The 288,358-nt window shown below is 39.3% G+C and overlaps 2 long non-coding RNA genes across 3 annotated transcripts; both read left to right on the top strand.

Moving 5' to 3' along the window:
• Positions 1-82,767: 82,767 nt before the first annotated feature.
• LOC140519262 (uncharacterized) lies at positions 82,768-183,988 on the top strand. Of its 2 annotated transcripts, none has more exons than XR_011972150.1 (5): positions 82,768-83,335; positions 178,645-178,847; positions 179,193-179,230; positions 181,920-182,069; positions 183,172-183,988. It is a non-coding gene; the product is annotated as an uncharacterized lncRNA (long non-coding RNA). The 2 variants fall into 2 exon arrangements; XR_011972151.1 differs by lacking the exon at positions 82,768-83,335 and adding an exon at positions 124,791-124,954.
• A 1,109-nt stretch (positions 183,989-185,097) lies between these two features.
• Positions 185,098-235,967, top strand: LOC140519261 (uncharacterized). Its single transcript, XR_011972149.1, has 5 exons — positions 185,098-187,340; positions 225,679-225,804; positions 229,155-229,246; positions 230,169-230,264; positions 232,937-235,967. It is a non-coding gene; the product is annotated as an uncharacterized lncRNA (long non-coding RNA).
• The last annotated feature ends 52,391 nt before the right edge of the window (positions 235,968-288,358 follow it).

Genomic DNA, 288,358 nt, shown 5'->3' with positions numbered 1-288,358 from the left:
AGCTTCAAATCTGACACTCTCTCCACTGTGTTACTAAACTGTCGCTCTCAAATGCTGATCTGCATTGGTAGAAGGAGTTTACTGCCCTGGAGAACCTTATGCCCATGAAATCACAGGTCTGAACCTCCCCAAGACAAACCAAGAAAACCTTGTTTTCAATGATTCTTGCTTTTCCTGTATACTTTGCTGGAAAACTGACAGTAGAGATAGAGAAGAGGAGAGAGCATTCCCAATAGAAGAAAAGTCAAAGGATTTCATACACATTTGGAGCCTGCATTGGGTCCCCTGCTCTGGGTTCTGTCCAGAGTTTACTCATTTTAACCACTAGAAGGCTCTCTGGTATCAGGCTTCCCTCAGCCTAACATATCATAAAACACAGAATCCAAATTTAAGTGGGGGTGGGGAGGAGGGTGGGGAGAGAAACTACCAAATAAACAAAACCTGACCAGCTTTAAATAGCATCTCCTCCAAGATAGCCCTCCTCGCTTCTGTCTAACGGTAATTCAGTTGCACTCTCTCATCTTTAATAATGATAATTTATAAGGCACTTAGCAACCTCAAACAGTGCTAACCTTTCAGCATTTGGAGCCTGTCCAGGTTCTCACTGGGCTTTCTGTCAGAGAGGGGTAGTTAAAGAAAAATACAGAGCCTGGAAGACCAACCAGGGAGGTCAGAGTTCGGACTTGTCCCTTCTCTTCAGACCTTTGGGTTTCTTATCACTTTGTGGGCTTTCTCAAGGCAGATGCTTTTACTTGCTATCCACTTCTCTTCCAAACTCTTTCCAGAGGGCAGTGGAAAAAAAAAAAACACTGGCCTAGGAAATAGAGGGCCTGGATTTGCTTCTAACTTGTAAGACTGTAGAAGAATCATTTCTTGTCTCTGGCAGTATCTTTTATCAAAATGAGGTGGTTGGATGAGATGATTTTTAAGGTTCCTTCCAGTTTGAAAAAGTCTATGAAGCAAGGTAATTATGGTAGATGAGATAATGTGGTGCAGGGAAAAGAATGCTAAACTTGGAGTCATAAGATATGAGTTTGAATTTTGATTCTGCTGCTTAAGGTGACCTTGGACAAGTTACTTTTTTGCTCTGTGCCTCAGTTTTCTCTTCCATAAAACCAAGGGGTTGATTAGATGAGCTTTAAAGTCTTTTCCAGTTCTAGAGCTAAGATTCTACTAATTCTAGAAAACTTGTCCACCAAATGCAGATCTGGAACATTCCAGGGCATTTAGCTTGTTGGTCCTAGAAGCTGTCCTTTGGTAACCAAATCTTTTTCTACTTCTCACCTATAACTTAAGGTGGATCTGGAAGTGAAAATGAATTCCTTTGATATCTTGGGCTCACTTGGGACCCACTAATAAGTAAGATCTTATGGTGATTCAGAATAATTAAAATAGTAACAATAAATGGCACAAACAGAACTTTGTATATCCAGTATCTGATTTGATCTTCATAATAGCCTAATGAGTAGAGAGTTAGTAGAGCTAGGAAGAGCAGGGCTCAAGTCTTGGCTCAGACATTTATTGTGTGTGTCATTCAAGACAAGTCACTTAATTGCTCAGTGGCCCCAGTAGTTCTCTAAGACTACTGAGCGTTCAAGATGACTAGCACTTCTGGGGTGAGGGCTGCTCATCCACCTTTGCTGTCTGTCTCTCAATTCTTACCTGTGGCTCCAAAAAGCTGGAGCAATGCTCAGCAGCTGCACTCTAGTTAAAACTGTCTTGGCAGGTGGGCTAACCCAGGCTGAGGGTAACCGACAAGCTATGAATCCATTGGTGAGTTAGGGGGATGTCTACCCCAAGGATGTGAAGACTTCCTCCAGCAGAATGGGTGGATGAGATCTGTTTGTTCTAGCAGCCATGAAGGCAGCTGGAATAATTACTGTAGAGCACTTACAGCTTGCATTCATACTCAACCAGTTCTTTCTCTAGATGTGGATGATATTTTTCATCATAAGTCCTTCAGAATTGTCTTGGATCATTGTATTAATCAGAACAGCTAAGTCATTCACAGTTGATCATCATACAATATTGCTGTTACTGTGTACAGTGTTCTCTGGATTCTGCTCACTTCACTTTGTATCAGTTTATAGAAGTCTTTCCAGGTTTTTCTGAAACCATCCTGCTTGTCATTTCTTATAGCACAATACTATTCTAACACAATCATATACAACAACTTGTTCAATCATTCCCCAACTGATGGATATTCCCTCAATTTCCAATTCTTTGCCACCACAAAAAGAGCTGTTATAAATATTTTTGTACCAGATAGGTCCTTTTAAAAAAAATTTCTTTCGGATACAGACCTAATAGTGAAAATGCTGGATCAAAGGATAGCACAGTTTTAATGGGAATAATAATAGTATCTACCTTCTAGGGTTATTGTGGGGATCAAATAAGATAAAATTTGTAAAGCACTTAGCACAGTGCCTGCCATAAAGTCGGTGCTTAATTAATTCTTGTTTCTTTCCTTTCCTTTCTATGAAGAGCCTTAGAAATTATCTTGCCCAGCTCTATAGTTTTATAGAAGAGGGAACTGAGGCTGAGTGGGAGGAAATGATATATTGGAGGTCATGCAAGTGATGCATATAGCAGAAAAGTGACTTCAGGTACTCTGATTCCAAGTTCATTGTACTCTGCACCACTCTGTGCAAATAATAGATAAGCCAACATTTAAATGTGAACATATATTTTATAATTTATTATTTATAATTTAGTCTATATTATAAACATATTGTATTACTAACATATTCACAACACATTCATAATACCAAATATATCATACATTAATAGATATTGTTGATATTAAATATATTATTTATAATATATCAATAGATATTAGTTATTGTATTAAATATATCATATATTCATATATATTATTTGAATTATATAACTTATATTTTAATACTTTTCATCTAACATTTTTGTGATATGGGTATTATCCCTAGGGAGTTAGGAATTAAGGTTCTGGATGCCTTGCTCATGCTTATATAGTTCATAAAGGTCTGAGGTGGGATTTGAACCCAGGTCTCACTGAACTCTGAGTTCAGTGCTCTATTCAGTTTGCCACATTAGATCTTGAAAGGGATTGTTCCCTGTCAGATAATTTGAAAGGCCCGTGCTCTTGCCAGTTCATGATAGGAACTGCACTAAATCCCTGAGAAAGAGAAACTCAGAAATTGTGCTCTGGTAAGGAAAGTATTATTTGCAGCTCAAACATGCATCTTTTTAAAAGGATTCGTCTTATGCCGACTTATTTAGCTTCAGCATCTTCAGCTGTTCAGCTATATGGTGATCCCCAGAATGGTGTGATGTGTATTGTCACTGAACTTGTCATATTGGAGACACAAAAAGCAGTGATGTTTATTTCTCCCTCCCTCATCAAACTGTCCTCTCTCTCTCTCTCTCTCTCTCTCTCTCTCTCTCTCTCTCTCTCTCTCTCTCTCTCTCTCTCTCTCTCTCTCTCTCTCTCTCTCATTTGTTTTCTTTCTCCTTTAACTGGATCAAGCAAGCCAGATCTCCCCATGCAGACATCCATTAATTAAACGTAATACCAGTTTACATAATCTCTTTCCAAACATATTATCTTCAGCCAAGTCTGATGCTGTCACTTCCATTTAATTCCCAGGGAATGCTTAGTGAGAGGCGGTAGGAAGCTGCAATCGAAGGGCAGAAAATGCACTGACGTTTAAAATTAAACCTCCTGGGTAATCCCTTTTTATGAGCCAACGAGGTGAAAAGTGTAGCTGATACTACAGACTGCAGCAGACAATGAGGGAATGCTGGGGAGTTTAAGGCCTCAGGGATTTGGAGAGGCACAGAGAGAAATGGACAGGGAGGAAATCCACTCAACTGGATGGCTCAGAGCGAGAGCCAGCTTAGGGAATTTGTTCTACTTCAAGATGGTTTCTGGTTAAGGGTTGGGGGAGGGGAGAGTCATCTTTATTTTCAAATCACGACTATAGATCTGAAAAATACAGAACTACTATGATTGTGATGGGTTTAACGCAACTATTACCAATGCCCTGAACTAGACTTATGGCTTCCTCTCCTACTTCCAATAATGGCTTTTTCTAAGGTTTATCAATTATTATTTTTAGGCCCCCATTGATTTACCACGGCTCAATTCAGATCAGGAGAAGGTCAGGCTTCTTTATTCAGTGAAGTAGATGGTCACATCAATGGTAGTGATTTTATGGGCTCTGGGAAGAGAACCCATCTTTTCAGATGCTGATGCAATACTCAGGCTGTCTGTCCATTGTCCCTCACTGCATGACTGGCCCATCTTTTCTGAACATGCCTTTCCTGAAGGACATTCTTTTTGTCATAGCTCATCACCAGAAATATGCTATGCCCTTCATATGCTCACAGTATGTCTCTCCATGGTCCTTGATACCTGGGAAATTATAATGTTGTAGGATTACAACCACATAGCAATTTTGTTGTGGCTCACTCCATGACCCCATTTGGGGTTTTCTTGGCAAAGATACTGGAGTAGTTTGCCATGTCCTTCTCCAGCTCATTTTACAGATGAGGAAACTGAGGCAGACAGGATTAAATGACTTGCTTACAGTCACACAGCTAGTAGGTATCTGAGCCCCAAATTGAACTCAGGAAGATGAGCTCCTTACTTCAAGTCCAGCACTTTATTCACTGTGCCACATAGCTGTACTAACATAGTGATGCTTATAGTAAAAAGATGCATTTTTATGTTGAAGAATAGTTTAGGAGCAGTAAAAGCTTTGATACTTTTGAAACTAACCCATTCTCTTCCTTCTTGTTCACCTCTGGGCCCAGCTCATTGCCCTACCTGTCTCAGACATTTTAACTGATGTGCTAACACAATGGGCTGGCCGACAACATACAGTATGCACTATAGGCATTTCTCATCCATTTGTTTCTTCTAGTATAGATGGTCAAGTGGCTTTCTTTTGAATATGTATCTCCAAGATCTTATAATGTTCTGAGGCTTGATGTAGTTTATACTCATTGAATGAATAAATTTCATTTACAAACAAGAACATCTGGTAAATTTTGTCAACTCCAGGTAATTTTTCTTGCCTTGAACTCTATGTAGTATATTCTCCACGAGACTGATGAGCATCTTTGGTAATCCTGTATCTTCTTGTTTTATGAGTCACTCATAACCCTCAGTGTTAGCAAACAAAGCATCATATTAGCTCTGTTGTTGTGTTTATCAAGAAATCTTGATGTTAACATTTTTATGAGACTACTTGTTGGAGGAGAGTCTTTAAGGTGGCATTTTGATCTACTTAGTCAATTGCTTTTTCGTAACCACCAAACAATTAGCATAGCAGGATCTTGAATTCTTTGTACTTTTTCAGTGGGTTTTGTGTCTATAATGATGTGGTATGATGTAGAGAATCACATATAAAAACCTACCTGTTGTCTTATATTTTCTTCAAGGCTACCCTTGATATAGTATATCATCAAAGATTTTTTTTTAAATGAGAAAGTAGACATATCAATAGTTATTGATGTTTCAATTGCTTTTTTTGGGGGGGAGGATAATATTATTGTCTGGAAATTTATGTGAATTCTTTTGGTCTCTTCCCCCTGGAAGTATTGTGAAAATAATCTCATTACTTTCAAGATAGCATCACCTCTAGTATGAACTGCCTCTGTGTGCATTTGTCTCAGTATTTTCATTCTTTCTGACTGTCCTTATAAATATAATTTCTACTCCCTCAAATAACATGTCAGGAACTTCAGTGTTTGATGACAAATTTGATGGCTTTATTGGCACTGATGATGAAAAGAGATAATTATAGAAATACTGAACAACCTGCTCCATTTCCTATTTCTTGACTTCTTGCCAGGTTAATTTATGAATGCTCTTGGGGATGATGTGACTTAGACAGATCTCATGCTAAGCTTTCTGCAAACCTGTCTGTATGTTTTTTATTGTTCTGGCAGTTGGGGAAATGCCCTTCACATGTGGATCCCCAGAAATGTTACTTTATATTCAAGGAACTCTGTTGGTCCAGTCCACTCAAAACTCCTAAGTCCTCTATTGATGTGCTAACTTTGAGGAGTTAGCCAGAGAATGTAATTGATTTAAAGCAAAGTCATTTAATAAATCAATAAATTGATTTAAAACAAAAGCATTTAATAAAATAACATAGTGAGAAAAGTATCAGCAGAATATTTCCTTATAAAGCTGAGTCATACTTTCTCACAACTACATACATACATATTTATGTAGAGACAGACAGAGACAGACACAGAGACAGAGAAAGAGACAGAGGGGTGGAGAGAGAGAGAAAGGAGAGCACATACAGGGAACAGATATACCTAGCACATGTGTGTGAAAAGGTAACTCATGCTTCTAGAGAGTCAATGTAATCTTATGATTTTGTTAACACTGTTCTCTGCTTTTTCTGATTCACATAGGACATTGTATTTTTCAGCTTTCTGTTGGGCATTGTGACTCTGTCTTGGATGCTCCTGACAGTTGTCTCTGATACAGCTTTTTTGATCATCTTTTCAAGTCTATCTGTTTGTCAGCTAGGTTCCTATCTGTTAGGGTATAATGGTTAGAAAGATTTTCTTTGCTAAGAATGGTCTGATAGCTCTCTGGTAGTAGCTGAGGCTATGAGCTACTGCATTCATCCAAAGGTTAAGAAACAGAAACTAGGAAGAATCCTCCTAGACTATGATTGTCTGCTTTTAAACTGCTTATGTCTGTGATTCATATGAAGTCTATTGTCCCAGACAACTATCTGACTTAAGGTCAGAAATTCCTCATGCCTTCCTTTTGTTTTTTAAAAAAACAATTTATGGGAGTCCTGTGCTTCCAGTACACATTTCAAAGTACTCCACATAATGAAACTGCACAGGTCTTACATGGATGTTAGTGTTACAAAGTCCACTTCATTCCTAAGATCCTCTCTAAATTAGCATGCAGATAACTCTGAGCAACTCATTTAAGTAAAGGAGGAAAGAGTTTCTCTATCACTATGCTGGACTAGAATTCTGCCTTTTTATCTGTCATCAGCAATCCCTCCTTCTCAACAAAAGTCTCCTCCACCAAACCCCCAAAATAAAGACTCTGGCTTCTGTGCTGAATTCTGGTCAGTGCTTAACCATTCATTTGTTAAGCATAGCAGTCACTGTGTCACTATAGAAAAAAATACAGAAGTAAGACTGTCTTTGCCCCCAGGGAACTAATATTCTAATAGGGAAAATAATCCTTAAAGAGGAATATTGGCCAGGGAAAGGTACTATGGTGTTTTGGTCTAGGAAATCATAGGGATGGTGAGTGGGGTATTGACATGCCATTTCATGAAGCAATGGTACTAGATTTGGTTAGTATTCCCAGATAGAAGTGGAAAACAGGGTAGTAGTGATGGTGATAGTGATTGATGAGAACACCTTAACTTCTTTAAGGCCTGGCCTTTAGAGATCTAATTTGTGGGTTGCTGTACCAGCAGAGTGGATAGTAAGAAGATGGCAAGGGTGAAACATGGTCAGATATGGGACTGGCTGGATATAGTGGGTTCTCACCAGTCAGGACAGCACAGTCCCAAAATGGGAATTGCCTGGGGGCAGTGAGAGGTTAAATGAATCCTGTATTTTCAACAGTCAGTATATATCAGAAACAGGACTTGAAACCATGCCTTCCTTACTCTGAATTCAGTTCTCTCTGAATGGTACTTTGCTCTCAATTTTGATTCTTCAGAGGCTGTAGTATTCTATTACTCATAACCTTAAAACATAGTATTAAAAGTAAAAAATGCCTTTTTTTAGGGGGAAGCTTGGGCTAATTAAAAGCATTGCATCATTTTTGAAATGTAATCCAGTTAGCTTTCTTTTTCTTTTCTAACTCTTGGTCTAGATCGTTGTCCATTTTCAGTGCCCAAGATAAAGATGCTAATGAAACAATCCTTTGAGTTTTCTATCCAACTGCACATTTTAATACATATTCTCCATTTGCTTATTTTTCCTTAGGTAGATAGTTCAGCCAAACCATTCTGATTGATTATGGATCTTACTTAGGAGGTTCTGCAGTTTTCTGGGCCATGCTGAATTCAGCACAATATCCTCTGCAAAGAGGAGCACCTGGAAGACTTTACCATCCAAAGGGAATTCCTCTCCTATTTGGCTTCTTTATTTTAAATTCCTCATAGCAGTAGTAAAAAACTAAGCATCTGCCTCCCTATTTTATGCATTACTTGACATTAAAAATGAAAGGATCATTGAACAAAGTTATGTCTATTTTTACATCTGTTCATACAAAGAATCTTGTAAACCCCCCCCCCCCCCCCCCACATGAATGTGCACAGAGAAGATTATTCTCAGAAAGCCTTTATGGGGGTATTTTGCTTTACTAAATCAAATGCTTAAAAAAAAAGCAACCAACCAAAAATTAGCACCATGGGACCCTGTGTTCTCTCTGACTTTCAGTTAACTATGTGACTGTAGAGATGGGATCTATTATAGATGTTGCCAATCTTATTATTTTGGGATGTTGTTGAAGGCTTGCCATGTCCAATGTCTTCTTGCTCTCTTTTTGAAGGATTTATGACATATCATCCTGAGTCTTCTGAGTAATCTGAAGAACTCTTGACCTCTTTCAAATCTTGAACCTGAGCTTTATTTCCAAAGTTCTTTGTTCCTGTGTTTACCTTCTCATTGAAGTCATTGAGTATCAAAGCACATGCTGACTTCATTTACTATAGAAATCTTGTTGAGTTCTTTATAGATTTTTCTCTACCTTTTTATCTCCTGCAACAGATGTTGGTACATAAACCATAGCTGTCATCATGGTGGCTTTTTTGCTAATGCTTATCAAGAGTACCTCAGTGAATTTAGTCATCTCACATGACTGCTCCCATGGAGGGATGTTTCTTATCACCTTTGGGGGCAAAGGCAGCAAGCACTTAAGGGCCTATGTATACAAAGGCAGCTAAGCACTGAGAATAGAAATACAAACAGAAAAAAAGACAATCCCTTCCCTCAAGGAGCTTACATTCTAATAAAGGAAGATAACACATAAAAGCAGGGAGAGAAGAAGGGTGTGTGTGGAGGTGAGACACAAAGATACCCATGGTGGCGGCATTGTTGAGAAAGTCCCAGGGAGTCAAGAGTAGAGCCTGAAGAGGCATGAAGACATAGCTGAACTGGACTTCCTCCTTAAAATAGATATTTTGGGAAAAATCAGCCAATCAGAACAAAAGACAGAAGAGGCAGAAGTCGCTTCTAATTTGTGAAGTCTAGGATAGAGTGAACTTCAAAGGTGAAAAGGTTTCTAGGATACTAGAGGGGAAGTCTGAGAGAATCAGGAATGCCGCCTGGAGAGGAATGAAAGCAACTCCATAAATTTTTGTATTTGCTTCCTAAGGACACCCAACAGCCAGCCTACCTTTTAACTGTGACTTCCCTTTATTATCTAGTTTTATTGATTGTGAGAATGTCAGCAGTGATTATAGTCATACACTCTAATGGCTCTGTGATCTCATTGATTTGAATGATCTATCTGATAGAGAGATCACAATGTATCCATTACTGCCCATTCTTGGCAATGCTTGTTCCTGTCCTCTTATAATTTTGCCACAAGGAATCCACCCAATATGCTGTAGGCTTTCCTTGACTTCTGTCTTTGCAAGGATGCAAGTGGAGCATTCTAGCTTTCATCCCTTGCCATTTTTTCCGGTTATTCTATACTTCCATGATAATACTGTCTACTTTTATATTTTGAAGTACATTGGCAATATGCTATAACTTGCTCACATCTGCTATGGGACTTCCCTTTTCCTTCTATGTGATATTAATTTTGTTTTTTTCAAAATGTGTTGTCTTCTATATCTCAGAGCCATAAGACATCAATATAATGTTGATATTAAAAAAGATGGACCTTTGTAGCCAGGAGAGGCTTGGGTAATTAAAGGAGTTTTATAGTTTCTTGAGGGCAATCCAATGCACTCTCTTTCTCTGCAATTTTGGGTCCACACTGTTGTACATTTGTGCTGTCCATTCCAGATACACATACTGATAGGCAAGTTCTATTGGTTTTCCAACTTCATGTTATGATCTATTGTTGTTCAGTCATGTCCAGTGCTTCATGACCCCATGGACCATAGCACACAAAGCCTTTCTATCCTCTACTATCTCTTGAAATCTCTTGAACTCTGTCCAAGTTCATGTTCATTGTTTCCATGACACTAGCTATCCATCTCATCTTCTACCATACTCTTTTCCTTCAATCTTTCCCAACATTGGGGTCTTTTCCAGTGAGTCCCATCTTCTCATTATGTGACCAAAGTATTTAAGTTTCATATGACCTTCTAGTCAATAGCCTGAATTAATATCTTTAAGTATTGACTCATATGATCTCCTTGTTGTCCTAGGGAGTCTCAAAAGTCTTCTCCAGCACCACAGTTCAAAAGCATTAATTCTGTGGCACTCAGATTTATTTATAGTTCAGCCTAAAAAAACCCCATAACTTTGACTATATGGACCTTTGTTGGCAAGGTGAAGTCTCCACTTTTTAGTACACTGTCCAGATTTGTCACAGCTTTCCTTCTAAGGAGCAAGTGTCTTAATTTCATGGCCACAGTTGCTGTCTGCAGTGCTCTTTGGGCCCAAGAATATAAAATCTGACATGGCTTCCATTTCTTCTCTCTCTGTTTGCCAGGAAGTAATGGGACCAAGATCTTAGTTTTTTTCTTGTTAAGCTTCAAGCCAGCTTTTGTTCTCTTCTCTTTCACCCTCATCAACAGGCTTCTTAATCCCTCTTCACTCTCTGCCATCAGAATAGTATTGTTTTCATATCTGGCAACCTTAATTCTGGCTTTTTATTCATCCAGCCTGGCATTTCTCATAATGCCATAATCTAGGCAATAGGAATTCTTCATCCATTTTGTCTTTTTTTGGGTAGATGGTGTATTGACAATGCATTTTTGCTTATTGTTAATGTAATTTTTGCTTAATTTGAAGATCTTTCCCATCCATTAATAGGCCTATGTGACCTGCTTAAATCACATAGAAGCCTAAGTCACATGTGGTGGGAGGAGCTTGTTGGATGGATGAATCAGGAAAGGTGGAACAGGAAGAGGCAGAACTGAGAGGAAGTTAGTCAGAGAGCAGTCAGAGCTGGGAAAGGCAGTTAGTTAGCATGAGTGAGAGAGCTTGTTTGTGATTTTAAGGGAGCCTGTTTGTGATTTGTTTAAGGGAGCTGATTTATGGGAAGCCTAACAGAGGGAAGACTTGGGGCTGATGTTGCCCTCTTCATTGCTATTGTGTACGGATTTCTTTGTTACTATGATGGACTTGGCTTTCTGGTATTGAGATTCAGCTTTCTGGGGAATGAATAAATGTTTTGGTTCTGTCTTCCATGTGGAGAGTCTGTTGTATTTTGTGATTCAGAATTGTCTCAGCATATTCTTGGCTGCTGTAGGCACTGTGAATATCGTGTTGGCACTACAGATCATCAGGCTGGACTCTTTTGAGTAAGTACAAGTCCCTTTCTGGAAGCTCTGGAATTTTTTGGGGATTGCTGCCTCTAGCACAATGTCATTCATACACATCTGAAGGACCTCACATTCTATAGTGAATTCTCTTAAACCCAGACTCTGTGCTGGATCTTTTCTGTTATAGTAGCTAACAACTGTGGAGAGAATACATCTTACTGTTTTATGCCTTGCCTGATATTTATGATCAGAAGGTCATTGAATATAGTTATTTCTGTTGTTATATCTTTCAAGCAATCTTGAATGATTTTGATATATGTATGGGAGACAACTTGTTGGAAAGAAGCTTTTAAGATAGCATTTTGTTCTATCAAATCAAATGTTTATATGTTTATAAAACCATAGATTTAGAGGTGGAAGAAACTTTAGAGGTCATCTGCTCTAACATTTTTATTTTATGGCTGAAGAAGTTGAAGCCTAGGGTTAAATGAACTGTCCAAGGTCACAGAGGTAGTAAATGACAGAGCCAAGATTAAAACCTCTGTCCCTTGATTCTAAATTCTGTATTGTTTCCATTATACCACACTTTTAAATTACTTCCAATAATTTGTCATTTCATTAGTCATTGTACACAGCTCTCACATTTAGTGACCTGATAGTTAAGTTAATGTTTATAGGTGATTTGCATCAGAGGTAGAAAACATATGGTCACCATTAAGGCAATACTTCCTAGTGCTATAGAGCCAGATTAAAATTCAATTGGGAAACATTTAACAAAATAAAGAAAAATACAATAGAATACAGATAACATTAATATGTGGTTTGCTCATTCTTGTGTAAGTGTATCAGAATGAGTGTAAAAGGCAATTGTTTTCATTCTGGCCAGAAACTCTGATTTTCCCCTCTCAGATTGATTTTTTTTTTTGAGTAGGCAAACGAGGTCACCTTTTGCTTCATTTCTCACCTAGCCTTAAATCACTGAATGGGTGTTGTCTCAGACCAACGGAGACCTGGGAGAAACCTTAACTTAAAAAGGCTAAGGTCTCCCATGGCATCTAGGATCTTCTCCAGTTGTTCTGACTTCTGTCTTGCCACTGGACTCTGATGACTCTGGAGGAGAGAGTGAGTCTGATAACTCTGCACAGCCCAGCCTCACTTAAGTCCAATTTGCTTGCAAATCAAGACATCACCTTCCTGACATTATTAGTTCTCTTTGAGACTGAAGGACCAACAAGAACAATGTAATTTACTAAGTTGACATGTGGCCTGCTGGGATCTTTATGTATGGTTTAGTGGTCTACTTTTCTATTTGAGTTTGACTTCCACGGTCTTCATGATTCTTAGTGCATCTTTTCCTTTTTCTGAAACCCTACCTTTGTTAGTACAGAAGCAGATGAGGGTCAGAGAGGTTTGATGGACTTTGCATTTTTATATGTAGCCAAAGAATTAATCACTAGTGGTTTCATCTACTCTTAACCAAGTTGGTGCTTGGATGGCAAATGGATAGTGGTCCATTACTGGGTCCATGACCAAAGCTGTTCCAGTTGATAGGAACTGCCAGAGTTCTTGTTCTACTAACATAACATTAAGCCACAAGCTCTAAAACTTTTGAGGAGAGCCGCAGCACAGTCTTCTCCCCATTTCCTATCAGCTACATTGCTCTTGGACCTCTTTTCCCCTCTTCCTTTTAGCTTCTTTTTGTGTGTTTTCTTCCCTCATTAGGTTGTAAGCAACTTGAGGGCAGGGTCCTGTGATGGATTTCTATCTACTTGCTGTCCAAGTCCCAACCTGGTTAAGAACAGACATTAATTCCTTGACCACATACATAAAAATACAAAGTCCTTCAAATCTGTCTGATCTCCATCTGCTTCTGCAGAGATGGTAATAGAGTGCTTAGCACAATGCCAGGCACATAGTAGGTGCTAAATAAATGTTTATTAACTGACTGATCTTTGAGAATCCAGGTCACTTTCATGCCATGAGATGAGTCATTGTAGTAGGATTTTACTATTCATAACAATAATGATTTCTGTTTATTGAAAGCATTAAGATTTACAGTGTGCTTTATATACATTACTGGACTCTCATAACCCTTTAAGATAGGGAATGCAGGCATAATCATCCCCACTTTACAGATGAAGTAACAAAGAAGGAAGTTACTTGCCCAAGGTCACTCAGCTAGGAAGTTGTGAGCCATGTTGTGAGCCATGGTCTACCTAGGCCTTCTGATTCCAAATCCAGGGCTCTCTCTTCCCTGCCATCTTTACAGCTGAAAGAGATCTTAGAAAGCATCTAGTCTGGTCCCTCCTTTTATAGATGAGGAAATTGCAGCTTAGAGGAATGAAGAGATTTGCCCAAGGTCACACAATGAATCACTGACAGAGACAGCGTTGGAATTTATCTATAAGTCTTCACAGATAGGAAAAGCTGTCTGTAATCGTCAGCTGACCTTTCCCTACATCTGTATTTCAAATTACAGTGATATCTCTAACATTTGGACAATGTGACATTCTTTGTCTCCTTGGTTTTTCTTCTTAGGTTGTGTGACTTTAACTGGATCTTAACTGTTCATCAGCTGGGGTCTTTTGAATTCAGTTTGTACTAATTATTTCCCAATACATCCTCATTTTTCTGATTGGAGAGAATTTTTTTTGTTTTTTAAACCACATCCTATCTTGGTAGAATTGTATGGAGAATGATCATAAGGGAAATAGAAGTCATCTGGTACTAATCCCTCATTGTGCAGATGAAGAAACTGAGACTGAGAGAGTGGAGAGTCCAAGGTCACTCAGGTCCCCTTAGGCAAACTATCACTCCAATAAACCATACTAGCTCTCTTTGTATCTGTTTTTTTTTGTTTTTTGCAGTTGGATCTGTTCCTAGGTGGTTTCTTGTGGTGATTTCTCATGGCCCCTGCACTACTTATTCCTGGACAGTGATTCATGGAGGGAGCTAGTGGGGAGAAACTCCTTCTTGTGTTAAGAAAATGCTTAGCCCATTATTTCTGCTACTATCTCCAAGGTTAAAAAACAGATTATAGAAGCATAGGATTTAGACTTGCAGAGTCTTAGAAACCATTTAGTCCACATCTCTCTTTTTGTAGAGAAGAAAACTGAGATCCAGAGAAGTCAGATAATGTTCCCAAAGTCACAAAAGCAGAAAGTAGCAAAGCCAGGGGACAGCTAAGTGGCTTCATAGATAGAGGGCCAGGTCTAGATCAGGAAGATGTGAGTTCAAATCTGGCCTCAGACACTCACTAGCTGTGTGACCCTGGGCAAGTCATTTAACCCTCTTTACCTCAGTTTCCTTACTTGTAAAATGAGCTGGAGAAGGAAAAGGAAAACCACTCCAGTATCTTTGCCAAGAGAAAGGGATCCCATGACTGATCCCATGACATGACTGAAAAATGACTAAAGCAACGACAAAAGTAAGACCAGGATTTGGATTCAGGTCTGGTTGGTACTTCTTCTCTTCATTATCTATCCCCTACTCAGGTTATTGTCCTGGTGTGACTTCTTTTCTCTTTCAAATCTTTCCTTTATGGTCATTTTAACCTGATATTCCATGTGAAGTGTGTGGCCTGAAAGGTTTTTTAAATTAAACTAAAATGGTACCATAAAATCGCACTTGCCATGCCTGGAATTTCAAGGCCCTCTGTAACTTGGCCTCAGTCTATCTCTCTAGAAATTTGGTCTTAAAAAGTGAGATGACTCACCCAGAGGAAAGAATGTGAGATTGAGAATCAGGAGATGTGTGTTGGAATCCTAGTTCTGATGCTTGTTACCTGTATGTTCTTGGACAAGTCACTGAACTTTTCTGGGCCCATGTTGCTTTATGAGAGGTTTGGATTAGTCATAACCAGGAGGAGAAGAACTGGGCTTTACTCCAGGCAGGGTATTTGGACAGCACCCCACCATCCCTACGTATGTAGTATATATTGTTGTCTTTAATAGTGTGTAAGTTCCTTGAGGGCAAGGACTATTTCATCTTTGCTTTTGTGTCTCCAGTGCCCAGCACAGACATAGTTTAGTCATGTTTGACTCTTCGTGACCCCATTTTGAATTTTCTTAGATAAAATACTTGAATGGTTTTCCATTTCTTTCTCCAGCTCATTTTACAGATGAGGAAATGGAGACAAACAGGATTAAATGACTTGCCCAGGGTCACACAGCTAGTAAGTTTCTGAAGTCAGATTTAAACTTCAGAAGAGAAATCTTTCTGACTCCAGACCCAGAGTTCTATCCTCTATCACCCAGTTTCCTGCTCTCTAGTAGTAGGTGCTTAATAAATGTTGATCACTTCTGTCCTTGACCTCCCCATACTCATGATAGCAAAGGTAGACTCTTCCCAGGAGTGTTTCCTCCTCCTTTAGCAGTTTAGAAACCTTCCTTGAGGTATAAAATACCCCTTCCCACCCCATACATCTTCCACAGGTGAGACTCTTTCCCCCTTATTCCTTCATTCCTTCCTTAACTTCCTCTGGAGAAATTGCTAATTATAGTTCTGAATTAGATGGTTTCTAAGATATTCTAGGCTCTAAATCCTATGATTAATCCTTAGTTTTACAACCACTGAGTGGTAAAGCCTGGACAAGGATCCCAGTGTCCTGTTCCCAGTGCGATGGTCTTCTTTCAGGCACCTGTCCCATGCTCCTTCATCATCTTAAGGCTGGAAGGACAGAGAGCTAAAACAAGAGTCGGATGCTTCCCTCCAGACCTCTTGACTGATTGTTAACAACTGAGCACTTTAAAAACACTATATAAAAGCAAAGAAACTCCTCCCTTTTCCTCCCACCCCCAGTGAGTTTACAATTGATTTAAGTGGCTCTTGTTTAAAATGGAAATCAATAAAAACAGAGCAGCTGTGTACACTCACAGCCAGGCAACCTGGTTGCACTTTATCTGGAAATATGTTTCCTGGCTATTTGACATTTGGGGCATCAATCAAAAGAGAGAAACCTGGGGCTATGTCTTCAAAACTGCACTTTTAATTATTCTGACATTGTATGAGGTTGACTTTATTCATTGTTTGTCAAAAGTGAGGCAGAAAGGATGCAGTGAAATGTCTGGCCTTCAAAATGAATAGCAGAGAGGACAGGAAAAGTGACCTCAAAAGTACCTCTCCCCCACGTACCCCTTTTTTTTGGAATGGGTCCCTGAGCCAATGAAGGAATCTTTTTGTAAAGTTTCCTCCTTCCTTTCTTTCAGATGGGAGCAAAATGATGGTGACATTCTGCATTCCACAGAATCACAGGCTTTTGAGCTGGAAGGTAGCTCAAGGATCATCTTGGGTTGAACAGCTTTCTTAAGACACAGAACCGCAGGCCTTGAACCTCAAGAAGAACTAAGAATTATGGTCATTGTGTAATTCAGGCAACAATCCTCATATTCATCTGAAATATCCAGGTGGCCTAAGCAAAAGCATGAAGATTTTAGAAACTTTTAGATTTCTCTCAATGATCACCTCAATCCTCCACTTCCCTTTGCCTGTGGCTTAAGTTTCTCTTGGTTCTAACCTCCTTTGAGTCTGTTTTTCTAGGCTCCTCCTCCCTGATTCCATTATCCTTGGACAACCTGGAGAGAGGAGGAATCTTCTACTAACCAGGGAGCCAGGAGATTGAAGACCTGTGTTATTATTGGAGAATGAACTGAGAAAATGTATTGGGTCTCTCCACTCTGTAGATTCAGTGTCTTATGGAAAATTCCTGGTGCTGCTGATTTGCCTTTGTAAAAGAGAGAACCCCAAAATCTCTTCACTGGAATGGTCTTCAAAGGTCATCTCATGCGAACGGGTCAGGAATTCCCTCTAAGCTATCCTGACTAGTCATCATCCAGTCTCTGCTCTGAAAACCTCCAGATTGGAAAAACTCCATTTTGGGGAAGCTCCAGATGTTGGGAATCATACTACTAAAAAGTTTATGAAGAACCTTTACATACATTTTCTTATTTATACTCACAATAGTATTACTATGAGGCAGGTACTACTGGCATCACTGTCCCCATTTTACAGATGGAAAAACTGATGAGCATAAGAGGGGAAGGGACTTGACCATGTACCCTAGTAACACCTAGAGCAAGTCATTATGCAAACCCAGGTCTCTTCTGGAATATGTCCAGTTTTTTTTGTCCTTTTATCTAACGAAATGTCAAGCCTAAATTGGTGTTTCTGTTTCTCCTGGTAATTAGCCTTAGCTTTATTGGGGATGGGGGTGGGAAGCAGACAAAAAGTAATCCCTTTTTCATTTGATAGCCTCCTGTTCCTCTCTACCCCCAGCTCCCAAGTGTTCTTTTTTTCCAAACTAAATATCCTCATTCCTTCTGCCAGTTGTGGTGGCATGAACTTGAAGCCTTTTATCATCCTGGCTGTTCCTCTTGTCATTGCTCTACAGTTTATCAGTGTCCTTCCCATAATGTTGTGCCTGGAGCTTCAAGTATTACTCCAGATGGAATCTGATTAGGGCAGAGGATGCTGGGACTCTAACTTGTGGAGGCTATGCCTCTTGGTGTGGATTGTTAGCCCTGCCTTCTGGCTAGCAAAATGGGATAGTTTGAAAAATTAAAAATCTTTTATTAAATGATGAGTTGAGGTGATGCTGCCTAAATGGAATAATCTAGAGCCAACTTCTACCCTCTAGGAATTTGTAATTGAAGGCATTTCCCTAGTACAGCTCTATCTGTGCAAGACAGACAGATGGACAGACTGTAGAAATCCAAAAGTCAGTCAACTAGCATTTATTAAGTGCCTGCTACATGCAGGGCACCACGTTAAGTGCTAGGGATACAAAGAAAGGAAAAAAGACATTCCCTGGCCTCAAGGAGCTTATAGTTTAATGAGACAATATTCAAACTACTGAGTACAAGCAAGATTACACAGAATAAACTGAAGATCATTTTGGAGGGAAGGTTGTTGTTGTTGTTGTGGTGGTGGTGGTATTTCATTCTCAAAGAGGACCAATGATGAGGGAAGATACTAGCATTAAGGGGAACTGGGTTGTGGGGGGAAGGGGTTGGATGGTCTTTGAACAATGGAAACTGGGCATTCAGAATCACAGGGATGAGGTGGATATGATGGGGTGAAAGTCTGTTAAACATTGAGGAATGAGATCAAGTAGGGTGTCCTTGTCCACAGGGATTCATACTTTGGTAGAGTTGTTTCAGGGCATCAGGCACTCATGTATACATAGGAGGGAATGAGGAGGGGAGCACAATGGAGTGGGGACAAGGCAGGCTCTGAGGAGCTGCAGGTGGTTGCACAAGGAGCCTGCCTGGAGCTTGATGGAAGGGCAAGGCAGGTCCCAGACTGTTCTTGCCTAGAGTGTGATGGAAGGACCAAAGCATGTTAACAGAAAAAGGGTCATTTATTTATATCTTATGCAAGTCAAGGAGCATAGAATTACAGCTAGAAATGATCTCAGAAGTCATTTTTTCTCCCAACTCCCTTATTTTTCAGATAAGGAAACTAAGGGACATGAAGAAATTAATCAACTTCAAACCTCTTTTTGTCCTCTCTCTCTTAACCCCCCTCTTCCTCTCCTTCCCTTTTCTCCAACTTATCCCAGGGTCCAAAGTTTTACTATTTAATTGAATAGGAAAGATGAGGTCATTTGAAGATTTCAAGTAGATAGGATTTTCTTTCCCCCTCTCTTCCCCAGAAGATATAACCTAGATAAAGAAGGGAGGATCAAAACATTACTACTATTAGACAGATTTTCTTTTCTCATCTCCATTTCATCCTACAGCCCTTTCAGGGCTCTTTGTTTCTTCCTCTGACCCAAGGTCATATATTATACTTTTATAAGTTACTTAGCTGGCTGAGTTGGAGGCTTTTGGTGGGAGAAGAGGTTCATATCTGAGACAGATGGGAGGCAGAGAATACACAGGACCTGGTTTCTTATCTAGAGGACAGTAAGTTTTCATCAGTAGCTAATCTCAGAAGACAAAAATTTACAAGCATCAAGCTGTCATTGAGATTTACTCCACACTATTCTCCCTGTGAGACTGAATATTGCTTGTCAAGCCTCAAGTGTCCTACCTGGGGAGAAAGGAACAGGGGTTCCCCAATAAGTAGAGTACAATATGAAATGTCTCTTGGTGGGTCGCTGTCATTATAAGGGTGGAATTCAACCCCTTTACTCAGGGCTAGTCCTCACTAATTCTATCTCTCTCTGTCTTATCTTGGGACCTCTTCTACCCCTACCCACCCTCTCATGTCCTAATCCCTTGGGCCTTAGTCTCAGTTGAGCTATTTTAGTTAGACAAATAACAAATTAGCTAATCTCCACTGAGGTATTGGTTGATAGTTTAAGAATTTCTCTTTCCTTGGGTTTCCTGTAGCAGTTATCATTTGTGTCACACAATTTAGCAATTTAGCTCTTGGTTATACAATACCTTATCTTGTCTTATTCTCCATTTTTCATGTGGATTGGTTTTATTTCCCCAAATATAAATACAGATTTATTTTGTGGAATGAGTGATGGACACAGGTTCAAATCCTGGATCTCAGGATTTTTATTTAAATTTTTCTGCAGGTTTTATAAGACTTTACATACATGTTTTCATCTGATCTTCACCCCAATCCTGTGAGGCAGTTAATCTGTGTATCTGAGTCTGTGAATATAAATTCAGCATCTCTTCTTTGATATGGTTTCCCAGTGAATTGCTAGACATCTCTACTATTTTCTTTAGGTCATATTTATAGCTTTCTATTGTATAAATTAGTGAATCAATTAACAAGTATCTATTAAGTGCCTACCATGTGTCAGGTGCTGTGGTATGCTGTTTAATGGTTGTGTGTCACCAATTTCTTCCCCACTTCTTCATACTCTACTGAAGGGGTCTCTAGGTAAATGTATTCTTATATTGTCCCCATTAGATCCACTGTGTCTTTGGACCAAAGTCCATTGTCCATTTCTGGATCTTAAATCACAGTGAAAAAAGTCCAGTCCCAATCTTTGAACACCATCTTCTGAGTCAATCTCTCACTTCTCATATGTTCCTTTTTCCCTGAAAGACAGAAAGGCTCTGTGGTCATTGGTGGCAGTGGTAAAAACACCATTTTTCTTCTTAAAGCCTTTAGTTTTCTACTGAGGACCTAATAGCCTTTGGAGAGACTCTTAAGATTCTTCTTGATGGAGTAATTTGTACCCAAAAGAATTGTGGAAGGAGGTATGTACCATCATGTCCCAGATTCATAGCCCAGGAATATGGTTCACATCCTCACTGATTCTATCAGGCCCTCAGGACAACTATCTAATGATCAGCAGGACCAGCTAATCTTCACAGTTCCAAGAACAGATATATAAAATCCTGTTGGCACATGTGAATCCTCTTAGAAAGATGAGCCAATATCTCTTTCTTGGAGTGTCTACTTCTTACGTCTTAGCCTCAAACCTGCCATGTACCTTCAAAGGTCCAGTGCTCCTTCTCTTCTTTGACCTTCCAATCTCTTGACATAGAATTGTCCTACCCTCTGCTGCTTCAGAATCTTTTAAAAAATCTTGAAATATCACTTCTGGACAAGGAACACATCATTCTTTTTGAAAGAGATGAAGACTGTAGAGATGTTTTTTTAACGCAGGGGTGCTTACTATTTTTTGTCATGAGCCCTTTTGGGCAGTCTGGGGAAGTCTATGGACTCCTCAGAATAATGTTTTTAAATGCATAAAAACATACATACACATGACTGCAAAGAAATCCAATTATATTGAAAATGTTATTAAAATTTTTTTGAGAAGTTCATCTCAGATCACAAGTTAAGAATCCCTACTCTAACCCTTTCATCTTCTCCAGAAAATGTATCAGCCTTCATTTTGTACATGTGTATTATTTGATTAGCTCTGTAAGAAGCAGAAATAGAGCAAATGTCTCTGTAGGTATATAAGGACTCCCCACGTGTAAGGGGAATTGAAGGTTCTCTTGTAGCATAATAAGGAGGAATGTCCTACTTGTAGCATGAATAACAGGTAAATATAACAAAGTTGGGGTGAGGTTTCATGGGTAAATAGAATGAGCATGAATGAGGAATAGAGCTGAACTATACAGCTATGTGGGGCAGCTAGGTGGGGCAGCACATAGACCAGGCTTGGATTCAAATATGGCCTTAGACACTTACTAGCTGTGTGACCTGGGGCAAGTCAATTAACTCTGTTTGCCTCAGTTTCCTTATATGCAAAATAGCTGGAGAAGGAAATGGAAAACCGCTCCAGTATCTTTGCTAAGAAAATCTCAAATGGCATCATGAAGAGTCAGATAGGACTCAAAAATGAATAAACATCAACAACCCTATGCCGTGGGATGCTCTGAACTCTATACCCTGAAATTTCCGTATGGTTCTCAAGATGAAATCTCTTCCAGCCTCTCCTTCCTAGAAGTCTCAAAGTCATGCTCAAAAATTGTCACCAAACTGACGCATTCTGGAACAGATTCTTTTTGCCCATTTCCAGTATCATGTCTCTGGCAAAACTCAGCAGGCAAAGGCTCAGTTGTGAAAGAGTGCATATATATTTCACAACCATCTTCTGCTACTTTTCATAACTGTTGAATTTGAGAGCTTCCTTTCTTCATGGATTTTGTTGGCAAGTTGTCTTGAGCTGTTTAGCAGTGTGACTTTGAGTAAGGAATGTTTTTTCTTTCTGAGCCTCAGTTTTCTTATCTTTAAAATGGAAGAAAGGGTAACCAAGTAGTAGAGCAGATAAAACTGGACCTCGAAACAAGAAGACTTAATTTCATGAGTTCAAACCTGGCCGCAGACACTTACGAGCTGTGTGACCCTGGGCACATCACTTAACCCTGTTTGCCCCAGTTTCCTCATCTGTTAAATGAACTGAAGAATGAAGTGGCAAACCACTCTAGTATCTTTGCCAGGAAAACCCCAAATAGGGTCATGAAGAGTTAGTTACACATGACTGCAAAATGAACAACAAGAACATGGAAGAAAATCATTTCAATATTTACCTCACAGGATTATTGGGAGGATATTATATTCTAACCCATAAAATATGATTTGAAAGCAAGTAGTGATTATGGTATATGTTCCTTTAGTTGTGATTATTCAAATTAAACATTCAAGTCAATGAATATTTATTTAGAGTCTATTAATATGAACAGGCTTATGTTGGGTGCTGGAGATAAAAAGACAAAGGTGCCCTTAAGGAACTTATATTCACCTGTAACTTGGATAGCCAGGTGGCACAATGGATAGATTGCAGGGCCTGGAGTCAGGAACATTCAAGTTCAAATCTGGTCTCAGACATTTACCAACTGTGTGGCTCTGGGCAAGTCAATTAAGGAATATCTGCCTTAGTTTCTTCAACACTCAATTGGGGCTAATAATAGCACCTACCTTGCAGAGTTGTTGTGAGGATTCAATGAAATAATATTTTTGTTTGTCCTTCATTCTCGAAGAGGACCATGACATCAAGATGATGACATGACTTGCAGTTGACTTTGATTTGAGTGAGGGAGGACTGTGCAAGGTCACCAACCTCGCTTCCTTCTCCTGAGCCATCTGGGTCCAGTGGCCTGATATTCATCAGCAAGGCTGCAGATGGCCCAGGATGCAATGTGAGATCCTAGCCCTTTCAGGCTAAGATCCTATAGCATTCTCACTTTGAGTGAGATACACTCATTCAACGAACAGGCTACTTTAAGAAGTTGCTAAAGGGATGGCCCCTTTAATAAAAAAAAAAAAAGCTGGGAGGAGAAGACCCTCAGGGTTCCTGGATAAAAGAGAAACAGTTACTATTTAGTATTTAGTAAAAATAAATACTAAATACTCAATAAATACTGAAATGATATTTATAATGCCCTTAGCACTTAATAAATGCTCGTTGTTTATCTCTGCTTCCTTAACGGATATTCATTAAATGCCTACTATGTGCCAAGCACTGTGTTGAGCCCTGGGAATACAAAGAAAAGTGAAAGATAGTCCTTGCCCTCAAGGAGCTCATAGTCTAATGGGGGGCACAACATTGCCAATTTTGTATAAACAAGCTTAGAAATGCCCCACAGTCTGTTGTAGAGATAATGGGCAACATGCAGACTGGGGTTTGAATCGTACTTCTCCAGTGGTGCCTTGGTATGAGCCTGACCTTCCTTTCCTTGTTTAATCATGCTCTCATAGAGCCAACATGGTGGAGCAGAGAGGATGCTGGAGCTGGTATCCTTTCAGGAATATTTATTTTTAAAGCCTTGTTCTACCTGTGCAATGTTAGGCAAATTGCTAACCATCTGAGCCTGTTTTTTCCTCTGCAAAATAGGGGGTTTGGACTAGACTGAATTTCCTTCCATCTCTAAGTGTGTGATGTTATTTGGTAAAATCTGTAATTTTGTTAATTAGAAAAATCAAGGCAACAGACATTCAGATGAGTGAATCCTTGATGTCTTTGTTCGTATGAACTCTTCATTTTTGAAATGTTTCCAAAAGGGGCTTTTCCATCAGAAGCTTTTTAAAAATACTGGTTTCAAAATAGTGTTGGAATAGTTGATTGAGAGTCTTCTTCCTGGTCCATCTGATGAGTATACCTCTCCCTAAGGTTAAGGGCATATTCATTGGTGTTCTGTTTAAAAAAACAAGAAGGACAAAGAGAACTCCCAATAGGCTTTTGTTGACTGGGGTTGCCCCAGGATGATTTGGTTGGTTATGACACTTGGGAAATGGGCTTCTGTGGGAGGAGCCACCCCAGTGTGTTAACCTATAAGGTGAGCCAGCCCAATTTCTCAGTCCTTTACCCTTTCCTTGGTCAAGAGGACAGCCAGAATATGGCAGAATGGACTCTGTTCTGGCAGGGGGGGATCTATGTATGTGCATGTTTTTCTGTTCCCAAGAATTCATAATGGCCACCTTGGTCAAGTCACGTCATCCTCTTTTTTCATCTGTAAAATAGGGTTTATAATGGCACCTACTTGCCAGGATTGTTGTGAAGATAAAATGGATACTAGAGTGCACCTAGATCTGAATCTCAACTTTGCCCATGTGACCTTTGACAAATCACTTAATTTCTCTGGGTTTCAGTTGCTTTTCTGCAAAACAGGGTGGTTGGATTCCCTGACCTCAAAATTCCCTTCCAGCTAGAAACCTATTCTCCTATAGGTAAGCAAACCTGAAGGTGGTATATAAATATGAACAGCTGTGATCCCTTCAGAGGCTAGTCTGCACAGTCTAGCACCCCTCAACTCCCCTTATGCTGGGGAAAATATGAAGATTAAATGAAACATGGTTTCTGTTCTTCTTGTCTGTTGGGGGATTGAACACATATTGGACACATGTAGGAGAAAAATCCCTGGATTTAGAGCCCAAGTGAAATGCCAACTTTGCCACTTACTAGCTAACTGAGTATGTCACCTCACCATGTTGGCCCATGGTTCTTTATCTGTAAAATGGGGATAACAATACAAGTCTTACCTATATGATCAGGTTGTTAAACTATGGAGAAAGAAGTTTGTAAATCATATAGCACTGCAGAAATGTAAACCACCATTTCTTAAATTATAATCTCTCCTTTCGGGACTACATGTGAGCTTCAGTCTGGTATTATCAAGACCAACAGTTTTTATATTACATTAAAAAGAGCACAAGCAATCAGGTAGCATAGTGGATAGAGTGCCAGGCTTAGAGTCAGGAAGACTTATCTATCTAAGATCAAATCCTGCCTCAGACACTTGCCAGCTGTGTGACTCTAGGCAAGTCACTTAACCCTGTTTGCTTCAGTTTTCTCATCTGTAAAATGAGCTGGAAGAAGGAAATGGGAAATCTTTGCCAAGAAAATCCCAAAAGGGGTGATGAAGAGGCAGACACAACTAAAATGACTGCATAACAACAACAACAAAGAAAGCATTCCAGTAGCTCTGGGAGTAGCAACATCCCGTAGATTGCTGGTTTTGCTTCCAGGCTAACCCTCACAGACATCATCTCCCAGATGTGGAGAAGGGGACAACCCTCCCCATCAACTACAAACAACTGCTGTACCCAGGCAGGCAAGCCATCCTAGTCAAAGCAGTAAGGAACCCTGTGGAACAGAGAAGAGGCAGCATATGGGCAAGTCATGCCACCACCACCACCTTGACTGCCATCTCCTTTCTGATCCTGATGGAGATAGTCCAGGACCCTGAATTCAAGAACCTTTGAAATACCAGTAATGAGATGAAAGAAGAGGCATTACCATGTGCTTTGCTACTGTAACATAAGGACCACTGGACTTTTCTGTCTGATTTGTAGCTGAAACCTTCTCAATGTGCTGTCTCCTCTACTAAACTATGAGCTCTTTGAGAGCAAGACTGTCTTACTTTTCTATTGTATCCGCAGCACTTGGCACAATGCTTTGCTCATAATAAACACTTAATATATGCTGCATCCATCTGTTCATCCATCCATCCATCCATCCATCCATCCATCCATCCATCCATCCATCCATCCATCCATGTTCTCTTTGGACCGAATGCAAGCTTCTTGCTTGGATTGGATGGAACTATTTAATTGGTATGTCTAGCACCCAGCACAATGTCTGGCAACAGCAACTGTCAATAAATGCTTGTTGATTGATTTTCAAGAGCAAGAAAGGGGGAGAAAAGAGATCAGTCCTGTTGGCCTGGAAATAAGGGAATTGGATTTGGGTTGGGAGTAGGGAAGTGGAACTGGAAAGGCTTCCTTCCCCAGGCTCTCTGATGTTCTTTATTCATAGTTGGATGGTCCACTAACAGCTCTAGAATCTGCCCCTCCTACCTCTGCTTTTAGTACTCCTTTGGCTATTTGTTTTTAAGCATTCCAGAACTACACAGTTATCCTGTTCCTCCCCAACCCCTATGGATTTGGGAATAGATACACAAAGTTATGTATGTATTGGTTAATGGTTCTTCTTTCTTTCCAGTAGATGTGTGTCTTTTCTGTCTTCTAAGATGCCAGAAGATAAGGACCAATACCTTGTGCAATTAGATAGTATTTCTTCACAGTAATGGTGGTCCTACTGTCCATTAAGGTAGCTGGTGGTACAGTGAATAGAGCTCTGGGCCTGGAGTCAGGAAGACCTGAGTTCAAAACTGACCTCAAACATTTACTAGCTGTGTGACCCTGAGCAAGTCAGTCACTTAACCTCTGTTTGCTTTAATTTTCTCAACTGTAAAATGGAGATAATAACAGTATCTACCACACAGGGCTGTTGTGAAGACCAAATGATATAATATTTGTTTTAAAAAAAGTGCTTAAGGTAGTGCCTGGTGCATAGTAGATAACATATAAATAACTTATTTCCTCCTCCTCCCTCCCTTCCCATCTCCAACAACTGCTGTACAATCTTGCTGGGTCATTACCTCCCCTTTGCTTGATCTATAATAGACCTTTGTTTTTCATCCATTTTCCATGACAAAAAGATCCCCGGCCTGTGCTAGAGAGGATTCCTTCTTTCACCCTCTCCCAAATATAGAATCAGCCTTATCTACCTTTTGGGAATCTTCCAGTACCAGGGTTCTTAACCTGAGGTCAGAGAACTTGTTCAAATTTATTTTTTATTTCAATATATTTCAATGTAATTGGTTTCCTTTGTAATCCTCTGCATTTTATTTTACATATTTAAAAACAGTGTTGTATGAAGGGGTCTACAGGCTTCACCAGACTGCCAGAGGTCCATGACAGAAAAAAAATCACTGTGTAAAATGAAAGGGGTTGGATTGTGTACTCTTGGAGGTCTCTTCCATCATGAACCCTGTTATAGTGGATCAGAAGTGAGAAGAACTGTGTTCTTGTTCCATAAACCTAGAGAGGGAGGAGTGACTTGCCCCTTTGTACTGCAAGAGGGCTGGAATCGATCATCTCTGAGGACCTTTTTGGTTCCCAAATACCTCTCTTTCCTGATTTGTTTTGACCTGGTACCGAGCTGGATCTCCTGGACAATTAGGTGGATCTCCTCTTGACATCAATTCCCATTTCCCATTCCCCTCTCTTCACATCACTATGGCATTGCTATGGGACCTTTACTGGGATGGAAAAGTTCTTGCCTGGCCCCATACCTCAGCGCAATTGGAGAAAGGCAGACCCACCTGCTTATTCGATGAAAGATGTAGCGGAATGATAGATATTAGACAAAGTACGACATCATTAACTCACACTGGGGCCCGGCAGTGAGCGTGATGTATAAGAGGGATGTGTGGAGGTAAACTGTGGAGGAATGAGAAATGCATGTGTGGTGAAATTGGATGAATAATCTAAACAACAGCAAAAACATTAGAACTCCATTAAGTCCTTAAGTGATTTAAGCTCCCAGAGTGCTGGGAAATGGTGTGAAGCTGAGGCTGCAGTGAGTAATTAGCAGGGGAGGTTCAGCCCCTATTATTACCATAGTCAGAATGAAGATATGTGGCTCTGCCTCTGCGGAGTGGATGTCATAAAACTGGCTTTTCATTGGGGGCTGAGGCTTGCTCCAAATCCTTATTTCATGATTCAAAAAAGCCTTAATATTATTCTCTTCTCGTTCCCTTGTCTGATAGTATACACAACTCTTTAAATTTGCAAAATGTCTTTCTTCTATCTTTTTTTTTTTTTTCAGAGATTTGGCACTGCATTTATTCATCTGGGCCAGAACACTCACAGATATCAAGAATGGTTTGATTAAAATGATGGAGAAAGTTAACAAAGGAAAAATGAGAACTCCAAAGGGCTTAACTAGGACAGTTTGGATCTAAGAAGGTCACGTTTAACTCCATCAAAAGCACAAGCAAAGCTTAATGAGATTCAGGATTCTTGCCTCACTAAACAGGCAGCTCAGTTTTATGTTGTTAATAACTATTCAAAGCACTTCTGCAATTCTCTGAATGTTATTTTTGGGCCAAAGACCTTTGTTACTTTTCAATTACTCAGCACTAATGAAGCCACACTGATTAGTGGAGGACACTAGATAAGAACATGATCCTGGAGAGATGGGCTGAGCATTTCCATAGCATTCTCAACGGACATTCATCAACTAATGCTGGTCATTGACTTTTTATCTCAGGTTGAATTCAATTCCTCTCTACTCAAACTTTCAACTGAAGAAGAGATTTGGAATACTATTAAGTTCCTCTTATGTGGCTAAATGCTTGGTACTGATTCTATTCCAGCAGAGATTTACAAGGGAGGACCTTCACTGCTCAAATTAAAGGTCACTGAAATCTTCTGGCTTATATGCAAAACGAAGTTATGCCCCAGGAGATCAAGAATTCCTCCATTGTCCATCTCCATAAAGGAAAAGAAAATAGGTTCTCATGGGGAAATCACAGAGGGGTTTCTGTCTTAGTCATTGCTGGCTGTATTCTTGCTAGAGACCTCCTTAATCATCTGAGTCTTCACCTGGAAGATGGTCATCTACTTGAGAGCTAGTTTGACTTCAGAAAGCAGTTGACATGGTGTTTGAAGTCTGACAACTCCCAGAGAAATGCCAGGAACAGAAAAGTGGTTGATATATAATGTTTCTTGATTTCACCAAGGCGTTTGATACTGTCAGTCATAAGAGCTTGTGGAAGACCATGGAGAAATATGACCATGATGACATGTTTGTACAGGTTTTGAATAGTTGATGATCTCTTGCACTTTCCCAGTCACCAATGAAATGAAACAGCCTGTGTACTTGTTCCCATCCTTTTTCAGCATGATATTTTCAGTTATATTGTCATATGCCTTACCTCTATCGGAGGTCTTCAGCTGGCCAAACCGGATGCTCGTATGAGAGAAAGGACATTCCAGAGTCGAACAAGGGTTGAGCTTTCTTTCAGGGTCTAGTTACAAGTGCAGGGGAATTCTTCCTTAGGAGGGAGAGAGAAAGATCTCCCAAGGAGGCAAAGATCTTACAATAAGAGATTGGAAGTAGAAGTATAAGTGGGGAGAGAGGGGGAGGGGAGAGAAGAAAGAGGAAAAGCGGAGCCTTGTGTCCTCACACGTGGCCCCTCCGCCCAAGAGCGTCTTTCTTCTATCTTGAGAGGGAAATAATGTAGTTGTAATATGACAGACAGGGAAAATGAGGTATAGAAGTTACATCACTTGATGAAGGTCACATACCAGGACGGTGGTAGCAGAAAGACAGATTTTGCAGTCAGAAGACCTGGGTTCAAATCCTGACTCCGTTACTTATTAGTATGACCTTGGGTAAGTCATTTAATATCTCTGACCTTCAGTTTATTTATGTGTGAAGTGAAAGAGGTTGGACTGTATGCTCTCTAAAGTCTTTCCCTTATCTCAAAACTATGAATAAACCTTTTTAGAAGTTCTATTCTATTACATTTTGGGTATGGGAGGGAAGTATTCTCTGTAGTTTAATTGTGATATGGAGGTAATATTGTGTTCTCAAAGGCTAAGCTTATAGAGGAGACTCTCTAGTATCTCCTACCAGGCTTGGAACACTTAGCGTTTGGTCTCAGTGATGGGTTGTGTGTCATCCAAGGATTAGCTAAGTTTGGAGAGGCTCATTCCCAAAGTTTTAGAAACCAGGAGATTATTTTCTTCTGGCCACAACAAACAACGAAAACTTCTACTAAGGCTTGAATGGAATACCAAACCCTAATAAAATAACAGACGTTTGAAGTTAGTAGTAATGACAATAATAATTGCCATTTATATGACAATTACGATGTGCTGGGGACTATGCTAAACCCTTTACAACTATCTCATTTTATCCTCACAGCAGCTCTGTGTGGTAGGTGCTATCATTGTTCTTATTTTGTAGATGGGGAATTGAGGCAAATGAGGTTAAGTGACTTGCCCAGGGTGACACAGCTAGTATATATTTGAGGTTAGATTTGAACTCAGGTCTTCCTGACCCCAGACTCAATATACTGCTCCACCTAGCTACCTCTAAAAAGTTAAAAAAAGTAGTTTAGTAAAAAGTAGTCTTATTTCTAGTAAGTAGTGTTCTTTCTAGGTCACTCCCTTTTGTATTCTGGATGAAATACAACCTCCTTAGATTGCCATCAAAGATTTTCACTACCTGACTCCTATCTATTTTCCCAGTCTGATTTCCCAACACTTCCCTCCATGCATTCTACATCTAAGTCAAAACTGACAGCCCACGAATCCCCAGGTGATGCAGTTGCCTGTTGATTTGTTTTTCTTTTCTCTTGCCCCTATGTACCTTGGAGCAGGCTGTCCCCCATAACCGGGATGGATTCTTTCCTCTTCTTTAGCTGTTGAAATTTTGCTCTTCCTTCAAGGCCCCCTTTTTCTGTAAAGCCTTCCTTGAATGCCCCAGGTATCTTATCAGGTTTTCTTAGACCACTTACACTCACTCTCTCTTCTGTTCCTTTCACAAGTCATGTTACATGCATATGTCACATTCCCCCCCATTAGATTATAAGTTTTTTTGAAATCAAGAGCTATGTCATTTTGCGTTTATTTCTATCCCTAACACCTAGGCAGTAACTGGCAAATTATAAGTGGTTAACACATATTTGTTGGATTCAACTGGCATAAGTAGACTGAGAGTGAAGGGAGGTATCGAGAAATGGAAAACCAGATTTCAATGAACTTCTTTCAGGCTCAGTTTCCTCATCTGTGAAATGGGGGCAATATTTTCTCATGTGCCCACCTATTTATTTCTCAAGGCCCAAATGAGTCAGTGGATGTGAGAATGAATTGAAAAGTAGAAATTGCTACATGAGTATAAGGGATTAGTATGAAAATAATAATGTCAGGGGACCTTCTTATCAAAACTGTATATTTCCTCTGATGCAGGATCCTACATAAAGTACATACCAAACTAAAATGTCTTGCATTCTTATTTGTTTAGTAGCACATGAATAATAGCCAGTGTGTGCTACTGACAAGGGTTGTGTACCCAGGGAAGGGAGAGACGGTCATATAGTGGAAAAATCACTGACTGGAGTGAAAGGACCTGGGTCCACATATTTACTATCTCTACGACCTTGGGCAAGTGATTTAAGTTCCCTTCGGCAAGTTGCTTAAGCTTCTCTCTGACAGGGTTGGACTACATGGCCTCTGAGGTCCCTTCTAGGTCCTGAGCCATTATTATTGAGCACTGTGAGTGATGAGGGAAGGCTCTCTGGAGGAGGAAAGTTTGAAGAACAACCAGGATTTGAGTAAATGGGCAAGAATAGTAAGCAATTTCCAGTGTCGGGCACCTCATTCCACCTATGAGAAAATCCCAAAGGTTTCCCACCACAGGGAGGTATAGAAGTCAGCTCACATCCCTCTCCCATGGTTCACTGCCCTTTAACAAATCAAACTTCTAAGGAAGTCAGTGGCAGCTCATTACCAGGGGTGTATTAATGAGTAACTGAGGGATGCAAATTGCAGTTGGAGGAGGCAGCTATCGCTCTCGAGTTAAAAAAAAAAATCAACTCGTAACAGATGTCATCGGCAAAAACTCAAATCTTCTTCACAGATGTCATCCCTCTGCAAGAGGTCTGGAAGAAAAATGTTATGAATGTTATTACTGTAATAATAGCAGAAAAACAAGAGGAAAAAAAAGAGCCACTTACTGAAGATTTTTTTGCAGCCAGAAATAATGATGCGGAGGTTGATAGGATCTTATCAGCCTGAAAAGTTTCAGTTCAGAGTCAAATGGCAGAGCTTACTGAGGGAAAGTAAAAAATAAAATCAATTATTAAAGCAACCCTTGCTTCGTTTGTAAATTGCACAAGGGAACTAGTTCTTTGTGAAGGGAAAGGCCGAGGTGGGAGGTTGGTGTAAACAAAGATCAGGAAACACCGCAGTCATTTGACACTTGTGACATTATGGCTGAGGCTCAATTATGCGAAGCCCAAAGGAATATTGAAATGGGAACCAAAAATAGATGTCTCCACAAAGACAGAGCAGTTGCCAAACTGTATTGGTGCTATGGATCCTTTTTGACATCTGACTCAATCTTGTGATGAAATTACTGTTTTAGCCCTTTTTCTTCACATTCCGTCAACATTCTCTCAACCCCACCTTGGCCTCCACAACTGGTATGTCATGGGATCCCAGAATTAGAGTTGGAAGGGCCTATAGAGCCCAGCAAGTCCAACTCTTTTATTTCTAAGATGGGAGAACTGAGGACCAGTAAGTAATTTTCCTGGGGTTGAGTAACTAGTAAGTAACTGAGGCAGGATTCAAACTGCAAAGCTTTCTGCTTACAATTGTGATGCTTTACCCACTGGTTTATAAAGTACTGCACTCACAACAACACTTAAAATGTGAGGATGAAGACATTAGTCCCTGCTCCTTTCTTCTTTCCCTAATTTCTTATGTCATGTTCCTTCATGTTAAATATTGATCCTGCATTCCTCTCTGTTATCTTAGACTATGTGTCCTAAGGTATCCCCAAACCTGGTTTTGGCTGCACTTTGGCAGTGGTTAGTATCACTGCAAAAATGTGAGACTGATAAAGTTTGTCATATGATACCTTTTGATGAATTTAAAGAAAGCCATCATGTTAAGTATGTGATCAAACTTAATGTAGCATCCCTCTCAAGGGTACATGCACATCACTAGAAGACTTTCTAGTGGCAGATTTTTAGATATCTCAATTAAACTTGGGTTTAAACCAAACAATCAAATTAAAAGAGAAAGGAAGGGTAATGGGAGAGAATCTTTCTTGTTTTTGAAGATGGGTAATAAGTTATGATGATGTTTTTGAGATATGTTCTATATATTGTTATGCAAAGAATCTCAGAGGTGGAAAGAGCTTCCCACAGCAAAGAAGTAATCTCCACAGTATCTCTTCTCTTCAGGACCTCCTATGATAGAACTACCTCCTAATCAAGCCCATTCTGCTCTTGGACAGTTGGGAAATTTTCCGTCACATCAAACTGAAATTTTCCTCTGCCCCTTCCTCAATGCTTCAAGGTTGCCTCCTCAAGCCAAGTGGACAAGTCTGATTTCTCTTTTGCCTAACAACCTTCCAAATATTTGAACACTATTATCCTGCCCTCCTTCCTCTCCAAGCTAAATGGTCGTAGTTCCTTCAAACGATCTTCATTTTCTAACACAGTGTGTTGCATAGGTATGCAAGGGGAGGTGTACATATTGGATGAGGTTGGATGGTTTCTAGGCTCTTCACCATGGATCACCCTCTTTTGGGTCTACTCTGGTCTGTCAATATCCTTCCTAAAAGGGATATTCAGAACTGAACACAAGGCTCCAAATGTGGTCTAACCAGGCAGATTGTTGCAGGGTTATCCCTTCCTTGGTTCCGGACTTTGTGCCTTTAATAACACTATCTAAAATCATGTTAGTTTTCTCATCATTATCCATTTAAAAATGCCAAATTTCATGAAAACCAACTAGAATGAGCACTTGCCCAGTGTAGAGCAGAAAGAGAGGGTTATATATGGAACTGTGAATCTCTATTACATATAGCTTGCTTTTCTTTTTAAGTAGGCAACAAATTCAACAAGTTGCTTTCGAGGTGTCTTGCTTGTGTGAGATTCCTTCTGGAGCTCTTTGTGGTCTCTTCTTTCTTCCCTTCCTCCCTTTCTCTCTTTTCTTCCTGACTTCCTTACTTCCTTTCTCCTTTCCTTTCTTCTTTCTTTACTTCCTCTCTTCCTTATCTATTTGTCCCTTCCTTCCTTCCTTCCTTCCTTCCTTCCTTCCCTCCCTCCCTCCTTCCTTCCTTCCTCCCTTCCTCCCTTCCCTCCCTCCCTCCTTCCTTCCTTCCTTCCTTCCTTCCTCCCTTCCCTCCTTCCTCCCCTCCTTTCCTTCCTTCCTTCCTTCCTTCCTTCCTTCCTTCCTTCCTTCCTTCCTTCCTTCCTTCCTTCCTTCCTTCCCTCCTTCCTCTCCTCCTTTCCTTCCTTCCTCCCTTCCCTCCTTCTTTCCTTCCTTTCTTCCTCCCTTCCTTCCCTCCCTCCCTCCCTCCTTCCTTCCTTTCTCCCTTCCCTCCTTCCTCCCCTCCTTACCTTCCTTCCTTCCCTCCTTTCTGTCCTCCTTTCCTTCCTTCCTCCCTTCCTTCCTCCCTTCCCTCCCTCCCTCTTTCCTTCCTTCCTTCCTTCCCTCCTTCCTTCCTTCCTTCCTTCCTTCCTTCCTTCCTTCCTTCCTTCCTTCCTTCCTTCCCTCCTTCCTTCCTTCCTTCCTTCCTTCCTTCCTTCCTTCCTTCCTTCCCTCCTTCCTCCCCTCCTTTCCTTCCTTCCTTCCTTCCTTCCTTCCTTCCTTCCTTCCTTCCTTCCTTCCTTCCTTCCTTCCTTCCTTTCTCTCTTTCTTTCTCCCTATCCCTACCTCTTCCCTCTTTCCTTATGTCTTCCCCCTGTTGAGAAAAAAAGGAAAATCAAAACCAATATAATGAATATGTATAGTCAAGCAAAACAAATTTCCTTTTTGTGTTTGAAAATGTATGCCTCCTTCTGTACCCTGATTCCATCATTTCTCTGTCAGTAATGGACAGTGTGCTTCATCACTGGGTATCTGGAGTTGTGGCTGCACCGATCAGAGAGTTCTTAAGCCTTTCTAAGTTGTTTGAATGGCAAATACTGTTATCATATAAATTTCTCAACCATTTTGTCAACTGACATGTTAGCTGTCCTTCCCAGCTTCTTGCTATGCACATATTTGATAAACATGCCACCGAAGGTTTCATTTAAGTTGTGTCAGGTATACTCAGGCAAGTGCCAAGATGAGTCACTTATATCGCTATTGTCTCCCAAGCAAGATACAAACTCTTCCTCCACATGGTTGCTAAAGTAATTTTCCTAAAGTGCAGGCCTGATCATGTCAGTCTTCTACTAGATAAACCTATAGCTTACTATTGCCTTTAGGATCAAGTGCAAACTCCTTTGTTTGGCTTTTAAAGTCCTTCACAATCTGGCCCCAACCTCCGTTTCCAATGCTGAACTCTGACCATTCATCTGGCGTCCTTGATGTTCTACCACTCTATCACATCTCCATCTCTGTCAGATGCTTCTTAGAATTCCTTGTTTCCTTCAAAACTCAAATTAAATGCCAACTTTTGCATGAAACTTTTCCTAATCTTCTCCCTACTCAGTCCTCCCTTACTCCTATTCCCCTGTATTTATTTATATAGATGGAAATGTGTACACATTGTCTCTCCAGATGGAATACAAGCTTCTTAAGGGCAGGAACTATCACATTTTTATCTTTGTATCCTCAATGCTTGGCATGGAGCAGATGCTTAAATAAATGCTTCGGAATCTGTTGATTCCCTAGACAAGGTGAACGAGAATTTTTCTTATCTTGGGTAGAGCATTCTGACATTGACTCAAGCTCAAAGCTTCATTGTATGGCAGCAGAGAGAATCACTGAGCTGTCTCTTTGGGGACAATGAGACTCACACCCTAGATCACCTCTTGATTTTGGCCTTTAAAGAATATCAGTGCCTAAACTGTGAACCAAAGAGGAAGTTCCTTTTCAAGGCAGATCCTCCTGAAGGAGAGGGAGGCACAGATATTCCCCTCTCCCCCAAATAGGGACAGAGACTTGAACACACACACACACACACACACACACACACGCACGCACACACCACCAAAAAGTTATCCTGTTTATAGACTTGGAAATAGACCTGTGCATCCACATACTCTTTACATGGAACCACGTACCTCTAGGAGCTGATTTGTGATAGAGGCATGGAAGAGAAGAAAAGGGACCTTGGGAAGAGACAGGAAAGGAACTCAGAGCTTCAGTGATAGTGGGAGAGAGGAGAAGAAAGGCTGAAGAAAGGCCTGAAGATTATGTCTTCTGCATGGCCCTAAGAGAAAAGTTTCACCACAGCAGGGAGTCTCATGGGCCAAAGAGCAGCCTTTGGCTGGTATGGTGAGTCAAGTAAGCCCTAAGGGAAGGTGAGGTCTACTTTGACTTGGAGCTGTGACTTGTTCAACGTCTCACATCTAGTTGATGGCAAGACAATACTAGAACCTCTGGATATCCATTGAAAAGGTTTCTGTATATTTTGTTGTGTTAAATAATTGAGTTATGTCTGACTTTTTGTTAGTTAGCATTTTTGCAGGGTAGCTAAGTGCCCTTGGAGAGGGAGGAGTAGGAGGAAGGGGGAAGAGGCAGAGAGGAAAAGAGGGAGAGGGAAGGAAGGTAGTAGAGAGAGGAAGGGAGAAGGGGACAAGGAAAGAGAAAAGGAGAGGGAGAGAGAGAAAAGGAGGAGAGGAGAAGAGAGAGGAGAGAGGAGAGAGAAACAGAGACAGAGAGAGAGAGAGAGAGAGAGAGAGAGAGAGAGAGAGAGAGAGAGAGAGAGAGAGAGCGAGCATGCATGTGGGTGTGAAACATATAGATTGTTATTGAGAGATCATCAAAGTGAACCTGGACTGTTCTGTCAGGTTTCCAGGGCTCAATTGACAAATGGGTTATAAAGTTATTGATAAAAATGTCAGAAACCCGAGAGCCTAAGACAGATCTTTAAGGTAATCTGCTAGAGACCTCCCTCCTGGTTGAGTTGATCTATTCCTCTGAGGGACTGATTCTTGAATCAGTTCTATATCTGCTTAACTGTATAGCCAATACTTCTCCAATCTCATCTTCAAAGATAACTACGAGGAATTTTGTCGAATGCTTAGCTGAAATCCAGGGGTACTTTGACTATAGATTTCCCCTCATCTCCTGGTCACCCCGTCACAAAAGGAGATACAAACCCAAGTGTTTCCATTCTGATACCAAATTGGTTGTGGTGACTGAAACTAGACCGCTGATCACTGCAGAGCAGGCTCAGATTCTTGGAAGATTGATTTACTCTGGGTCAACAGTATAACTTAGGTGAGAACATCAGTTCAAAATAATGCCTTAGAGTGATTTCTGGGTTTATTTTATTGCTTTGACCTTGGGCCCAAGAACCCCCAAGGGGTCTATGGATAGATTTTAGAGTATCTGTGTACTTGAATGGAAGAAATTACATCTTTTTCCCCTCAAATAATTTGTTTCTTTTGTTAATTTCTATATTTTATGCATTTAAAATATTCGTTTGGGAAAGAATCCATAGGCTTCACTAGACTACCAAAGGTCCATCTCTCTCTCTCTCTCTCTCTCTCTCTCTCTTTCTCTTTCTCTCTCTCTCTCATACACACACACACACACACACACACACACACACACACACACACACACACGTACATTAAGAACCCCTGAGCTAAAGGCACAATGATTTTTAGGAACTGAGTAATGACGGTCTGTCTTACTGTACAAATTCAGACTCTTTGGGACCAAGGGGTAAGAAAAGAATGTGATGAACAAATACATACCTCACTTGAGGCATGTTAGGATCTTAGAATGTTAGAGCTAGAAGAGACCTTAGAAATAATTTAGTCCAACTCCCTCCTTTTAAATAATGAGGACATGGAGACTCAGAGAAGTCAAGGTATTTTGCTCTAGGACACAGAGCTCTCAGTGACTGAACCAGAACTAGAACTCAGATCTCTTCAACTCCACGGCAGTGTTTTTCCCTCTGCACAATGTTGATTTTCTGTTGATAGTTGGCATGGTCATGATAATCTCTGGCTATAAATGTGGATGTTTTACAGCTTGATTACAGGCTTTAGCTTTTTTCTGTGTGTGTGTGTGTGTGTGTGTGTGTGTGTGTGTGTGTATGTGTGTGTATGTGTGTGCGCATGTATATGTGTAAGTGAAATACCCACTGTGAAGTAACCAGACTGGACAGTGAGAATGTGATGTTGGGATTTTCTAAGAGGTCAAGGATAGCTCGAAGAAAAATGACCACCTACCGAACTGTCTTCTTAACCTCTGCATGCAATAGGACTCTCTCACTCAGCCAATCCGTTATGTTGATGGGCACTCATGACTTCAAGAGGGATATTTCTAAGTTGCCTGTCGTCATCTCCTGTGTTTCCTGGCAGGGAGAATGAATCATATTACTAGGATAATGAACCATTTAATGACTTGTATGTTGATTTATCAGATGGTGCCGGAGAGGCCAGTTTAAAAATATAAAGTCATAAGTCACCAAGTCTGTGTCTGGTGGGCAGGGACTTGTCTGGCTCTCTCACCAATTGACTGCTATGTTAATTCAAGTGATATTAGGTTTGGGAAAGAGTGAAAAGATTTGCATGTAAGTGTTCACTTAGATATATCACAGGTTGTAAATCACTTCTTCCAGGAAGCCCTCCCTGAACCTCCTAGTAGGAAGTGATCTTTCCCTCCTAGGAACTCTTAGAATACTTTGCCTGCACTGCATTTATGAACTTAGTCATTCTCTATTGTATTCAAGACACTTCTGTGTGTCCTATGTTCCTACCATGTCCTACCATGTCATGAGTTTCTTGACACTATATTTCTCTCCAAACCACCCCTCTGAAATCTCTCATTTCTGAGGAGATTACCACATTCTTCTAGTCACTCAAGTTTGCAACCTAGGCTTTATCCTTCATTCTGTTCTCCTTCACTTCATATAGTCAATGACTTGCCAAGTCTTGTAGATCTCTACCTTAGCAATATCTCTTGCATCTATTCCCTTTCCTCCACTTACATACACAAAATCTTAATTCAGGACCTGTCACTTCTCACCAGGATTGTTATAATCGCCTTCTAATTGGTCTTCTTACTGTCATTTCCCTCTCCAACTGGTTTTTTGATCTTTTGCTTCCAATCAATCCTCCCCATTGCCAAAGTGATTTTCCTAAACCACAGGTTTGACCACATTGACTGCCTCTAGGATCTGTTTGACATTTAATTAAATTCATCTGTTTGGCATTTAAAATTCTGTATACTTGTATGTATGTCCTATAGAATATAATCTCATTGAGGCCAGACTTTCATTTGAACATGACTGAAACAGTTGAACACCACCGCCAGGGAGTTGGTAGTCATGCTGTATTCTGTCTTGTTCAGACCACTATTAGAGTACTGATATCAATCCTTGGCACTACTTTTTAAGGACATTCATCAGGAACATTTTTCTGGAGATTGCCCAGAGTGAGGTAGGTGAAAAGAATGGGGAAAGACTTTGAGAATGTATTCTTTAGGAACTGCTTAAAGTAATTGAAGATGATTAGATTGGGGATTCTTAGATTGTGAGCAGCTAGGTGGCACAGTGGAGAGAGTGGTGGGCCAGGAGTCAGGAAGATTCATCTTCCAGAGTTCAAATCTGACCTCAGACACTTACTAGGTGTGTGACCCTGGGGAAGTCACTTAACTCTGCTTGCCTCCATTTCCTCATCTGTAAATGAGCTGGAGAAGGAAATGGTTAAATTGCTCCAATATCTTTGCCAAGAAAACCCCAAATGGGATCAGGAAGAATCAGATATGATGGAACACCAACTTCAACACCAATAACAAAAGAAGAGAAGACTGGGAGGAGAGAACATGATTGTTGTCTAAGTATCTGCAAGTTCATCACAGAAGAGACATTAGCATTGTTCATCTCAAAGGATGGAACCAGGAGCAATGGTGAGGGTAAGAGTTTGGGTTGGAAGTGGCAGCTTTAGGCTTGTAATCAGGAAAACTTTTCTACAAATTGTTCCTATCCAAAGGTATAATGGACTGTCTCAAAAAATAATGAATTTTCCCTTACTATATATCTGTAAACAAAGGCTGGAGGACCATCTGCTGGGTATATTGTAGATGGATTACTTGTTCAGGTCCATGTTGGGCTAAATGATCTCTTGGGCATTTCCATTTGTCCCAAGCAGGCCATTTCAGCATAATTCTTGATATTGTGTAATTCCTGGGCAAAAATGGGGAAGAGATAGAAGGAAAAAAATTGTAACCTTTGAGAGTCAGGTTTTCTTGTCTTCCTGAGTCCCATGATTGGTTGGGGTGGGGGTGGGGGTTGGCACCTGAAACACACCTGGAGTTCACTCTCTTCCCATCTATCATTTTTACATGCTCATGCTCACCAGACAAGGAGAGTGACAAGCTCTTTCTGTGGCAGGCAAGGCATGTATCTCCCAGAGCTTTGCTCACACCATGGAGCCCTCAAGCTGTCGCTGCCATCTGTACCATCAGTCTGCAGGGTAACTTGAGGTTTCTTACCGAAGATGAGTTCCTAGTAGAGGCAGGCTTGTAATTTATGGTGGTAAAAGTCTTGGACATTGAAATTATGAAGTAAAATAGACTTTTCTTATGGAAATGTGGCTATGATCAGTGGCTGGCACATGGTCGTTTAATAAATGCTTCTTTATTGATTTCATTCACTAAGCATTTGTTAAATACCTACTATGTGCAAGTCACCATACAAGAAGCTAAGGTAAAAGATATAAAAAAGAAAACAATTTTTGACCTCAAGGAGCTTAAATTCTAGTACAGATGTGGGAGTGGGAATGACATTCATTCAAAACAAATGCAAAATATATGCAAAGCAAACATGGCAGGGAAATTGTAGCACAGAAAATTCAGTGCAGAGGGAGACACTAGGGGAAGGTTGAATCTGGGTGCCAGAGGGTCCGAACTACAAGGGAATGTCTTTTGGGTTTCTGGAGTGTGTACTATTGACATTGCTTCTTCCCTGCTTCCTGATGTCTGACTTTTTACAGAACAGTAGCAGTATAACAGTTTTATAGTGCTTTGTCTCCCTCTCTCAACTACCCTCACTAGAATATAATCAACTTATGGGAAGAAACAATTTAGTTTTTAATCTTTCTTTTTATATTCCTGATCTTTAGGACAGTATCTGGCAAATAGTAAGTACTTAAAGTTCTGTTGAATTAAATTTGAGATAAAACACACCAAAGGAACTTCTATTGGGACAAACAATATGGGAGTACCTAAATTTAAAAAATCTATATAAAGTAAATACAATGAAATTTTTAGGGGAGAAGAGAGGCATTAGCTTCTGGGGCCATCAGGCAAGGCCTCATCTAAGAGGTCTACATGCTCTTTGAAGGAAGCTAGAGATTCTTAGAGGCAGAAGTAAGAGGGACAAGCCTTCCTGGTATAGCCCACATCTCATACAGTTGCATGCAGAAAGGCATCCCTGATTAATTCCATGTAAAACTAAAAGAGGCCCTCATTATTCCTAAGTTCTTTGGATATGATGAGAATGGTTGGTTTTTTGATTTAACTCCAAGCCCCCAATTTAGAGGAATCATAGCCACTAGTAAACTGATAACTCACCTTGGTTAGTTGGTGATACTGGGACATTTTGATGAATCTGTAATTTTATCTATGTGGCAGAGATTATAAGTAATCTATGTCATTTCATCTTGCATGACTCTTGTCCATGGTGTCCCATCAGTATTCCACAGAAGGTCTTGCCAGCATGTTGTGGACCTTCCTTATGATCTTTTGACCTAGCAAAAATATTAATGGGCTCTGTCCATTTATCTATTATCCTTTTCTCTTGCCACATGAATAATGTCTCCTTTTCTGGTGAGACAATTCCCTGATCATATTCTTTATACCGCTTCTATGAAAGATACTAAACATTACTAAGAAATTGGAGAGAAATGGTACACTTTTTGGTGATTCTTACCAATTAATTTTTTTTCCTGTTTGGAATTGAATTCAAGTATGTGGAGGTAGATTTACCATAGAATTTCAGAATTAGAAGGGACATTAGGGAGGCACTACAGTGGAAAGTGGGGTAGCTAGGTAACACACTGGATAGAGTGCTGGGACTGGAGTCAGGAAGACTCATCTTCCTGAGTTCAAATCTGGTCTCAGATACTTACTAGCTGTGTGATCCTGGGCAAGTCACTTAACTCTATTTCCCTCAGTTTTCTCATGTGTAAAAATGAACTGGAGAAGGAAATGGCAAATCACTCCAGTGTCTTTGCCAAGGAAACCCTAAATGGGATCACAAAGAGTTGGACACAACTGAAAAATGACTGAACAACAGCACAGTGGAAAAAGTACTGGTGGTGGACCTGGGTTCAAATGCTATCTTTGTGAATTTGGGAAAGACATTTAATCTCCCTTGGCCTCAGTTTCCCCATATGTCAAATGAGATGGCTAGAGTATATAGCTTTTGAGATCCCTTCCAGCTCTAGATATGAAATCTGGCAGTCTTTGGAGTCACCAATTTCAACTCTTACTTGATGCATGAATCCCTTCTACATCACACCTAGTCATTCAAATAGCACGTATTTATTAGGCAATTACTATGGGCCAAATACTGTGTTAAACCCTGGGCATACAATTACAAGTAAAAGGAAAGACTGTCCTTGTCTCACTTGTTTAAGAAGTCTCCTCATAGGTGGAGACTGAGGTTCTCTGAAGGAAGAAAAAGGTTCTGGGAAGAAGCTGCCACACAGAGGGGCCAGCACCTCAGTCATGTCCCTGATCCCAGCCTGCTATACCAGAGACTTCAGAAAATTTCCCACTGGAGAATATCTGGGATTCTCTCTTGGTAAAATTGAGATGTTTCATTCTCAATGGGAGAACTCATTTACTCTATGTATTGTGTGGTATATATTCTCATTTATATACATTTTCTGATTTTCCAAAATTCTCTCTGTCTCATTTTCTTCCTTTCCTCCTTCCTTCCTTTCTTCCTTCCTTCCTTCCTTCCTTCCTTCCTTCCTTCCTTCCTTCCTTCCTTCCTTCCTTCCTTCCTTCTTTCCTCTTTTCCTTCCTTTTTCCCTTCTTTCCTTTCTTTTGCTAACAGCTTGGATATTTTCTCTGTTCATTGGAGAAGTGGCATTTGGTGTGAAAGGAATCAAAACTTGGATGCATACCTGAAAGCACTCTCTCCCTATTTAAGGATTATGACCAGGAATTCAGAACTTAAAAAAATTATTTCCCCTAGTCTAACAATATTTAAGCAGGAAGATAGATATACTTCTAGCCCAGTAACCTTTCTATAATGAAAGCAGAGTGGTCAGGCTCTGACCCCAATCTCCTGCTTCCCCTTCTAGCAGGAATCAGTTTCCTTGGAGAACAGCAGGTAGGGGAGAATCTTCAGATATCTATTCATGCCTCTCTGCAAGCCATATCTAGATAAATACATGCTCACACATAACCTACATGGACTATGCATAGCACAGCCCCTTACACAGGCATTTTAATAGGGAAAGATAACACATAACAGGAAACTAGTGTGTGTGTGTGGGGGTGGGGTGGAGCAGGTGAGGCAAGGTACAGGGAGCATGTTTGAGAGGAGATGGAGAGAGATGAGACATGGTTGGCCTGGGTCCCCTCCTTAAATGAAACTTCTGGGCAAAGTCATCTAGTCAGAAAGAAAAAGCATAGGGGCAGAGGGTACTAATAATATGTGAATTCCAGGGCCAGAGTGAACTTCAAGATTAAGAGCTTTCTTGGGCATGACAGAGGAATCTAAAGAGGAAGTAGAGGACAATTTGACAGTTTGAACTCTTTAATTTTCATCAGTCGTGACCCAACCAAATGTTTCTATCCTGAGACAGACGCTGTGCTTAGAGCAGAATGGCACCCCTGCTCTGTCACTCTAAATTAAACATCAGATGAATTCAGTTAGGCTCTAAATAGGGTAAGGGTGAGTTAGGAGAGAAAACTAGCATGGAAATATATAGTTGCCTCCTCCTACCTAGCATATGGTACGGTCTGTTACTTATTCATTCCCCAGGTAAGATATGGTCCTCAAAACTCCCTCTGGATTAACTTAGTCTGTGAATGGAAAATATGAAATGTGTATATGTGTGTAGAGAGGAGAAGGAAGGAATAAAGAGGAAACACTGAATTAGCTTTAAATAGCTGAATGATTCATGTTCTGCCAAAGGAAAACGAAATCCTTTTATGTTGTAAATATTAAAGTCTAAAGACATCTTCATGATAACTAAGTCAGACACGTGTTCATGGACCTTTTCAACAAATGCAAATGAAGTACACTTTTCACATCTTAGTTTGAACAGAGGGGATTTCAGATTCAGGTCCTGAAAAGTCTTCCTCCTGCTGAGGAAGAGTGATTTCCAGCTGTACCCATGGAAGCTTGTTCTCTCTCTTGCATAATTGGTTTACCCGGTGAAAGGAAGTGTGGGCTGTGGGGATGCGGGAATGCAGGCAATATAAAAGGAATCAGAGAAGACCACAGACGGTAGAGAGGTGTGGGGTGGTTGGGGGTGATCTATCTGTCTTTGCACTTAAAGGCAATGTGGTGTAATGACCCCAATCTTCTTCCTATAATAAGAACACTAGAGGGGGCCTAGAGGATGCAGTACTGGAGACCCTTTTCCTCAGGGTTACCCCTAGAGCCTTGAGGGGAGCAGTAACAGCTGTCTTCTGGGGTCTTGAAACCATGAATATGAGGGTGAGTTGGGAGAGTGAAACTCGTCTACATGGTGGCACAATGGAAAGCTTGTTGGATTTGAAGCCACTTACTAGCTGTGGAAGTATAAACAAGTCACTTCATATTTTGGAGAATTATTTACCTAATCTATAAAATGAGGACAATAATATTTGTAGTCCCTATCTCAAAGGATTTTTATGGATCAGATGAGATCATGGATATAAAGCCTAGATAAATGTCAGCTATTATTATTTATTTAGATGCCAAACCCTACCCATCTTTTAAAGCCTGTCTTCCCCAGGAAGACCTTTACACCTATTCCTTCCTCCCTTTGATGCTTTCAGCTTTTCCATACTTTTATACCAGTCCTTATTTGTAATATAGCATCTACCACTATTTTTGTATCATCTGTTAATTATGTGTATATCATATGTGTACTTATATGTGTTATGTTTATTATATGAATAAATGAATATGATTCATAGATAAATTAGTATTTTATACGCATGTCTTGTATGTCCAACTATTTGCAAGTTTTTTTGGGTTGGAGACATTTTTCTTTGTTGAAATTTCTCCATAGCCTCAAATAACAAAAATGGGGATGATAACTCCTATGCATATGGCTTGACAACGTTTTCATCACAACAACCTAATGAAGGAGGTAGTGCATATGTTAATATCCTGATTTCGCATATAAGGAAACTGTAATTCACAGAAGCCAAGCCCTGACCCTTCAGTTCCTTGGGCTCAATTGTCATCTCCATGCATTTGACTCCCAGCCCTATGTGTTCAACCTTAAGCTCTTTGGTTTGCTCCAGGCCTACATTTCTAACTGCCTGTTGAACATCACTGCCTACATTTTTTGTTAACACTTCAGACTCAATGGATCCAAACCTATATCTCATTTTCTCCCCTCCTCCCAACTGTTCTCCTCAATCTCTGTCTTCCTTCAAAGTAGAGAGCTTTGTAGGGGTGCCCCTGTCTTTCTATTCATCTAGGTTTGCAACGTCAGAGTCATCCTGAGCCCCCACACCCCCTCCTTGTATTATTCATTGCCAGCTGTTGTTAATTCTACTTCAACATCTTTCTTAAATCAGTCTCCTCTTTGCTTTTATAGTGACCACCTAATTTAACTACTCATTCCCTCCTCACTAACTTTCACAATAGACTTCTCCCATTGGAAGTAGCCCTGAGACCTCACCTTCTGATTGGCTGGTTCCTTCCAGAACATCCAATCAAAGGAGAAGGCTTAGGCTTCATCCTTCTCCAGGCGGCACTGCTGAATCATCTCTGAATGACTTTCTCTTTCAAGTCCCCATGCCATTTTGGCCTCTGTCTTTTCCCATTAGAAATGTAGGCCCCCTGAGAGTAGAGGGTGCCTTTCTACTTATACTTGTTTTTGCCTCACTTAACACAGTCCCTGGAACATAGTAAGTGCCTTATAAATGCTGGCTGACTGACACTTTAGTTCATTTTAAAATTTTTATGCATTTCAATTTTCCTTCATCATTTCTTTCCCCACTCTTCCTAGTCTTCAGGAAAATATTTCTGAATATTTGGTGGTAGTATAAACAACTGTCATTATTCCAAGGGTGAGGAAACAGCTTCAAATGGTTAGGTGGCTTGCCTAGAATCACATGGTAAATTAGTAAAACACTATATCCTGACATGGAGCTGAGCAACCCAGGGTTTTCTAATCTCTTGCTTTACCAATGGATTATGTGCTATTCTGCCCAAATCTATGTGCCAAATGTCAAACTGGCCCCATATTAGGGGGGGTGGGAGGAAGAAGAGGGTAGCCCCCCCTCTACATTATAACACTACACCAGTCATTCATAGTATAACCAGGATATTGAACCTGCAATATTAAGAAGCTGTTCATCTGCATCTGCTCTGGTGAACTGTGAGATCAGAATCTGGGACTGATATCAGGGTCTGCCCAGCATCATAAAGTGAGTGCTTTGCCTTTATCATTGCGAAATATAAGGTTTGTTCACTAATATTAGGTATGGCTTCCCTGATCAGTTGGTTACAGCTCAGAGATCCTGAGACTGCATGCCACCCCTTCACTTTTAGATTTTGATTTTCTATCTACACATGCAGGAGTGGTAGAAATAAGCCTCAGGGACAAAAGAGATACTGTTTATGGAAAGAGATTCACTGCTGGATGCTTGCCTGTGCACATCCACACACAAATACACAAACGCGCTTTGTGGTCCCTCATAAATACCAGGATACCTAGTAATCCATCAGATAGGGATGATTGCTGTTCTGTCTCTTTGGAGGCACCACACAGCAGTCGATTTCATGTCTAAGGTCAGATTAAAGGCATTAATAACTAACGCAGCTAGATTGTGGGGAATCTGTTATGAACATGTTGGAAAGTAAATGGCATAAAGGGGGCCACCTAGCTCTGCCTGGAAGCTGTGCACTGCATCTCAATGGGGAACTAGAAAGGAAAATGACCACCTCTTCCTTCAAGATGCAGGCACCTTCATCGGAAGGCAGAGTGGCCAATTCCTGAGAAAGGTGCCCCCAAGCCAGGCTCATTATAGGTTGGAAAGCTTGAAGTGTCATCCACTATACAGATTGTCACATTCTGCTCTTTGTAGAATTCCAGCAATAGAGCAGCTTGTTTTCAGCTTAATGATGTGCTTGGTGTCTCTTATGAGAGCAAGGCATTCATGGGGTCCTGAAAAGGCTTAATAATTCAGCTAGAGCAGCCAGTACTGGGGGCATTGCTGACACTAGGATTTAACAAGGCTGTGGAATGTCTTTGCTCATTGGACCTGTCTCTGTTTGCTCTGAGAAACAGAGAATTGTGAAGTCTCTTGTGGGAAATGGGATCAGGCCTCCTGTTTGTTCCAATCCCATTTCAGACACGTAATTTAAAAGATCTCGTGGGAACCAAAGGTGTTGGGGAAAGAGACCATTCTGTTAGTCCTAGTTTATACCATTTGCTTTGTTTTCTAATGATTTACCACTTTTCTGTTCATTCCCTTTTAAGCTTTACTAGGCATATTCACAAAGTGGTAGTTGGTTATGTTTTTTCCCCCTTCTTTGCCATTTCTTAAGGAGGTGATTTCTGGAGCATAATAACTGTGTTAAGATATTATGGGTGTCTTAAATACTATTCTGTGAGGCTATTTCTATGGGAGACAAGAGTGTAGCACAGGGCAAAGACTGCTAGATTTGAAATCTGAAGTTTTGTGTTTGAGTCCCACCTCTGGGACTTCTTGTCTGTGTAATCTTGGACAAGTCACTTATTCTCTCTAGATCTGTTTTCTCTTGTGTTAAATGAGGAGGTGGTCCTTTCAGGTCCCCTCCAACTCTAAGTGCATGATTCTATAAACGTTCTGTTACTTAATGTTTGTTTGTGAAGCCTTTAGGGCCCCAAGTGAGAACTACTTCTTGTTTCTGGGTTTGGCTCTTTTCAGTTAAGAGAAGTAAAGTGGCAACATGGATAGTCTAGTGGGCTTGGAGCCAGGGAGACCTGACTTAAAATGCTATCACTGATACTTACTACTCATATGACCTTGAGAAAGTTATCTCATCTCTCTCACCCTCAGTTTCCTCCTTTGTAAAATAGGGTCATTGTGAGACTCGAGTGAGATAATGTAAGTAAAGTGCTTCATAATTCTTAAAGCTCTAGATAAATGTCAGTCATTATTAAATTAAAGCTATTGATTCAGAATGCCTAGGCAAGCTATAAAGCAATAAGATACCTCCAACTGAGACCTAACGTCCATCTATGGTTGTCCAGTGTGTAGAAAGGTCTATTTGAGGGTCTTTGCTGAGTGTGGGGGATAGATGCTGATGATATTCTGGAAGGGAAATTGACCACAGTGTTCCAATAAGAAGTTTGGTCAGCAGCTCAATTGATTCTGTCGACTCAGGCTAAATATGAGGCCAAAGGAAAGTGCCATATTTCAAGATGAACTACATGTAGTTATGGAATAGCTTTTATGCTATATTATGATAGCCAAAATATTATAATGCATTTTAAACATGAATCCACGTCCAGAGGACCCAGAGAGAGTAGTTCTACTTGAAATAAAAAAAAACCAAAACAACAAACCAATAAGTAAATCTGACCTAAACTCTCGGCATTTATCATCCTGGGTGGATTTTCTCTCCTTGATATAGAATTGTTCTTCCAGTTCCCTTCCCTCTTGTTTTTCTTCATCTTTATCAGCACTTACTTCTCTGTACTGCCCAACCTGCTACCTTCATAGCCCACCACAGAGAAATATTCTTAGTACTTTGTGTATTTAACCACCAGATGGTGCGGAAAGCCACTGCTTTGTTCAATGAAGAGATTGAAGAGGATGAAGAGCTGGGGGCAGTCCCACTATCACTCTGGTGTTTTGAGATGCTTAATCCTGCTGACTGGAAGTACTGGTGTCTTGATGGTCCAGAGTCACTGAATGATCTTCTACCCTCCAGCTCCATCTCTCTCTGCATGGATTTCTCAGTTGAAAGGGTAGGGATCTGCTGTGAATTTGCCCATTCAGAATTAGCTCTGAGCCCCTAAGAAAATACCACATTCTCTCTGCATCTGCTATAATATATTGATCCCTAGTTACTTTATCTTAACATAATGGAGCTGATGACCAGCAGGAACAAACAGGCATTCTTGGTTATTGTATGCAATATTTTACTCTTGACATAAAATCATGGAAGATAATAAAACAAAACACAACAATTTATCAGCCAACCAACAAGTATTTATTAAGCATCTACTATGTACCATGCACTGTGCTAAAGTGTAAGGCTTCCCAATACAAAAACGAAATAGTCCCTAGCTGTGCTACTACTGTCTCTCCCAAATCTATGCATACGCCAGACACCATCTTATGCTCTGAACCTAGGAGTTCCAGGAAATGCACAGTTCAGTTGACTTATCCTCTGTGGCCAATCCTTCTGTGAACAGGCAGAGGAGAGCAGGACACACAACACAGCTCTCAATCAGCGTTTGACTCTGCTTCCAGTAGGGTCACCCATTAGAGGAAGACTCAGAAACTCAGGATCTGGGGCTTATGCCACGGGGCATCATAGTCTTAGGGTCTCGTGATGACTGGAACTTGTGATGGTTGGTGCTTTTCTGTTTGTAGTTCTGTCACTGGTAAGGACTTCCTGCTGCTTCTTATTTTTGTTAGTTCATTGAGAGCAGTGGGAGCAAGGAACCTGCAATTCACTTACCATCTTGCCTTCTTCATTCCACTCTGTGTCTGATTTCAAGACCTGACATTTAATTTTCTGACAAATGTCACACTTCCTCCATCCAGTGGTATGCTGGTAAATGTATAACAGTTGGGTCTCCTCTTATTGCCTTCCCCCCAAAAATATGCGTGACATATTTTTAAGTCTAATCTGAAATGTTAACATCTCCATCATTTTCTTAAGTGTAGAAATCAACAAAAAAATAAATCAAGCCTAAGTTTGTAATGTTTGTTTGTTGATTTCCAAGGTGTAAATGCCCACACAGTTTGAGCTGACTCCACACACCTCTGCCTCTGTCTCTGTAAGTTCAATTACTTTTTTTATGGCATCTCCTATTTGCTGAGTTTCTTCCATGTTTGGTCATCTTCTTTCTCCATTATTTGGCAACCAAAGCTGCCCCATAGGCACCAAAGAGCAAGAGAAGTGCTACTTATACAAAGAATATTGATTTCACCTTCCAAGGGGTAGACACTTGACTTGTTATATACTTACTTCAGCTAGAGATTTAAATATTTTCTGATTCCATTCAACTCAACAAACCTTTTCTTTGAGGTACTCACTGTATGCTGGGCACTGGGCAACGCTCTGGAATGCTTCTGGATGCTAACCTTCCAAGGGGAGGTTTTGAAAATAGTAGTAAAATGACCTTGGTGCCATGAAAATAAATATTTCTTCTTGTTTTCCTGTGAACTCTTTAAGAGCAGAGACTCTCTTGTATTTCTTTTTACCCCTAATGCTTAGCACAGTGCCTGGAACATAATATGCATTTAATAAATGCTTATTAACTGACTGCAGAAGAGATGCAACTACATAGCATGATGTAATGAGAAGAGATTTGGAGTTTGAGTATATGACTTTGGTTCTGGCCCTGGTTCTATAGTTAAATATCTCTGTGACCTTGGGCAAGTCACTCCTCTCTGGGTCTCATTTTCCTTGTCTATAAAATGAGTGAATTTGGCTGGATAACATCTGTGGTCATATCCAGATATAGATCTCATGATCCCCTAAAATCAAAATACATTTTGCTAACAGCAAGTAATTCCTGAAAAGAAGTAGGATGTTGGTTGAGTCATATCACATAAGATACTGCATTGCCTTTCCTTTTTAGGGAGTAAACATTTTCACTGACTCCTAGCTTTTCACTTAGAAGTTGGCTTTCTTTTCTTCTTCTGAGTTGATAAGTTGGGAAAATAATGTGAGAAACTGCCTCCTTTACTGACAAGAATTCCTTTTATAGTGGTCTGTCCATCTGAGAAACTAAATACAATTCAGAAGCTATTGATCAGAGACTTGGGGAATTGACAGGACTGCTGCATGCTGTCCCCCAATTTGCTTGCCAGTGAATTAATTTTACTCTCTCTATTTTTAATTCTTTCAGAACAGATTGGAGTTAGAAGATGGTGCTCTGTCATTTGCTGTAGGATTTTTCTCTCTAGTTGAAATTTCATTGGGTGTTCAGTGACCCCAGTTAATTTATGATATTAATCCTCTTAGGATTTTACAGTATATTTTTGTATATAAGCTCATACCAAACACTACTTTCATGTCTCACTTTGGAAAACAAACCATGAAATCTCCCTAAGTCTTATGGAGGATGTGTATGTGAGGGAGGGATAGTACTTTTTAACTTTCAAGAACAAAAAAGGTAGTGTTGCAACATATACAGTGTTTTATTCCCTCTATGTTATCTTGTTGGTGTCATGATCTTTCAGAAGCACTGACATTTTATTACAAAACAGAAAGCATTGCAGTTTAGTTTATTTTTAGGTCTGATAATTTGAAGTCAGATTTCTCCTATATGAAATGGGAAAAAACATTTTTCCTAATGATTACACTCTTCAAAAGTGCAATGGTTTGCAGTGAGCACTCAATAGTCTCAATTTAGGAAGTCTCATCCCCGGGCATTACCCAGCAGAGGCTGGATTGGCTATTTGTTGGGAATGTTGTAGAACACTCATAGACTTCTCTGCATAGAGATGACAAATTCAAAGGATCTGCTGAGGTCTCCAAGAAGAATGTGTAGAGAGAAAGATGGAAGAGGGCCTAGGAGAGAGTCTTAGAGAACATTCACAGTGAGGGGATTTGTTATGTATGAAGATCCAGCAAAGGAAACTGAGAAGGACTTGTCAGACAGGTAAGAGGATAGCTGGGGGAAAAACAGTCACCAAAACTCAGAGTAGAGATAGTATTCCAGAGAAGAAGGTGGTCAACAATGCCAAAGGTTTCAGAGAAGTCAAGAAGCATGAGAAAAGGTCACCTGATTTGGCAATGAAGAGATTAATCATAACTTCAGAGAGAGAAGAGTTGAGTGATGAGACTGGAAACCAGGGGTTAAGAAGTGAGGAAAATGAGAATAGTACGGGGTGAGTATAGAAAGTGTTTTCAAGGAATTTGGCTGAGGAAAGGAGGAGAGATATAGAATGATAGCTTGAAGGAATCATAGGGTCTAGTGAAAAGTTTTTTTTGAAAGCTTGGATATGTTAGTAGACTACAGGGAAGGGATCAGTAGATCAGGAAAGATTGAAGGTTAGTGAGAAGATGATAGTAGGGTACTCTTATGCAAGGAATGAGGAGAAGGCATCAAGAGCATATATAGAAGAGTGAGGGGAAGGGTCACCAGAGACTACAGTACATGCCTGTATACAAAGATGTGCTGGTAAATATTTAATAATTGTCATTATTTCCTCTATCCCTTTAAGTCTAGATAATTACCGAGCAATAAATCAAGCCCTAAATTTGTAGCATTTGCCATTTTCCAAGATGTAAATAATCACATTGAAAATTTAGCAGTCTGCCCTGGAGAGTTTGAGCTAGCTCTAACTTATCTGATATGGCATGATAAGCATTTATTAAGCACTGACTAGGTACTAAGCTCTAGGGACACAACTAAGAAAAAGGAAGACAGTCAGCACCCTCAAGGACTTTACAATTCAGTGGGAAAAGATCATATACACAAAAGGAAGCTGAAAAGTGGTGGTGGTGATGTTAGGAAAGTCCCAGAATGTATTCTGAGCAGGGATGTGATGAAGATGATGGTGGAATCCAAACCAAGAAAATTAGCTGCTGGCAAATGAGGAGATGTCTGGCATTTTGACACTATTGCAAAAGTTTTTTGCTCCACCCTACAACCCTTAAATCAGAGAGGTAGAAACATTGAAGGTCCTGACGAGGTGTGAGCAGAAAAACTGAAGTATTGTCTATGATGATTAGTTTATCCTGGGCAGAGCGTGATGAAGATTCTGCAATGGAGTTGAAAACAAGCAGAGCAGCTGGTGGCAAATGAGCATTTCTGCCTGTGTTTACCATAGGAATATAACATAGAACACTGGAGTTAGGCACTTAGGGCTAGTTTACTCTCTTTACTTTATCCTAAGGTTTTTAAGTCAGTCAGTAAGTCAGTCAACAAACACTTATTGAGTGTCTACTATATATTAGGCACTTTGTTAAATGCTGGAGATACAAAGAAGGGCAAAAGACAGTTCCTACTTTCAAGGAGCTCACAGTCTAATAGCGAAGACAACTTACAAACAACATGTAAACCTAAGATGTATATATATTATATTTCTATATAATTACTAAATACATATTTAACAAATGTCTGTTGACATATGGTCTGCTATTCTACATCTCTCTCCAATTTAGGTGAACTAAATGACTTTTTACTCTAAACCTAGAGACAAAGTAGCTTAGTGGATAGAGTTCTGTACTTGAAAACAGGAGGATGTTCAAATTTCATCTTTGATACTTACTGACTGGGAAATCATGGCTAAAATCACTCAATCTCTCTCAACTTCAGTTTTCTCTTTAGCAAGATGATGCTAATACTGGCAGTAGCTCTTTCAGGGTTGTGAGACTCAATGAAACTTTGTTATTCGGTATATTATTATATATGTAATATATATAATATTGTTATTATATATTATTATTATATCATAAGGGTATATTAAGGTATGGAATATTAATATGCTGTAAGAAATGATTAATGAAATGGATATAGAGAAATACAGAAAGAACTACACGAAGCGGTACTGAATGAAATAAGCAGAGCCAAGAAAACAATTCGCACAAGCCGTACAGCAACGTAAATTTGCCTAAAACAATATGAATAATTACAACAATATAAATGGAGAGAACAACCACAAAAAATACCAACTGAATGGTGCAAAATTATAAAGAACAAATAACTTGAAAGAAAAGATATGAGAAAATATCCCACTTCTTTGAAGAGATAGGAGGACAATAAATGTACATTTCACAGATTTCCAGGCTTTTTCAATGTATTGATCAGTTTTGCTCATTTTTTTTCTTTTTCTTTTTTTTCTACTTTTTAATACTATTTGTTATATGGGATAGTGCTCTGAAAGTGGGGAAAGGATACTAAGAGAAATTATGGTCAAATAAAAAACAAATGAGGTCAATAAAAACTAATTTTAAAAGGGTAGATTAAAGCAGTATATTAGGGAGTAAGTGACTTGCCCAGGGTCACACAGCTAGAATGTGTCAGAGGCAGGATTCAAAGTCACATCATTGTGACTCTGGGATCAGACTTCTCACAATTATGCCACACTGTCTCTCTAAGATCTATGTTGGAATTGTGTCTCTGAGACATACTAACTGTGTGACCCTGAACAATTCACTTAACCTTTTGGAAATCCTAGCAATTTTCTAAGGTCATTAATTGCATAAAAGTTGGTACTCTGCATTGGTAGAAGGAGTTTCCTTATGGGGGTGCTTCTTGCACTAGTAAAATCAGTTTTAGAGCAAAAAAAAAAAAAAGAGCAATAACTTGCTGTCCGTTATTCTCATCATGGGTAAGTGTTTAAATGCTCATCTTTGCATTTAAAACATTTTGCAGATTTAGACACGGCAGATAACAGCTGATAAGCTTCTTGAATTCTTGACTTCCTACCCTTTATTTTTTAAGGACCTAGTGAAACCATAGTGGAGGACATGATAAGCATCTTCAAGATATTTGAAAGGCTGCTATGTCAGAGAGATGGCATTATTAGTTTGTATGGCCCCATAGGAGTGATGAGGGAGAAGTCACAGGGAAGTAGGCTTTAATTCAACATAAGGAAGAACAGTGATCAACACTACTTAGTTTTCCTTTTATTCCCTTGTTACTGAGAGTGTTCAAGTGAAGGCTAGATGACAGTGTCATCAATGTTGTGGATTGGATTCCTGTTTCATAATGTAGCACACTACAGAACACATACCTGAGAGAGAGGTGATAGACTCAGGGTATAGACTGGGAGATACATATATTATACATACATACACATATACATACATACACACATATATGTGTATACACACATATGTATATATGTGTATGTATACATTTCTACACACATTTATCCACCAGTCTGTATCCTGAGTCTCTCTCTCTGTATATGTATGTATCCATGTATAATACATATATTTGTTATATATACATATATACACACACACACATATATACATACACACATATATGATATAGTCCATGCAGAAATTTGCTTTTCCTGATTATAAATATATTAATTATAAAGGTTTTATTTGTTCTTTTTCAGTTGGGAGGTGTGGGTGGGAAGGAGAGAATAATAGTTTTTTTGTTAATTGAAAAAAATTAAATCTTAAAAATGAATGGATTCTTATACTAAATGGGATTTATGCCTTTAGATGATCCCCAAGTCCCTTCCAGCTTGGAAAATCTATGACCTGGTGCTCTTTGAGCACTTAGAACAGGATGAAGTTCCTCTGCCTCTATATAACCCTTTGAAATGAACAGTAGCTATATTAACTTAGAAAATATCAATGTAGACACACATGGATATCACTATGCTGGTTACTTAAGACACAGAGCCCCGTGGTCCAAAAGCATCAATACGGCAGCTATAATAGGGGAAAAAAGTGAGAAGCAGGGACCTTTCAGCAATATTAAGCCTCTTAAATGACAAACCTGTAATTTGTGGAGGGAAAAATGATTCCCCGAATGCATTTTATATCCTCGAGTTTCAAATTACAAAGTTCTTGCCGAAATTGGTTTCTGCCCAAGAGGAGATAATGTCAGTCAAAAAGCTTGCTTTTCTCATCAGTGCTGGGCTCCTAGTGGAGGGGAAAACAGAGCCCATTCTGGCTGCCACATTCGCCAAGCACAAGAACATTAGAGGCAATTTCAATTTCTTACTTGGGGCTTCCCCAAGCATGAGGAAGGGGAGGACGGGAAGAACGATGAACTACAAAGGTTATTAAAATACTATTTTAATTTCTGCACGAGTTACAAGGCACCATGTGAGGGAGCTCAAAGATGTTTGTGGCAGTAATGACCATGTGCTACTGAAGTTCAGATGCTTCGCTGGACTTGGGCATGTCCTTAACTAGGAAAAAAAGAGAGTCTGCTGTAAAATGAGATGAGGATGGTTTTTGACTCTGGTTTTGGGGGGGAAATTGCTGCTGGAGGTCAATTTTCACTGATATTGAGGAAATTATAAAGCCTAATTATTACTTTCAGAAACAATTTCTTCTTGAGGTTATGAGGCTTTCAGAAAGGAAGGGGCTAAGTCCATTATTGTCTCTTTGCTGAAAAATCTCCCTTCTAAATGCCAAAAAACCCACATCATTATCATTTCTAGTACTTCCCTGCTGCAGGATAGTTCATTCTCATAATAATCTCTTGCTTTTTAATAGCTCCTCATATTTTTTAAAGTGCCTTCTTACACATTATTTCATTTGAGTCTTGTGACAATCCAGAGAGGGAAGTAGAGAAGGCTAATTATTGTCCTCACTTGACGGATGACGAAACTGAGATGCAGAAAGGGGAAAGGTCCCTTTGAGGTTCCCAATGATCTCTTAATTCAATAGCCTTTTATTGATCCTCTTTCTTCCTGATCTTCCTGCAGCTCCTGATACTGTTGGCCACGCCCTCCTGGACATTCTCTTTTCCTGTGGCTTTGGTATTCAGCTCTCTTGCTTTTCTTTCTATCTGTCCGACTTCTTTTCTCAGTCTCCTTTGCTGAATTACCATCTTCCCAGCAACTAAACGGATGTATCTCACAAAGCTCTGTCATAAACCCTCGTTTCTTTTTGTACTCTTTCCTTTGGTTATCTTATGAACTCCTGAGGTTACTTATTTCTTATTTTTAAACAGATGACTCCCAAATTTATATATCCAGTTCCAAGAGTTTCAGTCTCACATTATCAACCACTGTTTGGATAGCTCCACCTAGAACTCCTACAGGGATCTCAAGCTCAGCTCTTCCAAAACAAAACTCCTTAACCCATCTTTCCTCCAAATTTTCCATTTAGGTTGATCCTGGCACCATCTTTCCAGTTTCTTAGGTTTACAATCATGGAGTTATCCTTGATTCTTCTCTTTCCCTCAGTGTCCATATACAATCAGCTGCCAAGTACTGTGATCCTACCTCCAAAACAACTTTTTTTTCTTTTCTTTCTACACCTACAGTTTCCATCCTAGTTTAATCCCTTATTGTTTGTCACTTGTACTTTTGCAATTGGTCTCTCTGCCTCAAGTCTCTTACTTTCATAATCATTCCTTGATACAGCTGCCAAATTGATATCCCTAAAACACATAACAGAATAAATCCTCCCTCTACCCCTCAAAAATCTTGAATGGTTTCCTATTGATTCTAGGAAAAATAGAAATTCTAAACCTAGTGTTTAAAGGTTTTTGCAATCTGGCTGCTACCTACTTTTGCAGTCTTATTTGATACTACTCTATACCCTTCTGTATTTCTGTTCTAATCAGACTAAACTATACTTGATATTCCATCTTTGGCCTTTATGCCTTTTATAAGCAGTTCTCTGTGTCTAGAATATACTCTAACCTCCTCCTTATAGAATCATTTATTTCTTTAAAGCCCAACTTAGGTGTCTTCCATAGGCATTCATATAGTGTGGACCAGGTATGCTGGCACAACCTGGGGGTGGGGTGGCATTCACACTGGTTCTTTTCCTAAAGGAGAACACATATAGGGAACATACTCTTCCTTGGTTCCAAAGGTTACTTCATTGGTAAAGATAGATTATTCAGTGCTATAGCCTGCCTATTTGGGGGGAAGCACTGATAAGAACCTTACATCTCTCATTCAAAGCTAGAAACCAGAAGATCAGATCTCTTTTCTCTCTATCTATCATCAACTCTACCTCTCACACAGGTAGACACAGAGCATTGAGTAATCAAGCTCCACCAATTAGGAGAACCATGACAATAGCCAATTGGCATGCCAATAGAGTTATGTAGGAGCATAGATTCATAGCTACAGAGGAGCTTAGACATTATTGAATTCAACCCTTTCATTTTACAGATGGGGAAAATGAGACTGAGAGATGTCAAGTCATTTACAGACCGTTCTCCCTTTACACATTATGCAAATTTGACTGTATTTCTGAAAGAAATGCTTACTCCCCACCCCCAAATACCTATGTTAACTTTGCTGTGCTGTACTATGCTCTCTTTTTCTCTGCTCCTGCCTCTCAGTTAGCTGATCTGTAGCCTCCCATACCTCCACCAAAAAAAAACAAAAAACAAAAAACAAAAAACCCTAAAAAAATCCTCCAAGGGAAAGCAGAAGAACAGACACATGTAGAGACCACCAGCACCTCTCCTGCCTGATCAGGGGCTGGCTTGAGACCTTGGGCACTGAGAGAGATCAACCCACCTGTTTGACCCCCATGTGTCTGTATTCTATCTGTCTATGTTTGGCTACAAGTGTCTGTTCCCACATCTCTCATGTCACTTGTCCTCTCCTGTCTGTGTCCAGTCCCCACTATGTCTGCCCTACCTTTGTGTTCTTCCTTGCAGCCCACATGGCTGGCTCTACCCCTGACATGTTCCTTCTCATGCTTTAGCTTCTTGGTCTCTGGTACCCATGTGTCTTCGGACCATGTCCTGGACCCTTCCATCCATGGACCCTCCAATCGTTTAATCTGTCTCTCCTTTTTCTACCTCTTTGGTCCAAGTTCTCATTAGGAAAAAATAATTTTACGTAGAGGTCTATAGAATGGTCCACTTACATAAAGCAAGAACTTTCTGCATTTATGGTTAGTGAATGTCCAAAGTAGGATTCAAACCCAAGTCTTCCTGTGCTCTAGCCACTGTGCAATGCTGCCTCTCACTTATGACCAGGAGTCATTCAGGTTCAGAATATGCATGGAATACATGGGACATGTGGGGTCTGAGAACATGGATGGTCAGAGCAACTCATGCCTCGAATGCGAGGACTGGCTCCTGCAGAATTGCCAATGTTCTCTGGTGTCACAGTGCAAGATGTTTTCTTTTGTTTCTTTGTAAATTACTTAACAGGTTTTTTCCCAATTACATGTAAAGATAGTTTTCAACATTCATTTTTATAAAATTTTGAGTTCCAAATTTTTTGTCCCTCTTTCCTTTCCTTGTCTCTTCCTCAAGACAGCAACCAATCTGATAAAGATTATATATGTACAACCATGTTAAACATATGTCCACATTAGACATGTTATGAAAGAAGAATCAGAATAAAACGGAAAAACCATGAGAAAGAAAAAACAAGCAACAGAAAACAAAATGAAAATAGTATACTTTGATCTGCACTCAGACACCATAGTTCTTACTCTAGATGTGGATAGCATTTTCCTTCAGGAGTCTTTTGGAATTGTCTTGGATCATTGTGTTGGTGAGAAGAGCTAAGCCTATCATAGCTGATCATCACACAATGTTGCTGTTACTGTGTACAATATTCTTCTGGTTCTGCTCATTTTACTCAGCCTCAGTTCGTATAAGTCTTTCCAGGATTTTCTTAAATCTTCCTGCTCATCATTTCTTAGAGAACAATGATATTTCATTACATTTATATACCACAACTTGATCATCCAAATGGTGGGTGTCCCCTCAATTTTCAATTCTTTGCCACCACAAAAGAGTTGCTGTAAATATTTTTGTACATGTGAGTCCTTTTCTCATTTGTATCATCTCATTGGGATACAGACCTACTAGTGGTATTGCTGAATTGAAGGGTATGCACAGTTTTATAGCCTTTTGACCATAGTTCCAAACTGCTCTCCAGAATGGTTGGATCAATTCACAACTCCACCAACAATGCATTAGTGTTCTAGTTTTTCCACAATTCTCCAACATTTATCATTTTCCTTTTCTGTTATATTAGCCAATCTGATAGGTGTGAGGTGGTACCTCAGGATTGCTTTAATTTGCTTTTCTGTAATCAATAGTGATTTAGAGAAATATAGATAGTTTTGGTTTCTGTCTGAAAACTGCCTGTTCATATCCTTTGACCATTTACCATTTGAGAAACGACTTGTATTCTTATAAATTTGACTCAGTTCCCTATATATTTGAGAAATGAGGCCTTTATCAGAAATACTATCTGTGCTTGGCTATAAGTTTTGTTTCCCAGCTTTCTGGCATGCTATTGTCTTTTAAAAAAAATTTTTTTTCATTTTTTAACACAGTTTATAACAGATAACACATTTCAAACTTTTGGTCAGGTGATACTTCTTTTTAAAGCATTTACAATATGAACCACAAAATAATTTTTTTAAAACATTAACCAACTGAGACACAAATAATATTTATGTTGCTAACTTCACAAGCCCTTGATCTAATTGTCTTCACAGTATTACTAAGAATTAAAGGACCCTAACTTATTGTTGTTGGTTTAAAGTCCTATGCCTAATAGCTTAATTTTAGACAACCTCGGATGTTCCCCTACCAATAATCTATAATTTAATAGATCTGGTATTAAGCTTATAAACCTTTTGACTATAGGAAATTGCCACCAAGAGTAGGGGCATTTCAGGGATACAGTATCTCCCCAAATTCATGTCAATTTCAGGCAGGATTAGATTGTCCACTTGCATTCAGTCAGGCTTAAATTCTGACAGGTGTCAGTGGGGAAATTGAGTCAGGAGAATGCTACCTCAGCCCAGACTGAACAGCCACTCTCCCACCCTTCCCATGAGATCACCTTTTGCAGTTCATACCAGCATCTCACTAGCTTACTGGCATCATGGATTGGAGGCTCAGACCGTCTTTCTTGCTATCCATACCTGGAGTTAGGCTCAGAAAAACAGTCACTTAATAGTCCCATAGCATCTAAAAATGGCAAGTTCCAATAACCAGGTTTCAAATATGATTATAATTTCACTTTGGCTAAGGAATATCTTTTGAGGCAAGTCTCAAATGGCTTACATGACTTTCTATACATGTTCTAGTTCCTGATAAAATAGCAATCATAAAAGCAAATTTACCATTAAAACCTTAAGTTTTCCATCAATGCCAAATTTTATCCCAGGTTACCTCCCTCTAGGAAATTTAGACTAAAATTCTTTCCCCCAAACTAAAGATGTCATTGATTTATTCTCAGTAATTAATTCAGTCAATTGTTTTAATACTAATTGCTTTTACCTCATTTTGTAGCATGTCCAATTTTTCTCCCCATCACTCCCCTCCTCCCCACTTCCTAATAACTTGCATTCTGATTATTCCTTCCCTCAGTGTACCCTCCCTCTATCACATCCCACCGTTCCCTTATCCCCATCTTCTCTCTTTTCTTGTAGGGCAAGATAAATTTCTATACCCCATTCCCTGTATTTCTTATTTCCCAATTATATGCAATAAAAATTCTCAACATTTGTTGCTAATACTTTGAATTCTAATTTCTCTCCCTCCCCCCCCTCTCCCCAGTCCCACTGAGAAGGCAAGCAATTTAATACAGACTAAATATGTGTTGTTTTGCAAAAGACTTCCATAATAATCATGTTGTATAATACTAATTATATTGCTGTCTGTCCTACTCTATCCCCCTTTATTTTTTCCCCCACAATTGACCTTGTCCCTTCTTGAAAGTGTTTATTTCTAGTGACTCCCTTCTCCCATTTGTTCTCCCTTCTAACATTCCCCTTGCCCCACTTGTCTCCTCCTCTCCTACTTTCCTGTGGTGTGATATAAATTTTCATATCAAATTTAGTGAGCATGTTATTTCCTTCTTCAGTCACATGTGGAGAGAGTAGCTTCATTTTCCCTCTCCCCCTTCTCCCTTTTCTCCTCCATTGAACAAGATTTTTCTTATCTCTTTTATGAGTTATAGACTGCCCCATTCCATTTCTCCCTTTCTCTTCCCAGTATTTTCCTTTTTCACCCCTTAATTTTTATTTTATTTAATTTTATTTTTGTGTGGATATCATCTCTTCTGATTCAACACATCCTGTACTCTCTATCTATATATGTTTATGTGTGTGTACAATCTCTCCATTTACCCAAATACTGAGAAAAGATTCCAGAGTTATAAATATTTTCTTTCCATGTAGTAATGTAAACAGTTCAGCTTTAGAGAGTCTTTTATGATTTTTATTTCCTGTTTACCTTTTCATGCTTCTCTTGATTCTTGTCTTGGGAAGTCAAATTTTCTATACAGATCTGGTCTTTTCCTCAATATGAATGATTGAAATTCATTGACTGACCATTTATTCCCTTGAAGTATTATACTCAGATTTGCTGGATAGGTGATTCTTGGTTTCAGTCCCAGTTCCTTTGACCTCTGAAATATCCCATTCCAAGCCCTTTGATCCCTTAATGTTGAAGCTGCCAGATCCTGTGTTATCCTGATTGTATTTCCACAATACTCAAATTGCTTCTTTCTAGCTGCTTGCAGCATTTTCTCCTTGATCTGGGAACTCTGAAATTTGGCCACAATATTCCTAGGAGTTTCTCTGTTTGGGTCTCTTTCAGGAGGTGATCAGTGGATTCTTTCAATATTTATTTTGCCTTTGGGTTCTAGATTATTAGGGCAGTTTTCCTTGATAATTTCATGGAAGATAATGTCTAAGCTCTTTCTTTTTGATCATGGCTTTCAGGCAGTCCCATAATTTTTAAATTGTTTCTCCTGGATCTGCTTTCCAGGTCAGTTGTTTTTCTAATGAGATGTTTCACATTATCTTCTATTTTTTTCAAATTTTTGGTTTTGTTTACTAACTGCTTGGTTTAACTCATAGTCATTCATTTCCCTGAACTCAATTCTCTCTTTCAATGAATTATTTTATTCAGTGAGCTTTTGAACCTTCTCCTCCATTTGGCTAATTCTGCTTTTTAAAACCTCCTTCTCCTCATTGGCTTTTTGGACTTCTTTTTCCAGTTGAGTTAGCCTCTTTTTAAAGCTGTTATTTTCCTCAGCATTTTTTAAGTTCTCCTTTAGTAAGCTGCTAACTTGTTTTTTAACAAGCCCTGAGCCCAGTTTAAGTTCCCTTTGGAGGCCCTGGAAGCAGAAGCCTTGACTTCCTCTGACAGTATGCCTTGTTCTTCCTCATCTGAAAGGATGGGGGGAGACACCTGTTCTCCAAGAAAGTAACCTTCTATGGTCTTATTTTTTTTCCACTTTTTTGGGCATTTTCCCAGCCAGTTACTTGACTTCTGAGTTTCCTCTCCACAACCATCTCTCCTCCAGTTCTGTCAAGCCAGCACTGGGGGCTGAGATTCAAATGAGCTGCTCTAGACCCTCAGGGGCTTTAGGTGGGGCAGGGATGCTATTCAGTGTGAGATTAAGATCAGCTGCTCAGGAGGGGGCAGGGCTACCACACAGTGCTTAGTTCCCTCAGGGGCTTTACAATGAGACCTTCTACAATGGATGCAGGCTACTGCCTGCTTTGGGAGCCCCTGTCCACTGCTGCCTCTACTGTTGCCACCTGAGGAGGCCTGAATTATGGGGACACCTTGCTCCCTTCTTGACCAGCTGAAAAGACACTCTCACTGACCTTTGGCACCTGTGGGTTGAGGGATCTGCACTGCTGCTGGAGATTCTGTCCCTGAAGCCTGCTCAGATCTGCTCCTCTCGGTACTGTGTGGCCAAGGCTGGGCTGGGCTCTGCTCTGGGTTTATGGGACAAACCTTTCCTGTAGGTCTTTCAGGTCACTCTGGGCTAGAAAGATCCTCCACTCTGTTGTTCTGTGGCTTCTGCTGCTCTAGAATTTGTTGAGAGTTCTTCTTTACAGGTATTTTATAGGCTGTGGGGTAAGAGCTACTGTATGTGCATCTTTCTACTCTGCCATCTTGGCTCCTCCTGGCATGCTATTTTCTTTACTCAACTGGGTGCCCTTTGTAGCTTTCTTCTCATTGCTGCACAGCTCTTCACCAGATGTTTTGATTGAGCCGATCTCTACTGAGCATCTCTGTTATTATTTTCTGTTTGAATATCTCCACTGAGCAGTTCTTTCTTTTGTCTCTGCTGAACTGCTCCTGTTCTTTCCTGCCATGTTTTGGCCTTTAGCAATCTGTCTGGCTCTTCTCCAGTTCTTCTGCTGTCTTGGAAGCATCTACATCTGACAAGGACAGACTGTACATAGATTCAAACCTCTACAAAAACCTAAGTTATTCCATACCTAACTCCAACAAAAGGACTTCTGTAAGCTAGGAGTTGTATAACTTTGTCACATGTACTCTCTAAGTTTGAGCTCACTTTCCCTTGGACTCTGTGTCACAGACTTTTTGAGATGTGTTGCTCAGATGGATCTTACTGTATAACCTTAGTAAATATCTCTTTCTGAAGGCTAATTGCATGGTGAATTGTTTATTATCTGATAATCATGCTTAGTAGGAATCATACCAGTAGAGGTTTGTAAGCTATTAAATTAGAAAGATACTCCCAATTCTTCAGGCATATCTCTAGAACCCTAAGGATTCTAGTAGTTAGTTGTGTCTGAATGGGAATTGGGATATTTTCCCCAGTGTATGTGTAACATATGCAAATGCAAGATGGTATTATCCTTATCCTTAAAGGTAAAACTTGTGTCTTTATCTCTTTTGTCTTCCCCAACTGTGCTTAACATGGTACTTACGGCTTGGAGTGTTTGATAGAGAGTGATCAACTTACAAAGGCCAGGGCTATCTTTACCTCCTATGATCTGACAAACTTAATGACCTTGTTCAGGTCCTCATTCTACAGTTTGGTGGCTACTGTCCCAAATTTGATCTTTATCTTTTATTAACTCAAGATCTGAGTGTGTCATTCAAGAAAACCCCAGGGAACATGCCCAGAGGTAGCTACTGAGGGTCTGAAATTCCCTTCACAGCTTTTCTAGTACTAGTCACCTCCCTACAACTTTGAGAAAGGCAAAGCAGTCAGATGTCTGTAACTGCTAGTAATCATAGCAAAAAATCTGCTCATATTGATAAGACCATTTAAGAGTTGCAAAATGTTTGATTCACATTAGGATGGTGCTACATTTTGTATAGAAGGAGAGAGCAACAACTGTGAGAGAAGAGAGTATTGGAAAAGACTCAAGAGTCTGTTCTACTGTGTTAAAAAAAGTTTGGATCCCAAAGTTAACTTGTGAATGGAAGACAGTGGTTGTGTGTTGCATTGGAAAGAGAGATGCATTTGAAGTCAGAAAAACTGGGTTGAAATCTGGGTCCTGCTATTGTGTGACCTTGGGTATGTCACCTCACTAGATCACCTTGAAAAGCTCTTCCATCTCTAAATCTATGATCCTATAAATATTCCAGTGAGGAAAGATCAGAAATAACAGTATACCACCAAGAATCAATAACAATTATACAGAGCTTTAAGGTTTACAATGCACTTTGCTCACAACAGTCCTGTGAGGAAGGTAGTACAAGGATTATTAGCTCCATTTTGCAGGTAAGGAAAAGTCCATTCATAAGGCTGGTATCACAGTCAGCATTTAAACTCAGAACTCTTCTTATTCTAGCTCTAGTCCTCTCACCAAATGCTCAGTATTTTAGGTGTAAGGGAATCATTCCATCCATCGACCATGCATAGATTGAAACATTCAGATTAATTTCAACCATAAATATGTAATATTGACTAATGAGAGAGACCAAGGCAGAAATATTTAATGCTGAAGGGTGCTTCTAGTGGTCTAGACATCCAAGCAAAAAAAAATGAAGAGCAAAAGCTAGTGATTAACTAGTATATGATGGAAATAAAAATGTACAAAACCCAATGAGCTCTGCAGAAGGGTTATAGGAAAAGGAGCAGGTAGATATGCTGAAGTTTGTCCCTCATTTGTAAAGACACTGAATTAGATGTATAATGATGATGAAGGGAATAAATGTACCGTCCAACTAGCAGATGTTATGATGGGAACACAGGTTTTTATTAACATATGTTTTTGTTTATATCTTTAGCTTTTTACATAGACTTCTGCTTCCTCAGGTTCTTCCCTATCCCCTCTATCAGAGAAACATCCCTTATAACAAATAATTATTTTTACAGAAAAAGAAGGGAAAAGTAATCCAGTAAAACCACTCAATATGTTGAAAAAGTTGGCCACTATCTACAATATTCCATAAGTGTGGACTTTCCACCTTTTCAAAGGAGTATAGGGAAGTGTCTTCTTACATCTCTTTTCAGAAATTAAGCTTGTTCTTTGTAGTTTTACAACATTCATTTTTTGATTACTGTGGTTGCTGCTCTTTTTATTTACGTTGTTGAAGTCATATTGCTTTGCTAACTCTGCTAATTGCATTTGCTATCAGTCCATCTAAGTCTTTCCAGTTTCCATGCTTCTACATTAATAGTCAAAAAATGAAATAGATTTTTGATATTTTCGTCTTTACAAAACTGCCTAGATTTCCCCCTATATCTTTCTTCTCTCCCTCCCATAGATTCATCCTTAACAACAAAGGATTTTTTAAGAGGGAGAAAAAGAGGAAGATGAGACAAATCATTCAGTAAAACTGATTCATACATTGAAAAAAATCTGGCCTTACATGCAATATTCCATACCCATGTACTTCTCACTTCTACAAAAGCATGAGGAGAGGTACCTTGTCATATCTATTGTTTGGAACTATGCTTGTTTTTTTTATTATTTAACATTTACAACATCTATTTTTGATCATTTTGTGGTTCTTTCCATTTATATTGTTTTAGTCATTGTGTGTATTATTTTCTTGGCTCTGCTTACTTCAGTTTGCATCAGTTCATGTAAGTCTTTCTGGGTTTCTCTGTATTCATCATGCTCATCATTTCTTCTAGCACAGTAATATTACATTGCATTCATGTACAACAATTTGTTTAGCTTTTGCTCAAATGATGGACATCTATATTGTTTCTGATTTTTTGCTATGACAAAAAGTGCTGTTATAAATAAATGGGTTTATAGGAAATTTTTCTTGGGGTATATGCCTAGCAGTAGAATCTCTGGGTCAAAGGACATGAACATTTTAGTCACTTTATTTACAGAATTCTAAATTGCTTTCTAGACTGGTTGTACTAATTTAAAGATCCACCAACAATAACTTGGTGTAACTATTTCCCTGCAATCTCCCCAAAATTGATTATTTCCATCTTTTGTCATCTTTGCCAGTTTCCTAGGTGTGAGGTAAAACTTCAGGGTTGTTTTCATTTTCATTCTCCTATTATTCGTCTTTCTGAACATTCTTTCATGTGGTTCTTCAAAGTTTGGAATTCTTTTGGGAACTTTTTCATATCTTTGACCATCTTTATTAGGATATTAATTTGGTCCTATATATTTCTGTTAGTTGTCCAGATATCTTGTTTACCGAAGTTATATTACAAATATTTTAAAGAAATATTTTTCCTAGTCAGCCACTTTGCTTCCTCTCCCAGATATGTTTATTTTGTTTCTACAGAAAGATATTCAATTTTTTGTAATGAAAATAATTCATTTTATCTTTTATAGTTGCCTTTGCCTTTTGTTAAAGAATTAATCTCCTTCCTATACATATGAAATTATATTGTCTGTTTCTCTTTTATTTTTTTCTTGTATAATTTTATTATTGGTCATGTATCCATTTTGACTTAATTATGGAATGTGGTATAAGATGTTAATCTCAACAAATTTCTGCCAAACTGCTTTCCAATTTTCCTGAGAGTTTTTATCAAATAGGATATTCTGTTTTAAGTAATTATTTTTCAGTTTATCATATTGAGTTACTGAGTTTCATTATTTCTATTCTCTTATCTAGTCTGTTACATTTATCTACTTTTCTATTTTTAATCAATGCCAAATCATTTTGATGATTGCTGCTTTTACAACATATTGTGAAGACTGAAAGTTCTTCCTTTCCTTGATTTTCCTTTTTTCATGATTTCATTTGATATTCTAGGTTTTTGTTTCCTTCAAATGAATTTTGTTATTTTATTTTACTCTATCAAAATATTCTTATGACAGTTTGTATGGAGTAGCATGAAATATGCAAATTAGATTTAGTGTTATTGTCATTTATTACATGGGCATGGCTGAATGAAATAAAGAAAGCAAAAAATAGCATGCTTCAATCTGTATTCAAACAATATCAGTTTTTTCTCTGGAGGTGGATGGAATGCTTCTTTATTAGTCCTTGGGATCATTGTTTCACTGAGAATAGCTAAGTTATTTACAATTCTTCATTGTACAATATTGCTGTTACTGTGTATAGCATTCACCTGATTCTGTTCACTTCACTTTGCATTGGTTCATGTAAGTCTTTCCAGGTTTTTCTGAAATCATTCTGCTTGTCATTTCTTTTTTTTTTTATTTTTTTATTTAACTTTTAACATTTATTTTCACAAAATTTTGGGTTACAAATTTTCTCCCCTTTTATCCCCTCCCCCCCCCAAACCCAAGCATTCTAATTGCCCCTGTGACCAATCTGCTCTCTCTTCTATCCTCCCTCTCTGCCCTTGTCTCCATCTTCTCTTTTGTCCTGTAGGGCCAGATAGCTTTCTTTACCCCTTAACCTGTATTTCTTATTTCCTAGAGGTAAGAACATTACAGTTGATCCTAACACTTTGAGTTCCAACTTCTTTAGCTCCCTCCCTCTCCACCCCTTCCTTTTGGAAGACAAGCACTTCAATATAGGCCAAATCTGTGTAGTTTTGCAAATGATTTCCATACTAGTTGTGTTGTATAGGACTAACTATATTTCCCTCCATCCTATCCTGTCCCCCATTACTTCTATTCTCTTATGATCCTTTCCCTCCCCATGAGTGTCGACCTCGGATTGCATTCTCCTCCCCATGCCCTCCCCTCTATCCCCCCCCCCCCACCCTGCTTGTGCCCTTGTCCCCCACTCTCCTATATTGTGAGATAGGTTTTCCTATCAAAATGAGTGTGCATTTTATTCTTTCCTTTAGTGGAATGTGATGAGAGTAGACCTCATGTTTTTCTCTCACCTCCCCTCTTTATCCCTCCACTAATAAGTCTTTTGCTTGCCTCTTTTATGAGAGATAATTTGCCCCATTCAATTTCTCCCTTTCTCCTCCCAATATTTCTCTCTCACTGCTTGATTTCATTTTTTTTTTAAGATATGATCCCATCCTCTTCAATTCACTCTGTGCACTCTGTCTTTATGTATGTGTGCGTGTGTGCATGTGTGTGTTTGTACTCCCACCCAGTACCCAGATACTGAAATGTTTCAAGAGTTACAAATATTGTCTTTCCATGTAGGAATGTAAACAGTTCAACTTTAGTAAGTCCCTTATGACTTCTCTTTGCTGTTCACCTTTTCATGTTTCTCTTCATTCTAGTGTTTGAAAGTCAAATTTTCTTTTCAGCTCTGGTCTTTTCATCAAGAAAATTTGAAAATCCTCTATTTCATTGAAAGACCATTTTTTCTCCTGAAGTATTATACTCAGTTTTGCTGGGTAGGTGATTCTTGGTTTTAGTCCTAGTTCCTTTGACTTCTGGAATATCCTATTCCATTCCCTTCGATCCCTTAATGTAGAAGCTGCTAGATCTTGTGTTATCCTGATTGTATTTCCACAATACTTGAATTGTTTCTTTCTAGCTGCTTGCAATATTTTCTCTTTCACCTGGGAATTCTGGAATTTGGCCACAATGCTCCTAGGAGTTTCTCTTTTTGGATCTCTTTCATGCGGTGTTCTGCGGATTCCTTGAATATTTATTTTGCCCTCTGGTTCTAGAATCTCAGGGCAGTTTTCCTTGATAATTTCATGGAAGATGATGTCTAGGCTCTTCTTTTGATCATGGTTTTCAGGTAGTCCCAGAATTTTTACATTGTCTCTCCTGAATCTATTTTCCAGGTCAGTTGTTTTTCCAATAAGATATTTCACATTATCTTCCATTTTTCCAATCTTCTCGCTATGTTCTGTGATATCTGTCTTTCTCACAGTCCTTAGCGTCCATCTGTGCCATTCTAGTTTTGAAAGAACTATTTTCTTCAGTGAGCTTTTGAATCTCCTTTTCCATTTGGCTGATTCTGCTTTTGAAAGCATTCTTCTCCTCATTGGCTTTTTGAACCTCTTTTGCCAATTGAGTTAGGCTAGTTTTCAAGGTGTTAATTTCTTCAACATTTTTTTGGTTTTCCTTTAGCAGGGAGCTGATCTGCTTTTCATGCTTCTCTTTCATCCCTCTCATTTCTCTTCCCAGTTTTTCCTCCACCTTTCTAACTTGATTTTCAAAATTCTTTTTGAGCTCTTCCATGGCCTGAGCCCATTGGGTGGGCTGGGACACAGAATCCTTGATTTCTGTGTCTTTGCCTGATGGTAAGCATTGCTCTTTCTCATCAGAAAGGAAGGGAGGAAATGTCTGTTCTCCAAGAAAGTAGCCTTCAATAGTTTTATTTCTTTTCCCTTTTCTGGGCATTCTCCCCAGCCAGTGACTTGACCTCTGAATATTCTCCTCACACCCACCTCGCCTCCTGGTCCTCCCAGCCAGCGTTTGGGGACTGAGATTCAAATGCTGCTTCCCGCCTTAGGGCTTTTGGCGGGGGCAGGGCTGCTATTCAGTGTGAGAATTAAGTTCAGGTGGTCAGGTGGGGGCAGGGCCGCCTCTCAGGCTCAGTTCCCTCAGGGGGTTTATGTACAGACCTTCCACAATGGATCCAGGCTCCCGCCCACTTGGGGAGCCCCTGTCTGCAGCCGCCTCTCAGCTTCTATCTCCCGGGGGGGCCCGAGCCATGGGGGCACCCCACTCCCCTCTTGACCCGCCAAAGAGACTCTCTCACAGACCCCCGTCACCCGTGGGTGGAGGGGCTTGTGCCGCCGCTGGAGATCCCGTTCCTGAAGCCAGCTCAGATCTGTACCTCTTGGAGCCGCGGCCGCCGCAGGTCTGGGTTGGGCTCCGTGTCTGCAGCACGACGGACCTTTTGCGAGAGGTTTGCAGGTCCCTCTGTGGGTGGAGGGACCCGCGTGGCCGCTGGAGATCCCGTCCCCGTAGCCCGCTCGGATCTTTTCCTCACAGTCCCGGCGCCCAGTCCGCAGCGCGAAGGACCCCCCGCGAGAGGTTTGCAGGTCTCTCCAGAACAGAAATCTCCCTTGCTCCAATATTCCATGGCCTCTGGGTGCAGAATTCACCGTGAGTTGGTCCCCTCTAGCCGTTCTCTGGGTTGTGGGTTTGGAGCTATGTGTATGTGCGTCTTTCTACTCCGCCATCTTGGCTCCGCTGCTTGTCATTTCTTGTAGAACAAAAATACCAGACAAAGCTAGGAACAATATGAACACAATTACAAAATACTCTTCACACAATGTCAAATTCAAACAATGAGGAAAATATCAATTGCTCATAGGTAGGCTGAGCCAATGAAATAAAAATGACAGTTTACCAAATCTGTCTATTCAGTTCCATACCAAACTATCAAAAATTATTTTATAGAGCTAGGAAAAATAATAACAGTTCATCTGGAAGAACAAATGGTCAAGGATATCAAGGGAATAGATGGAAAAAAAGGGAAGTTGTCTAGCCATGCCAGATCTCAAACTGTATTACAAAGCAGTAAATATCGAAATACTTTGATAAAGACTAAGAAATAGATGGTGGCTCAGTGGAATAGAATAGGTACAAATTACATTATAATAAATGACCATATTAATCTGGTATACTATAAACCCAAAGATCCAAGCTTTTGGAACAAAAAACTCATTATTTCACAAAAATTGCTGGAGAAACTGGAAAATAGTATGGCAGAAACCAGGTATTGATCACCATCTCACATGATATACCAAGATCAGGTCAAAATAGGTACCTGATTTATATATAAAGAGGGATACCATAAGCAAATTAATATGGACTAGCTTATCTGTCAGATCTATGGATGGGGGAAGAATTTATGACCAAATAAGAAATAGAGAGCATTATAAAATATAAAATAGATAATTTTGATTATATAAAATTAAAAGGTTTTAGCACAAACAAAATCAATGCAACCAAAATTATAACACAAGCAGAAAACTGGGAAAAATTTTTGCAGCAAGTATCTTTTATAAAGGCCTCATTTTTCAAATACATAGAAAATGGAGTCAAATTTATAAAAATACAAGTTATCACCCATTAATAAATGGTATGAACAGGCAGTTTTCAAACAAAGAAATCAAAACTATCTATAGTCACAAGAAAAAATGCTCTAAATCATTATTGATTAGAGAAATGCAAATTTATACAACTCTGAGGTACCAACTTCACCTATCAGATTGGCTAATATGACAAAAAAGGAAAATGGAGGATATTGGGGGGGAATGTAGGAAAATTGGGGCACTAATGCACTGTTGATGGAGTTGTGAACTGATCCAACATTTTGAAGAGCAATTTGGAACTATGTCCAAAGAGCTATAAAACTGTGCATAATCTTTGATCCAGGGGCTAGCAATGACTAGGTCCATATTCCATAGATGAGAGAGAGAGAGAGACAGAGAGAGACAGAGAGACAGAGAGACAGAGAGAGACACACAGAGAGAAACCTATTTGGGCAAAAAATATTTATAGCACCTCTTTTTGTGGTGGCTAACAATTGGAAATCAGAAGAATGACCAAAAATTGAGGCCTGGATAAACAAGCTGTGGTATATGATTGTGATGCAATATTATTGTGCTATAAAAAATGACAAGCAGGATGGTTTCAGAAAAATTTGAAAAGACTTACATGAACTGATATAAGTGAAATGAACAGAACCAGGAGAATATGGAAATGGAATTAAATGGAATTTCTCTTTCTCTTTCTTGCTTCTGAACTTCTTTGTTAATGTAAAGAAATGTTGATGATTTATTCCATATCCTACAACTTTTCGAAAGTTGTTAATAATTTCAAGCAGTTTTTTAGTTAATTCTCTAGGATTCTCTAAGTTTAACATCATATCATCTGCAAAGAGTGATAGTTTCATTTCTTTATCAGTTATTCTAATTCCTTCAATTTCTTTTTCTTCTCTTATTGCTATTGTTAAGATTTCCAGTACAATATTGAACAGTAGAAGTAATAATGGGAATCCTTGCTTCACCCAGAACTTTGTTTTAGAGATAAAAGGGACCATAGATATTAACTCGCCACTCACTTATTTTAGAAATGAAGAAACAGAATCAGAGAAGTGAGTTGGCTTGGGGTCACATGAGTAGTAACTGTCAGACTGAGGATTTGAATCTAGGTTCTCCTAAATCTAAATTTTACACTTTTTTCTCCTACAAACTGTTTCTCTTTGGACCATAAACAGCCTACTTGGAGGCTATAATCTCAATGTGACAGATTACCTATTCTACTCTTTGGATTTTAGTAGCAGCTCAGAATGTATGAAATCATCAATTCTATCATATTTCCATTGTGGTTCCATGAAAACTTCTAATCTGGGTCTGGTAAACCAAAGGCAGTAATTCTTGAGGAAAGCTTATAAAGCCAGACTCATGGAACCATATCATTTTAGGGCTGGCAGAGACCTTAAATGAATGAAAACCCCTTCAATTGTTTCCTATATGTGAGGCACCTTACTAAGTCCTGGGATGGAAATATGTAAGTAGGATAGTCTCTGCCCTCAAGGAACTCACATTTTTAGAGTGGGCAATAACACTTATATGAGAGTGCTAGATAAGGAGGCTGAGAAATCACAGAAATAAAGAATTGATCCATAGGGCAGGCAGTTGACTCAACTTTTGCACCTTTCTAAGTAAAATGGTAACATGGTAATATGGATTTAATTACTGAACCATAACAAGAACTAAGAACAAGAGGTAGAAGGAGATGAGAGGAGTGAGCAGTAGATGCACACTTATGGGGTGGATGGAAAAATGGCTGGGATGGACAGTTGCATGTGAAGTGTGCTCTAGTTTGATAGACTAGAGTGGGCTTCTTACATGTTGTATGCTAGGTGCCTCAGTGGACATAGCTCTGGGCTAGGAGTCAGGCAGACATGAATTCAAACCCAGCGTCCGGCACTTACTATCTGAATGATCCTAGCCAAGTCACAACTTCTGTTTGCCTCAAATTCTTCAACTATAAAAATGAGTATAATAACAGTGTCTACCTCACAGGGATTGTTTGTGAGGATCAAATGAGACAATACCTGTAAAGTTCTTAGCACAGTGCCTGATGCATGGTTGTTGTGTAGTTGTCCTTCAGTTGTGTTCAAATCTTGGTGACCCCACTTGGGGTTTTCTTGGCAGAGACATTGGAATGGTTTGCCCTTTCTTTCTTCAGCTCACTTTACAGATGAGGAAACTGAGGCAAACAGGGTTAAGTGACTTGTTCAGGATCACTTATCTATGGGAAGTCTGAGGCTGGATTTGAATTCAGGAAGAGGCTTCCTGACTCCAGGGTGGGGCACTCTATCCGCTGTACCCCCTAACTGCCCCATAGCTGACACTATAGTAGGCACCATGTAATTGCTTATCCCCTTCCTTTTCAGTTTAGTTTTGAATGAATCATTAATCAAGAACAATCATCTAGTGCAACTTGCACTATTTTATGTGAAACTGGGACACAGAGAGGGAGAGAAACCTGCTGAAGGTCACACAGCAGCAAAGCCAGGAATAGAGCTTAGATCTCTCAGTACCCTGACACTGAAGGTCCTTCCTCTTGTCCTTAAAAATTCAAAGCTCTGAACAAAACCCACAGTTGATTTCTGATCAAGATGGTAAAAATGGCTATGATGGGCAGATGAATCCTTAGATGCCTTTAATTTCCCTCCAGCAGTATTCAGGGGCCTCATTTGCCTCAGTACAATTGCCTTCACAAAGTTAAATGAATTATGGGAATGTCCAACTATTCTGCAGGGCCCAGGAACCTGGTACCAAAGAAATGTTTGGGGAAAACATTTACAAGTCAGTACCATTTCCTCCCTGTTTACTAATTCTCTCTCTCTCTCTCTTTCTCTCTCTCTCTCTCTCTCTGTCTCTGTCTCTGTCTCTCTGTCTCTCTGTCTCTGTCTCTCTCTCTGTCTCTGTCTCTCTGTCTCTGTCTCTGTCTCTGTCTCTCTCTGTCTCTCTGTCTCTCTGTCTCTCTGTCTCTCTCTCTCTGTCCTTAAGAAGAAAAAAAATATTGAGCCTTTAGGACTGAATGCTAAAGGCACCATGAGTAATGAGTAGATGGGGAGTTAAGAGTAACCCAGCAATCCTGTGTAAAAACTTAATGAGCTTGCTTTTGACATGATCATTTGTCTTCGTAGCCTTCTCCAGTGCACAAGGCCAAAAGCCATATGGAGATTCACTCTGCTGGCAGCTCCAGCTTCCTAATGCTGTGGTTATGAGGGGTCTTACAGGTTGTGGTTGGGGGAATTCTGACGGGTTTCTTGCAGGCAGTCCCACAAGGCTCATTTTTAAATACGCCTCGGGAGGAAGCTTTGTACTCGTTTGTTTTAAAAATCCTGGCTCATTTGTTTTACTACTTGTGTGATCTTGGATAAATTACTTTACCTCTCTTAGTCTCAATTTCTTTTCTGTAAAATGGGGGCAGAGGGAATGAACTAGATAACCAATAAGGGGCTAAAGCTATGATCCTTTTGATCTCTTGGGGACAATTTTGGGTTCAGTGGAAAGCAGGTCCTGCAACCTCTGCCCTGGGGAGGGCTGGGGACCATTCCAATATATATGTTTGACATTATTATTAAGCCTCCTTGAGGCTTATTATGTTTCTGACTTGGTCAGCTTGGCATTTTAAACCATTTTGGTAACTTTTGGTCAGAATTTATCTAGAGTATGATGGCCAGTGAGAAGACTAGAGACCATACCATATAAGAATTAATTAAAGGAACCTGGGATGTTTTGCCTAAAGAAAAGAACCCTTAGGAACGATATGTCATTGTCTTCAGACATCCGAAAGACTTCTGTGTTTAGCAGCAGAACACAAACCTAGGACCAATGGGAGGCATTCAAAAGGAGGGAGATTTCAGCTCTACATAAGGAAAAGCCTTCTAATGAGTACAGCTACCCAACAACTGAATGGGAGGATCCCCAAAATAGTGAGTTCTCCATCACTGAAGTGTTCAAGCACAGCCCAGATGATAATGATGGCAAAAGAAAAAAATAGCTAGCATTTATGTAACACTTCAAAATCTGCAAAGTTCTTTAAATGTATTATCTCATTTTATTCTCACAACAACCCTATAAGGCAGAGGCTGTTTTTATCACCATTTTAGAGATGAAGAAACTGAGGCACAGAGAGGTTAAATAATTTTCCTAGGATCACACAGCTAAGTATGTTTCTGGGGCAGGATTTAAACCTATGACTTTCTGACTCCACGTTGAGTGTTCTCTCCACTGTGTCCCCTAGCTGCCTATAAGGATAGGAAAGGGACAAGCACAGTACAATATAGAAAAGATTTGTGTGTCAGGTCTAGGGGTTGGACTAGACCTCTTCTAAGTCTCCTTTCAACACCAGGATTCCATTTTTGGGGGAATTTTTGGCATACCAGATATTATTCTGGTTTCAAAAGATAGTTATTCCCTGGGCTGGTCTGATAGGCAAGAAATAACTTGAAAATGTAAAAAGAATGTTAGAAACCATCATCATGGGGGTGGGTGCAGTATTGTTTTCCAGGTGCCTTAGCTGTTCTTTCACTATCTCCCTCTTCTTGGGTAAGAGAACATTTCCACTTAGTGAGCACTTCTGAAGCCAATCAGCCAATAAATCATCTGACAACCACTCTGATTTATTCTGACAATACATGATAAATTACAACAAATGACAGTGGGTAATGATTCGCCTGAACTTGCTCTTGGGTATATTGGCCACACCCTGCCTAATGACATCTCACATCTCAGGATTCTTGGAATTGTACCATTCCTGGGAAGAAGGTGTGCCATTTCTGTGTTTGTGTGCGTGGGGGGTGGGTGGGATGGAGTGTGTGTGGCCAGTGTAGGTGATGTACAAGGACACAATGTAATTCTTACTTCTCTGGCTGGTCTCTTTGTCTCTGGCTCAAGAATATGATTCACATTCACTTCTAAGAGATATCTGAATTGGCGAACCTCATTATTACCCTCCCTGATTCTTCCATGAGGATTTGGTCACACAATGAAAAGAATAGAAGTTAGCTTTTGTACTCACTTTTAAGGCTAGTGAAATGCTTTCTTCATGTTAGGCCTTGATGCAAGCAGGTGACTTCCATTTTCCAGGTGAGTAAACTGATGATCAGAGTTGAAGGGATTTGCTTAAGATTATACAGCTACTAAACGACTAGGACTTGGACCCAGGTCCTATGCCTCCAAATCCAGTGTTTTTTTCTCTGCATAGCTACCATGGTCACTTTCATGTAGCACAAAAAGTAAAGTTTTTGTGATAAGGGGTCCTAGTTCAAATACTGGCTGACCTTGGGTATGACATATTCTCTTTTTTAGACCTGAATCTTCTGAGGCTGCTAGGTGGTTCAATAGACAGAACACTGTACCAGGAATTAAGAAGACCTGAATTCAAATGTGACCTCAGACACTTATTAGCTGTGTGACTTTTGGCAAGTAACTAAACCTCTCCTTGCCTCAGTGTCCTCAATTGTAAAATGGAACAATAATAGCACCTACTTTACAGGGTTGTTGTGAGAATCAAATAGAACCGTATTTGTAAATTCATTCTTTCCCTCCCCTCTTCTTATTTGTAAAATGAGATTTGGACTAAATGACCTCTCAGGTCTCTTTTATCTCTAAATCTAAAATCCTTTTAAGTTGGATTTGGGAAAGCCATTATTTACTTTTTCTTGTAACAAGACTTTATGACATTTTACTTATTTTTATGACTGTTCTTTCTTCTGACCTCTTATAACACTGTGTATACCATTTTTGGGGGGGAGTATAACAACTTAAAGTCTTAGTTTCTTGGGGGCACTGAGAGGTTAAGTGCCTTCTCGAGGGGTACATAGTCAGTATGTGTCAGAGTCAAGAGCTTTCTGACCCTAAGATCAGCTCTCTATTTCCTATATCATACAGTCTATTCATATGTTACTGCTATGAGAATTCTGTTTATACATTACTTAGTTCATACTGTCTTGAATGCTCAATTGGATCAATGACCTCACTGATGTGGGTATTTTATCTATAGCCCATCCTTAGCATAGTACCCATCCTGTACAAATCTTTTTACATTTGTAAGTTTTCCCTCGTGAACAGGGGACTCATTTAATGTGTTAGGGCCTTTGCAGTGATACCACATGGCCTGTTCATTGACTCTCCCTTGCTCTTGTCACATGACTAGCTTATATTCTTCAACAACATCCTTTCGTCCAGTTCTCTTTAGCAATTTTTTTTTTTTGGAATACGCTATGGCCTGCTTACACCCACAATGCTTTTCTCTATTGATCTTTGAGTAATATTGACTTTTTAAAGTAAGGTTTTATTGATATCTTTTTTCATTACCATAATTTTCTCCCTTTACCCCTCCCAGCCATTCCATATAACAAGCAGTTTCTTTAAGTCAAAAAAAAAAGAGGGAAAAATCAATATAACTGATCAATACATCAAAAAAGTCTGAAAAGATTATGCCCCCCCCCACCTCTGCAGTGGTGGTAGGGGGAGTGGAGAAGTACTCTCATATATGTTCTTTTGAGTCTTACTTTTTCTTTGCAATTTTTCTGCATTCACTTCTGATTTTTTCCATGATTATTTTTTTCTATTTATCTTGTAGTGCTCATTATGTATATTGTTTTACTGGTTCTACTTGACTTTGCATTAGTTCATACCAGTCATTCCATTCTTCTCTGTATTCAGAGTGACATTGTTTTTTAAATATTTCAAGGATATAATATTTGATATTTGGCATCTGTATAATGCCATCAGGAGAACATTGGCATTGAAAAAATGCACTTTAGTTTCAGGGAAAAATTTTGGGTAATTAAAGGAACTTTGAAATTCCCCAAAGGAAATCTAGTCTGTTCTCACTTTTTTGAAATTCTGGGTCCATTTGTAGTGTCTGCCCAAGATACACTGATGTATGAGCTCCATAGGTTGTCCAACTAGTTAGATGTCATTATCTGTGCCACAGGTATTCTTTGTCCTCTTGGTTTTTTCCTTTGTTGTAGAGCAAACTCTTTTGCGTAATTATAGAGCTTGTCTAGGAGACTCACTTCTATTTATGTGCATGTCCTATTTTTTCTTACTAAATTGTTAAGTTCTTTGTAATTGTACTTCTTCCACATCTCCTGCAGTGCCTCCCATCGTGCCCTGCACATAGTGGATCCCAGTAAGTATTGAATGAGTAACTATTGTGATGAGGACAGAGATCAGAGACTGGAGATGGGGAATAGGGTGGGAGCTAGCTTTTGTAAGTGTATCTCCATGGAACTCGAATGAAAACCACTTCAGTTCTCGATTCCTCTCTCCTACTTAACCCCTGCCAAACACAAAGCATTTCTCCCTTTATTTTTCCTTCTCAAGCTGTAGTTTGCAAAAGTACATGCAAAACTCCATTAGAACTCATACCAAATGAGCTAAAATGTTGATTTATTGTGCTTCTTGGGATCCGGAACATTGTACTTAATTTAGACCCTGGGCGATTGTGCTGTTTCTCTGATTCAAGAGCCTTGCTGCCTGGAGACCGAAAACAAAGACTCTGGTGGAAAAACACTCTAGCCCCACACTGTAAATGTGCTGGAGGGAAAAGAAATGTGAATGGTGATTACTTTAAAAGGGGAACAATAACATGGAAACATGTTTTGCATGACTTCACATGTATAATCAATAGCAAACTGCTTGCCTTTTCAAGGAGGGGAAAAGTATGGGAGGTAGAGGAGAGAATTAGGAACTCGAAATGTAAAAAAAAGAATGTTTTTTTTACATGTAATTAGGAAATGTTTAATGAAATAAAAATACATTAAAAAAAACAAAACAAAAGGGAATCACATCTGCTCATTTTGCAAGACTTCTGCAGTTTCTTTTCGGATATTTTTGAGAAAAAGGTCCATTGGTCCTTATTTATGACTTTGCTGTACCTATTTGTCATTCTTTGTCCTGCTTGGGAAAAATTACTATTCCCAGATTTGCCCCTGAATTTGGCTGATTTCAAGCTCCATGCTTCCAACAGCTTATGAAGCAGGTGTCTTATGCAGCAAGATTCAACCAAGACTTCCCATGACCATCAGTCATCTAATGAATTAGGAAGCACTTACTGTTCATTTACTTGTTACTAACCCTGTGTGAGGTGGGGTAGGGAGAAGGTAGGAGGTAGGGAATGCTAAAGATATATCAAATTTAATCCTTGCCCTGGAGATTATAGTCTAATTGAGGCTCATATATGAAAAAAACAAAAATAATACAAGACAGAGAAAAAAATCCAGGGCTAGGTTATATTTTTCTTACAATAATACTTCATATATATTTTATGCATCTTTACTGACATTTTATTTTTACATCACCTAAATTTTCTCCTATATCCATCTCTTTCCTCTAGCAGAGAGCCATCCTGTATAACAACTATACTTTTTAAAAGAAAAAAGGAAAGGGAGGGAAAAGGAAAAAAAAAAGATCTGCAAAATTGATCAATATATCAAAAAATCCTGATAATATATGCAATGTCCATACCTGCCTCCCTTATACTTTAAAATAAAATATTGGTATTTAAAAAAAAAACAACACTGTCAATTTTCCACGAATCCTCCTATACCCCTGCTCATCCTCAGTCCTCAGTGTAATACAATGGAAAGGTCACTGACTCTCATTTAGAGGACCTGGGTTGAAATCCTGCTTTTGTCACTTGCTACTGGTGTGAGTTGAAAAAGTCATATAAACTCCTTGGGCTACAGTTATTTTTCTGTAAAAGGATGGGGCTGGACCATAGATGCCCTTGGAGATTCCTTCAAGCTCTAAAACCCATGATCTTGTGAACAAAGAGAAACAGATGACGAAATGAACTGATAGGTACTTACACTGACTTTTCTAAAGACTTGTCTTCTCATTTATTTTCCTTAGCAATACTCTGTACTAGATAAGGCAGATATTATCCCCATTTTACAGATGAGGAAATTGAGGCCAAGAGTTCAAGTCATGCAGTTAGCTAGAACCTAGGTCTTTGGTCCCACAGAACAGAAGTAGGACCAATGACTGGAAGGTTCCTATAGGCAGAGTTCTGTTCAGTATCAGGAAAATATGACCTAATGGTACTATCTGAAAGGGAAATGGGTGTCTCAAGAGGAAGGAAGTGAATTTCATGCAGTAAAGGGGATTCCTATTCATTGACAGGTTAGACGGAGATCCTTTGTGACTGTTTCTAGGGCTCTATCCTCCATCCTATGCTGTAGTTCGTGTCTACTGTATGTAGTCACTGAATAAGTTGTAGAGACTGGACAAAAGGTTCAGAAATGTTGAAGTATAGTTCTTAGTCAAGCATTGTTGATTCCCAAAAGTTCCTTAGAGACCATCTACTCAAACTCCCAATGCTAAGGACATTGAATTTGGAGTCATAGGACCTGAGTTCAAATACTGCCTCTGTGTGACACTGGGCAGGTCACTTAAGTCCCTGGGTCTCAATTTCCTTATCTATGGAGTGAGGGAATTGAACTAAATGACTTCTAGCTCCCTGAGATCTCATGATACTGTGACTATAGATAAGGAAATTAAAACTCAAAAAAGAAATGACTTCTCCAAGGTCACACAGTTAATTAATGGCATAGGATAGACTAGAACCCGGGCTTACTGACTCCAAATTTGGGAATCTTTCTATGCTATTTCCCTTAATCTAAATATGATGTTTTCATAGTTATCAGAGTGGGTCCAGTGGTCAGGGATACTCCTACATTAGTTCATATGCCCATTGAACTAGAGCTAAAATGACCTTCAGGGACATTTAGTCCAACCTCCTCATTTGACAGGTGAGGAAATTGAGGCCCAGTCAAGGTTAAATGATTTCCCAAGGTCACACAGATAAGTATCAATTATTCCAGCCAAAACCAAATAAATACAAAAATCAGAGAGTAAAAAAGAATGTCTGACTGTAAGTAGGGGGATAAAATTGAAGTTGGCAGACTTGGTTATGGGACTGACCTGGGCTGGGCTGCCCCCTCTTCAGGTGGTTCAGTGGTCCTTTGTCCCAGGAACTCACCATACTGGTGGCAGATTTGGTACAGGCACCTGATGGACGTAAGCCGTACTGTACCTTACAGTTCCAGAACTCATCAGCCTGTATCTTCTCTGGTACCAAGGATTTCAGGCTGTGCTGCAACACTTATCCTTCAATGTCTTTCAAAAACACCCACAAAAGCAGGGCAGTGTAGTGGAAAGAGTATAGGACTAAGAAAACAGAAAACCTGAGCTCTAAATCATGGTCCTGACACGTGAAAGTCTATACAATCTTGGGTAAATCACTTCATCTTTCTGGTCCTCAGTTTCCTCAAATGAAAAATGCATATTATAATTTCTGTTCTTCCCAATTCACATAGCAGTTATGAGGCTCAGATGAAATCCTAACTGAATTGGGTAATATGCCTGTGTGGGGCTCAGACTTCTATAGCTTTTTGAGTAATTAAGAGCACTTTCCCCACAATCACCTTATGAGAAAAGTAGTGCAAGTATTATCCCCATTTTGAGGATGAGGAAACTGAGTTTTGGGGAGGAGAAATGCCTTGTTCCTGGACATATAGCTAGTGAGTACTTAAGCTTTGAAGCTGGATCTCCTGACTGAGCCCATTATTCTTTTTAACACATCAAAGCGTTATACACGTCAAGGATTAAAGATTAAAGTATAGATTGGATTCTATCATCAAACAAACAGACAAACAAAGAAACTTTCTGACTGATCTAGGGCTTTGGAGTAGATCTGAGAAAAAACAGCTTTGCTTCCAAATTTGCATAGGACCCTAGTGGATAGAGCTCTTCTCTACTTCCCTTCCTTAATCTGGGGCCAACTCCAATTGTGATAAGTTTTGAGGGCCATTGACTTCCTCAGTGTGATTTGACAGTCAACTTGATCTTAGAGGAAAAAGTCAAGTACCCCACAGCAGGGAGAGATGATACTTGACTTTTCTTGAATGCCATTTATCGGGGTTCTCAGCTCTCTTACTCTGATGTCTGAGAGTCCCAGGGAAACTGTCCAAAGCAAGGCCAATCCAGTGTCATTCCTGAAGCACCTCCCACTTACAGAGCAATGTGGCTGGATGGGGAATGTTGTATACTCTGAGAGGGAGGGATTACGGAGACTGGGATTTGTAGGTGAGCTCTGCTACTTAGAACAGCAGTGCGACTCCGGTTGTTGTCTCCCTGACCACCATGCCAACAAATATGCATAAAGCAAGTTGTATTCAGGATAAGTAGGAAGTAGGTAGAAGAGGGAAAGCAATGGAATTTAGGGAAGGAAGGCTTCTGGTAGAAGGTGGGATTTTAGTTGGGATTTAAAGGAAGCCAGGGAGGTCAGTAGTCAGCATGAAGGAGGGTCAGCCTTCCAGGCATGGGGGACAGACAAGTCCATAGAATGAAAGCTACAGAAAGGTCAAGGAGGAGGATGAGGTCTGGGAAAAGGTCATCAGATTAAGCAGGTAAGAGATCACTGGAGACTTCTGAGAGCCATTTCAGCTGACTGATGGGATTAGAAGCTAGGCTGCAAGGGTGAGTGGGTGGGGAAGCCATAGACATAGCATCCATGGATAACTTTTTCTAGGAATTTTCCAGTAAAGGGAAGATTTAGGATGATAGCATGAGGGGATGGAAGAGCTTAACTTTTCAACTTCAGAGGCTTTAAGTAGTTACTATTGTAACTATGCCAAACCATGTGTAAAGTTGGTGGTATCTATTACACTTTCAAGCCAACATTTATATTATTTGGCATAGAAAGAGAAAATCACTGGTTTGGGAGCTTGTTTTTAGGATTGTATTAATATTTTAAAACTTCCATATATATTGGGGGTGGGGGAGCATGAATAGGGATGTGAGAGGTCTTCGTTTTGAATCAGGTTGAATATACACAAAAGGTAAAAAAAACAACTATACTGTTCACTTCTTTTCATTCATGTCAACTAATATTTGTCAAGTATGCAAATATGATGAAACGACATAGTACCTGCCTTCATTAGAGTTTTCTAATCTAATGGAGAGAAGATGTAAGATAAATATATGTGCACTTATGTGTGATATGAGTTGTGGTAAAAAGACCCACTCTTTAATGTTTGGATACGTCGTCAGAAAAGCTTTATTGAAATTATAGGCAAGCTAAGGCTTGCGGAGTTCATTTGAATGACAGCATTTGCTTGCAATCCAAATAAGCACTTGGCTACAATTTCCTGATAGTTTACACAGAAGAAAATGAAAAAGTAAGGGCAGGTACAGTGAATTGCAGACAGATGCTAAGTATAAGGTAGTAACTATGTTCCATACAAAGATATAAAGTACAGTGGGAATAACCAGTTCTCAGATACAGGTTTTTAATATTTTACAGATCACTTTGTCATCTGTTAGTACACCACTGGTGATAATGAAAATAGAATGAAAGTTCTGAAAAAACAACAGGGAAGGGGAAAATGAAACAACAGACACTTGTTGGATCCACGCTGAAATAGAGGTTGTTTCTAAAATGGAGCCCCTCATGTCTAGATGGGCTGCACGGGTAGTAAATTGCAGAGTTGTGTTTTTTTTAATATTCATTTATTTATTTTGGGTTTAAAATTTTCTCCCTTCCTCAGTACCCTACCTTACCCATTGAGGAAGCAAGCAGTATGATACCCATTATACATGTGAAGTCCTGCAAAACATTTCCATATTAGTCATGTTGCAAAAAAGTAAAAAAAAATAAAGTAACAAAGATTATCTTTCAGTCTTGACTCAGAATTCATCATTTCTCTCTTTGGAAGTGGATAACATTTTTCATTACAGGTCCTTTAGAATTGTTGTGGATCATAGCATTGATTAGAGTAGCTAATTCTTTCTCAATAGATGATAGGTACAATATTGTTCTTCTGTATGTGATATTCTGGTTCTGTTCACACCACCTCTCATTAGTTCATATAAGTCTTACCAGGTTCTTCTGAAACTGTTCCTTCATAATTTCTTACAGCACAATAGTATTACATCACAACCATATATCACAGCTTATTCAGTCATTTCTTCATTTTCCAATTCTTTGCCATCACCAAAAAAGCTGCTATAAATATTTTTGTAAATATGGGTCCTTTTGCCTTTTCTTTGATCTCTTTGGGATATAGGCTTAGTAGCAGTATTGCTGGGTCAAAGGGTATGCACAATTTGTAGCTCTTTGGGCCAAGTTTCTAATTATTCTCCAGAATGGTTGCAGTAACTTGCAGTTCTACCAATAGCGCATTAGTGTACCTGTCTTTCCATATCCCCTCCAGCATGTGTCATTTTTGTCTGAAATGTTAGCTAGTCTGACAGATATGAGGAAGTATCTCAGAGTTGTTTGGATTTGTATTTCTTTAATTTTTAATGAAGAAGCATTTTTTAATGTAACTATTGAGAGCATTGATTTTTTCTGCAAATTGCTTGCTCATATCCCTTGGCCATCTATCAGTTGGAGAATGCTTCTTTTTTATTATAAATTTGACTAAGTTCCCTATATATTTGAGAAATGAGGACTTTATCAGAGAAATTTACTATAGTCCTCACCCACCTAGTTTCTTACTTGCTTTCTAATTTTGGCTACATTGGTTTTGTTTGTGCAAAATCTTTTTATTTTAATATAATCAAAATTATTCATTTTAGCCTTCTGTGATCAAATTGAAACCATGGGAATGTATGAAATAAATAATAAAAATAAGTATTTATAGATTGCTTTAAGGTTTGCAAAATGCTTTATAATCAATACCTTATTTTATCCTCACAACTCCAAGAAGTAGGTACTATTGCTACCACTCCCATTTTATAAATAAGGAAACTGAGGTAGACAGAAGTTGTGACTTGACCAGGGTCACACAGCTAGGAAGTATCTGAAGTCAAATTTGAACTTGTTTTCCTGAATTCAGGTCCAGCACTTCATCCATTCCATGCCTTAATAATAAAAGAGAAAGAAGAGAAAGTGGTAGAGGACAGGGCCTTGGAGAGTGCTCATACTTATGGAATTGGAGGAAGAGGCCAAAAAACGGAAAAACTCCCGAAGTAACAGACATGTGGAAAGAGAATCAGGAAGGAGCAGTGTAGAGAAAGACAGAGTTGTAGAAGTGTCTTTAGGCATGAAACCATTGGAAAAACTATAAAATTGGCATTATTTAATTCCTATCCCTTTTAGTGGCTTTCCTCTACATGCACCTACAAAATGGCCCAGAATTGTAAAATGTTAGAATCAGAAAAGACTTTACAGATCCCCAAATCCAAGGGGGCACAAGATGTGAAGACAAGAAGATCTGAGTTCGAATTCTGCCTCAGACATTTACTAGCTATGTGACCCTGAGCAAATCACTTTATCTCTATCTGCCTCAGTTTTTGCATCTGTAAAATAGGGATAATAACAGGACCTACCATATAAGGTTGCTATGAGGATTAAATGAGATAACATATGTCAAATGGTTTGCAAATCTTAAGGTGCTACATAGATGTCATTATGATGATTTACATATTACTACGATTACTGCTACTGCCTATGCTGCTGCTACTCCTACTACAACTTCAGCCACAACCACAACTACTACTACAATTCCAAAAATTGCTACCACTAGTACCACTGCTACCACTGCTACTACTACCACTACTACCACTACTACCACCACCACTACTACCACTACTACTACCACTACTACTACTACAACAACTATTACTAAAACAGAAACAACAGCAGCAACTCCACTCCCTCCAGATGGGAAAATAAAAATCTAGAGAAGTGATTTTCCTAAGTTCACACAGCTACTAGTGGAGTTGGCATCACAGAATTATAGAATTAGAATTTCTGATTCAAAAAGGACCTGGGAGGCCATCTAGTCCAACTCATATCTCAACAAGAATTTCTTCAATATCTCCAACAGGTGTTCAATCTCCCTCTTCTTGAAAACCCCCATTGAAAGACCACACATTACCTCCCAGGGTAATTCACTCTATTTTTAGATAGCTATAACCATTAGGACGTTTCCAAGCTAAAATCTGCTTGTCTGCAATAGACACCCATTTTTATACTCTCTGGAATCAAACAGAAAAAAGCCCAATCTCTTGTCTATTGGATAGCCCTATAAATACTTGAAGAGAGGAGCCATGTTTCCAGTTATGTTCCATGTCTTTTATTCAGTCTGAACTCTCATTGTTCTTTTAATTGATTTACATAGGCAGCTAGGTGGCACAGTGGATGGAATAGTGGGTCTGGAGTCAGGAAGATGTAAGTTCACTTTCAGCCTCAAACACTTACTAGATCTGTGACCATGAGCCCATCACTTAACCTTTGCCTACTCATTTCCTTCTTTCTAAAATGGGGATAATGATGGCATCTACCATGCAGGATTACTATCAGGATAAAATCAGATAATATTTTAAAGCAGAGGCAGCTGGTGGCTCAGTGGATGGGGCTCTGGACTGGAGTTAGGAAGACCTGAATTCAAAATCCAGCCTCAGACACTTCCTAACTGAATGTAGGCAAGTCACTTAACCTCTGGTTGCCTGATAAAAATGAATCTGCTGGAGAAGGAAATGGCAAACCACTCTAGTATCTTTACCAAGAAAACCCTAAATGGGGTTGTAAAGGGTTGTACATGACTGGAATGACTGAACAACTTTTTTAAAAGCACTTTGTAAACCTTAAAATGCTATATAAATGCTAGCTATTATGTCACATGGACTCTAGTTCTCTTACCATATCAGTCACCCTCCCATGAATATGCTCTGGCTTATCAGTGTCATTGAGGATGAGACTGTTCCTGTCTAACCTCTTTCAGAATTGCATGAGTTATTTTTTTTAAACTGCCCTGCCATATTGCTTGCCTATAATGAATTTTCAACTCACATTCTTTCACATAAACTCTATTCTAGCTTCATCTCCACTATAATGTATTCATGACTTTAGTTATTTGAACCCATAGAATTTCACATTTATCCTTTTTAAACTTCATCTTATTATATTTGATCTATCATCCTAGCTTGTCCAGATCTTTTGGGATCTTGCTTCTGTTTTCCACCATGTTAGTTACCCCCTCTAAACTTGTCAATGGCAAATTTGATAAGCTTGCTATCTATCTTTTCCTACAAATTTTTGGCAAAAGTGTTAACTGGTGTAGGACTGAGGACAGATCTTTGGGGAACTCCACTGGAGACAACCTAGTTCACTTGGATTTATTGATGATTGTACTTTGTTTTCAATCATTCAACCAATATCAAATCAACCTAAGTATACCATCATCTTGTCCATGGGATACTATGAGGGACTTTGTCAAAGACTGATGAAATCTAGGTGATGAAATGTAGGTCTACAACATTCCTTTGGTCTACTTGTCTGATTACCATGTCAAAAAGAAAACAAGGTTAGTGTGGCATGATTTATTCTAGATGAAACTGTACTGGTGCTTAGTGATCACCACTTCCTTGTCTAAATGCTCATAATCCATTCCCTTCATAATATTCTACCACTTTCATAATAATTGCCCATAGCAGTAAGTATCTGAAACCAAATTTGAACTTAGGTCTTCCTGAGTCTAGGTCAGATGCTCTATCCAGTGAGCCACTGAGTTGCCAAACTAGGCATAAGAAAAAAAAACCCCTCAGAACTGTTTTAGTTTGTATTTCTTTTTTTATCTGAGGTAGAGAATTTAAAAAGTACAGTCATTGAGATTGGCATTTCTAATTCCCTTCTCCCACATTCTCCCACTTTTTGACCTCTTGATATAGGTTAAGAGCCCCTTTGGTTTCTTTACATACTTTTAGTTTGTTATGAGGAAGACAGGAGGAATCATCTTAGTAGTGTCCTCATGCTGCTTTCCTTATTGAGGCCTATTGGAATCTGTTCTGCCCAACTTCTATACCCATTGAAAGCATCTCCTTTAGAATCTACTCCCATCAAAAAATGTCAATGTTGTTCTAAGAATATCCTTGCTAATGTGCTGAAGGCAAGAAAATTAAGGGTCATTTCTACCTTGTATTTAATTTTATATTTAAAAATGTTTTTATTGATACGTTACATTGTTATACCACTTTCAATTCTCTCCCCTGCTCAGGGAGTCATTCTTTAGTGATAAAAGATAAAAAAAAGAGAAAGAGCTATTTAGCAAAGCTAAGTGGCACATCAATTCAGTCTGACAGTATATATATGTATATATATATGCAATATTTCATATTCATAATCTTTCACCTCTACACAGAAGAAGGGAGGGAGGTACAATCATATCACTTGAAGCCAAGTTTGGTTATTATAATTACATAGTTTTGTTCTACAACTATTTTACTACTTAGCTTAATTTCAGTCTTTCAGTTGTTTCTTTCCATTTCCATTGTAATTATTGTGTTTCTTGTTTTCCTGGTTCTGATTACTTTTCATTTGTAGTAGCAGTAGTGTCTGTTAAAGATAGATTAGTTCCCCTCCTAAAAGACAAGGAAGCTAACTATGTTGGTTCAGGGGACTAAGGCTTGAGCCTTTAATTTGGCTTCCAGAGTGCCTAGAGCACTCTGAGGGTGAGCTCATGAGAACTCAGTGCTACTCATACTGTTAACCAGTTAATGATGGTCAGAATTTCAAGCCCTGTGCTAGGATGGTGGGGCAAATATTTAGAATACGGTGGGACTTTTATCTACTCCTCAAATTGTGGCATGTGGGCATTTGTGAATTCAGCCAATGTTTAGGACTAGTCCTGACCTTGGAATAATGTGATGCTTCCCCTGATCTCTCACTCAAAAAGAAAGCATGTTCTTTGAAGGCTCTGGGCTTCTGAATATCTGCCTCCTGGTGGGAAACTACATTACAATTCACTTCTGGGGAAAAAAGGTGCCTTTGGTCCATTGAACCTAACCTAGAAAGGGACTAAAGCAAACTCTCGAATGCTAGTCATCTTACCTCTTCTCTCTTCCCCTTTCTTCTCAACCTCTCTCTTCCCATTCCCTTTCTTCCTCTCTCCTCTCTATTCCTCTCCCTATCGTTCATTAAACACATTTACTAACTCTCTGTGCAGAGTACTTCCTTCACTGCCTTTAGGGTAGTCTTTGACCACTCTATAATCATCTTTAGCACTGAGTCTATTTCCCTTTAGTTTTAACCTTGGAGATATTCCTTCCTTACCAGTACCTTTGAGGTCCAACATCTAAAACATACCAAGCTGATGACCTTTCAGCATCTGCTTGAACCCTTCTGTAATAGGGACTTCATTATCTCACAAGGCTTCATTATCTTACTTTCCTTTGTTAGATAGCTCTAACCATTAGCAGGTTCTTCCTTATACTGAGCTAAGTCCATTTTCTTGTAACTTTTATCCAAAAGGTATGAAAGAATGAAATGGCACAGAGAAGGGCAAGACATTATAATAACAGGAACAATTTAGCTCATGATTATATGATGCTTTGCCTGTATAATTCACCAGCTCTATTTGGAGGTGATGGAGAGATTCAAGATGGAGAGAAAAGTTCGAAGGAATGTTTTATGATTGACCCCAAAATGATTTTGCTACAAAATTCAAATGTGGCGAGAATAATGTATCGTTTATGCTCCTCAAGAGAACTCTGTGGATTTTCATATCCCATTTACATCAATACCAAGATAATTTATCTTGATTACAGGGAGTACTGAAGGAAGTAATTGTGATCTGCCACCTATTACACTGCTTCCAAATAAATTAAAAGCTTCGAAGATATGGAGGCTTTAAAGCCAGCCATAGGGCATGCACAATAGCGTTTGTTTCAATAATCAATAGTAAATGATCCATGAATTAAAAATGCTTTCTTATAGCGATCATAATAACTTTGATTCCTTCACTTTCCAGCTCATTAACAATCAGCTTCTAAAAAATGTGCTAGAACCTATGTGGTGCTTTTTCAAGCAGGAGCCTCAGATAGATGTCTGAGCTGCACAGAGGCAGCACGGTATAGCAGAAAGAATGGTGAATGTAGGGTCTGATGCACTGAGTTCAAATTCTGGCTCTGCCATTGATTGCTTATGTGATCTTGACTAGATTCTTTGGATTTCAATTTTCTCTTCTTTCGAATGAAGGGATGATCATATTGTGGGTGGTGAAAATGTTTCTGTACTTTCAGGGCCCGTTGCTCTTGGCATAAACCATATTTCAGGGTCATCCTGCTGTGGAGCTCTCAGTGAAGCAAGTGAGATAATAATTGTAAAGCACTTAGCATAGTGTCTGGCACATAGTAGGAACTTAATAAAAATGCTTATTCCCTTGTTTCCCTAGTGAAAAATAAAAAAGATAATTCTTCAAATAGGTCTTAATTCCTTGTATTTTTCAAAGCTCACACATTCTCTTGCTGTGAGCCTCATTATAACTTTATAGGAGAGTGGGACAGGTAATATTCTTAATATTACTAATGATAATGTTTATAATTGTTATTACATGTATGTATGCACATACATATACGTATATGTATGTATGTGTGTATATATATATGCATAATACAGAGAGAGAGACAGAGGAAGAGACAGAGAAAGAGATGGAGAGAGACTGATTGAGTGACTTCAGGTTACATAGTGAATGTAGCCAAATGAGAATAAGAATCCAGGTTTACTGAAACTTAGTTGAGAGTGCCTCTCACCCCTCCATAATGCCTCTCATGTAGCTGAGGGAAGAAAACACGGTTAGGTTTAGGCAGTCTCATGGACAATGCAGAATGTATTATGCATCCTTCTAAGCAGGAATCTATTCCAGGAAGTGAATGTAGTCTAGGGAAAAGAACCCTGGATTTGGACTCAAGCTAAACTGCCAATGAGGTCATTCATAAAGTAATTCAATTCAATCAATATTTATTAATTCAAGGCAATTGCAAAGGCAATACAGAGATTAAAAAATGGTGCATTATCTGACCTCAAGGACCTTATAGTCTAATGGGGGATGTAATATTATTCAATTCAATAAACATTTATTAAGCACCTACTATATGTCAGGTTCTGTGCTAAGCATTGGGAATAAAAAGGAGACAAAAGAGATTCCCTAACCTCAAGGAAATTAGAGGCTAATGGAGTTTACAGTCTGATACATATACATTTGCAAGTGTGATGTGACATAGTAAGTGGTGGAGCAAAAGAAAATCTGATGAGGACATATTACTTCCACAGGGGTGCAGAGGTCCAGGAAGGCTTTATGAAGGATTTTAAACAGGTAAAGGTGATGAAGAGTAAATTCTAGCAGGAAGTTCCTTGGACTTCTGCAAATGTCTGGAGGCAGGAGATGGCAGAACAAAATTGGGAAATAGCTAATCAATTTGGCTGGAAATTAGGACAAGGGTCAGAGCATAGGTGAAAGGTCAGTTGTATTAAATAAGAGTAGAAAGATAAATTGGAGACAGGTTGTAGGGCATTTATCTTATATGCCATGAGGACCCTCCCAAGGTTTTTGAGGAGAGTCAGTTCTGTGCATCAGTGAGATTGTACAAAGTTAGCCTTTGGGACAGTGTCAGTCTGCATGACTTCATGTTTTAATATTGCTCACTCTTTAGGTATGGTGCTCAGCTGGTCTACAGGAGAGGGCTCAGTTCCCTTAGGACTAATCCCATCTCCTATAGACTATTCCCATCACGTAGGGCTAATCCCCTTTCCTAAAGATGCTGTAATGGGGAGGAGTTAAGGAGACACTAGGGGTAGCTAGGTGGCACAGTGGATGGAACACTGGATTTAGAATCAGGAAGACTCATCTTTCATGAGTTCAAATCAAGCCTCAGATACTTACTAGCTATGTGACCCTGGGCAAGTCACTTCACCCTGTTTGCCTCAGTTTCCTCATCTGTTAAAAGAGCTGGAGAAGAAAAGGGCAAACCACTCTAGTATCTTTGCCAAGAAAACACCAGCTGGGCATGACTCACAAAAAAGGAGATGCTAATTCTACCTCCTCATTAAAAGGTCTTCCAAACAGGATTGTCTTACCCTCATATGGCTTTACTCAGATCTAATAAAAGCAGCTTGAAGTTGGAATTCAGGTCAGACACCACAACTGCCTGATGCCTTGAAGTGCCAATAAATTCTTTTTCTCTTATTTCTTCAGTTTAATTGACCAGGGGGAACCAGAAGTTTTCTTTTAATCATATTGTTTTGGCAGCTGAGTTAAGGATAGATTGTGTTGTATATCTTTTGATAAGGAATTATGCAAGATAAAATTGTCATGGACAGTGCCAAGAGAAAGAGAGGAAGATCCTCAGTGTATTGGGTGGCCTCTGCCTCTGCCCAAAGGATGGGCAGGCATGGATTGATTGTGATCTGCATTTTTCTTAGGTGAATTCACATTGATGAGATCACATATCCATTGGAGTAAATGAAAGATGGATTCAAAAGAGGAGAGACTTGAGTCAAGGAAACTAATTAGCAGGATACGGTAATATTAGAAGCACTGGGATGGTGTCCATGTCCACGTCCTTGTTGGAGCAGGAAGGGCAAATACAAGAAGTGTGTATACAGAATCAAGAGCATTTGGCGAGTCATGTGTGTGGGGGGTAGAGATGAAGAGGAAAAGTCAAAGAGGACTTGAAGTTTTGGAGCTTCAGTGATTGGGGAATGGAGGTGCCATCTATAGGGAAATTTGAAGGAGGTTGCAGGCAGAAGAGATGAACAGTTTCATTTCGAGCATGTTGAATTTGAGGTTCTGGTGGGACATCTAGATGGAAAGGTAGGTCCAGTAAACTATTGGAGATGCAGGATTAGAACCCAGGAAGATTACAGCTGGATTTAGAGATTTGGGAATCATCCTGTACAGGGTTGATAACTGTAGTCAGTGGAGTCAGCAAATGAATGAAAAAGTGTTTGTTAAGCAACTACAGCGTGTCAGGCACTGCAGATACAAATACAACAATAAAACAGTCCCTGCTATCAAAGAGCTCCTCATCTGCTGGGAGAAGACAGTACGCACAGGATCAGAGCAATGGCTCAGCAAGGACATTTTGGTCTGGGAGTCACTGGGCTGGGGAGTTGAGCCAGAGAGCTAGTCATGTCTCTTCCAGAAGCTTGCAGTAGTATGGATTTGATTATTATTCCCGAGAGAAGAGGTTCAGGTTGGGGATGTTAGGACGGATGTGATTATGTGTGGGGTAGATAGCTGGATGGGATGTGAAAAATGGTCTGGGGCTGGCTAAATATAACATGTTATGAGAGTCTGCACTCATCAATCAAGCTATATAATCTAGAGGAGCTAGCTAAAAAATTAGATGGATTAACTCCTCCAGGGAAGGGTCATAGTGTCTGAAGTTCTAGTCTAGAGGACACTTTCCAGTTGTGGAGTAGGGAGACAGTGGCAAAGACAGTGGCAGGGTAGATGGCAAGATGTGTGGAGTGGAAGACTGGATGGGAGTTAGTAGATGAGATCACCAAGGAGAAAGAAAATGCAGCTGGGGATACCTACCCTCCATTTACACGAGATGGATGATAGACCAGCAAACAAGATTGAGGAGGAGTAGTCAGATAAATTGGAGGAGAACCAGGAGAGAGCAGCACCTGGGAAATCTAGGAAGCAAATAATATGAGGAAGGTAGATAATTCCTGTCAATTTTCTGGCTTGGAGGTTGGGGCCCATTTTTTCTGAAGTATAGGAATTGAATAGGGCAATGACTGGGTTTTATGGCTGCTTTTGGAGGTCAGTACCCCTTCCTTTTGTCGCCTCAAGCCTTGGGGCTTAGTCATGGAGCTGTGGTGGAGGGAGGAGAGCGGACCATTTCTCATTGCAATTCTGGCCATTTTGAACTACCTCTTGGTTCTTCATTCACCTGCCCCTGCATGAGCAAGAAAACAAGGATACCTGTCTCCCTGGTATTTGATAGTCTCAGGGAGAGAAGCATCTGTGTGTTCTTTGTGATGTCTATCCTGGGGGACATGTTTATTCAGATGCTTGGCATGCTTGGGAGCCTCAAGCCTTGTTAAATCAAGTCCCTTCCATGGGGTTGGTGCAGGGAGAACTACCAGAGCAGAGCCTATGTGCATTTTTATGTGCTCCAGAGAGTATTTGTATCTTCCCCACAGAGAGGTGAAGCTTTTGGATTCACTTTTCTAGTCATCTTCCAGAGCAGCAATTCCCAAAAGGACCAAGGCCCCATTAGAGAGCCTCAGAGACAGGGGAGAAGGAGAAGAATGGGAGTTCCTCATACCTTGTACTTCTTCAGGCTGCACCACTCACTCAACTACTTATTTATAGCTTGGTATCATGAGGACTGACACATGTGGATTCAAGTTGTCTCCTTAGGATTATAAGGTTCTCTAGGTAAGTTGTGTCAAGTGGACCATGGACTTTCAATTTACACTTATTGAACAAATTGAAGCAGCTGTGATATAGTGGGGACAGCCCTTTAGGTGAGTTTAAGGGCTGGATCTTGGGCTGCCTCAGCCTGCTTGTGTGACCTTGGACAGATCTGTTTTCCTCTTAGGGTTTCAGTTTCACAGGAGTATACAACCTCAGAGTTGGGAGGGAGTACTCAGAGCCCATTTAACTCAACAGATATTTCACCTGACTTACATGAAGACTTTCCTAGTACCTCCAGGTAGGGCCTTCCTCCATTACCTTGTATCTGTTTTGTGGATGCCTGTATGTAGTGCTGTGCTGGTAAATGTTTAACAACCAAGTGTCTGAAAAAAATGTGTGTAGGACACATTTTTAAGTTTAATTTTCATTACTAACCTTTTCCCCATCACTTTCTTTAGTCTTGAAATCAATAAAACCATAAAACCTATCTATCTCCCTCTCTGTCTGTCTACCTGCCTACCTACCTGCCTGTCTATCTGTCTTTCATAATGACAACTTACATATCTTTCAATAACAATAATTTACAAATCTGACCTCGAACTGCCTACCTATCATCTATCTATACTCAAATGCTGCTTCTCTAATAGATTGTAAGCTTTTTGAGGGCAGGGACTATTCTGATTTCATGTTGATATACCCAGCCCCTAGCATGGTGTCTGGCATATGGTAGGCCCTTAATAAATGTTTATTGATTAATTGGAATGTTGGATTAGATGAGCTCTGGGGTTTCTCCCAACTCTGAAATATTATTGTATTCTAACTTCAGCCTTCCCAGAGATATTCTCCTGCTATTTGCTCTGCTTTCCAGAATCCAGGTATTTATTTCAATTTCTATATATTTTTGAATTCCAATTCCAGCCTTTTCAAAAAATTTGGATTGATGGTAGCCCAGTTAGGGGAAGAGTTTTGAGAGCTTTGGGCTTATAGTTGCTGTGGAAACCATCTTCAATTCCACTCTAATTGCAATATATGAATTTCAATTGGCCTGGTCTCTGGAGGAGTTGACACTGGGTTGTGTTGTTAGGTTGTATGTATCCAACCTCAGGAGAGATTATGTTATGGACATTTCTGTCGGAAAGAATTTCAACAATGGGATGAAATCCTTTATCTGGGCCTCTTATTATTTATTTGTGTTTTAGTGAACACTTGCAATTGAAGTTCTAATGCTGCTTAGACCAGAAATAGCTAATAGTCAGGCTAATTGAGTACAAGATACAAGAAGAATTGGATGGGAAAATACACAGTAACATGAAAAAGACAGGGAAAGAGACAGGCAAAGATAGGCACTAAACAGACACCTGCTATATGAAGCATCTACTCCGTAACAGTGTCTCACATTTATCCAGTCCTTTAAGTTTTACACAATGTTTTTCATATATTATCTCATTTGATTCTTGCAACAATCTTGTGAGGTAGAAGTTATTATTATTCCCAACTTGCAAATGGGGAAACTGAGTCTTAGATTAAATGACTTTTCCAGAGTCACCCAGCTGGTCAATACTGGAAGTAGAATTTTAACCTAGGCAGGCCCATCCAACTGTCTTTCCATGACACCATGACTTCTCTCAAAATGCTCTAGTTTTCATTTAAAATCAATATGCCTCGCTGAAGAACCTGCCATTCAAGGTCACTGAGGTTTATCCATCTTCATTTTTAAGGAGAATTTAGATCATTGCTTTCTGACCTTTCTCCAGTGGATAAAAACAACAACAAGGCTAATGAAGTAAATGGTAAAATCCAATATTCATGAAGTGCTGATTATCTACAAATGGAAAAGTGTCTTAAAGTGTGTGGTGTCAGAGTTAAGAAGTGTTTTTGATAAATATGTATATTATTTATGGCACCAAACAGAACTGGGGTACAAATAAGTTCCTGAATAATTCTCAGAGAAGAGAAGACAACCATGTTGCAGTAGCATGCTAATAATTTTGCAGGGGTGAGCCTTGATGATCTCCATATAGCTCCACAAGGCTGACCATATTCAGGAACACTTAGAAACCCAGGACCTCAGAAGGGCTTTGCCTGTGCTCTTGGCAAACCCTGTCATTATTGTTTAGCACTTTGCATTTGAGCAATTTTGCCCATTAAGGCATTCGCAATACTTGGAGGGTCCTGCCTTTGGGCATATATTCCTTTTCCTTCTTCCCAAATTCCATGAAGTTACTAAATATTATTAAGTAAAATATGCTAGATTAGGGACAATCATAACTAGATTGCCTTTCATCTCTCAGCTTGTTCAAGATCTTGAGATAAAAGCGGCAAGAAAATATTCACATTTTGCCCCTTATAATTTTCTCCTAGTAAAACCTACCCATGTTTTCCCTTTGAATGAAAAATACATCTTGTTATGACTGATAGGAATGGCACCTTTGGTTTCATTGGTACAGGGAACTCCCAGGTGAGAAAATTCCGTCTACCAAGATGGGTTGGTACCTTCTCTGTAATTTCTAGTGTTTACAGATTGCACAGTTAGTTTAGGGGTCTAGCCAAAGTTACGCCATTAGTGACCAAGCTCGAATCTGAACTTAGATCTTCTAACTGAAAGATTCTGTCTTCTTGTAGGTGCTCACCTCTTCCTCCTCCACATTCAAACATACCTTTGCCCACCAATGTCACCGAGGAGAGATAAGGACAAAGTATTAGCACTCTCAGTTTTCATGCTGCAATGTAACAGGGCCAATTAGTTCTTCAGCTTTATATATTAACAAGAATTTGTGTAGTGCTTAAGGTTTGCAAATACTTTATATATTATTGGATTCTTACAACAACTGTGGGAGGCAGGTGCTATTATTACCCCATAAGGAAACTGAGGCTGAGAGAGGTTAAATATCTTGCCTGGGGTCATACAGTTAGTAAGTGTCTGCAACCAAGTCTACCAATCTCTTCATTGTGCCACCTAGCTGCCCTTTATATGTGTGTGTATGTGTGTACACACACATATGGGTACATGAATATATTTTCAAAATATGTGCATACATATATATAGATATAGTATTCATAAAACATGTTGATGTATGTATATATAACCACACATACACATATACACACATTTTGTGAATATTACATCTGGGTGCATATACATATTTTGAAAATACTTACATACACACATATGCACATATATACCCATATATATTTTTCCAAAATGCTTTTACTCATAGCCCTGTAAACTCTGTTTTTTGGCCTATGGAGTCTTCACCCCCAGATGCAGACAGGTTATGTGAAAATCATATAAATTAGTTTTTTTATACTCTGCAGGAAATAACAAGCTTACTTTAACTCAGAGAAGCTGTGGCAACTAGATGCTTGTAGGGGTAGCTATGGGACTGGCAGAACTTGGCACCAGTTTTTTTCCTGCTTCTTAGATCAGACACTGGTCCTCAAGCTACTGACCAGACGTCCTTTGTAGCATTTTCTTTTCTTTAACTGCCCTCCTTCCATGCCAAAGCTGTGTTTCCCTTTTTGTTGTTGGATCAGGATCAATCTCTCTGTGACCAAGCAGAGTTTGGAGGAGTTAAGGGCACAGGCAGTAATTGTCCAGGGAACTCTTGGCCAGATGAGCTCAGATTCTGAGGGAGACAACTTAGAAGGAGGCCCTGTCCTTGGGCTGAATGGATTCTCAGTGTGCCTAGGAGAAGAGGACAGCTGGAGTGAGGTTTCAAATCAGAACCTGCTGACTTTTGGCAGGTGTCTTCTGTGTACCTCATTTCCTAGGCCTCTCCTACAGCCACTTAGTCTCACAGAAAATTTAGTCATACCAGAAAGAAACTTCTTCTTTTGGCCGTAGCTCTCCCTTTGATTCATCTTGGCTTGAGGGTGTTATCACAATCCAGGTTCAGCATTTGCTTTGCACTCGAGATCTCTTGCCTTTATTTTGGGCAGAATGATCCTGAAGGTGGGGAGAATCATGCAATTTCCCTAGGCTCTGTGCTGTCCAGAGGTCTCAGAGAGGCAACGGGCATGAAGAAGGAAGTGGCACCATTTTATGGAAGTAACAGATTGGAGGCTCCTGTGCATTTATATATTTATTGTAGGTTGGACTTGGTAAATCATTAAATGAACACAGTAGATTTGGATAGAGAGGGATAGTGGCTTGAATCTTGGCTCTGCCTGGAAAAGTCACAACCTCACTGGGTCTCTGTTTCTTCATCAATAAATCAGTAAAAGGCCGGGACTTTGATGATCTCTAAGGTCTCTTTTAACTCTAAATTCTATGAACCTGCAGTCATAGAATGTCATATATCTATCTTAAGCTCAGCACTCTCACTTTTACAAAGTTAGGGAGACCAGCAATGTGGGAGCTATGATGTGGATACAGTTGTAGGAGTTCAGGGGAATTCCAATTCTACTCTGTCCCCTCCAGTCTTGTTAAATGAAATAGCCTTAGCATTAGTTGCCAGGATCACAGCAGGAGTTGAAACTAATTTAGTTATCCCAACTCAGTGCAAAGGATTGATTAGGTTTGAAGGAATGTCACTATACTGCCTGGGTATGGTTGTAGGTCTGATGTATAAAAGAACTGAAATAACCCTGAATCACAAAGAGAGATATCAATATTTTTCTGTGGGGGAACTGCAATTCATCAGATAAGCAGAACTTGATAGTGCAGTGCAAAGAGCAGCTTTTCAGAAGACATTAATATCTCTACGGGGAAGAATATGCTTCTGTATGCATGTAGGAAAATTTCCATCTTATTTCATTTGATATTTTGTTTAATTCAGTGCCTTTGCTTTGAATTGATTCACCCTCTGATTTGGTTGAAAACTAATCAGATAGAGGTGGTTTAAAACTGGGGTAGTAGTGGATAGACTTAGACTTAGAAATGGTTGAATTTAAATCATTCCTTAGATACTTACCAGTTGTGTGACCCTGGGCATGTCACTTGACTTGTCTGACTCAATTTCCTCATCTAAAAGATAGGGATAATATAATGATATCTATATGAGTGTAATGCAATAATACCTATATTCTAGGATTGTTTTGAGGGTCAAATGAGATTAGCATCTGCAAAATACTTTGCTAATCTTAACATGTCCTATAAATTCATCTGTTATTATTACTGTTAACACTATACATCTATTCAAAACCATAGTTTATAAGCCTCCATATAATATTCAAGGAAATAACTCTGTTACTTCTCTATTACCTCTCCTCTGAGCTATTACTGCTATCTGACAGTTATCTGGGGAATTAGAGGCAGTTAGGTGATGTGGATATTGTGCTGGGCCTGGAGTCGGGAAGATCTGAGTTCATATCTAGCCTCAGACACTCATCAGACACTCACTGTGTGCCAGGGGGCACATCTTAACCTCTTTTTGCCTCAGTTTCCCATCTACAAAGTAGGGATAATAGCACCTACCTCCCAGTGTGTTTGCATAGATAAAATGAGATAATATTTGTGAAACACTTTGCAAACCTTAAAGAGCTACATAAATGCTAGCTATCATCATCTTTATTAACAAAGCTGCTAAGCAGCCTCTTCTACAGAGGATATTGACAGCTCTCTTACTGATTCTATCTTATAGTCTGTTTTATCTCTTTTGTGAATCAGACCTACACCTACACCTGAGCAACAAGGTTAGAATCCCCTTAGTGAAATCTATCTTTGAAACTCCTTTCTTTGTTTTTTATTCAACGACAATTTAGCCATTACTATTGAAATAAATTCCTTTCTATTCCTGTTGTGAAAGTCTGAGACCTCAATTTCAAACCATAGCCTCTTTAAACAAATAATAACCCATCCTCTGAGTGTCAGATGCATAAGCATCATGAAATTCAGAATTTTTGGTTATTATCTTTGGGTTCAAATCTGGGCTTTATTACTTGCTACCTACTTACCATTTCAGGAAAGGAAGAGGTGATGATTGTAAAATAATTTTGTTGTAACACAAATCTGTGCATTTAAAAAGACCTATGTTACACTGGAGGACTATTTTCTGGTAGTAAGCTAGAAAATGTGGAGTTGATTAAAGAATAGAAATTGACTGCTCTAGCCAAAAGGACTTGATAGAAAGTTTCCCTCTCAAGGATATAGATATAAATGAAATTAATATGGCTAGTAATCATGAATTCCCTAGAGGTGTTATTTCTTTCATACTGTTATTTAGCTTTTCATATGCTATATGTTTTGTTTTTTCAACTAGACTATAAACACCCTGAGCACAAGGACTCTTTCTAATACTACACCGATTAATAATTACATGAAATTGTATTTGCCATCTTGCTTCTTAGTCAACAAAGAAACATTTATTAAGTACCTGCTCTATGTCAGACTAAGTGCTGGGGATACAAAAGAGGAAAAAGACAATCCCTGTTTTCAGTGAGTACATAGTCAAATGGGAGAGACAAGCAAGCAAATATGTACAAACAAGCTATATGCAGGATATATAGAGAATAATTAGAAATTAGTGGAGTTGGGGAAAGTTTCCTGTAGAAGCTGGGATTTTAACTGGGACTTGAAGAAAGCTAGGTGGAGATGAGGGGAGAGAATATTCTAAGTATGAGAGACAGCTAGAAAAAATGCCCAGAGCTGAGACGTGGAATGTCTTATTTGTAGAATAGCGCATGGTGGCAAGTAAGGTGAAAGAAGTCTGGAAAGATGATGGAGGGATTAGGTTATGAAAGACTTTGAATATAAAACAAAGGATTTTGTATTTAATTCTGGAGGTGATTGGGAACAAATGAAGTTTATTGAACAGGGAAGTGACAGTCAGACCTACATTTTGGGAAAATCACTTTGTTGGTTTAATGGAGGGTGGATTAGAGTGGGGAGAGACTTGAGGCAGGCAGACCCATTAAAAGGTCATTTCAATTGTCAAATCATGAGGTGATGATGGCTTGTGCCAGAGTGATGGTAGTATCATAGAAGAGAAGGAGGTATATTTGAGAGATATTGCAAAGGTGAAATCAACAACCTTGGCAATAGGTTGCCTATGGAGGATAAGAAAATTTGAAAAGTCGAGGATGACTCTTAGGTTACAAGCCTGAGAGACAGGGAAGATGGTGTTGCTCTCAACAGTCATAGAGAAGTGGGGGGAAGAGGGGAAGGTTTAGGAGGAAAGATGAGTTCAATTTTGGATATGTTAAGTTTATTGGACATCAAGTTTGAAATGTCTAAAAGACAATTGGACATGTGAGATTAGAGGACAGCAGAGAGGATATGGCAGAATAGATAGATTTGAGAAACAAGATAGAGATGGTAATTAAATAAAGATGATAATTAAATCCCTTGGAATCAATGAGATCACCAAGTTAAGTAGTGTAAATGGAGAAGAGAGTTCAGGACAGAATCCCTGTGGGACACCTATGGTTAGAGGGAGTGACCTAAATGAGGATCCAACAAAGGAGATTGAGAAGAAACTATCTGGTAGGTAGGAAGAGAACTAGGAGAGAGTGGCATCCCAAAAACCTACAAAGGAGAGAATATCAAGGAGAAACAGATAATTGAGTCAAAGACTTCAGAGAAGTCAAGAAGAATGAGGATTGAGAAAAGACCATTGAATTCAGCAATGAGATGACTGGTAACTTTGGAGAGAACAGTTGTGGCAGAATTATGAAGTCAGAAGCAAGGTTGTCAGGAGTTAGGAGTAAGAGAAGAGAAAGCAGAGATAACTGCTGTAGATGGTCTTTTCAAGGGGTTTGGCCACAAAGGGCAGAAGAGATGATGATGATGATGATGATGATGATGATGATGATGATGATGATGATGATGATAGTAATGATGATGGTAAAGAGAGCTAACATTTATATAATGCTTATTATGTGCCAGGCACTGTGCTAAACATTTTACAAATATCTCATTTGGTCCTCACAACTTGGGGAGATAGAGGTCATTATTATCCCTCTCCTGCCCCCACATTTACAGATGAAGAAACTGAGGCAAGCACAGGTTAAGTGACTTGGCAGGGGTCACATAGGTACTAAGTGTCTGAGACTGGATTTGAACTCAGGTTATCCTGACTTCATGTCCAGGACTCTATATGCTACACCACCTAGATACAATAATTAAATGAAGATTTTTTGAGGATGGGGAGATGTGAGTATAGATATAGTGAATAAAGAAGGATCTGGTAGATAAGGAGATATTGAAGATAAGTGTTAGATTAAGGATGGCAGAGAAAGCAACCTCTTGGAGGAGCCTAGATGTAATGGGATCACTTGTAGAGGTAGAGGAGTTGGCAATCAATTCTTTTGAAATGGAAGATACAGCATCTGAAAGCATCTGAGTGATATGGGAAGAGGAAAAAGGGGAGATCTTAGCAAATAGCCTAATTTTTCTCAATAAAATAAGAGGCAAGGGTTTTGACTGAGAGTGTGGTGGGGAGGTAAAGGAACCAGGGAAGGTCTGAGGAGGGATAAAAAAATTTGGAAGAGCCACTGTGGAGAGTGGGGTAGTGAGTTGATAAGGGAAGTGCAGAAGGATTTATTTGAATCAGTGAGCTGAAGTTGCATAATATAAATTGGTAGTGGAGACAGTGAGAAAGGTTGCATGATTTTCTCTACCTTAATTCAGTAGCATGTGTGTAGAGCAAAGGCAGCAGATGGTGGGAGTGATCCAAGGCTGAGACTTGGTAAAATGAAATTGACAATATAATAAGGGGGCCAGGAACTCAACAGTGGAGGACAGAGTAAAGTTGAACTGGTTCTTCAAAGGGTCAAGATGGGAGAAAGAGGGGAAAGTGGCTAGTGCAGGGGAGATGGCCTGGGAGAGAACTGAAGGATTGAGGGATTAGAGGTTGCAGGATTTGGTACGATTTGTTAGGATTTGGTAAGAAAATGCAGAAGTGGAAAGCCTACAAATTATGATCAGATAAGAGGATTTCAAAATTCTTGAATGTGGAGGTGGCAAATGACATTGAAGGCAAAGTCAAGGGTAAGACCATCTTTGTGTATGGCTAAGATGGTCTGAAGAAATAAGTCATGGAAAGCAAGTAGGCTGAAGAACTGAGTGGTTAGGAGAGAGAGTCATTTTGAAATCTGCTAGTTTGAGAGCAGGACTTGAGGAGGAGAGAAAAATTGTGAGCCAGGTCCTGCACTTGCTAAAGAAGTGACCTGGAGGCCAACAGATAACAACTACCAGGATTTCAATTGGGCAATAGATATGAATAGCACGGACCTCAAAGGAGGAGAGGTTACTGAGTGATGGAGACAGGGTGAGAACCAAAAGTGGCAATGGGGAGCAAGGAGTATTACAACTATTCCCCCTTGACCAGTGAGTCAAGGGGAATGAATGAAAGTCTAGACAGCACTGGAAAGGGTAACCAGTGAGATTGTATGGTTCCTTAGTGGTGTCAGAGAGGGTAAAGAAATTTAAGTGCTTAGCTTTCTATGAAGGGGGGATTCAAATAAGGGGAATTGCAAGTCAAGCCTAGTTGATCTAAAATAAGCAACTGTTGCCCATCTAAATGCAGTATTAAGGGTGTCCCAAAAATCATAGTGCAGCTTTAATCTGTACTAAGACTTTTAAAGGTACACCATGTACCTGATCATAGATTAGGAGCATGAATCTGATCTCAAAGGTCATAGGATTATATGGTTAGTTGGTGGTTGGATGTTGTCCTTTGTTCTCGAAGAGGACCAAAATTACATCACTATGCTGGAGTCAAGTTTCAATGTGTGTCCTGTTGTGACTGATCAGAGCAATATGAGCTCAGAATGTTTTACCAGAGGTTGGGCACAAACAGTCCATGTGAACATCTGGGGTGGATTCTCTAAATCTGCACATCTTGCCTTTCTTTTGAGCTATTGCAATTTTGCTTTGCTCATAGTGCACAGCATCTTCTCTGATGTAGACCCACCTTGCTGAGTAGTCCTGTGCCAGTCTTTTCCATGTCACAGAATCAATTCCAAAGTTCTTAAGAGAGACCTTGAGAGTGTCCGTCTATCACTTCATCTGACCACCATATGAATGCTTTCCCTTTGTGGATTCTCCATAAAATAGTTTTTTTTGGCAAATGTACATTTTGCATTTGAACAACGTGGCCAGTCTATCCGAGTTGTGCTCTCTGCAGTAGAGTTTGAATGCTTGGGAGTTTAGTTTGAGACAGGACCTCAGTGTCTGTACCTTATCTTGTCAGGTGATGTTCGAATCTTCCTAAGACAATTCAAATGAAAGCAGTTCAGTTTCCTGGCATCAATAGACTCTCCAGGTTTCACCGGCATATAACAATAAGATCACCACAACAGCTCTGGAGACTTTCAGTTTGGTAGTCAGTCTAATACCTCTTGTCTCCCACACTTTCCGTCAGAGCCTTCCAAATACTGAGCTATTATCTGGCAAATATATATATATATATATATATATATTTTTTAATTTATTTATTTAACTTTTAACATTCATTTCCACAAAATTTTGGGTTCCAAATTTTCTCCCCTTTTGTCCCCTCCCCCCACCCCAAAACACCAAGCATTCTAATTACCCTTATCACCAATCTGCTCTCTCTTCTATCATCCCTCTCTGACCTTGTCTCCATCTTCTCTTTTGTCCTGTAAGGCCACATAACTTTCTATACCCCCTTACCTGTATTTCTTATTTCCTAGTGGCAAGAGAAGTACTCGACAGTTGTTCCTAAAACTTTGAGTTCCAACTTCTCTTCCTCCCTCCCTCCCCACCCCTTCCCTTTGGAAGGCAAGCAATTCAATATAGGCCAAGTCTGTGTAGTTTTGCAAATGACTTCCATGATAGTCGTGCTGTGTAAGACTTAACTATATTTCCCTCCTCCTATCCTGTCCCCCATTACTTTTATTCTCTCTTTTGATCCTGTCCCTCCCTATGAGTGTTGACCTCAAATTGCTCCCTCCTCCCCATGCCCTCCCTTCCATCCTCCCCCCCACCCTGCTTATCCCCTTAACCCCCACTTTCCGTGTTGCAAGATAGGTTTTCATACCAAAATGAGTGTGCATTTTATTCCTTCCTTTAGTGGAATGTGATGAGAGTAAACTTCATGTTTTTCTCTCACCTCCCCTCTTTTCCCCTCCACTAATAAGTCTTTTGCTTGCATCTTTTATGAGAGATAGTTTGCCCCATTCCATTTCTCCCTTTCTCCTCCCAATATATTTCTCTCTCACTGCTTGATTTAATTTTTTTTAAGATATGATCCCATCCTCTTCAATTCACTCTGTGCACTCTGTCTCTATGTGTGTGTGCATGTGCGTGTACATGTGTGTGTGTGTAATCCCACCTAGAACCCAGATACTGAATAGTTTCAAGAGTTACAAATATTGTCTTTCCATGTAGGAATGTAAAGAGTTCAACTTCAGCAAGTCCCTTATGACTTCTCTTTGCTGTTTACCTTTTCATGCTTCTCTTCATTCCTGTGTTTGAAAGTCAAATTTTCTTCTCAGCTCTGGTCTTTTCATCAAGAATGCTTGAAAGTCCTCTATTTCATTGAAAGACCAATTTTTCCCCTGAAGTATTATACTCAGTTTTGCTGGGTAGGTGATTCTTGGTTTTAGTCCTAGTTCCTTTGACTTCTGGAATACCCTATTCCATGCCCTTTGATCCCTTAATGTAGAAGCTGCTAGATCTTGTGTTATCCTGATTGTATTTCCACAATACTTGAATTGTTTCCTTCTAGCTGCTTGCAATATTTTCTCCTTGACCTGGGAACTCTGGAATTTGGCCACAATGTTCCTAGGAGTTTCTCTTTTTGGATCTCTTTCAGGAGGTGATCTGTGGATTCCTTGAATACTTATTTTGCCCTCTGGTTCTAGAATCTCAGGGCAGTTTTCCTTGATAATTTCATGGAAGATGATGTCTAGGCTCTTTTTTTGATCCTGGCTTTCAGGTAGTCCCATAATTTTTAAATTGTCTCTCCTGGATCTATTTTCCAGGTGAGTTGTTTTTCCCATGAGATATTTCACATTATCTTCCATTTTTTCATTCTTTTGGTTTTGTTTTGTGATTTCTTGGTTTCTCATAAAGTCATTGGCCTCCATCTGTCCCATTCTAATTTTGAAAGAACTATTTTCTTCCATGAGCTTTTGAACCTCCTTTTCCATTTGGCTAATTCTGCTTTTGAAAGCATTCTTCTCCTCATTGGCTTTTTGAACCTCTTTTGTCAATTGAGTTAGCCTATTTTTCAGGGTGTTATTTTCTTCAGCATTTTTTTGGGTCTCCTTTAGCAGGGTGCTGACCTGCTGTTCATGCTTTGACTGCATGTCTCTCATTTGTCTTCTCAGTTTTTCCTCCACCTCTCTAACTTGATTTTCAAAATCCTTTTTGAGCTCTTCCATGGCCTGAGCCCATTGAGTGGGCTGGGATACAGAAGCCTTGACTTCTGTGTCTTTCCCTGATGGTAAGCATTGTTCTTCCTCATCAGAAAGGAAGGGAGGAAACGCCTGTTCACGAAGAAAGTAACCTTCTATAGTCTTATTTCTTTTCCCTTTTCTGGGCATTTTCCCAGCCAGTGACTTGACTTCTGAATATTGTCTTCACACCCCTTCACCTCTGGATCCTCCCAGCCACTGCTTGGGGTCTGAGATTCAAATGCTGCTTCCCAGCCTCAGGGCTTTGGGCGGGGGCAGGGCTGCTATTCAGTGTGAGATTAAGTTCAGCTGCTCAGGTGGGGGCAGGGCCTCCTCACGGGCTCAGTTCCCTCAGGGGGTTTATGCTGAGACCTTCAACAATGGATCTGAGCTCCTGCCTGCTTGGGGAGCCCTGGTCTGCTCCCGCCTCCGCTGCTGCTTCCCGAAGGGGCCGGAGCCACGGGGACACCCCACTCCCCTGTCAGCCACCTAAAAAGACTCTCTCACCGACCCTTGTCACCTGTGGGTGGAGGGACCTGCGCGGCTGCTGGAGATTCTGTCCCTGAAGCCTGCTTGGATCTGCTCCTCTTGGTGCTGCAGCCACGGCAGGGCTGGTCTGGGCTCCCAGTCTGGGGCGCGACGGACCTTTCGCGTCAGGTCTGTCTGGAACAGAAATCTCTTATGTTCCATTGTTCTGTGGCTTCTGCTGCTCCAGAATTTGTTGCTCCAGAATCTTTTTTACAGATATTTTATGGGCTGTGGGTTCGGAGATAGTGTATCTGCGTCTTTCTATTCCGCCATCTTGGCTCTGCCCCCCTGGCAAATATATATTAGGAACTGGAAGGCATCTCAAAGATCATATAGAGCAACTTTCTTACTTTACAGATGCAGAAATCAAGGGCCAAGGAAGTAAAGTGACTTGTAAGGTCACACAGATACTAAGTGTCCTTGGAAAGATTTAAAATAAGCTCTTTTAATTCTTTGAGAAAATGGGGGCACAGGAATTTAAACTAATTGCCCAAGATCTCATCATACTGGTACTTAATGATAGAGCCAGAATTTAACCTCATGCCCTTAGATTTTAAATAAAAGATTAAAAAAAAGATATTTAATTTAATGTATTTTATTTTTCCTTAATTACATATTAAAACAATTTTTAAACATTTTTTTAAAGTTTTGAGTTCCAAATTCTATCCCTCCCTTCCTTCCCTGCCCCTCCCTGACATGGCAAGTAATCAGATACGGATTACACATATGCAATCATGTAAAACATTTCCATATTCGTCATTTTGTATAAGAAGACTCAAATATAAGAAAAAGAATGAAAGAAAGAAAATGAAAAATAGCATGCTTCCATTTGTATCCAAACAATATCAGTTCTTTCTCTGAACTCAGATAGTATGCTTCATCATTAATCCTTTGGGTTTGTCTTTGATCACTGCATTGCTGAGAATAGCTGTCATTCTTAGTTATTCATATTACAATATTGTTGTTACTATGTATAATGTTCTCCTGGTTCTATTCACTTCTCTTTGCATCAGTTCATGTAAATCTTTCCAAGTTTTTCTGAAATCATCCTACTTATCATTTTTATGGAACAATAATATTCCATCATAATCATATACCAAAGCTTGCTTAACCATTCTTCAGTTGATGGGTATCCCTTCAATTTCCAATTCTTAGCTGCCACAAAAAGAGCTGCTATAAATATTTTTTGTACAAATAGGTCCTCCTCCACCCTTTTCTGACACCTTTGGGGTATAGTCTAGTAGTGTTATTGTTGGCTTGAAGAGTATGTACAGTTTTACAGCACTTTGGGCATAGTTCCAAATTGTTCTCCAGAATGGTTTTGGATCAGTTCACAACTTCACCAACTATGCTTAGTGTCCTATTTTTCCCACATTCCTTCCAACATGCATAATTGTCCTTTTTTTTGTCATATTAGCCAATCTGATTGGTGAATAATGGGTTTTTGAACAGCCAAATAGTACCGGTACTAAAGCTTGGGGTGCTTTATTTGGCAGCAGATTGTGTCTTCAGAGAGTCTAGGAGACAAATTTCAAACTCCATTTTGACAATTTTGACTTTTGCTGGTCAAACCTGCTGGAGAGTTTCCTTCAGTGGCACCTCAACAGAGATGACTGTCAATAAAGGGAAATCCTTTTCTGTCTCCATTTATTGGAGAGGAGAAGGAGCAGAGTGAAACATCTACTTAAAGCAAATCAAATGTCATTCCATGTGCATGCCGACTGCAGGCTGTTTTTCATTTGTCTAAATTACCAATCCCAGAGTGGTGTGCTCATGTTAGATTGTTTAGAGAAGCAGATGACATATGTTGTAGTGTTAAATAAGCTGAAGCTGAGCCAGGATGGAGACAGAAGGTGTTTGTTTGTTTTTAAGTGAAGCATGGCACTACAGAATGACTTATTGTAGTGGGGAAGGAGCACACGTTTAGGATGATACACTTTTCAGTGGTAGCCTGTTAATGAAAGCAACGAATGTTTCCAAGTAAAAGAAGACAACCACGCATTGGACATAGTATCCTTAGGTGATCTAAGGGAAGGAAGGAAACAAGCATTTATTAAGCATCTACTATGTGCCAAGCACTGTGCCAAGATCTTTACAAATGTCATTTCATTTGATCCTCACAACCAGCAAGGGAGGTAAGTGGTATTATCCTCATTTGACATTTGAGGCAGACAGAGGTGAAGTGAACTTGCCCATGATCAGACAGCTAATAGGTATTTAAGGTTACATTTGAACTCAGGTCTTCCCAACTCTAGGTCCAGTGCTCTATCTACTGCACCACCTAGCTGCCGCCAAATGTTCTTACCTGACCACATGGACCATTGATCCAGGGGTTTGTCTTTCCAGTTGGGCAATTAATACCCATATATATAAAACATATATGTATATAATATATATGCACACACATATATATTATATGCTTTATTAGAAGTAACATTCAGCATCAACATCACCATCCAAATAGTTTAATAACTATTTGATTTAAAGGAATTCATTTCAACACATAAGGGACCACAACACATTTTCAGTCATCTCTTCTATGTACCTGAGCTATCAGTGTCCATTTATTGTCATTTGCTTTTCCTCATTTTGTCTGCGCATTGTGCTTTAGCTTTTTTCTTCTCATTCTGTTCTTTACCTCTTGCAGTCTGACCTTTGACCTCACAACAGCTAAAACTGCTCTTCCCAAAGTTACCAATGAGTTGGAATTTATTGAAAAAGGGACATTATATGGACAGACCTGAGCTTTAGCAATATCACTTTGGTAGATGGAGGATGGACTGCCATGGGGAGAGACTTAGGCAGGGAGATCAACCAGCAGGCTATTACAATAGTGCAGATGTGAGTTTATGAGGGCTGCACCAGGGTGGTGGCTGTTTCAGAAAAGAGGTGGTGCTGGTGGTGTATATAACAACCTCTTGTTGATCTTCATCCTTGTTGACTTTTCTGAAGCATTTGTCATTGTTGATCACTCTCTTCTCTCAGACACCCTTTCCTTTCTTGAGGAACTGAATGGTTAGGGTGTTTGAAGGAGAGGCAATATGTATTTTCAAACCTCTTTTCCTGTTTTTAATGACCCAGTCCTTTTAATTTTCTGACCACTAAATCTTGGACTTTCCCTTCTGCTCCCTCCTCCCCCATGCTACATTCACTAATTGGGAATATGACCCAAGGCTCTGTATTGGGCTCTATTCTCTCACTTGATGGACTTTTTCTTCTCAATTACAATCCATATGCAAACAACTTCTGAATCTCTCTTGCGAGCTGAATCATAAACTGCATAAACATAAATCATAAACATAAAATTGGGCAATTTGCACTGGATGTCCATTGGCTTGTCAAACGAAATATGTCCAAAACAGAACTCATCCCTTTCCAAACTTTCTTATTACATACTTCCTGACGATTCCTTAGAGATTGCCATTCTTCTTGTCTCCTTGTTCACAACCTTTGTATCATTCTTGATTCTTCAGTTTCATTCAATTCATCAGTTCCCAAGTCTTATTGCTTCTATTTTGACAACATATGATTATGTTCCCTCCTTTCTAGTCACATAGTCGCAACCTTTCCAAAAGGATCAATCAGACAGGTAGGAGGTAGGAACATAGGTTTAGAATTAGAGGAAACCTTGGAGGCCATCCAGTCCAATACCTTCATTTTGTGAGTGAGGAAGCTGAGACCCATCCACAGAGGTGAAGGGACTCACCCAAGGCAATACAACTAGTATCTGAGGCAAAATTCAAACTGAAGTCTTCCTGATTCTAAATCTAGTCATTTCCAATTATCCCCAATCACAGAGACTGGAATGCTTATTGTTAATTAGGTATGGATTTTAAGCTCCTTGAGGGTAGTCACTGTATTATTATTTTTTCTTTGTAATTCTACCTCCCTAGCCTGTCTGTGGTACTTAGAAGGTGCTTAAGAAATGTTTGCTTATTGATGAATGAGCCATTATACCAAGAAATATATCCACACAGAGATACTATCAGAATCCCAAATATTTCCTTGTAGCCACACTAAGTTCCTTAGTCAAGGGGCAACCTTGCCAATAAACATTTATTAAGTGCTAAGTGATGGTGTGCGCGGTGGTGGGAGGAGAAGCTTCTTAAATGGAAGTTTTGGAGTAAGGGGAAGAGGGTACTGAAGAGCAGGATTAGATCTTGAAGGATGATGAGGTTTCCTAATGATGAGGTTCCTGGAGCATGATGGCATGATAGAGAAGTCCAAAGAAGTCCAGAAAACAGCAGTCAAGTGGGAGATGGAGATTTCTTTAGGGAACTCCTGTTCAACCTTTTATATAAAAGATAGATGTTTATAAAGTACTTACTCTGTCAGGTAATATTGCAGGCATTGGCATTACAGAAATATGTCTATGCCCTCAAAAGGCTTTTCTGGAGAAACACAACACACACGCTCGCTAGTATAGTACAAGGAAAATAATGGAAATAGAGGGAACGAACAATTGAGTGGCTCAGGAAAGGATCCAGGGAGGAGGTAACACTTGGCTGAACCTTGAAGAAGACAAGGATTTTGACAAGCAGAGCTGAGGAGGGAGTGCATTCTAGGCCTGAGACATGGCTTGCACAAGTGCACCAAGGCAGGAGGTGGAATACTGAATTTTGGGAACAGCTTTCAGTCTAGTTTGACTGGAATGGAGAGCTGGCAGTAGGGACTAATGTAAAAAAAGGCTAGGAGTCAGACTGTGGAAGGCCTTAAATACCATGTTAAATAATATGCTTTATATCTTCTAGGTGTAGGTTGTGTGTTGCCTACTTAGGTTATATGTATGTTCCATAAGTTTGTCTAAATAAAACTTAAAAAAAAGCTTTGGTAGATATCTCAGGTATCTTACCCACTCCTGTTTTTGGGAGTTTTTGATTTCTCTTTGTATGGGAGCCACAGAAGGATCCATGGAGGCTAGCCACTCTTTTCTCCTGAGAGAGGTGCTAGATTGGAATTATATTTGTCCCCCTCGATATAGCTAATCTAGAGAAAATGATTTTTTCTTAGGTTTGAAATACATTACTGATTGCGATGCCTTAAAGAGGAAGGAATGCCTCAAGCTTCTATTCATAGGCTTAGGTCCTTCCCACCAAATACTGGTTACAAAAAAGACCATCAAAATTATGAATAGTGAATAAATTTATGTAACCAAGCAGATAGTAAGCAGACATCAGAGAAGTTATCTAAAGACACAGGGTGAATAGGCTCTCCTAATGGGAGTGAGGTAGCTCAAGTGAAAGATGAAGTCCCCAATCCCACTCAAGGGGAAATTTCCTGAAGTCTTTAGGAAGAAAAAGTGGAAATCAGGACATGTTGAAGTTGTGGCTCTCTACATACCTACAACTTCTCAAAGTCTTTCTTTTCATTTCCTTCCTTCCTTCCTTCCTTCCTTCCTTCCTTCCTTCCTTCCTTCCTTCCTTCCTTCCTTCCTTCCTTCTTTCTTCCCTCCCTCTCTCTCTCCCTCTTTCTCTTTCATTTTCTCTCTTCTACTCTGTCTTTTCCTCTTCCTGCCCCGCCCCCCCCCCACCCTGAGAGGGTCTGCAACCACTTGTATCCTTGCTCAAAGAAGTAAAAAATAGTTCATTCTTTCCCCATTCTTTTCATGTGCCATGCAAGGACACAGTGAGCAATCATTCTCTCCACAAGTGTGAAATCATGCCTAGGCTAAAGCAGGCAAAAATCCCTTGGGCACCCCACGCTACATAGGCAACAGCCAATTACTAAAAATAGGAGGGATATGAGAAAGAGATTACTGAAAACAAACTTTGGCTATTTTATACCTTTGCCTTAGACTGACTCTTTGTCTCATGGTCACTATTCTGGATTAGGAAGGGGATTTGGAAGTGCCCTCTACTACATCTTCAGGGATGAGTCTTATGTTCAAGAGATATACAATAAATAGGAAGATCTGAGATATGAATGTACTTGAATGACAAAAAATGGTCAGGCTGTTATTGAGTCTTTATCTTTCTATTCTGTGTTATAGTACAGGGTTTAGTTCCCAGAAATCTCCTCACATTATCAAACTGAAGTCAGTCCCTAGGGACCTTCCAGCATGACAGACTATACTAATTCTGTGTTAAAAGAACCAGGCAACATTGGTGACCTGAACAGATTTCCATCCCAAATTAAGGAATTCATCTCCCATACCTCCAGGCCTTTTCTTGTTAAATGGCATCCTTGGTAAAGGTAATTTTCTTTTAGATTTATAGACTTATTATCATCATAGAAATCTCTGAGCTGGAAGAGACTCAAGAGGTCATTTGGTCTATGCTTGTACCTTATATAGGAATTAATTTGTTCATTCGTTCTCTCTTTCAATAAACATTTATTAAGTATCTGTGGTATGCAGAAGAAGATGCTGGGTAGTGGGAGAGATACAGAGTTTAAATAGAAAGCTGATCATGCCCTCATGGAGGAGATAAAACAGGACACAGATAACTATAATAACACAATACTTCGTGTAAATATACCCTGAAGATTTAAAATAAAGTGTTTTCTAAGGTCCAAGGAGAAAGGCTGTTATGGACCAGGGGGATGAGGGAAGACTTTATGAAGGAAGTGGCCTTTGAGTGGGGCAATAAAGGATAGTGAGGAATTAAACAGGCAAAGAGTGGAAGGAAGGTCATTTCAGTCACTGAGAACAGTTTGATCAGAGGCATGGAGATAAGACCATCTTTGGGAAGATCATTCAGTTCAATGGTCTTTTCAGAAGGACTCCTATAGCAGATATTTAATAAAGTGCCTACTATGTGGTAGGTGCTGAAGATACAAAGATAAAAATAAAACAGACTCTGCCTTCTATGGGGGAGTGAGTGGGGGCACTACATAACAGCTACAAAATACATGTGAAGCAATTCAAAGTAATTTCAAGACTGACAGAGCACTAAGAAAGGCCTGGTATAGGAGAAGTAGCTCCTGAGATGTGCTACTTTTATAGATTTTAGAAAGCAGAAATGGGAAGAAGCATTACCTAAGCATGAAGAGTACTTGTTCTGTCTGGGTTGAATCTAGAATGCACAGTGAGAAGTCTAGAATGCTGAGGTGCCTTAGCACCATAAGTTCATAGAGGACCTTAATTTTCAAGAATTTATTAAGCATCTATTAGGATCAGATGATGGACATACGATGGCAAAAATGAAGTAGCCTCTGCTCTCAAGGAGATTAAACTTTTTTAGGGGGAGACAATGTGCCCACATACAGGTTTATATCAAATATATACAAGGTAATACTTAGGGGTGGATGAAGATATTGGCATTTTGGGGGATTAGGAAAGTTTTATGTAGAAGAGGTGAATCTTGTCACTGTTTCCTATAACAATTTTTAAAGAAGAGGAAAAACGTATTTTAGTCAAACTAACCAATGTAGCCATCATTCTAATAGTTCATACAGTATTCTACCTCCTCCATATCCCCCCTCACCTCCCCCAACAGAGAGGGGCACTTTCCCAGGTGTTATGTGGGGCTAAGCTTGGACAGTATAACTAATATTACTATACTATTCAGCTCTGGGCTTTGTTCTTGTTTCTGTTCTTTGCTTTTCTTGTTGTTCAGTTGTTTTGAGTCACGTCTGACTCTTTGTGACCCCATTAGGGGTTTTCTTGGCAAAGATACTAGAGTGGTTTGTCATTTCCTTCTCTAGCTCATTTTACAGTTGAGGAAACTGAGGCAAACAAGGTTAAGTGACTTGCCCAGGGTCACACAGCTAGTAAGTATCAGAGGTTGAATTTGAACTCAGGAAGATGAGTCTTCCTGATTCCAGGTTCTATACTCTATCCAGTGTACCACCTAGCTGCCTTCTTTCCATTTACATTATGGTAGTAATTATGTAAGTTGTTTTTCTGTTTTTACATGTTTCACTCTCCATTGGATCTTTCAAGTATTCCTATATTTCTCTGAATTCTTGCATTTGTCAGTTCCCAATGCTTACATACTATACATACCTGCCACCTCATTAGTGTAGAGATTTCACCCTGCAGCTTTTTTTTGTGGGGGGGGGGGGCAGTACTAGGGTAGACAGAACTCTGGGTCTAAAATCAGGAAGATCTGAGTTCAAATCCAACCTCAGACACTTACCAGCTGTGTGACCTTTGGCAAGTCCCTTAACAACTATCTACCTCAGTCTCCTCAGCTGTGAAAAGAGGATAATAATAGCATTTATCCTCTAGGGTTGCTGTGAGAATCAAATAAGATAATAATTGGTAAAGTACTGAGTACAGTGACTGGCACATAATAGATGTTATAGAAATGTTTATTCCCTTCCACCCTGCTCCCCAGTGATGTGATTTGTTACATGTCTATCCATCCTGTGCCCCTTGTGATATGCTTTCTCTTGAGTTTGAAACAGTGTCCACACAGGGGCATTTTTTTTTGCTTTCTTCTGACTCTATAAAGATACCAGTAGAACCCACCTCACTAGTTGTCCCTCACTTTTGCTGCATGATCAGTGTGTCTTCTTTTTTTCAACCATGCCTTTCCAAGATGAGGTCCTTTCCTCAGGTTCTTAATGGCAATTCCTTATTTGTTATATATTGAACCTTGCTCATACCCACCTTTGAGTAATACTAATTGTTAATCCTTTTAAAGGATTTTTAATCCTTTAAAATCCTTTTTTAGAGTGATCATTCTCAAATTTTTTTTTGGTCTCAGGACTCCTCCTAACACCAAGACTGAGGTAGATAGTAGTTAAATGATTTGCCAAAGGTCACACAGCTGGTAAGTGTTTGAGGTTGGATTTGAACTCAGATCTTCCTGAGTTTAGACTCAGAGTTCTGTGTACCCCAGTACTACCCCCTCTAAAAGAAGCTGCTGGGGGAAATTACACTGATGAAATGGCAGGTATGTATAGTATGAACTCCTCTTAAAAATATGAGGACTCTGTCAGAGTTAGCTTATATGGATTATATCTAATGATGTTTGCCGTATTAGAAATTAAAAAATATTAATATATTTAAAAAAGAAGCTTGACCTTGCAGATCCCCTGAAGGGGTCTTGGGGATCTCAGGGGTTCCTGGGCCATATTTTGAGAGCCATTGCTTTAGATACTCTAATATTTCCTGACGAGCCACTGGTAGATAATATTGGTAGAATAGGCACTTGATAGCACTGGTAGAAAATTCTTATTATAAAAATATTCCAAGGAGATTTGGATTTATTCAAGGAACTTGGTAATTTTTCAAACTCAATTTAATTTATACTTCTTTTGTATTCTGGGTTCAAATTGTTCATTTGTATTGCAGGTATGCACAGTTATCCCTTCCACATCATGACTTTTCCCATTGTGGTTTTGGTATATTGTGGGTCAGCATAAGAAATTAAATGGGACTTTTGGGGAGAGTTTTGTGGAAGTCTCTGACAGCAGGAGCCCTGCAGATGACACAGAGCCTATGACCAAATACTTAGCCCCAATTTTACAATAAGGTGCTATAAACACCCCATCAAAGAAAAAGGAAAAAAAATTCAGATTTCTCTAGTACGAAGGGAAGGCCAACATTTATTTTCACATATTTTCCAGTTTGTGAGTGTGCTGTGCCTCTGATCCTCCCACTGTGGAAGAGATAACTGAATACATATATACCTATGTACACATGTATATGAGTTATACACATGCATATGTATATATATACATATATATACATAAGTGCATATATATATACATAGTAGAGTGGTACATTATGAACATTGCTGGATTAGGACATAAGACTACTAACATTCTGTGTCACCTTAGACAAGTCACGGTTTTTAAGAGTAGGCTTAATGATCTCTAAGATCCCTCCCAACACTAAGATTCTTTTGGTAAACGATAGATATCTTCCTTCTTCTTGTCTAAATTGTGTTACTGTAATTGGAAATGAAGAAAATAATAGCATCCATCACTCCAGAAAGTTTAAAAGCATCAGTTGTTATCAAATAACATAAAGATGTCCCTTCCAAGGAGGCTGACTCCTTGCCCATTAATTTGGGTTGTAGTCATGTGGCCAAGTGAGCTATGTTGCTGGGAAGGCTGGAGACCACTTGTTCCACTTTTCCCCATTAAAGGAGATACGGCTGTGGGATCAAGCTTCCTGGGGAGCTATGGTCTCTTTTGGAAGTTGGCAGGATTAAAAAAAGTGACATATAGTGTTTAAGATCACAGAAAAAATCTCAGGGAAGAGTCACAGACAGAAATGGAGGCTTCAGACTTTTTGGCGTGACTGTGGAAGAGGGTAGAGCCTTCTTTCATACATGGTTTCATCTGAAAGTGACATGATGAGCAGAATGCGTCCTTTTAATTTCATTTCTAACTCACTCAACCGTTCAGTCCCTATTTATGAAAAACCCACTTCTCATTAAAATTACCAGTTTAAAATTACAATCTTCTGTCGAGCACATCTAAGAAATGACCTTTCTTCATTCGAAATGCTATAAAAATTAAGTTTTTGAGTCCTGCAGGCAACTCTCCAGGGACAGCTTCTTTAATGTACTGGATATTGCTTTCAAAGTACTCTAATTGCCTAAATTAATAATGGCTTTTTTTTTCTTTTGGCTCCTATAAGGGACAAATGAATTTGAATCTCTCTCTAAAGAATTGAATCGGTAGCTATCTCATTCTGATTACTTTTTGCATTCATTATAACATTTTCAAAAATCTGCAAGGTCACCTCTTCTACCCCCTCTTCGAACTCCCCTCCTAAAAAGACTTTGTTAGTAAAGGGAAAACAGAGGAGTGGTGGCTTCAACTTCTGTTGTTGGGGCTTACTGCCAACTTCACTTGCTGTGGTAATGACCTGTAATACAGCGAATTTGATTTTAGGATAAACAAAGTTAGCAAGAGCAGCTTGGGCCTTGGTGATTGCTAATATTTAAATATTGGCTTCCTTTAGAATTAGATGTATTTTAGAAAACATAATTTAGAAAGCAATGACATTTATATATACTTTATCTATGTACATGGCAGCTAAATGGTACAGTGGATAGAGTGCCAGGGCTGAAATCAGGAAGATGTGAGTTCAAATCCAGCCTGAGACTCTTACTAGCTGTGTCACTTTGCCCTGTTGGCCTCAGTTTTCTCATCTGTAAAATGAACTGGAGAAGGAAATGACAAACCACTCCAATATCTTTGCCAAGAAAACCCAAAATAGAATCATGAAGAATTGAACAGAGCAGCAATAACAAAAGAATGTTAATTCTTCAAGGACAAGGACTCTTTGCTCTATGTTTCTATGTCCTAAGTGCCTGGCAGAGTGGAAACAGTTTTTTTTTCCCTTCTGTCTACTTCCTAAACAGTCAGTCTAATTCAATCCAATAAACCAGTAAACACTTATTAAGCATTTATTACGTGCCAGGTACTATGCTAAGCATTGGGAGCTATGTTGTTGTGATAAATTAATTAAATTCGGACTAATTAATTAATTAATTAATAAAAAGAAAGATACTCTCTCTGTCCTCAACGAGTTTACAGTTTAAAGGGGGGAAACACCACACAAAAGGAGGTAGGAAAAAAGTGGAGGGGTGTGTGTGTGTGTGTGTGTGTGTGTGTGTGTGTGTGTGTGTGTGTGTACGGAATGGGACATCAGGGGCATATTGTTCCCTGGAGTTGAAACCAGGCGGGGCAGCTGATACAAAGCAGAGTGAGATGAATCAAGTTTCTGCCTTTCATAAGGAAAGCATTGGAAAGAGGGCCTCCAGTGCTCTATTCAGAAAGAAGAGAGAGAAGGCTGGGGGAGGTAGTATCCATCTTCATCTCTTCTCACCTGGACTATTACAATATCCCCATAATCCACTTTTCCACATCTAAATAGCTATCAAGTTCTGATGATTCTATTTGTGTGGTATCTGTAACCTCCTGTTTCCTTCTTACCTTCAGTGCCTCACCCTTATTCACATCTGCCTGGGCTTTTACAGTTGCCTTGTAAGCTATCATTTCTAATTTATTCTGTCTGCTAATTATTTTTACTGTATGATAAGCTGTCATGGCTATATTTTTATATTTCTGCCTTTATTCATTTATTTATAATTTCTCTGTGCCTTAGCATTTGGTTTATTTTTGTAAAGGTAAGAGTTATATTGAGTAATGTGTATTCTTTAGTGTTTCCATTCAGAAGATTCCATAAGTCTTTCAAATATAACTTTAATATTCTCTATTTTCTCTCATTATAACATTTTCAAAAATCTGCAAGGTCTCTTCTGCTTTCCTTTTTATTTAGCTTTATAAATTTTGTTCAGTTCTGAAAGAGGAACATTAAAACCTCCTACAATTAACTTCTCAATTATAAATTTATTTGCATATACCTTTAATACTTATGCTGTTTCATTGTTTGATACCTTTAAGCACAATATTGTTTCTATGTTGATCTCTTTTGAAATAGTAAAGTTGTATTTTTGCTCTGTTTTATGTTTAAATTCTACTTCTGATGCTTAGCACCTGTATGACTTTAGCTCTTTTAACCTCACCTGTGCCTTAGATTTTTCATTTGATTGGATGGTAATAAATGTTCTCTAAAGTCTATTCTAGTTGCAGAGCTAGGATTATGTGATATCATTGTTCTGTGCTCCTATAATAATGAATGAAGATCTCATTTGTTTTTTGTTTCATTAAATCATCTACTAAAGAAATACATTTTGTCTTGGCCTTTTTGAATGTCTGTTTTCCCCTTTTTTTAGCTTTTTTATATATAACAAATCTTTGGATTTTGTCCTTTTTTCTTTGCTTTAAATTTTCTTTTTTTATTATGAACTTAGTAATATCAACAACTATGACATTTCAATATACAAAGAATGGGGATGTGTATGAAACTGAGTTTTTATTTTGTATCCCTTCTTTATATATATTTTCTGTGAAAATGTAGAGACAACAGAATATAGTGGGAAGACTTTAGAGACAAAGTACCTGGGCTTCAAATCCTATCTCTGATATCACTATCTGTGTGATCCTTGCACAAATCATTCGACCTCTTCATGCCTCAGTTTCCCCATCTGTAAAATGAGGGGTTTAGATTGGTGTTCTTTAGGGCAGCTCTAGATCTGTGATCCTATAATCTCCTATTACATTTTTTTAGGAGAATGTAAGTTCCTTGAAGGCAGGAATTGTCTCTTTTTATTTGTGTCTCTGGATCCTAGTAGAATGCCTGGCACATGATAGGTTCTTAATAGTTATTAGTTGACCTAATTAGTTTTGTGTTTGAGGTTCAGTGTTACTTTGAGCTCTAGTACATTCACTCAGAATTAAAAAGGATGCCTTTAAAAAAACCACAGAAACCCCAAAACTTGTCCTCAACAGCTTAGTAAAAGGCACAGTCAGAAACCTGATAGGTTTTTTTTTATGACCAAGATGCTCTAGGAATTAAAGGAAATAGAGTGTAGTTATCGACTTTGAAAAGTATAGCAGTTCTCTTAATTCAGAGATTGAATCTTTGCTAAAATGGGCAGTTAGGCCAATGAAGGAAATTGACTTGTACCATCTAATGAGCAATTCCGTCTTTTTAATACAGAAATAACCTGTGCTCTGGACTGCCTGCTGTCATCTTCTTTTAAAAACCCCCTAACCCAGCAAATCTTTCACATGATCATTATACAATGAATGCTTCAGGGTTTTGAAAAATATTTATTTTCAAATTATGATGAGCTTCTGAAATGATCCAACAAGGCAAAAAATAAAAGGCAAATTAAATTCTAGGCCTTATAAATTCAGCAAATTTCCCAACTAAAATGATCAGACTCTGACTGAAAAAAAGAAGGAAAAAAGTTTTACTCTGCAGATATTTAATGACCCAGTGCATATAGATATGAACTCCAAATATATCTGTTATCTTAATTTCTATATTAAAGTAACACGATTATTGAGAATGACATAATGTGACTGGGAAAAGTAGTTTTACTAAATTAGGGCATGCCAAATTAAATCGCATATCATCAATTTTCCTTTAAAAAATGCCCCAAATCAAAATATCAATGATGATACTTAGAGAGTAAACCTATATTTATAGGCAGGGATGCTATGAATTGATCTACAGTGATGAGAGAGAGAGACAGACAGACAGAGAGAGAGAGAGAGAGAGAGAGAGAGAGAGAGAGAGAGAGAGAGAGACTCACTCCCTATTTATGTCAACAGAGGATGTCTCAGCAACATCTGTAAAAGTCTCTGCCATCCTCCACTGCTGGGAGCTTAACTGTTTTTGGTCTTACAAAGCAACATGGTGCCTTTCCATTTATCCTCAAAGTACCAGAGCAAACACTGATACATGTTTCAAGTTTTGATAGTAAAAGGGGCACTTGTTCCCTTCTAGTTTCTCAAGCTGGGTCCTTGTTGCACTTGGTGGCTAAGCACCGTCCCAGGCTCTGAGACTGATATGGTGATCAGCAGAGCTGTCCCTTCAAACTCTAGCTCTCCATATTCAGAACCAATTTCATTTTGCAGCTGGTACTACTCTGACCTTGTGCTTTAGGTTCCGTAGCAGGGCTCTAGACACTAGACTAGATTTGCAAGGTCCTCACAACTCCGATTCTATGAACTTATTGAATCTTATACCTTGTCACCAATTCCTCCTTCACACAGATACTATGGTGATTTTCCTAAGTCACAGGGTTTGATCCTGACACTTTGTTGCCCAATGAACTTCGGTGGCTCCCAACTACCTTTACAATCAAAACCAAATTTCTCTGTCATTTAAAGCTCTTCATCACCTGTCTCCTGTAAACGTATATGTAAATAGTTATCCCTTCCGTATGAAGAGGGTTAGAGGCAGATAACCCCCGAGATCTGGAAAATCTGGGTAAAATTTTAGGCCTTCTCTTCGTAGGGAGAGGTCTGAATTTCTTTCTTTTTCTTTTATGGGTGTTTACACCACTTGTAGTAAACTTTGGGGTAGGTATTTGGCCATAGCTCTGTGTTGTCTGCTGGCCTTCATGTGTTGTCTGTGCTTTCATAAAACTCCCCCAAATTCCTATTTAATGTCTTATGCCAACCTGTGATACATCACCATGATGGGGAAAGTTGTAATGTGAAAGTGATAACTCTAGGCATATTTATATGTATACACATATGTGTGTATTACATATATATAATATACACATATATGTGTATATGTATGTGTATACACACACACACGCACACACAGATATATGTTTTACCAGCCTGAGACTATATTAGACTCTGTTTCATACGCTCTTTGATCCAGCCAAAGTTACCTTCCTCCTGTTCCTTATACGTCATTGTCCATCTCCACTTTGCTTATCCTTCATCAATCAATGAATCAACAACCATTTATTAAATGCTTCCTGTTTGCCAGATGTCGTACCAGCAGGCCTGAGGATACATGTGGAAATGCTCCTGGCTTTAGGGAGTTTATATTCTAACGAGGGAGCCAATATGCACGTATATAGCTATATGCAAAACTTAGAGCAGATCTAATGTAAACTTGAGATGGGAAAGCATGTGTGTGTGTGTGTGTGTGTGTGTGTGTGTGCGTGTGTGCGTGTGTGCGTGTGTGTGTGTGTGTGTTAGATGTTAGGAACTCCAGTTCCAAAAATTGGGTTTTTTTCTGATTCTTTTTGTGTCTGACTTCTGAGAGCTTGAGTTCCCCACCTCATATTTTTGTTCCTTTGAGGTTGGATCCTGCCTTGCTCTCATTAGCCCTCTCCCCATTTCTTGCTACCTCTTTTGCCTCTGTGATACTGGCTGCTTGACTGGACCTTCATAATACCAACTAAGAATAGGCTACCCTGATACCATGCTCTACATACCTGACCTTGACATCCACTATCTACCTACAATCTCCCTAATGGGGCTACTCTGCCTGTGTAGACCTCTACTTATTAGTTTCTTCCATATTGCTTGATACTTCACTCACTTACCCAGACTTCCTCTGACCACCTATGGCTGGGACTTTACCAAACTACTTGCCAGGTTCAGGTAGCGTGTATGATCTTTTGACCTGTTCCTTCCTGGAATAGCTCAACATCCCACTGCATTTCATTCTCATTCCTGGTACTGTTATCTTTTATGGGTCTGTTTATACAGACAAAGTAAAATGAGTGATGTATTGTTTGTCTAAACTCAGCATGCTTCTTCTGCTGTGCGAGAGCAGCTGAGGACTGACTCCAGTTTATGTCTGCAGCTGGGAAGGCCAATTGATAAATTCACAGCTTTTGTTCAAAGCTTAGTTCATGGAATCTTTTGATGCAACTATAAATTTTGACTTAGGTCAGCAATGAAACTGTTTGAATTTGACACTAGGCTCAGTATATTCTTTCTCACATCAACACCAGTAATCAAGGATTAAGGACCCCATTAACAGAAGTAATTCACAAATTCATGTAGGTATGGCCCACACTAAATGCTCAGTAAAGTTATTAAATCAATGAAGAGATTCATGAATATTCCTCTGTCTCCAGCCAAAATGCTCATATTGTGTTATGTTAGAGAAAAGAGTAACTTGTTAATGATTTCAAAGAGAAATAGAAAAATTAAGAGTTATTACCCTTCCTGACCTTCTTCCCTTCTGCCTTCCCTCTCTCCTTCCTTTCCTTTGCAAACTAACCTTTCCCACTTCTAATTTTGTATTTAGGGTCAGAATTCAGGAACTCACAAATGCCCTGTGTAGATGTGTTTGCTTGCCATGAAGCAAAAGAGATGATTTCTCCTGTCTTGCTTTTTTCACTGTCTGAGTTACAGGTGTAATGAAGCTGCCAGGCTAAAGAAAAAGGAAAGCAAACAAACAAAACATGGTCATTAACCCTATATTTAGAGCAAATAATTGAGATGAATAGAGTGCAAAGACAGGTTAGTAATTTCAGTATATGGGGGAAACTTTTGGTTAATAGCTGTAGTCCTGCTTTAGAAATAGCAAGGGCTCTTGGAAGCAGGGCTGTGTTTTCCCATAAGCTCTTTGTATTCTGATCAATTCCAGGCAACAGAATGGTTCAGAAGCTGTTGAATCCCTTGCAAATAGGGCCCTCAAAATCTCATTTACTCTGGATCCTGGACTTCCTGATTCTTCAACCTTTGAGGAGGGTTGTGTACAACAACAGCTGAACCTTTCCTTCTCTGGACACAAAGAAGGTGAGATCTGGGTTTTTTTTCCCCAGGAATCCCAGGTCTGACTCAGTAGTTGAAGTATTCCTTTGGCTTCTGTATTGCAGCTTGGGAATGAAATTTAAGAATATAGGAGTCAAGATGGAACATGATGTGTAAGAATGATGTCTTGAAAAAGCAGGAAGGAAGAAGAAAAAGATTGGAGGCTCCGATTTGCTGTATGGTGACAGGAGGCAAAAATGAGCATGGGGTTTCTTGTGTTAGAAACTATGTTAATATATACAGGCATAAATTATATGATGTGGATGAATTTACAATGTAACATCTGTCAGCTGTGAGGAAAAAAGTCAGATCACGTGGTGCTGGGTTAAGAGGAGGCATTAGCTTGGGATAATATTTTCTTGGGCTGCATATATTGCAACTGTTCTTTCTGTGGAGTTGAAAGAAGCCTGGATTCAGAATCAGAGCAACTGAGTTTGGATCCAGGGCTCTGCCACTTATCAAATCTGTGACTTCTAGAGGCCAGGTAATCCTTCTGAACCTTTCTAGGGAAAGTGAAGACAAAGATTCTTGTCTTGACTGTTTCATCAGGCTGTTGCAGGGATCAGATGAGATAAGATTACTATATGCAGAATTATTTGTGATAGATAAGCACCATATAAATTATAATAATTATTAAATTAGAAATCATTTCTGGTTTTGGTAGCTGGACTTGTCCAGAGCTTTGAGCTTCATTGTTACAGATAAAATAACTGATCTAATTCACTATGCATTCATATATACAAATATTGTCTGGAATTATAACATTAACAATCCCTAGGGTCATAGAAAGTCAGAGCTGGAAGGGACATTAAACATCATTTAGCCTACCCTTTTCATTTTACAGGTAAAGAAACTGAGGTCCAGAGAGAGGCAATGGTTTTTATTAATCAAGGGCACACAGAATAGCTGGATTTGAACTCAAATCTTATTGTTACAAATCCAGTGCTCTTTCCACTGCTTTCCTTTTATGTGTATTTGTAATGCTTTAGAATTTGTGAGGCATGTTTCTTCCCCTTCTATCTACTCACATAACTACAATTTTAGTCTCATCGACTCTCACCTGCAGTCTTTATTTTATTGCAATACCCTCTTAAATGGCTTCCCTTTTTCTGGTCTCTTTCCATTCCAATACATCTTTCATATAGCTACCAAAATAATTTCCCTGAAACACAAGTCTATGTCACTCAACCACTCAAAAAAATCTTCAGTGACTGCTTCTTGTATCTCAGATAAGCAAATTACTTGATCTGGCATTTAAAGCTCTATAAAATCTGGCTCTAACCTCTATTTCCAGATTTATTTCACATTCTAGGTATTTATGTGCTGTATCTTCCAAGATACTGTAACTTCCTTGAAGACAGCGATTGTTTTGATTTTGTCTTTGTATCTCTATTGTCTGGTTCAAGTATCCGGCTTGTGGTAAGTATTTAACAGGTGTTTGAGTCATTGCGTTCATACACATGACTTTATTTGATCTTCATAACACCTTTTAGAGGAAGGGAAGTTAGGGGAATTATTGCCATTTTTAACAGGTGAGAAAAATGAGACTCTATAGGTTGAAACCTTTCCTAAGGTCGTACAAATAATAAATGACATAATGAAACTGGCATTTGGCTTTCCTGATGCCAAACCCCATGCTCTATTACAGTTTACTGCCATAAAAAATGTCTAGTTGAGTGGAGCAATCATAGTGACCAGAAGCCTGAGATCAATTTAGCTCAACAAACCTTTTTAAGGTGCCTGCCAGGTAGTGAGCTCCTTGAGCTCAGGGACTGTTTTTTGAATCCCTAGAGCTTTGCTCGATGCTTGGCACAGAGTAAGTCTTTTAAATGCTTGTTGACTGACTAACTGTGCTAAGCTCAGGGTATGTGGGCAAACCAAATGAAAACAAAGTAGCCCTTGCCTGCAAGGAGCTTATCTTCTATCATTACACTGAGATCCTAGAAAATTCAGGGAGAACCTCGCTCATCAGCTGAATCTGCTGACTGGGGTCAAATAACTTGAATAACCAAACTGAAAGGAACAGAAATTTATTTACATATTAAGAGGACTGCTCCTGCTAGTAACAGTTTCAGCTTCTTAGGGTACAAATAAGGTTTCTGACAGCTTTCCAGGCTTCATTAGAGCATGCAGTCAGTCAGCAGAGTTTTTTGGCAATTTAGTAAAACATCTCACAGGAAAAGGGGGGGCAGGGTGGGAAAAGGGAAAGTCAGTCAAGGGTTAAAGGGCGATTTTGGGGGATTATTTGCCATGAGCTGGCCATGTCTGTGACCAAAATGAGAAAACATTTTATGTTCAAGGGCAGGAAAGAAGAAATAGCCAAGTACCTTTATAGTTGCTAAAGAAGTCTATTTGGTCGAAGAAAACAGGGTTGAAGCAGCCACTCAAACTGCAGGTGTCTCCCAGTCAAAGACAATAGTTTTTACAACAGTGGATACAATAATCTGCTTTACTGTGTCTTTAGATAGTTTGTTATATTTTATTTCTCCTTCACTGCTATGTGGTGGAGTGTGATATAAAACTAAATGGTACAAAACATAGGGAGTGAAGATAAGTAAGGGAGATGTCAAGGAAATTTCTCTAGGAATATTTGAGGATGGAAAAGAAGACTTTTTAAATGGGGAAGTGACATGAATAGATCTCTATTTTAGGAAATTATTTTGGCAACTTCATGAAGGGAGGAAAGAGATTAACTTTTAACTTGGAGTATAGGTTGCAGGCGTTGTGTGAACTTGGATGAGGAAAAAATCACATCTTTATTCCAATATGATGGTTTCCTTTGTAATCTTATATATCTTATTTTTTTCATTTAAAGACATTTTGAGAAGAGGTCTACAGACTTCATCAATTATTCAATGGACTCCATGACACAAGGAAAAATTAAGAATCTCTGAGCTAGTGTCAGGGAGACCAATGTTGGGCAAGGAGGGGCTGGAGAACTCCAAGACAGAAGGCAGCATGAGAAGGGAGTCAGCAGAGGGAAAGTAAAGCAAGCCAGCTTTATTGAGGGAAATAGTCTGTAATGGAGGGGCATTCAGGGAGGTTGGAAACCCATGAAGTCTGTTGGTTATGGGTGGAGTGGGGCACCCAAACTAGTAAAGTGTGGTGTATTTTGCTAGAGTTACAACCTGGGTCAAATAGGACCAGGAGTTGGTCATGTTTTAGGACTGGTGCTGACCCATGCTGTAGACATGTAGGTAGTATAGGGGGATGCCTGAGGAATTGGCGGCTAATTGATATTCAAGGAGTGACTTAGGAGATTTGATTTTCCTTAGGTTTTCTTAAGGGGGGAGGTAGGGATACTGCTGAATTACTTACATCAATTAGGAGGTTATCATAATAGTACATAGCTTAATGGTGATGAAAGCCTCAACTATGATAGTGGCCAGTATGACTGGAGAGAAGGAAAAGGATGCAAGAGATAATATAGATGTAGAATCAATAGGATGCAATAATTGATTGGATATTAGGGAGAGGGATGAAAGGAAAGAGAAGAGCCCCAGGGTTCCTGAAAGGATGATGGTGCCCTCAACAGAAATAAGGAAGTCTGGAAAAGGGAAGATGATGAGTTACTTTTGAACATCTGACTTTGAGGGGTACAGGTATACCCTGATGGAGGTGTCCAGTAGACTTGTGGAGATGTGAGACTGGAATTAAGAAGATTCAGGTTCTTCTCAAGTTCTTGATACATATGGAATGGGGTAATGAACCCTGATAGCTCATAGGGTACCACCCTCAATCCTTCAGGTTAGAGGAATGAGAGCTTCAGGGGTGTGCTGGAGCAAATTTTCAGTGTGATCATTTTTACCTCATCTTGATTTATAGTTTTGCTTTGTTAATTATCTAGACATAAAAAAGAGATGGAGAAAATGCTAATTCAGGTTTTAAAAGTGTGTTCTACATATATTCCTTCTCAACCCCCAGAGAGTCAGTTAAACATTTACTAGCACATCCCTGTCTCAAGAACTCTTCTGAAACTGAGGAGCCCCCAGTACTTGGGTGGATAATTTTTACTGGTTCAGCTCCTCACTCTGTAGCAAAAGAACAGCTGACCTTGGAAATTTTTTCCTCTAGTTCCTAAAACAAGTTTATTAGTCAACAAATATTTGGGGAGCGCCTGATGTTGCCAGTTACAGAGCTAGGGGTGGAGGTTATGAGTCCTCAATGTGAATTCTGGTTCTCTTATTTGCTGCTTCCATGACTCCATTTCTTTGATCCTGTCTTCTCCGTCCAACTCTAACTCCTATGGTAAAGTTAAATGACTTTAGCCAAATATTCCACCTTCTGGGTGGAATTTAGTTGCTTCACTAAAACGAGTGCGCTTAAAATTCTAAGGCTCTTCTAGCGCTTAACTTAGAACATTTAATAGATACCATCTCTGTCCTCCATGAGCTATTTGGAAAGATAGATGTGTAAAAAAAAGGAGTTTGTAAATGTTAAGTGGTTATTGCAAGGGGTAGAAGAGAAGAGAGTAGCACCAGTTGTTCAGAAGAGAGAGATTGCTATAGGCTTGTGTATTCTGGGAAGGCTTCATGAGGGGAAGGCTTGAAATACATTTTCAAGGACTTTAGAGAAGAGACAAGAGGCTAGGGGAAGAAAGTCTAGACACTTAAGATGGGCTCTAGCTACTTTGCCTTAACCTATTACTAAAGAGGAATCTATTAGTGAGTTAGTTTTAGTAGCAGCTTAAACCTCAAATTGTATCTCCCATATTCATTAACCACAGTTATTTCTTTCCAAATTATTTCATTCAATTATTTCATTCTAAACACAAATAGTCACTTGGTTTAGTGCTATTGCAACATGCAGTGACCAGGGTCTTCTCTCAGCCTGTGAGTCCATAGGTTAAAGCTGTTGTCCATTTCTACCTTCTGGCTGGCTTCCATTGTTACAGGTATACCTCCCTTTATGTGGTTGTTGAGTCCCTGGAAAGTTGAATACACCTCCAGTTCTTGTAAATCCAATTGTTTCTTTTAATTGACTCAACTCACTGATGTCAGCCTTGGCTCCCATCATATTTTCCTTTAAAATTTCTTTGCCCTTTCCCCAGACTTTCTGGCAAGTAGATAATGATCCATATACAAACCACTAGGAGACTTGCTATTTAAAGTAACCCTCTGTGGTGAGTCCTTTGTAAAGAGAGGAATTCTTTTTCTAATGTCAATAATTAGCCCCTAATGTATCTATTTGCTTGGTATCTGACATTGAATCCTAGGATGTTAAGACAGAATAGACTCTAGAGATTATTTTGCCCAACTCCTACTCCTTATACTGATGTAGGTAGGATCTGAAGCCCAGGAAGAAGAAACTTGACAAAGGCCAAAACAGCTAGTTCTTGATAAGAAAGAATAGGGGAGCATAGTGGAAGTATGGAGGGTATGGAGTCTGAGGACCTGGGTTTAACTTTTGACTTAGTTGTTTTCTTGGTTATGTGACCTTGGGCAAATTGCTTAATCTCATGGGCCTCAGTTTTCTCATCTTGCACAATGGCAGGGTTGGACTAGATGGTCTCTAAGATCCCTAAGTCCCTTCTCTTCTATGTGGGACGCAGCTTCCTTATCCATAAGCTAAAGAGGTTGGATTAGATATTCTCCAAGGTTCCTTCCATGAGCCTAGATGGGACGAGAATTCAGGTCTCTCTACTCTCAGGCCAATGTTCCTTCCAGTACGTTAGCCTCCCTTACTTTGTAAAAAGTAAACCTTCATATACAGATATACTTCTCAATCTATTCAAACAATTCCAACAAACATTTAACGGACCAGTAGATTAAGGCACAAGACACCGTGGTCAGCACTAGGGATATAATTACGAAATGAAAACAACAACATTCCCCATAACAAATGTAAAGTCTGCTTTGTGGAGGGGGAACCACTCTATCATATCAAAAACAGTAAGAAAATACAATATAATTAGAAGAGAGAAAGAGAGAGAGAGAGAGAGAGAGAGAGAGAGGAGAGAGAAATGCACATTGAACCTTAACAACAGGGAGGGGGTGGGGGTGGTAGGGGGTGATGTGAGTAATACTACCTTGAAGAACATTGTTTAACAGTAATATCATTAGCTCATCACAACCAAACTCTGTCTTTAGTCATAAAAATCTGCTTTGGTATCACTTGGCTGACTTGTCTGAAACTTAAATCTGATACATAGCTAGAACTGTACTATTAGTGAATATTAGTGTAGTTGAGCTTCAGTCTGCTCACCCTGCCATCTTGCCTATTGCATATGGGTAAAATGTGCTCCTATAGAACTCACTGTAACTTATTACATTTCACTGAAATCACATTTTCTTGGAACCAATGAGTTAATGTGTGTGTAGGTGGGTGTGTGTGGGGGCATTGCTCTATCAGAGTTTTATAAAATAAGACTCCACTTTTATGCATACCTATTGCCATTCACTTGACAAAAATTGATTTTGTCTCCTATTTGCAATTGCCTTTGATAGATGGAAGTTTGTCTAATTTCGTTAGATTGGAATTGCCTGAGGCTATAGCCAGTCTTTACCTTTTACTCCAAAGGATTTAAGCCCTATTTTAGATGTCCAATCAATGCTTACTGATGGGTTGGTGAACTTGGACCCTGGAGAGCTCTCAAGGGTTGACTCATTCTAGAAGACAGGTTTTTTCCATGCAAAGTCTTTACAGAAAACTCCTGTAAAGTGCAGTATACAATATGAGTGAAACTGAGGTTGGGAACATACTAGATCACAAGGGTGATGGTCTTGTTTGGGGATATCTGGCCCCTATTAGTAATGGAAGCAGTGTGTAAAATGGAAAGAGGATTGGATTTGGAGTCAAGGAAGGACCTAACTTTCCAATAGCCTTTTCCCTCTGATTTCTTTGCTTCTCATACCTCTGTGGTAGTTTTCTATTAATGTTGAATTGGTGTATGTGTGTTTATTGCTGTTTTTACTTCTGCTGTGCCTTAATCTCTTGGCTTTTACTTTCCATTGCTTAAGGGAATCCAGAATTTCTGATAAGCTTTTGTTTTCTATTTGTTTTGTTATTATTGCCTTTAATTAGGTGATAAGGTGCTCAAGTTTTCTATTGAACTTATCATATAGATATTGAAATAATCTTCCAGTGTGCTTTCCATATATCTTTGATGGTTTTCTCAAGTTGCTCCTGTCCTTGTGGTGTGGGATATCTCTAATTAGGGAGGTGTTCCTTGATAACTCTATCTTCCCTCCTATGGCTCTTAGTGTTGACAGCAGCTACTTTCTACACTGTTGTGTTCTGGTCCTGAAATGTTTGTATACTTCCTGTCAGATATTGTGGGAGAACGCATTCATTCATTCATGGCTATAGGAAGTGCTAATATATATCTATGTATCCATACACACACACACATATATTTGCTTTCAATTTTGCATTTATTTTATATTCCTCCTCACCCCCTCCCCCTTTGGAAAAAACAAGAAAAACAAAACCCTTGTAACAAATGTGCATAGTGAAGCAAAAGAAATTCCCTATATTAGCTATGTCCAAAAATATGTTTTATTCTTCATCCAGAGTTTATCACCTCTCTATTAGTTTTGCACCTCTCTGTCATGTTATAAAGACATCTATACAAATTGCTCTGGTTCTGCTCACTTCAGTCTATATCAGTTCATATAGTCTTCCCAGGTTTCTCAAAACCTTACCTTTCTTCATCTCTTATAGCACAAAAGTGTTCCATTACAGTCATTTATTATGTCATTCAGTCATTTGCCAATTGATGAGCATCCCCTAAGTTTCTAGTTCTTTGCCACCGCTAAAAGAGGGGTTATAAATTCTGTCTCAGACACTTATTAGCTGTGTGACCCTGGACAAATCATTTAACCTCTGTTTGCCTCAGTTTCCTCATCTGTAAATGGGGATAACAATAGCACCTACCTCCCAGGGTTGTTGTGAGTATCAGATGAGATAATAATCATAAAATGCTTAGCATAGCGCCTGGCACATGTAAGGGCTATGTAAATATTAGCTATTATTTTTAAACTGCTGTCATCTTTATCATTGTTATTCTCTGGTTACTGATGTACCTTGAACTGACCTTGATGCACTTTAGGCTCCCCTCCCTCTCTTAGTGAAGGTGGCTTACTGTTAATGGCATAGCTGAGACCCTGATTCTGCCACTGCCTATCTCTGTGACCTTGGGTAAGTCACTTTCTTTCCTGGGCCTAATTTTCTCACATGAGGAATGAGGAAGTTGGACTAGATGACTTCTAATGCCAGAAAGCCTAAATTTGGCACTCGCAATCTGTATGATCTTACAAAAGTCATTGATTTTCTCTGGGCCTCAGTTTCCTCCTCTCAAAAATGAGAGGATTGAACCTTAGATAATCTCTAAAGTTCCTTCCACCTTTAAAAGAAGGTGGTGGTGGTGGTGGTGGTGGTGGTGGTGGTGGTGGTGGTGGTGGTGGTGATGGTGGTAAGGAAATAAGCATTCATTAGAGCACCTTCTGGCCTTACATCTATGACCTTAAAGTGCCCCCCATTTTGTCCTTGAATCTCCAATCCTGTTTGTATCTTGTGCTCAAGGGTGAATTACAAGAGGGAGGTATCTTCTTGTAAGAGCTTAAGAAGTACTCATTGAGAAGAAAAGCTAAAAATGTTCTCCTACAAACCCAGCCTTAGAACGGTAGAGTAAAAACTTGCTTCTTGAAAAGGACAAATCATCTTCCACCCAACGTTACATTTATCTTGACTTTGCAACATATATGTATATATACAATGCATATATGTACACATGTCTATCTCCACGTATGTGTATATAGGTAGGTATATATACTCATGAATGTATGAAAAAGAAAGTGAAGACAGGTAGTTCCAGCTTTTCTATTCTGAGGGTATTCTCTCCTTAGTCATTCACATCCATTTCAGCTCCTACCAGTCAGTATATTTTCACCAGGCAATGATGCAAAAATGCCTGCAGACTCAAATTTTATTGTAGTCAGGCAGCATTTACTGGTTTGACTTTCAACTGACCATGGCAGGGAGACTACAAGCAATTAGAGTCAACACCTGCTCTGTCTGTGCTTTGGGGTAGCAGGGCAGGCTTCTTATTCTTTGAGGCACCTGTGTGTTTCCTATTAGCTCATAATAATAGCAGAGATGCCTCAGCTTCTTAGCAAAAATACCTCATGCAGCTTTTTAAAAAAACACAACTGAAATTATTCGTGTTTCTTTTGGTAAATGAAAATGCAAGAGAGGAGAATGGAGGAGATGGCTGCTGATAACTTCACTGAAGTTAAAGTTGACAAGTTTAACTCCTTACCCAGAATGCTCATTTTATACATGTCTTTAAATGGGAAACTATCTGTCCTAAGGTGAGACACAGAATTTAAATATAGATCACTCCTGGCAACTAGTGTTGACTTTGTTGCCAGAAAAAAAGGGCAATGATTTCAATCCATGCCGCATCTTGTTAATCTTGGGAAATGTTCTTCAATTGTGGAGAAATTGAATATTTTTATCGCCTCCAATGTTTTGCCAACCAATGATACCAGTAGGGAACTTGAGAAGTTCTCTTGGAGCATGAAGAAAATGATGATATGAGAAACCTTGTCAAATCACTTGTGAAACACTTTTGATGCCCACAAAAGGGCAGTTTGGGTCTCAAGGAGATAATGTTCGACAGTAAATGGTAGAATTGGAGTAGCTACTTAGGGTTCTGTGCTTGGGCAGAGCCTCCAGTTGGCATTCAAAGCTTGTTATACACCTTAATTTAACTTTATATACATGAGTGACACTACTGTCTCAGTTCTCCCCTAGTGTCCCTGGGATCTGAACTTAAAGTCTAGGGAATTGTTACATTCACAATATAACTCACAGTTCTCTCAGCTCATCTATCCCTTTCCCCACAGATCCTAATCTGACTTTTTGCTTTAGCACCCCGCCCCGCCCCACACCACCAAATTCATTCACTTGACATAATAGGTTGAAATGCATTTACTATGATGAAACCAAAGTAAAATATTATGGCATTCCCTTGAAGTGACTGCACACAAGATGCTGCCACCCCCTCAAAGTGACTATGGTTTTGTTTGTTGGTCATTCTCAAAGTGAAAGGGAGATGGGTTCACTCAAAGTCTATTTCTGGTAGGTAAGAGCTACCAAACATTCTTGAGGTCGCAATGGGAAGCCAGTTTGGATGACTTCATTGACTAACTCTTGGCAGGCAAAATCTTCAAGTCCCATACTTCAGCAGCTGTCCACCAGGGAAAAATCCCCTGTCTAAATGGGACCTAACCTCTCTTCTTCCTATCTCTTCCTCCTACAGAGATTCTTAACCTGGGGACCCTGAACCTCTGAGTGGTCCGTGGATGATAGATTTCAGAGGGGATTGAACTTGGATGGGCAAAAGAATGACACCTTTATTTTCACTAGCCTCTCACTGGAATTTGACATTTCCTTATCATTTAAATAATAATAGCTATTTACAGTTTGCAAATATGATCTTGCTTTGTTCTTACAACAATCCTGGGAGGCAGATACTATTATTATCTCCATTTTATAGATCAGGAAACTGGGTTACAGAGAAATTAAGTTTGACCTGGGGGTCAAACAGTATCTAAGGCAGCATTTCAACTTGGGTCTTTCTAACCTCCAAGTTCTGAACTCTATTCACTGAGCCATGTAAATGCCCCCCAAATTATTTTGAGGTGTCCATTGTCTTTCCTAGACTGCCAAAGGTTCCCAAGTCACACACACAAAAGGCTAAGAACCTCTACCTTAATACGTCAAAGAGAACACCATTTGGCAGCACCCAGATAAAGACTACCAGATAGAGACTTTGGGTACTTTGGTGTCCCTTTTCCCTACAAAAATAGAGGCATAATGCAGAAGAGAAGAGGAAGAATGGGACAGAATTAGAAACTCAGATGCTCTTTTAAAAAATTATTTATTTTTAGTTTTCACCATTTACTTTTATAAGATTTTTAGTTATAAATTTTCTCCCCCTTCTACCCCTCTCCATTCCCAAGATGGTGTGCAATCTGATATAGGCCAAGCATGGACAATCATATTAAACATATTTCCACATTAAATATATTTCCATATTTCATGTTATAAAGAAGAATTAGAACCAAAGGGAAAAACCATAAGAAAGAAAAACCAAAGAAAATGAAAAAATAGTAGAAACTCAGATACTCTTACAGCTCAAGAGTGAATCAGTAAGAAAGAAATGCTTTTTGTCCTTTAAAAAGATCCTATCAGAGCACCTCTGAGTACTGCCTTGATAAATGCCGTATTCTGCCCTGTACTTGTGTCTCTATGGTGGGTAAACATCTGGAAAAATGGCAGAAAATGTTGGCAGCCATTGTGCAGTAGGTGTCTGCTATAGCAAGGACTACATTGCTAAAGGACTGTTCTGTGTTCTAACTAATTCTAAGTCTATAGCTGCCATACACCATAGGACCCTTGGGTGCTCTTGTATCTAGTTTGCTTGTATCTAGCATCTAGTTCCTCTGGGAATAGCAATTAAGGGAAACATAGAGTTGCCTTGCAGCCCCAAACTTTGTGTAGACCTACTTTGAGTCACTTCACTTTTTTCCTTTTCTTGGTTGCCCTGGTGCAGGTTCCTTCATTTAACAGTAAACATATACTGAGTTTGCCTTACTCCTTAAGCTTTTTGGTCCTCCAGTCTGCTTTCTGTCTTACAGATTGCTCAGACATCTGGTATGGATAATCACACTGACAACACTTCCACCATCCTCAGAATTATGTGTACTTGTACTGACCTTTGGCTGAGTGTAGACTTCTGACTCCAGGGTATCCCACTTTCTCCTGGTGTTAACTTTTACCCTAAACCCATACTCACAGTCAGCTGTGGTCCCAACTCTAAAATTTCCTAGGGACTCTTGAAAAAGCCAGCTTTAAAAAAAATTATGGTAGACAATGTCGCCCTACTTCTAGTAAATGTAGTTTGGGGATGATGGATCCAACATACCATGGAAAGCAAATCGGTTATCTTCCTCAGCCTAGGAAACAAGCTGTCACAGCTGGGGCTCATAATAATCCCTCAGTTTCCTAAATTGCTTTACTGCTGCTTTTATAATTAAGACCCATTAACTTGTCATATATTGATAACAGGGATGACCCTGAAATAGACTGATAAATTAAAGCCCTCTTTAGTTCTGGGCTTTTATATGAATATGTTAATTATTTTTGTCATTAGAGAGAGTGATGGAGAGAGAGAAACACCAAGCAGATTTTGACAAAGTGTTGGTGTTTGTTATGGGGAACTCACATGCATGTCAGATGCAGTCTTTCACCCTTTAATTTTACCGTTAGCTTTGAGAGGCCAAGCTAGGATTCCATGTTGCATGAAACAGGACTTTGGGATGAAGGCTAAATATTCAGTGATAGGATGAAGGGCTTGTATGTTACATTCATAGATGACAGCAAGTTAGAAAGGGTGACGAGCAACTTATAGGTTAGGACCTTGAGCAAGACACTTCGTTTCTAAACCTCCATTTCCTCACCTATAAAATGGGAATAAGCTCACTAGATGATCTCTAAAGTCGTTTCTTGCTCAAAAATCCATGATGTCAAGAAATATCACAACTAGCCAATCTTGGACATAAGCTAAGTATGTGAAATTAGGCTTTCTTCCTAGTGGTATGATGTGTTTGGGGTGTTAGATGTGTGTTTTATCTCAATTTCTGTGCCCACCAACTTTGAGCACCTGAAACAAATGACTCACTTACCTCACCAGATTCTAATCCTATGATTGAAATTGTTACTAAATTTGACAAATTGGAAAATGGTCATTAAAAAAATGATTTTACTAGGCAGGCCTCAGTTCATAAGGTCATAGCATGTCAGAGCTGGAAAGTCCTGAAATCTAGTTCAACCAACTACTCTTTGGGAAAACCTAGATAGGCGACTGCTGAGGTCCCTTTGAACTTCTGGGACTGAAATGTGAAATTCTGTGAACCCATCCATTTTACTTATGAGGAAACAGAGTTCAATCTGCAAGTTTGATTACTTTTTCTATTGAAGAGAATAATAGCTTACATTTGGAAAGTGCTTTATAAGACAAAAAGCATTTTTCTTTCACATTCATAATTTCTCAAATCAGGAATTTCAGAGTTGGAAGGGATCTCAGAGGACATCTTATCCTATCCTTATCAGAACAAGAGTTGGCTTCACAAGCCAACAACTCTAACCTATGCTTGAGAATCTCCAGTGGGTGGGGACATACCTGTTCCACTTTTGGACAGCTCTGATTTTTAGGACATTTTTCCCACACATTAAATCTAAATTAGCCTCTTTGGTAACTTGCAGTATTACTCCTAGTTTTCTCCTTTGAGTCAAACAGAACAAACATAATCTCATTTCTACATGATAGCTTTCAGATAATTGAACATAGCTACTGTGTACTCCTGCTTTCTCTAGCCTAACATCCCAAATTCCTTCATATTATCCTTACCAGGGACAATATTGGACCCTGTACCATTCTGGTCATCTTCCTCTGCAAATTCTAACATATCTTTACTGTTGTAAGTATTCTTACTAATATATAGTATTATAATATAATGTTATTATAATAATATATAGGAACTGAGGATTCCCATCAATTGGGGAATGACTGAACAAGTTGTGATAGAATACTGTGGTGCTGTAAGAAATAATGAAGGGGATGGTTTCAGAAAAACCTGGGAAGATTTAAATGATCTGATGCGAAGACAAGTGAGCAGAATGTATTTACTTATCACACCATAATAGTATATTGTAATGACAATCAACTGTGAAAAACTTAGCTACTCTGATGAATACACTGATATGTAACCATTCCAAAGGACTCATGATGAAAAACATGGTCCACATTTAGAGAGAAAATTGATGAACTGTGAATGTAGATCAAAGTATATTTTATTTCATTTTCTTGCTTTCTTCCCTGCAACATGACTAATGTGGAAATATGTTTTGCATTTATTTTGCATAGATTTTCATATGTTTAATGAATAGTGTATTTCTTGTCTTTTCAAAGATAAATGAAAATAAAAACAAATATGGTGCCTGAAACTGAACAAAGTAGTCCAGATGTCTGACCAGGGCAGAAAATAGTAGGACTGTCGCTTGCCTAGCCTTAGACACTATGTATATATTTTTAAAATATAGCTTAAGAATGAATGAACTTTCTTGCTTCTTATAGCACACTGTTGATCCATCCTCTCTCTTCTAGGGCTGCCTGCCTTGCATGTATCTTATATGTAGCCTAGTTATTTATACATTATGTACCCCATTAGAATGTTAGTCAATAAGAATTTATTGAGCAACTTCTATGTAGCAGGCATTGTTCTAATTTCGGGGGATATTAAGAAAGACAAAAATAGTTCCTGTCCTCAAAGAACTCACAGTCTGATGGGAGAGACAAAATACAAACAGCTATGTGCAAATAAGCTATATACAAGATGACTCAGAGAGAGTCAGAGGAGAAGCATTAAGGGGGATTGGGAAAGGTCATTTGTAGAAGTTAGGATTTTAGTTGGAATTCAGGAAGTCAGGAGGTGGAGACCAGGAAGCTGTATATGTGGTTTGTCCTTCGTCTTGAAGACATGAAATCAGGAAGATGAAGACAAGGAAGTAGAACATTCCAGATGCAGGAGATAAAGCATCTTGTGCAAGGAACAGCAAGGGCAACAAGCAAGAGGAACCCCAAGGAATTTATTATCCAGTTGGGGATACAAGCTTTAATGTATATTAAGTAGTAAAAGAACAACCCAGAATCTAGTGCTAAATCCTTTCATTCAACACTTAAGCACCTATTATGTACAAGATATTATAGAAAATGATGAAAGTTGATTATAAAGGGCCAAAAATGTATGGGAAAGACAATGAGTGCTAATATAAATTAGGAAGATAATGTTTGCTACGGTCTGGAATTATGAAGGAAGCTTTCATGGACTGGTAGGACTGCAGATAGGGCTGGAGTTTAGAGAATGCTAAGTGGTGTAATTAACGGCAGTGAGGTGGTGAAGTAGATTGAGCTCTGGCCTTGGAGTCAGGAGGACCTGAGTTCAAATCCGACCTTGGATACTTACTAGTTTTGTGACTGTGGGCAAGTCACTTAATCTTGTTTGCCTCAGTTGCTCATCTGTCACATGAGCTGGAGAAGAAAATAGCAAATTACTCCAGTATCTTTGCTAAGATAACCCCTAATAGGATCACAGAGAGTTAGGCACAGCAGAAACATCTCAACAACAAGAGTATTGCAGTGGCTGGTTCTTCCTTTGGCTCAGTTTCTCATTCCTGATAATGGACAGATACTTAAATCTTACACTTAATCATGAACTTAATTATACTTAATCATACACTTAAATAATGTAAATAAATATAAAAACATATTTCTGGGTTCTCAGATATTCTTTTTAAATGATGTTTTCATACACCTCCATCAATATATGAATATAGACAGATATGATATAATGTATAATATGTAATATGGACAGATCTGAAGTCCACACATGGTATTATTGATATCCTTTGATGTATCACTTTCATGGCATTGACTAATAGCCATGGAATGCCTTTTATGGCACCATTTAAGGAATGCAATGGTGTTTTTTTTCCCTCAGACCTTGGGCACACAAACTTATTGGTCAGGGCTGGATTTACTTTCCCTTTATTTTTTTTTAGCAACCCCTCATGTTAATATGGGGATAGGTGGAGTAAGTATGAGAAAAAAGAGAAAAAGACCAGACTTTCACCAGGGATAGAGAGGGGAGATGATTCATCTCACACCTATTTCACATTTCTATGCTTTAAAGTTTACAAAGCACTTTCCTTACAACCCTGTGAGACAGAAAGGCATTATTCCCACTTGATGATGTAAAACCTGAGGCTCAGAGAAGATATTACTGTGCCTGGGGTCACTCAGCTTTTAAGTATTGGAGATACCAGATCTACATTCATGTCCCGGCTCCAAGTCCAGAGGTCTTTTTATCATATTGCCTAGTGGTCGTCTCTCTAAGAGATTATGTAGTTATGGCTTATAAAATTGCTCTTGGTTGGAAGGGAGGGCTCTGCAGGGCCTTTAAAAGCATATTTATGGGACAGCTAGGTGGAGTGGTGGGTACCAGCCCTGGAATTAGGAGGATCTGAGTTCAAATCCAGCCCCAGACACTTACGAGCTGTGTGACCCTGGTCAAGTCACTTAACTCTGATTGCCTCCAACAAAAAGTATACTTACTGAGGCGAGACATCTGTAAGATTGTTTCAGAGTAAAAGAAATGTCTCAGAAACTCTAACTAAACTTGCTGTTCTGCAAATATGGTCTTAGCACAATGCCTGGTACAAAATAGATGCTTAATAAATGTGTATTGATTGGCAATCTGTGTTTCCCTTTCTTTGCACCTGTACCCAGGCTATTTGTTCCCCACACCTGTAATGTCCCCACCATTGAAATCCTACCCATCCTTCAATTCCTCAGCTCCTTTCTGCATTTAACCTTCCTTGATTCCCCCTAACCAGAAATTCTGAGGCTATAAAGTGTTGCTTTATTGGATCTGGGGATAACAACAGCTTGAATCTGATTCCTGGTGCATGAGTTTTCACCTGGATGAGATCTTGGGCAAGTCACTTAATTTTGGGGCTTCAGTTTCCTCATTTATAAAATGAGATGGTTAGCCTAGAGCAGGGGTGGGGAACCTGCAGCCTCCAGGCCACGTGTGGCCCTCTAGGTCCTCAAGTACAGCCCTTTGACTGAATCCAAACTTCACAGAACAAATCCCCTTAATAAAAGGATATTTTCTGTGAAGTTAATAAAAGGATTTGTTCTGGACAACTTAGACTGTCAAAAGGCCACATTCAAGGAGCTAGAAGGCCACATGTGGCCTCAAGGCCACAGGATTCCCACCCCTGGCCTAGATGACCTAGATTAGGATCACTTTCAGTTTTAAATTTACGCTCCCATGATCCTCCTCCCCTCTGCCCACTCACAACATGTTTTTTGCTTCTGCTGTTGCTGTTGAAGTTGAACTTGGCTGTCTTTGTTGTTAGTATTATTTGCCTAAATACACTCACTAGCTGTGTGACCTTGGGCAAGTCACTTAACCCCAACTGCCTCATCCTTGGTCATCTCCAGTCATCCTGATGAATCTCTGGTCACTGGATTCAGATGACTCTGGAGGAGAAGTGAGGCTGGTGACCTTCCACAGCCCTCCCTCACTCAAAACAAAGTCAAGCGTAAGTCATGTCATTATTTCTCTGATGGCATGGTCTTCTTTGGCAAGGAAGGATGAGCACACACATATTTGCCTAAATGTCTTTCTTATCTATCTATCATCTATCTATCTATCTATCTATCTATCTATCTATCTATCTATCTATCTATCTATCTATCTATCTATCTATCATCTATCTATCTATCATCTATCTGTCTATCTATCATCTATCATCTATCTATCATCTATCTATCTATCTATCATCTATCTATCTATCTCTCTATCATCTATCTATCTATCATCTATCTATCTATCTATCATCTATCTATCTCTCTATCATCTCTCTATCTATCTATCTATCATCTATCTATCTATCTATCATCTCTCTATCTCTCTATCTCTCTATCATCTATCTATCTATCTATCTATCATCTATCTATCTATCTATCTATCATCTATCTATCTCTCTCTCTCTCTCTATCTATCTATCATCTATCTATCTCTCTATCTATCTATCTATCATCTATCTATCTATCTATCATCTATCTATCTATCTATCATCTATCTATCTATCTCTCTATCTCTCTCTCTCTCTCTATCTATCTATCTATCATCTATCTATCTATCTATCTCTTTATCTCTCTATCATCTATCTATCTATCATCTCTCTATCTATCTATCTATCTATCTATCATCTCTCTCTCTCTATCTATCTATCATCTATCTATCTATCTATCTATCATCTCTCTCTCTCTCTCTCTCTATCTATCTATCTATCATCTCTCTCTCTCTCTCTCTCATCTGCCTGCCTGCCTGTCTATTTATTCATTCACTCATTGATTTGTTTATTTGTTCGCTTGCTTGTTTATTTATTCATTTATGTGTTTATGTGTCTATCTATTTATTTATAAGGCTATCTACTTATTCACTTATTTATCTATCTATATATCTGTCTGTCTGTCTGATGCTCACTGAAATCAGGTACTGGCTCTTTATCTTTTTTCCTTTCACCCTCCCTTCACCTCCAGCACTGAATCCTGGGTCTTACAGCAGTGGTGAATTTCTCTGCAGCTTCTTTGTAGCCCTTCACACACTCATTGGACCTCCTCACTCCTTCTTTCCAGCCTTACAAGGCATCCTAGTGCACATGAAAAAGGTTCCACCAAGTTCCACCAGGCCTGCTTGGATATAGGAAGAACTTATTTCAAGGGAAAAATGAGATAATGTCCGCAAAAGCTCTTCTATAAACATCCGTGATGATGATGATTCCTTTTGAACTTCTGCATACTTCCCTTGCTAAGGACCCCTCCTTCTACTAATTCAGGTCAGCACCTTCTCTGCAATTTATAATCTTGAGAAATTTGCCTAAAGCACTGAGAAGTTGAATGACTTGCCCAACTATAAAAATATGTGTACTCTTTGACCAAGCAATACCTCTGCTATTTCTGTACCCCAAAGAGATCAAAGAAAAAGGGCCTATTTGTACATAAATATTTATAGCAGTTTTTTTTTTTTGTGGTGGTGAAGAATTGGAAATCAAGGGGTAGCCCATCGATTGGAGAATGGCCAAACAAGTTGTTGCATATGATTGTAATGGAATACTATAGTGCTAGAAGAAATGAGCAGGATGCTTTCAGAAAAACTTGGGAAGATCTGTATGAACTGATGCAGAGTGAAGTGAGCAGAACTTGGAGATTATTGTACACAATCATAGAATTATTGTAATGATGATCAACTCTGAAAGACTTAGCTGCTCTGATTAATACCATGATTCAAGATAATTAAAAAAGATGCATGATGAAAAAATGCTTTCCACCTCCACAGAGAGAACTGAGCTCAAATTAAAGTATAGTTTTCTCACTTTAGTTTTTGTTATTTTTTGAGGGGGATATAGCTAATATAGAGATATGTTTTACATTATTTCATATGTATAACTGTTATTACATTGCTTGCCTTCTCAGTGGCTGTAGGAGGGGGAACGAGGGAGAGACAGAATTTGGAATTCAGAATTTAAAAAAAGATAAAAAAATTTTTTTTTAAAAAAGAACAAAAATGAAAAGAAAAAATGACTTTCCCAGGATCACATACATCCAAAACGTGTCAGAAGCAGGATTTGAACTTAAGACTTCCTTAAGAGCTTGCTCTCTAAGGAAAATGTCATGCTATTCCTCAGGTTTTGGGGCTACAAAGGCAAAATGAAAGGGTCCCTCTCTTTAAGGAACTTTTATACTATAAGAGGACACAAGATAGATTGTTTTAGGACTAAAAGACAAAATGCTCTAAGAATATTGGAGAACTGATCACTTTCAGGAGGTATGGTGAAGGAGTGGGGGTGGTAGATCAGAGGAGGCTTCCTGTGGTAGCTGATCTGGGCTTTGAAGAAAGAAAAGGATATAAACAAGCAAAAGTGAGGAGGAATTTCATTCCAGCCATAGAAGGCAAACTGGGTAAATGCAAGAAGTCAAGAGATCATACTGAAATCAAGGAATAACTAATAGTCTGGTTTGGCAAGAACAGAGAGTGCATCAAGAGGGATAGGCTGAAGCAGTAGATTGGAGTCAGACTGTAGAGAGCCTTAAGTGCTGGAAGTTAGCATCTTATTCTAGATGTAATATTGAAAGATTTTGAGCATGGGAATGGTATGATCAGATTGTTCATTGGGAAAATTATTTTGGCATCTGGGTGATGAGTCAAAGCTCTCTAAGTGTAAGGGACAGAGGTTTTGACTTTCTTTGTATCTACATTCCTTAGCACAGTGCTTGGCACATAGTAAATGCTTAATAAATACTTGTTGACTTCCTGGAGAGGGGAGTCAAGGGAGAAGAATTAGAAGGCAATTGTAATAGTCTAGGCAAGAAATGATAGGATCTGAACTAGAATGGTGGCCTTGGGAATGTAGAAGAGGGGATGGGAAGTCATCTGTTAGATATGATGCTCCTCAAGCATTCTGCCTTATTGTGTCAGTTACAGATGTCACAGTGGGAAACAGCGCTGCCCCCTCTCCTTCCCCGCTCTGTGCTGGAGCCCGTGTCCCCACACAAATAGCTTTGAGTACTCCAATAACTTATATTCCCAGGGAGCCCTGAAGAATGGATTAGTGTTGCTCATTCTTCATTGTAATAAATGAATATTATTGCAGCCTGGGCAGAGGAATGCCACTTACTATGGATGTATTTGGGGCTCTGCCCAGAAGGAATCATGTGCTGGGTGGGTTATTTATAATTTGTTGCAGATTTATAAGCTGGGGGTGAAGGCTGTTCCCCCTTGTCAGCTTTTCCTGGCTTGGAGAGGAGTAGAGTACAGAATTATAAGTTTCTAGGGGTACAAGTTGAGTATTAAAGTACTAATTTTATCTACTTTCTGGTCCCCCATGTGCAGAGATGACAGAGGAGACTTTTTCATCACCTCCTGATAACCTTCAGCTAACGCCTTTTATTGCAGGGCTGATGCAATAGGAATGGGAAGGTTCATGGTCTCCGCCAGGGTTGGGTTGGTGATGAGTCCTCTCTACTGTATAAGCTATAATTCAATATTACTCATCTAGTGAATTCATTTCCTCCTGCCCTAAAATATATATTCTTCTATACCTCATTTTTTTGGTTGTATATATTTGATTTTTAAAAATCTACTTTTTTCTTCTGAGTTTTGTCTCTCCTAAATTGTCTCCAGACTTTTTCCTTTGGCTAAACTGGAATGTTCTTAAGATTTGTTGATGCCTTTTTTTTGATATGGCATACATTTCTGAATATGCCTCTCCTCCCAACCAAACAAGGAGAATCTTCTCTTATAATAAAGATTAAAAAATAGCAACAAATAAAATAACTCAGCATAATCAACTGAGAAATCGACTGAGTTAGACAGTATATACAATTTTATATACCCACGGTGTTCAGCCTCTCCAATGAAGAGGAAAGATACATTTTCTCATTTTTTCTTTAGGCCAAGGCTGATCATTTTAATTATTCAGTTTTCATTTCCATCTTGTTGGTTTTTTCCCCTTCTGTTTACACTGTTACAGATGTCATGTTTATTATTTTCCTGGTTCTGATGACTTCAATTTGTATCAGTTCATATAAAATTTTCCACTTTTCTTCAAATTCGGCATGCTTGTTATTTTCTTTGATGCACCAATATTACATTATATTTACTTATTACAATTTGTTCAGGCATTACTCAACTGATGGATACCAACTTTGTTTCTAGCTCTTTGCTATAATGAAAGTACTACTATAAATTTATTTTTGCATGTATGGCATCTTTTGTTTTTGACCTTGTTGGGGAATATGTCTAATAGTGGGATTTTTGAGTAAAAAGGTGTGGTCACTTTTTTTTTCAAATACAATTCCTAATTGTTTTTATGAATGATCAGATCAATTCACAGTTCCATCAAGAGTATATTAGGAAAGGGGAAAGGGAAAAATATGTATTTAGTACATAATATATGCCAAACACTATGTCAAATGCTTTATCATTTATTCCTTACAACAACATCTCAAGACAGTTGTTGGTTTTACCTCTTTGTACAGTTGAGGAAACTTAGGCAAACAGAAGTTAAGTGACTTACTCAAGATCATGCAGCTAGTTAAGGATCTGAGGCTGAATCTTAACTTGGATTCCAGTCCCGGTATTTTATCCATTGTACTACCTAGTGACCTCAGTATTAGCAGGCCTGTCTTTCCTCAGTCCCTTCAGTATTACTTTTTCTTCATGTTTTGTCAACTTTGCCAATTTTTCTGAGTGTGAGGCAAAGCTTCAGAGTTATTTCAATTTGCTTTTATTTCACTATTCATGATTTGAATATTTTTCATATAAATGTTAATAGTTTGCAATTATTCTTTTGAAAACTGTCTTGTTAAGATCTTTGACCACTTATTTTTAGAGAATGGCTCTTGGAGATAGATGTGTGTGTGTGTGTGTGTGTGTGTGTGTGTGTGTGCGCATGTGCATGTATACCAACTATTATGAATATATATATGTATATATATACATGACATAACATACACATATGTTTACATATATCTTAATTCCCTTTTATAGTTGAATATTCCTTATGAACTTATTCTGGTATATGATGTGGTATAAAATGAGAGTCTAAATTAATTCCTTTTTAGTCAAATTGCTTTCCAGTTTTTCCAGGGTCCTTATTGAATAAGGAAACCTTCCCTAATGTCCTTGGGTTTGTTGAATACTGATTATTGATTTTTTTTTGATTCTTACTTATCTAGTTGGTTGCAAATAGATTGTCTTTTCTATTTTAAAAGCAATAATAGATAGCTTTGATTACTGTTTTGTAATGTAGCTTGAGGTTTGTCGGTGCTATCCCACCTTCATTTCTACTCCCCACTCATTATTTGCCCTGAGATTCTTGACCTTTTATTCCTCTGAATGAATTTTGTATTTAGTTCTATAATGTATCTCATTTGTATATAGTTATATGGTTAGTTATAGGTTATAGTTAGTATAGATTATAACAGCCCTCCCTAGTCACAATTTCTCTCTCTATATTGTCTTCCTTACTTAGAATGTGAGCTTCTTGAGGACAGGAGCTATCTTACTTTTTGTCCTTGCATCCTAAGTGTTCAGTACAGTGCCTAGAACATAGTAAGTGCTTAACAAATGCCTTTCCTTCCTTCCTTCTTTTGTCTCCCTTTAGCGTCTTTCCTTCTTTCTTTTCTCCCTCTCCTTCTAGTTTCATCCCTTCCCTCTTTCCTCTCTTTCTCCCTCCTATCGGTCTTCTCTAGTCCATGAATGCAAGCTTATGCTTGAAGTTTTCTGGACCCTCCCCTTTTAGAATATGAGCTTCTTGAGAGCAAGAACTGTCTTGCTTTATGTCCTTGTTTCCCCAAGTGTTTAGTACAGTACCAGCTCTAGTACTTAATAAATGATTTTCTTTCCTCTCTTCCTCTCTCCTACCCTCCTATCTATCTTTTCTCTAATACATGAATGGAAGCCTCTGCCTGAACCTCCCTGGGCCTTTGGTTTCTGTTAAGTGATGTAACTGTATAATTCTGCAATTCTTTGGGTATATTGAATTTATTATTTTTAACGAGAAACATCTATATATTTTAGTTTCTTTCTAGTCATGATTACCTTAGAAGATTACCTAACAAATATGGAAGACAAAATTTTTGTTTGCTTTGGAATCTTTAGATAATGTCAAAAGAGAGGATATTCTTTTGGGGAAGAATTATCTTTTTTATTATTTTGATTTTTAAAATTATTTTATTTGTTTTCAGTTTTCTACAATCACTTCCATATATCTTAGATTTTTTCCCTCCCTCCTCTCCTTCCCCCCTCTCTTCCCACTGACTCCATGAGATGGCTTGCAATCTTATATAGGTTCTACACATACCAATGTGTATTGTATTAAATTCTTATTAAATGCATTTTTACCTTAGTCCTGTTGCACAGAAGAATTAAAATGAATGGGAGAAACCATAAAACAAAACATAACATAAGAGAAAATGTCTGCTTCATTCTGTGATCCAGTTCCATAGTTCTTTCTCTGAATGTGGAAGGTGTTTTGCCTCAAGAGTCCATTGGGAATTTTTTAGGTCCTTGCATTCCTGTGAAGGACTAAGTTTTCCAGAAAAATTCCTTGCATACTGAGGTTGCTTCTGTGTACAAAGTTCTCCTGATTCTGCTTCTTTCATTCAGCATCAGTTCATATAAGTCCTTCTAGGCCTCTATGAAGTCTTCCTGTTCATCATTTCTTATAGCACAATAGTACTTCATTACATTCATATACCACAACTTGTTCAGTCATTCTCCAACTGATGGGCATCCCCTTGATTTCCAGTTTTTGGTCACCATAAAGAGAGCTGCTAGAAATATTTTTTGTACATGTGGGACTCTTTCCCATTTTTATGACCTTTTTGGGGATACAGTCCTAGAAGCAATATTGCTGGGTCAAAGGGTATGCGCTTTTTTGTAGCCCATTGGGCATAACTTCAAATTGCTCTAGAGAATGTTTGGATCAGTTCACAACTCCACCAACAATGAATTAGTGTTCCAACTCTCCCACACATTTATCATCTTCCTGTTTTGTCAAGTTAACCAATCTGATAGGTGTGATGTGGGACCTCAGAGTTGTTTTGATTTGCATCTTTCTAATCAATAATGATTTAGAGCATTTTTTATATGACTATAGATATCTTTCATTTCTTCCTCTAAGAACTGCTTGTTCATATCCTTTGATCATTTATCAATTGTGGAATGACTTGTATTCTTGTAAATTTGACTCAGTTCTCTCTATATTTTAGAAATGAGGCCTTTTTCAAAGATGCTAGCTGCAAAAATTCTTTCCCAGTTTTCTGCTTCTCTCTTAATTTTGGTTGCTTTGGGTTTGTTTGTGCAAAAATTTTTCAATTTAATGTAATCAAAATTATTCATTTTGCACTTCATAATGTTCTCTATCTCCTGTTTGGTCAAAAATTTTTCCATTCTCCATAAATCTGACAAAAAATTATTCCTTAATCCCATAATTTGTTTAAAGTATCAGTCTTTGTACCTAGATCATGTATCCATTTGGACTTTATTCTTGTGTACAGTGTCAGGCATTGGTCTATGTCCAGTTTCCACCACACTGTTATCCAGTTTCCCCAGCAATTTTTGTCAAACAGTGAGTTCTTATCTCAGAAACTGGGGTCCTTAGGTTTATCAAACAATATACAGCTATATTCATTGACTACTGTGCCTTGAGTACCTAACCTATTCCACTGGTCGACCTCTCTATTTCTTAGCCAGTACGAAGTGGTTTTGATGATTACTACTTTATAATATAATTTGAGATCTGGTAGGGCTAGGCTACCAGGAAGAATTATCTTGAAGAATAAGGAGAATAAAAATAAACAGTCTTTGATTCAGTTGATCATTCCTATTTAAAATATGTTGAAAAGTTAAGAAAAGAATTATATATTCTCCTCATGCTTTGTCTCTTAAATATATCTCAATTTACTGGGAAAACTTAACATAGATATATGTGCTCCAGGGCTTCTCTTTCTTTTTGGGTAAAAAGTATTTTTCAAGCACAGTGTCAAGAATCCATGATTTGTTTGGGATGTGAATTATTCAAGGACTATTTCCTCATGGTTTGAGTTTTTTCTCCATTTCTTTCCTTTTTTTAAAAAAAGGCATTTGCTTTAAACACTTCTGTTCTTGAGTTTCTCCTCCTGATAATTCCACTTTTTGACCTAGACCAGCTCTGAGGTTTGGGGAATGTCCATGGTCATCCCATGTTTATAAAATCTCATTCTGGAGATGACACATATTCAAAGATATGGGATTTAAGGTTGCAGATTCATAGTCACATATTTCAGTTTCTAGAACATAAAAGAGTGAAGCCCTTGGAATGAAATCCTGTGAAAGATGCAGGCTAAATAGACAGCAGTTCTCCCGAATTGTCTTGTCATTTACATAGCTGCGTTTGAAGGCCTTCTGTGAAAAAGAGCTCATCTCCTCTATTAGGACCCTCATATGCCACTTGCTTCTCCAACCATAGTAGAGACCTGGAGACAGAGCAGTTGCTTCCCAAGTTTTTTAAATTTACTTGTCTAATGAAGGGAAATATCAGACTAGCTGCAGTGGCTGAAGGATCCCCTCAAGTTCATCTCTTATTATCATTTCTTTGGCAGAGATGCCTTAAACAGGCTGAATACTTCAGAAGGCTGGATTTATGTAAAAGTCCCCAGTTCTTATCACTCATTTTTTCAGGAGCAGAGCAGCATGAGTGAACACCAGCAGCAGCAGCAACAACAAACTTTTATTGAGTGCTTACTTTGGGTTAAGCCCCAGAGATATGTGCAGAAGCAAAGACAGTCCCTGCCTTCAAGGGGGAGACAATGCAATTCAGGAATCTGCCTTTCACTGGCACAGACAGAAAGTACTGCCAACATTGGGGATTTCCTGCTTTTCCCCCTAACAACTATTATACTGAATTAACTTTCTCCAAGTAGTGAGTATTGAGGTATCTATACCATTAAAACAGATTAAAAATGTAACATGTGTCAGAAATATCCAAGTACTTCTTGGCTTCAAACTAGAATCAGAAAATATAACACTGAAACACACATACATGCAAATAATATACAGACATATACACATTTTATGTAGAAATTATATATAGACATACATATATGCACACATATTCTATATATGGATATATGATATATTATCTATACACATACACAACATACATATTTTATATATAAATAGCATATATATCCTCAAAATCATAGACATACATATATGCACATGTATTTTACATGGAAATTATGTATAAACATATAGACATACAAATTATATACAGACATACTATATACATATACATACATGTGTGTATGTGTATGTATATGAAGGTGGTCCTGAATTACCAGATAATCAATTCAAGGTTCCACTTGACTTTTGGATTCTAGTGCATAGGGGCAGAATGATAAGCCTAGGGAAGCAGGAGCAGTGAGGTATAATTTGGGGAGATATTTTCCACTCTTCTCTCTGCTTCTGACTCTGCACTTTGCTGCCTTTTAAATAAACTTGCCTCATCACCCTGGAAGTTCTCTTAGTCCTCGAGGCCTCCTCATCCTAGAATGTCTCTGCTTATTCCACTGGGGAGTTGCTTTTGGATCCTCCATTTTGAGGGAAGACACTTGTCCCTTTGGCCTTCTCACCTGGACCATCCCCTTACCCCTGGAACAGTCTAGAGCAGTGATCCTGAATTCCTCTCCTGGCTTTGTTTCTGACTCTCCAGATTTCATCACCATGTCCTGGCACAGGTTCTCCTGCCTTCCTTCACCCTTTCAGCTTTCTTTTATGTGCTGTTTTCTCCCATTAGAAGGTAAGCTCCTTAAGGGCAAGGACTGACTTTCTTTTTGCTTCTGATTATTTCTCCAGTGCTTATCATCGTGCCTGGCACAAAGTGAGCACTTAACAAATGCTTATTTACTTGTTTAATTTTCTGACAATTCAAAAAGTTCCTGTTTTAGTAGTATGGCCCAAAGATTAGGCATATTGGATACAGGAAATTCCAGATTTCATCAATCTACATACATTTATTGACTACCTGCCATGTGCAAGACCATGTAACTAAGTACTACCTGAGGTACTAGGATGAGGTAGTAAGATATAGTGAAGAAGTATTAAACATGCTGGGAACCAGACTCAAATGTAATTGGGAGACATTTAGTAAAATACATACAAATACAGTAGAACATAGATAATACTAATATATGGTTTTTTTAAGTCATACGGTTTGCTAAGTTATAAAGGAATCCTTACGTACAGTTTAGTGACCTCTGCCCCATTTCTATGTGAGTTTGATACAACTGGGATAGGGGATATAATATTTGGAATTGTAGTCAGGAATACGTGAGTTCAAATGCATCTTCAGATACTAGCTGCATGACCCTGGGCAAGTCATTTAACCTTTCTGTTCCTCAATAGCTCTTCTGTAAAATAAAGGAGTTAGACTTGATAACATTTAAGGTTCATTCCAGCTCTTTACAAATTATTTAACAACAATAGCAAACATTTAAGAAGTTGCCACAATTTCAAGATTCTATGCTCACCACTAGGGACAGAAAATCCAAAACACATAAACAAATAAAAAATTCTACCTTCGAGGACATTACATTTTGCTGAAGCATACAGCATGCCTGTAGATATGTAAATACAAGGTAATTGGTGGAGGGAGAACACACTAAGAAGTAGGAGGATTAGAAAAGAGTCTTATAGGAAGAGGTACCTTAACGGAGCCTTAGAGAATCACATGACCATATGCTAAGAGCTAGAAGGAACCCTAGAGATCCTCCAATCTCTGAGACTGCTAAGGATTTTAAAAGATGAAGGTGATACATGGTTCAAGCCATCATGCTTTTATAATCTAGTGAGGGAGATGCACAGGTGAAAATATAACTAACATTACAAGGTAGGTTACAGATAGCTAAAGCAGTACGTAAATTCAGAATGAATGCAAAATTTAATCACTGTTGAAAGGAGATTGATATGAATTGGCTTGACTTTCACCAAAAAAAGAAAGAAAGAAAGAAAGAAAGAAAGAAAGAAAGAAAGAAAGAAAGAAAGAAAGAAAGAAAGAAAGAAAGAAACCTTTAGTTTGAAGGATAAGTAGGACTCATACTAGAGAGGAAGGGGAGAAGGAATGCCAGGTGGGTAAACAGTGTTGCAAATGCTCAGATGGGGGAGTTTATGTAAGATTTAGTGGATAGCTTGATCTAGCTGGTACAGGGTGTTTGTAGGGAGGTTAAGCAAGGGATGAAATTGGAAAGGAAGGTTGGTGCAAGATTCCAAAGGGCCTTGAATCAGGTAAGGGTTTGGATTTGATCATGAAGTCATTAGGAAGCCATTGAAGACTTTAGTGCAAGAAAGTAGAACGATGTTAGTTTGTTCTGAGAACAGTAACCAAATCAATGGTGCATTTCTTCTGGAAAAGCCATCACAATCAACTTTCTTATGACTCCATTAAACATTCCTGTGATTTCCCTAGACTACTACTTGCCTATACATGTTGTCTCTAGAATGTAAGCTCATAGAAGTCAGGGACTGCCTCACTTTTGCTTATTCCCAGTGACTAGCACAGTATATGGTAATATAATAATCATTCTCAATCTGATGTTCATGGAGAATGGGGTCATGGAGAAGGAAGGGATATGTTTTTCATTTTATGAGAGATTTTCAGTTTATGAAATTATTTACTACAGAATAACTTAAAATAAGATTAATCGTTTAAAGATCTAATGGCTGGCTCAATTTTCTCTGACTAGCTAGATCTATCCCCATTCAAGCCTATCGGTATGAAAATGCAACGTCTTTAAAAGTCTTCTATGTCAGTACCTCGCAAAGCCACATGGTGGCAGTGTTATACCAGTAAAGCTGACCTCCCTACTTTGTCATCCACTACAACTTTCTCTGTGTTTTTGTTTCTCTTGTAAGTGTCTCTCTCTTTCTGTTTTTGAGTAAGACATCTCACATAGCACTCTGGACTATTTTTCCTCTGCAAAGTTGTCAACAACAGAAATGGGGCTTGTTTTGACACTATCTTCCTTCAGCCAAGATATGCATATATGATACTGAAGTGCTGCAATTGTGTGTTTCTCATCATTTGTTATTTAAAGTTCCAGATTTGTCCCCCTGTTTTGCTGCACCACAGGGGGATCCCAAGGCAGGGTGATGGGACAGAGAGAAGGAGGTAAAGCCCAGTTTTGTTCTGCTCTTTTGCTATTAAAAGTCCCTCATTTAATCTGAATTGTTGTATCCTGGCTATCCCTCTTTTCTTCTCTTTCTGGTTGATGTAGCAGTTTGTCCGAGCTAAAAATACAACTTAATAATATCTCCAAATTATCACATTAACCTTCAAGAGGTTTTAATCCCATAAGTATTGAGATGATGCCAGCAAAGGAAGTTAGGGATAGACAGTGCTACCTCATCTAACAACCCCTAAGCTCTCCTCCCTGAATCCCAACTTTATTACCTGCTATTAATCACCAGTGACAGAATTTCAACCTATGTTTGGCTTTTTTAGATGAAAGAAAATAAAGTGGTAATGGAAGAGAAAATTACTCAGAGAGCTTATTAATAACCAGTGTCACAAAGTATATTCTAATTATGGGTGCCTTTAAGTAACACTGTAGTAGTTTGGCTCACCAGTGATGGGAGGAAGGGAAAAAAATTAAAAGTCATTTGGGACAGAAAAATTTTTAGCTCCCTCATACTAATGTCATGATGTTACTGTTCAAAATCCTTTAAAAAAAATTCAAACTTTGTCTTCAAAAACTGTTTTCTTTCTCTCTTAGTTTTTTTTTAACTTAATTAAAGCCCTAATTAATGGTCTCCTTTTCTTGCCTTCATAATGTAGAATTTAAAATTCCCTATTTAGTAGTATTTGCATCTCCCCCATGGGGAGTAAAAATTTAAAATATGAAATTACAGTCTTTCTATCTCAGAGCCATATCTGACAATTGTGTGTGTTTATGGTATGCTCCATCTAAATCCATAAAAATAGGCTTGGAGTCATCTGTCTAAGAACTATGAACATTTAGGATGTTATCTGGTCTTAAAAGAAAAACATGGCTTTTATGTGAGTTCTCTTGTCCAAGAGCCACAAAATTTTCTTTATTTCTTGATCTTTTGTGATATAATTTCCTCCAAATTTACCCAGTCCAATGCAAGGAAGGGAAATGCTTTTATGAAAAATCAGGAGATCAAGATGTAGTTCTTACTTCTTAGAGGATCAAGTCCAAACCCTTCTCTAATGTCCAAGGCCCCAATTTTGCAGTCACATTCTTCCTTTGTTGGAAGACACGTGGCAGGTATCTAAGTGGCACAGTTGATAGAGTGCCAGACCTGGAGTTAGGAAGATTTGACTTCAAATCCAGCCTCGGACACTAACTAGCAAATCACTTGACCTCTATTTGCCTTGGTTTCCTCATCTGTGAAAATGGGGATAATAATAATACCTATGTACTCAGTTGTGAAGATCAAATGAGATGATAATTGTAAAGTTGTTATCACAGTGCCTTGTACATAATCGGTGTTATATAAATCTTTGCTGTTACTATTGTAGCGTACTAGAGAGAAGATCATATATTCAGAGCTGAAAGTGATTTCAGAGGTCATCTGCTTCAACACCTTTAATTTCATATGTGGCATAAAGGAGTGAAATGATTTGTTCAAGGTCACACAAGTAGTAGATAGAACCAGTATTATTTATACTGATCCACTCTGAGGAAACTGAGGATCTGGATTTGATTCCTGACCCTGAGGCTAATTACCTTTGAGACCTTGGACAGCTCCCTTAACCGCCACAAATGTGAAAATGAGAGTGTTGGACTAGATACTTCCTTAACGTCTATAAATCCATGCAGATGTGACTTATCCAAAGTCACATGAGTTACCTGGCATGGGAACCCCAAGCAAGCTTGTTTCCAGTCTTCCCCCTGAGCATTTAGGGTAGTATCTATGACCCCAGATATTGAAATCGTGGATCCCCTGGACACCACATTTAATAAATATTAGCTGAATGAGTGAATGAAGACATATATTCAAGTCTCTCAAAGATTATGTTAATGTCCTTTGTAAAATGAATGCACTGCACTAACTGATCTCTAAAGTTCATTCTAGGTCTATCTGGGATACTGTGCCTCTTAAATGGGTCCAAAGTCTTGAAAATCATAGAATGAGAGTAAAGTCAAGATGGCAAAGTAAAGGCAGGGTCTTGCCTGAACTTTCCAAAATTTCCCTCCAAATAATTTTAAACTAACACCTCAAAATTAATTCTGGAGTAGTAGAACCAATACAAGGATGGGATGAAACCATTTTCCAGCCCAAGACAACTTAGAATGTTGGCAGGAAAGGTCTGTCTCACTGGGGTCAGGGTGGAGTAAAGTCCAATGCAGGCTATCTCCAGGCAAGCCTACAGCAAAACTTAGGGATGGCTACATTGGGGTGGTGACTCCTTAATTTCTAAGCCCATAGACTACAAGGGGTTTGGACAACTTCTCAGAAGGAGATTACAGGGGACCCTTTGCTGGCACTGGGAGCAGGACTCTGTTGCACTGCACATACATAGTTCTGGGTTGAAGACTCAGGACAAGGAGGAGTGTTAGCCCTGATAGTTTAAAACTAGAGGGAAGCTGAAAGAATTCACAGATAACTTATCTGTTATCTATATATCTGGGAACATTCTTCAGGGTTTAGAAATATGCTGTTCTTTTAGTAATTCTGACACTGTTGATATGTGCAGACACAAGAAAGTGTCCTCAGGAGCCAGGATTATTTAGTAGGTGAACATAAGCCAAAGAGCCAGGAAAAATAAGGAGGCAAAGACTTTGCTTCTTCAAGACCCAAGGACTAAAGATACAGAGATCTGGAAGCAGTAAACATTAGATAGAAATGATTTGCCTTAATGGAAACTTTTCGATTCGAGGATAATTTACAGTCTGGACCCTGGACCTTAGTGGTTGGATTCATCCATTTTCTGCCTCTTTTAAGAGTTCAAGAGTATTTAGACTCTGCACACAAGCAGCAGCTGTCAAACATTAATAATCATAATGAGGAGGTGCAAGGAAAGAAGAGCTGGTGGAGATGATTAGAGTTTATGGGCTAATGGATGGCAGATACAGATCATTGTATCAGGGTATCTGAAAATAGGAAAAGGGATGAGGATTAATTGGGGAAATGCTGCAGTCCAGGGAAGGGAAGATTTATTAGGCCCTATCTCTCATCTCCTCTTTGATAGGTGATTTTCTCATTTGGCTGAAAGGAGAGGGACCCATTTTTGGGCAATCCAGGGTTTCTTCCCTTAGTATGCTTTTGGCTGGGCTGGCTCAGAACTCTGAACACTATGTTAACATCAGTGGAGCTGAAGTGAGGTTCTAGAGAAACTTTCAGACTTTTAAATGTCAGACATGGAAGGGCTCTTAGATATCACCTAACATGACCTCATCAAGTACAGAAGAGGAAACAGTGAAGACACATTATTTGTCCAAGACCATGTAGTTGATCAGTCATAGACTCAAGACCAAGACTTAGGTCTTTGACTTCCTTATGCACCACAATGACCCTCGTTTACGACAACAAATAGTTGAGAGTAAGATGCTAATAACTGAAAGTGTCTGGATGTATTTGTATTTTAATAGGAGAGTCAAAGAGTTCCAATCTTACTGCAGACATTTGCAAACTGTATCAAGAGGCACCTAGGTGGTGAAAAGGAAAGAGTGCTGGACCTGGAGTCTAGAAGACTGAGTTTGAATCTGGTCTCAGGCACTTAATAACTATATGACCCTGGGCAAATCTGTTTCAGTTTCCTCAACTGTAAAATGGGGATAATAACAGAACTTATTTCCCATGATTGTTGTGAAGATCAATGAAATGCCATTTGTAAAGTACTTAGTATAATGCCTGGCACATAGTATGAGCTAGTTAAATGTATCATTCATTCATTCCTTTCTTCCTGTCTGACCCTAGGCAAGTCACTTAACCCCTCTGGGTCTCAGGTTCATTATCTATAAAAGGAGATGGGTTAGGTGACCTTTGAGGCCCCTTCCAGCTTTAGAGCTAGAATCATGTGATCTTATGACTGTGTAAAGAGCATACCAGCCATTAACTTGTTGTTTTAGCTTTGAACAAGCTGCCTTATCTCTGTGGGCCCCAATTTCCTATTCTGTAAAAGATGGCAGCCATTGGGGGAGATTTGGGACCAGCTCCCTAAATCCCTCCAATATGTCCAGCTACATATCTTTGCCCAAAGACTGGAGCCTGTCTTCACATACCTCTTTCTATGACATAATCAGAGACCATCCTGGTTTCCAGGATATGTTAAAAGATAATCTTTGTGAAAATGAAACTGTTCTATTCCCTCTCCCCATTCCCAGTCTTGGTAGATGAAATATGGTATTTATATGTTTTTCTGTTTTACAGCTTTCTTCTGTAGTTTCCTAAGTTTTCCCCAGAAACATAGGATCTAGTGTTTTTTGACACAAAGTTTAAGTAGACTGGTCCTATTGTTCTACTGCCTGCCAAACTGTATGGAGGAAGAGGGGTAAGGAAGGTTGAAAACACCTTTGGGAATACAGAACATGAACAGGAAGAGGAGACATACCTCAAATGGCCATATTCCCCAGGTCCCTCAGACCATTTAGATGCACATAGAACTTACGTCCTTAAAGACCAATTTTGGTGACCTCAAGTCCTCTAAAGTGTCCTAGCCTAAGATTCAAGAGTCCTGGGGTTCTGCTCTTGGTTTTGCCATAAACTTGTTCTGTGGTCATAGAGAAATTGCTTCATTCTTCAAGCATCTACTACAGATATCTCAAACTAAGGTTCCCAAGGTATGTGACACAGCATTTTCTATAATTAAGTTATAAATCTTTAGGAAGAAAAAAGTTGAGATATAGATTTTATTCTGTAAATCGATTATTGCTACACATTTTAAAACAAATATGCAATTTAATTTAAATATGAAAACAATCATCTCTGAGGTTTTGTTCAATTTTGACATTGTATTTTGAATGACTATTGCTAGCTATTGAACCCATTTTTGAACCACTATTGAACCCACTCATATTCAGAACTAGGTATTGGACAGTTCCATGCTCTCCTTGGGAGTGTGTGCTTTACCCAGTGCTAGAGAAAGCTACAGAAAAGTTCCAAGCTCCATATAGTTGTTGGAGAGAAAGTGACCTATCCCATAACTCTGCCATTGTCTGGGTGGCAACTATTCATCTCATTAGTTTAAGTGGTGTTACTGGTGCAATTTTAGCCAATCAGAGTAGCTCTTGAGTTTCCCTTCGAGCTGGAAGGAGAGGAGAACTCTTGCAGCTCTTTTTCTCTTTCACTGCCCACAAGACTACAGTCTGGTTGGAGGATAAAACACTAACATAGATAATTGCAACACAAAATAATGGACCCTGGGCAAGTCACTTAACCCTGATTGCTTGCCAGAAAAACAAAAACAAAAAAACTTCCAAAATAATACATAATAAATGTATGAGGGAGATTAAAATGAACTGTCACCTGAGGTCTTTGAGGTGAAACTTCCTAATTCCTGAAGGAGAAGACATTTGATTTGGTTTTTAAAAGATGGATAGAAATTAAATAGGCAGAGAGAGGAAGGGAAGAGATTTCAATCAATCAATCAACAAGTATTTATCAAGTACTGTGTCAGGGGCTGTTGGGGATACAAAGGTAAAATGTAAACTGTCCCTGGCCTCAAAGAGCCTGCATCCTATCAGGGGAGATAACATATATGTATATATGTATATAAGTATATACAAAATAGATACTAGGTTATTAATGAGGGAGAGGAAGGTAGCAGATTGAAAAAGGCTTCTTGTAGAAGAGGGAATTTGATTTGAGTTTAAAGGAAACAAGGAATCCTTGAAGTTGTAGGCGAGGTAAGAGTGCATTTCAGGTGTGGGGGAGAGCTAATGTAAAAAGCACAGAAATGAGAGATAGAGTGTTGTATGCAAAGAATGGTAAGAAATCTAATCCGGCAGCTGAATATGAGATAGGTAAGAAGGCATAATGAGACTGGAAAGTTTGGCTGGACTCAGGCTTTTGAGGCCAAAAAGAAGAGTAATAGGGAACTATTGGGGTTTACTGAACAGAGACGTGATGTGGTCAATCTTTAGGAAAATTACTTTAGGAGCTGAGTAGAGGGTGGTTTGGAGTGGGGAGAGACTTAAGTTGGGGAAATGGGCTAGGGGGTTTTGGCAATGGTTCGTATAAAGGGTAATGAGGACTTGACATAGGTTGGTGGCTATGTGAGTAGAAAGAAAATGGTTTGAGAGATGTTGTTGAGGTAGAAACAACAAATTGGGTGTTGGGGGTTTGGAGAGTGAAGAATTAAAAATAATACAGACTTGGTGTCATTTTCCAGTGAAAGCTATCCTACTTGTGGGTATTTATTTACTCCCATTTGGTAACTGGAAGGATATGGATTCTTTCAGTAGAATAGGGAATTTTGGAAGAGGACAGGTTTTTGTAGAAAGATAATGAGTTCAGTTTTGGACATGTGTAATTTGAGATACCTACAGGTCACCCAATTTAGAAACATCTAATAGGCAGGTGTTGATACATGATGGAGGATCAGAGAGACTAGGATTGAATCAATCCATGGAAGCTGATGAGGTCACCATGAGAAAGCAAGTGAGTTTAAAGAAAGGAGGGCCCAGGACAGAGCCTTGGAGTAATTCTAAGCAAAAGCATTTGATATGAACGGTGAACTACCAAAGGAAACTGAAGAGGAATTGTCAGAGAGGTAGGAGGAGAATCAAGAAATAGAAGTAAGTATGGCAACTCAAAGATAAGAAGGTATCTAGGAGGGGAAGAAGGGTCAACAGTATAAAATTCCAGACAGTCAGTTAATCAACAAACAGCCACTAAAAACTAAGTGTCAGGCATTGTGTTAAGTGAACAGAAGAAATAGCCCAAGAATTGGCCTGCGGATCTGAGGATTCAGCTAAGTTTGGGACAAAGAACTGTTCTTTGGTCTGGTGCACATGATACATGGAAGGAAATGATAGGAAATTCATGTTTTGATTTATTTATTCACTTATTCATTCATTTAGATTGAGTCTTCTTATCTCTCCCAGGCTGGATGTGCAGGGGCCACTCATGGGTCTAATTTCACTACTGGTTGGCTCAGGAGCTTTGGCTTTTTTTGTTTTACACTTGGACCAGTTTGCTCCTCCTTGAGCAACATATTGGCCCTCCCCACCACTTCCAGAGGCTTGTCATAGTAATGCCAGAATTAGCCCAGATACCCAATCAGCTTGACCCGCTGCAACTCTAGACTCCTGAGCTCAAGAGATACACCAATCTCAGCCTCCCCAGTAACAGGGATTAAAGGCATGGTCCGCTGCACCAGTTATGAAATTTATCCTTAAGTATATCACAGATTCTAAAAAATACATTTTGTTTCCCCAAACTAATTGAACCTAGGCTTGAGCCACAGATATTACACTTAACTTTCCTTTAATAAAATATTTCTTTATCTGGAACCTTGATCTTCTTTTGAAAATAGCAGGCCTTGACTCAGAAAGGAAGGCAGACTAGTGGTGATTTCACAGTCATACAGACAGAGATGAAATACCACCTTTGGAGAGCAGAGAGGAATCAAATTATTTCAAGGATGAAATGGAGTTTAGCTGGCATTGTGTTTTGCAATGTAAAGCCAGAACAAGAAATTAAGCTGTGACTTGGGTCAAGATTCCTCTGATCTAGACATAGTTTAGTTACTAGCCCTGGAATTCCCCTGCTCTGATATAGTTCAAAGCCACTGTGAACCAAACATTGTAGATTTCTTACTTAACTCTTGTGTTTGTACCATCTTTGTTGCCAGGATGAAATAATAAAAGTGACCAATTTCCTTGAACTTCCCTGGTTGTTTGAGACTCTAGGAAAAATACTGATCAAATTTTCCCAATGAATACCCTTTCTGAGTCATTGTGGTGGGTTTTGCAGACTTGGTGTCACATTTCAGTGGAAGCTGTACCATTTGTGAGCATGCTTCACTCTGTCTCTTCCCCTTTGTTGGATATAGAAAATCACTATTTCAGTCTAGTAGCTGGTAAAAGGCCAAGGGCTGGACAGCTAGCTTTGACCTGATCACTGCTGGACTGTAGGTTTGGATTCTGCAGGCAACTGGAAAGGATTTCAGTGGAATTCACTATGCCTAGACAACTGGGGCTTCCTTGGGAATATAAGCTAACAAGCAGTTATTAAGAGCTTTCTATGTGTTGAGCACAGGATGTTGCCTGCCTTCCTTCAGACCATTTAGAAATTTCCCCTGTGCCCCCCAGATCCCACTAAATGTTGTCAGTCTTCTCTGCCTGAGCAAATAAGATGGGTTACCTGCCTGCTTTCTCAGTAGCATGTCAGAAAGCACAGAAGCAAAAGCTTTTGTATCTTTTAGGGGACTACTGATGCTAAAGCTGGGTGGAAGCGGACTTTAGAGAAAAAAGTCATTCTACCTATTAATCCAGATATGATGCAGAGGGGAAGGTGAGGGATATAAACAGCAGCCAGTGTGACTGGTCTGAAGTGAATAACCTAATGCTAAGATATGTTTATATCACTTACATACAATTGTATACTGAGAAGATATATAGCTTCAAATAACACTTCCAACATTTACTGTGGAACTATGGGGAAACCATTTAAAAATTCATTTTAATTTTATTTTCAATTCTGAATTCTCTCCCTCACATCTCCCCTTTCTTCCAACCACTGAGAAGGCAAGAAAAACAAAATGCATTACAAATATGTATCACTATGTAAAACAAATCCCTACATTAGTCTTGCACCCTCCCAACCCCCACCCAAGAAAGAGAGAGAGGAATAAAAAAGAGAAGAAAATATGCTTCTGACTATATTCTAAGTGTATCAGATACATATTAGGAGGCAGAGAGCATGTTATTCAGAGTTCCCGAGTTTTTCAAAGTTGATTATCTTTACAATATTGCTGTTATGGGATTAATTGTCCTTCCCATTTTGCTTATTTCACTTTGTATCAGTTCAGGCAAGTCTTCCTAGGTTTTTCTGAAAGTATCCTCTTCATCATTTCTTAAAGCACAATAGTAGTCCATTGCATTCATAAACCACAATTTGTTCATACATTCTCCAGTTGATAGTCAGTCATCCCCTCAGTTTCCAATTCTTTTCCCCCATGAAAAGAGCTGCTATAAATATTTTTGTACATAGAGGCCCTTCTCCTTTTTCTTCCCTCTCTTTGGAGCATAGACCTAATTGTGATATTTCTGGGTCAAGGGGTATGCATAGTTTAATAGCTTTTTGGGCATCTTTCCAAAGTGCTTTCCAGAATGGTTGGACTAGTTCATAGCTCCACCAGCAATGCATTAGTGCACCTGTTTTCCATAGTTCTTCTAGCATTTGTCATTTTCCTTTTTTGCCATCTTATCCAATCTAATGAGAGTGAGATGATTCCTTACAATTGTTTTAATTTTCATTTCTTTAATTATTAATGATTTAGAGCATAATTTAAAAATGTAACTATTGATAGCTTAGATTTTTTCCTCTGAAAACTGCCTATTCAGATCCTTTGAACATTTGTCAATTGAGAAATGGTTATTTTTCTTGTAATTTTGACTCAGTTCCCTATATATCTTAGAAATGCCACCTTTGTTAGAGAATTTAGATTCTCTAAATTCTCTAAATTAGATTTTTCCAGTTTCCTGCATCTTTTCTAATTTTAGCTGAATTGATTTTGTTTGTGCAAAAGTTTTTAATTTTATGTAAATAAGATTATTATGGGAAAACAGTTTAACATTTCTGAACCTCAGTTTTTCAACTTCTATTGAATTAAGAGGAGCCAATCAAATGCAGATATAATGAAAGCTCTGTGAGCCTCAGACTATGTTAATATCAACTATTATTCTTTCCTTTCTTTGTTAAAAGTATTTATTGAGTATTTATGGGATTTAGAACTAAATGGAACTTTAGATAAAATTTAGTTCAACGCACTCATTTTATTTTCTTTTAAAAATTATATACAATTTTTCAACCAAGAAAAATCTGCCTTGAATTCCTTCCCCCTACTAATTGTGAATATAATAAAAATTAAAACTCCTGTTACAAACATGAGTAGTAAAACAAAACACATTCCCACATTGGCCAGGTGAAAAAAAATGTCTCATTCTACACTCTGAGTCCCTTGCTTTCCAATCAGGAGGTAGGTAGTATGTTTTATCGTTGGTTCCCTGAAACTGTAGTTGATAATTAGGTTGATTAGAATTCCTAATCTTTCAAAGTCAGTTGTCTTTACCATCTTTTTATCATTATGTAAATTGTTCATCTGGTTCTGCTCACTTCACTGCATCAGTTCATATATATGTAGAAGTCTTCCCAGGTTTCTTTGAAACCATTGCTTTCATTATTTTTTAGAGCAGAGTAGTATTACATTATATTCATATAGCATAACTTTTTCAGTCATTCCTCAATTGATGGGCAGCCCCTTAGATATCCATTTTTGACACCTCAAAAAGAGTTGTAAATATTTTTGTATATTCTTAGCTATCATTTATTTTGCTTAGGACTAATCCATTCCTTAATATACATTCTCTCTAATCTCTTTTTTCCTTTCTCTCTTTTCCCTCCTGTTTTCCTGTTGAATGAAATGTATTTCTGTACTCAACTCTCTCTTTCTTTCCCTTCTTTTACAAGTTCAGATGAGAATGAGGTTCAAGTGTCAGCCCCTATTCCCCATTCCCTTCTCCTTGTTTGTACAATTGCCCACTTTCAAATGTTGATTACGTGAGATAATCCCCCCTCAACTTTTCTTTCCTCTCTCTCTCTCTCCTTCAACATATCTTTCTCCTTTTTCTTTTCATTCTTCTTTTAACATCACTGAGATATAACAGAAACACTCCCAATTCTTCTAATTAGACTACTCCTATGAACCCTGATATTCAGAGGGGACAAGAATATTACTTCTCCATATTTGCATGCACACAGTTTATCTTTGTTTAGTCTTTTGTTATTGTTCATGCATGTTTACCATTTTATGTTTCTCTTCACTCCTGTGTTTTGCTTTTAAATTTTCTTTTATTTCCTTCATTTCAATAAGGGGCCGTTTTCTCCCTGTAGGATTATAATCATGTTTGTTGCATAAGTTATTCTTGGCGGTAAGCCTATCTCCTTTTCCTTCTAGAATATCATATTCCACACTCTCTGCTCCATTATAATAGTGATTGATAAAATGGGTGATCCTTATTGTAGAGCCTTGACAATTGACATATGAACCTCAAGGGAAGAGGTCCATACAATATATATCTTCTACCCAATCAAAATTCTGGTATTTTGGGCATGACCTTCAGGATACTTCCTTTCTTTTCTCAATGAGTTTGTTACCTGACTTACAATTTTTCTCTCCTCCCCAAATCTTTCCCTCATACTAGGGGACTTCAACATACATAATGTATGTGCTTGTCCTTCATTGCTGAAGAAGACCATGTCATCAGAGAAATGATGACATGACTTGCACTTGACTTTGTTTTGAGTGAGGGAGGGCTGTGTAGGTCACCAGCCTCACTTCTCCTCCAGAGTCATCTGAATTCATTGACCAGATATTCATCAGGATAACTGAAGATGACCCAGGATGAGGCAATTGGGGTTAAGTGACTTGCCCAAGGTCACACAGCTAGTGAGTGTCAAGTGTCTGAGGTGAGATTTGAACTCAGGTCCTCCTGACCCCTGCACTGGTGCTCTATCCAAATGATACTCCCTCAAATACCCAGTCCCTCAGTTTGTCAGCTTACTTGTTTCCAGTGACCTGTTCCTCTATCCTACCTGAGCCATACACAAAGATGGCAATACCCTTGATATTGCCATTACCCACATATGCACCATCTCCATGTTAAGAAGCCTGAAATTCTTCATCTGATCACAACATATTGACTTTCCTTTGTTTTTCCTCATGAAATCCTATTCTTTATCCACATCTTCAATCCTTTGAATCATCAGTTCCCTCATGGACCATCATCCCTGCACTAGCCACTCTCTCCTCCTTTCTCAATCTTGAACCCTTGTAGAACCATTTCAATTCTAAACTGTCTTCTCCTCTTGAACCACTTATCCCCTTATCATATTGAAGATTATGTCCTGCAAACCCTCAGCCTTGTATCACTCCCACCATCCATGGTATTTGCTCCTCAACATGTATTACTGAAATAGTAGTGGAGAAAATCATGAAACCATTCTGACTGGGTCTATTACAAATTTATGTTACATAATCTCTATTGAGCCCTCACTGCTTCTAGGCAATTCTTCTATGCCTTCTTTATTAACTCACTGACAGGAGAGGAGGAGCTGAGTTACTCAGCTAGCTGGGTCCCTATTTAGGCAGCTGTGTCCTCTCCAAGGGAAGGTAAATTTGGATGGCCAGAAGATCCCCAGTTAACTTGGGTTTTACTGGCTAGATTCTCTTCCCTTCCCTTCCCTTGCCTTGCCTTGCCTTCCCTTCCCCTCCCTTCCCTTCTCTTCCCTTCCCTTTCCTTCCCTTCCCTTCCCTTTCCTTCCCTTCCCTTCCCTTCCCTTCCCTTCCCTTCCCTTCCCTTCCCTTCCCTTCCCTTCCCTTCTCTTCCCTTCCCTTCCCTTCCCTTTTGCCTTCCCTTTCCTTTTGCCTTTTCTTCCCTTTTACCTTTTCTTTCCTTTTACCTTTCCTTTTCTTTTACCTTTTCTTACCTTTCCTTTCCTTTTACCTTTCCTTTCCCTTTCCCCTTTCTTTCCTTTTCTCTTACCTTTCCTTTCCTTTCTCAAAACCTTAAACCTACTGCACTCTGAAGCTCATACATTGGAGGACACTAGGCCCTTGCCTAAGGGCTGGCTTCTGGACCCTCCTGGCTTAAGAGTTATCATCAATAGTAACTGTTGCTGTTTCGCTCCCAGTCTGATGTTGGTTTGTTTTTTTCTATGCTTCCCTAAAGGGGCCATCTCCTGGCTACTTCTTAAAGAGGTCTATTTATTGAGCAGGGCATTATCTCATCCTAAGTGAGTTCCTGAATAGACCTTGGCCTAAAGGGGTCAAGGTCTCCCAGTGCATCTTGGGTCATGTCCAGTCATCCTGATGAATATCTGGTCACTGGATTCAGATAGCTCTGGAGAAGAACTGAGTCTGGTGACCTTGCACAACCCTCGCTCACTCAAAGCAAAGTCAAGTGCAAGTCATATTGTCATTTCTCTGATGGCATGGTGTTCTTTGGCAATGAAGGATGAACACATTCACTCACTATTCTACTGTCCAAGGTAGCTCTTCTAAACCCTTTCATCCCTCTTCAAAATTCCCCTTCTCTACCTTCTAAGCTAAGAACCTTCATAACCTACTTCATAATTTGCTAAAAAAAATTAGGCCATTTTTTTAAGACTCCCACTTCTCTCCTCCTCACTTCACATTACTCAGATGGCTTCTCCCACTATCTCCTTCACGCTTGGCTTAAATGCAGAAGTGGCCCACTCTTTGCTAAGGCAAACCCTCTGCTTGCACGAATGATTTCACCCTGCTCCATTTCTTCCAACAGATTTCAGGACACCATTCTTGCCTGGTTGTCCTTCTACCTATCAGACTGCTCTTTCTCAGTCCCTTTTGTTGAATCCTTATTCACATCACACTTTCTCACCACAAATATTCCTCAGGGTATTGTTATGGATTCTTTTCTTTCTGCTCCATATTATTTCAGTTAGTGATTGCATTAGCTCCTATGGATTTAATTATCATCTCTATCTTAATGATTCTCAAACCTACTTATCCACCCTTAACCAGTAAACATCTTAAACTCAACAAATCTAAACCTTTCCCTCTAAAACCTCTCTCCTTCTAAACTTCCCTATTATTGCAGAGAGCACCAAGATTACAATTTAGGTGCTATCTTTGACTCCTCACTATCTCTCACCACCACCCTAGTGCATGCCCTTACATCCTCACCCTGGACTATTGTAATAGCATGCCAGTTGCTCTGTCTGCCACAAGTGTCCTCTCCAGTCAGCTGCCAAAAAGGTTTTCCTAAAGTGAAGGTCTGATCATATAATCTCATTATTCAATAAACTTCACTGATTCCCTGTCAGCTCCAGGATCAAACACAAAATCCTTTGTTTGACATTCAAACACCTTCATAACCTATCTTCAAGTCCCAGCTAAAATCTTACCTTCTGTAGAAGGTAATCAGAATTCTTTCCCCAATCCCTTTTAGTTGTAGTGCCTTTCCTCTGTTGATTATTTCATGTTTATCTTAAATAGAGCTTGTTTGGACATATTTGTTTACATCTTTTCTCCCCTAGTAGATTACAAGCTCCTTGAAGGCAAGGATCATCTTTTGCCTTTCTTTGTGCTCTAGCTCTTAGTATGGTGTCTATAAAGTAAACAAATGCTTATTGACTAGCTTTATTCTTTCTGTCTCCTTGTTCGTTGTATTTCCTTTTTGACTGGGAAGCTCTGAATTTTGGCTTTGATATTCCTGGGGGTTTTCATTTTGGAAGTTCTTTTAGAAAGTAATGGGTGGATTCTTTCCATTTCTACTTTGTCCTCTAGTTTTAAGAGATCTGGGCAGTTTTCTCTTAAGATTTCTTGAGAAGCAATGTTTGGGGTCTTTTTTACATCATGATGTTCAGGTAATTCAATGATTCCTGACTTTTCCCCCTCAATCTGTTTTCCAGGTCAGTTATTATTTCTATGAAATACCTTACATTTTCTTTGTTTGTTTTAGTCTTTTGACTTTATTTTAATTTTTTTATTGTTTCATGGAGTCATTGACTTCCATTTGAATCATTCTGATTTTTAAAGAGTTTGAGTTTTGTACATCTTATGCTAAACTCTTAATTCCCTTTATAAATTTTTCTTCTACAGCTCATTTTTCTTCTCCCATTTCTTCTTCAGGTGCTCTTATTCTATTCATAAAAGCATTTCAATTATTTTATTTTTTAAAGTATTCCTTTATCTCTTTCAGGGAATCTTGATGAACTTATGCCTAAGCTATGTTTTCCTTTGAGGCTTTGCTTATAGATGTTTTGGAGTCATTCTCTTCTAGATTTGTTTCTTGAGGGTCCCTGTCACTGTACTTTTTTTTTAAAGTGGGATTCTTTTTTGTTTCCTCATTCTTCCAGCCTACTTCCTGACTTCAGACTTGATATTAGGTCCAAGGTTGCACTTTTCTGGAGAAAAGGTCTCAGCTGCTCCTGTTTCTGCTTTCTTGGAGGTTTTGAGTATTGTATTATCCCAGGATTTCAAGGTCAGCTCAGGTTGGTGACATGTAAGCTTTCAATTCTCCATAAGAAATTTAATTCAATACAAAGTCTGATGCTGTCCCCTTGGTCTGAACTCTCTAAGTTCCTTACCTGGGCTTGGGTCTGAGCAAGAGTGGATTGCTACTGGACTCAGCTCCTGCCAAATAGCTTGAAAGTGCTATTAGTTTAGAATAATAGAACTATAAACTTCCCTTTGTTCTGTGATTCCTGCCCTGGTTTTTTTCTTTTTAGGCTTCTAACTGGACTAGAAGTTGAAACTTGGCAAAACTCCTGGGATCAGTGCTATACCCTTCTGTTTGCTTCTGAACTAGCTCTTCTCTCAGAAAGCATCCCATGGCTCATAGCATCTCTTTACTGCTGAATGGTATCCCTGGGCACAGGTTCCTCCTCCTTCTGTCCTGAATCTGTAACTTGGAATTAGTCAGTGGTTGGCAAAGCAGCCAGTTGTCACCTATTCCTGCATCCTGTGTAAGATGCCTTATTATGAGTCTTGGATCTCATCTTACCCTGGTGCATATCCTCTACCTGCGTTGGAGTACCCATACTTCTGGCCAAACTCTACTACCAGTGTCTGCAGATCTCTCTGTCTGTGTTTCTATGCTGACCTGAGCTGGTAAAATGACTCACTGTGACTTTTTCTTGGATTTCCCTATCAGGATTTGGTCTGGTACCTTTTCTAGATTAGTTTGGAGGAATTTTGTAGGGGAGAAGGGAGCTTGCTGCTCTGCTTTCTGCTACTTTGCTCTTTTGGCTCCTGCCTTCATCATTCCACTTATTTTACAGATAAGAAAACTGAAGCTTAATTTAGAGACCTGGCTTGCCCAGGGTCACACATATAGCCAATTTCAGAGATAAGATTCAAATGTAGGTCCTCAAACTTTATGTAAATTTAATGTTCTTTCTGGGACACTATCTTGTCTATATTTTACCACATGTGAGAAGCTCAACTTGATTGCTTATCTACACTTGTGGCTGTGAACCCCTTGAGGGCAGTGTTTTTTAATTTAATTTTGGTTTTTGGTCTTGGTATCTCTAGTGCTCAGCACAGCGCCTTGCACAATTTGAATGTTTGTAGGATTGAATCAGTGATAGCACTAAGGTATGTTAATATTGCTTGTCCAGAATGATAATGCTGAGGTTTGTTCATAGTGCTTGTGGATAAGGTTAATGATGTTATCCATTTATTAATTCACTTCATGTGCTTGTTCAGGGGCATGAATATCTTCTATAACTATGCTGGCCAGCACTAAGTATTTGAATTAAATAAAAAGTAACAATTTACACTGCTCTCAAATTTATCTTTTGGAAGCATAGCCCAAATGAAATCCACATTCCTCTATCTGTAATTCAATGTTCCTCTTTATTTTGTGGATAGGTCCCACCTGTTGATTTCATTTCTTAATTTATATACAAATTCAACAAACATTTATGAAGGGCCCAATGTCTGCTGAGCATGGCACTGGGGAGATAGAAAAGTTCAGATAAGGTTCATGCTTTTAAGGAGCTCATATGAATATGATGATGTAAGTTAGAGATATATCGAATTATATAAGTGTATTAGAGAGGGAAGAAACAAAGTGCTTTGGGAGGTCTTCTATAATCATTCTAATTGTGTTGTCATAATAATCCATTATATTCATGAACCACAATTTATTTAGGCATTCGCTAATCACAGAATTTTTAAGTCAGAAGGGCTCAATGACCATTTGATGTAACATACAAACCAAAAGGAATTCTTGCGATAACATAGATGATAAATCTATCCAGAAGGTGCTTGAAGATGTACAGTGAGGAAGCAAGTTGAGAGATACCTCCCATCTCAGATATTTTACTTGTACAAAGCCCTAATTATTAGGCAGTTGTTTTTCCAGACATCAGTTCTAAATTTTCCTCTTTATCACTTCCACCTGTTTCTTCTGGTTCTTCCCTCAGAGTACAGACAGAGTAAGTCCTACCCTTTTTCTATGTGACATCAATTCCAATATTGGACCATAATTATCTTTCCTTTACCTTTTCTTCTCCTCTTCTTCTTGATCCCACCCTAGGTCTTCTCTTCTCTGGACTCCACATTCCCAGCTCTTCCAACATATGCTCATAGGATATGGAAACCAGGCTCTTCACCATTCTGGTTACCCTCCTCAGAATGTTGTTTAAATAACCAATGTCCTTCTTAAACAATGTCAACCACAACTGAACACAGTATTCTCGGAATACTCTCTTTAGGGGAGAGCATAAAGAGACGATCTTTTCCTCATTTCTTGAAGCTAGTCCTCTCTTAATGCAGCTTAAGATTGTGTTCCCTTCTTTGACTGTCACATGACACCATTGATTTTGATCAATAAAGGGTGAGCTGGAGCCACCTCAAAATGGCTCATGAGATCCAATTGTTAATTTTCAGTGTGAATGTTTACATCTCAGAAATCAGTAAATGCTACAAATCAAGATTTGATCTATTGTTTTGCTCGCTGTTTAGACTGAAGAAAATGATGGAGAAAATGTTAATAATGCAGATTAAGCTTGTGTGTTATACATACATACTCCCCAGAGAGTCAGTTGTTAAAGTTACCAGCACATCCCTTAATGAACCTAAAATCCACCCACACCCCCACATCTTTTAAAAACAAACTGATGCCTCAATATGCCTCCTTCATCTTAAACTTGTGAAGTTGATTTTTGAACCCAAATATGGGATTTTACATTTATCCTCCCTAAATTTCATCTTACTAGATTCAGCCCAGTGTTCTAGCCCAGGGGTTCTTAACATGGGGCATGTGAACTTGGGTGTTTTTAAAAAATATTCTGATAAATTTATTTTGACACAATTCATTTGCTTTTTATTTCTATATATTTTTATGTATTTAAAAACACTGTTATGGGACAGGATCCACCAGACTTCACTAGACTGCCAAAGGGGCTTGTGACACACAAAAGTTTAAGAAACTCTAGTCTTGCCTTTAGAAATCTTTGAGTGCTAACTTTCATATAGGGTGTTGTCTCTCCCTCTAGCTTTGTGATCTGATCTCAATTTAAAAATTTCATCAGTAAGCCATTTATGCTTTTATCCAAGTCATTGATAAATGTTAAATGATACAGGACCAAGTGCAGATCCCTGGGGCATTTCCCTGAAGATCTCTTGCTTAGTTGACTTTGAATTATTGAATATAACTACTCTTTGATTCTGGTCAGTCAACTAGCTCTGAATTCATCAAACGGTATTAATGTCTAACCCATATCACTCAATCTTTTTCACAAGAATAATATGTGATACTTAATAAAATACTTTGCTAAAATCTAGGTTAACTGTATTTAGAACATTCCTCTGACCAGCCAGTTGAATAACACTGTGAAATAAAGAAACAAGGTTAGTTTGGCATCATCTGTTCTTGATAAAAATAAAAAATTTAACTCTTTGGAACCATTACTTGTTTTTCTAGATGTTTATTTTCTTTTAAATTGTCCATTCTAGAATTTCCCTGGAAATCCATAACAAACTCACTGGCCTATAGTTTGCATAGATAGACAGGCAGACAAATAATCTGATCAATGGATCTATGAATGACAGACAGAAGGAGCATTTAACAAGTGTTTATACCACGTGCTAGGTACCATGCTATTTGCTGGTGATGTGAATACAAGTAAGCTAGACAGTCCCTGCCTTCTAGGAGTTTATATTCTAGTGAAAGATGACAGTAAATAAAGAGGAGCTGGAGAGCTGAAGTGGGGTGGTGCCTATGGGGCATAGTATAAAGATGACTGGAAAATAGCATGGAGGCAGAGTTCTTGGCTAGATAAGGTGAATGCTCACCCACAAGAGCTCACAGTTTCAGGAGTAGAGTCCAGTATGGGGGTCAGAGGGACCCCCATGGACAGAACGCAAGTGGGATGAAATGGAGATGGCTGGGAGGTGGGAGGTGTTGTAAAAGTGATTCTTGGTCAGGCATGATTTGGTTAAGATCGGATGACCTCTGGCATCTACATAGCACTCTGGACAGCACTCTGGGGCTTGGAGTCTGGAAACTCTGAATTAAAATCTGATCTCAAATACTTATTAGTTGTGTGACCCTGACCACTTAGACTTTCTCTGCTTCAGTTTCCTCAACTGTAAAATGAGAAGCATAGTGGCCCCTACCTCAACTGTAAAATGAGAAGCATAGTGGCCCCTACCTACCAGGATCGTTGTGAAGATTAAATGAGATAAAAGCCCTTAACACAATCTCTGACACGTAGTAAACACTTAATAAATGCTTATTTCTTTCCTTCCTTTTTTTCCTTTCTTTTCCTCTTCCTTCCTAACACTAAGGTTCTAACATGATGCTGATTCTATAGGTGACATAGTCCAATAGAGTTTTTTCTTCAGTTTAAAGATAAGAAAATTCACTGCTTTACATTTCTCTAGTGCTTTTGAGAGAAGAAAAGGAGGACTAGGTTTTCTATAGATTTCAAAATGCCATTGAAGTTAGATTTCAAAGTCAGCTACCTCCTGGAGGCCAGTTGCAGTGGAATGGGTAGTGATCTGAAGTCAGGTGTTGCCTCCGTGGGCAGGTACCTGCCTCCTTGCATTAGAGGCCATCTCCTATTGGTGCCATTAAAGGAACAGGTCCATCATGGGAAATATTCATATGCTGAAGAACCTCAGGGGCTGTTCTCTGTGCCTTGTTAAATTCAAGGTCAGTATGCCCATTTGGAGAAACATATGGAGTTACACCACTTCCTTCTCCCCTCTGACTGTCAGTTTCTTAGAGATTCTCATAAAACTCATGACAGAATAAGACAAGAAATCACATTACACTTTATAATGGGCTAATTAGGTAAATATGTTAAAGAGCATTCCCCATAGTGCCATTTAGTGGGTATGCTGTTGGTAATCAGCACTTGTCTTCAAAGCATCATAATATCCAAAGCAAAGCTGCTAGTTCTGCTGGGTTTTGTCATCATCATGAAATGAGTGAAGTGGAGGATGGGGAATTCTCTGTTTCTATCGTGGTGTTAGCTCTTTGAAGAGAAGCTTTGAACAAGAACATTGTGATCATTTGAGAATTTGTATGGAAGTCAAAGCTTCAGGGGTGTAACTAGTGTGGGGAGATCTGGACTTTGTCTCAGGGTACTGATGTCTGGGGGCACTTCCTTCCTTCCTGATACCTCTACTTCCCCTCTTGAGTTCAGATTATTATCCTCAAGTTCCCATGAAGGCCTCTTCTAGGATCAGCCTTCCTCTAATGGGTCATACCTCTTTTCTACCTCTTCCCAGGGGTTTGGTGGTTGGGGTCCATCACAGGAGTGAGTATAAGCCTAGGCTCTCTGGGTGGTAGGCCATCGCTTCTCCTGTTACAGTAGCATCCAAAGTGGCCTAATCTCTGTTTCCCTTCTCCTCCCAAAAGTTCCCTCAACTGGATTTTTGTGAATAAATAAATAAGTGAATTAAAAAGCATTTATCAAGTTCTCACAATCATTACTACTATTACTAGCTAGTATTCAGATAATGCTTTCAGGTTTGTAAATTGCTTTACAAACATATCTTATTTTATCCTTACAATAACCTTGGGAGGTAGGTGTTATTATCATTCTTATTTTACAGATGAGGAAACTAAAGCAGGTAAACTGAAAAACAAGAGAGCTCCCATTCTCAAAGAGCTCACATTTTAATTTAGCAGGTATAAGAGTGCCTTTACCTCTGAGTTATCTTAAATTGTCACCCCCAAGAAGAGGCATTAACTAAATCATAAACAGCCTGGGAAAAAAAGGCTGAGATAAATTAATAGGTGAACAGACTATAATGGACTATGAAGGGGCACCCAGAATCATAAGATTTAGAGCGGGAAGTCATGTAGGTTTACAAATTTAGAACTGAAAGGGATCTTAGAGGTCCCTGAATCTACCTCTCTTATTTTACAGATGAGGATACTGAGGATGAGAATGGTTAAGTGACTTGCCCAAAGTCAAACAGAGAGAAAATGGCAGAGCCAAAATTCAAACCAAAGTCCCATGACTTCGAGCCTAGTACACTGTTCATCTCACTTTGCTATCTTTAAAGATCATTCAATACCATCCTGTAATTTCCCAGATGAAGGAATGTAGGACAAGGGAGGTAAGGAGATTTCTTCAAGGTCACATAGATAATAGGTAGCCCTGTCAGGATTCAAACCCAGCTCTCCTGTCTGAATCTTTCCACTATATCTTGCTACCTTCATGAATTTCAAGAAGCCCTGTCACAGCCTATGCATTAGTGCCTCGAACAGGCTCAGTGTCCTAGTCTGAATTGAGCAGAGGCTGAACCAGGGCAGCTATTCTGATTTCCTATGGAAATTTGATCTGTCCTCACAAGTAGAGATTATGCCTGATGTAGTGCAGAGCCCCTTCCCAACAGGGGACTGAAAAACAACTGCAAACAACATTTTCCCAACAGTAGGTCATTGTGGAAATGGTACATTTTCAGCCATATTTTAATGAGTTTAACTATTTGTTTAAAAATAATAAATGTCCTTAATGTTTCTGATGATGCCTTCATTGTATCAAGTTGTAAGGTCCTAGCTAGGATCAGTAGGTAGTGCAGTGGCTAGAGAGTATCAGGAAGACCTGAGTTCAAATATGACCTCAGATACTAGCTGTGTGACCCCGGGAAAGTCACTTAGCCTCTGTTTGCTTCAGTTTCCTCATCTGTAAAAATGAGCTGGAAAAGGAAATGACAAACCAGTCTAGTATCTTTGCCAACAAAACCCCAAATAGGGTCCCAAAGAGTCAGACGTGACTAAAACAACTGAACAATAACATTTCAGTTGCATTCTATTTTTATTTTCTTCTTGTTTAGACTTGTAAATCCATTAATGTGGTTAATTTCCTGTGTGGAGATGCCTTCCTTCAACAGAGAACGGCAGTTCCTAATAATCATAGAATTTCTTCAGGGCACTGAAAAATGAGGCGATTCTCCTGTGTTCATATTAATCTACATCAGAGGCAGAATTTGAACACCAATCTTTCCAACTCCATTGTTAGTCACTGAAAGACAGTATACTGTCTCTTGTTCATATCAACATGAGAAATTATTTCCTAATGATTAGCATTCTCCAACAATGGAATAGACTGGTTTGTGAAGTCATGAGCTTCCTGTCACTGAAAGTAACCAAACAAAGACCAGATGTCAGGGAAGCTATGGAAAAAATTCTTACACTGGATGGGATACGTTGAACAACCTCCTTTGGCGCCTTTGGTTCCATCCGTCTCTGAGAGTCTATGGTTCCCAGGAGCCAGGGTCTAGATTTGTAGAGCTACCTGTGCCTGACATAGGAAGCTCCATGGGAAACACTGTACAAATGCCATTGCCATTGGTAGATAAGATTGCAAAGTATCAGCACTGATTCAGGGCTGTTGTCACAACTTTTTTTTTTTTAAACTAGATCAGTGATTTCATTAGTGAAGAGAATTCCTCATGAGAAAACTCTGCCTGCCCTTGTAAAACTGCCCCTGCTCTGCATTACATAGTCCTAGAGAATTATCTGGAGCTCTGAGAAGCGAAGTGACTTTCCCAGAATCTTAAAGTCAGTATGTGCCAAAGGCAGGACTTGAAACCAGATTTTCCTGACTCCCAAGCTGTGTTTCTATTCACAATCCACTCCTACTCCATGGCCATTGAAATAATTTATTGACTGTGAATGCATAAATGAAGGAAAACATTTTTTAAATGCTTCTTATGTGCCAAGCACAGTGAAGTAAGTACAAGGTTACAAAGGAAAAACTGAGACAACCTTTACTTCCAGGAAACACACATTTTCATGGGAGGAGACAATACAAATGAACTTTAGGGTAGATGGTCTGGCTTGGTGGTTTTAAGGTGCAACATCAGGGAAGACAGCAAGGCCCAGGGGGTGGGAAGCCTCAGAGTCAGGGCAGCTGGTAAGATCATGAGACAATAGACAGCCCTAAATTGAGAAAATCTGTGGACACCCTTCTGATTCTGACAGCCTGAATCTCAGAAATTTGTTCTATTGTTCTGGTGCCAAGAGTTCTCTGAATTCTCAATTATTTTACTAGACAGAATCTTAGGTCTTGTAGGAGAGTCATAGGACTAGTGCCAGTGTCAGAGGCAGGTAATCCTGGCCTGAAAGATTTAGCCACAGGTCATTAAATTCAGCAGGAAAATACGGGTAGAGTCTAGGCTAGTTGATAAATTACCAAGAAGGTAAGGAAGTTTCTGAAGCATTTGTGTTTATAAAGTCATACTGATATATTATCAGAATCTGGTTCTGAAAGAAATATGATAATAACAGCTAACATTTATATGGTACTTACTATGTGTCAGACATTGTGCTAAGAATTTTACAGATATTATCTCATTTCATCCTCACAACAATCCTAGAAAGTAGGTGTTATTAGTATCCTCATTTTATAGATGAGGAAACTGAGGCAAACGCAAGTTAAGAGACTTACCCAGGGTCACGCAGCTACTAGTTGAGGCCAAATTTGAACTCAGGTTTTCCTGACTCCCAGGGCTGGTGCTCTATCTATTAGGTTACCTAACTATTCTAGGAAACTAGATTCAGCAATTAGAGAACATTATTTAAGTATGTAAACATTTTCTTTGGTTTCAGATAAGTCAAACCTAAATCTTACAATTGTTCCTTTGGTCATTCCCAAATTCAGTGATATTGGGCTTAGGTTATAGAGGGGGAGTTTCTGGTTTTCCTGAGTTCAAATCTGACACTTACTAGCTGTGTGACCCTGGGCAAGTCACTTAACTCTATTTGCCTCAGTTTCCTGATCTGTAAAATGAGCTGGAGAAGGATATGGCAAACTGGCCCAGTATCCTTGCCAAGAAAACCCCAAATGGGATCACAAAGAATCAGAAACAATTATTTGAGATGACTGAACAGCTCCAAATTTACAGAGAAATTCCAGTCCAACTCAAGAAAAAATTTTTTTTCCCAATTAGGAATAGGCCATTCCATGAAGTTTTTAGTCAATTTAATTCATTTCACTTTCATTCAACTCAATTTAGCAAACACGTATTAAATGCCACCTACATGCAAGACATTGTGCTAGATGCTGGGGCTACAAAGAGAACTGGAGCAACCCCTTTCCCCCAAAGAGTTTACATTCATTCCACTTCTATGTTCATAGAAAATGTTCATGTTGAATTTGGATGGCCACTTACTGAGAGGGGGCTCAGCCCAGCCCTGGGATTCTATTGCCCTCTTATAAGAGCATCTTTGTAAATCCTATCTCCTCAGCCAAGACTTTTCTTTTCTTTTTTTGTATTTTTCACAGTGGGCAATAAACAACTGTTGATTGATTGAACCGGTGCTACTAGAGAGAAGCACAAAGTGCCTTTTCAGAGAAAAGGAAAACTTGAAGTGAAAAATGAGAATAAAGAATGGCAAGAATGGCATTGTGGGTTGGAAGTTTTATTTGGAGACAAGACACGTGGGCTGAGGTCCCATCTCAGACACTTGCAGGCTTTGTGATCACAGGTGAGTCACTTCCAAGAAACCAACTCCTTTATTGTAAACAGGGACAGCAGTAATAATGGTGACAGCTAGCCTTTGTATAATGCTCAAAGATTTGCAAAGTGCTTGATAAATGCTATCTCATTTAATCCTCATGACAACCCTATGATATAGATGCTGTTATTAGCACCCCCATTTTATAGATGAGGAAGCTGAGACTGAGAAAAGTTAAGTGAGTTGCCCAGGTTTACACAACTATTAAGTGTCCAGGCAGAATTTGAACTCAGATCTTCCTCAAATCAAGTCCAGTGTTTTTATCCCTTGCACCACTTAAGTACTTCATAATAATTGCCTTGTTTTCCTCGCAAGGTTGGCACGAGGAATGGAGCTTAGCAAACCTGATCGACGTGAGTTATTATTGTTATATCTTATGAGCTGAATTTCTTGGAATTGTCCCCCTTTCTCCTCTCATCCTTCTTTCACACTTTGGCTCCTGCTCTCCCTTTCCCTACCCTGAACTTCAGATAGCCAGTGGCAGTAATTATTCACCTGTGATAATGGGGAATAGGTATTAGTCCAAGTAGCTATTCTCAAATCCTTTAGGGAGTACTTGTGTTCCGGGAGATAGTGCATGGAAAGCTCTCTAAATGACATGACTAGTACTCCCCCACCTACCTCAGCAAGAAGAAGTCTTGTTTTGGAGAGCTGCCAGGAAAACATTTCAAAAGTAATTGGCAAATGATGTTTTAGAGACAATGAAAAAATGCATCGAATTTTCCTGGCCTTAGATTAGAAATGCTCCCCCTCTCTGGAAAGTAACCCAATGGTTTATAGTAATCACCTATGGAAAATTGTGCTTTTGAGCCCTCAATTAATTTCCTCCCCACTAGAGATTATGATAGGACTGTCAGCCAGGAAATAAGTGGTGTTTATTATCGTGCCTTTTAAGACCAGAAAAATAGTGTTGTTCCTTTGGCTGTTCTTGAAACAAAACAAAGAACTGGAACCAGGCCAAGGGTTATAGACAAGAAGAGATAAGTCGTTATAATAATAATTAATAATAATAATAAAGGAGTGGGCTGCTCCTTTGTAGATCTGATCTATTGACTGATCTTGAAAATAAGTAGAAGACTCCCTTCACTTCATCTCAATCGGTGTCAGTGAGGTAAGAAGACGGATGACCATATTTAGTGCCTGCTGAGAAACTAATATGGCTCCATGGTGGGTACTGGGTTCCTGAGCGGTGCTTGAGTGTCCCAAGGGCTAGGGAGGTTTCTTCTTTGTCTCCTGCTCTGTGTAGCTCTTTTTCTCCAGTCTCTTCCTTTAATGATAGGCATATTGAAAGGGAAGAGAGGGAAGGAGTTTGGCGCTATTTCCACCTGCAGCAGTTTTCTGTTGCTTGTCTAAACACATACCTGGCCAAAGGTATATAGTTTGGCCTCCCAGTGACTCTTCTGCTCAGGCTTCAGGTGAAATTAGAAGAAAAATATCTTTAACTTACCCACAGACCATTGCTTCCATATGTCATGCCCCTGGCATGGGCAGCCAGGGGACTATAGGTCAGGAAACAAAATAGTTCAAGTTCTGGCAGCATATAAATTGAGAGCCGTGAAGGAATACTATCTCTGATATCAGATGAAAAATTAGGTACAGCTTTGAGGGGATCTGAGGCAGTGGGTCAAAACCAGGTAAGCAATCAGGGGAGGTGAGTAGGACTAGCTGAGACCTTGTATAAAGATTTTGTGTGCCTCCAACTCCAGAAGGGATGAAATATGGCAGAGCTAATATTGATCAGGCACCACTCTGTGTAAAGCACACCACTTGATGTTGGGGAAAATGGAAAGCTTAGATAAAAGATGATCCTTTCCTCCAAGTACCTTATAGTCTACTGACATAGATGAGTATAGAGAAGTATAAGCTACAGTATATATATTTAATACATCAGAAAGTTAAGAAACAAAGTGCTATGTCAGGTATGGCAGGTAAGGTTGTTAGCCAACCTGGGGAAAGTTCTTACATAATACTGGAGTTTCTAGGCATGACGAGCCTAGGACCTGAGGGTGGGTGGGAACTGCTAAGTAATGTTGACTCTGAGTTTCTCTTACCTCACTTGTTTATACTAATTTTATCGTGGAAGGCTAACTATATTCTCTGTTAATAGAATATTTAAGTAGATCTATAGATCTAGATTTTAATAGATTTAATAGATATAGATCTATAGATCCAGATTTAAATAGATCTATAGATAATAAATAGATAACTAAATAGAAAATTTTAAAAAATCAAAATCCAACTAATTTGGACCATCTTGGGGACATGCTAGTTTGAATGAGTAAAAATTTACATTATAGACTATTTTAAAGAAATGTTTTATTATTTTCAAATAATAATAATATTGATAATAATTAATAATAATAGTCAGGGTTTACAAAGCACTTTAAAGTTTGCAGAACACTTTACAAATAATATATTATTTTTGTCTTCCCAACAACCCTGGTCCTACTAATTGTCCTCATTTTTAGAGATAAGAAAACCAAGGCAGACAGCAGTTGTGACTTAACTGTGAATAGCTCCTCAGTGTCTGGGATTGGATTTGAACTCAGGTATTCCTCTCTCTAGGTCCAGCATCTTAGTCAAGTGTCATCTACTTGCATAGGAAGCATCACCTGACTGCTAATAAAGTGTTTCCCAGTAGAGGCCCTGCCTAGTTGCACCTTAATGAGTAGATAATACATATTTGTAATCATTTGGCATCCCTGGGTCTTAGCTTCCTCGTGTGTAGAAATGAAGCTAGTTGTTCTGTCTAAAATTGGTCCCTTCTAGCTCCAAATCTCTGATTCTTTATAGAGGTACAATAATAATCATGGCCATTTTTGGACCTGGTGTTACATAAGCCATGCCTGGGGCGAGTGCCATGAAACTGGCCCCCAAATAATCACCTTTTATTGTGAGACAGTGAATCTCAGGAGCAGAGACTGGTGGTGGTGGTGGGTAATTGGGGAGCTCACCTGGCGTGTGGCTACTGGAGGCAACTCAGAGCTTCCTGCTTTAACTAATTCTGTTGGCAAATTATGTATGAGTCTTTCCTTTCTCTAGCTGAAACGCTAAGTGACTCCTAAATTCCGTGTCCAGGGGCAAAGCCTTGGTTGCTGTCCTACTTATGTCTTTGATGCTGTGATAAGAAGCACCTATTTGCATGCCACAAATTGTTATGCAAAAGTCTTTCAGAGCAGCTTGTTCTCTCAGGTATGTTGAGCATTATCTCCTGTAATCTAGTCTCTATTTTCAATTTGCTTAGCAAACCCTTTCTTCATAGATAGGAGGAGGTGAAGGTCAGTCAGATTCTGGTTGAATGGTCACAAATTCTGAATTAGTAGATGCTGATTCAATGAATTTTTATTGTATTTTTTTAAACTTGCTCCTCAGTAGATATTTGCATACTGGGTCTTTGTATTTATAGATGCAAAATAATGAGATTCCTTCATTTATACTGTTCATCTACTGGAGCCAAAGCCTGCTAGAGTTAAACACATCCATTCTTTTAGCTTTGTGGCCCAAGGCCACACACACACACACACACACACACACACACACACACACACACATACACACACACACACACACACACACACACACACACACACACACACACACACACACACACACACACACACTGGAAGTAGGAAGAGAAGTCAGGATCACCTAATTTTTAAAGATCCTAAGCCTTGGAGTCAGGAAGGACTGAGTTCGAATTTGCTCTCAGATACTAGCTGTGAGACCCTGGGCAAGTCACTTAACCTCTATCTGCGTCGATTTCTAAGTCAGCAAAATGAAGCCAATGATAGCGCCTGCATCCCAAGGTTGTTGTGAAGATCAAATGAGATAATAACTGTAAAGCGCTTGGCACACATAGTAAATGCTATATAAATATTAGCTATTGTTATTGTTCTCAAGGAAAGGGAGATCACAGCCATTTGACGTGAGGTAGGAAGCTAAAGAAAAGAAATGGCATTTCCCTCAGATTTTAGCTTCCTCCCTCCCAATCTCTCATGTATTCAACCACTTTTTATTTGTATTTAGCACTTTATTTTCATGCGGTTTCTATTTCCATATGCATTCATTGTCTCCTTCTTTGGAATGGAAGTTACTGCAGAGAAGGGTGGATTTCCTTCCTTATATTTTGATTTCTAGTGCCTATCACAGTGCCTGACACACAGCAATCGCATAATAGACGATTGTTGATTGATTGTTGATTTACTTTCCCTTAGGTAAATATGCATTCTTTTTCCTTTCTAAACCTCAGGTCTTGCCAACCTAATATATCTTTACTGCATTCCCTGCCCTCCAGATACTGAATCTTATCACTACGAAGACGGATTTAAACGTTATCCCATTATCCCGTGTTAATCGGAACTAAAATATTTTGCTGTGATAAAATCAGTTTGGATGTAAATTGGAGCAACTCCACTGAAGGGTAAATGTGATTCAGCCCTGAACTTCCCCTTGCACTTTATTGGCCTTGGATGCTGGTGACTGAAGCAGAGAATTTCATCTCTAATAGTCCGGAAATGGGCTTGAGCAGTTACAATGCTACCCAAATGATCAGCTGGGGAGTCTCTGGGCAAGCCCCACAAAAACAGACCATCTGTAGCAGTTTTTGAGGCTGGGCAAAAAGGTATGATGTCAGAGTCAATAAGAGGGTCAAGACCTTTTTTTTTTTTTTCTTTCAGTTTTCCTTCTTCCTCCCAGCATCCCAATTCACATCATACCCAGATGCATTCTTCCCATGGGCACCAAGAGGAGAACCATCACTTCCCGTCTTATTTCTTGCCATGACCCCCTACATTTTTAGGCTTTGTCCTGGTCACAATCTATTTTTAGTCATAGGGACCTGCCACATGCCAAATTAGGGACAGGGCAGGGGGAGGAAGGGAGAAGAAGAGAAGGGAGGAGTATTTGACAGTTCCAAGTGCAGAGCATGAAGGAAATAAAAAAATTTATGGACCAAATCATTGATTCATAACTTGCCTTATGATGCCAGCTCCATTCCAAGTGAAGGGGATGAAGGGAGTGGAATGCTAATGGTGTAGCTGTTACTGCTCTAAATTGGAGGGTAGGTGATTTTGGCAACAAGACTACAGAGGGTTGAAGTTCACAGCTGATTGATTAGCCACCATTCTCTATTAGGCTCTCCTACTTTGAGAAACTCTTCAATGGACATTGGATGTGTACAGAAGATATTCTTGGTAGAGGATAGGAATGAAGGTGGGATATTGACTGCAGGGGCAGTCCAGGTTTTTGTGCTTAAAACCCTTTTGTGTGCGGTCTGTGCCTGGTAAACATCATAAAGCATTAACCAGTAGTCAGCCGGAAAGGGGGTCTGCTGCTTGGCATTTTTGACCAGGCTGGGCATGATTAGGAAATGCCTAATGGGATTTTCATAACATGTGCAAGATCATTAGGAAATGATTGAATGTAAGAATCTGAAGTACCCATTCCTCCAAGGAACAGAAAAGTTGCCAAACCTCCAGCAGGCAGAGATCGAACCCTTTGACACCAGGGACGGGACATTAAAGGCTTTGCAGCCCAAATCTTATAGAAAGCCAAATGAGGCCACATCTTCCCTACCTAAATTTCTGTAGTCATGGAGCCTTCATACTACAAAGAAACTCACTTGCCAGGTTAGGTTGCTGCCTTTGAGAAATATAAGGGATTGTAGAAGAAAGTCTGGGAAATTTTTCTTTTCTTTTTCTTTTAAAATAAGTGTTCATTGACATCTTTTGGTGTTATACCACCATAATGTCTCCCACTCGTCTTCCCATTACCCCTTCCCAGAGAGCCTTTGGAAGTTTTTTTCCTTCTAATCAGAGTTGATGTTTGAAATCAACAAAGTGAGATTCACATTCAATCAGCATGCAAAGGCAAAGGAAGCAGCTTCTGTTATTTAATAAAAATTATTGCTATTTTTTACATCACTATTCCTCTGATGAACTCCCTCTCCATCAGAATCTTCCTTTGTATCAAGTAAATACAGTAAAGGAAAATAAGTTAATTCTTTGATCATGCTTCAAACTGTATGTCACAGTTTACACCCATAGTCCACCACCACTCTGCTGAACTAGGCAGAGTGGTAACAGAAAACATACCCTTTCTTCTCTATTAGAATATCTCAGGGCCTGAAATTTCAGCACTTAAAAATTATATTATCACAGAATCTGATTTGGAAAGGATCTCCAAGGTTGTGTGGTATAGTGAAAAGAGTTATAGGCTTAGAGTTAGGAGAGACTTGGGTTCAGATTCTGCTTATACTTAACTAGCAGTATTCCTTTAACTTCTCTGGACTCTATTTTCTTTTTCTAGAAAATGAGAATAATAGTACCTGTAGCACATACCTCACAGGACTATTGTAAGGATCAGTTGGGGTAATGGGTAGAAAGAGATTAGTAAACCTTAAAGATTTACTACTGTTGTTGTTAATGTCTAGTCCAACCCATAGCTAGGCAGGAATCCCCTCTACAAATAATCATAAAATCTTTTGTTTTTCTTTTTTTTAAATTAATTTTTTCAGTTAACAAACATTTATTTTTGTCTCTTGTACTTATCGCTCTCCATAGTCTTCATCCACTGAGAAGAGGGAAAAAAAATAGTGTCTTACATGACAAAGGGCTTTTACCCCTTCAGGCAGCCAATAACTTCTCACCTGAACTCTACTCCCCTTTCTGTAATGCAGGAAATATGTTCAAAGCAGGACTTTCAATTAGCCCAGGTTATTAGTTTCTTACATCCTGTAATTGTCTTTGGAGATGTCCTCTTGAATTCCCTAAGTAGCACGGGTATCAGGGACGATTTGAGGCCATTCTGAAAGAGCTGGCAGTCGATCTGATTAATATTAGGCCAATTACTTTTACTAAAATTAAAATTTGTCAAGTATGGCTGGATGATGAGTCTTGGCAGCTAAAGAGAGCTCTTAACAAGCCATGCAGAGCCCTTTGGCAGAAAGGAAATGGTTCCATCACATGGCAAAGGTCTGGCTGTTAATGATAGCACCAGGGTTGAAAGAAACAAACTTTGAAGCTACAGATGCCAAGGACAGACCCTCTTGCCTTTGCTTGCCTCCCAGGGCATCGATCAAAAAAGAAATATTTACTGATTGCATGCTCCAAGCCCTACCCTGTGCTAAGTCTGGGGGTGGGGACGGAACAAGAAGGAAACATCACCCCCACCTTTATGGAGTTCATGAGTTAGGAAGGCAAGCAAAATATTCATGAAAGCAAATCACATTAGAGAATGTGGAATTGCAACTTGGTCTAAGACAAGGATTCTTAATTTTTTTTGTGTCATGGACTCCTTTGAGTGAAACCTATGCGTCCCTTCTCAGTTTAATGCTTTTAAAGGCATAAAATAAAATCACAAAGGAAACAAATTACATCAAAATGTGGTTATCAAAATATTTTTTAAAGAACAAGTCTTGGACCTCAGGTTAAGAACTCCTTGTCTAGGGAAAGGAATAATGATCTGGGAATTAGGAGATCCTGGATTAATTAGTAACTCATGGGATACCCTTGAGACAGTCACTAAACCTTTTTGGACCTCAGTTCCTCCATTTATAAATTGAGAGAATTCCAAAATCCCTTCTAGTTCTAAGATTCCCAAATTATGAGTAGGATAGATGATGAGCACTATAGCTAACCTTAGCCCAATTTGGGGGTGATGTGCAGGGCAGATTTTATTGGTATGCCTTCTCTTCTTGAAGTGACATTCATTCATCATTCATTCAGGAACTTGCTGAGCATCTACTTTGTATATAGCCCTAAGCTAGAGGCTATGGAGAAGCTCAACTCAGGATTGTTGATTCATTAGTGAGGTATGGGGGTAAGTTTCATATGAATCATAGGATTTTGAGGAGACAGTTTGAAAATACACATAAGACACTGGATCCAGAGACAGGAAGAGTTGAATTCAAATCTGGCTTTCCACAAGTACTAGCTGTGTGACCTTGGACAAGTCATTAGTTTAGGTCTGAGTTTCACCATCTTTAAAATGGGGATGATACCACCTATCTCCCACAGTGGTAAGGATTACCTGAGATAACTATAAAGCATTGTATGAACCATAAAGTGCTATTTAAATACCAGTTTTTAGTCAAGGGAAGCAAAAGATGAAGTTCTGGCCCTTAATGAGGGAATTTATTGTCTAGTTGGGGAGGTAAGACACATGCATGTGCAAAATTAAGTCAAAACCCAAGAGTTAAGTGACCATATATATTCACAGTTTGAGGCAGGGAGGGGATAATTAAGTGCTGAATGAAGTGGGTAGGTTTAAAGGTACAGAGTAAATGTTTTGGATACAGAGGGAGAGAGAACTGAAACCAGCTCTGATTTCCCTGTTTTATAGGTACCATATTTGAGAGAAACTTTCCTTGGAGATTAGTACTTCTTTCTCTCCAAGTACTCTCTAGATTGAGGTAGCCAGGCCTGGAGTCAAGAAGACCTAAATTCAAATTCAACCTTAACCTGGGTAAGTCACTTAACCTTTAGTTGCCTTAATCCACTGGAGAAGGAAATGCAAACCACTCCAGTATCTTTGTCAAGAAAACCCCATGGACAGTATTGGTGTGCTAAGGTCCTCCAGGGTCACAAAAATTCAGACACTACTGAACAACAACCCTCTAGATTTCCCTCAGAGAATACACTCCTCTCACTCACCTTCTCTTAGGTTGGGCAAGAGGATAAGTAGATGATGTTCCCCAAGGACAATAGAATCAAAGAGAAGGATGAGGAGAAGAGGTCCTGAGTTTATCCTTTGTCCTGACCCCTCAGGCTCTTGGCATCAAAGCTCCCCAAATTGGAAGTATTGGTTTAAAAAAAAAAGTACAGATTTCCATACCGCTCGTACAAAGTTTACAAAGCACCTTCATAGTATTTCATAGATAAGAAAATTGAGGCTCAGGGACAATGAGGGACTTACCCAGCATTGCATATTTTCATCACCATGCTTCAGTCCCTCTCAGTGAACGCTTTTAGAAGAGGCCATAGAACACAGGCTTTGAGACATAACTTGCCCATTGGATCAAATGTTGGGAAACAATGTTACTGAAACAGACATAAGCAAGTGCTGAGCACAGTGGCTGGCACACAGGAGGCACTTAATAAATGTTGATTGTTTAAATATCAGAACTGGAAAAGACTCTAGATCACAGACTATCAGAGCCTAATCCTCTCATTGTACAGGTGAGGTGACTGAGGCCCAACGAATAGAGCGCACACAGGCAGTTAGTAGCAAAGTAAGCACTGGAACCCACCTGGATATTAGACCTTCCACTAAGCCACACTCCCTCTGCAGATAGTTTATAAATAATTTGTTAAACATATGGATTTGCCCCTTTAGAAATAAAATGATCTCTTCTCCTGTCTCCTCCACTCCCCATTCCCCCTCCCCCCATTACACTTAGTAACATCAGCCCCTCATTTTCAGCTTCATGGTTGCTAATGATTAAGCATCCACCTTCCCTTGCATATGGTGCTTAGAGATGTGCCAAGTGGTAACAGTGTTCGTGCATCCATCATTTTTATTTATGGAGCTTAAGCTTAGGACTGGTAAAAGACAAGGTTGCTTGGCTGCCTGGGGAAATAAAACATTTGTTTGGAAAGTAACAGTGAGGTCAACAGAGATAATTGGAGCTGTAAGCTTGTGTGTGTGTATCAACCAATGAAGTCATAAACAGGACTCAGCTGTTTATGCATTAGTGAGCTATACATCTGGCTCTCATAAGAATCATAGGGGTCAAAGCTGGGAGGAAGCTTTAAGTCCAACCCTATTCTTCTAGTCAGGAGAAAACTGAGGTTCAGAGAATTAAATGATCTACCCAAGGTCACCCAAGGAATGAAAAGCAGAGCTACAACCTTAACCCCAGGTCTGCTGCCTACAAGTCTTGTACCTTTCCCATGTAGTTATTGTCATGGGAGACAGGAGGAAAGGAGCAGTGATCATCCTTGGCACCCTCACTTTGGAGAAATGTTCTGTCTTTATGGCACCTTGATAGCCATGGGTGGGCAACTACCACTTTTAATTGTAGAATGCCATCATGGTATCATAGAATGGAAATGCAGGAAAAAATGCCAAAATATTTTTGATGTGACCCCTCCTCAGCACAAAAATGGGGAAACTGACAAGTTATTGGCTCAAGTCACAAAGCTAGCTTGGTGATAGTGACTGGTCTAGAATCTTGGCCTCCTGATTTCCAGTCTAGTGCTTTCTTACCTATGCTATTTTATTAGTCATCTCAAATTTTACTAATTGCAAGGAGAGCAAGGGCAAATTAGTGGCAAATCTACATTAAAAAATGAAATGGAATTTTATTAATTTTAGTATTATAGTATAATATACTGATTTGATGAATAGATAGAACTCATGTTTAGTTATTCATTTTTTTGCATAAAAATGCCATTCTTAATGAATACCATTAATGTACCTAATGATAACAATAGCTGATGTTTACCTAGCACTTTAAAGATTGTAAAACCCTTTACATGTGTTATCTTATTTGATATTTACTACAACTCTGTGAGGTAGGTACTATTATTATCCCCATTTTAAAGATAAAAAAACCAAGAATGACAGAAGGTAAGTGATTCAGCCAGCTTAAGTGACTGAGAAAGGATTTGAATTTAGGTCTTTTAGCTCCAAGTCGAATGCTGTATCCATCATGTCTAGAGGCACTTCAGATCTAATAACCCTTTTTCATACACTGTGAAACACTGAATTATAGTCCTCTCCTGGTCTGAGTTGCTAAAAATTCTGAAATAGCGAAGGATGAATTAATGAAAAATTTTACATTATGTGACAATATCAACAGAAAAAAGTAGGTTAGTTAGAGAAAGATGACACATTCCAAGATCTTCTCTTGCCTTGCAAAAAAATGTAAATAGTTTGCTTCAAGGTGCATTTAAAATAGAATTAATTTACAGAAATGGGTTGATGTACAGTTTTCTAGTTTATAATGTAAAGTGAGGTATATCTTTATCTGGGATAGAGTATACTCTTTGCGCCTCCCCAGTCAGTAGGATGATTGGCCTTGTGACAGAAGCCCCAGTCACCAGAAAAGAATCACAGCATCACAGATGGATAGCTGAGAGGGGCTTCAGAGGTCACCTGGTCCAACCCTCTTTCTTAAAATGAAGCCCAAGTAGGTTATTTGATTTTTCCAAGGTCACATCAGCAGTAAGGAATGGACATCTCAAATCTGAGCACTTCCAAAGCTGCTTCCTTGACCTCATGACATGCTAAATTTTGTCTCTTCTAGCTTTTATTTGTCAAGTATCACTAGCTGCTGCCTTATGAACAAAGTCTCTATTTTATGCCTGATTTTGATTGGCTGCATGCAATTAGGTAGGCTTTCTTGATGAGAAATTCTACAAAAGAAATTAAGGGAAACTTTGATTTGTGGTATACATGCTCCCCACAGCTTATTCTTTGTAAAGATTCTCTTCTATTTTCACAGATAGACCACTGACCTAAAAAAAAAAAAGGGGGATTATTTAAATCTGTTAATTCATATGGCAGAACCAAACTTAACCAGGTGAGCTTGAGCAAGCATGACATGGTTTAACTTCTTTGTTGTTCATAATATTGAAAAAAGATCTCATGTTTACTACCACATAAAATGAACTGCTGTGATCTGTGATTGGGCACTCAGATGAGTTGGTTTGTAATCCACTCAGTGTCTGAAGAACATTCTGCTTGTGTGCCCAGAATAAAGTGCCCACAGCACATGGGGAAATAGACTAGAAGTTCTAGAAAAGATCCTGATGCCAGTCCCTAGACTGGAATGACAATGCCATAATTAGCGGTACTATAAGGCTGGTTGGTTTTATCTAAAGAATAACTAACCTGTGAGATTTTCTGCCTGTTTTATGTTTAGACACGTCTGATTGATATTTCTCTCAGAGCCTAGTTGTCTTCATCCACACCAGCAATATTAAAGAAGACTAGATGTGAAGGAGGCCAAGAAGGGAAGTTGATTTTGCTAGAAGGAAAACAAAAAGCTGATTAAAGTCTGTGGCACATTCCAGGGGATTGGTGTTGATTCTGGCTATCTGTCAAGATCAGAGACCTCAGCACTGAGTTCTGAGTTTAGAATCTCTCAACTCCTGAGAATTCTGAATCACTTCCATTTTTTTCCCCTATAGAGGGAAGGGGAAGTAGGGATTGCATGTGTGTGCCTTCCTTCTAGGATGTGCTAAGGACTCATTCACCCTCCCTCAGCTCTAGCAAGGTCACCTGCTCCATATGTTTGCTTTCATTGTTAATAACATGTTCACATTTCAACTGAATATTATGCTAAATTAACCTAATTATGTATGACAGCTAATTTTCTGAATGATAGGCAAGTGTTTAGGACTAGGTGTAATATTGTGGAGGATACCATAAATGCACCTGTGGGAACTTTGGATGAGAGTGGTGGCAGAGAAGTCATCCTGGCAGGCTAAGGTTGACTCTGAGGAGTTGCCCAGCAGGTATGGTGAATCTGCTGCTGGTAAACAGCATCTTTGTCTAGAGCACCATCTTTCTCTAGATTTATAGATTCTCTAACTTTCTAGAACCAGCAGATATGGGTCAAGTATTAGAAATTAGCTAGGAATGGAAATGCAAAGCATGTACCATCTCCCTCTTGTCTCATGTCCAATCTCAAGCATCAACTTGCTCATGATGGCCTTTCTGGATTCTCCCTCCATCCTCTCACCCTGGCCCTTGCTTCTCTCTCCACCCCCATGATAGGTGGCATTTAACTACTTTATATTTATTTGTGTTTCTGCTCTTTTTATTTATTCTCTACCTGCTTATATATCCTGACTGTCTTCTTCATTAGAATGTAAACTCCTTGTGAGTAGGGACTGTTTCATTCTTTGTATTTGTATTTTTAGCAGCACTTTACAAGAGTGTCTGGTATATAATAAGTGCTTAATAAATACTTGTTGATTGATTGCTAGATTGTGGTACCAGGGCCTGTCAGGTACTTGGGTGACATGCAAGAAACTAAAGGTATGCCTGAGTGGTACTAGATCCTCTAATCCAGGGATGGGGAACCTGCAGCCTCAAGGCCACATATGGCACTCTAGGTGCTCAAGTGTGTCCCTTTGACTGAATCTGAACTTCATAGACCAACTCCCCTTAATAAAAGGATTTGTTCTGTAAAACTTGAACTTAGTCAAAAGGCTTACCCAAGGACCTAGAAGGCCACATGTGACCTTGAGGTGGCAGGTTCCCTTCCCCTGCTCTAGTCCATTTTGCTCTAGTCCGAGGGTCAAAGAGGAGGGGTTACTTGCTCAAGATCATGCAGCTCGTGAGTGCAGAGACAAAGGATTCAATCTTCACCTTCTCACTCTGATTACAGTGCCCTTTTCTCTTTAATTCACTGTACAGACCATCTGGTCACATTAGTGTCTATATGTATTCTCCTGGTTGTTGAAATTCATGAGAACATCCAAGGTTGGAAAAAGTAGATGTTTTTAAAACAATCCCACAACAGAAGTTCCATGATGTAAGCAACCATTCATCATATTGTGATGTGGATTAAAAACCAGAAATGTCTGTGAGGATGAGGCAATATGCGAACACTGCTTTCCATGTGCATACTGGGGGAGTTTTTCTTTCTTTGGCTCCTGGTTCCACCTGATAATGCCCTGGGCTTCTGCCATTTCAAGGAGTGTTAGAGACAGCACCTGTTCTATCTCTTGGTAGAGCAGAGAGAAAAATGCAGGCCTAGACTTGGCTGCTGTCACAAGTTGGGGCACATGAGCCAGAGACCCAGAGTCCTCTGAGGTTTGGAACTGATTTGTACTTAGGAGCCACTTTGGGTTGGGTTTCCCAGCCTGCAGTCAGAAGATTCCAGTGGAGACAGCTGCTGATGGGATTGGAGAGGGTCTCTTAGAACCCATGGGCCCTTCTGCCAGGCAGGGTTTAACCTGATACTAATCACATACTCATGTGCTGTAACTTATCCTGATGACCATGCCATTAGGGTCCATTAGGCAGTCAGTTTTAAAACCAAATCATACTTACTGTTCACAAACGCTTCCTAAAACTTAAGGCTGAGTGATAAAACAATGACTCTCATTATGCCTGGATCATTTCCTTCCCTTATTGCCATTTCATGTTGTCAACAGGCCAGACGTTAGCGGGCACTGTTGAAAGACTAAGTTCTCTGCCCTGCCTCCCCACAATGGGCCAGTAATGCTGAGGTTGGATGAGGGCCCACAGACAGGAAGACCTCAAAGAGCATTTATTTAGAACTTTCTCCCCCTTTGGATTTTGCACATTAATGTTTTAGCAACACAATTCTACGTGAGGAGACAACAGAAGCAAAGCTGAAAGATGTATCAATTCACATTTCTCATGGATTTCTCAGAGATATTTATCCAAGTATTGTAATAATTCACAGTTCTATGGTACTTCAAACTGTCCAAAATTCTTTCCTCACAACCTCGTCAAGTAATGATAGTTACCATTTCCATAGTTCTTTGTGGTTTACAAAATACTTTTACAAATATGATCTCATTTGATCATTATAACAACCCTGTGAGGCAGGTGCTATCGTTATCTCCATTTTATAGATGAGCAAATGAAGGCACAGAGAAGTTAGACATCTTGTCCAAAGTCACACAGCAAGTGTCAACACTTGAACTGAGTTCTTCATGACTCTTACGTCCAGCACTCTGCACTAGACTACTTGGCTACCAGGTAGGCAGGTCCTACCTAGTATCAACCACCTGATTTTATAGATAAAGAAATGGAGACTCAGAGAGGTAATGCAATTTTCTATAAGGTCTAACAGCTAAGAAGTATCAATTTTGGAATTTGAACCCAGGTTTCCTGACATTCTTACTATCATACACCACATTGGATGTGAGATTGTTCAACTGGCTCCTGATAGATGGACAGGATAGATGGAAAGACAGACAGGGAATTTTCTTAGAAGACTAGACATTAGATGGTGCCCTGGGGGATGGCTGGCTTTCCTGGTTGCAGGAATAACCTTCTTTGAGGTGATATTTGAAATCTATTGGAGTTGATGATGTCTCTTTAAGTAATAAATCAGTGTCAGGCATGGGATAATGGAGGCCTTTGATGTGGCCTAATCACAAGAATATTTCACTAAATCTCTGCATAAGGAGCAAGGTGAAGTGACACATGGTCTTTGCTATTCCCTTTTCTGGTGGTGATATGCCTGTCATTCGTGCCACAAATAATATCTTCAGATTCTCCTGCCCTCACTCTCAATTACAAGACTGCCTTGCCTATTTGGCTTTAATTTCAAATTCCTTTACTGAGTCTCTGTGCTTGCCGAGGTCAGTTCTTTTCAAAGTCTTGTTAAGTGACTATCACAAAGCTGACAACGTTGGAGTCATTCTAACCAAGGACTAAATAATCTTTTCTTTAAAATTTTCGAAGATTTGGACTATGAGGAAGGCTGTTGATTAATGCTTTCCTTAACTATGCCCAGTGTTTCTTCAAGGTACTCCTCATTTCCCAGTCATGTACCATACATGAAATGCAGAAAGCCTCTGTCTCATGGAGATCAGCTCTGCAAATTGGTATGTGGTAATAAATATCACAAGAAATCATCTTAAGACTCTCAAAGAAAGTAGCCAGGTCTGCTTTTGTCCAGGTTGGGGTTGCATGAAAAGTCTTCTGTGGGGAAATTCCATATACAGTAGGCTGTTGGCATATACATTCTCTGACCTTGTTTAGATAAGGAAGGAAAAATTGAAAAAATGGAGCTGGGGGAAAGGGCAACACTCTTGCTGTGCAAAGGTTGGCAAAATTTGGTAGGATCCCCCAATTACAAAAATGATCTACTAGTTTTCTATAAAGTATGAGCATGATACATGAAAGAAGCAACAGTGGTACATGGCATGACGATTGAGAGCTGGCTTTGGAGTCAAGTATATCCTATTGATATCTATCTACATACTATCAAGAGCTGTGGAGGAAGGCTACCAACATGTTGGATGGGCTCCCTGTGGAAGATTTATGGGAGGAGTAGATGGGAATCATAAGAATGAGAAGACTAGTTTCTGAAACATTGAATAGAGGACCCAAGCAACAACGTCATAGATACATTTAAATATATATCAAACTTGAATAACATAATAGTAACAAAAATAATACCACGCATTTTTATCATGCTTTCTGACTCCAAAAGGATTTTCATAGATTTATAGTACATCAAAGTTGAAAAAAACCTTTGAGATCATATAGTCCCACACTTCTTGTCTGTGTTGTTTGTCATTCATTTTCAAAGAAGACCATGACTTCAGGATGGTGATGCCATGACTTACAGTTGAATTGGATCTAAGTGAGGCAGGGCTGTGCAAAGTCAGCAGCTTTACTTTGTCCTCCAAAGTCATCTGGGTCCAGTGCCAAGATAAAGATTAGGAGGAAGGGAGATAAATTGTAGAGAGATGGACTTAACTAAATCATGAATCCCACCTAAATTGTTGCCTATAAGTAGTCATTCAGAGAGATAGCACCACATGTAAGTAGAAAGCTTTCCTTAGAATCAGGAAGACTTGGCTTCAAGTTCTGCCACTATCTGACTGTATGATTATAATCAAATCCCTCCAGGGGACTCTCTAGGATTTTGTACTACTGATCTATATTGATGGTGTGTGGTGGGTGAGGTAGGGAGAAGGTTCACATTGGGGATTCTCAACAGTGAGAAAATCATAGATCTAAACCTCCACAAAAATGCCAAGCAAAGATGATCTTTATATGATGAAGGCAAAACTCCCATAATGAGTATATTTGGATATGCTCAGGCAAATTATTATTTTTCCATAAATAATACTTAATCAAGCATATCTAGACTTGTTCATCTAGTCTTCTGAAAATCCCCCACAAGTCAATTTCTAATAGTTATCATTCTTCTACCTATTTGAATGGCTTGGGGCAAGTACCTTCATCTCTCTGGGTCAGGGGTGGGGAACCTGCAGCATCAAGGCTACACGTGACCCTCTAGGTCCTCCCGTGCAGTTCTTTGATGAAATCCAAACTTCACAGAACAAATCCCAAACTTCTATGAAGTTTGGATTCAGTCAAAGGGCCACACTTGAGGACCTAGAGGACCATATGTGGCCTTGAGGCCATAGGTTCCTGATCTCTGTGGGGTCTAGTGATCTTCCAAATTTAAGATGTTATATTTCTGTTTCCTATTGTATAGGTATAATGAATGAGGTGCCTTAGTGGTTAGTGTTATTTTTGGAGGTGTCCTATATCTTTTTTCTCTCATTTAAGCAGTGAACAGAATGGAGAAAACTTCACATGCCTAATTGTCAGTAAAACTATAGATTTCATCAAGGATAGATAAGATTATAGCCAGATTTGACTGAACCAGTGTACCATATAGTGAACATAATTAGCTCATTTGATAGATATTAGTTGAGTATCTCTTGTGTTGGAAGACTACTTATTCAGAATTTTGTGTATGGAAATGATATGAGTTATTCATACATTAGGGCCCTCTACTTCAAAGAGCTTTCTTAACACAAAGATTCTCTGATTCCATAAGTACACAGCACTGTATTAAGTCCAGTGGGGAGACTTATAGAGAAGTAAGAAACACATGTCTTATGCAAAGTAAATAAAATCATACAAAGAGGTATGAGACATGGATGAGTGTCTGCATGTGCATGTGCCACTGTAGGGGCAGCTGAAGCAGAGTCTTGAGAGATCCTGCTCCTGGCTATACCAGCAGAGGATTACTGTTTTGGTTTGTAGAACATGTGCTGCAGTAATAAATAAACAAGAGTTTTTGAGGAATTAGGTGGAGTCAGATCCATGGTCAACTCCCTGATATTCTATGTATTTAAGCTTCCTACTCTTATACAGATTCCCTGGGCTCTAAATCTTCATTCATCTCAGCCCTTGCATCTTAGTGCATCACAGGCCCCTCCATACCAACTCCACTCAGGTTTTCAATTCCTATTTGCTCTCCTTCTCATCCAGATCCCTCTTCCTTGGCCCCAAGTCAGGATTGCCTTTCCCTCTTCCATGGGATTTGCCTAATTGACAGCTTCCATGAATGAATTATTCTAGATCATTTCTAAAATCCTTTTCATCTCTTACCTTCCTCTATTCTATCTGTGAGGATCCTCTTACATCTTCCTGTGGATTGATTTTCTGTAAAGAGGGACAGGGTTTCTTTTCTAAAATGGAAGAGCTTCTGATGCATAAAGTAGTCTTCTTATGCCATAGGATAGAATCTCTTATTAAGTGCTTGTGTTGTTACACTGATCACTGATTTGGGGAATAAGGGAACTAAAGAGCTAAACATTTCTGCAGTGGATTAAGGTTTACAAAGCACTTTAAACAAATGTCTCTCATTGGAGTCTCACAACAAGCCTGTGAGATAGAGGCCACCAAAGAAAGAAACAGAGATTCAGAGTGGTCAAGAAACTTGTTCATGGCTGATGTTCTGGATTGGGGCATGACTCAAGCTAGTCCCCTGGTAGTTCAGGTTCAGTAATGAAATAAAATTAAACACTTGTAGGTCATTCAAGAATTAACAAAGGGAGATTTACTTGGTCATTGCAGAAAAAGGATATTCAAAAAGGGAAGTCACTGAGAATCCTTGGAGCTGATTCAGTTGATTGACGTTCCCATCACAACCCACCACCCAAACATCTGAGAATCTCTCCAGCTTCTTGTGACTTCTCTGTATTCAGGTAATGAGGAGGTTACACCAATAGTTTGAGCTTTTTAGTTCCCTGAACCAACCAAATCTTGAGGAATGTTTCAACATCCTTCAACATCCACAGTTAGGAGGAGTTAAAATATTGCTCCTGTGACAATGAAACAGCTGGTAAGTCTAGGGAGCAGAATTCAAACTTGTATCTATCCAGGTTCAGTGCTCTTTTCATTACACCACACCACACCTCTACCTCATTAAAAAAGTAATAGACTTGAAGTTCCAGAGAGCACAGTAAGCTTTTCCTTTCATCATTGCTTAGACTTTTTGGGGAATGAAGACTTTAGAAGGATAACAATGTTATAAGGTTCAACTGGCAAACAAAATACATGACAAATATTGAGATAAAATTTAAAAAAATGTTTCTGATTTCATGGCCTGATCATGACTTTTCCTGACAAATAATGCATCAGATTTTAATGTAGCAGTTAAATTAACCATCAGCGATGCAAATACTTGATTCATTACTCATCCAAAATGTTGTACAGTTGATGAAGTAAAATTGAATGGAATATCAAGTTTCATAGTGAAATAAATTCACTCTCTGGTCATAGAAGTCTTGTGAGACTCTAACAGGTTTCAGGTTGGGGATACTCTTGCAGTTTGGGAATGGTCCTCCAAACTGGATGACTTGATATAATATAAAATAGAACATTATAGAAGTTTTTAAATTGACTAATCAAGGAGAGGCAGGAATAAAGAGTAAATTAGATATATGTACTACAGAGATGACTTAGCACCAAGGATAGCTAAAGTTCTGTGATTCTGTTTATACCAAAAAAAGAGATCTAATCCATTTTAAAAAAAAAATGTCTGACTTAAGGCCACAGATTTAGAGGTAAGGGCCTTTTCTTCAGGGGGCATCTAGTTCAACCCCTTCATATTCTAGATGAGGAAGCTGAAGGACTTGTCCACAAATGGCACTTCCTATTTAGTAGAAACGTGGGTCCAAATCCAGGTTCTCAGATTCCAAATGCATTCTTTTTTCCCACTGTACCATGCTGCCTCATATTTCGAAATAAAAATCAATCAACCAATATCTCCTGAACAACTGAGCTCTCTCTGAAATTAAATTCATATTTTCAATCATGATGGTGCTGATGTCTTAAAAGCAGTTGGGAATTCTTCAATGATTTATTATAATCTATCTTTGTCTCATTGATGAAAGTAAAAGGTAGTTAATTCTACCAATCAGAGCAGGGATTCCTAAGGTACAGGTATTCAGATCAGACTATAATGGACATAATGTACTTTAGCAGAGAGATTCCTAGAGTGAGACCCAGGAGTCTTAAGTTCTGGTGCTAGCTCTGCCTCTAATGAGGAACATTAATTTGGTCAGGCAGTGTTGTGCAGTAGGCAGATGGATGGCCTCAGAAATAGGAAGTCTGGACTTTGACACATATTGGCTGTGTGACCCTGGGCAAGTCATTTAACTTCTCATCATTCCAGGTAACTCTCAAAGACTTCATACTGCAGAGAAAGTGCCAATCAGCACTGATCAGTAGATGAAATTGCCTACATAAATAAAAATTATAGGTCTCATTTAAAAAAAAACAACTGTGGTTAAATCATTTCCCCTTTCTGGAACTCAGTTTTCTCACCTGTGCACCAAAGGGTTGGTCTACTCTAGACCATCTCTGAAGTGCTTTCTAACTCCGAACTTTCATGATTCTGTCTTGAGGATCCTTGCATCTTCCTGTGGATTGGCTTTCTGTAAATAGGGGATTTGTTCTCTAAAGTAAAAGGGTTTCTTATGTACAAAATATAGTCTTCTTGTGTCACAGGATGGAATGGAGATTCTTGAGTGATTGGGCAGGGAGGCAGAAAGAGCTTCAGCATGTATGACAATGAATTCACTCAAAGTGTGGAAGCCAACTGCATTGCTCTCATCCTAAGGTGGCAAAAGTAATCTTCCTTTTAAAAAATCCTTCCCATCAAGAGAATGAAAAGTGGAATCCTGCACTTCTAGTTTGCATTTTCTATATCCATTTATGCTGCTCGTGGTTTAAGAAGTCTGTTCCTATTCTATGGTTTGCCTCCCCAGCAGTCATAAAATGAATTCTCCCAGCTGAATACAAAATGATTCTGGCGAACTCTGATTCTTCAAATGAGAATGCATGTATCAAAGCCAGAAGAGCTTAGTTCCTGAGGCTTTTCTGATGCCCTGACCTGAACTCTAATTCCTCTCCTAATGGTATCTAGCAACAGGACATTTTACGAATAAGAAGCAATGTGGATAGAGTGCTAGACCTGGAGTCAAGAAGAGCAGGGTTCGAAGTCCTATTCTGACACTTGGTAGCTATGTGAACATGGGCAAGGTATCTAAACTTTCTGATTCTTATTGTACAATGGAGATATAATACTTACAGTACCTACAAGTCATGGGATTATTGTGGGTCTCAACCAAAAATTGTTGTTCAGTCATTTTTCAATCATTTTCAGTTCTTCTGACCCCATTTGGGTTGTTCTTGGTAAAAATACTGGAGTAGTTTGCCATTTCCATCTCCACCTTATTTTACAGATGAGGAAACCAAGACAAACAGGGTTGAGTGACTTGCCCAGGATCAGCTAATAAGTGTCTGAGGTCAGATTTGAACTCAGAAAGATGAGCTTTCCTGACTCCAGGTCTAGCACTCTATTCACTGTGACACCCACCTGCCCTGAATTAAGAATTTATGTGTATGTATATACATACCCACATATACATGCATGTATATACACATACCTTGCAAATCCTAAGGTAGGATAAAATTGCTCAGTATTATAATAACCTTGATCTATAGTCTTTACTGTAAGTCCTTGAGGGCAAAGACTGTCTTTTCTTTTTCATATTTGTATCCCAGTGCTTAGCATGGTGTCTCAAATGTGTCTCCTTAATAAATATTTGTTGACTGTTGACTATCTGTGTTGCTTCTAAGTTTCATATTCGAAAGTCTGAAAATGTTGATGATGATAACATTTTTGTAGGACTTTGTAGGACTTGCAAAACACTTTTCTCACTAGAGCCCTGCAAGGTAGATAATGAAATGATTGACATCTCTACTTTACAGATGAGGAAACTGAGGCTGAGAGGTTAGTATGTGAATAGTCATACAGAGCTAATCCATGTTAAAATCAGAATTTCAATCCCACTCTCAGCTAATACTCTTTTTACTATATTTCATTGTTTCTGAAAGGCAATCAGACATTCCGGAAACATTTCAGCCAGGATGTTAGCTAACTGTTTAGTTTTTTTTATGTGAATAATAATTCCTTGTACTGTCTGGGCCCTGAACTTGACATAAAAATAGGAAGAGATCTAAAGGGAGATAAAGAAAAATGCTCAGTACCTTTAGTGACGGAGTTCATGCTGCCATTATCACTTTTATGAAGTTAGCTCTCTGAATCTGAGGACTTTACCATGATAACCTCACCTTTTATATAAATGTCATATAGCACTAAGAACAGTGGAGGGCCCTGCATCATAGACATTCTGATGGTCCAGAAGACCCAGGTTCAAATCCTGCTCCTGACACTTCTTACTTGTGAGATCATGAACAATACAACCATCTCTATTCCATCATCTACAAAATGAGGGGGTTGAATTATGATCTCCCCCCTTCCACCTTCAAATTTGTGATCCTAGGAGCAGAGAATAGTCAAATTAAGTGGGTAGGAGGGGATGACAAGAGCCCTTCAATGGATACATCTCCTGCATATGTAAGAAGAGGACAGTGTGGTGCTGCCTAGGAATCAGACACAGAAATCAAATGCGAATATTTGCAAATTGTTCCCTGATTATTGAGGCATTGCTATTTCAAAGACTCCACTATAAGGATTTACCCTTCTCTATCTGTTTCCCTTTTCACTTTCTTGGACACAAACCATTCTGCCTTGTGCCTTTTGAGATTCAGCTCCTTCCTGTGTGGAATACTCTCTGTGTGTGTCTTTCTACCTTACCAAATCCAGTCTAAAGCCCAGCTCAAGGGCTACTTCCTCTATGAAGAATTTTCCCAGGTCCTCTAACCCTTCTTGTTTTCCCCATCATCTGACCTTCCTTATCCCTCTCAGACAACTTAGCGCTAGGCTATATACCCTATGCTTTTTATCATTCTTTGACATTTTTGCTGGGCGTGAGTCTTTTCTCCTTGATTAAATTATAAAGTCCCTATGGGCAAGGGCCATATCTTATACTTCTGAATATAATGTCTAATGGGGGGTTTGGTGCATAGTATCAGAAGACTCAGAGTTGAAATAAACCCTAGAGATCATCTGCTCTCTCATTTTATAGTGCAGGCTACTGATGCCCAGACCAACTAAGTGACTTGTCCAAGGTCCTAGAGGTAAAAAAAAAAAAGTAGAAATGGCTTTGAAGCTCAGGTCTTCTCCCTACAGATCTTGGGCTCTTGCCACTGCACCATACTACAAGATAAAGACTCATGACATAATTATTGTTACCTTTAAGTGACTGTTGTGTTTTCTGTTAGGATAGGGTAGGTTGTGGAAGTGCCTGAAGAATGAAAAAGAAAGAAATGGGATGGTCCCTGTGTCAATTTAAGTGAAGAGATATTGATGTTTTGGGTGGTTCCTGGTTCTCCAGAATAGAATTGGGATGGTACCATCAATGCTTACTGGATAGCCTGGGTTTTGGCAGCTTGGACATTTCCCAGCTGGAAATATTAGCCCATATGTAGGACAGTAGAGGAGTGGACATTTATATGGCTCTTTCCTTGTCTCATTTCCCTTCTTGAAAGCAATCTTGAGTAAGCCCTGGATTTTCCCGTGTCTGATTTATCTGCATGAGATAATTCTACCTGCTTTCTCAGGAGACCTTTCTGTGAAGCTTTGCCGCCTTTTGTCTTTGTCAGGAAATAAAGTTTCAGAGCAATAACTCATGGATGTTTCAGGGGAGGCCATAAAGAGATGTTATTGAACAATAAAAGTAAAACACAGTTCACTGACTTCCTCTGTTCTCCTGCATTTGCTTAGCTGGCACTAGGACTATGACTGTACTTTCCCAAATTGATTCATGTCTCAAGATCCCTGTGGAGAAGTCACTTCCATGGTTGGGGGCAGAGGCAGAAAGACCATTTGTGCTTTCCTATGTCTGACATCTAGGACTGACCAGTAACATTCCTGCCCCTTCTTGGGGGTAACTATCCTGATGGTAGCCTGCTCTTCTAGAGCTTTTCTGAGCCTTTGTATTTGTTTCCCATGAGTCATAGGATTACTGATTTAGAACTGGAAGGGACCACAAAAGTCATCTAGTGACCTCTTTTAATATGTAAAGGAATTAAGTCTGAGAGAGAAGTGACTTGCTCAAGGTCACACAGGTAGTGATAAGCAGACCTGGGATCTGAACTACCACTAGTGTTCTTTTCCATCCAATAGGGTTTCATTGTCTGAAAAAAACTAACAGACAAACAACAATAATAATCCTCCAAAGTCTGAAGAACAAACTATGAAGCCTGGTATGGCAGAAGCTGTAGAAGACTGTCTGTAACTGAGTACTTCTAATTAGTCACTTCCTCAAGGGCATTGCAATCTGCTCGACCATTTCTTTTGGAGCCAACTTGCTCATGGCTTTGAACATCCTGATTAGTGTGAGGGTAAATCAAGTTTAAAGTGTGAGGCTGCAAATTCAGCATTAGCTGGGCTTTCATGGAAGTTTGTTTCCTTCAAAAAGTGTCATTTGGTCTTTGTGTCCACATTGTGAAACCAATTCTCCAAGTGGCCTTGTCTTGGCATGGGTGGGGAAGCTCCCAGCCATATTGCTTTAAAAGGGAGGATGTAACAAAATTAAAATTCCACAGGGTTTTGGATGAAAAATGAAACAGTATTCCCTCTCCTGTAAAATATTGATGGTGGTTTGGGGGATATAGTAGAGTAGCTTTATACACAGTCCCCACTCTGCTATATAAAGCCTACTAGGAGCAGGTGTGTCTCATCTTTGATAGCATTTGGGAATTGTCATGGTGGAAAACAATGAATGAGGCCACTTTAGCTTTAGTTTTAGTAAATGCTTGACTCTGGTCAGGGTATAGTTAGACCTTATGCTTTGGTCTTAGCTAGAGATTGTACTGCCTTTCTTTAGGGCAGAGGAGTGTACTGGTGTTGAAATTTAATCTTCCATCAAAACTTTGTGCAAGCGAATTGAGATGCATACAACCTAAGAACCAAAGATAATTATCTCCACAATACGTAAAATTTAATGAATGTTGCTAGTGACAGTGCAACTTGAGGTTTTTATGTGAGGTATTAATATTTTATGTACTCACAAAACCAACACTATGCTTCTGGATGCCAAGCCTCATGGTTGCCAATGCTGTGGGATCCTGCCCCAATGTTTGTATTCTGTTGTTATAGAAATACAAATGACTACATTCCCCTTGTTGTACAGATGGGTTGAATCTGACATATAGATCCTGGTCATTAAAAAGATTCATTGAGCATGCCAGGGAGGCTCTATGGCACAATGATTAGAACATTGGATGGAGAGTCAAGGATACCTGGGTTCAAAGTCTGCCTCTAAAATGTACTCACTTTGGGACCCTGGATGATTGAGTTTTCCTCTCTGAGCCTCTGAAAGTTCCCTATGGTTTCCCTACAGTAGTACTATGTACTCAATTGTGGTTGGTCATCTGTGTCAGTGGAGAGTTCCCATACCAATGAAATCACATTTCTGATACATCACACATTAGAAGGATAGAGTTTTGTTGCTCCTTTATTTATTTATAATGTTCATTCAAAAAAAAAGATTTGTTAAGCACAACTTGTCCAAGGTACCATGTTAGGCACTGGGGAAACAGATATTCCTGATGTAGTAAAAAACCTATTAGATTTACAGACGGAAGACTTGGGCTTGATTATGATTTTTGTCATATGGCCTGTGTGACCTGGGCAAGTCATTTCACATCTCTAGATTTCAGTTTCCTCTCCTTTCAATAAAAGGGTTAGACTAGAATACCATTCAGGTCCCTTTGAGCTCTAAAAGGGATTCCAAGGAATCCTCTGACAGTGCTGAGTCAAGAAGTTTACTATCTAATAAGTGGGCAAGATGTACAGAAATATCTAGAGAAAATAATGACAGGGCAATACAGCGGAATGGGCAAAGTGCTATGAGAATTTTGATGAAGAATTTCTCAATCCCTTGACCTAGGAGGGGCAGAGATCAGAATGTAAGCTCCTTGAGGATGGGGACTGTTTTCATTTTTGCTCTTGTAGTCCTAGTGTGGCCTGGCACATAGTAGGTACAAAATAAATGCTTGCTGTTGAATTAAATTAAAAGTGGCAAGTGAGTTGAGCTTTGAGCAAAAGGAAGGACTTTAGGGGTGTGTGTGTGTGTGTGTGTGTGTGTGTGTGTGTGTGTGTGTGTGTGTGTGTGTGAACTCTAGGTCTTTGGGAGATGACCTATTAGGTTGATGTTAGACAGAGCTACTAGCACTGACTAGGATTTATATCACTGCCTTAGAACAGAAAAATTGACTTCCTATCTTCTAGAATGCAAAACATAATGGGGGAGCTCTATTCAACAGTTATTGGTAAGCAGGAGAGAATAGGAAATTTAATGAACTTATCCATCTGTGCTAAGTAGGAAATTCTAGACCCTTCATCAAGGATCACAAATAAATTTCTCTTTTGGCATTTAAAATTCTTCACAACCTATAATTCCAGACTTATTGCACATTCCTACTCTTCATATCTATCTGTCTGTCTGTCTGTCTGCCTGTCTGTCTGTCTCTCCATTCATCCATCCATTCATCCATCCATCTATCTATCTATGATAGTCCAGCTAAACTGACTTTCCTTTTGCTCCTCACACAAAATACCACATCTTTTGTTGTCCCCTATGCTTTTACGTTGACTGTCTTTCATACCTGGAATTCATTTCCTCTTCTTTACTCTCAGAATTCCTAGTTTCCCTTAAGGCTCAATTCAAATGTCTGTATGAAGCCTTTCCTGATCCCCTAGAAGACTTCCTCCCAAAGCACCTTGTGTCCATATTGTGTCTATTTTATATGTACCAATTAGCGTATATGTCTTGCCTGTTAGAATGTGAGCCCCTTCAGGGCAGGACTGTGTCTTTCTTGTCTTTGTACTTCCAGCACCTGGCACAGTACCTATGAGAGGCACTTAAGAAATGACTGTTGATTGATAGGGAATACATCTTAGAACTATTGAGTTTAAAGGAAGTTCAATATCCATCTAGTCTAGCCCAACCCTGAAAAGAATTCTTACCACCATGGGCCTGATGATACATGCTCATTCATTCTCTTTTTAAGAACCTTCAACCCACAAGACCAGCACCCACTATCTTATTCTACTTTTAGATCTCTCTTAATTATTAGGAAGTTTGTTTCCCTCTGAAACAGAATAAGTGCTTTCTTATTTTGTCTTCTACATGACAGCCTTTCAAATACTTGAACATAAATACTTTCAAATACTTGAACACAACTATCATCCTCCTGCCCCACCCTGCTTTTCTTCTCTAAGCTAAACATCTTCAGTTTCTTTAACCAACCCACATAAGCCATAGAGCTTATGTAACCTTTTGCCATTTTTATTGCCCTTTTTAAAACACTATTTAGCTTATTGATGACTTTCCTATGCTGTGGTGCCCAGAAATGAACATAACACTCCAGATGTGGTCTGACCAGGACAGTACATTAGCTATGTTTACCAATGCAACCCCAAATTACCCTGGCCTTTACATCACTACTGACTCATTAAACTTGCAATCTACTAAAACCCTCAGATCGCTTTCTGACAAACTACCAACCTAAACGTTCCTCCTCCATTTTGGACCTTGTGAAGTTGATTTTTTGAACCCAAATACATTTATTCCTATTGAATTTTGTCATATCAAGTGGAACTGCAGACACAACACAGCATGACAAGAGTTAGGTGATTTTTCCTTGTATTTAGACAACTAAGATTAGATATCTGTATGCTCATTAAGCAACAGAGAATCCTCATATTCACTATGATCTTTTATCAGAAATAGCAAGATGAGTTGTAGTGCCAAAGCTATTTTTTTGCTGTCAAATTACTTCTTTCAGTTTATGATTTCATTCAAATGTTTTGAGACACTTTGTGGAGAATAAAGGCAAGAGGTTCCCAGCTCTTTTCCAGTTTCCACTGAATGTACAGCATTGATTGGAAGTTGTCCATTTTTGGAAGGGAGGGACTTTATCTCTGAATGTATCAGTGGGTCTGTGAGTTTGCCATTTTGCCGCAGTTCTCTTTCTTGATCATATTTATGTAAAATTCTCCACTGTTAGAGATTCTCTTCTGGGAGAAGTAAAGTTGGGAATCCTTACACTGACAAATTTAATTAAAGTCGCTTATTGCTGAGATCCAGGGTAAAACCAGCAAATTTTATTAGTCATCCTATAGCAAAAAAGTGATGACAGCATACTTTTTTCTTTTATAGCTCAAATGGGATCTTATTTATATTTTATGCAAAACAAAGTAGCTGGTATAATTAGACAGTAATTTGTAACTTCCAACGTAAACATTTTAGGAGCAGTAGTATCAAAAGTGAGAGCTAATTAGAGAGCTGTTAGCTAAAATATATAATTGGTAACAGATTGACAGGCCATTCCAAACAGTGGGCTATTTATAACTCCATGCTGTTTTTTAAATTCTATTTTGTTTAATAGTCTTTGGACAACTCGTAAGAGGGGCAAGCTTCTCAATTTGATTTGCAGTTTAATTTCTTTAAATAAAATGAAACCTTGCAGACGTGGATGCTGTGCCGGCTAGCTGCGATAATTAAAAAGTATTATTAACTGGGTGACTTTCCTGCTCTGTCATTTGAGATTCTAATTTCTTTCAGGTGCCCAATCTCCCTGAAGAGAGCAATAAATCTAAGTATTATTTAATTATGTTTTTAACAATAAAGGGCACTTTAATCAGCAACCTTTCAGGAGCCCTTGCCTTGTAGTCATTTATTTAAACAATGAAAAAGTCAAGAGATATTTATATTAGCGAGTGTGGAGCTGTGAGTCACAGGCACTAACTTAGGCTGCCTTGGTGCCTGTGGACAGTTGACCTCCAGTTTCATTAGATGAGAAGTTATTTAAAGAATTGACAGGAGGTGGAGGACCATCTTGCTGTAAGGTTTATGATGCTCACATTGTGACTTCTTCTTTTCTAGAGGGGAGAAAGTGTTTAATCTGATAATCATCCACTGAAGCAAGTGTCAGGTGTCAAGAGGCAAAGAGAAAGAAGCTTCTTCCTGCATGAATAAAGCCTTGCAGGATAATTGTCTTTGCTTTTTCCACCTTCTGCTCATTATGGCAACATGTCTGATCAGTTTAGAAACTTTTATTGAATAGCTTTCCATCCATAGAGTAGGTTTCTATCAGCATAGTGCATGTGATGAGAGCACTGAGGATTCTGGGAAACCTCAGGAGTGCATTTTTCTTCTACCTCCTCAGTATAAAAAAGGAAAGCACACCCATTAACAGACACATGTATGCATGTGTACACACATGTAGAATCTTTGGAATCTAGTCAGAGATTTCAGAAGACTTACACCTGAAAGGAAAACAAATCTAGTACTTGCTTGGGTGAGAGTTTTTTTCTCCCTTCATCTGTCTTTCTTATGATATGAGTTTCTCAGGCAAATCTGGGAGTCCAGAGGAATGCTTCCTGTTTGGCCAGTGATGACACGCACAATTGGATTACTTAACAAAAAAATAAAAAGAGGCAAAGAGAGGAACCTTAGTCAATAGCAGATCTCCTAGAAATAACATTCATTGGGCTGCAAACCTTTTAGCCAGCATGAAAAGTAAGTCCTGGATAGTTGTTAGTGGGCCAGCCTCTCTAACAAAACCCACAGGAGCATGTGGTATGGTAGATTCTCCACCAGTATCTGGCTATCTGTCCATTTACATTCCTAACCTCCAAATACATGTGCATGCCACACACACGTGCATGCTCATGGGCACATATTACATGTGAAGAAGTCGTCAATAAGTATTTATTAAGCACTTACCTTGTGCCAGGCTCTGTGCCAAATTCTGGGAATATAAATATGGGCAGAAAGAAACATTGTCCCTGTACCCAAGGAATTGTCATTCTTTTGGGTCAAAAAAACACATATAAGTAAGCTGAAAAAATAGGGGAAGGGACTAAGGGGTAGAAGCTACCTAATTGAGGTCAAGGTTAAGAAAATCTGCAAAGTTTGGAGTATCGCTTAGAGAGAAATGAAGACAGGGGCCATCCTGTTCATCCTCTTTACAATGGAGATTCTGATTAGAACCAGTCAATCAGAGCTAAAAGCTACAGGGTTATAGGGTACTTCCATTGTGAAAAGTCAGAGTAGAGTCAACTTCCAGCGGAAGAGGTTTCTGTGGAATGCTAAAGAAAGCCTGGAGACTGTGAAGGGCAGCTTAGAGAGGAGACCCCCTCTTGTTTGAGCTCTCTTGGAAAATCTTTTTAAATAATCCAAGTCTACATTGCAATCTTGATAAAGTAGAATTGAATTGCTACAGTTTAGTGTCTCCTTAGAGGGGCCACTGTTGCATCCTTAAATATCACTTAAGCAAATGGAGCATCTCATTTCCTGACTCTTCAAGGTAATACAAGTGTGTGTGTGTGTGTGTGTGTGTGTGTGTGTGTGTGTGTGTTTGTGTATGTGTGTTTGGAGGAGGATGGTGTGAATGGACAAATGGCTAAATGTGAGAGGAGACTTCAGTGACTGTCATGGAGAATTCCACAAATTTAGGAGACTAAGATGAGCATGGAATTAGCTTCGGGCATAGTGTAGAGGATTTTGTTTTGTTTTTCAAACTGAATCCCTGACATTAACTTGTTTGATTTTCATTTGCTTTTTTTCCCTTAAAATGGAATGTCAGGTTTGGGGACAGGGAATCCTAGTAAATTGGGAAATATTTTTAGTCAAGGTGTTAAAATGTTAAAAAAAGAAACTCTATAGGACTCCAATAGTCCTTTTCCTCACCGTATTAGCTGTCTCTAATCTCCATTTCCAGGTTTCAAATTATTAGAGGAAACAAGTTCAGGTCAATTAGATCAAACCCATTCTGCCAAGAAGAGGAAGGTCAACATGCCCTTATCTATGACTATGCTGAGTGACAAAAATCGACAACTATATCCCCTGATTCTGAGGGAATTCTGCCAGCTTCTTTGTTTATCCCTTCAAAGGCCCTGGCTTTCCACCTCACCATTCTTTCCACTCTGTGACATCTACCTTCATTCTTTGACTTCAGCTCAACACAAGAATGGTCATGCCTTTGGTCACACCATCAACCTCTGTTAATGGAAACTCTAAAATTACCATTTGACCATAACCTTATATCCTCCCATTTCTCTCCATGTCTCCTATCTAAACCTATTTTTTTTTTTGTCATCACCATGACCTCTAATCACTTTACTCCCTTAGTGCTTTCCTAAACTATTACCATCGCTGGGTTTCCATTTCCAGTGGTGACCACTTCAACTGCATATTGTTTTCAGCTCTTGAATCTCTCACCTTGATCTTGCCATCTCGTCCCTTGGTTACCATCTCATGCTTTCTCTACTTCAATTTATGTGTTGTTGAATTACCCTGGAGAAAGTTGCACAACTGTGCTAACCTTGCAACACATTTATGTTATCCAATATCAACTGGACCCTCCTTACTGTGAAGTAGTCATTTTATTTTTCTGTAGTTGATTCTCTATCATATTACCCCACTGAACCTTCTCTTCTCTTCACAAACCTATCAGAGCACCTTTTTCCTCCCTTTCAGCAAAGGAACTTGCTTCAGACTTTACTGAGCAAACAAAGGCCATTTACAGTGAGCTCCCTCTTCTTCAGTGTTCTACATCTTATAATCCCTCAACACCATGCTTCACTATCTCTTTCTTTGCTTTAGTTTCTCAGTAAAAGGTAGTCTTCACTTTGTCCAGTGCCTCTATTTGTGTCTTTGATGCTACCCTTCCTGTGTTCCTCTGGCAACTTATCCCTTTAATCACCCACCCCCCTATCACTAATCATCAGTGTTTCCTTTATCCATTGGCACTTTGCCTGCTGTCCACAAACGTATCCAGATGTCCCTTATCCTTAAGGACACCACACTGGACACTAATATCCCTTCAAGCTATCACCCTCTATTTCTCCTCTATTCACAGTCAATTTTCTAGAAAAATAGCTCTACAACTACTCTTTTTATTTGCTCCCAATCCTCTGTTGAATGGTTTCTGATCTTACTACTCAAATGAGATTTTTCTCTAAGATTTCCAAGACTCTCATTACTGATAGATCTAGGGGCCTTTAATTCAGTTCCCATTCTTTCTGACCTCTTTCTAGGATTTGGCATTATTGTCCACTCCATCTTATTCTTTCTGCCCTGAGTTTTCATGACATTGCTCTCTAAAAGTTCTGTTGTTTTCCTTCCTATCTGATCACTCCTCCTTAGTCTCGTTTGCTGGACTGTTATCAACATCCTGTCCTTTAATAACAGGTGTCCCGCAAGACTCTTTCTTGTACCTTCTCTTTTTCTCTATATTGCATTTGCTTTTCTCTTAGTGATCTTCCATACATTCAGTTATCATCTCTCTGTCTAGAATTAATTTCTCTCTGTAACCCAAGTCCTGACTCACCAGGTATCTATTCTAAGTCTTCAGGTGAATATCACATAGATATTTCCAACTCAACATAGCGAAAACAAAATTCCTTCTCTTTTCCCCTTAAACCCACCTCTCATCCAAGTATCCTTAGTTATGCTGAGGATACTATCATCTTCCCAGGTTTAAAATTTCAGAGTTATCTTTGGTTCTGTCTTTCACTCCATATATTTGATCAGTTGTCAAGTCTTGTCAATCCCATACCCCCAAATCTCTCATGTTCATTTCCTTCTCTCTACTTATTTGACACTGCCCTAGTTTGGGCGCATATCACTTCTTAGTTGGATAGTCTTCCATTTTCTCTCTTCTCCAACTTATTATCTTCCATATAGTTTCCCAAATAAGCTTTGCAAGATACAAATATGACTGTCATTTTCCAGCTTAAGAACCTTCACTGGCTCCTTATTACTTTAAGGATGAAAAATAAATTCCTTCACTTACTGTTCAAAAACCTAACTCCCAGCTCATATTTTCAGCTCATTTTTTCATATTCTACATTCTAGTCAAATCATTCTCCTTTGCTATTCCCCCCAATTTGACATTTCCTCTCCCGTGTCTGTGATTTTACAAAGTCTCTCCTCACATCTACAATATATTCATTGTCACCTCCATCTTAAAAAGTAACTCTTGTCCCTCCTATGAGAAACCTTTCATGATACCTATAGTTATTAATACTTTCTCCATTTCAAGTTATTATGTGCTAACTTATCTGCACACATGCATGCTGTATCTCTGAAGTAGAATCTAAGGCTCAGGACTGTTGTATTTTTTCCTCTTTGAAACCCCAGGAGCTAGCACCATGCCCTGCATGTGGTAGGAATTTAATAAATATTTGTCAAATTGGATTGAAGCAAACAAAAGTGGTTTGGTCATATTTACTATAGTTTAGCCTCAAAGATTCTGGTTCTTTTTGTCTACCTCAGAGTAAAACCACAGCCCGTAAAACATGGGACAATTGCTTGAACCAAGCAACTAGATTTCATTTATATATTCACATGGCTTCACTTCCCTGAACCAGGACAAGAGAGCAACCCGGTATGGCAATAAAGGGGTACAGTATACTAGCCTGGTATTCATACTTCTTTGCTAGTTTGTTTTATTTTAAAGGTAAAAAAGAAAATAATGCACAATGATTTTATCATATATTTAAAAGGAGTACATGTACTTGTAAGTGAAGAAACCTACATTCATGTGTAGATTCTCAACAAACCTTTTAGTCTGCTTAAAGTGGATGTGGTTGTATCTTAAAATCCCCAGCCTGATTACCACGTAAAACCAGAACAATGCTACCCATTAAGGATATCTTCACAATATGCTGGTATGTTCTTATGATTTTATTGTTTTTGTAGTTTGCTTATTTCTTTTTTTAAGTTAAATTAAATTGTTTTGGTTACATTTCAAATTCGGAACTGTCTCTCTCCCCATTGTGCACTACAGAAGGCCACCATTTCACACACACACACACACACATACACACACACACACACACTCACGTGTAGTAATCAGAATAACTTAGTTCATAGTTATTCTTCAAACAATATTGCTGTTACTGTGTACAATATTCTCCTGCTTCTGCTTATTTGGGTCTTCATTATTTCATGTGCATTTTCCCATGTTTTTCTAAAATCAACCTGCTTGGCATGCTATTGTGCTCTAATTGGAAAATAGGGCACCAGATTTACCAAGTCACTCAGTATGGATAATTTGAGGAGGGAGAGAGTGCTACCAACCAGGAGAATCAGTAAAGGTTTCCTTTAAGAGCTAGCTTCTGAGTTGAGCCTTCCGAGTTGAGGCAAGCTAAGTTCTGCCATGGGGCTATGAGTTAGTAATGAATTGTATGAATTCAGAACATGCCTGAGCAAAGATATGGAAGTGGGAAAGGAACTGCTGAGTGTGGAGAAGAGTAACTTCATGGAACATAGAGTGCCTAAAAGAGAATAATGTGAAATAAGGAAAGCAAACTAAGGTAGGATGGAGCTAGCCTGGGAAGGACTTAAATGACAATCTGAGGTTTTATTTTATTTTACAAGCAACAGAGAATCAATGACGATTCTTGTTTAGGGAAGTGACATGCTCAGATGCATATAAAGTTTATTGAATTTAACTAAATTAACTAAATTAAATGTATTTAGGCAATTATTTATATGAAAATGAAACGATTATGGTAGATGTAAATAAAGTCATTCAGGTGCTCTGAGACACAAAAGAAGACAAGACAGTGCCAGGTGTAGAGCACTGGGGAACAGAAAAGAGCATGCTTGGGTTGACAAACCTTACAATGATGGATGAATTTCCCGAGTTGAGCACCTGATGGCTTTTAATGGGATTGTTCTGTTGAAGATCTCCTTCCATTTGCCTGTGTATTACTAAGGCAATTTTCTGGTATTTCCGACGGGCTCTAAATTTCAGAAAGTCACTACTGCACAGTGATTTATGTGATCGCCTGGCCTACAGAATGCTTCAAGAAGCATCCTTGGAACACTGCGAATGCATATGTTCCTTACCCAGACTCCCCTTAATCACAGATGTTATAAGCACAAAGAATTATCTCCCATATTTTGCTCTATAGAAGAATGAGCCTCCAGTGAACTGCCGTTAATCAAACTTACAAGAGAAGTGTGTATCCTAAAAGCTTAATTAAATATGGAATTGGGTGAGAATATGCCCTCCAATAGTTCCAGTTCAAATTCTGGGGAAAAGCAACTACCCATACTCAACTGTAAGTCAACAGGTTGGAACCACACCTAAGCTGAAGGCTAGCTCTTTACCTCCTGGTACATGTTTTAATCCTCATTTCCTCTTAATCTTGTGCCTTATTTTATACAAGTAGAGATCATTTGGGGGAACTGGAAAGAATGTTGTTTAAATTAGACCTTTCACCTGTAACACTAGGGAGGACATCCTGTGTTTCTCTCAGTTTATTGGATGATTTCTTCTTTTTGAGCAACTACCAGAGAAGCTGCTGGAAGATTGAACTGTCTCTCTTTTGCTGATAAATGTCACATTACTATTTCCTGATACTCCCTGTTCTCCTTCAACTACTTGCTATCCCATGGAGCTTACAGGGAAGAAGATGGGCAGCTGAAACTCTTATCCAAATTTTGGTACCATTGTTGGTACCAACGGTTTGTCTGCTCTTCTTATCCCTTTTGTGTCCTTTCCCGATCAGCCAATCTTCCAATCCAAGTTTGACACCCTTTTGGAGAATCAGCTGGTCCCTAGTCCCTTCATCTCAGACCAGCCTTGCTGGTTTTGAACTACCATTTCTACTGCTGTCTGCAGGAGGTGAGAGAGACATGTGGGTTCCTGCATCTTTTACAGTTGGGGTTTTCTGGATATTGTCAGTCTCCTAGTTCATATTTCTCCTCCTCCCCTACTTGTTGGGAGCTGATGTGGAAAACTGAGCCAAAATTTTCCAAGGTACAAAGAAGGGGGGACATTTAGATGATAATCAGACATCTTAATATTTTTAGAACAACATTTATTTATTTAGTTTTTGCTTTTGTATCATCTTAGTTATATATAGATCCCAGGGAAAGTCTCAGATTCACTTGGCTACTACTAGGAGTAGGAAAACTTAGGAGAAGACAATCCATTGTGAAGAAGAGTTGTGAAGAAGGAATAGATATTGTTGTAGAGAAAAAAGATGGAGTCAGTCAGCAAACAGATGAGTTTACCTGTCTTTTTTATAGCCATGTTTATCATGGCTCTCAATTGGTCTTTTAGTTTTTTCAAAAATGGTTTCCCTAAATTGGGATTGGTTTATATTCCACTTAGTCTGACAAGTGAAGAATGTGGACAAAAGTCACTCTGCATTCTGGGAAGGAATACCCCCATTAGAGAGACCCTGAGTCCAATGAGGAATTGAAGTTTAAAAAGGATAATAATAATCCTAGAGGTAATAATCACAATGATTACAATACCTATATTTCTCATTTACACAGCGCTCTAAGTGTTGCTGTGTGGAAGAGCTTTCACAAAACGGAATGTGTCATGGTAGAAGTAGCACTAGACAGTATCGGGAGACACAAGCTTTAGTCCTCATTGAGCCGTGAGTTGAATTCAATAAGCATTTATGAACTGATTACCAAGGATGTTCTGAAGCCAGCTCTAACTAAGCTGATTCTTAAATTTTCAGCATGAGCATTTATACTATAAAAATTGACACTGGCTAAAGTCAGAGCTTGACGTTTTTGTTTTTCTGATTGTCTATACTTAAGGAAGTGTTAGTAATGCAGATTTAATTTAAAGTTATAAAGTATGCTTATATTTCCTCCCACCTTCCTGGCCCCCTTTGCCCCCTCCCTGGTCCCCTTCACCCCCTCCCCCAGAGCCTGGTTGTTAAACATTTACCAGCACACCGCTGTTGTTTCTCTATAAATATTGCTTGAGCTCAGCAAAAGCTCAGGGTATAAAACAACTACATATGCAGAGAAGTAAATGAAAATATATTCAGAATAAATATAAGATAATATTAGAAGGGCTGAGATGGAGAACTCTAGGGAGATTAGCAAAAGCCTGCCAGCTCCCTGTGCGTCCATGGTCAAGTCTAGTGAGTCATTTCAGCCTCAGTTTCCTTATTTGTAAAACAGGGATTATGGAACCTGCCCTGACTACCTCACAGAATTGCGAAGATCAGGTGTGATAAGAATGCTTTGAAAAAATAGGAGGCACATAATAAAAATATAATAAGGTTTTCTTAATACTATTCTCACCTGTGGAGATTCTATTGTGAAGTAAGAGGAGGACTGCTATAAAAATACTGCACTGATATGTTCTGCAGTCTCCCCTCCACCCCTCATCTTGCCCTGTAGAGTTCAAACTAGCAATTGTTGTAGGGTTTATGAAATTACTTTTCTAGATAAGTTGAAGTCGAAAAAGGAAGAGGGAAACAAGGTATAGAACTGATCCCTGACTTCTGTTTCCCTAGCCAGATGTTGAATCTTTGGGAGCTTAAAGAATGCCTTATTTTTTTTTCCTATAGAGATTCAAGATGTCTAAACTAATCTCCTGCTAATCCTCTTATTTTTCCAGTGAGTTCATGAAATCTGTGAGTTAAGTATTACTGAGCACGTATCATTACAAGAGGTGCATTAGGAACAAACTGACTTGTCAATACATTTCACCCATGCTTTATCTCAATGCTATTGCCATACTAGTGAAAAGAAAAAAAATGGTGCTTTTGCTGGTATTTCTGATAAGGGATAAATTCATCTTGACCTTAAAAATCTTGAAGGTAACAACGTTAGGCCTTTAGATATTACAGGGGTAAACATGGATTAGAGGAGACCTGGGCTGGAAGTCGGTAATCTTGGATTCTGGTCCCAGTTCTACCCAAGAATGATACTGGCCCAGTGACTTTGCTTTCTGAGCCTTGACTTCCTCATCTGTGAAAAAGTGCCTGTGTGCCTGTGTGGCACTCCATTTGGCATTTCTGTGCCCTTGCACAATGGCTGCTAGGTGGTGTGGTAGATAGAGCATTGCGTCTGGAGTCAGAAAAAATCAGAGATCACGTTTGAGCTCAGACAGTAGCTTAACTTCTTTTTACCTCAGTTTTCTCATCTATAAAATGGGGATAATAAGAGCACCTCCCCCCCAAGATTTTTGTGAATATTGAATGAGATAATAATTGTAAAGTACTTAGCATGGTGTCTGACATATAGAAAGCATGATATAAATGTTACCTATTATGATTATTATTGTACCAGCCATCCCTGATGCCCAGAATATATTCCTTCTTAACTTTAGAATCCCTTTCATCCTTTGATACACAGTTTCAGCACCCCCTTCTACATAGACATTGTTGATTCTTCCCCCTCCCACCTTGTCTGTCCATATTTAAATACCTTGTATTTCTTCTATATGTATACCAACAGTATGTATATGCACGTATATGTGTATAATACACGTGTTATCCTCTGAGAGAATGGAAGTTCCTTGAGAGTAGGAATTATTTCATTTTTTTGTGTCTGTACCCTGGCATGAAGTACAGTGCCGGGTACATAGTGAGCACTTAATAAAATGCTTAATGGCCCATATTTCTTAAAGAGAAAAGCAAGATATTATTAGTAACCTAAATCTTCACTGCTTTTACTGGGGTCAAATAGCTATTTCTACCATCCAGTTTTCCTCATACTTGGAACAGCAAACAGCTCTGTCATTGCTTCACTAATTTAAGTCCAGAAAAATCTCATCTGCTGAGGTCCGAGGGCTTTCAGAGAGTTTCTTGGGGCTTCTGGGTGGTTTATTCCCATGTTGGAGCATTATGATTTTGGAGCATCTTAGAGGACAAATACCCCAATATGATTACTTTAGGCAGAAGTCAGAAACTACTGCATGCTTGAGGGAGGAGTTTTACAGGATAGCTTAGGACCACAAGCTTGTCATTTAAGATAGTGGCACTGCAACTGAGGAGACAACTCAATGCTCTTTAGTAAATGTCACCTGCAATTGGACCTGCTGAAGCTATTTTTATGTGAATGGACCCATAATTTCAGTATCAATAATGACTTAATTTTAGTTCTTCTAGAGAACCCTTTCTGCCTCCTTAAAAACAAAACATTTCAGCTCTGGCAACAGGGCTGTAGATTTTGATTGTACTTAAGTGGCTCTCTATTGATGGACACCCAAGTGGAAGCAATCACACCTGCGGGCTGAATCTCAAGATGAACAGGAAGAAAACAAAACAAAACAAAACAAAGCAAAATACCATTTCTCATAGAGTGTTTTGATTCCAAGAAATTGGGGGTATTCAATCCTGCAAATGTGCTAAAACATGCAGGATCTCTGTCATCCCAAAAGAATTCACAAATGCTCCTGCTTTGCATAGAAGAATGTCATTCTGAGTGGTCACGTGCCCATGGATCCTTCATAGACACAAAGTTGACTTTGGAGTGTTATGAATGGTAGTTTGTGCTGCCGACTAGAAGTGGAGGAAGGCTCCTGGAAGATCTGGATTTTTTTTTTTGTCAGTTATTTAATTGTTCTTTTAAGCAACTGAAGGCACTTTACATACATTATCTGCTTCGATCCTTACAAGAGCTGGGTGAGATAGATGCTATTTTAGCCTCATTTTACAGCTGAGGAAACTGAGGCTCAGAAAGTTTAAGTGATTTGCCCACAGTCACAGAACTAGAAAATGCCTGAGATGGAAGTCTAATTCAGATGTTCCTGATCCCATATCAGGCTCTGTAAGCATAATATAACATTGCCTCACATACCAACCATGGCAAGTAGTTGTCACTAGCTTGGTTACTTCTGTCTTGAATGCTGCCCTAGAGATAGGTCCTGACTCTTAAATCCTGGGTTATTTAAAGGCACAGAGTACTCCTGACCTCCCAACTTTAGATAATTCATACTTTGCCTTAATTCTATCACTAACAAATTTGTTGAAACTTGACACATATTACTAGATGTAGAACCATAGATTTAGAGCTAGTAGGGACTTTAAAGATCATCTAGCCTAACCTCCTCTTCTCATTTTACATATTAGGAACCTAAAGTTAAGAGAAATTAAGTGACTTGTCCCAGGTAACACAAGTAGAAAGCTACAGGTCTGAGATTAGAAGCAAATTCTTCTGATGCTAAATCCAAAACCTTTCTGGATGCACTGTGCTGCCTCTCAGATAGGTCCAGAAGAGCACGGTGGAGTTTGACCCCTCTGTCTTCCATGCAGCACTCAGCATGGACCTGGGCATATAGCTGTGGTCACTGGAGGACTACTGAAGGGGTGAATGTGACAGGGAGAAATTTTGAACATCTGGAGAATTAGGCAGAACCTATAAAGTGGAGAGTTGAAATGAGTTGGATATTTCCACATTCTAAAATTCTTTTGCCTGAAACAAATGCCACTGTGTGTATCAGAGTTTAAATGTGTAACAGTTTCTTCACATTCTCCCAGTCACTGCTCCCATCTGGCCTCAGCATAGCCCATGATGTGTAGTGACGGTGAGAGACGTGCTGACTCTCTCGAACACTAGATGTCTCTGTTACCTCGGCCCATTTTGTACACAATTTCATGTTCAGGCTTCTATTTCCAAAGGAGAAATGAAAAGTACATCTTCCCAGAGTGAGAAGGCCATCACTGTTTACCTTGTTAAACAGAATAGAGGTGCAGAAATGCTTTTGTCATTACTAGGAAAGACTATTCTTTAAGTGCTTAGGTAGTAACCCAAATAAGGGCTTCCTTTATAGTCCTTTATAGCCTTTTATATGTAAGGATATAAATATATACATGTATGTATACATACACATGTATGTATATATGTGTATATGTATATACACATACATATACATGCATACCCATCTATCTATCTACATAGGTTCCCAAAGTGGGTGATACCACTCCCCTGGAATAACCCAGGGGGCAGTAGTAGTCTTGGGTGCAATTGGGATATATGAATAAAAATAAGGCCCCAAGGGGCCCTGAATAATTGTTTCTGAAAAGAGGGTGGTAGGCCAAACAAATTTGGGAACCTCTGAATCTCTATTTCTCTCTCTCTTTCTAGTATCATGTTTCCATTAATGGTACACACCAAATACAAATATTAGACAGTTTTCCCCTTAGAGTAATAGTGCCATTTAATTCACCCATCTCACTGGGGCTGACAGTGGGGTTCTGGGGAAAGGTCAGGAAAAATGGAGGAGTCAGACTCCACCTTGCTCTTCTAGACCTATCAGAGAGGCAGGGCAGTGCATCCTGAAAGGTTTTGGATTTAGAATCAGAAGACTTTGTTTCTAGTCTCAGACCTGCTGCTGGCTATGTGTGAGACCTGGCACAATTTAATTTCTCTTAGCTTTAGTTTCCATTCTTGGAAAGATTACAGAACTACAAACGTACCCATTGGACCACAGTTACCCCCTACAAGATGGCCTAAAGGCAGAGAAATGGGCTTGGATCACAGGATCATGCAGTGTCAGAAGAGAGAACTAGAGAATTTAGAGGTCATCTAGTCCAACCCTGTTATTTGCAGAAGAGGGAAATGGGGCTCATTCAATACAGCAGACTGGAGGATTTCACAGTCTAATGGAACACCTTTGGTTCTACTGCTTCATGTTTGTTTGTCAGAAGTACATTAAAGAAGGAAATACCACAGTGGGGTATGATGCATTGAAGTGCTTAAACTGCCAGATGAGCTTATATAGACTGCTTGTCTATCCCGCCCTTATATTTGCCATCTGATTTATCCCTCAGAATGGCATTATTTTAAGGTGGGATTTCTAAATTTGGGGTCCACAGACTCAATGAATTTCAGAGAGTAGGTGGGGAGCAGGAACTGTATGGGAAATGAAACTGAGTATTTCTTTCAACCATGAGTCTAGGCAACAAAACCTAAAAAAAGACTTCGCAATACCTGTGACTTTGGCACCAATAAAAACCACAGGTACTTTCACATCCCATTTCAGTTAAAAACTGATTGAATTTCCAACCTGACTTGTATGTTACCTTGTCAAAGATATCTTCGCAGATTAATGTTCTCATTCAGGCTAGGTAAAAATAGACTTCACAGTGATGCCTTAAACACCAAAAATTTAATTTTAACTTACCTATATTTTAAACGTAGTGTCATAGTATTTAACATGTTGGTAAAGAAATATATACATACATATGAGACTACATTGCAAATTTGTTTTTTAATATTCTAATAACTATTTTAATATAATTGGTTTTCTTTGTAGCATTATGCCTTGTATTTATCTAATAATAACAATTTTATTATGAAACTTTACTTTGAGGAAGAGTAAACAGGCTGTCAAAGGGACAAGAAAGCTTAAGAATTCTCATTCTAGGTTGACTCTGCTCACTGAATCCATGACTGGATCAACCCTGTGCCATGTAATTTGTGAGAAGCTGCTTCACTCAGCTTTGCCTGTATACAACGGGAAGTTTTAAAGGTGTGATTGGAAGATGTGTCTGCAAGATGCCCCCTCCCCCATCTTTTTCTTCTGGAATTCTACTCATTCTTTTAAGTCTCAGTCCAGAGCCATCTCCTCCAGGTGGTCATTCTTGATCTCTCTAATTGGTAATGACCTTCCCTTTCATATCTCACAGAGCATTTTGTGTTGTAACTTGTTTATTCACATAACTTGTAATATGGGTATCATAGAAGTTATTTTTGATGTCTTATCTGCTTCCTAAGCTATAAGCTCCACAAGCAAAATGATCTTATCTAGCCTTTGTGTTTCTCCTGGGAGCTAGCATCACATCAATAAGCACTTCCTAAATGTAGGTTGGTTGGATTGTGGTGTTAGTAAACTGCCTTTGGCTTCCTAGAGGAAAGGTGCAGCAAACTGAAAGACAATCAGTTAACGAGCATAGTGTCTGCTTTCTGCCAGGCCACTATTCCACTAGAGCACCTGCCCTCATGGAGCATATATTCTATCCAGGGAAATTACGCGAATCCATATACATACATAAAATGCATATAAACACACACATATGTTCAAACTCAATTATAAATAAACCCAATATACACATAAACTGAATAAGTAGAAATGCTACATTGAAATAGAAATAGTACAAATACATAAATTAAACAGATACAAACTCAACTTCTCAACAGTCTTCCTTTTACACTTGCTCTTATCTGTTGTCAAAAAAGAAGACTGGTTTTAAGGAACAAGTAACATGTCACTGGGGCAGCTAGTGGATGGAGCACTTGCCCTGCAGCTAGGAGGACCTGAGTTCAAATTTGGCCTTACAGCTATTAGCTGTGTTAAACCTGTTTGCCTCAGTTCTTTATCTATAAAATGAGCTGGAGGAGGAGATGGCAAAGCACTCCAGTATCTTTGCAAAGAAAACCCTAAATGAGATTTCAAAGAGTCAGACATGACCGAAACAACTGAACAACAATAAATTTTGATTAAAAAATTCTAACTGAGAGAAGAAGGGCCTTTACAAAGTCAAATAATGACAATGTTACAACTCTATAAACTTCTGGAACCATGATATATACAGGCTAGTCAAATTGCTGATAAATGTATTTTATCCCTTTATGCAGTCAGCAAACAGTTATCGAATGCCATCTGGGTGTGAGGTTCTGTGCTCTGCACTGGGAGGAGAGGAGAATGTGACGACAAAGAAGACACCAGCCCTGCCCTGATAGGGTTTATAGTCTAATAGGACAAGCTACGTACACAAATGACCGTGGTACAAGGCAGATCTTGGCAGGTGCAAAGACAGGCACACATAAAGTGTCCTTAGGCTCATAAGACCATGAATTTAGAACTGTAAGAGATTGTAGAGGACATTTAATGCAATCTTCTTATTTTACAAAGGAAACTGAGGCCCTAGAGGTTCTTACACTTAATCTTGAAAGGAACCAAGGACTCCAGGAAGCAGAGGTGGGGAAGAATAGCCTGACATAGGTATGGGGCAAGCACAGAGATGAGGGGATGGAGTTTCATGTGTGTGAGAACAGCAAGAAGAAAAGTATGGCTAGATCATAGACTGCATGGGAAGACATAATAGGTAAGAAGGATGGAAAGGTAGCTTGTGAAGAAATTTAAATGGTGAAGAAGAATCTATCCTAGAGATAATCAGAACTCACTGGAGTTTTATTAAATGGAAGGTGTTGGTGGTAGTGACATGACAAGACCCCTAACAATCACTTTGGTCTGTGTAGAAGATGTATTGGAAAAGGGAGAGACTAGAGGCAGAGAAAGCAATTAGGTCCATGCAAAGGTCCATGTGAAAGGTGATGAAGGCCTAGGGTGCTGGCTGTTTGAGAAGAGAGAAAAAATATTATGAAAGATGTCATGTATATGAAAATAGCTAGGGTTGGCAGCTCTTGGGCTATGTGAGGTGAATGACAGTGAGGTGCTGAGGATTATTCTATGGCTGTGAACTTAGGTGATGGGAAGGGTAGAGATGGCTTTGATAGGAAGAAAGAAGTTTGGAAGAAGGGTAGGATTTTTTGGAGAAAGATAATGAATTTTTTGAGTTCGAGATACCTATAAAGACATCCAGCATGTCCAATAGGAAGTTTGTGACTATGGACTGGAACTCAGAAGAAAAACTAAGATGGGTTTCATAAATCTGGGAATCGATAGTGATAATAACTGGAGTGGGGGGAAGAATGAGGAATCTGTTTATTTCACCAATATTATGTATGTGTGTGAATACATATACATATATACATATGTATTTGCATATATATGTATATACATGCATGCATACATACATATATATTTATATTTATATGCAGACAAGCTGTCCCTCTTGGAGGCAGCTAGGTGGCTCAGTGGATAGAGTGCTGGGTTTAGGGTTAGGAAAATCTAAATTCCAATCTTGCTTCAGACACTTAGCTATGTGACCCTGAGCAAGTTACTTAGCCTTTGTCTGTTTCCTCAACTGTAATATGATGATAATGATAACACCTACCTCACAGGGTGGTTGTGGTTCTCAAATAAGATAATATAAAGCACTTAGTACAGTGCTTGGCACATAGTAGGTACTTAATAAATATGTTTTCCCTTCCTTTTCCCTTGATAGACTGTCATCTCCTAGAAGGTAAAGACTCTTCTTTGTTTCTTTATTTCTTCCCTTCCCTTCCCTTCCCTTCCCTTCCCTTCCCTTCCCTTCCCTTCCCTTCTTCTTCCTTCCTCCCATGACACAATACCTTGCACAGAGTTAGTGCTTAATAAATTCTTGCTTGATTGATAAGGTTCTACTTGATGTGAGCCTTGAAAGAAGACACATTTTTTGACAATTAGAGACAACCAAGTATTCCAGGTATTGAGGAATGCCTTGGGCAGAAGCACCAAGGCAGGAGACGGAATGTTGAATTCTCAAACTAACTTATGTATCTGATTTGTCTGGAATGGAGAATTGGTGAAGAGGAGTGGTATTAAATAAATTTTATTAAATAAGGTTGGAGCAAGATAGTGGAGGGCCTTAAAATTCCAGGGTAAATTGTTTGTCTTTTATCCTTAAAGGTAATGGGGAATCTTTGAAGATTTTTGATGGGGGCAGTGAGGTTATAGATGTAACAGAGCTTTGATAAAGACCCAGCATCTTGGGATTTCTAGCCTCGAAGGACTTCCCTCTCCACCCTATTCTTTCTAACCTGTTTTCTCAATGACTAGGGGACTCTTTCAACCCTGTTGCTACAGTCCAGCTCCTAGTCTCTCCCCTCCTTCCTCTGTCTGCTCTTTTTCAGACTGTTTCTTTTTATAAACTCCCAGGAGTGATTTAAGCCTTCCAGCTTAAAGATCACAACAATCAAAAGTCACTCCCCCAACAGAGAGGGAACTCTTTCTGGACTGCAAACCTCAGGATGTTAGTCATTTCTCAAACTTCTGTTGCTTGAAACACTGAGACTAGATGAAGAGTGGTCCTAAAAGGAAGATCATGCCTTACTGGGGAGAGGGGTGATCATATGTTTAGAGCTGGAAGGGATCTTAGAGATCATCTAGTGTGTGTGTGTGTGTGTGTGTGTGTGTGTGTGTGTGTGTGTGTGTGTGTATGGTTCTTCACTTTTTTGTTTCTTTAGTGTTTTTTTAGCTGTTGTTTTTTCAGGAACCACTTTGGCACTCCAGAGAAGTCTATAGACCCCTTCTCAGAATTGTTCTTCAAGTTATTTCAGTTATATCTGACCCTTTGTGACCCCATTTCAGATATTCCTTGGTAAAAATACTGGAGTGGTTTGCCATCTCCTTCTCTAGCTCATTTTACAGTTGAGAAAACTGAGGCAAGCAGGGTTAAGTAACTTGCCCAGCATCACACAGCTAGTAAGTGTCTGGGGCCATATTTGAACTCAGGAAGATGAGGCTTCCTGATTCCAGGCCAAGAACTCTATCCACTGTGCCATCTAACTGCCCCTTCTCAGAATAATGTTTCCAAACTCATAAAATAAAATATATAGGAACACAAAAGAGACCAATTCTATTGAAAAAAGATGTTCCCTTTTCCCATCCAAATTAACAAACACTCTGAAATCTCCAAACATTTAGAAGAGAGAATAGAGGACCATCATTGAGAGCTGGAAGGGGTTTGGAGGGGTCATCAAATCTATACCTTTTATTTTACCAAGTAGAAGGGAAACCGGGAGAAGGAAATAGTTTCCCTAAGGTTATATCATAAGTTATTCAGCTTATCACCTCTTCATCTGAAGACCTTAGTTCAACAACAAACATTTTTATCAAGCACTTAACTATTTGCAATTCATTCTCCTAGGTGCTGGGATAGAAAATAACAATCCCTGCTTCCAAAGGGCTTACAATTTACTGGAATAAAAAAAAACAACCTCTCCTCTCTGCTCAATAATAAAAAAAACCAAATAATAAAAAACTATCCCACTCAGGCTTTACCCCACTAGAAATGGGGGAAGCAAAGGACATAGAAGAAAGATATGAGAAAGGCAGAAATTCATCTCCCTCATATAGCATCCAGATAGTCATTTTAAGTAAGAACCAGGAAGTGAAAAAGTCATCATATTTTATTCCTATTCTCTTGAATTGAAAGTAGTTTTCATTCTTTTCCTTTTTTAAACAGTTGAAGAACAGAAAGCAGCCAGATTGGAGGTGGCAAGAGAAGAGATGACTTAGAAGGCATATAAGTAAATCAATATAAATTATTCATGGAGGAGACGAAATAAATTTTAAGAGGAAAGAAACCAGGGTAAGTGCAAAGACTTTCAGTTACACACATAGGAAGGGAGTTGAAAACTGGTGTCAGATCAGATTGTGGAGAGTCAAATGAATAAATGACTCCTTTTAAAGTGGAAAAGTAGAAAAAGTCACATTCCTTAGATGAAGATACATTGTCTTAGGGAATTAATATGAATGTATTTGATCTTGTGATGCAATGCAGGAGGGTAGCTCTGGCACTCAGCAGCAGGAAAAAAAGTTAGTTGATTCTTAAGTTTGGCTAAGACACCCTATAAAAGCTTACTTTCATTTCTTTCTCTTTTTCATAGAACAATTCTATGCACATTCCAGAATAGATTCACAGGAGAAGAAAATTGGATGATAGCAGTACTCTGAAAAATCTGAGACCAAATGGGGTGAGAAAGAAGGGAGGTTTAGAGTTGGGAAGCACCATGGAGATTATTGAGTCCAACCCTTTCATTGTATAGAGGAGGAAATTCTCTTTACTTAAGTTAGATATTACTATTTTTTTTTCATTTTTTGGAAAAGAAAATAAAGGGAGATGGAGCCAAGATGGCAGAGTGAGAGCTCACTCACCTAAGCTCTTAGAAAACTCCTTCAGATACCTCTAAAAAGAAAATCTGATTGGATTTGGAGAAGCAGAATCCAAAAGGAGACAGAATGTGGCTGATTCACAGACCAGGACAGACTGGAAGGTCGACAGGAAGGATCTGTCACAGGGCTGGAGGAGTATACAGCACACAGGCTGTACCAGCACGTTCTCACCACAGCAGGGCCAAGCAGGAAGCCCTAGGTGGTCTGAGGTAGCAGCTGCACTGTGGAATCTTAGGTATATCAGCCCAGGTTGGGAGTCCAGAGGAACCAAGCAAGTGAGAGCCATGGAGCCCCAGGTATCTGCAGTGCTGCTCCTGAGACTATCAGCCCTCAGATTAAATGTCTGTAAGTCACCAACTTGAACTTCCCAGAGCCAAGATGGTGGAGTGATTGGTAAATGCTCTCCCTCTCCCCTTGTTGACCTTGAAAGACACATACAATATTTCCAGAAAAATCCTGGAACAGTGGGTTCAGCAGAAGGGGCAAATAGTCTCTTAGTACATGAGGCTAGGAAAATCACTAAGGAGGGTCCCTCTTTCTGTGATTGAAGGGCACAAGTGCAGGAGCAGAGCTGTCCCAGACAGCCCCACCTCATCAAACAGGGAGAAGATCCTGAGGCCCTGGGGGGTGGAGTCTGTAACCACCAATACCAGGACCCCAGGCATGCCTCAGCCCCCCAGGGAATCAGGAAAACACTAGGGCAGATGGGATCACCAACAGCTGAGCTTGCCTATGCTCTAGCTTGGCAGGGGAGATGTCCTGTGGCTAGACCACCCCTCCCCAACATTTAGCACAGACAACTCCAGGACAACTCTGGGGAAACCCAGAAAGACTTCACCTGGCCTCTGCTTTCTCACACCAGCCACCTCAGCACCAGGTAAGCTGCAGCATTTTAGCTTCTAGCTGAAAGAACCAGAGGCCACAACACACAAAGCCTTAAGTTCAAGGTACAAGAACTGTGAGACAAAGCCCCTTGTGCCCTAGAAGCAGAGATCTACTTTAAAAGCCAGGAAAAGGGTGATGATCATCATCATGAGTAAGAAGCAAAGCAGAAAAGAAAAGACCATGGAATCTTTCTATGGGGACAAGGACCAAAACATGAATACCAAAGAGGTCAGCATTGAGACTGTACTCCCATCTGAAACTTCAGAAGGGAATATGAACTGGTCTGAAGCACAAAGAGCATTTTGAAAGAGCTGAAGAAGGATTTTAAAAGCCAAAATAGAGAAATAGAAGAAAATCTAGCCAATGATTTTAAAAACATGGAAAAAAAAGGAAAAGAAAAAATTAACTTTGTTTTAGCCATTATGATCTTCTATAACATTTTCTTTGAGAACTACTCCAGTTAATACATCATACTATCACATATACAGAACTGGTAAGACCCCCAAAATCATTTACTCCAACTCTCTCATTTTCAGATGAGGAAACTGGGATATGGTGACTTGCCCAGGATTACACAGGTCATAAATTTCTGAGGCAGGTCTTAAACCTAGGTCCTCTGGCACCAAGGCCAGCACTCTTTCCTACTATACCAAGCTGTTTCTCATACTGCAAATATATAAATAATAAACTAATATAAATAAAAATAATGAAAATAATAAAGAAGGATTCTAAGAAAAGGATATTCAATGCAGTCTAGATTGGGCAAGAAACAAAAATTGACAAAGCCCATGCATGTTCTTCATGCCAAAAATCATTTCCACACAAGGATCACTAATGTTCTCTATGTTGGATTGAAAAGTTCCATATCTAAATTAAGTGAAATTCTGCATTTGATATACGGGTGAATGCTTTTTTTAAATTTTGGGGGGAGAGATACTGTTTTTGAAAAGCAGTCTCCTTGTTTTGTTTTATTTCATGACCTTCTATTCTAAAAAAAAAAAACAACAACTTTCTTTGAGGAAAAAGAAAATGAAAAAGAAATATGTTTGAGTTTCCTATAAAAATAATAATTCATGTATTCAGCCAGAAGCTGGTGGTATAGTAAACAGTATGCTGGACCTGGAATCAGGAAGACCTGAGTTCAAATTTAGCTTCAGACACACTTACTATCTGTGTAATGATAGGTCCATCCCTTAATTTCAATCTCTTTCAATTTTCTCAACTATATAATGGGAATAATAATAGTACCTATCCTCTATGGTTGTTACAAGGATCAAATGAGAATATTTGTAAAAAGCACTTAGCACATTACCTGGTACATGTTGTTGTTGAGTTTTTTCAGTTATGTCCAATCCTTCATGACCCCATTTGGAGTTTCAATGGCAAAGATTCTGGAGTGGCATGTCATTTCCTTCTCCAGTTCATTTAACAGATGAGGAAACTGAGGCAGACAGGATTAAGCGACTTGCCCAGGATCACACAGCTAGTAAGTGTCTGAGACTGGGTTTGAACTCATGGAGATAAGTGTTTCTGACTCCAGGTCAACACTGTATTCATTGTGCCACCCAGCTGATTAGCTGGAACACAGGGCTATATAAATGTGTATTCCCTTCCTAGGCACTAAACATTTACTAAGCTCTTTTTGTATGCCAAACATTGTGTGAAACCCTAGCAACATACAAAGGTAAGCCAACAATATTTATCACTCTTGTAGAAAAAGTCAGTGACTTGTCCAGAGTAGATGGTAGGGTTAGGAGCCAGACTTTGTACCCTGTTTTGCCTGACTCCAAGAGCAATAAATAACCTCTCCACTCTACAATTCTGATTGGCATGTCACCTCCTAACACAAGGGGGCATTGTCTTTTTTTTTTCTTTAAGCAGAACTGAGATTTCAAGGTTCCTAGGGAGGCACTCCTTCCCTCACTGCAGATGGACATCTGAACAGCAACTTCTGGTCCTAGAGAATTACCTGGGTGAGTTGAAAGGATAAATGACTTACCCACTGTCATACTGTGACAGTGACACATTAGAGATGGGGCTTGAATGTAGTTCTTCACCAGCCTTCTCTATTCACTATGCCACACTTGCTCTAGATGCTAACTTAATATTTGGCATCAAATGAGGAAGCATGCATGTGACATCAGCCACAAGAGAAGAGCTGGCGTTTCGGCGGATGTTACATTGCACTTATTCAGGTATTTCCTGAGCACCCTTTTATGACAAAGACAATTACATAGTTGGATGGGCATGGATAGATTGCAATCAACATCATTGGTGTAATCCCCACATAGATGATTGTAGATTCATTGGCGTATTGTGGTCCTATGTATTACAATTCATAAAGCACCTTCCTCACAAGAGCCCTGTGATATAGGCAGTGTGAATAGAACTGTACCCATTTTAAAGATGAGAAAATTTAGGTTTTGAGATCCTATGTCTTGTTCAAGGTCACATCTGTAGTGAGTGGTAGAGCTGAGCTCTTAAATTCAGGTCTTCTGGCTTCTAGTCTAAAAGGGAAACATAAAGGCCCAGATAAGTCCTTCCTCCCTCTAGCCCCCTCCCTCTACTCTCCCCTCCCCCTACCCCAAGCCACCCATTTATGGGCCGTGTATGGATTAAGACAGTGGAAACCTTGAAAAGATAAGGCATGAACATTTGTTTTGAAATATGATGGGTGCTCCAGCACAATGGCTGATGATGAATGCCAAAAACATACCCTGAACAGTGAGGTCCTAAAGTGCATTATTAAATGTGTAAACAAAGTGAAACAGTAGATGAAATCTGTCTGGCTTTCAGAGAGGCTCTCTCTCTGCTGTATGGAACACTGATTTAGAGGCAGCAAGCAGGGCCCAGGAAGCGGGAGCTATTGAAATGAATTCAAATTGTCTTTTTCAGGGAGAGTTAAGAAAGAAATGGTTTGTGGTACAAGATTCACCGTGGAAGGAGAGCTACCTCACCTCTGTTTGACATACATAGATGAGAGGCTGCCGGGTAAGACATTCCTATAAAAATCAAGGGATGTTAGCTTGGTGAAATGCAGGATCAGCGTAGCTATGGGGCTTGATCTGCTATCCAGCACCACTGCAAGGGGAAAAATGTACCGGAAATCAATGAAACTCCTAAAATCCCAACCAAGAGTGAGGAATCAAATTTACAGGCCAAGAAGAGTAAAACTAGGAGTTCTGGTAGGCAGTTTAAGTGTTAGCTGTTATTATTTCATTTTGGTCTGCTTTTCAGTCTTGATTTCTAGTTTTCCAATAATGTAGAGTGAATGAATAAAAAACATTTATTTAAATGTTTATGTACTAAGTACGGTGATAAATGGTGGTCATTCAAATGCAAAAGTGAGACCTGCTCTGCCCTCAGGGAGCTCACATTCTAAGAGCGAGAGACAACTCGTAGAGGGAAGTTGTGGCCTTGGAAAGGTCTTTTGGTGAGGGAAGTCACAGGGATGGTGGGTGGAGCCATGAGAGAACTGATTGCCTGTACCAAAAGGTAGAAAGCAAGGGGAAGGACAGAGTATGACAAGAAGATGGTTGGGATGGATGGCATATGAACCTGACTGGTTTTTGATTTTATCTTTTGGACTTGTGACTCCCATCATGAAAAAGTCCTGTCATTGACTCAGATAGGTGACTTACCTGTAATTTTTCAGAGAACTTAGAGAACTAAGAGGTTAGGTGACTTGCCCTAGGCATACAGTATGTGTCATAGTCAGGACTTAAATTCAGCTCTTCTTTGACTCTGAGGAAGAGACTCTATATCATGCTGATTCTTACAATGAGATTGTATAATTTTACAATCATTTCTATGTCTATAACTTTCTATTTGCCTTCATTTGTTTGTTTATTCATGTTGTTGTCCCAGAAACAACTCTAGACTTGGACTCAGAAAACCTGGGTTCAAACCTTCACTTCTATTTATTAATTTTTTGACCTGGGGGAAGTCTCTGAACTTATCTATCTATATTTGTCTCATCTATATATAAAATGCCCTCATCAGTATTTAAAATGGGGATCATTAAGTCTGCTGCTTCCCTCATGGGGTAGAAGTAAAGGAAGTACTAGAAACATGAATTATAACTGTTATTTAGTTGTTTGTTAATTAAACAAACACTTATTAACCATCCTAGCTTCCTTCAAGTCTCAAAAAAAATCCTATCAGTATCACTGAAGGTTTGAGAAGGCATAAAGCAGCTCTGTCCTTTAAGCATGAGAGGTGCTCATGCCTTTTGAGTACCACGGGGGACCCCAGCCCCAAAGGAACATATCCATCAAGAATGTTCTTTGTCTCCCATGCTTGGAATAGTCTTCCTCCTCATCTCCACCTCCAGGCTTCTCTGGGTTTCTTTGGCTTCCAGGTAAAATTCTGTCTTCTACAGGAAGCCTTCTCAGTACCCTTTAATGCTAGTGCCTTCCTTCTATTAATTGTGTTCAATTTTTCCTGGATATTTCTTATTTGTAAGTAGTTATTCACCTGCTGTCTTCCCCCATCAGAGTGTGAGCTCCTTGAAGGCAGGGAATGTCTTTTGCCTTTCTTTGTAGCTCCAGCACCTAACTTAGTGCCTGTCACATAGGTGTTTGATCAATGCTTATTGACCGATTGATTGTCTGGTATCTGTTATGGGTGGTGCCTCTTGTTTCATAATGGAGGAAATACAAACCAAAAAGAGGTATGAAAACATGCCCTAAAGAAACCAACAGTCTAATGTGTGTGTGTGTGTGTGTGTGTGTGTGTGTGTGTGTGTGTGTGTGTGTGCGTGTGTGTGTATATACACAGACACATATAATGAAAATATTGGTCTAGTCATGTTTTTCTAAAATCAATAAACTCACCATTTCTTATAGCACAGCAATTTTCTATCATGATCATATACCACAATTTGTGGCATAGACATTGCTATCTGTATTCAGAGAAAGAACTGATAAATACAAGTATGAGTAAGATGATTTTATACACACACACACACACACACACACACACTTATATATATATATATATATATATATATATACACATACACATATATACATATATACCTATTTTTGTTTAATGGTAGCCATCTCTCCAATGGGGGGAGGGAAGGAAAAAAGGGAAAAAAAGTTAAATGATAACTTCATTATATCTTTGAAAGGAATAGTAGCAAGATATACATAATAGTTTTGCAGTTTCATGTATAATCATATTTTTAAAAAATCCTACTATGTTATGGAAATACTTTTTTTATTTCACTAATTAAAAATTAAATAGGTACAACTGAAAACAAGAAAATATAGGTGCATAAGAAACAAGATCTATGAAATCAGATGAAGGACAATAGATCACATCCAGATAGGGGTGAGGGGCACCAGAGAATATGACATCCCAGCTCTGTCAATAACTGTATCACCATAAGCAAGACACTTGCCCTCTCTGGGACCCAATTTGTTCAATTGTAAAATGAAGTGGTCAGATTAAATGATCTCTGGGGTCTTTTCCAAAGCACATCTTCTGATTGTAGAGGGCAGCACTTGAGTTGGATAAATAAGGATGGGTAAAGAATATGTTTTGCCTCTTAAGTGATTTTTGACAAATATGCTAAGGACACTTTCTGGTATTTAGTTTGTTCCAAGGAAATCTCGTGATCCTTGTGCCTATATTCCCAATGTCTACATTCTATCCAGGTACTTGGGGGTGTTTGTGACATGACCTTAACGTGTGCTGGAGTTGCCTGTCAATGACTGCCTTTTGAAGCCCCTATGAATTTCTGAGTTCTGAAAACCAATTGCCATGTGCCTCTCACCTCTTGGAGTAGACTCTGGATGGAGCTGAAAGGACAGAGGAAACATCTGACTTTCCAGCAGGATTGGAAAAAGAAGCCAACAGAGGCTGTGCTGCCAGGAAAGGAGCAGAAGGTAGGCAGAATGCAGGGAGCATGGCAGGACAAGGGACCATTAATCTCTTGCCTTTGGGGAAAGTGTGTTATTAGGCACTAGATGATGGAGACAGACAGCTTAAGTGAGCATGCATGGGAGGGAGTATAGTCAAACAGCAGAGGGCCATGAGGTACCATGGAAGGGGGAGGGGCTGGAGGAAGTGCAATTTACTTCTAGCAAAATCTTTCACCCTCTTACTTTCATGAGGATGCTTAGAGGCAACCTGTACATTCCCTCTACCCTCTTTGTAAAGAGAGTCAGCTTAAAGGTGTGATATCCTCTAAAAGTGAGGGAAGAAGGTGACAAATCTTCCTGTTGGCCTCAGGGACAAAGGAGGCAACGTGGTACAGGAAACAGAAGGCTCAACTCAGGTAACTGAACATCTAACTCAAGTTAGGACCTGAGTTCAAATTCAAATTCTGCCACTTACTCCCCGTGTGACCATGTTGAATAATTCATTCATCTACAAAAGGAGGTTTTTGGACTAGACTAGAGGACCTTTAAGGCCTCTTCAGCTCTCAATGTAATATGATAATAATGATGATGATGATGGTGCTGAGTTTGATAAAATTTACATAGTGCTTTGAGGTTTGACAAGCACTTTACAAATATTATCTCATTTGATTTTTACAAATGACCCTGAGGGGTAGGTGCCATTATTATCCCTATTTTGCAGATAAGAAACTGAGGCAAATAGAGGTTAAATGACTTGCCCAGGGTCACACAACTATGAAGTATCTGAGATGGAATCTGAATTCAAGATTTCTTGACTTGCAGTCCAGCACTCTATCCATTGCACCACCTAGCAGAATTCATTAAATTGAACAGCATATTTTTCCAGAAATTCATTTGAATTAAACAAAAATTTATTATATCCCTACTATGTTCCAGGCACTGTGTTATATGCTGGGGGTCCAATGATGAAAATGAAATAAATCCTATCTTCAAGAAGTCTAATCTGGGAATCATTTGCATAGGAAGAGAATTGAATCTATAGGTGGTAATGAGTTCACAGAGAAAGAGGAAGGGATGGGGAAGGAGAGAGAGAGAGAGAGAGAGAGAAAGAGAGAGAGAGAGAGAGTGAGCAAGAGAGAACCGCTGGAAGGAAGGGAGGGAGAGGAGGAGAAAGGAGAGAGAAAAGAGAAGGCCCCAAGACAGAGACTTGGGGGACAACCATGGTTGGAGGATGTTACATGAATCCCTCAAAGGAGACGAAGAAAGAGTGCACAGACAAAAATGGAGGAAAACAAGGAGAAAGACATGTCCCCCAAACCTGGAGTGATGGGGATATCCTGGAGGAGGAGCTGGCCAAGAGAGTTAATCTGCAGAAAGGTCAAGAAGGATAAAGACAGAAAAAAAAATGCAATTTTTTTTAGCAATCAAGAAATTGTTGGACTACAATACGCATAATGACTACAACAATTTAATAGAAACAACAAAATGAAATTGAGCTATATATAGTTATAACTACCAGTCTTGACCATGGAGGAGAGATGATGAACTTCCTTCCTTCCTTGGTGTGGAATATTGCATACCTTATCAGATGTGGTTAGATAATAGGTTGGTTGGTTGGTTTTGCTTCTTTTCTCGTTTTTTACTTTGTTACATGGAAAGACTGATTTAGGGAGGGGTGAGAGGCATAACAAAATATTAATGATTTTTAAAAGAGATTGATAGTAACCTTTGAAAAACAGTTTCAGTTGAGTGGGAAGGTTGGAAGTCAGATTGCTTGGAGGATAAAGTAACTGAGAGAGGAAGAGGAGGCAAGGAGAATATAACAAGCTTTCTCTAACAGTTTCTGAGAGAAGAGAGATGGGATGATTGCTTCATTATAAGACGTTCCATCTCCTGCCTCTGCCTTTGTTTTGGCTTTCTTGGGTCCAGGAAATCACTTTATCCCTCACCTCTGCCTCACTGAATCCTTAGCTTTCTTTGAAACTCAGTTTAGGGGGCAGGTAGCTGGTGCAGTGAATAGAGCACCAGCCCTGGAGTCAGGAGGACCTAGGCTCAAATCCAGTCTCAGACACTTACCGGCTTTGTGGCCTTGGACAGATCACTTCATGCCAATTGCCTCTAAAAAAAAAAAAAAAAAACTACGCAAGAACCAAAACTCGGTAGAAGTACTGTGTCTTAGTGGAAAGACTTTCCTGATCCTCTCCAGTGGTTAGTGCTCTATCCCATGGAGGCAGTTAGGTGTCTCAGTGGATAGAGCCTGAAGTCAGGAAGACCTTGATTCAAATTTGGCTTCTGATACTAACCAAGTGTGTGACCCTGGGCAAGTCACTTACCCTCTGTCTGCTTCAATTTCCTCATCTGTGAAATGGCAAAGATAATATACCTAGCAGGTGGTTGTTGTCAGGATAAAATGAGATAATATTTGTAAAGCACTAAGCACAGTGTCTGGCACTTAATGATGCTTAATAAATGCTTATTCTCCTTCCTTTCCTTTCATTTCTTTATATGTATTTGTATTTCCTTTTCCAAGTATATGTGGTTTTCCTCCAGTAAAATGAAATCTCCTTGAGAGTAAGGACTGTTTCTTTATTTTTCCTTTTGTATCTTCATGCCCAGCAAGGGTAGTTGCTTGATAAATGATTGTTGAATGAATTTTCAATGTAAATACCTGACAATAAGAATGAATATTTTAAAGTATAGTCAATTATTTGGAAAGAAAGTCCATGAGGATAATAAAGAATCCTGGGAAGTGAAACATTCAGATAAATTAATTCTTGGACTTCGTGAAGTTTTCTAATCCTGATCTTTGTTGGAACAGTTTTACTTTCCCCTACATTAGTCAAAACTCTAAATACGGGGGTAGGGGGTGGTTTGGGGGGGGGCAGGATTTTTTTTGTATGGGGAGAGAGGTGAAGAGGCAAGAAGGAAAGAGATTATAGCCATAAGAAGGAAACTTAGAGGTCATCTCCTCCAGTTCTCTCATTTTGTAGGTGAAGAAACAGGTTCAGAGAAGTTGATTTGCCTAAGGTCATACAGGTATCAGATGGAGGAGCCAGGATTTAAACCTACGCCTTCTCACTTTCAACCTGGCACTCTTTCTATGATATCAGTTTGATTCATTAGATCAGTAGGATGTTAGAACTGGAAAGGATTTTCTCATCTAATCTTCTTATTTTAAAGCTGGAGAAACTAAAAGAAGGAGAAGTGACCTGGTCCATGTAACACAGCTGTATTGTTCCTGAGCCTTTCAATTATGTCCGACTCGATGACTCCATTTTTTCTCCTTTTTTGGCAAGGATACTGGAATGGTTTGCCTTTTTTCTTCTCCAGCCCATTTTATGAGGAAACTAAGGCAAACAGGGTTAAGTGACTTGTGTAGGGTCACACAGCTGGTAAGTACCTGAGCCTAGATTTGAACCTATGAAGAGGAGTCTTTCTGAATTCTGATCTGGCACTCCATCCACTGTGCCAGCTAGCTGCTCTATCACACAGCTAGTCATTAACAGAGCTAGCACTGGAATACCTGGCTTCTAGATTCCCAGGTCAGTGCATCAGAGACCATATCACCCTCCAGGACTCCTTTGTCCTTTTAAAAACGACACTGCTAACGGCAACAAAGTGTGGTAGCTTCTCAAACCTCCTTGGAATTTTACCTTAGATTCCTTTTAGAGTGCCAGTTTTCAGATGATCACAGCAAGATAGGTCATCATTTTCTTTGAATTTACTTTTGACCTTGGCTAATCACCAAAGTGGGCAACCAAAAGAGGCAGGGACTCATCTCCTGAAGCTGAGTCACCTGGAAGAATTTCCTCCCCTTTTTTCTTTTCACCAGTCTGTAAATGTTCAAAAATGTCAAAAGAGAAAAATGGTTAAGAACCCTTTTACCCTCTGGTGGAGACTGATTTTCATTGAATAAAGATTTGGGGAGAGATGGAGATGTCCCAATGACAGTCGTTCCTGAAAATTAAAAAAAAACAAAAAACCTGAATGGTCACAAGGCACCTGTGGAACTGTTGGTTTTTAAAGGTATTTATTCCAGCATCCATGCTTTGTTTGCAGTAGCTAATGCCAAATATCATCTAACACAGAACTGTATAAAACATTTAGTTCCTAAGAACTGCGTTAAAGAAAGAATAGGACAGCAATGGAGGCACCTTCTTTGAGGGTAGGATCAGGCAGATGCCTCTGGTGAAGGCAGCTGCGGATTCTCACTTTGGCAGCAAGGAAGGGCCTTACCTCTTTACAGGGTCACCCCTGCTTTCTGGGTTCTCTCTCTCTCTCTGGTCATGAAAACATTGGAACTGTTTGCCTTTACCTTTAATTCGGAGAACTCCTTCAGTAAGTAACACGCCCTCATTTGAAATTGAAATTATTTTCCTGAAAACCAGGGACCTGGAATTCTATTTTATGAAGTAATAAAACTAATTAGGCGCAACAAATCCAGGCTCTGCTTAGTTTGCTCAGGATGACATACTGTATATTAGTTTGCTGTTTGGTGGGAAGCTCTTGGCTCTTGGTTTAGCCCGGGCCTTTAATCCCGAGTGCCAGAGGGTTGCAGCTCCTGGCTCAGTGTGAGCCACAGAGGAATAGAGGGAGGTCTGGGGTAGCTGAATGAGCAGCTGTTAAGCTGAAGATGACTTCTGAGTTTTAGAGGCAGTGTACTCTGCAGTCTTGGCAGGGGCTATTCCAAAGGGCCCAGGGACTGCATTCAGCAGAGAAGAGAACGATTTCTGTAGGTGAAGCATGGAATATTCTGAAGAAATGGAAGAGATGTCTACTTTGGGACTGAAAAGAAGGTGGGGGTGGGACCCTGGGTGGGACCCTCCCCCTCCCAGGCACACCCCTCTATCGGGGAAGCTTCTGGATGCACCCAAGCAGACTTAGAAATGGATCCGCTGCAGCTTTTAGAAGATGGCCTTTATCCTAGCTAGCATCGGGTACTCGAGACAACACGAATTAAGGCAGCTAATAAAATAGAGCTTGTGTACATTAAAAGCAGAAAGTATATTTTAATTAGACTTGGCTACTGCTTTCACTCTTATTTTCAAATATTCCATTTCCACTTTCATTTCTTGCATGATTAATCTTAGCTCTGATTAATTGGAAACACTGGGTCCCCGCAACTCCCACATATTATTCCTGAAGCGGAATGTGTTTCAGTGACAAATGTTAAGGAATGTGCTGCATTATCTTGCCGTCGCATAGCAAACAAAGGGGGGAATCATTCATTCCCAGCCTTGGCGTGGCAAGCGGCCGCGACGGGCAGCCCTGGGGGATCTCCAGCGCACTGCTTGGACTCCGACTACATGATCATGGCAGTCTCGCTGCCTTATTTTTACCGGCAGACAGAGCTGATGCCACTCTGACTCCATTAGCCCAGTCAGAAACATAAAACTTTTATGGAATCCACTCTAGCTGAAACAACAAACCCCTTTGTCACTGCAGCAGTGGAGCAGGGGTGGGGTGATGGAGGGTGGGGAATGAGGATTTTTCCTTAGGAAATGAATACTCTGGAGACACCAGATGTATCCCTCCAGATTTTCCCTTCTTTTGCTGGTAGAATGTTTGCCCAAAGAGGGGGCACAGATGGGAAGTTCCATGACACCTCTGGATTCTTAGGGAGTTGAGTGTTGCTAAGTGGAATCTCAGAGCTGGAAGGTGCCTCACAAGTGTTTAACCCCTATCTGAGCAGGAATTTCTTCATTAACATCCCTGAAAAGTGATCTTGTCCTCTGCTTAAAGACAGCCAGTGACAGGGAACTTGCTACCTTAAGATGCAACCCTATCCAGCATTAGATGATCGTCATTTCCTTTTGTTCAGTTTAAAAGGTGCCTCCTTGGAACTTCTACTTAAGCTATTGTAACTTCTCTTTAGTTTGGCTCTTTGGGTTCACCAGGCATCTACTGAAACTTATTTATCTTTTGAAATGCTTTTGGAAGGCACTCCAGGTTCTGCTTCTTTATCTGGAAGCCAGAGTACCCTGGGTACAGGTGGGGAGAAAAGAGGGGCTCAGCCTGCCCCTTAGCGGGCAATTACATAAACACTGCCTTGGACAATCTCAGAAAGGGCTTGTTTGTTTAATTGTAACTGTGGCTTGTTTGTTTTTTAGAGGTCTTAAATTGAATTGCATAATTACTTCTTTTTGAGCTTATTCAAATGCCCTTTGAGATGAAGTCTAGGTGAAGTGTATATATAGGTTGCTATGGTTACCAGATTAATTATGGAGAACAGCAGCGCAGGGTTGGCTCCCCTGGTTGTTACTTGATTACAAAATTCATTGCTGGCCATTTGGGTCCAAAAAGGTGAGTTTTTAGCCTTTCCTGTCACAACTAACATATAAAAATACTTAAACCACATAGTTTTAAATGCTTTCTCTAACCCACTGATTTCTTAAAAGATAGAATAACCATTTTCTTTATTTGGAATCAGAGTTCAAAGACCTTTGCCCTTCTGATTGTCTCTGAAAGTAGATGAATAGAGGAAAATTTTGTTAGTTATTTTTCACCATCCATAATATGAACAACCAGAAGTCATAGAAATGCAGAATCATAGGACGGTAAGCAAGAAAAAGATTTCAAAAGTCATCTAGTTTAATCTTAGGACAGCTAGATGGCAAAGTGGATAGAGAGCTGGCTTTGAAGTTGGAAGGACCCCAGTTCAAATCCAGTCTCAGACACTTAATAGTTGTGTGACTTTGGAAGTCACTTAGCCCTCTTTTCCTCCATTTCCTCCCATGTAAAAATGACCTGGAGAAGGAAATGGCAATCCACTCCACTGTCTTTGCCAAGAAAATTCCTAATGGGGTCACCAAGAGTCAGTTATGGCTGAAATGACTTAACAATAGCAACAATGTGAACAAAGAGAAAGGGTCAGTTGGCGAAGATGACGTGGAAGGACAAATGAAAATGGGACAAATGATTGGCTGAAGGGAGTGAGGGGATCAGAGATGCTGTAAAATTGTGAACCTAGGTGACTGGGAGGTAATAACAGGGAATTTTGGAAGATGGTGGGTTTGAGGAGAAAGGTAGTGTAATAGGACTTTTGTTGAAAATTACAACCCATTCACACCTGCTCCTCTGTGGCAAAGAGGAAGTTGAGCTTCTAATCGTGGTTACTTACCATTTTGGAGCATAAAGCTTGCCCTCCTAGAGATGAGAGCTATTTCACTAAGGAGGTGGTCTGTGGAGCCAGGATGGGGTATGCTGGGAGGGGGTGGAATTTCCTGTTGGCACTTCTTGAGTTGTTGCTGTGGGTGTGTAGGTATGTAGGTGAACAGTTAAGTTATAACTGACTTGAAGGGTTGATGCCAGAGAGAGTTTAAAAACCAGGAAGGTTGGGACTTGTAAGAGGTGGGTAGAAGTGAGGGAGTGTTGGAGAATAAGGATAGGTGTTATTACATGAGAGATGAGTCTCACAATTGTCTATTGTAGGAAAGGTGGGATAGAATCCGTCCTCCACTTGATCGGAACCCCCAGGGTCTATAGCTTCCACTTTGGGGACCTTTGGTCTAGGCACAAAGTTAAGTGATTTGCTCAGTGTCACAAAACAAATATGTTTCAGAGGCAGGTCTTCCTGATTCCTAGGCCAGCTCTGTACCCACTAACTGCATTGCCTCTCTTTATTTTATTTTTTTTACTTATAAAATTTAGCTTATTTTAAAGAAGGAAAATAAAATTTTAATGTCAGGGCCACTTGGAAATAATAAATCCAGGCATTGAAAACTTAGGTCTTCAGAATGCGTTTGTCTTCCTTTGTTAGTAGCATTTACTAATATATTGGGGTGCTGTAGCTTTTTCTGGCCCCATTTGCAAATCTGTAATAGGTCCAGTAGAAAGAGAATTAGAAATGACCGAGCACATGATGGCATATTATTGGAAGGGAATATTATGGCACTATTAAAATGACAAATCTAAGCGATATAAGAAATATAGAAAGGCACAGGAAATAAAGCAAAACAAGGAAAGTAGAACTAGAACAGCCTATATGGAAATTAAAGCTATACTATCAACAAAAATTATATGTAAGCAGACAGGGAAGAGGTCAGAAGAAAACATAAAGTTGTTATTAGCTTAATAAAGTGTATGTTTTTAAAAAGATAACTATCTCTAAACCAAGCATTGAATTCTTAGCTCTGAGCACATACAGACTGGTTTTAATCCCTAGGGTTATTCTCAAAGAATATTTTTTTTCCTCCCAGTGCAAGTACCCGGGAACATCTGAATTGGCATGTATCTCTTTGAGAATCCGGAATTTGTTCCTGTATTCGCTAGCCCCCTTCAAGCAAAGAGGCTAACAAAATATTTAAAAGGAACAAGTTTATTCCAGAATAATGATAACAACCAAAGAATCCCTCAGTTCTCTTTCTCCCAGTGAACTTGTGGGGTGTTCAGGGAAGACTAGCACCTCTGGTGTAAGGGCTTGCTGAGTCTTTTTCAGGGCTGCTCATCCACCCTTGGCATATACCTGCCACCCTACTCTCACCTGTGACTTTAAGAAGCTGCAGTATGGACAAAAGCCATATGACTGTAAGCCATCTCAGCAGAAGGGCTAAACCAGGTTGAGGGAAGTCAACAGGCCTCAAACCCTAGTGAATTACAGGGATGTCTACCCCAAGTGTGTGAAGACTTTTTCCCTGCAGACTGGGTGGATGAGAACAATGTGTTCCAATGGCCATGAAGACAGCTGAAGCAGGTACCGTGGATCTCTTAGAGCTTGGTTAGACTTTGAAGATACCAAGGTCATCCACTGCATTCCAGACCATTGTCAGTCATCTTGACTTTTGTCCTGCCACTGAACTTTGAGGACTCTGGAAGAGAGAGTGAGGCTGATGCCTTTGGGCAACTCTGCTCACTTCAATCCAATTCTCTACTGCATCAAGAAATCACCTTGTAATGTCTTTGGTCCTCTTCTAAAATGAAGACAAAAAAATAACAATCTACACTCCAGATAACAGTTCCACTTCTCCCTAGTGGGTTCAAAGGTCTAATGGTCAGTTAGCCAGTCAATGCACATTTATTAAGCCAGTTGCTGTAATACACGCAGGGGATGCAAAGAAAGTTAGACTCTGCCCTCAGAGAGCTCACAATCGAATGGGAGGGACAAGATGCAGAGACTATATACAGGATAAATAGAAAGTAATCAATAGAGTGAAAACAATAGAATTCGGAGGGATTGGGGAAAACTTCTGTAGAAGGAGGGATTATGGAAAGGGAAGCATCTCCAAGTAAATTTCCTGCTTCTCCTTAAATGTGGCTAATACTTCCTTCTGCTCATGTGCCACAGTTGCAGTTTGCTGCAGAGCTATCATTTTTGTAGGCTGACTCTCCTGTTCCTCAGGGTTGGCTGGCTGTCAGCATGGTCCCTGGTCCTTGTTAGCTTGGCTCAGTGTGTTTCATGTGACTGCCTGGCAGTGTGACTGCTGCCCTGGACTGACTGACACCCACTCCTCAGGTTGGTCAGTCATGTGATCCTCACACCCATCAACTGGGAGAGCTGCACATCCTTGGGGGAGAAGCTCCCTTACTTGGCAACAAGTTCTTCTCCACTTCCACATGTGGGCTTTTGGCTTGTTCCCTGACTTGTACAAGTGGAAAGGGGGAAGGAGCATTTAGCAGGACGCTCTTTCCCCTTCTTACACAAGGAAATGAGCAAGAGACTACATGCCATTGTTGTCACTTTATGGTTATAAAGGGTTTTATTTAGAGTTTTTTCTCTTCCTTTTTTTTTTTTTGAGATTGTTGTCAAAATAAAAGTTATAAAAGAAAAAAAGTTAGCCAGGTGGTGAAGAGATGTGAGTTCTCTCCTTGAAGCCCTGGGTAGGACTTAGACATCTACAATATTAACCAAAGTGTACTTCATCTTTCGGTGCTTCAGCATAGGCTCATAAGATCAGATTAAATGTTAGAAGAAACCTAAGAGACCATTGACTCCAACCATGTCACTTTACAGATAAAGAAACTGAGGTTAAGTGAATGTTAATATTAAGTGTCTTGCTCAGGGTCATAATAAGTAATGTGTCTGAGGCAAGATTTGATCCTATTTCTTCCTTACCCAAGTTCAGAGTTCTGGTGGTCATATTCTCTCCTTCTGGACTCCCAAGGAGATGGTTGCTTTGGGCTTTGCATTAAGTGATTTAGGAGATGGCATGGACTTTGGGCCAGGACACATGTATTAAATGGATATGTCTTCTCATACCATTTCTGCTCACGAGAGCAATCCAACTTGCTAACCCCATGAAAAACCTATGTTCAGTCAACCAGTCTGGATGAAGTTGTCTTGATGTGTTAGTGTGGCTTATTGATAAATGACTATCAAAGGAGCCATATTGGCTGCCCATATACTCCCATATACATATACATACATGTATATGTGTATATATACACATACATACATATCTACATGTCTATCTTTCTATCCATCCATCCTTCTAGCTATCTATTATCTATATATCTTTCTATCATCTATCTTTCTATCTGTCTAGCTTTCTATCCTTCTATTATCTATCTTTCTTTCTATCCATTCATCCTTCTATCTCTCTCTCTCTATCATCTATCTATCTATCTTTCTATCCTTCTATCTATCTATCTGTCTGTCTGTCTGTCTGTCTGTCTATCTATCTATCTATCTTTCTATCTATCTATTAGAATTCAAATAGGTAGAACAGGGCTAAATCTTGTCTTGCTCTTTTCACTGAAAATGTGGTTAGCTATTTACCATGCTTTTCCCTGCAGCACAGGCACTGATCTCCCTGAGAACATTTCTGGCAACATTCACTACTCTTGGTGTGTGAACTGGCAGGAAGAGCAATGAAAGTGTATTTTCTTTAGGGCAGCTGGTTATGAAGTTGGTTTTGTTGTTGATTCTTTTCAGTTATGTCCAATTTTCTGTGACCCCATGTGGGATTTATTTGGCAAAGATAATGGAGTTGTTTGCCATTTCCTTCTCCAGTTCATTTTATATATGAGTAACTGAGGTAAGGAGGGTTAAGTAACTTGCTCAGGGTCACACATCTAGTAAGTATCTGAGGCCAAGTTTCAACTCAGGAAGATGAGTCTTTCTTATTCCAAGCCCATTGCTTTATCCACTGTGCCATGTAGCTGTCCACTGATAATAATAAATATTTTTATAAGACATGGAGAGGGGGGGGACTAAGGCATATAAAACTGGAACCAAGAGAATTTCAAAGACAACAGAAGGAGCATGGGAAGCAGGGATAGCTATTTACAAAATGTTAAAGCTATCTTACATTACCTAAAATTTTCTGTACTTTAGTGTCCTCAAAGCACAGAATCATAGGATCATGAGCTAACAAAGGTAGAAAGGACTAAAGAGATCATTTGTCACACTTTCTTTCCATCTTACAGATTAGGAAACTGAGGCCCAGGCACTGGAAGTGATATTCTCAAAAAATACAAATAAACAAAGTAGTATAGTTGTATTAAATGCTAGACTAGAGTCAAGAAGACTTGGGTTCAAATCTTGCCTCTGATGCTAGATGTGTGACCATGGCTTAATTGATTCAGTGCAATTATCCTTAGTTCCTTCATCTGTAAAATGAGAGGAATATGTAATGACAGAGTGGTCTTTATGGTCTCTTCTAATTCTAAATCTATGATTCTATTGTATCCCAAGAGTTGGGACTTGAACCCAGTGCTTCTAATTTCAAATGTTCTTTTCATGACACACTACCATAAGTAATGTGAGTATCTAAGCAAATTAGGAATATCCATGGCACCTGGAAGTGAGAGAAGGGGGATAGGAGCAGGGTCTCAAATATAGATTTTGTCATTACAGTGTAAGTCAAAAGAGGGCTGGACAGGTGGCCAGGGGATGGATGTTCTAGTCAAGGGCTGGCCTTCTAACTAGCTGTGGAACTTTGAGTAAAACATTTCGTTCTTCTATGCTTCAGTTTTCTGCTCTGGGTTAACTTTGGGTTAACTGCTTACTATCTTGTATCATAATTATTTATGTATAGTATAGTTACCTGTCTTATACTCCATACTAGATTTTAAGCTCCTTGAGGGCAGGCACTGTTTTGTTACATTTGTACATTCTTATACCCAGCATAGCATCTTGCACGCAGTAGACACTCAATATTATTGAATTAGATTGACTTTTGGAATGTTACTTGTGACACAGTGATGTATTTTGACAGAAAAATGCAGGAGATTAAGCAACAAATAGAATATTCAATCTCTTTCCCTTCATCTGCTATTGCTTGACCACCTATGTCAGGGAGCAGCTTCAATGAAAGGACAAAAGCAGGGATATAATGGATTAAGAGGGTCCTGTTGTCACTTGGTCATCCCAGGTCATTGGGCTATGTAAGCTACTGGCATGTAGATAGGGCAGGAGATAATCCAATAGTATCTTTATTTTCTGGAGTCCTGGCCAATTTATCCTCTAGATTGAAACCACAGGAAAAGCAGCATTACTCAAATGAGCATTAGTGTGCCAAATGTCATATAATACCTGTATTGGCCACTGAAGCTTTTTAGACATGCTTTGAAAGTATTTTCTGCAAGAATATCTTAACATGTAGAATGACTGAATCTATAGGACTTTTGAAGTTCTTAATTCCTACTCTCTTTGCTCTTAATAAGGGAGTCAGGGCATTACAGTGAAGAGTACACTGGAGTAACTGACTGGGAGAAGTCACTTTTCTTCTTGTGGACTCAGTTTTCTTACCTATATGATGGGATAAGGGGAGAGGGAGGCTTACCAGATGAACCCTGTCAGTCAGTGCCAGCTCTAGCATTCTATGAGTTAATGGATCCATGAGGATCACAGCTTCTAGGTGAAGGGATAGAGTGATTTGTGTATAAGTGATGGAGAGTAGGTCATTTCCTAAGAGCAATTTTGTGGCAAGAGAAAGAGAAGAGGTCATTGGGACCTGAGTAGAAATAAAGGAGACACCAAAAGAGAGGAAAGAGACCCAAGAAAGGGAGCATCAGACAACTTGGAGAAAGACCTCATGATGAATAGAAAGAATACTAACTTTAGAGTCAGAGGACCTGGGTTCAAGTCTTGGTTCTTCCACTTACTAGATATGATATTTTGATGCTGGATTTCTTTATCTGTAAAATGGGGATAATATTTGTGCTACCTACCTCATAAAGTTGCTGTGAAGAGATTCCCGTGTGAGTCTTAAGACAACATACTAATGTGCTATTGGTGATAACCTCTTCTTCACAGCCTTCTAGCTTTGATGCCTCATTGAAGTATGGAGGGATCACTGGGTTTTAGAAAGCTTTGGAAAGTGAATGCAAGATCTGAAAACTTCTAACAAGCTAAGCAAATTTCATACATAGTCTCAGACATAGACTATGCCTATTGATTTGCTAAGTTAGGAGAACCCTATCACCAATAGACTGGCAGTTAGATGATAAAATCCTGGGCTGTGATGAACCATGAAAAAAGATTTTTTTTATTATTAAATTTATTTATTTATTCTAAGCTTTCAACATTCATTTCCACAAAATTTTGAGTTCCAAATTTTCTCCTCATCTCTCCCCTCTCCCTGGCCCAAAATGTCAAGCATTCTAATTACCCCTACCACCAATCTGCCCTCCCTTCTAACATCCTTTCCTTCCCTTACCCCCATCCTCTCCTTTGTCATGTAGGGCAAAATAAATTTCTATACCCAATAACCTGCACTTCTTATTTCCCCGGTGTATGCAAGAACAATACTCAACAGTTGTTCCTAAAACTTTGAGTTCCAACCTCTCCTCCTTCCTCCCTCCCCACCCATCCCCATTGGGAAGGCTAGTAATTCAATATAGGCTGTATATATGGGCAGTTTTGCAAATGACCTCCCTAATAGTCACGTCGTGCAAGACTAACTATATTTCCTTTCATCCTATCCTGCCCCCTATTCCCTCCACTCTCTCTTTTGACCTTGTCCCTCCCCAAGAGTGTTGACTTCTAATTGCTCCCTCCTCCCATTGCCCTCCCTTCCAGCATCCCCCCCACCCTGCTTATCCACTTCTCCCCCACTTTCCTGCATTGTAAGATAGGTTTTCATACCAAAATGAGTGTGCATTTTATTCCTTCCTTGAGTCAAATGTGATGAAAGTAAGCTTCATGTCTTCCCTCTCACCTCCCCCCTCTTTCCCTCCATTAAAAAGTCTTCTTCTTGCCTCCTTTATGGGAGACAATTTGCCCCATTCCAATTCTCCCTTTCTCCTCCCAATACATTCCTCTCTTACCCCTTAATTCTACTTTCTAGACATGATCCCTTCCTATTCAACTCACCCTGTGCTCTCTGTCTCTCTCTGTCTCTCTCTATGTGTGTGTGTGTGTGTGTGTGTATAATCCCACCCACTACCCAGATATTAAAAAAAGTTTAAAGAGTTACAGATATTGTCTTTCCATGTAGGAATGTAAACAGTTCAACTTTAGTAAGTCCCTTATGATTTCTCTTTCCTGTTTATCTTTTCATGCTTCTCTTGATTCTTGTGTTTGAAAGTCACATTTTCTTTTCAGTTCTTGTCTTTTCATCAAGAATATTTGAAAGTCCTCTGTTTCATTGAAAGACCATTTTTTTCTCTGAAATATTATACTCAGTTTTTCTGGGTAGGTGATTCTTGGTTTTAGTCCTAGTTCCTTTAATTTCTGGAATATCATATTCCACGCCCTTCAATCCCTTAATGTAGAAGCTGCTAGATCTTGTGTTATCCTGATTGTATTTCCACAATACTCAAATTATTTCTTTCTAGCTGCTTGCAACATTTTCTCCTTGACCTGGTAACTCTGGAATCTATCTACAATATTCCTAGGAGTTTCTCTTTTTAGATCTCTTTCAAGCGGTGATCAGTAGATTCTTTCAATATTTATTTTGCCCTCTGGTTCTAGAATATCAGGGAAGTTTTCCTTGTTAATTTCATGAAAGATGATGTCTAGGCTCTTTTTTTGGTCATGGCTTTCAGGTAGTCCCATAATTTTTAAATTGTCTCTCCTGGATCTATTTTCCAGGTCAGTTGTTTTTCCAATGAGATATTTCACATTATCTTCCATTTTTTCATTCTTTTGGCTTTGTTTTGTGATTTCTTGGTTTTTCATAAAGTCATTAGTCTCCATCTGTTCCACTGTAATTTTTAAAGAACTATTTTCTTCAGTGAGCTTTGGGACCTCCTTTTCCATTTGGTTAATTCTGCTTTTGAAAGCATTCTTCTCCTCATTGGCTTTTTGAACCTGTTTTGCCAATTGAGTTAGCCTATTTTTAAAAGTGTTATTTTCTTCTGCATTTTTTTGGTTCTTCTATAGCAAGTTGCTGACCCACTTTGCATGATTTTCTTGCATCTCTCATTTCTCTTCTCAATTTTTCTTCCACCTCTCTTACCTGATTTTCAAAATTCTTTTTGAGCTCTTCCATGGCCTGAGATCATTGAATACTTATTTTGGATGCTTGGGATACAGAAGCCTTGACTTTTGTGTCTTTTCCTGATGGTAAGCATTATTCTTCCTCATCTGAAAGGATGAGAGAAGACATTTGTTCACCAAGAAGGTAACCTTCTATAGTCTTATTTTTTTCCCTTTTTTGGGCATTTTACCAACCAGTTACTTGATTTTTGGGTCCTTTGTCAAGAGTAGGGTATACTCTGGGGATCTGTAAGATCTCAGTTCCTCCAAGGTGGCACAATCAAGCATGTACACTGGCCTGGGAGCAATGAGAAACTTTTATGCCCAGAATCTGTGAGTAGTAGTTTCCTCTACACAACCGCCTGGCCTGCAGTTCCACCAAGCCAGCATTGGGGGCTGAGATTCAGATAAACGCTAAATTCCCCCAGGGGCTTTAAGTGGGGACAGGGCCACCATTCAGTGTGAGATAAAGATCAGCTGCTCAACTCCTCCTGCATCATTAGGTGGAGGCAGGGCCACCACACAAGGCTGAGGTAAGGATCAGCTGCTCACTGCCCCCAGGGGTTTTATGCTCCAACAATCAATGCAGGCTGCTGTGGGAGCTGCTGTTGCCCCACGCAGCCTCTGCCACTGCCATCTGAGTCTGGAGCTGTGGGAAGACCCTGCTCCTTCTCAGCCAGCTGAAAAAACCCTCTCACTGACCTTTGGTGCCTGTGGGTTGAGGGATCTGCAAAACGCTGCTACTTCTGCTGGGGATTCTGCTCCTGAGGTCTGCTTGCATCCTTCTCCCAGGGCCGTGCTTTGTGGCCAAGGCTGGGCTGAGTTCAGCTCCCCGTTGGTGTGACAGCCCTTTGCTGTGGGCCTTTCAGGTCACCCTGGGCTGGAAATCTCCTCCACTTTGTTGTTCTATGGCTTCTGCTGCTCTAGAACTCATTGAGAGTCTTTCTTTACAGGTATTTTATGGGCTATGGGCGAAGAACTAGTGTATGTGTGCCTTTCTACTCTGCCATCTTGGCTCTGCCCCCAAAACACATATTTTAAATGACCTTCAGCCATATGTGGTTGAACCCTTATGTTTCTTTAATGATCATTGCAAAGTGATGGAAAGAGGGGTTATGGATGCTAAGAAAAAGTGTATCAATGCAAATTTAATAGTTGTGTTAGGAGTGGACCTAATGCTAACAACTTGTTAGTTCACCTTTGAGACTGGGGTGAAATGAGGCTCTCAAAAATCACTGAATAGTTAACAAAATAAGGCTTACTTTGTTCTGATGTAGCAAGAATAAGCAACAAAAATACTTAACTTCTCTGTACCTGGTGCTCTCATCTCCATATGAAAATTCACCTGGTCAGTAGGGCAGGGTATGGTGACTTACATGAGTCTCAGAAATCTACCAAGTCTAAGGGCCCCAGCTCCAAGTGACTAGAACTTTTTATGTCCTTAGGTGACCAGGAAGCTGCCAAAGGAGGCAGAGGCCAATCAAATCCCAGGAATACTTTTGTTGCCTTTTAGGGAAAACATCTCTATTTTAGCAAAATTGGTCCTATCCTAATTTGGTGTTTTAAATATAACATCTTTTCCCAGTGACAAATGAATTGGCATATTGCTAGAGGAATTGAGTAAAATCAGTTCTACTGTTTTTTCCATAAAGGAGAACAGAGACATAAAAAAGTTCTAATACAGCAAATATTAATTAAGCACCTAGTCTAGGCAAGGTAATGTTCTAGTTACTAAGGATAGAGAATAGACTAGCAATTTCTTCAGTATAAGAAACCTAGTTGAGAAAAATTCCTTTTCCATTATAGGTAGGTGTCTTCTTTGCAACTCAAAGCCTTAAAATATTTCCTGGACTCTATTGTGCTCTAGGCCTTAGCAGGGAGCCAAAGGACTCTAAATCATGGACTCCAAAGGGGTCCATGGCATACAAAAAACAGTTAAGAATCTCTGACCAAGGACAAGACCCCTAGCCCAGGGGATGAGTTCTTTATGAGACTTTTGAGAGGACATGGATAGGAAATATACAGGATAAGGCATAGTGAATGGGTTCTGTGGTGGTAGAAAATGCATCCACATTGATGACATGGCCCCATAGAAATTTTGAAGTAATAATAACCTATCTAAACCTCAGGTTCCTTATTTATAAAATGACATAAAAACACTCATACTATCTATCTCACAGAATTGTGGGAAAGAAGCTCTTTGCAAATTTTAGAGTACTACAGAAGTATGGACAACAATAATGACAATTCTAGTTACTTCAAGTCAACAAATCAGTAGTACCTACCGTGTCCCAGGTACCATGTTAAATGCTGATGATACAAAGAAGGGCAAAAGATAATCTATACTTTCAATAATCTCACAGTTTAACATGTAAACTACTATTTACAAACAAGGTATATACAGGATAAATTGGAGATAATCAACAAGGAGAAGGCACCATAGTGAAGAGGGACAAGGAAAGGCTTCTTACAAAATATGGGACTTTAATTGGAACTTGGAAGCTGGAGAAGCATGGAGGTAGAGAGGAGGAGGAGGGAGAAAGCTCCCTGGTAGATGATGAATATATGCTTGGAATCAGGAAATGCAGCATTTTGTTTTAGGAATAGCAAGTCGGCCAATGTCAGTGATCACAGAGTTTGTGGAGGGTAGCAAAATTATAAGATGACTGGAAAGTTAGGAAGCGGTCAGATATTTGCTCCTGGGGGTAACTCCAGCCACTAAATAGGTAGGCAGTATTGACACAACTCTTCATTTTCCTCTTCTTTCTCCTCTTTTGCATTTTCTCTTCCTTCTACTACTTCCTCCACTTGATAATGTTGCCTAGGATTAGTCCTATGCATGAGGAAAATTCTGAATTCATTGTTTCTGGCATGAAAGCCATCTCTATGCTGCTTTCCTTTGATCTCTTGAAGTGATAACTAAAGAAGGAGTTGGCACACTCCTGTGTGATTTTTGACATTGTTTAAAGCTCATAAACCTGTCTCTTTGATGGGTAAAAAGAGTAGACAGTTGAATAAATAAGAAAGGCAGATGCAGTGGGAAGTGCTCAGGAAATGACCCTCCAGAGTTTGAACAATTTGTAATAAACACTTGACTTTTCCCTCTACCAGATTTTTATGGTTAGAACTGAAGGAGAGAAGATCCTGACAGGGACATCAATCCTATAAACATGATTGCACAGACTCAAAGATGTCCTTACTTATGGAATTAAACTCTTCTGAGCAGATACAAATGGGAGCATTTGATGAAAGGAGAGCAGCAGACAATGCAGATTTTTACTCAAATCCTCCAAGTGCTTATAAAGCTTGATTTGAAAAAAAAGTTCCTTTTAGGTTTGAGAATAAAACATAGCAGAGGTGGCGGTGGGGAAACTCTTCCCCCAGGGCAACTATTGCCTGTTTTATTAAGCATGAGGGTTGGCCTGTGTAGGCTGCAGTGATCCACTATCTCTTCTGTTTACTCTGATTGGTGCCTGTGGTGTAACAGGCATTGTAGCCTGTGTGGAAAATTGAATAGTATTTTGGCTAGAATAGACTTGACTCCTGATAGATCATGAGATGCCCTAGTTGGCCAATGAAGTAGGAATTACAGTAAATTTCATAATCAGTAATTCACATACTTGTCCATATATTTTATTTGAAGCTATTTGGCATGTCATGTTACCCTAAGAATGGCTATCACATGATAGCCATTACCTTGGGGCAACTTGGTCTCCTTGGGCTCCCAGAGTGGTAACATCTGAGGCTTCACTGTGACTTAAAAGTATTTGACCCTCAAATTCTTGAGCTCTGAATCTCCCCTCTGTGACTACAATCTCCTATCCTTTTAATTCTCAATTCTAACATTCGTTTGCTTCTCTCATATCTATTCCATACCCCACTGACACAAAGTATATCTCTCTGAGTGGTACATGGTAATCCTAGCTCCAGGGGTACAAAAATGTGCCTGGGAAAAGCAGCATGAAAGATATTCTTACAGCACCATTTTGAGAAAAATGTTCAGTTGATCAGGGGATGGTGGACAGAGATTTCAGATTGTTAGACCTTAAGACATAAGATCATATTGGGGGGACACCCTGGGATATTACCTGATTTTGGAGAGATAGAGAGTCAAGGACACGGTAGGACCACTGCTGGAGGGATTACTATCTAGGAAGGGATTGCTTGGGTTTGGCCAATTCGGGGTATGGGAAGGATTTGGGGGATATGAACTCCTAGTCTAATAGCTTTCTATTTTAACTAGTGATACAATGGGTGCTATTGGTTAATATAATAAGACAACTGTTAGTACCCTCTAAATTTGGATGCCTTGGGGAAAATCCCTGAGGGACTCATCCTAATCATGCTGCGGCTATCCTAATTAGTTTGTCTAGTCTTCTCAGTCCTGAACTGGCTTTTGTCACTTCTCAAGTTTGATCTTATAGGTAGCTGCTTCAGTCTACTCTTATTTAATGAGGGAGGGAGGGAGGGAGGGAGGGAGGGAGAGAGAGAGAGAGAGAGAGAGAGAGAGAGAGAGAGAGAGAGAGAGAGAGAGAGAGAGAGAGAGAGGTATGTTTTGCTCTTACATAACCTTAAGTTCTGCATATATCCCTGTCCTTATCCATTTCAAGTAATCCATCTTTTGCTTTTTTTTATTTTTTTATTTTTTATTTATTTTTAACACAGTTTATAACAGATAAAGCAATTCAAACTTTTGGTTAGGTGATACATCTTTTTAAAACATTTACAATATGGACCCCAAAAGAATTTTTTTTTTTAAACATAAGCCACCTGAGACACAGATAATATTTACGTTGCTAACTTCACAATCTCTTGATGTAATTGTCTCCTCAGTATTACTAAGACTAAAAAGACCCTAACTTAATGTTGTTGGTCTAAAGTCCTATGTCTAATAGCTTAATTTTAGGCAGCCTTGAATGTTCCTCTACCCATAATCTATAATTGAATAGATCTGATAGTAAGCTTACAAACCTTTTGACTATAGGGAATTGCCACCAAGAGTAGGGACATTGCAGGGAAACAATATCTCCCCAACTTCATGTCTATTCCAGGCAGGAGTAGATTGTCCATTTGTATTCAGTCAGGCTTAAAGTCTGCCAGGTGTCATTGGGGAAATTGAGTCCAGAGGATCCCACCTCAGCCCATGCTGAACAGCTGCTCTCCCACTCTTCCCTTGAGATCACCTATGCAGTTCATACCAGCATCCCATGAGCATACTGGCATCATGTAATGGAGGCTTGGATCGCCTTTCTTGCTTCCTACACCTGGAGTTAGACTCAGAACAGTCATAGTCCCACATTATCTAAAAATGGCAAGTTCTTATAACCAGGTTTAAAATATGATTATAGTTTCACTTTGGCTAAAGAACATCTTTTAGGCAAGTCTTAAGTGGCTTACATGTCTTTCTATACATGTTCTAGTTCATGATTAAATGGCAATCATAAAATCAAATTTACCATTAAGACCTTGACTTTTCCATCCATGCCAAATTTTATCAGAGGTTACCTTCCTCTTGGAAAGTTAGACTGAAATTCTTTTCTCCAAACTAAAGATGTAATTGATTTATTCTCGGTAATTAATTCAGTCTATTGTTTTAATACTAGTTGCTTTTACCTCACTTTGTAACATGACCAATTTTTCTCCCCATCACCCCCCTCCCCCCACTTCCAAATATCTTGCATTCTGGTTGCTACTTTCCTCAATGTACTCTCCCCTCCATCACACCCCACCCCTGTCCTATCCCCATCTTCCTTCTTTTTTTGCAGGGCAAGATAAATTTCCATACCCCTATCCCTGTAATTCTTATTTCCTGATTATATGCAGTAAAAATTCTCACCATTAGTTTCTACTACTTTGAATTCCAACTTCTCTCCCTCCCCTCTCGCTCCCCAGCCCCACTAAGAAGAGAAGCAATTCAATACAGACTAAACATGTGTTGTTTTGCAAAAGACTTCCATAGTAATCATGTTGTGTAATGCTAATTATATTGCCCTCTGACCTACCCTGTCCCCCTTATTTTTCCCCCCTACAATTGACCTTGTCTCTTCTCGAAAGTGTTTATTTCTAGTGACTCACTTCTCCCATTTGTCCTCCCTTCTAACATTCCTTTCGCTCCACTTGTTGCCTCCTCTCCTACTTTCCTGTGGTGTGATATAAATTTTAATACCAAGTTTAATGAGCATGTTATTCCTTCCTTCAGCCACATGTGGGGAGAGTAGCTTTATTTCTCCCCCCCCCTTCTCCCTTATCTCCACTATTGAATAAGATTTTTCTTATCTCTTTTATGAGTTATAGCCTGCCCCGTTTCATTACTCCCTTTCTCACCCCTTAATTTTTATTTCATTTCATTTTATTTTTTTTGTGTGTATGTGGATATCATCTCTTCTGATATAACACACTCTGTACTCTCTATCTATGTGTATGTGTGTGAGTGTGTGTGTACAATCTCTCTAACTACCCAAATACTGAGAAAAGATTCAAGAGTTAAAAATATATTCTTTCCATGTAGTAATGTAAACAATTCAGCTTTAGAGAGTCTTTGATGATTTTTTCCCCCTGTTTACCTTTTCATGCTTCTCTTGATTCTTGTCTTGGGAAGTTAAAATTCTAAATACAGATCTGGTCTTTTCCTCGCCATGAAATCTTCAAATTTGTCTCTATCACTGAATGTCCATTTTTTCTCTTGAAGTGTTATATTCAGATATGCTGGTTAGGTGATTCTTGGCTTCAGTCCCAGTTCCTTTGACTTCTGAAATATCCTACTCCAAGTCCTTCGATCCCTTAATGTTGAAGCTGCCATATCCTGTGTTATCCTGATTGTATTTCCACAGTACTCAAATCGTTTCTTTCTAGCTGCTTGCAATATTTTCTCCTTGATCTGGGAACTCTGAAATTTGGCCACAATATTCCTAGGAGTTTCTCTGTTTGAGTCTCTTTCAGGGGGTGATCGATGAATTTTTTCAATATCCATTTTGGCCTCTGATTCTATAACATCAGGGCAGTTTTTCTTGATAATTTCATGGAAGATAGAGTCTAGGCTCTTTTTTTGATCATGGCTTTCAGGTAGCCCAATAATTTTTAAATTATTTTTCCTGGATCTATTTTCCAGGTCAGCTGTTTTTCCAATGAGTTCTTTCACATCATCTTTTATTTTTTTAAATTTTTGGTTTTGTTTACTAACTTCTTGGTTTAACTCATAGTCATTCTTTCCCCTGGACTCAATTCTCTCTTTCAATGAATTATTTTGTTCAGTGAGCTTTTGAACCTTCTCCTCCATTTGGCTAATTCTGCTTTTTAAAACCTCCTTCTCCTCGTTGGCTTTTTGGACCTCTTTTTCAATTGAGTTAACCTCTTTTTAAAGCTGCTATTTTCCTCAGTGCTTTTTTGGTTCTTCTTTAGTAAGCTGCTGACTTGTTTTTTAAGGTCTTCTATTTCCTGAGCCAAGTTTAAGTATCCTTTGGAGGGAGGGCCCTTGACTTTCTCTGGCAATATGCCTTGTTCTTCCTTATCTGAAAGGATAGGTGGAGACACCTGTTCCCCAAGAAAGTAAACTTCTATGGTCTTATTTTATTTCCCCCTTTTCTGAGCATTTTCCCAGCCAGTTACTTGACTTCTGAGTTTCCTCTCCACACCCACCTCGCCTCCAGTTCCTCCCAGCTAGCTGCTTAGGGGCTAAGATTCAAATGCTGCTTCCCAGCCTCAGGGCTTTTGTCACAGGTGGGGCTGCTATTCAGTGTGAGATTAAGTTCAGGTGCTCAGGTGGGGGCAGGACTGCTACACGGGGCTCAGCTCCCTCAGGGGGTTTAAGTGGAGACCTTCAACAATGGATCTGGGCTCCTGCCTGCTTTGGGAGCCCCTGTCTGCTGCCGCCCCTGCTGCTGCCTCCTGAGGGGGCCTGAGTTATGGGGACGCCCCACACCCCTCTCGGCCAGCCAAAAAGACTCTCTCACTGACCTTTGGTGCCTGTGGGTGGAGGGACCTGTGCTGCCACTGGAGATTCTGCCCCTGAAGCCTGCTCAGATCTGCTCCCCTTGGTGCCATGTGGCCAAGGCAGGGCTGGGTTCTGCTCTGGGTCTGGTGCATGACAAACCTTTGGTGTTGGTTTTTCAGGTCTCTCTGGAACAGAAATCTCCTCCACTCTGTTGTTCTGTGGCTTCTGCTGCTCCAGAACTTGTTGGGAGTTCTTCTTTACAGGTATTTTATGGCTGTGTGTTAGGAGCTAGCATATGTGTGTCTTTCTACTCCACCATCTTGGCTCCTCCATAATCCATCTTTTGTAACAAGACAATACTGACAATGATGACCATGACGATGATGCGCAAAGAAAGCAGAGCAGCAAAACTAACCAGTGTTTCAAAGGAGGTTGGCAGCATATACACTGTTCTACTTCCCTAGACCCCCACCTCTCCCAAGAAGGAAGGGAGATACATTTTCTTAGCTATTCTCCAGAACCAAGCAAGGTTATTATAATCTATGTTCAGTTTTTGTTTTCTTGTTGTTCTTAACATTTAAATTATTATGGCCATTATGTGCTGATATCCACTGAAAATTTATTACCTAATCTCAACTGTGCATTCCCTGTTTTATGGCAGTCCTCTTCTTTATTTGTATAGGCAAGTAAGTGGTACAGTGGAAAGAATGCTGGACCTACAGTCAAGAAGACCCAAATCCAAATCCATCCTCAGATATTTACTAGCTGTGTGACCTTGGGCAAGCCATTTAATCTCTGCTTACCTTGATTTTCTTAATCATAAATTGGGGATAATGATGTCCCCTAGTTTCCAGGGTTGTTGTGAGGATCAAATGAGACACTGTTTGCACAGTGCTTAGCATAGTCGGTGCCATATATCTGCTTGACTTTCTATCTATTCCCTGCAACAGTCATTCCAAGTCTTTCTCCCTCAAGGTCCATTCCTTCTTACTCTCAGGAAATGACCTTCTCTCATCCTCTGTTGAGGAAATGAAGACCATAAGATATGAGGTCTGTCAGTTCCTCTCCTTCATTTTTTCCAAACTTCATGTTCTCATTAGTATTTTCCACTTTCCCTTTATAGGACCATAGATTTAGAGCTAGAAGGGATATTAGAGGTCATTGGATCCAGCTGCTGAATTATACAGATGATTAAACTAAGCCCAAAGAGGGTGAAGGATTTGCTCCAAGTCATATAACTAATTAATTTCTGAAACAGTATTTGGACCCAGGTCTTTCTGACTTCAAATCCAGAGTGTTATCTATTATATCAAGAGGATGAGATGATTCTTATTTTCATCATTAAGTTCTATACTCATATCTTTTATCCCATTCCCCCTCATCTCCTCTGTGTCCTTGCTCCATTATCATTTGCTCCCGTATGTCATTTACATTCTGCCTTTCCCTCAAGATGTTTCTTTTCCCCCAGATTACAAACTTGCTCAAGATTTCATATCCTAAAAAGAAAAAAAATCATTTCACTTGACCCTACTTCTCCTCCAAGCTATTGTTTCACTGCCCTATTCATTTTTACTTACAAACTTCTAGAAAAAAATAGAACCTACCTTTACTGGTTCTACTTCCTCTACACCTATTGCCCTCTGCACTACTTGTGACATGGTTACTATCTCCATCACTCTGCTAAAATATCTTAGTCCATGGATCCATGTTCCTCTCTTGGATTCTCTGACATTTTATTCTTCTGTACTCCTCTTATTTCTTGGACTGTCTTTCCTTGTCCTCTTTCCATCCTTAAATATGAGTGTCCCACAAGATTCTTTCCTTAGCCCTCATTTCTTTTCTCTCAACAGTCTCTTCTTGGTTCTCACTTATTATCATGATTCCCCTTACTGTCTCTCTGCAAATAACTTTTAAATCTGTATTTCTAACATCATTTATAGTTCTAGCCCCATATTTCCAAGTGTTTGTGGTGTCACTCAATTTGGATGACTTGCCACACCACAAATTCAATATTTCTAAAACTGATGTCTGGAAGTTTGCTCTTTCTTCCTACTTGTATTTATGGCCCCACCACCCTCCAAGTTCCCAGAATCTATCACTTTAGAGCCATCATCGACTTACCTTTCCTTCCTCACCACCCATATTCAATCAGTGGCCAAGTCCTATTGATTTTTCCCTTCCTCCCTTTTCCGACATTGCATAGATACCAGAGAGTACCTAGGCTGCACACTGGTTAGCCCTCACTCTCAGCATGCCCTTTTGTGCTTTGATGATGCTCTTCTTGGATGATGTTTTTCACTCTGGTTCTTCTTGAGCCTCTATTTGGATTTTACCATTTGCTCACCTTTTTCATTCTCTTTTCTTCCCTTTGAGTGTTTCTGATTTTTAATGCTTTGGAGACTATAGTATTTTATTCATAGATATTTATTAAGTATGCATTATTATTTATCATATATTACTGTGTGCTAAATACTGTTCTGGGCATTAGGTATACAAAAGAAAAATGCACAAAATAGTCCCTGCCCTCCAAGAGCTTATAATCTGGTGGGGACAATCAAACATACATACATTTAGGTATATACAGAACATATACAAAATATTGTTGAGCCGTTTTCAGTTGTATCTAACTCTTGGTGACTCCATTTGGGACTTTCTTGGCAAGAATACTGGAGTGATTTCCCATTTCCTTCTCCAGCTCATTTTACAGTGATTTGCCCAAGGTTATACAGCTAGTGAGTGTCTGAGGCCAGATTTGAACTCAAGAAGATGTGTCTTCCTGACTCCAGTCCTGGCAATCTATCTGATGAGGGCTGGAATAGGGGGTATAAGACCCCCACAAAGACCAGGGTACCAGGGGCAAGTCATCTGGAGAAGAATTCATGGACTCAAGTATTATTGAGGTCAAAGTAAAGATTTATTACGCTTTTCAGTGGGCAAGATTTCTTAGGAAACCTGTAACCTTAAAAGGGTACAGGGAAAGTTTATATAGGATATTCTATAGGAAATGTGCCAAATATGCTAACTAGGTGTTCTGGGGTGGGTTTAGGGAGTGGTTAAGGAGTAGTCAGTTCTTAAAGGAACATGAACTTTTGGTAACTACTGCACAGGTATTTTACCCAAAATTCATTGGGAAATAGCCCAAAGCGGGGCTACCTGGAGGTGTGGTTTTAGGCCTTAAAATCACTAAGTCAACTAACAGTCAGGACTGACTAAGGAATACCAGGTTGCTCTCATCAACGTCTTGTTAGACAAGATAAATGTAAGGGAGTATACATACGTCTAAGTCTAGGATACATATGATTGATCAGTGAGTAGTAAATGCTGTTATGACCTAGCACACAGCCTGTTCATCCAGTACACAGCTGGTTCAGACTAATGAGTTCTATAGGTACATCTGGCTACTACAGCAGGAAGGGAGATAATAGTTGTTGCTAGGGCAGGCTGTGTCCTTGGGCTGGGGAGAAATTGCCTGGGATAGTATTTTAAGGCTAGGGAGAAATGTGATTTTTAAAGAGAAATGTGATTTTAGAATTGGGACCCAAGCACATGCACCCAAGCACCCCATCATATCTACTGTACTACATACTTGCTCATATACAAAATATATTCAAGGTAATTTGTGTAAGTGGTAGAGCATAGTCAGAAAGTCTGAGTTCAAATCCTTCCTCAGACACTAATTGTGTCTGGGCAAGTCACTTACCCCCCATTTGCCTCAGTTCCTCACACTGCAGAAAGAAACGGCAAACCACTTCAGTATCTTTGCCAAGAAAACCACTTTGTCTGTGAGGTCAGATGGAATCAGACATGACTGATCTACTGAACAACAACAACAAATTTTGCATGTATATCTGTATGTATGTATCTGGCAATAGTAGTTGGGCTATCAAGAAAAGTTTCATATAGAAATTGACATTTGAGTTGAACCTTTAAAAAAAGAGAGATTCAAAAATGTAGAAGTAATGAAGGGGTACAGTCCAGGCTTGGTGGGGCAGGGGTAGCCAGTGCAAAGACATAGAGATGGAAGATGGAATGCTGTACAAGAGGAATAGTTAGGAAGGCCATCTTCATGGAACCAGTGTATTAGAAGAGGAGAAATATACAATGAGGCTAGAAAGATGATTTGGAGTCAAGTTGTGAAGGGTTTTAAATGCCAAATCAAGATGTTTATATTTCACCATAGAGGTAACAGAGGGCCAATGTAGTTTACTGGGGAGCAGCGTGGTATGGTTACACCTGCCTGGGTTTTAGTATAACCACTTTGGCTATATGCAGAACAGTTTGGAGTAGAGAGTGACTTGAGTCAGGGAGACAGTTCAGAGAGTCTATTATTATAGTCTAGGTGAGAGGTGATGAAGATATGAATTAGGGTGGTGGCTGTGTCAGTTAAGAAAGGGATGGATCGAGATACTTTGTGAAGGTAGAAGTGACAAAATTTGCAAGTGATTAGATATACCATGACTCTCAGCTTGCTTTCAAGAAAATCTTTATGAGGATTGTTCTTTTCTATCAAGGACATCCTTGATAAAAATGTGAAATGGGAATAGAAAGGCTTTCGCAAATAATGTTGTACAGTGAGCATATCTTTATGTCATGTGATTAGCTGAAAGGTGCAAAGAATATGAGATCCCATTGTTTTTATTGTCCAATGATTACAAAAAGGTATTTGACTCAGCAGGACAAAATACAGCCTTAAAGGCTCTGCTCCAACAAGGTGTTTTCCCTGCATGTATTAGCATCATAAAAGATTCCTTGACAAGCACAACAGAGATAACTTTATTCAATGGCCCTCAGAATGTTGATATTAAGTGAGGCATAAAACCAGTCCATGCATGCTCACCAAAGGTGATTTCTATCGTCATGAAGGATGTCTAGTGTATTGTCTAAAAAGAAGAGTGATTTTCCATAGATGACTGAGGACCTCCAGTCTAGACACTCATTTGCAGATGACCTTGTGCTGTCTGTATCTGCAGAGGCAGCTAGATGGTGCAGTAGATAGAGTGCTTTGGCCTGGGATCAGGAAGACCCTAGTTTAAATATGGCCTCAGGCACTCACTAGTTTTAATGCGGATGATAATAGTACCTAACTCAGAAAGTTGTGACAATGCAAAGAGATAATATTTGTAAAGTACTTTAGCATAGTACCTGACACAGAGAGGCAGTTAAATGCTTAGTTCCTTAGTTCCTTCCTGCCTTCCTTCCTGCTTTCCAGTCAAACTGAGGAACACTGCAGAATGTCCTAAATGAAATCCATAGTCACTCAAAAGAGTTATGATTAATTAGCTACATAGAAGAAACCAAGAATACCTTTTGTCCAGACTCCCATATTCAGTTGGATGGAGAGCTCATACAGTTGGATTTTCAGCACATATATCTTGGACAGACATTGTAAGTCAATAATGGGCCTCTGCTCCACAATGACTAGGAAGAAGAAAGTGGACATGATTGACTTTGGGAAATTGAGCAGTCCTTTCAACAGCTCTAAGATTTTCCCTGATATATTAATCTTCATTTAAAAAAAATATGAATAATCTTTTGGTGGAGCATCTAAGTGGTACAGTGCATAGAGTGCTTGGGCCTAGAATCAGAAAGATCTGAGTTCAAATCCAGCATCACACACTTACTAGTTGTGTGACCCTGAGCAAATCACTTAACCCTAGCTGCCTCAGTTTCCTTATCTGTAAAATGAACTGGAGAAGGAAATGGCCAACCAATCTAGTATGTTTACCAAGAAAACCCTAAGAAGGGTCACACAGAATTGCACATGACTGAACAACAACAAATTCTTCTGGTAGAGAGGCAGTTAGTATAAAGATTGGAAAGTTAACTTCAGAGACAGGAAGATTTGAGTTCAAATTCTAACTTTAACACTTTGATTATATGACCTTGGACAAGTCAATTGATTTCTTTGTGTTGAGTGAGATGAGATTGTGAAGACTTTTTATAATAAAAATATGAGGAATATTGGATTTTCTAAATAAAATTTCTCTTCCATAAGGCCTCTCTCCCTGGATACCTGAGTTTCAGGTATCCAGGGCTTGTGGATGGTCAGTTGGCTCTACCCCCACCCCCTCCCCCCACCCCTTACCAGCTACCAGCTTTCTTTGTAAAACTGCTGTGGGTTGTAGCCGAAACTTGGAAGTTACTCAAATCTCCCGATGGTTTGTTGTACTGTTGCCACATCAACACTACCAGCTCCCGCTTCTCCCCCTCCCCTCTTTTCTAAAGCCACATCAGCAGTTAAGTTAGATATTAGATGAGGTAGTTGTGTTGGGATAGGTGAAGATTTCCCAGGGTTTGTCTAATATTTCGTGCTTAGATTGTGAGCCTGCCTCCCAACCAATGGAGAGGTGGGATAGTGGGGAGGTGGGATTCTCTGCGTTAGGGTATAAAAATTGTGCTTTAATTTCTGTAAGTGGCCTCCCTCCGATTCCCTGACCTGGTGGAGAGACATCTCTTTCTTGAGAATTGTAATAAATCTTTTTCTTTCTGTTCTTATTGAGAAGCCTCTTCATTTATTTAAGATTTTAAGTAAGGGTCTTTTTATCCCACACAGTGTCTTAGGCAACTTCTTAACACTGTTTCTGCTGAAAAGTCACCAGTCTAGATTGGTAAAGGGAATTTTCTCCTTGGGAGTTTCCTGTGAGAATGAAATCATAGGTCTGGACTAGAAAAAAAGACTATAATCAAAGAAATATATGAGTAGAAAAAAAAAGATTACGAATCCCATCTTGAACATTGCACCTGAGTACTCATCCAGAGAGGCAGATAGTCAGGAGAACAGAGAGCTGACCTTAATCAGGAAGACTGTTTTTGTCTTATACTGACTGGCTGATTCTGGACAACTCATTTAGCCTCCAGTGGCCTTGGCAACTCTTTAAGTTGATTAAAGTTGCAGAGTGGCTGCTGATCTACCTTGCCAGAGAGCTTCCTTACTGAGAATCCCCAACAGAGATCCTCCAAAAATACTCATCCAGCTTCCACCTCAATGTTCCTAGTCATAGTGACCTCTCTCCTTCCAGAGCCAGTCTATTTCCCCTTTATGTTAGAAAGGTTTTCTTTTTATTGAGCTGAAATTACCTGCTAGTCAACTTCCTCTATTTTCTCCAAGTTCTACCCCTCCAGACCAAGTGAAAACAAGTCTTTCTTACCTATGACATATTTTGAGATATTCGAAGAAAGTGATCTTGTTCTTTGCTCCCCCTCACCATCTTCTACACATCTTTCAACCACTTTCCTATACATTACTCCATTCAGTTTTTTTCTTCATCTTTTATTTTTGAAGCAATCAGAGTTAAATTATTTGCCCAGAGTCATATTTGAACTCAGGTCCTCCTGACTCCAGGGCCAGTGCTCTATCCACTTCATCACCTAGCTGCCCTATATCTATTTCCCAGAGGACATAACTGAGGCTCATATAGATTATGTGATTTGTCCAGGGATCTATTGAGTGTCAAAGCTTCTGACTCCAAGTCTAGTGTTTCCTTCTTCATATTAATTTGTTTGTATAGAAATTTGAGATGAGTGTTAATGCTGTTCTGAAGTGTGAATAGATTCTGGGGCATGATTTGTGGGGAACTTTTGAGTTCAGTTGAGGCAACATTGACCCAGGGCAAGTCACCTTTCTGTACCTCGGTTTTCTCATCTGTAAAATAGGTGTTACAATAGCACTTACCCAGCAGGGTTGTTGTGAGGACAAATGAAGAATATTTGCAAAGCACTTCACAAACCTTACGGTATATAAATGGTAGTTATTAATATCTTAGACTACATTAAGAGAGGTACTGAAGAAGAAAAATAATAGTTTCTCTGTACTCTGTCTTGGTCATTCCACAGCAGGAGGATTATTTTCTGCTCTCATTATAATATTTTTAGGAGCAACATTGATTGACTAAAGAACATTCAACGATGGGTGAATAGGATGAAAACTTCAAAATGCCGTATGAGGATTGAGCAAAGGAAGTGCCGATGTTTGTCCTAGAGCAGACTTGGGAGAGGGGCCTGGTGACCATCTTTAATCTATTGAAGGTCTCTCTTTTGGAAACAAAACTAGTTTTATTCTGCTTGGCCCCCCTGGGCAGAACTAGAAACAACAGTGAAAATTCTAGAGAAGCAGATCTAGATTCAATGTCCAGAAAAGCTTTCTAACAGAGCTGTCCCAAAGCTCAATGGGCTACTTTGGGGGAGGGAGTAAGATTCTCATCCATGAAAATCTTAAAGCAGAGGCTGTGGCGATAATATGTATGGACTATTCAAGTCTTTTCAGCATGGAGATTTTGTAGGATGGCAACAATCAGAAAATACTAATGGAAGCAGAAACCTATCCAGATCTCTCATTTTAAAACTAGGGATGAAGGCTGAGAGAAGCTAAGAAATTTGTCCAAGGTCAGATAGCTAATAATAAATAAATAATAGTTATTTATTAATATTATAATAAAACCATGGTGCCATAGCTTTAGGGGAGGAGAGGACTTTAGAGGTCATGTAGTCAAATCACCTCATTTCACAGATGAAATAGCAATAGCAAAGTCAAGACTATATAACATGGAGTTTTTTCAACTCTGCTAACATTTTATCTGTTTCTTCTCCATCCTTGAATCATGCTCACACCTCCCTCATTTTCGCAAACTTTGGTACTTCATAGAAACAACATTTCCATTCTATTCTCTTGTATCTTCCATATCCTTTTACTTGTTCATTTTTAATTCATTGCTCTAAAGCCTGAGGCTTTGAGTTTGATTTTAGCTCTGCTCCTTACTGTGTGACATTAAGGAAATCATAACATCTTTGGGCTGCAGTTTTCTCAATGAGGTATCAATGTAGATGACCCCCTTCCAGCTGTAAACTTGTTATCCTAACAGGGGAGAAAAGATAGCAAAGCACCTAAAATGTGGGTATGAGCATTCCAAAACCCAATATGCAAACATTTGTAAACACTTTAGAAAACCTTCTTTGGAGGACTTTTCCTTTCCATACTCCCACTCTTCATCACTGGGTTGAACCAAATCTCTTTTCCCTTGAGCCCTTCTCTGATAGAGTCAAACCAACTGGGGCTAATTATGTTAAGCAGTGACATATGTGCCATTTCACAAATTTTCTTCAGGTAAAATTTGACAGAGGGATATCAGCTTATCCAACTTAGGTACCCAAGGGATTTGTAGTGCTGTCCCTGGAACATTTGGAGGTCAGCTGCTTTGTAGGGGGATTATCTTCTGGGGAAGAGCCAGAGTCATAATTTTAGGGCAGGGAGCCCAGGCTCAGGAAGCAGTCCTCCCTTCCTTTCCTGGGGTTTTAACTGGCAGCCTTACTCTTGAAGTAGAAGACAAAAAGGGAAGCTATAGCTGGCATAGAATGTGAATTCTAATTCACCCTAGTCGTGAGAAACGAACCTCTGCCTCATTATTCTCTTTAGAACTAGGAGTGATAATATGATGATGATAAAAATAACAACCATATTAGCTCACATTAATATGGCACATTAAGGTTTGCAAAATGCTTTGCATACCTTATTTCATTTGAGCCTTACAACAATCCTGTGAGATAAGTGCTGTTATTACCTCCATTTTGCAGATGGGGAGGTGGAGGCCCAGAAAGTCAAGGGACTTGTCCAAGGTCATTGAGCTAGTAAGTATTTGAGGTAAGATTCCTATCTAGGTCTTCCTGATTTCCAGGTCAGCATGGTATCACTATACTATGGTCACTCTCTTTACAGAGCACAAGCTCACTTTCCTAGAGAAACCAGGACCCTGAGGAATTACCACGGAGGGCATCCCAAGAACAGAAGTGAATTTCAGTTTGTCCAGTGTAGTTGGGGATGGTGCTATTTTTTGCCTTCTCTTGTGGTTACGATAGAACGCTGCACCTCCCCTGGCCCTAGTACTGCTGGATTTCTGCTTCATAGTTATTCAATTACTCCAGTGCTCTTAATGAACTGAGGTGACAGTAATGGATGAGTTTTTTAAAACAATGAAATTGAAAGCAAATTTGGATGAGCAGGCTATTGGCTTAATAAATAAATAAGCTTTTTGCATGGAGTCTTTCAGCTGACTTGTGCACATGTGCATAATTAAAGAGAAATTTGTAGGAGAGATTAATAGCCCTGATGCTAGGAGATGGAACTCGAGAAATAAATAGTTCATGGACTCCTAAGACCCTTTTCTACTTTCATCTTTCTTGCCATTCTTTCTACTTACTGTTCATGAAATAAGAGATATAGGACTGGAAGGGAATTTAGAAGTCATGTAGTCTAACCTTTTTATTTTGCAGATGAAAAAAGTGAAGTTGTGACTTGCCCAAGGTCACACAGGAAGTAGACATCAGGGAATGTATTTGAACCCAGGTCTTCTGACTCTAGAGTCAGTGTTCTTCCCATTATACTGCACTGTCTCAAATGCTACTAGCTGTGGGACCCTGGGCAAGTCACTTAACCTATGCATGCCTCAATTTTCTCCTCTGTAAAATGGGGATACTAATAGCACCTTCCTTTTTTGTATCTTAAAATAGGCTTAACATTTTTATTTAATGCCTTCATTAAAATGTATATATGTATGTATATGCACACACATGTATAACACATGTATGTGAACTACTTCATAATATAATTCAAAATTTTAATAAATATAAATAATAAATATATAAATAGAAAATAAATAAAAATATATAAATGAAAATAAATAGAAATAAATAATAATTCAAAATATTTAATAAAAATAAAAATCTAATTAGTATTTGAAATTTTGAAATTTTAGTTTATTTTGAAATTTATTTAAATTTAAATTTTTAATATAATTTAATAGTTTTAAATATGAAAAAAGTGAGACCACTTCATAATGCAATTTAAGAATAAATATGAAAATGAAATCCACTCCTTCTATTCTTGGGAAGATGCTGCATGTGGCAAATTCATGAGTTTCTTGAGTTGTGTTTGCTTAGGAAAGTGAGTTTGTGTTTTGTAAGATGAGTGAACATGATATACTGAATGCCATGCTGAACTGGGAATTAGAAAGATCTGGATACAAACCTTGCCTCAAACTCTTACTGATTCTTTGACATTGGACAAGTTGTGAGGATAAAATGAAATAGTTATTTTTTTTATTTAAAAAAAGGTTTTTTGGTACCTTTGTGCCTTTGTTATGTACTTGGATTTTTCTGTTTTAAATCAGGTTTATTTTTTGTATATCTTTTCCCCCATTAGACACGAATCTCCAGGAGGGCAGGGCCTATGCTGTATTGATCTCTGAATCTCTTCCAGTAGCTAGCTCCGGGTTTTGTACAAAGAGGGTATTTCGTCAATTTTGTGAATGTTATTGATTTTTAAAATTTGTCCTTATCAGTTCTTTTAACTTGATTTTGTACCTATCCATTTCTCATCTGGCTCAGTATCATTTGCACATTCATAGAATCTTGAAACTAGAAATGAACCCACTCAAGTACAGATGGAAAACTGAACCCCAGAGCAGGAGTGGGAAACTTGTGGTCTTGAGGTCACATATGGCCCTCTAGGTCCTCAAGAATGGCCCTTTGAGTAAATCCAAACTTCACAGAACAAATCCCCTTAATAAAAGGATTTGTTCTGTAAAACTTGGACTCAGTCAAAAGGCCTCACTTGAGGACCTAGAGGGCCATAGGTTCCCTACCCCTGCTTTAGAGAGAGGAAGTGGTTTATGTAAACACACGTTAATGACAGATTGAGATTAGAACCCTGGGCCCTTGTTTCCAGGGTTCTTTTCACTACACTATATTTCCAGTGCTCTGTGAATCAAATCACATTTTTGCTGCTATCTCCAATCATATTGTTTTATGGTGGTAGCCTGAGAGAATGTAGACTATAATAAAACCATGTTATTTATTCTCTGGCCATTGTATTAGGAAGTAGTCCTACTATAGTTATCCTTTTTAGTGTATGCATTAAATAAAAATACTGTATTTGGTCTTTTTTAGGACATTTGCAAGGGGAGTTTTTTATTGAGATTCTCAGTTCTCACTTGATATGCCAAATGGGAGTGGGAGATTAACATTGCAAAGGGGCAAATTTCAGTTTTCCTAACCCTTGGAGCTGTCCAGAAGTAGAATGAGATGGTTCTTCTTCCCTGGGGGCCTTCAAGCAATATCTGGATGACTTCTTGACAGTAGAGGGAAGCTTTATTCAGGAGGACAATGGACCAGATGTCCAATGGATCACGTACAATTCTGCAAGTTTATGAAAATAACAGTATAGTTTTGTGTGTCCTGTGACTACAGCAGAACTCTTTGTTGATGATGGACATGGAAGTAACAGTATTTCCTATTTTATACTCCAATATATCAATGATACTGTGATCTTGTGGCCATGGATTGCTCTCTCCAATGATGTAGATTGAAATCCATCTATGGTTGCCCATCTTGTAGGACTCTTATGGCAGGAAGTCCATCCAACAGGCTGGTTCTCATCTTTGCATTCCCTTGATATCACATGGATGCCAAGTAGACCATGATTGTTGTCCATTAATGATCTCTCACTCTTGCTACATGATCAGCCCTTTTGTCCCAGTCTTGATGATAAGAATGAAAATCCGGTTGTCTTCTTATGTGGGAGAGATTTATATTTATTTGAATTCTCAGACTTTGGTTCAAAACCCAGTTCTACAAATTTATTAACTGTGTAACATTGGGCAAGTCTCCTCAACTCTTTGGGCCTCTGTTTCCTCATTAATAAAATGAAGGGATTGGAATAGATACTAGGTAGTTTCTAGATAGTATAAATCCTGTTACTAACATAGAGATATGGCATGACAGAATTCCCTAAGCATTGCAAAGAGGCCCATCTCTCTAGGTAGTTTATTTTTCTAACCCTCGAGCCATAGAAAAATAGTACCTATTTGGCTTTCTCCTAGGCACTGCCTTGCCCCTAGCCTGTGACTAAGTCAAATTATCATTCTTTAAACAGATTATAAACATTTGCCAGGGAATTAAGTTGATGGATAACACTGGATTGGTTTGGATGCTATGCAATTCAAAAACATGCGATGCTGACACTTTTAGCCTTGCAATCTCTGCTCATATATAGCTTTACAAGGTAAGCTGGCTAAAAGAAGATCAAATAAAATATAGGTTTATTGATTTAACTGACTGCAATAAGCTAAGGCAGGCTTTCTGAAAGTCAGTTAAGGAAAAGGCCATTCTCCCTCCCCCTAGATTCTGGGGAATGAGTAGGGAAAATGAGCAGCCTCCACTTTTCTTTTCTCTCTCAGAAGTTTGCATTTTCCAAGCTAGTTCCTACCTATGAGCCCATGACTGTGTGTGAACCTGAGTCATTCTTAGCCTGCCTCCCATTCAAAGAGACTTTCCTCTTTGAGAAACTGGATTTGCTGCTCTTCCTGACAAATGGTGGTTAAATGACTGACAAGTGGAGCTGTTGACAAGCCTGGTGCTAAGGATGGATCTGGGAAAGGGAGATGAATGATGTTAGGGTCAACGAAGGGCAAGTCACAAAACTATTAGGCTTTCCAGCCTTCCCAGGTGCTTACTGATATCTTCTTTTTAGGTGTTGTTGCCTTGGTCTGAAATGTCAACTGAATGGTAGAATCCTAAGAAAATCCAGGGAAACTATCAGGTCTTTGGGTGGCTGATTGGTACTGTGAAGGCATCTGGGTTCAAATTCTAATTCTGCAGCTTACTGCCTGTGTGGTTTTTTTTTTTTAAAGCCAAAGAAAATAAAGTTTATTAAAGATTCACCAAATTGGGTTGCCTCTTAAGGAGCCTAAGCATTTGTAATGCTTGTATTCACAAGCGGGCCAGATAGAATCCCAGCTAGACAGTCTGAGCTGGATTGAATCTGAGCGCCTTCATGGAGACAAGACGGAACTTAAATACAGAAAAGAGTATAGGAGGGATCTGGGCGGGTGGTCTGGTAGTCCAGGGTGATGGGAGGAGGGGTTTAGGAAGGGTCTTGAGGAAAACTCCAAGGAAGGAATCCAAGGAGGCTCAAAGGCTGGAAACAGCTGAAGGTTATCAGGAGATATCAGACAATGGAGGGTTTGGGTGGGAAGCAGGTGGGGCAATCAAGAGATAACAGACAATGCTCACAGATTTGAGCATGAAAAGCCAGGTTCTGTGGAGAGATACAAGGAGAGCTTAATTTGAGTATGAAAGGCCAGATTCTGTGAGGAGATTCCAGGGGAACTCAAGGAAGTTCCCAGAGTCTGAACCTCATCATTCCCCCCTCAAACAGATTGAACCCAAATTCTTTTGGGGTAAAGGGTGAAGGTCTCAGCTTCCGAAACTTCTTCCTGCTGGCAAGGGGCGTAGAGCTGTCCCTGACTTGATGGGTCCTGTTCAAGGAGTCAGACTTCAGAACCTGGGTGGTGCCACGTCCAGTGGGCTGGAGACCTTGGATTCAGAGGGAGGTTGGTATACAGCCTGGGCTGTCATCTGGAAGTTGATGGCTTGCACTCTGGAAAAGACAAACCTGGCAAGGAGGTTAGGCAAACACACACCAAGCAGGTACAAAAGGAGTATAAAGAAAAGACAATTTCCCTGGCATAAAAGATAATTTCTCTGGAGAGAATTAAAGATGACTGTGGCAAGGCCAAAACATAGAAGGGCATGCTTGATAGGGGAGTTTTTTCCTGTGTGGTTTTTGACAAGTTACTGAACCTATATGGGCCTTAGTTTCTACAGGGTTAGGCTAGACTGCCTAAGGTATCTTTCAGTTCTAGATATATGATTCCATTTCTGCAATATGGTTTTTGACCTCACTATTCAACTAAAAATTCTGCCTTCAGGGTTGCCAATGATCTCTTAATATCTAAATTCAATGACATTTTCTCAATTTTAATCCTTAACTCCTTTGTAATATTTGACTCTATTGGCCACCTTCTCCTTCTAAAGAGTCTCTCCTCTCTGGGTTTTTCTGTTACTTCTCTCTTATGGCTCTCTTCCTCTCTGTCTGACCACTCTTTCTCTCTGTACTTTACTGGCTCTTGGTTCATGTCCTAGTCACTAACCATAAGCACCATCAAGGCTCTGCCCTGGGTTTTTTTCTCCTTTTGCTGTGTATTTTTTTTTTTTTTGACTCCAATTCCTATCGAATTCATTTATCTTTGTGCAGATGGTTCCCAGATGTAGCACTCTACATCTGGTTTTCTTTCTTTAGCTACAATCCCCTACTACCTCTTGAACTGAAAAGTGCTGTGGGCATTTAAAATACAATGTGTTGCTTGGTGGCACAGTAGATAGAGTGCCAAAGTTGGAGGCAGGAATATATGAGTTCGAATTTTGTGTAAAACACTAATTATATAACCCTAGGCAAGTCACTTAAGTCTCTGTTTGCCTCAGTTGCCTCATCTGTAAAATGGGGATAATAGCAGCATCTTCCTCCCAGGATTGTTGTGAGGATGAATTGAGATGAGAATTGTGAAACACTTAACACAGTATCTGGCCTACAGTAAGTACTATCTACATGTTCAGTATTATTGTTATCATTATCATCATCATTATCATTAGTAGTAGTAGTAGTAGCAGCAGTAGTAGTAATAATATTCTGCCCTATATTTTCCCTCTATCTAATTTTCCATTACTGTTGAGGTTACCATCTTTCTCCCATTTTCCCAGTCATCCAGGCTCTCAATTTAGTTGTCATCGTTGACTTCTCATTCATACTCATCTCACATAACTAATGTGCTGCCAAAACTTCTCGTTTTTACTTTCATGAAATTTCTCATATATGTCCCCTTCTTTCTATCCACATAACCACTACCATAGCACAGTCCATGGAACATTTTAATAGCTTTCTAATTTGGTTTTCCTACCTCAATTCTCTCTCAACTCTAATCCACCCTCATTCAGGGACCAAAGTGATTTTTCCAAAGCACGTGTCTAACTATGTCATCCCCCAACTCAATAAATTTCAGCGGCTATTTCAGGACAAAATATAAAATGCTTCATTTGACATTTATAGCTCTTCATAAACTGGACCCTTTCTCCATTCCCAGTCTTCTTAAATTTTGCTCCCTTTGGCACATTTAATGATCTAACCTCACTGGTCTATCTGCTGTTCCTTTTACATGTTTCTCTTTTTGTTTGGATTTTTAAACTTTATTTACTTTTAGTTTTCAACATTCATTTCCACAAAATTTTGAGTTTCAAATTTTCTCCCCATCTCTCCCTCTCCCACCCCATAATGCCTTGCATTCTGATTACCCCTTCCCTCAATGTGCCCTTCCTTCTATCACACCCCTCCCTTCCCTTATCCCCATCTTCTGTCTTTTCTTATAGGGCAAGATAGATTTCTATACTCCATTACCTGTATTTCTCATTTCCCAGTTGTATGCAAAAGCAATTCTCAATATTTGTTTCTAATACTTTGAATTCTAACTTCTCTTCCTTCCTCCCTCCCCACCTATCCCCACTGAGAAGGTAAGCAATTCAATATAGGTTATATATGTGTAGTTTTGGAAAAGACTTCCATAATAATCATGTTGTGCAAGACTAACTATATTTCCCTCCATCCTATCCTGCTCTCCACTTATTCTATTCTCTCTTTTGACTTTATCCCTCCCTCAAAGCATGTACTTCTAATTACTTCCTTCTCCCATTTGCCCTCCCTTCTATCATCCCCCTCATCTCACTTGTCCCCTTTGCCCCTACTTTCCTGTAGTGTAAGATAGATTTTCATACCAGATTGAGTGTGCATGTTATTCCCTCCTTAAGCCAAATGTGAAGAGAGTAAGCTTTGCTTTTTCCCTCTCACCTCCTCCCTTTTCTCCTCCATTGAAAAAGCTTTTTCTTGCCTCTGAGTGATAATTTGCCACATTCCATTTTTCCCTTTCTCCTCCCAATATATTCCTCTCTCATCCCTTAATTTTATTTTTTTAGATATCATCTCTTCTTATTCAACTCACCCTGTGTTATCTTTCATATGTGTGTGTGTGTATGTATGTGTGTGTGTGTGTGTGTGTGTGTGTGTGTGTGTGTGTATAATCCTTCCAACTACCCAAATACTGAGAAAAGTCTCAAGAGTTACAAATATTATCTTTCCATGTAGGAATGTAAATAGTTCAATTTTAGAAAGTCCTTTATGATTTCTCTTTCCTGTTTTCCTTTTCATGCTTCTCTTGATTCTTGTGTTTGAAAGTCAAATTTTCTATTCAGTTCTGGTCTTTCCATCAAGAATGCTTGAAAGTGCTCTCTATCATTGAATGACCATTTCCCCCCCTGAAGTATTATACTCAGTTTTGCTAGTAGGTGATTCTTGGTTTTAATCTCAATTCCTTTGACTTTTGGAACGTTTTATTCCAAGCCCTTTGATCCCTTAATGTAGAAGCTGCCAGATCCTGTGATATCCTGATTGTATTTACACAATACTTGAATTGTTTATTTCTGGCTATTTATAGTATTTTCTCCTTGACCTGGGAATTCAGAAATTTGGCTACAATATTCCTAGGAGTTTCTCTTTCTGGGTCTTTTTCAGGAGGTGATCAGTAGATTCTTTCAATATTTATTTTGATCTCTGGTTCTAGAATATCAGTGCAGTTTTCCTTGATAATTTCATGAAAGATGATGTCTAGGCTCTTCTTTTGATCATGGCTTTCAGGTAGTCTCATAATTTTTAAATTGTCTCTCCTGGATCTATTTTCCAGGTCAGTCCAATGAAATATTTCACATTATCTTCCATTTTTTCATTCTTTTGAGTTTGTTTTATAATTTCTTGGTTTCTCATAAAGTCATTAGTTTCTATCTGTTCCATTCTAATTTTTAAAGAACTATTTTCTTCAGTGAGCTTTTGAATCTCCTTCTTCATTTGGCTAATTTGGCCTTTTAAAGCATTCTTCTCCTCATTGGCTTTTTGGACCTCTTATATCAATTGAGTTAGCTTATTTTTAAAGGTATTATTTTCTTCAGCATTTTTTTTTTTGGTTCTTCTTTAGCAAGTTGTTGACTCACTTTTCATGATTTTCTTGCATTGCTCTCATTTCTATTTCTAATTTTTCCTCCACCTCTCTTACTTGATTTTCAAAATCCTTTTTGAGCTCTTCCATGGCTTGAGACCACTGTGTATCCACTTTGGAGGTTTTGAATGCAGAGGCCCTTACCCCTAGGTCTTCCTCTGATGGCATCATCCAAAAGAATGGAAGAAAATACCTGCTTACCAAGAAAGTAACCTTCTATTGTCTTATTATTTTTCCCCTTTTTTGGGCATTTTCCCAGCCAGTTACTTGACTTTTCAGTCCTTTGTCAACAGGAGGGTATACTCTGCAGACCTGTAAGTTCTCAGTTCCTCCAAGGTGGCACAATCAAAGAAGAGGAGTTTACTCCTCTCCTGGCCTGTGTACTGGTCTGGGAGCAACCAAAAGCTTTTCTGTCCAGAATCTGCAAGTAGTAGAATTCCCTCTCCACAGTTGCCTCCAGCTCTGTCAGCGCTCCTCTTCCTCACCCCAGGGCTGGCTCAGGGCTAAGATTCAGCTCAGCTGCTCAATTTCCCCAGAGACTTTAGGTGGAGGGCTCCAAAAATAGACACTGCAGCTGCAGTGGCTGCTGCTGGTGGGGCCAGACCCTGTTCCCTTCTCATCCAGAGGAAAACACTTTCTCACTGACCTTTGAAGCCTTCCCTGGCATTTGTGGGTTGAGGGATCTGAGAAGCACTGCTGCTGCTGGAGATTCCATCCCTGAGGCCTGTTCTGGTCCTGTTTCTGCCAGTGCTGAGCAGCCAGGGCTGGTCTGACTCTGTAGGCTCCTCTCTGCTTTGTATCCTGTGCGATGGACCTTTCATGTAGGTTTTCCAGGCTAACTTGGGCTGGAAATCTCTTTCACTCTGTTGTTTTGTGGCTTCTGCTGCTCTAGAATTTGTTTAGAGTCAATTTTTACAGGTATTTTATGGGCTATGTGGGAAGAGCTAGATTATGTGTGTTTTTCTACTCCACCATCTTGACTCCACCCTTTCATGTTACCCCTGACACTGTGACTGTACACTGGCTGGCTGCCCATGCCTGGAATGATCTCCCTCCTCACTTAACTCTTAGCTTCTCTGACTTCTTTAAATCTCACCTCACATCCCACTTTCTGCATGAGTCCTCTCTCCGCCTATTGTTAGGGTCTTCTCTTTAAGACTCTCTTATCTCCATATCTGAATATATCTCATATGTAGTAATTATTTATATGTTATCTCCCCCAACAGAATTTGAGCTCCTTGAAGGAAGAGTATGTCTTTTAAAATTTTAATCATTTTATTTTCAAATTAAAAACAATTTTTCCTTTTTCTCTCCCCTGCCTTCCCATTAGAAAAAAAAAAAGAAAAAAATACCTTTGTAACAAATATATAGTCAAGCAAAATCTCATGCTGATGTCTAAATATGTGTATCTCATTAACAGGAACTGGTTTTGCCTATCTTTGTATCCTAGCACTTAGTTCAATGCTTGGCATGTAGTAAGTTTGTAATAAATGCTCATTGACTGATTGATTGACTGAACATGATCCTATGAATACTCACTTGGACAACAAAGTCATTCTGCAATTAAACTTCTTAGTCAAGCTTGTCTACAGAAGAGTTTGAATGCCCTACCCAGTGGCAAGAAGGGCATGATGGTCTCCTTTTAGTCCTATACTTCACTATATAAAAAAAGCAAGAGGTAAACAGCACATGCTTTTTCTGGTTCACAAGTGAAAAGCAGGGGGACTCGTCAAAAACAAAAAGACTTCTGCTCTAAAAGGAAGGCATTTCATCTTGTGGCTGCTGCCAGACCCTGAACATCATGGCTCAGCTTTGCTGGAAGCTTAGGAATCCTATGAGGGAGAGAAATTTTGTTGCCAAGGGGCCGTTGTGCAGAAATGTATGCAAGAAGAGGCGGGGCAGATGATGAGGAGCAAGGGTCTCAGTAACAATCCTGAATGCAGCTTCCTGCTTTAGCCTTTCTGGGGAAAAAGATGTGCCTGACACATCTTCTTGACCCAGAATAGTTTGCTCTTCATGGTACAGACTATTTTCTAAGTTGTTGTTCCTGCTGCCCCTGCCCTTGGCCTTCAGGGCTGGTCGTTTTCTTGGTGAAATTGAAAGTTTTGATTCAAAAACTCAAGCTTTTTGGTCACAGATATGAAATTCCTTGTTCATTTTCTTGCCCTGAACAAGCCACTGCCTCTTCAGTCCTGCAGGAGAATTGATAACATCCAGTAATCAAATGGAGCTATTGACTTCTGCCACCATGGTGCCGCTGCACCAGTCACATTGGGAAATTACAGATGGCACCCATTACGGCAGAATTGTGATAAAAAATGATTAAGGACATTTGTTGCTCCGAGCATTTTTAGTTAGCTGTGACGAATGGCTCCATCGGCCCTTTTCAGTAATGACAGTATGCATGAGAAAGTAAAGACATTTTAAGATCACTTATGGTGAATTATATAAGGGATGGCTATTGAACCATTAATCACATTGGAAATGTTAGGAGCCAATGTAGCAATATCTCTAGGATGGTGTTCTGTCGCCCACTGTTTTTATGTGTATAGTGAAAAATGGGATTTTTGTAACCATGATGGATGGATCCTGTTCAGTTTTGGTTATGAGAGGCACTGGTTTTCCCTTCTGCTCAGGTGAGCCACCTGAGTGGGTTTCCCCAGTAGAGGCCACTGTGCCCCTGCTGTTAGCTTGGCTGAGTTTTATTTTGCCAAAGCACTGAAAGGGAATAAATTGACACAGATATGATTTCGTACTTGGTATTCTGCATGGACACCATGACTGACATAGCAATTATAGGTTTTTGCATTGTTTATGCCTCTCCAAAAGCATAGCAGAGTGCTCTGAACCATTGGTTGAAAGGATCTTTGGTAGGGTTCATTACAATGTATAATTGTATTTACCCTTTCAGGCTCCAGGAGTATTTGTGCTTTTCTCCGCACTCATACTTTTCGCTTTGCTGATAATTAAATCACTGATTGAATAAAAAATCTTAAACATCAAATCATTTTTCTGCAAAATGATCTAACATGGCTCTGGAGCACTTATATGAGTGTTCCCAATTCTCTGTTCCTTCCCATTTTCTTAGTCCTGATCAAGGACAATCAGTATGTTTGATTTTATGCCTGGTTTAAAGAAAATGTATTTGAATCGATGCTGTGCTCTGTCCCTGGCTCAGCATTGACTGTCTTCTCTTTGGGGTGCTACAGTGAGAGAGAGAGAGAGAGAGAGAGAGAGAGAGAGAGAGAGAGAGAGAGAGAGAGAACAAGTGAGCAGCACTCCATACCAACCCTCACGCATGGTGTCTCCATAGTTTGTAGTGACCCCTGGAAAATAAATGGGAATAGAATTAAAAAGAATACTTTACTTGGTTATTCTCCCCCATAGCTTCTGTATTTGTAGTACCTACTCTACTGACTCTTTCGATGGTAGTGCTGGGTACATTGAATCTCACCATAAATACTTTTGCATGGGGAAGTGATTATTTCCCAGCCACACCTCTTCAAGAAGCTTTGGAAAGCATCCAGGATGTCCTTGCACCCTTGTTCTGGGATAGGGAGTCACAGGCAAAGCCGTAACTAATTCTTGAACCCAAGGCAAATTTAGATGGGTGTGGCATGGTGCTCAGAGGTGATTTACCCTGGCTGGGTGTAGTCATGCTGGGTGATCCACAGAAAAAGGTAAATTTGGATGAGACAGAAAGAAGGAGGTGATTTACGGGGGGTAGGAGATAGAGAACAAGCCTTGGGAAAGAGATGAGACCCAGTAGTTCTATGCGGCTATCATGGAGCCCAAGAGGGAATGTGAGGCATGGGTCTGGGAAGCACAATTTTCCTTAGATGTTGATACCTTGGAAAGAAGCTTGGGTTTCTCTATTTTAATAATGACTCTGTGGCCATGGATTGATAAATGGTCAAAGGATACAAACAGGAAGTTTTCAGAGGATGAAGTCCAAGCTATTAAAAGTCATATGAAAAAAAAAATCTAAATCACAAATAATTAGAAAAATTCAAGTTAAAACAGCCCTGAGGTTCCACCTTACACCCATCAGAACGGGAAAATTGAAATAAAATGAAATTGGCTCTTTTCACTACATTATATTATCTGAGTAGTCAGCTCCTGAAAGGAAGGAGGGCTGCCACAGAGAAGGGAAAGGGATGCAGTTTGTATGGAGACTAAAGGCAAAATCTTGTTAACTTGCCAATTTGTCGAGAGCCAGTCCCCTGGGGAGTGAGAGAAGAAAGATAGGTGGAGTCTTGGGCTGATTATTTTCTGGAAAATTCCAATATATCAGGCCTTATACTCATTTCCCTTTGTCATAAACAGCATTAGGAAATGAGATAACTGTAGCCTGGCAAACCATGGTTGAAAATTAAACATTGTTATCTGACTGTTTGAACAAAATTGTATAACTGTTATCATTCTTCTTTGGCAGTAGGAGAGAATTTTAAATATCAAAAGCATTTCAATATAGTCATACTTTTAAAAATATAAAATGGGTGAGGGAGAATAAGATATCTGTTCAGTTGAACAACTTGACAAACATTTCTTAAGGGTGTACTAAGTATTGGCTGATGTTAGGTGTGGTGGATTCAAAGATGGATACAACAAAACCTAGCTCTTAAGGAGTGTATAATCTACTGGGGTCAGTCTGGGTGTCTGGAAGGCTCCTAAGAACACAAATAAGTACGACATAGGAAAGAATGAAATCCATGCAAGGAGGCTATGAGAAATGAGATTTCCGTTTTGGGAGATATTCCATGTGTGCCTTGACTACATTTTACTTGCAATATGCAATAATGGATGACAAATCAATCTTGGAGTCAGGAACACCTACCCCAAGTGCACATGTACTGGCTGTGTGTTCCTGGGCAAATCATTTACCCTCTTGGCATCCTAGGCAACTCTGTAAGACTATAAATTGCAGTATGGCTGCTTCTCTGTAAAGTTCTCTATCCCAGTGGAATCGTAGGTTCAGTCCCCAATTCTTTTTCCATACTCCCATAAAAACAACTGAATCATAGATGTGAAGCTGACTGAGACCTTACATGTTATCCAGTCTATCACTCTCGTTTTATAGATAGGGGGACTGAGCTCCAGAAAGGGGAAGTAATTTCCCAAAACGTCACACAAAAAATTAATGGTAAAGCCAAGATTTGGACCCAAAGTTGATTGATTCCAAAGTCAGTCCTCTTTATACTAAGACCAGTTGCTTCCTCTTTTCAAGAACACTGAGTTGTCATTACTAAAAATTAGAGATAAGATAGATGAGATCAGAGGGGGATTTGATGTTGCTGATTTCAGTGGGTTGTGTGGAAGCCAGGTGAAAGACTTGACCCCAATGTTGGTTTGTTTGATTTGGTCAAGCATCTTGAGACAGATGCTAATGGAAAGCTAATGATGTGCTGGCAGAGAGGGTTTCATGTTGAAGGTAAGGCAATACCTTTAAAATCCATAAAATGTAATTATATAGAGATCATGGCCCATTATATGATGCCATCTCATGACACCGTGCTGGATTGTCACTCAAGTGGAAAAGGACCTTTGTAGTGAATCTCCTCGGAGAGACAGTCTTTCTCCATTATTTCCAATAAAGTGAGTCTTTACTATAGAGCACTTAAGTTAATGGTACCTTATGACACTGTCTGAATCTTTCAATGAAATAAAAATGATTATAAATTAAGTGGAACTGCCTGTACCCTTACAGGGAATATATATACACACTTGATGTGCTTGTTAGATCAGTTGTTCCAAGCTAGTCAGGCTTTAAGTTAAGAGTGAGTACAGACAGATTAAATTTGTTGAGATGCAGAGATGAATACTGAAGACCCTGTCTAGTCTTTCCCTCTTACCCTGAACACCTGCTTCTGTCCTGCCTCTTCTCTACTCCATTAATGTTTTGGGGGTCCAGAACTATATTATCCTAGGATTTCAGCTTTGTAGGGAAACTCCTTGGCATTTCATCTGTGATTGAGATGATGCAATGGATAGAAAGCAGGATGCAGAGTTAGGAAGACCTGGGTTTAAAACCTGCTTCAGATACTTTCTAAGTGTGTGACCCTGGGCAAGTCTTTTAACCTCTATCTACCTTGGTTTGCATAACTGTATAATAGGGATAATAATGACATCTATCTCCTAGGGTCGTTATTGCATTTGATCAAATGAGATAATATTTGTAAAGCATTTAGAACAATGCCTGGCACACAGTAGGCACTTAAATACTTGTTTCATATTCTTAGAGAGTTACCTGGGGAAAGGGAGCACCGAGAAGTTAAGTGACTAGCCCACCATCACACACCTAGAATGGAATACCTTTGCTCAAATATTGACTTTCAGAAAGAAACTAGAACTTCTGACAGGTAAGTGAAGACTGACTTCACCACAAAATTGCCTGTGGAATTAAGTGTTATGTTAGTAAGGCCCAGGAAGAAAGTTGTAATTTGGGTTTCTCTTAGAGAGTATTTTTTTTCCCTTTTAGTCAGATGTGCAAGTTTAGGTTTAAATTCCAAGGAACCTTAGACATTTCATTCTTCACTCGCTGCAGATGCTGAAATAGTGGACAAAGTTTTAAGGAGATAGCACTGGATCTTAGGAAAGACATTAGATGAGATGTGGTAACAAGCCTTTAGTACTGGAGGCAATCAACAGTCATCTCTTAAATGTCTCTTATGTATTAAATTCTACTTAAGGTGTGGATGTAGGGGCAGCTAGGTGGCACAATGGATAGAGCTCTGGGCCTGGGGTCAGGAGAACCTGAGTTCAAATCCTGCCTCAGACACTTATTTAATTGTGTTACCTTGGGCAAATAATTTAACCCTGTTTGCCTCAGTTTCCTCATCTGTAAAATAAGGTGAAGAAGGGAAGGGCAAATCACTCTGTCATCTTTATGAAGAAAACTTCGAATGGGGTCACAAAGAGTCAGATGTGAATGAAAACAATAGTAAAGGGGTGAGGGTTACGAAGACAAAAAGGGGCTTAATTCTATCAGGCAAGACAGGGTTGTTATGAGGCTCAAATGAGCTACGTACATAAAGTATGTAGCAGACTTTAAAGCACTCTTATAGACAGCTATTCTTACTGAGGAGGCTAGAAGTCCCAAGCTGACCATTTGTATGGTGGCCAACTTATCTGAATGTAAACCTGAACTGGATATCTAGGTGGTGCGGTGGCGAGAGCACTGGCCTAGAGTCAGGAAGACCAGAGTTCAAACCTGACCTCAGATACCTGCTAGCTGTGTGTCCCTGGGCAAATCCCTTAACCCCTGTCTGCATAAAAACTGGGAAGGAAATGGCAAACCTTTCTGGTATATTTCCCAAGAAAACTCCAAGGACAGTTGGTCCACTGGGTCACAGAGACAGATAAGACTGAGCAACAATGACAACTATGAACTAGATGAGGATTCTTTTATCATGACATTTTTATGTCGTCTGCTACTACTACTACTACTACTACTACCACTACTACTACCTCTACTACTACTACTACTACTACTACTACTACTACTATTACTAGCTAACATTTACATGGCATTTACCTTATTTCAGGCACTGTGCTAACCACTTTACAATTATTATCTCATTTGATCCTCCCAATAACCCTGGGAGGTAGATACTATTATTATCTCCTTTTAACAAATGAGGAAACTGAGGCAGGTAGAGATTAAGTGACTTGCCCAGGATTACAAAGCTAGAAAGTGTCTGAAGTCAAATCTGAAATCAGTTCTCCCTGACTCTAGCCAGGGCGTTCTGTGCATTGCATGACCTGGCTGCGGCGTTGGGTCTGGATTCTGGGTGTTCACTCCTCATATCCATAGTCTCTTCTTAATCCTCAATGTGGTTGGTCTTTCTGCTGCACTTGATGCTATTGGCCACCCTCTACCTGGAGGCCACCCTGCAAACTACTGGCTTCTTTCTTATACTATTTTCTCCTTGTTCTCTTCCTACCTGCCTGAGCATTTCTTCCCAATCTCCTTCTCTGATTCATCATCTGTATCATGTTCTCTAGCCATGGATATTCCCCAAGGTTCTTTCCCAGGCTCTCTTTTCTGTTTGTATATTCTCTCACATGGGGAGCTTAGCTTCCATCATTTTTATTCTCACCTCTATGCAGGCAATTCCCAGATCTACAGATCCAGCCTTTTGTTCTCTCCTGAAATCCCATCAAGCATTTACACAAGTAACTATTGATTTTAATATGTTTAATATGATCCTATAGACATCTGAAACTCACTACATTCAGAACAAAACTCGTCTTCCCCTTCCTTAATCCATACCCCTCTGAACTTCTCTACTTCTGTTGAGATCACCCACTTTCTTCTAGGCACTCATGCTCTCAACCTTGCTATTTTCCTTTGCTCCTTACTCTCCCTCACTAAAATCTTTTCATTTCTATATCCACACTCCATTTAGTGTCTGTCTCCTCTGCATTCTTACAGCTGCTCCTCTCCCTAGCACAGGCTGTTCTTACTACTCACCTGAGCCACTGCAATAGCTTCTATTAGTTATCCCTTCCTCAGGTCTTTCCCTACTCGATTCTATACTTTACAAAGTGGCTAAAGAGATTTTAAATCACAGGCTTGACCATGCCATTGCCCTACTCAAGAAGCTACCTATTTTCTTTAGGGTTGAATATAAATACATCTGTTTGGATCTTAAAGAAAGCTCTTTACAATCTGACCTCAACTTGGTTTTTAAAACTTACTCATTGCTCCATTTGCCATACTCTGCTGTCCAACCATACAAGCCTTCTTGCTGGACCTTGGTGGATGTGACACCCCGTGTCCCATTCCCGTGTCTTTTCATGGCTGTCCCTCATGCCCAGAATGTATATTTCATCTCCAGTTCTTAGAGCCTCTTTTTCATTTCAATATTCAGCTCAATTGCCACCTTCTACATGAAGCTTTTTTCCTGATCTTCCCATCTCTTAGGGTTTTTCCTCATGAAAATAACTTTTCATTTATTTTATATGTACTTACATACATTTGAGTTGACCTTGGGTAGAATGTAAGCTCTGTGAGGTCAGAGACCACTTTATTTTTGTATTTGGACCCCTAGTACCTAGTATAGGTCTGGGCACACAGTATTCTCCTTATAAAAGCTAGTTGCCTTCTTTGCTTTTTTGTTTGTTTCTGGATGTTTTTTGTTTTGCTTTTTGTTTTTGTTATTTTCATTGCTTTCTTGTTATAGGTTTTAGATTTTTGGGGGTCAAAATTATGGTCCCTTAAGACAATTTAATTTCTATTATCACAGTATCATGTTTTGCCCTCAAATCTTTGTATTACATTAATTTTCGTGGAGAGTAAGGAACAGAAGGAAGTCAAGATGTAATGCCAGACAAGTCATGTAGTTTTGAAAGCCACAAGTTAATCTTATTATATATCTCTGAGAAGAAGCAGGCTACAAATGATAGAAACCTACAGTTTCATGTACAACACTCTTTTTTTCCCTGTTAATATATATGTATGCACACACTCATATACACACAGACGCATGCAAATATCATCCTTTTTAGTGTTTATTAAATCCACAGTAAAAATAATAATTTTTTCCCCCATCAAATGAAGTCAATTTACACTTTAGCTTCTCTTATTTGCCTGTATGCATTTTAAAAACAATCTTCTCTCTCCATAACACCCTTGTTCTTCTTTTTTGAATTTCTTACTCTTTTCCTTTCTCCTGGTGATTAAAGTGATTCTGCCAATAGGTAGCTAGGAGAATTGATCATATTTTGTATCCTTTAAGTCTAGCTTTTCAGGCTTACCCTTGTTATAATGTGTTTCCTCTGCTTGATGAATTGTGTCAGCCAAGCTACTTTTTTTGTGAAGCTTTGGGTTCTCACTATCATTTCTATGAATTCTGTCATAAAAGCATTTTCAACAAGCTATGGTGAGGGTGGTGTTTCAAGACATGCTTTGTCTGGTGGCTTGTCATAGTGTGGAGAACTGAATAGATTCCCCTGGCACTAGATATTCTCCTTAAGTCTACATGATAACCCCTTAACACAAACTCCACCTAGAGACTATATGTAAGGCTCATTATAGCTCTGTGCAATTTTGCAAATTTGGCTGTGCATTCTTCAACCTTGCCTTGTCTACTATTGATGCAAATTTAACAGCCATTGTGGGGGCAGTACTTTAACAGCAACATCGACAAGGTAGAGGAAGTGTGTCTTGGGGAGTTCCTACAGAAAAATGAAGGATCAAGACACCACATACAGTAACACACATAACATAGTGTGAGAGAAAGACCTGCATTCAAGTCCTGTCTTTAGTACTATGTGATACCTTCTATGAGTCTCAGTTTCTTCATTTGTAAAATGAAAGTATTAATGCTTGCCCTACATACCTCATAGAATAGTTGTTAGGATCAAAGGAGAAAATCAATTTAAAACACTTTCCAACCATAAAGCTCTATAGAAACACAAAAATCAATTTTAAGGAGGTAGAAATGTTTAGCCTAGAGAAGAGAAAATGTAGGCTGCATGTGATTCCTATTTTCAAGTCTTTAAAGTCTTTTGTGTGGAGGGAGTGTGCATTATTTGTGTGGACATAGAAGACTGAACTAGAAGAAAAGGGTAGGAACTGCGGGGAGGTGGATTTCACTTTATTAAAAAGAAGAATATTCTAGCAATGATAATCATTCCAAGAAGGATGGGTCTGCCTTGAAAGGGAATGAATTCCAAAAAGAGATCAGTCAAGATGGCAGATTAGCAGAAAGAAGTACAGTTATGTTCTTCCCTATAATTCCTCCACAACAACCTAGAAAACACATCAGACTGAGATGTGATCAGTAAATATAAGGGAAAAAATTGCAGTAAGTCATTCCCCCTCCCCCATCTCAGCCCAAGTAGGCAGATAGACACAGATGGAGAAGTCTGTGAAGTCTGTGAACATTGGCAATAAGGTCTAGCCAGGAAGAACCTTGCAGAGCAGTCTAGCACAGGGATGGGAAGACGGCCAAGGCTGTGCACCAGGGCAAGAAGAGGTGTCAGACCCATAGAGAGAGGACTGAATTTGTGCAAGATGCAGAAACAATTGTCAGCTGGCAGATCTGACACTTACTACACAGTTTTAAAATGTAGGTCAAGCGTAGACTGAGAAGGGATTCTGTACCTCAGAGTAGCATTCTAGGGTGAGAAGGTATCATGGACTCTACACTGTATACTAAGCAAGAACAAGTGCAGAAGTGTGAAACGTCTATGACTCTGACTCTGGAAATAGAGGGGTACTCAGTCTTAGTCTCCAGCCTAGTCTGAAGCCTGCAGAGGAATAATCAGGGCAGGAAAGCCAGATGAAAGGCAAGCCTAGGGTTCTGTCCCTCTAAAGTAGCAGAGCTTTCCAGCTGCCTGAGTCTAGCAGCAATCTAATATAACTCTAATCAGGGCCAAGTTCACAGATATTGCTCAGACCCAACCCATCAAGGACTGGCAGAGCTCAGATTAGGAGGGTAGTGGTAAGACCTTGACCATGAACAGACTACTTTGGGAACACTGAAACCTTATAGATCCCCACACTGGGCTATCTATGAGATACTGGAATAACCAACACTCAGTATCTCCAGAAAGCAACATCAGGGCCCAAGAGGATACCAGCATAACCTTGATGTTTACTCCAGAACTATACAGAGTTTTTGTCCTAACAAAAAATCTGAAATCAGAAAGCAGGCTAGAAAAGTGAGCAAAAAAACAGTCCACTATAAAGAACTATTATGATGACAGGAATGTTCAAAATGTAAATCCAGAAGAAGAAATGACTGCAAAACATCTCTAAGAAAACCTAAGAAAAATACATAACTTGGATATAAATTCAACTAGAATTACTGAAAGAGATGAAGCAAGAGCTTTTTAAAACAGTTAAATTTTTTTTTTTTATAAATGAAATAAGGGCTCTAGGAAAAACAGGAAAGAAATTGAAGTTATGGAAGAAAGATTTAGATGCTTAATTAGCAGTTTGGAGGAAGAGGTATAAAATTTAAGCTTAGCAACAAACTTCTTAAAAATTAGAATAGACCAAATAGAAGTTAATGACACAATGAGACAACAATATTAAAAGAAAGCTAAAATTAATGATAGAGGAAAGTTTATCTCACAGTAAAAACAAGTGACCTGGAAAATAAGTCAATGAGAGATAGTTTAAGTCATTTAACTATCTGTAAGTAGTTTTGTTTTCTTCTGTTATAAAAAAAGAGCCTTGACATTATTTTTAAAGAAACCATGAAAGGAAACTGCCTCAATAGCTTAGAAGTAACCAAGAATAGAAAGAATCCCTCTAGTCACTTCCTAAAAGAAATACCAAATGAGATCCCCCCAGGAATATCATAGCCAAAATCTAACCTTTACAGGTCAAAGAAAAAGATAGCAAATCAGTCTAAAAGAAAGAACTAAACTACTAAGGAACTACATTCAGGATTGCACAAGACTTAGCACCTACCACCTTAATGTAGTGAAAGGTTGGAATAAAGGATTCCAAAAGGCAAAAGATTTAAGTTTATAACCAAAAACAATGTATCCATCAAATAAGTCTACAATCTTACCAGACACAAATGGATTTTTAATGCAAAAGAGGTCTTCCAAGCATTCCTCATGAAAATTCCAGAAAAATATAGACACTTTGACATTCAAATGCTGAATTCAAGAGAAACATAAAAAGGTATGCATCATCAAGCAATCATAAGGAACTAGATAAGAATAAACTATTTATATCCTAATATGGAAAGATGATATATATATCTTCTTTGAATCCTATCATTATGGGTCATAGATAAAACCTAATAATAGAGGGCTTAGGAATAATTTTGAATATATTTTGATAATCTTGAAAGGAGAAAGGAAATGAAGGGGGAATATATAGTAGGGGGAAAATAAAGAGGGTGGGAAAACATCCCACATAATTGGGACACATAATTAGAAGACTAAATAAACAAGGAAAAAAGAGTGAAGTGATTTGAAATTGTGAAAAGATGGAAAAACATACAGTGCAGAACCTAGTTCAGTAAACAGGGAAATTAGAGAGAGAGGGAAGAAGGGTGATGGAGGAATTAGAGGGAGGGCAAATTAAAGGAGGCAGTCTGAAAACAAAAGAGGGCTCAAAGAAAGTCTTAAAATGAAGAAAGGATAAGAACCTGTTACTCTGGACAAAGGAAAGAAAAGGGGGCAGGAGCAAACCTTGACTGCATCAAACATAGAGTACTAGTATGTATACTCCTCTATTGGTACCTTCTTCTTTATAAAGAGGAAGTGCGAAACAAAGAGAAGGAAAAAAGCCAATAGAATGGAAGTAAATATACAAATAATTATCATAACTATGAATGTGAATAGGATGAATTTACTTATTAAATGAGAGAGGATAGTGGAATGGATTAGAAAAGCAGAAGCCAACAATATATTAACTGTCAGCAGACTTGAAACATATTCACAGATCTAAGTTAAGGACCGTTTTGTGTTTCAGCTAAAGTAAAATAAAAGGCAGAGGTAGCAAGGTGGTGAAGGGGATAGAATGCTGGACCTGTAGGAGGACTGAGTTCAAATGTGGCCTCAGACACTTCCTAGATGTGAGACCCTGAATAAGTCATTTAACTTTGTTTGCCTCAGTCCCTTATTTGTAAAATGAGCTGAAGAAGGAAATGGCAAACCAGCGTCTTTGCCAAAACAACCTCAAATAAGGTCATGAAGAGTCAGACATGATTGAAAACAATTGAGAGAGAACTAACAGATTTAGGGTACAGACTGGAGTATATGCAAATTTTCTTTCTTTTTTGGGGAGGAACCTATCTAACGTGGATATTTGTTTTGTATGACAACATATCTGTAATTGGCTTTGTATTTTTTGTTTCTTTTTTCAATGAATGGGAGGAGACAATTTAAAACAGAAAATAAAATAGAATTGAAAAAATAAACACAAAAAGGAAAAAAAAAGTTGAGAAAAGAGTAAATTCTAGCAAATTTCTTTTATGAAACACATATGATCTTGATACCTAAACTGATAAGAGTCAAAACAGAGGAAG

The sequence above is a fragment of the Notamacropus eugenii genome, chromosome 1, assembly GCF_028372415.1.
Source record: "Notamacropus eugenii isolate mMacEug1 chromosome 1, mMacEug1.pri_v2, whole genome shotgun sequence".
Taxonomy (NCBI): domain Eukaryota; kingdom Metazoa; phylum Chordata; class Mammalia; order Diprotodontia; family Macropodidae; genus Notamacropus; species Notamacropus eugenii.
This window is presented reverse-complemented; position numbering and strand designations above follow the sequence as displayed.